This window comes from Sceloporus occidentalis, unplaced genomic scaffold, assembly GCF_023333645.1.
Source record: "Sceloporus occidentalis isolate IW3139 unplaced genomic scaffold, rSceOcc1.0.p SCAF_3, whole genome shotgun sequence".
NCBI lineage: Eukaryota > Metazoa > Chordata > Lepidosauria > Squamata > Phrynosomatidae > Sceloporus > Sceloporus occidentalis.
Genome location: NW_028316983.1, coordinates 19992017 through 20280374, shown reverse-complemented (window position 1 = coordinate 20280374; position 288358 = coordinate 19992017). Strand labels below are relative to the sequence as shown.

Below are 288358 nucleotides of genomic sequence, written 5' to 3'. Positions count from 1 at the left end.
TCTTGCCCCCATGCAGGCCATTTTAGCTACAGAAGACACTTTTTGTTAACAACAGGAAAAATTACCCCATGCCCCCTGAGGGCATTTAGGGGTAAAAACTGTTTGTTTGTTTTTTTCCAAAGAAATTGAACTCCTCCTAGAGTGAGCACAAAAATGTGCTTGGGGCCAAATGCTACCCTCAGTCCACTTTGCCCACTCTGCTTTAATGTTTGTGTAGAAGAGGTATTTTCACATATATTATTTGTCACACAACAAGCAACACTTGCTGAAATTCCCTCTTCCCCACAACAAAGACCTAGGCTAGGAGCCCTATCCAGTTTTCAGTCTTTCAACTCTAACTGATATTTGCACAACACAGTATGAGCTTGCCTATGGTCTCTATTATTGACTTGCTAACCTGCATCAAAAATATTCATCTCACCTTAACTTTGAGTAGAGGCTCAGATCTTGCATTTCTTTTAAGTCATAAAATACAGGTTACAGAGGAAAAAGCAAAGAATTTCCAAGTCCATGTCAAATGTCAAAGCTATGACATTTAACACAAAACATGTCGAATAGACAACTGGTGTAACCTTTTCAAATAACAGTGGGGTCCTTCTATCTCCATGGACTCAACTGTCTGAGCATTGTCAACTGTCCTGATTTTGTCTCCACCAACCTCAAACATCATCTCTTCTCTTGAAGCAAGAGCCATCACTTTTCTGACTGGGAAGTAGATTGATATTTTGAGGGGTAATTTTTTTAAAAAAAAAAAATCAGCATTGCTGGGACTATTTCTGCACTTCCTATCTATGGAGACAGAATCGACTTTACAGAGACAGAAACCACTCTAGTTCTAACTAAAATCTGCCAACAAATATTGGGGGGGGGGGGGAGGGGGGAGATGGCCCACAGACTGGAAATGTTCAACATACATTCCAGTTCCCAAAAAAGAGGACATAAAATTATTGCAGTAACCACAGACCATTGTGTTAATTGCTCAGACAAGCAAACGCTAATTTTTCGTTTATGGTAAAGTCACTCTCCCTGATTGATTCAACGATGCTAGAGGGAGCTCATGATTCCCTAGTGCTGGGGAAGCATTAAAGGGTTACACACACACACACACGCTTACCAAACCTTTCCCCAGCAGTTCCTGATGGTAAGTCCTCGTCTGATAATCTTCTGTACCTTAGTTAATGTCTGGCTTATTTCTTTTTCTTCTCTTTCTTTCTTTCTTTCTTTCTTTTTTTTTTTTTTTTTTTTTTTGGTACAAAAAAAGCATTCAAAAATGAATTCCTTTTTGCATAATTCAAAGTGATATAGTTCAATCTATCATCTCCACCAGAGCTTGGAAGCAATGTGTTAAAAATTAATTAATTATACCACACTTCTTAAAAATTGGAACACCAATTTTTAGCTTCATTATTGTAATCACTGAATGCTGACAATCACTATTTTTCAATAATGATTACCTTTTGTTTTCATTTTAATTCTTTTCAGTTTAATTTGTTACTTCCAGGATACTCCATTCTATTTTCCCTCCACTTTATTATTTGCCACCACTGATCATGCTCAGTCCTCAACAAGCTTAATGAAAGTGCTTGATAGGAGAGAGAAGAACCATAAATCCTTTCTATTGTGTCCCAAAAAAGTTTCCCCCTAAGATTTCTGATGCCTTCCTCTTGCACCTAAATGGTTCTATTTTCATTGCATCAAAACTAACACTCAGAGAATGAAAAGAAACATACACATGCAGGGTGATCCAAACTTAAGCCCACATCACAATGGAGACAGAAAACTGCACCTGTATTATTTTTTCATATCAAAACATTCTCTGAGACATATTGTCCTAACAGAAACGAGTGTACAGGGCAAAGCAACCTATTACTTAGATGTTGACAAGAGGAACCCTAAATTTCTACAAAAAAGGTTTTCTATGTGTGTTGTGCAAAGTTAGAACAAACTGAAGCATCTGTTTAAGTCCCACTCAGTTAAATAATTACTTAATGCAGTCTAATCCCATCTCTCTGGTCATTTAGAAGAATTCATTCCCTTGCTTCAGAGGAAAAAACAATGTACAAAATATATATGATTGAGGTATACACCTAAAAGCTTAGCAATTAATTCAGTGAGTAGCCAGTTCTAATTAACAAGATAAAAGACACTCAGTGTTCCAGAAATAAGCAATTGACGATGATGACAACAATTACAGCAAGGTTATTTATATCCCTCCCTATATCCAAGGAATTCAGGGTGGCAGACAATAAATTCAATTTTTAGCAGGAAGAATAATTTTAATGTTGTATTTTTGACCCCTTAGTACATTTGTCCAATTCTTGTGACAACGTACTAAGACTGAATGCAGTCTTTGCCTGAGACCCTATACTAGGTTGACTAGCATATGTCTGAGCATATGGAGTTATACATTAATTTTGATACATGATTCTTATGCTGAATTGCACCACTGCATAAATAAATGCACAACTCAATATGCAATCAAATGTGTGAACTAGCATGGTTTGAATGTCGAACTATGACTTTGGGAGACCAGGATTCAAATCCCTGATCAACTATGGAAACCTACTGGGTGATGATGAACAGGATACACTTGGCCTTAGAAGAAATCAATCATAAACCTCCTTCAAAAAAAAACCTCACCAAGAAAAATCTAGGAGAGGGTCACCATAACTTGGGATCACCTTGAGGACACATAATACCAAAAAAAAAAAAAAACCCACAAAACAACCCTATTCTGTAAACAAATATACAATCGAATGTAAAGCCGAATGCACAAGTAAATGCCCAACCAAATGTGAATCAATATGCACAATGGCACTACATGGACAACTTTGCTTCTGTGACTTTGAACTGAAAGGGATCATTCTACATCAAACTGCATAGGCTTGTTGTGCATGGCTGAGACACTGACAAGATACCAGCCCTTTTTTTTTTAAAGTAGCTATACCAGTTAGGCTTATGACTATAAAGTGTAGCAGTGGCTTTCTTGCATTTCACACTGAGATCCCTAAGCATGAAGAAAATAATAAAACAATTTAGAAGGACTTAGAAGTTCATCAAGGATACAACCACTATTCAAGACAGCTGTACCTTCTCCAGGATCAGAGTTAGCACACCTCTGAATCAGCTCCTGGAAAAGTTCATTTTCTGGACTATGGCTTACAGAATGCTACAGGATTTGAGGGTTGCAGTCCAAATGAAGGAAGACAGAATAGGGGAATTTCAGCACAGAATAAGTAAAGAGATAGTAGAGGAATACCTTGTCAATCTAAATGAATTAATGGAGATTATCGCATATCGTTCTCAGAACGTTCTGCATCGTAACGTGATGAGAACGTTCCTGGAACGGATATTACCACATTGAGTAAACTGGAACGTGATCAGAACGTGATTGGAACACATTTTACCGCACAGCGCTTTCTTTTTCTTGAAACCGTTCCCAGAACATATTCCACTGAGGTCCATTCAAGCCGAGAGAAATCCATTCTCTCGTTCCTCCATCTCCTGATTGGCTGAAAGAATGACAGGCAGGGAGGCAGGGAGGCAGGCAGGCGAGCGACTGCAGTGAGGGAAGGTGTGTGTGTGTGTCTGTGTGTGTGAGGGGGGAAAGAAGGAGGGAAGGAAGGGAGGGAAATTGAGACAAGGGAGAGAAGAGGAAAGGAGGGAAAGAGAGAGAAAGAGAGAGGGAAACAGGGGACCAGGGCAGAGAACAAGAGGGAGGGGGTCTGGCTCTTTGCTATGGAATTCTGGGAGTTTGCTTGCTTTTGTGTGGTGCTCCAAACAGAGGAGCTTTTGTGGGTTCCTTCCTGGAGGGAAGGAGGAGAAGGCTCGCTTGCCTGCCTCCCTGCCTCCCTGCCTGTCATTCTTTCAGCCAATCAGGAGACGGAGGAATGAGAGAACGGATTTGAGAACAGATAAGAATACCACACAGACCTCTGTTGGAACGTTCTCAGAACGTTACAGCTCGCTGGGAACACATTTAATCCGTCCCCTCCTGGAACACATGTAGAACACATTTAGAATGTTCTGAGAACCCGATTGGAACACATACGTGCGGTATTCTTAAATGTGTTCTGTTCTCATCGTGTTCTCAGAACGTTCTGAGAACGCAGTGCGGTATTCTCCTAAGTCTCCAGGACCAGATGAACTACATCCAAGGGTTTTAAAGGAGCTGGCAAATGTAATATTGGAGCCATTGTCAATAATCTTTGAGAACTCCTGGAGAACAGGAGAAATCCCAGCAGACAGGATGAGGACAAATATTGTCCCCATCTTCAAAGGGGGGGGGGGGGGGAGAGGATCCCAATAATTATCATCCAGTTAGTCAGACATCTATACCAGGAAAGATTCTGGAGCAGATAATTAAACAGAGAGTCTGTGAATATCTAGAAAGCAATGCCATAATCACAAAAAGTCAACATGGGTTTCAGAGAAAGAAGTCATGCCAGACAAACCTGATCTCTTTTTTTGATAAAATTACCAGCTTGTTAGATGAAGGGAATGCTGTGGATATACAGTATATCTTGATTTCAGTAAGGCCTTTGACAAAGTTCCCCATGACATTCTTGCAAACAAGCTTGTAAAATGTGGGCTAGACAAGGCAACTGTTACATGGATTTGTAATTGGTTGACTGACCAAAGCCAAAGGGTGCTCAACAATGGCTCCTTTTCATCCTGGAGAGAAGTGACCAGTGGGGTCCCACAGGGCTCTGTCCTGGGGCCAGTACTGTTCAATATCTTTATCAATGACTTGGATGACAGAATTGGGGGCATACTTATCAAATTTGCAGATGACACCAAATTAGGAGGAATAGCTAATACTCCAGAGGACAGGATCAAAATTCAAGATGACCTGAATAGACTAGAAAGCTGGGCCAAAGCTAACAAAATGAAATTCAACACGGAGAAATGTAAGGTACTGCACTTAGGGCAGAAAAATGAAATGCACAGATATAGGATGGGGGACACCTGGCTGAATGAAACTACATGTGAAAGGGATCTGGCAGTCCAAGTAGACCACAAGTTGAACATGAGTCAACAGTACGACGCAGCAGCTAAAAAGGCCAATGCAATTTTAGGCTGCATCAATAAAAGTATAGTGTCTAGATCAAGAGAAGTAATAGTGCCACTGTATTCTGCTCTGGTCAGGCCCCACCTGGAATACTGGGTCCAGTTCTGGGCACCACAAAGCAAAAAGGATGTGGAGTAACTGGAGCGTGTCCAAAGGAGAGCGACTAAAATGGTGAAGAGTCTGGAAACCATGCCCTACGAGGAACAATTTAGGGAGCTGGGGATGTTTAGCCTGGAGAAGAGAAGGTTAAGAGGTGATATGATAGCCCTGTTTAAATATTTGAAGGGATGTCATATTGAGGAAGGAGCAAGCTTGTTTTTTGCTGTGCCAGAGACTAGAACATGGAACAATGGATGCAAGCTACAGAAAAAGAGGAAAGAAAAATAACTAGTGGCCTGATACCCTTAATGAACTGGGAATTCCATGAAAGTGAATGTTTGCTTACCTTTCAACAATGTTGACCTCTAAAGAGACTAGCATAATAGCACAGCTTGTGAATGTTAATTTTCAGACCCCAACTCCCAAAACCCTCCAGTTATCATGGGCCATTCCTATACAGGCTCAGATATTCTGGGATCTGCAGTGTCCAAAAACTCTGCACAAATCACCAGAATACCAAAACTTTTATTTTATGATGCCATAAAAAGAAAATACATTTCCCAAACGTCAATAGCTCTGTTATTTCACAACCAGTCTTGCATAAAGTGATACGGGCAGCTTGATTGTTATGGCACTTCAGAATGGATTGTTGCCAATACCATTGGCAGAGAAATCCAGAATCTTCAAAACATGAAACCACCATACGTTCCACTGAAGCCTTCAAAAGAAATTTCATTGGAATAAAGAGATTCAATAACTGCTACTTCGAACACCACCTTTGAAATGGAAAAAACTGCAGGTGAGCATTGCCTTGGAGGTCAATGAGGAAAGTTATATTTACCAAACATTTCCACTTCTACACAGCTAGGAAAGCACCTGGATGCAGATTTCTGTTTGGATCCCATTATCTTAAGAACAATGAGCCCTTGCGCAATTGCTATTGTTATTGTTAACTGCTATTGTATTTTGGACACATCATGAGAAAGCTTGATTCTTTGGAGAAAACAATAATGCTAGATAAGGCGGAGGGAAGTAGAAAGAGAGGAAGGCCACATGCTAGATGGATGGACTCTGTTAAAGACATAATGGGTATGAATTTTCAGGAACTGAGCAAAACAGTAGAGGACTGGGAGTCTTGGAGATGTCTCACTCACAAGGTCACCATGGCTCGACACCTTATAGTTTTCTATGGCCAAGTGGAGATTTGAACCTTAGTCTCCCAGAGTTATGGAGAGCCAGAATGATGTAGTGGTTTGAATGTTGGACTATGATCCTGGAGACAAGAGTTCAATTCCCACTCAGCCATGAAACTCACTGGGTGACCTTGGGCAAGTCACATGTTCTCAGCCTCAGGAGAAGGCAATGGCAAACCTCCTCTGAAGAAAACTACCAAGAAAATCTAATGATAGGTTCACCTTAGGGTCGCCATATGTTGGAAATAACTTGAAAGTAGAGAACAACAACAAATTACAACTCTGGGACAACTGCATGAAAATCTGCAGAAAAACAGCAATAACAATTAATAACATTTATCTCCAAGTTGTGAAAAGCATTCCTAGCTAATTACTGCAAGTTAGGATAATTCTAAGAACGCAGAAATTGGGTTCCGTTCAAAAGCGGCCAGTAAATTACTCACTTAATGAAAGAAATCTTCACTTACGAATCCAATTAGTCTGATCATATCATTTTAGTGAACTAATCAATTAATTAATTGATTAATTACTTTATTACTATAAAAATAATTTTATGATTTTTTCATTTATTTTTTTCTTTATTTTAAAAAGTCTTATATCCCACCTTTGCAGTATTTCCATATCACACAAGGCAATTAATAAGAGTTAAAAACAATACTAAAATATAATAAAACGCAATCATATTTTTAGCAACAGAATAAAACCAGGCACAGAATGTTTCTTTAGGGCATCCAGTTGTGTGAGCTACCATGGATGTCCATTTCAGCTAAATGCACAGATGTCAGAAGTGATGATGCACAAGAGCATATAAACATTGGAGAGGGACCAAAAGAGATGGTTTCTCACAGTACACACATGTACTTTCTCACAGTACACACATGTATCCTGTCTATGAAATTATGCACATCTACATCACACCGTTTGCTCACTAACGTCAGCCTCAGAGGATGGCAATTGCAAGCCCCTCAGAACAACCCTTAGCAAGGAACCCTGGGATAGGTTAACCTTGAGGGGAGTCACATTCTCAGCCATATAACAATATAATAATATAATTCCTCAGCAATATAATATGTGTGTGAGAACTTTAGTTTGCACCAGCTTGGGAGCAGAGTGTGTTGTGGTTTTATTTCTTGGGAAAGAGGAAAAACGACCCCTAACCCACAGCCCTACTATTTTTTTTAAATGTCAAGCAAATTAGGCACACCTTTGTCATACTGATGACACAAGTATTTAAAGGTGCAGTCTACTATGGCCATTCCATAGCAAATATGTGCATAAACTGTCAATTTTTATTTTTTGTAAAAAAAAAAAAAAAAAACCATCTAATGATGTTCCTAGGAAAAACCCCTCCAAGTAGAAAACTCGATCTTGGAAAAATTGGGTTAAGGGGGATTTGCCCTGGCCCCTCTTGAATTTAGTTTGGGAAAAACCAACACAAGTGTGAATTGATAACATATTGTGAATGGCCCCTCAGTCCCATCACCTTCATAGGCATGGTTTGGGTAGTGATTCAAAGGGGAAAGCAGTTGGCAGTTTATTGGTCTTTGCATCTTCTGTCTGTTTGCATTTCAGCCAAATGAAAACATCTCACTAAAGGAGAAGGAAGAAAGATACAAGCAGTCATTAAAGGAGACTGCTGAACCTTATCCACAAAAGAGATTCGACTATTTAAATAGCTCGTTTAGGGCAAATTAATAAGGCCTGAGTCATCACCGACCGAAGAAGAGGAAGTGCATTATCCAAAGGGATTGGTCAAGGTTGTTTTCAAAGGTTAGTGTTGGATTCTGGCAAAACCTGATAGACACAGAGCTTGGAAAGTTCATTTTGGATTACTACTCCTAGAATCCTCCAGTGGATTATGTACATGGAGTCAGACAGGGTGCCATAGTGTTGTTTGCCTCAGACAGAAAAATATTTTGGGGTAGCCCAAGCTATGTACACCAAGGGAAGAGGTAGGGGGTCCCGAATTCTCCTATGCGTAGTTGTGACTGCAACACAGAAACAAATCAGGACTTTGGGACTACAAGGCAAAAAGTTAATAAATAATTAGAATTTATTCACTGCAGATAGGGAACCCTCCATCAGCTTTAAAATCAGTGAAATGCTGCTGATAGATGTTAGCTCATGCATCACCCGCTTTGAGAATTAGTGGTAATTTTTGCTTGCTTGGCTCAAACTTGACATTGCCTCTAATAGAGAAGTTAATATTCTTGTTTCGGTGTAAAGAAAGAAACCAGAGTACAGGACAGTGAGATGTTGTGACACACCAATTTGTTTTAAAAGAGTCCATAGTTTTTCATTATCTACACAATCTAAGGTCTTCCAATAACATCCAAACAATGATACCTTTATTGGGCCAGCCAAAATGCACAATTATATGTTGTAAGCTTTAAAGTCACACTGGCTTCTTCATCAGGCAAACAGGACAAAAAAAAATTGAAGATGTTAGTCATAGGTCTGCATTTTCTGGTTCTGGTCTTAGTTCAGATGATAGGGAGGGCTAACTGCAGGCTGGCACCTCCCCAATTGACCATGAGGTCACTGGTAGCTTTTCAAAATCAAGTAAATTCAATGTCCATTTGCAATTCAAAGTCAGTGTCTCCAAACACAACAGTGTGTGGAGACCATAACAAACCATTCGAAATGGGAGTGTAACTATGACCCGGTCCAGACGGGCCCTTTAGGACGTCCTGGTGATGTACAAGGGTTGCCTCGGAGCATTGCTTATATATGCCCCGCAACCCTAGTACGTCCTCCGTACGTCAAAATGGCGGCCCCCTGTCTACATGGGCGTCGCTATTTTGATGTGACGGCCGCTTCACATCGAAACAGCCATTACGTCCTAGCTTGTGGCGCCCTTTCAGAGGTGCCGGAAGGAGCTCCGAAACAGAGCTCCTTTCGCTGCTTGTATCACTGGTGCAGCCTTTACACAATATGCAATACAAAAGAGAAAGGGGCCAAAAATGAAACCCCAAGGACACCCCTTTCCAGGCCGTGGGGAAGCGGCATTTTGCCACTTCCCCGAAGCCTGGAGAAGCAGCGGATTAGGGCCTCTGGGGCTGCTGCTATGACTGCTGAGGCCCCGAACCATCGGGGAAAGGGGCGGGTGCAGGCCACCCCAAAGGGGCGGTCTGTATCGCGCCCAAGTTAGTATGTGCCAACAAAATAACAAAAAAGTCTTCTAGTAAACTAACTAAAGTTCTGTTTGGCTTCAGCTTTCATGGACTGCAGCCCATTTCATCAGTACAGAGTGTAATCATAGCTGATTAGGTATTTAAATCTCTCCCAAATGAGGCTATGCTCCAGACATCAGATACAGTGGGTTGTGTGCCTTCAAATCGCCAGAAATACTGATGCCAAATAAAACTTGCTAGTCTTTCAGGTGCCCAAAGACTCTGTTGTTCATCAGAATGTAGTTTGTCATTTCTCTGTTTGAGAACAGAGATACTCTGTTTGAGTACCTGATTTATTTATTCATTCATTTAATATCTCACCTTTGTTCCAGAATGGACCCAAAGCAGCTGTACATGAGATTTTTAACTCTTTTAGCAGTAATTTGTGAGATTTTTTAACTCCAATATTATTGAATCATTCATAACTGATTGCTTAAAATTTAGGCTTCTGAAATATACTTTATGATCAAGTCAGGAATAAAAAAATGCACAAGTAGCCTAATCTCAAATTCTACTGTGTTTTTTAAACATTGCATTGTGATAGCCAGAGGCTTGGGTTATTTTGAATAAACTTAGGTGAACTACAAACAGTGAACCATAGGTGAACTTTAAAGAAAACTGGCCTGAAAACTCCAGAGGCCACTTGAAGCTCTAAGATATTCTATTCTTCCATAGAGATATATTAAAAATGAATGAGGTTCTCCTTCAAACTTTCCATGAGAATCCTTGTGAATACAAATAAGTCAACATACAAGATACTGAAAAATAACAATAACCTTCAAATAATTTGCCCAGCTAGAAACACAATTGCTTCTAGCTACTGTTCTGCAGAGTTACAGTGGCTATCACAGTTTCAGTGATTAAAGAGCATTATGGAATAAAAGAGTCTTGTGGGAGTCAAACCAGCCAATCTATTTAGGAAGGGTGGTAGAAAATGTCTGTTTGCCATAGCACATGATTTTCCTTACATACATATCTTCGTTTAGCATGCTTTGTATTCTGACTGAACATTGGATGGTAAATGCAACCTTAATTTGTAAGCCTACTGAGGGATGTACCTCTAAGGAAATCCCTTTGTGAGAGGGAAAACAGTTAATCATAGGGAATATGAATTCTCTTTGGTGTCTTTTTTGACTTCAGGATTCATGATTCTAGTCTGTACAGGTAGAAGAACTATAAAAGATCTAAGATGAATTGATTTTATAGGATCACCTTGTATTACTGATTTTTCTCAATTGAAACTATCATATCCTCCAGATATCCCAATTTGTCAGGGTTAATCCTGATTAATCCTGATTAATAATCTGCCATCCCACTTTTTCAGCTGCTTTCAAAATTATCCAGTTTCTTGTCTCCTCTTCCCACTGTTTTCTCTTCAGTCTACTTCAGTTGGTGCAAACTGTGTTCAAAATGTAAAAGTAGTTTGCAACCATTGAACACAGTTGGAGGAGAAGCGAGGAAGGTGAATCATGTCCTTCCCAAGAGGCACAGGCAAAAGCAAACTGTGCCAGCATCACCTAGCTTGTGTGTGCTTCCTTATAATAACTAATAACTTTTGCCATATTGAATACATTCTGATGTTGCTTAGCCACCTGTACTCCATTTTCATCTGTGAAATGCAGGAGGGTATGAACTACAGTTGACCCTTCCCATCCATGGGCATTTGGTTCTAGGGGCCTCCATGGATGGCAAAAAAAAGCAGACAGTTGTGCCCCATATTATTCAATGGTGGTTACATGGATCTAGACATGCCAGTGCATCTGTGTGCATGCACCACCATTGAATAATATGGAGCATGAATAATATGGGGCACACCAATACAAAAGGTCCACTGTATGCCATATGGGACATAGGTATGTGGTGTAAGGGATATAAATAGAAGGAATGGAGGAGAATGCATAAGCAAGACAGACACGTGGACATATCAGAGACACTAAGAAACCAGCAAGACCCATAAACCTCCAGGAATAGCTCTCTTTAATAAGCTCTCAATTGATATTGATTCTGCAGTGGTATTTATTTGGCTCATTCAAAAGAAATCAAGGCATTTAAATAAATAATAAATAATAAAAAATTTATTTCTATCCTGCTTTTTGCCAGGCAATCAAAGCGGCATACAACAGGTTAAAATACATCCATATATACATAATACCCCCCTTAAAACAAGTTTAACAATGTAAGATTAAAAACTACATATTAAAACCGACTAAGCTAAATAAAAATCATCATGGGCAGAGTTCGCTGGATGGGAAGTCTTATTTGTGGCCGAGCATTTTATTCGAGGAAGACTTGCCGGAAGAGATCCGTCTTAACGGCCTTTTTAAAGCTCACCTCACCTACAAACTGCTTTCATCTTCACAATACCAAATCAGATCTATGCCCTGATGTTGTGCACAGATGGGTCTGTGGTTGTCATGTATACCATACACACCTTAGCTACACCTGGCCTGAAAAACAAGACTCACTATAGATAAAGAAGTTCCCAAAACCTGGAATCTTCCATAGCCAATGAAGACCTCCTCCATCAGCTTATACAGGGAGGCTGTTAAGCACTGAGGTGGATGATCTCTTGGAGTAAAAAAAATGCTTCTCAAAAATCCTGTTGAGAGCCCAACACTACATGCAAACACTCAGAATTAGCCAACTACATAGAGAGACATTAGGAAGGTTATCGCATCAGTGCCTGAAACGTTTCTATTCTGTTCCCAAAACGTTTCAAGATGTAACGTTATGGGAACGGATATTATCGCATTCGAAAATGTAAAGCGTTCCGAGAACGTAACGGGAACACAATTTACCGCATTTGTCCTTATAGGAAGCATGATAAGTATGAGAACGTTTCAATATTTGCACATGCGTATTTGTAACAGTGTATTCTTGTTCATGAGTACCACATACACAGAACAAAAGGCTTTTACAGGGCGATATTTGTGCAAACACAACCTAATCTTTTTATATACAAGATACATATAGACACACACACACACACACACACATGTATACACACATATAGTCCTCAATCTATATATACAACATATATATATATATATATATATATATATAATGCATATATATGTATATATTGTGTGTATATATATATATATATATTGTATATATTACATATTTAAAATATGTATATATATTGTATGTATACTTTTAGACACACACACACACACACACACATATATATATATAAATGTTATACATATACATAAACATAGGGTTGCCATCCCTGGGGACCTCAAAACTGGGAAAATGTAGGACAATGTTTTAAAATGTAGGACTTTTTTTTTAAATTTACTGGCCAGGAAATTTTAAAAAGAAGGTCCTACATTTTTAAACCTTGTCCAGGGCCAGGCTAGAGCTGGGGAGACAGCCTCTCTCAAGCTCCAGCCAGGCTTTGGAGGACTCTGCAGTCGAAGAGCCCCATCCAGGGCCAGGCTAGAGCTGGGGAGACAGCCTCTCTCAAGTCCCAGCCAGGCTTTGGAAGACTCTGCAGTCGAGGAGCCCCATCCAGGGCCAGGCTAGAGCTTGGGAAACAGAATGCAGGGAGGGAAGTCCTTTCAGCCAATCACAACAAGGCAGAACATGGGAACGGAAGTAAGAACGGATTACATTACCGCTCTGACATTTCTTGGGCCGTTTTAAAAACGTTTCCACAAGCTTGGATCACTTTCTCATCCGTTCCCTCCGAGGAACACATATGGAACACTTTGAGGGGTATGTAGAACGCAATGGGAACCCGATGGGGACAAAAACGTGCGGTAAAGTTGAAAGTGTTCTGTTCCAATCGGGTTCCAAAAATGTTCTTGGAACGCGATGCGATAAACTCCTAGGAATAGAAATATACAAAAACCAGTTGCAGAACACTTTAATCTACCAGACCTCAGAACAGTGATCCTTGATCAACAAAAAAAACCCAAAAAAACTACAAAGGATGACTGGAAAGAGAAGCAGAAGAATTGGAATACATCCACAAATTTCAACAGTGGTCTGAACAGAGAAAACAGTTGCCTGGCACACTATACACATTACCATGGATGTTAACATCCCAGCCTCATGAGGGCGCTTTTGGCCAGTTCATCACATCTCCCTTCTGGTTCCCAGCTGGCATCACACTACATTCCAATAATTCCCACCACCGTTCAGAAGTTATCTACTCACCCTGCTTTAGACAACATCCTTCCCAGTGGCATCACTAGGGTTGGTGTCACCCGGTGCAGTAACTCATGGTGTCAATCCCCACCCCCTTGACTCATGGTATCACTCTCCCATTTCACACCATACAAAATCCCTAGTAATTCTTTTTTGCACTAATGTTACTCGTAAATCGTAATCCCCACATACCACTAATGCTAATAGTTGTAATAAAAAACTAGCAAAATTAAAATTATATCTTCAAATTACAAGACCATGTGCACCACATGGATGTATTACAATATAAATAGTGAAGATTTGGTTAAAATGTGATGTTTTTAAAGAAAATTGGAAAATATTTTTTTAAAAAAACATTTTTTAAAAAAATTGAAAATTGAATTTTAAAAAATTCTGGGACCTCTCCTTTCTTCTCCCACTGAGCTTCACCCCACTTCCGCCATTTCTTAAAGCATTTTAAGGGAAGCAGATGAATGCCACAGCCTGTTTCTGCCAAAATACAGATGTTTGAAGGTCAGTGGTGTCGCCTCTCTTAGGTTGTCATCTGGTGTGATCTGAACCTCCCCCCGCACCCCCCAGCTGACACCACTGACCCTTCCTTCTGCCTTTGTCCCCTTATCACCATACCCATAAGTTTTGCATTTCTATTTCTAATCACATACATATAAAGGTCTGTTCCTAGGCACTTCACTCTATACATCTGAGGAAAGAGAGGTAAGTCTGAAAGCTTATGCTCCCAACTTCTTTCTTTCTCTCAGTCTCAAAGGTGCTTCAAAATCCTTTTGTAAAAGAGATGGAATCCTTGTGAATCTGCCCACCTCTTAAGCCGATTCTTCTGCTATACAAGGAAACACAAGAACCTGTCTGGTCCTGGTCCTCCTGCTCATTCACCCAGTCCTCCACATTGGGATTAATTCTTGGATGGCAACTGTTTTCCTTTGTTGTTGTTGTTGTTGTTGTTGTTCTGTCAAGGCATTTCCAACTTATGGTGGACCTAAGGCGAGCCTATCATGGAGTTTTCTTTGCAAGATTTCTTCAGAAGAGGTTTGCCGTTGCCTTCCCCCAAGGTTGAGAACATGCAACTTGCCCAAGGTCACTTAATGGGTTTCAATGGTTGTTTTCCTAACATTGCAATATTAAGTAAGAAATATTAAGTAAATATGAACCACAGGTCATAACATAGCAAGTCAAAACATGGAAGTAAAAGCATTAATACAGTATACATCCAATAAGGGGAAAGCCTATTTAGTAAAATGTAATGATATTATAAAATCTAGAATCACTATTTTTATCTGATAAAAATGAAACGCATATGACTAACATCAGATTGTGGTCAAAACGGCAGAAAATGCAGAAGAGCACACACAATAGAAGTAACCGTAGTTTCTGCCTAAAAAGCTAAAGGTAAAGGCAAGATTCTGCCCCCCCCCCCTTTTCTCCTCTTCATCGTGCTGAATTAACTAATGCAAACTACTTTTGCAGTTTGAACCTAGTGTGCAGCAATTGAAGGAAGCTGAGGACAAAGGCAGAAAGTGAGAGGAAGAGTCAGAAACTAGGATATTTTAAAAGCAGCTGAAAAAGTGGGATGACTTTTCAATGGATAAGAAAAATAAAAATGGCCATATGACATTTAACATGAGGAAATGTATCTGCCACCAAATCATTATTGCATTCCACTTCTGGGCCTGTGAAACTGTCAGTCATCTGACCCAAAGTCATTCCCCTTATTTCATTCTAATGGGAGAATACAATGTTTAATGTACTTGATTTCAGTATGCTAAAAGCTTTCACTTCCCCAGTATGGGTAAAGCAGGAGTCACGAATGAAAAAAGTCACCTGTTGCTATCCGTCCACAGAAGGATGTGAAAAACTTTTCAAAATGTTAGTATGGTTGCAAAGGTGACTCATCCATTCATTCACACATAATTTGAAACTAATGGAGCTGAAGGCTAGGATCCACTTCCCAAATGGCAGGGTGTTATTAATATTTATGAATGAATGACGATGATGATATCTAAATTAATATATACTGGTTCAAGCACAGCAAGGGGTTGTTCTTAGAACAATAATGGTATCATCAGCAGAATGGTTATTTCCAGGGACAAAGATTATTATGGCTTGTCAGACTGAGAGAAATTTTCAGGTGATGGGTAAAAAATCAAAATCTCCCAGGCCTAGGGGCTCTCAAATGATGCATGCCAATTAATAATCTCTCCTCAAATTCATTTTTTTCTTTCAGATCCAGCATCTGAATAAGGCAAGAAGAAGGACAGGACATAGAAGGAGGCACTATGCACACATAATAAAAGGATAAAAGGTGTAGCTGCTGGTGCGGGGGGGGGGGGGGGAGTGAAGGCATTGCCTCAAACAAGAATGTTTATACCCATTAACATTTTCCTTGCCACACTCCAAATAAAATTTGCCCCTCATTCTCCACAATTTCTTGCACTGTAGCAACTTGAATATTTGGAAATTTGAAGCCTGTGGCTTCACAAAGGAAGGAGACATGCCAGATTCCAAGGAGACCTCTTCTTTGAATTGCAAATGGACATTAAATTTACTTGATTTTGAAAAGCTACCAGTGACCGCATGGCCAAAGAGGGAGGTGCCAGCCTGCAGATAGCCCTCCCTACCATCTGAACTAAGACCAGAAACAGAAAATGCAGGCCTGCATTTTCTTCAATTTAAAAAAATCTTCAATTTTTTTCTCCTGATGAAGAAGAAGCCAGTGTGACTTTGAAAGCTTGCAACATGTAACTGTGCATTTTGGTTGGCCCAATACAGGCATCATTATTTGGATGTTATTATATTTGCTGTATGGGCAACACGGCTATCCCTAGATATTATTTGGAAATACAGTTTAGGCATCCAAAAAGGGGGAGAAATTTACCAAGAGAATGCAAACATAGCAAACGCAAGAGTTCTCAGTGTGATGGTTTTCCGTGTCTCTCTCTATACAGCAGTGGCATGTCTGCCTCTGGTGTCACCCAATGCAGGGAGTGGGGCTATCAATGCAGAAGTGCAGAGCTTCCACAAAGGAAGTGTGGGGAGGCTGGTCTCAGCCTTGCCGAGTGTGTGCACCTCCCCCCCTCAACCTCCTTGCTGCAGCTTGGTTTTCCTCAGAAGAAAGCCAGGCCAAGCATGCATGTGCATCCCCTGATCCTCCTTGCTGCAGCTTGGTTTTCCTCAGAAAAAAGCCAGGTCGCGCATGCATTTTGCCCCCCCCCCCCCAGCTACATTACTGGACCCTGCTGAGTAGAGCTGCCAACTTTTAAACCAGCTAGCATAGCTATAACATGTATGGAAAACAAAGCAATCGCCTAAAGCAATGGTTCCCAATCTGTGCTCCGATGAGCCCTTAGGGCTTGATAGCCATTGATCTGCACCTTTTAATATATCTAAATGATAACCTCTGACCTGCACCTTGATATCAAAAGTGCATCTTGACCCGAGTAGCTGTACGGCCCTAGCATGGGATCTAAATAAACGGTTCCCACTGAAACAAGGGGAAACCATGGGTTTTGATATGTAAACGAATTTTCTTTCCCAGCTCTGAAGATGGGTGAGATCATGCAAGGAGCTGCCTTAAAGATGCTATCAGGTAGATGTCTTAAGGAAGTGTTTCTCTTGTGATTGAGGGGGAACCATTTGAATCAATGGACTGGCATTTGCATAGCCATTTTGGTCCCTACTCTGGCAGAAACATTTGGTGAGATCAAAACATGGACCTAAGATGTGAAATACACTTCAAACAGTTTCATTAGAAGACTTATTGCCCTTTGTCTAGAGACCCTGTTAAACCCTTAAAAGGTCTCCTAAATTTAGGGATGAGCTGCTGCCAGCCACTCTCAGCTATTGTCAGCCAATGGCCTGTCTCAGGTCGTTTGCAGCCAACATCTATGTCGGTTTGAAGTCAGAGTCTCTCTGACTTGGTCTGCTAAGCCTTAAATATTAAGCAGACTTACAAACCCTCACACAAATTGGACTTCCCAAGATAGAACCTCTACATCAGGTGCGTATTTCCATGAGAAAAGCCTAATATCTATCCCACATCTACCATGTTATTTCCTGAGTCTTGTATGAATGCATGTGCGTATGTGCCTGTGTGTTTGAATCCCTGTTTCCAATAAAAGAGACATTGATTGTACTTAGATCCTCTGCCTCATTTCTGGATTTCTAGTTTCTGGTATACAGATCGAAGGGGCGATCCCTGAGGTGTAGTAACAGGCCTCCTCTTGTGACCTTGAGCTAATTAAATTCCCCATTGATAATTTGGTCACTGTTCACTGTTACAGGCTCTGCATTTACTTCCACCTAACCCTAACACTCCCCCTTCCGTATAACACTACTCCTAAACATCATTAACTTGTAAGACATAGGGTAGGGCCTCTTAGAGGCTCTGCCATAGAAATTGATTCTAAAGAGAGGCTTGGCAAGTTCAAAACGTTTGGGAACCCCTGGCCTAGAAGACTGTAAGACAATCAATATACATTCCTGTACACAAAAAAGGAGACAACAAAAGGTTGCAGCAACTTACAAGACCATTGCACTAATTTCACATGCAAGCAAAGTCATGATCAAAATTTTGCAGCAAAGACTTCTGCCATACATAGAGTGAGAAATCCCAGAGCTGCAAGCTGGATTCAGGAAGGGAACAGGCACTAGGGATCACGTTGCAAACATATGATGGGTAATGGAGATTACCCCTACCAAATTGTGATAGTTGGGCATTGTAAAGAAAACAGTTGAAAAGGAAGGTGAGTTAGAGATCTCTTGGGGGCACAATACAGGAGCCTAAACAGATTGTGTGTGGCTGTGGGTCACACTTTTTCCCCTCCTGTCCTAAAATCTCAATTTGTGATATTAGTATTTTCACAAGACTCCTATCAAAAATGGCAATCAATTATAACTTTTTAATCAACTTTTGATAATTATTTTTCAAAGCACAAATCCATAGCTATGCATCTCCCCCCCCCCCCATAACTTCAAGGAAGCTTTTCTGTTCCTCAGTTTTCTCATTCACTACATTCAAAATTTCCAATCTGATTGTTCCCATCATTCAGTTCACTCAATATCCTCTGTCTATTTTTATAACTGCCAGCATCCCGTTCTGTTTCCCTTGTGTTTGTTCTTCAAAATAACATGTTTTCATCTTCATTTAGTATATAATTTTGCCCCCTTCACTCACCCTGTTTGCATGAATTTTTTTATTTATCGGGCTGTTACTGTTTGCTCACTTATGAACCTTACTGTGGTCATGAGTAATTAAGTACAATTTTTCCAGTTTACATGTCTGCCAAACAAACATTTAGTTTGACAATTTTTAAAGTGTGCTCTGATGCTAAGAATGTAAGTTCCAGGGCAGAATCTGGCCCATAGCCTCCATTTGTCCCACAGCATCATCCAGCCCACTCTCTGCCGTTCATCATAAGGTACCATCCATCTCCTTCACTGGGATCTCCAGAAGGCTCATGGCAGAAGACAGGAACAACATATACCAATACATTCTGCCTCCATTTCGCAATGATGTGCATATGAGAGAGAAGTGGTTGAAGGCAACATATGTCAGAGAAGTAACAGATACAAGATAAGGCAGAGAATCTGTGTGGAGATATATAACACTGAAAAAGCTTTCTGGCTTGAAGGAAAAGCCTACAAAGGAGGAGCAGGAGAGAGGGGGGGAACGAATTGGAAAACTAGCGGCTGTGAGTAATCTTGCACCAGAGCTTTCTTGATCAGAAGTTTTATCCACCTGGAGAGACTAAGGGTGCAACTGAACTGTAGAAATAATGCAGTTTGACATCACTTTAAGGGTTGTAGCTCCATCCTATGGAATCCTGGGATCTGTGGTATTACACATTCTGTAGCCTTCTCTGCCAAAGAGTGCTGGTCCCTCATGAAACCACACATTTTGTGGGTTTTCATGGCCAAACAGGGAATTGAACCCTGATATCCAGAATCATAGTCAATTGTTCAAACTACAGAGCTTATCACATAAACTTTAAAACTGTCTCAAGTGTCCTGGGCTGCAGCTGAGATGTGGGATGGAAGCGGGGATTATCGCATGCTAAATTGCCGCCTAATCACTGCCCGCCATCAGCCCCGGTCCCAGCCGTGCTCCGCCAACACTTTTTAGAAGCTGGAAAGCTTCCGACTTCAAGAAAGTGCTGGTGGACCATGGCTGGGACCCAGCTTGGACCCAGGCTGATGGCAGGCAGCAGTTAGGTGGCAATTTAGCATGTGATAATCCCCACCTCCAGCCCACATCCTGGCTGCAGCCTGGGACGCTTGAGACAATTTTAAAGTTCATGCGAAAAGCTCCTATATCACACTGGCTCTAAATACTCTTCCTTAAATTGCAAATCCCAGGCTTCCATAGGAATTTGGCCCATGCTATCCTGACCCAGATCCCAACCGAGATTGGTCCCCAGGCTGGTGCAGGAACAGGTGAGTGTTTACATGCCCACCCATCCCCATCCCACAAACTTGCTACCTCCATGTACCCCTTACCTTACTCAGCCATTGCTGCTAATGAGAAGTGAGAAGCCCCTCTGGGCCCAATTCTGCCCTGGGGGTAAGGGATTGCACTATCCAAATAAGACGATGTGAAGCTGAGGGTAACATGGGCCTTTGAGCCTGTCTAGACAACCTTTAATAGTTTAAGTGGAATCATGGCACTATAATTATGCTGTGTGAAAGGAACCCAGGTTGTGGGGTCTGAAAATAGAGGCTGGTAAAATGTGGTTTTAGAAAGTTCTCAGCTTCCAATATGTAGCTCAATTTCTTGATAGTGCCAGCAGCTCCTCCTCTGCGAATCACCTTAATTATGATGCCAGCGTTGCTGTTCTGACAATAGGAGAACATCTGGTATAGTGTGATAGTGACAAACCCATGTCTGGATCCCTTGATTCATGGATGTTCAAAGGTAGACTGCTATGATACCTGTTACCTGCTCAGGCTGATCCATGGATACTTGAAATCTCCTGTGGACTAGGAGAAAGTAGAACCAATCATCAACCACTGCTGTAGAACTTTAGGTACATATCACATCAGTCAATTGTTTCAGGTCATTCTCCTGTACCCAGAAAAATAACCGAATGGCAACACACTATTTTGCACCCTTTTGTATCACATTTGAATTGTGTTAGTTTCCAAGTTAGTTTTCTAACATTTGAAATATAACAATACCATTTACACAAACTTTTTTGCCCTGCCTCCTGCTCCATGATTGGTGTAGAGTTGTTGTTTTGTATTATTTCAAAAAAGAGGGGGCCATAATTGCACAATTGCGCAATTCTGCAATTATGAAATGATGCTATTATGGAACCACCCCCACTCTACCAGAAGACAAATACACACTATGCCACTCACACCATTTTTCCCTGTGTTTTTCCTGAAAACTAACATGTGGCAGGTTCTGCCACATAGTCTTTATTTCCCTTCAATCTTTTCCTGAACTTTGTGGTTCCTCTGGGCATTAAACTTTAATGGGATTACATTGAAGTTGCACTATTGCACTATACCTCTTATTAAAAATAATAATTTAAAATAATTGTGTGGTTTTTGTTTTTGTTCTTTAGAAAAGCATGCTAAAGAATGGGAAATGAATGTATAGTGATTCTCTTGGGAACTCTTCGGAACCCCAGTCCAGCCACCAGACATTGTCTGAGGTTTCCCTGCCACAGAATCCCCAGGAACACAGCAATAAAACCACACCAGCATTGTATCAACTATGCTCCCAATACTGCAATAAGGTGGGAAAAGACATTCACACCCACAGTGGTTACTAAACCATAGCAGGGACGAGGAGTTATTGACAGATTACTTCAAATGGGAAAATAATTTACTACCAAACACTCTAACAGCAGTACAGCACTGGGAAAGCCATGATGTCACGTCATAAGCTCCATTCCAAAATAACTGACATGCCTCAATGCTATAGAATTCTGGGATTTGTAGTTTTAGGACATATTTAGCCTTCTCTGTCAGAGCACTCTAGTGCCACAGCAAACTGCAAATTCCAGAACTCCATAGCATTCAGCCATGGCAGTTGAAGCAGTGTCATTGCATTATTTCTGCGGTGCAGCTGCAGCATTAGACAATGCAATTGCAGTATAACCATGTCAGGTGATAAGCTCCAAAACCAGAACTGTTAGCATATAAACCATTTTCTAGCACTGACTTAGTGGCAATGCTGTTTCTAGAATAACAGGCTTCAGACCAAGGGGGAAGAGGTGCTATTTATCACCCCCTGAATCTACCCAAACAATCCACCTTTTACTATTTATATTATACTTAATGATATTTTAGTAAAAAATATTTGTGATATCTATTTATAAATACAATAGTATACTTTTCTGATTTTAGGTAATTTGTGGTTTTCAGTTATACAACATTTGTAAAACTGTTAACCGCTTTGAACTCTTACAAGGAACAATAGGGAATATCTCAAATAAATAAATATGTCATGGACTGGAATCTTATGGTTATGTTATACATGCAGACGTTTACCTATGGGAAGTGGTTGAACATTTTTGTCTAATGTGAAATGGATACAATTGGTTCAGGATTACAGAAGTGGAATTGCACATAAATAAATAATAAAATAAATAAATAATAAATAATAAAATCTTTATTTCTATACCACTTTTCCAAAAAGATCAAAGCGGTTTACAAATTGGAAGAAAGGTATACATCTCATCATATTACAATACAAATTACAATCACAAGTACACTTCCATAAAACATCATATAAAAACAGTTTCAAATCTCACAATTGCAGGTTAAACATCTTGAGGTACAATTCAATCAGGGGATACCTTTTCCTATGAAGAGTCAGGAGGGTATGCTAGGCGGAAAAGATAGGTTTTCAACACCTTCTTAAAAGCATAGAGAGAAGAACTGAGTCAGATCTCTTCAAGGAGTTTATTCCAGCACACAGGAGCGATTGCTGTGAATGTTCGTTGGTGAGTTACAGCCAATCTCACCCTGGTAAGTACTTTCCTGTTGTTCTGAGAGTGCGGGGTGGATTATGTAAGGAGAGGCGTTCCCTCAAGTAACTCGGGCCCAAGCCAGATAGGGCTTTATAGGTGATAACCAACACTTTGTATTGAGCCCGGAAGTTAATTGGCAGTCAGTGAAGAGATCTTAATACAGGTGTTATATGGTCTGCCCTTAGAGTTCCAGTGACAAATCTGGCTGCAGCATTTTGAATTAGTTGAAGCTTCCAAACTTGGTACAAAGGTAGCCCCATGTAGAGCGCATTACAGAAATCTAACCGAGAGGTTACCAGTGCGTGTTTCAAGGTCCTTTCGGTCCAGACAGGGACGCAGCTGGCGTATCACATACAGTGGCACTGCACATATGTATCTAGAGGTCTGTGTCAGTGTGCTCACAGTTGGGCATTCAGTTGCACTTTTCACAAATGAAAACCAGGAGACATGTAGCTACACAACATGGTCAAGACAGCAAAATATATTAATGAAGACTGCATCTGCACTGCAGAAATTGTAGTTTGTTGTGACTCAAGAGCTCTCTGACAGAGAACTCCAAATGTCTCACAAAACTACAGTTCCCAGAATTTCATAGCACTGAGCCATAGCAGTTAAAGTGGTGTCAAACTGGATTATTTTCTGCACTATGGATGCAGCCAAGGAAGAACACACAAGCTAGAAGAGGCTGTGGCAGTTTGCTCTTGTCGGACTCTAAAGAGAAGGACAAGATTCTGCTCTCTTCTCTCTTTTCTCTTCTCTTCTCCTCTTCCTCATTGAATTCAGTTTGCAACAATTATAGTAAGCAGAGGACAAATGGGGAAAGTGGGAATCCAAAATCCAAAATTTTCCATGTCTATGGAAATAAGTTTGTTTCTTTTGTTTCCCAAAGGTTCCAGATTTTGTCAAACTAAACATAACCAGATGCAGGCATACCTCACTTAACAAACTGTCAAAGAAGCACCTTTTTATAAAGTATTTTTAAAACCCCAGATTCTTTTTTTCCTTTGTTCTAAGACTAGCTGCAGGTTTGTCAGCAGCAGCAGCAGCAGCAGTGGAAGCATAATAAAGGAGAAGTGTAGAAACACAGACTGTTAAAGTGTCAAGCTGAAGCAACATGTCTGCAGTAAATAATGCAACAAAAGCTTGAACTGAGAAAGAGTGGGATTCAACTCTTGCTGATCCCATTGCAGCTACTGTCTACTACAGGCAAGGTAAACTGCCTAATGAAATCCTTACTCCGTATTCATAAACAGCAAAACAGTGAGAAAAAGGGGAAACAGATAATTTGTCTCACCAGCTATCCTCTGTGTGTTAAAGAAGCATAGATCTATAAGACTGATTATCAAAATGGAAATCATAAAAACAACGGATGTTGCTGAAAGAAAAAATAATGGATGCATTTTGGAAGGAGCATTTAAATGGTCTGTAGAATGTTTAATATATTGTTATTTACTTATGCAAGTAAACAACAATATCTGGTTTGATTATTTTGTTTTACTGTGCATGTTGTTTAGTTCTGAATGAAAAGTTGAAACAAGTTGAACATGAGGAAACTATCTCTATTCTTTCCATGTTATTTCTACCTTTTATTCCAAATTTTACTTTAAGGAGGTAATGCCCAGGAACACATCTATGTTGTTAACTGAGCAATACCTGTACTGGTTATTACAAAACTACTACAGTGGACTCTTGTTATCTGCTGGGTTTTGGTTCCAAGACTCCCCAAAATCCATGGATGCTCAGGTCCCATTATATAAAATATAATGTCTATTGTACAATAAGACAAAATCAAGGTTTACCTTTTGGAATATATTTTTTAATATTTTCAAGCTTTGGATGGTTGATTCCATGGATGCAGTATCTGTAAATATGGAGGATTGATTGTATAGGGGGAAACAAGCTGTCTCAGTGTCTTCTGAAGATGCCTGAAGTAAAGAATGCAGAAGACAGAGCCTCAGTTAACTTGTTCAGGTTTACTGAACGTCCACACCATAGCTGGCTGTTTTGTTTTTCCTCTCATTCCTGTTGAACTCTGCAAGATCTAGACAAGCAGCCAATTTTGATTTGGCTAGTCAAGAAATAAACACGAAGCAATCAACATGACTACACTCCCAACTGGAAGAGGTCATTCTCTGACACCAGGAGAGTAGCCAACTCCTGGAACATTCTTCATTAAGGCCTTTTCTCCTTAATATAACAGTTGTTTTAGCTTCATCCAGGACAAGAGGAAAACAAGTTTCCCCTGTGCCCTGCCATCACGGCATTAGCATGAACAACTTGATTAAACAATGCCAAAAGACGCGACTAGACAAAGAAAACTTGACTTGCATCTAAAAGGCAAAAATGTTAGACAGAACTGAAGGTTTTAGATATAAAAACCCTGGGCTAAAGGAAAACTACTTGAGTTCAGTTGCATTGTAAATTATGATTTAAGAGTAACATTAGTACAAAAAACATTACTAAAGATTCTGTATGATATGGTATGAAAGAAAGTCAAGGGGGGGAGTGACACCATGGGTTACTGCACTGGTTGATGCAAACCCTAGTGACGCCATTGATTACAACTATTGATTGATTGATTGATTGACCTGCTCCTCATAAAATGGCAAAACCAAAGAGGTTCCTTATAGTGCAGGTGTTCTTCTCAGTTCAGGATCCTAGCTCCATTAGTGACCAAAATAAAGTACAGTCAATGTGCTATTATTTTTGGAACAAAGTGCAATTGTATTCCAATTATATCAAATGTGATAATTTTAAACCAACTCAAGTTAGATGTAATGTATCTCATGTTCCTAAAGTATCAAAGTGATTTTCAACCTGTAAACTATGGTAATATTGCATTTTTCCATTTTTTGAAAAATGTCCATTTTTGGTCAGGGGGATAAGAAAAAGTTTTCCACCATGCCCTCAAAATTTCTGGAAATTTCACATCTTTGCCTCATTTTGGAAAAACAGACCTTTTGTGTTAAATGTTTGATGGCACAGAGGAGTTCTGGAAATGCAATCCATTTAAAAGATTTTTGCGGGATTTTCAGGCTATGTGGCCATGTTCTAGAAGAGTTTATTCCTGATGTTTCACCAGCATCTGTGACTGGCATCTTCAGAGAATGCTGGCATGGAAGAGAGTGGGGTATATATATGGTGTGTGTGTGTGTGTGTGTGTGTGTGTGTGTGTGTGTGTGTATCCCATGCTCTTCCATCCCAGCTTTCTCTGAAGATGCCAGCCACAGATGCTGGTGAAATATCAGGAATAAACTCTTCTAGAACATGGCCACATAGCCTGAAAACCCCACATAAAACTATGAATGCCAACCATGAAATCATTTGACTTCACATTTAAATGATGCTGCTTTTCCTGGAAGCTTCCAAGATAAGCAATTCATCCTTCCCCCCCCCCCCCCAGAAAATCAAATGGTTATCTACAGAAATCCCTCCCCCCCCAAAAAAAAACCAGCTTCGAGAGGCTATAAATTTCTCATTGCTATGCCCTGCACCAGTTCTACTAGCTTCTAATATGCCCTGCAGTAATCCTACTCACGAGAGAAAATAAATTGTGGTTCTATTTATCAATTCCTGGTAATAAAAGGCAATTTTTCCACAATTGTTTTTGCTCTGTTCCAGCCTGTGACACATGCTCTGCCCCAACATAGCATGGCTTCTCACATACATATGAACTTGGACACTACTTCTAAATGTCAATTGCATCCCTACAATCTTCCCCTCCTTGCTCAGCCATCACTCCACATGCAGCCATTTTGTTGGGTAGATCTGTGACATTCTTCACACTCAGTGGCCTGTTTTGTCATGTTGCTGCATGTCAGCTTGTGTGGGCCAGGGCAAAATAATATAAGAGATAACGTGAGTGGGAGTGCTATCGCCTTGCCTTCATGCCATCGAACTCTCCTGTGTTGCATGGCAACTGGGCCTGCCTGGAAGGAGTCATGGAGACCTTGATCTGAAGGAAAGAAAGGAAGCGCTTCTACTTTCATAACACCCAGCATGTCTCAGAGAGAGAGAAAAGAGTGGATTCATGTGCCCATCAAGTTCATGTTTCTTATCATTTATAATTATACTGACTGATTAGAAAAATGGGAAACTACCCTATCATGCCAAGTCAGACTAGGGACTTTTTCAGATGGGCAAAAGGGATGGGAGCATAGTAGGAAAAGCAGATGGAAAATTCCTCTTGATTAAGTTAAGACCAGGATATTTATTAGATCATATTTCCAAATATAAATCTGTCCTCCTAACACTTCCACAGGCATAACTGGTAGAGACATAAGACAGGGCTTTCTGGATGTTTACCCCTAACCTCTGGAACTCCTTTCCCAGGGAGACTAAAATTGCAGCTTCTTTACAGACTATTTTTAATTCACACAAGCTTTTGAGAACTGAGGGTTTTTAAATTTGTTTATTTAAAAAAGAAAGAAAGAGCTCTTAAGAAGGTGCTTTGATGTTTTTATTGTTTCAATTGTACTTTAAAAAAAACCTCTCCTTTTAAGGTGGTTGTAAACTGGGAGTGTTTTCATTGTAAGCACTGCAAGGAGCCTCTGAAACCTGTTTAAAGGGTAAATGCTGCTTTTGGGGCTTCCAGAAGAGGCAGTTCACAATACTCACCCTTTCTTGACCACAGAAAAAACAATCTGGGGAGTCTGGAAAAGTCAAAGGCTGCAAAAATAGCCTTGAAAACATAGGAGTTTATCACACAAGGATAATTGAAAGTGAATGGGGTTTATCCCATGAGAATCTTGGCCATACAGCAAAGTACAATGACATCCCAAGTCCACAAAACAGTGATTTTTTTTTAATTGAAGCATATAGAAAATTACAAATATTCACATAATCAAAATTCTTACACTAACATGGTACAAATACTATATACAACTATACAAATAGACAGTTCATATACAAAGACATTTAACATCTAACACATAACACTTATTTCTCTTTTACAAATTCTTCAAATCCTCTTAATCACTTCCTGGCTTCCTATACTATACCTATTCATATGAGGCAGAATAAGAATTCCTAAAGATTCTTTGCATAAGGTTGAGATTCTCAATAGAAAGCGAAGCTAATACCATCAATTTCAAAAAAGAAATTAAGTTATTCATGTAATTTATGGTTCGCATTCTTTATCCATATCTCTGTAATGATAGTATTATTAACAATTAGGGAGTAGGGGCAAATAATAAAGATGATGTGCTAAAGCGAGAGGGGGAAGAATGTCTGCTTAAGACAATAAATCTAAGTAATATACAATATTTAAATGAAGCAATTCCTTTCCTATTGGTTATATCTATAATTCTGTACACATTGCCATTCTTCTTCTATCTCTTTAGGCCTTCTTTCTTTCATTAATGCTGTCAAAATGTCCCTTTGCATGGCTTCGTTGAGGTTACTTGAGGTTTGTTGGGAGGATGTCACTCTTCCAATGTTTCACATATAAGATCCTCGCCGTTGTGATCATATACAAAATGATACGTCTGCTGACTTTACTTTTCCCTGTGTCTTTACTTGAATCTTCCGGGATCATGTTTAGGAGACAGAGAAGAGGGTCAAACGGTAAATTACACTGAGTGATTTCCATTATTGTTGTGTGTATTGTTTTCCAGAAAAATGTTGCCTTATTGCAGTTCCACCGCATATGAAGAAATGTGCTGTCAGCTCTATGACATTTCCAACAAAATATTATAACGTACGTAAAGAGAGAGACCTAGAGCAGGAGGACATAAAACATAATATGATTGTACGGGCTCAAGAAATCGGAAAACCAACTGAACTGACCAAACGGGAGAAGACACTAAAAGAATCGAACAACTTCACATTATGCCAGAATTACCGAGAAAACCTTTTCAAAATGTTTCATCGTTGGTACATCACTCCTCATAAGTTAAAACAAATTTACAAAACCATGAATTCAGATTGTTGGAAATGTCAAAACAGTGATACTTTTTATTGGCCAATCAAAATGCACAAAATATAAGAAGCAAGCTTTCAAAATCCCATTGGTTTCTTCATCAGGCAAAGAGGTTAAAAATGAAACCGGTTAGCCGATAAAGGTATCACTATTCTGTGGATTTTGGATGTTATTGCAGTCATCTAGAGTGATCTCTCGAGTGATCATCTAGAGTCATCTCTTTTCCTACTGCCCTCCACCTTATTAACCATTATCATATTTTCTAAGGTTCTGGCTTCTCATGATATGGCCAAGTATGACAGTCTCAGTTTAATCATAGAAAGAGTTCAAGCTTGATATGCTCTAGAACCCATTTATTTGTCTTTTTAGAAGTCAGTGGAATCTACAAAACTCTTCTCCATCTCAACATTCTAATAACTTTATTTTCTTCCTATCAGCATTCTTCATTGACCAGAGATTTCAGAGTTGGCCATTAACATTTTAGTACAACCACCATCAAGCAGACAGACAAGTCACCTAATCACCATCTTCTCTGACAGTAATGCAAAGTGTTGTGTTTCTCTTTGAATTATTATGATTTTTTTAAAAAAAAAATCAAATATCCAAATAAATCAGCATCTGCAGATTTCATGTAAATCAGGCAACTTTTTTGCCACTTTCTTGGTGATGCCCATCCTCTTCCTTGGTGATTTGTGAATAACCAACTTAAGAACACATTATTTGCAGAAAAAAAAATTGAAGGGGAACCCTAACATGCCTTTGCATGTATCAAAAGAAAAGATGCTTGCATCTCTATTTCTTATGTATCCTGCTGCTAGGTAACTTGTTCCAAAAGAACAAGCTGACACTATGAAGGTTACATAACATATTTTGTACTCTATGATGCTAAGAAACAGGGGAATGGGTTCGTAGCAAGAACTGGGGAATGGTTGTTTACCTGCCAGGAAACTGTAATGATGAACTGATGCCTAAAAGAAAAAAACTAAATGAATTCATTAGCATCATGGAATTTTCCCAGCACCTGTGCTTACTAGTAGTGACTTTTCAACCTTGCCAAATTATATTAGAGGATAATAGTTCACAGCTCAGGGCTCCATTCTTTTCAGATCAGGGGAATCACTAGGAGGCTACAGCGATGTAGTACACACCTGGTGGCAATCCAGAATGTGTCTGGGGGAGGGGGGTGTACACCTGGTGGGGTTGAACACCCAGAGAGACTGGCATAGCTGCTGGGTAAGTGAGAAAGGGTGTTGCCTCCCTTTCTCACTTGGCCAGCAGCTGCACCAGACCCTGAATGGACCAAGCAGTGACCACTGCTGGTGAATGTAGTGCTTTTCTTTCTGTGTATGAAATGGCTTCTGGGTGAGCAGCTGCACCAGCCCCTGAACAGGCTATTTGGAGGCCATACCACAGCCCCCCAGCAGCAGTTTGGTCAGGCGGTGAGTGGCCAGTTGAGGGGCAGGCAAGCAAGACAACAGAAGGGGAAAGGGAGGTCACCTACTGCCACCCTGCAGCCCATAATAGGCACCCGCAGCAGGTGACACTGATCATGGTGATGCCACTGTTTTTGTCAGGGTGGGGGACAGAAATACATTTCTTTCTCTAAGTAAAGTTGGCTCCTTGATTCACCAGTGGCCAGGAGAAGCAAATCCACTTCAAGATCTTAGGCTCAATTCCTGACCTCTCCAGTTATAGGATCTCAGCTAACATGTCTACAAAATCATGGACAAATATTTTAAAACACAATAGATAGCACCTGGGCAAGATGGACCAAATGTCTGAGTCCACATAAGGGGGTTTCATCATAGCTTCCAGTTAGTTTAAATGTTGGAACAGATGCAAAGCTGCAAAATTTGGCTGAAATTGGTAAACTGATTGGTATGTTACCTTATTCTTGACTGTTTTAAATTTGAAATCGCTCTAAATTGTGTAAAAGCCATTCTATTTTTATTCCACTCTGAGATTTCACAATATAGGGTGGGATATGAATGTTCTGCTAAATAAATAAAAACTCATTGGGCCACATTTTGTCAATCACCATTTTGCACGCTAATCTACTTCAGTGAGTCACTTATACCACCTTGAATGTATGGTCTTTGAAGGAAGAATGGAATAAACATGTAACCATCTGGGGGGTACCTGAATACTGCAGACCACATTCTGTCTATGGATGGTCCAGGTTCATCCTGCCTGCCCCTCCCATAGCTCTACTGCTTCCTGCCAGTGATTATACTATTGTGATTGGAAATTGCACATATACATTTTCCTGTTTTTGATAAGTATATGCAGAAGCCAATTCCAGTCATGATTCAGCTAATAGGTGTACTCAAGAGTGCTTTCACTGTCTCTTCTTGCATGGCAGAGAGTTGTACTAGACTGCCCTTTTGGTTCTTTCCCATTCTATGATTCTATGGCGCGTTACAGACCACTCAAAACAGGCGGTCTCGTGCCGTTGCCGGTTGCAGCGTGGAGGAGCCCCAGCATCCAAACCACGCGACTCCTCCACGCTGCAAATAAGAAGCGCCAAAATGGCGCTTCTCTTTGCGGTGCAGATATGATGCCGCGAGGCGCCAATAGTGCACTCACAGCATCATATGCACCACACGACATGTGGACGCAGCGTGTCCGCTACGTAAAGATGGCAGCCCCCGTGTGGAACAGGCGCTGCCATTTTGTACAGACTCGGCCCATATTAGGGTTAGGGGCGTCCGGAAGGAACACCCCTTTCTAACCCTAATACGGACCCAGTACTTTATGCCTGTCTGCAACGGGCCTATGATTCCTAAAAGGTGATTGAGAGTGATTCACTCCTTCTCTTCTTTCCTATAATATCTCAATTCCCAACTGAAATGCTAGATGGAAAATCTTCATGTGGCCAATTTAATCTAATCTGTGGGGAGGGACCCCACCACAAGCAAAAAAAAATCTTCCCTCCAACTTTCAATTTTGCCAGGACAGTCCCAATTAATCCTCTGTTGTCCCATTTTTGCAGCAGTTTTTATATTGCCCCAGTTTCTCTCTCCTCCCACTTTCCCCCTTACTACTTACTTCAATTACTGCAAACTGAATTCAAAGTGTAAACATAGTTTGCACTCAGCTAAGGCAGCAACAGGGAGAGGAAAGGTAGGAGTGGAATGTTCCTAGTAGGGTCAGGCAAAACTGCAGCATCTCCTTACTTGTGTGTTCTTCCTCATTAATAATTTTACCATCATAAACACACTCTAATGTTGCTTAGCCACATCTGTGAAATGCTGGAGCGTGTGCCACCCCAATATGAAATCGAATAAGCTGATAATAGAAAAATGATAATAACAGGCATTGCTTCCCCACCCCAGTCCCTATGGATCCAAGTAAGAGACAGGTTGTTGGTGTTGATAGGTTTTTTTAAGGCACCTTCTATTTCTTTCCAATCTATGTAGAAAACATTCTTATGACTGTTGAGTCTATAAAGGGTTTTAGGAGCAAAATTGCTGCGCTCACAAATAGATAAAAGGTTTGCAGCTTCTCTGTATAAGAACAGAATGCTTGAGAGGCCCATATAATGTCCCAGAATGTCTTAAAGTGTCTTATTGTATCAGCATTCCCCAGAGAGCTATTTCATTTACAGCTGCTGTGCATAAAAGCTGCAATCTGACAGCCTCATTCAGTAGAATGATATACCTCCAGATGGCTGCACCTGCTTGTTTTTTGAAGAACACAAGGTTGTTTCATATGCAATGGCTGGGAAGAACACCTAACCTGGCATCATTGTGAACAGCTCCTGAGAAACAGCACACAATTCCAGCAGAGCAGCATCCAAGAGGAAAGGAGAAGCAAATGATACCTCAGCCCAACTCTCATTCCTTACATTCAAATAAAAATAATCTGAAATTGAATGTAAGGAATGGGATGCAAGAAAGCTTGGAAGAGTTACTTTTTTAACATCTGAAACCCTCAGTATCTCCCAGGCAGCATGGCCAAATGGTAATGATTGTGTGAGTTGTTATTCAAAACATCTGGGGAACCAAAGGTTTTTCCCACCAAAATGTCTTCCCAGAAAACAGCTGTTATAGCACACCAAGAGGACAAGTGAATGACCGACTCATAAACTGAAACCTGAAGGACAATCAACTGTGGAAAATTGCAAATTGATTCCCTACTTTCTCACACACAGCTGTTCCTTTGTCCTAAGCCCTTAGGAAAAAAGAGATGGCTAGCCAAACAGAACCTACCCACTCCTATCTGCTGTCCATGTGCCTTCTTCTCCAAATCAAAATAAAACCATTTTTCTCTTCCCTCCATCCTGGAGAAGAAAGTAATCTGTATTTGTGCCAAATAGCCAAAAGCAGTCCAAGGCATAACTGTCATAGACTGCCCTGGGCCTGACTTAGAGGCACAGTCAGAGGACTCAGACTCTGAAGAAATGGAGGAGGCTGAAACAGAGGCAGATCTGGGCCTGCCTGGATCAGCAGGCTCAGGAAGCTGCAGAGGGAGAAACAGACTCAATTGACTCTAGGCTACAGGTGGCTAGGACCTGTGGAGAGAAGGCAGGTCAACGAGTCCTTGAGAAGATCTTCCAGGATAGAAGCCAAGAGGAGAGCTAATAAGTTTCAGCTGAGAAAAGCAAAGGCCTTTATAAAGACCTCCAGCTGCAGGTATTCTTTGCAGCCAATAACCAGTCTTGTTGTTCCTGTATTCAGGTTATCTGACCTCTGGACTTGCCTTGTGACTACACTCTTGCCGTGACTGACTGACTGGTATTGTGTGACCCTTGGACTGGACTCTGGACTACTCCTTTGCATATTCCCCTGCTGTGCTACCCTCAGTAGAAATAAGCAGGACAATAACAGAGAGTAAGGGTGTTTTATTCTAAAAAATCTGGTTTCTAGATATCATATCTTGAGGCATCCAACTCCAGGCAATACCTAGCTGCAAAATTACAAAACAATACAGTTGCCCTTCCAAGTCTGCGGACTTGAAATCTGTGAACTTGGAAATCCACAGAGGGGCGACCCCTATTAACCTTAATGGGGGGGGGTGTGTGCCCTGCACTCTGCATGCACACACCCCATTCAAGCCTATGGAGCTTGAATATGCATGAGATTTCAAACATTAAAAGACACCTTGGAATCAACAACCAACTAAGGAAATAGAACAAAAATCCCTGATGCCCTCTAACTTAAAAGGTTCATTGTAACTTGTGGACAAACAGACCTTCTGTTCTCAAGTTTTTCCATGGCTAAGGAAACGGGAGTCTCATCCTTTTGGGAAGTAGCCTCTACCAGCCTTCATCATGTCAATGGCCAGTATCTAATAGGAGAGCTTGAAAAAACTGACAAGGAGGGTAAAAACAGCCCTGAGAATAAAACAACAAAACTTTTATAACACAGAGATTCAAGATGTTTTCTGACCTCTATAGCGCATAAGAAGCTTGATTAGCAAAGGAATTCTCCTCTGATTTTACATAAACCTCTGCCATTTTAAGTGGCAAACCACCCCTAAATGGATGTACAGTAGTTTGGTTCATAGCTCATAGATAATGCATGAGTGCAATTATCAAACCCCATTGCCAACCCACCATCCACATATCTCAGCTCAATTTACTCTCAACAAGGTGAGAAGAGCACAAGATTTTTATTTTTCTCCCCCACCATCGGGTTACTGGGGGGATATGTATGAGCTGTGAGTATGCACTGAGCTGAGCTTTGCTGCATAACTATATTATAAGTAAATCAAAGGGGGAAAGCCATTTTAGTTTAGGTGATCCCTAAAAATATGACTGCCTTGGGTTTTAACTAGGATTGTCCACAAGGGCTAGACTGTGCAGAGCCCTCCCAATGAGACAAAAAAAAAAAAACCCTCTCAGCAAACTGATGCAGGAGTCATAAAACCAAAAACATCATCATTGTAATAAACAGTAAAGAAAAAATTACAGCAGCTCAGAGAGCATTTCCTGGGATAAAATGGGCAATTGGTCCATTCTCAGGACATTATGTACCATGGAAACGGTTTTATTTCTCAGCTGTCTGCTTTTTTAAAACTGCTTTTAAAGGTCTGGTGCTTTTCTATCCCAGCTTGTGGCTTACATTTGAAGCCCTTCAGCTGCAGTCTCTTACTGCAAGGGAGCCAGTTTGCTAGCAGGAACCCTCAGATATGGGCATGGGGGGGCAGGTGTTTGAGAATGGTAAGGCAAGATGAGATTGAATCCATGATATTTTTGATAGACTTATTAGGGGCCTGCCAGAGGACTCCTCTAATGAGGATGGTTTGAATTCTCAGAACAACGACTACTACTACAACTTCAAAGCAAAAAGACGACAAAGGCAGGAGGTTGGACTGGAAGGCCTTTGTGGTATCTTCCAACTCAATTCAAACTACAAAGACCCAGGATCCTCAGGGTAGCACAGACTACACCTCTAGACAGGCACAACCTGAGTTTAGAGTGAGAAAAGCCCACAAGAATGATACCGGCTAAAGGTGCAGGCTCAGCATGAAGCAACTAGGCTAAGAACGTGGCTATGGCCCTGTCCTGTCTGCATAAGCCAAATAAATCCACCTCTCCTGTCCACTCAGTGTGGAGTCCCTGACCCTGCCATTCAGTGCCAAACCCAAGACATACCCTTCTTAGACTAAAAAAAACAAAACTATTTGGTCTCCATCCTGACTGTGTGGCTGTTTAAAAGACGTCTTGCCCTTGCTGCAGCCACTGCAACAGCACATCACTCACTCTGAAATCTGAACAAGGTGTCTAGCCATGTGACTGATGCTGGGCACCTCATTCTGACCTCAGAGTAGTGATGTGCTGCTGCACTGGGCAGTAGAGTGGGACATACATGTGGACAGCTGCCCAGTTTCAGAACTGGGAGCTCCAGGTAACGGGAAGGTCCAGATTGCCCCAGAATATCTTTCCTTATGAAGACAAGATCCACAAGGATAGGAGTTTCTTCAGAAGCAGGAAACAATAAAATGCCTTCAGTCTGACTTTGGGTGGGTCCCCAGCAGCTCAGCAATATGCAATATAAGCTTCATCTTTAATGCCATAAAAATATTGAAAATCATCTCTGACCTGAGCACTGGGTTTTGTATCCTGTCACGTTTGTCTGATATTAGACAATGTTTGACTTTCTCTCCAAGATCCTCCCTGATTGTTTGCTGTTGAGCTCTAGACTGATTAGACCTTGGACAGTTGTTTGATTTTGGCCATGGAGCCTTCTCACTTGCAGTATTCTCTAGTAGGACAACTTGTTTTTATCTGTTTGTTTTGTATTTGGCTCTGTTCTCTGACTCGGCTTCCAGATTCCCCCTGCCTGGATTGTCTGTCTGTTGTGCATAGGCTGATCTTGGGATTGTAGACTTTCATACTGGACACTGCCCATCCAGGAGCTGGACAATAATCTGGAGGAAAGACTTCTCTGCAGAGCCAACACAATGGGGAGAACACAGTTATTATCAAGGTTTAGTAATTTAGAAGGGGGGCTTGGATGCAACTATGTTATTATTATTATTATTATTATTATTATTATTAACCTTTATTTATGAAGCGCTGTAAATTTACACAGCACTGTACATACAATCTTTTTACTTAGATGGTTCCCTGCCCTCGGGCTTACAATCTAAAAAGACATGACACAGAAGGAGAAGAGAGTGGTGGAGGGAAAGGGTAAGAGGTCCAGCAGTTCCTCTCTACCTCCAAGGCCTGGACCAAGGCAGATGGACTGGAGGGAGGGCTTGGCTTCATAATGGATGGTTAATAATTTTCCATACTCTCAAGTAGGATAATGCATATACAGTACATAGCAATACAGGAAATGGTTTGATAAACAGGCACCAAAAGAACATCAAGTAGTAAGCAACAATTATGCAATGCCTGGGAAGGCTTCTCTGAACAGAATGGTTTTCAACTCAGTTTTGAAGCTGGTTAAAGAAGTGATGGCTCTTGCTCACAGGGGAAGAAGGTTCCAGGAGTGGGGGGCAGCAAGTGAAAAGGGGCGAATCCGGGATGGGGCAGAGGAAATCTTGGGCTGGGACAGCAGACCTTGACTACCAGAACAGAGGGCCCTGGTGGGAAGGTGAGGAGAAAGAAGGTCTGATAAGTAAGGAGGGGCCAATCCATGGAGGGCTTTAAACGTCGACAGCAGGAGCTTGTACTGAATACAGAAAGGGAGGGGGAGCCAGTGAAGGGATGCCAACACAGGAGAGATGGGGTCAGAGCGGTGGGTGGAAGTGATAATGCGTGCAGCTGAATGCTGAACAGAGATTAAAGCACGGAGGTGAGAAAGAGGAAGCCCAGCCAGGAGGACATTACAGTTACATACACTTTTGTATTTCTTTGTTGTATCATCATTTGACAATTGTTTTTTGCATCCATTCTAAAACCAATGAATTTCAAATAAAATTGTTGTTGTTGTTGTGTTTATTTACACCCCGCCTTCCTCTCAGATTGGACTCACAGCGGTTTACAAACTTAAATGGTTACAATATAACTAAGAACATACAAAAAGTCAACATTAAAACAGAATTGTAATTTAATTCTGTTAAGCAGCTGAAAAAATGTGATGACAAAGGATAAACCAGAATAAATGTCTGTTTCCTGCCAATTTGGGACAGGTGGGAACTACACTATGAATTGTTGGTTTGGCCCACTGGGTAGGGAAACTGTAAAAGTTGGGCTGCACTTACTAATTCAATTCAGGAAGAGAGGGAAAGCTGGAAAGGAGCTGAATTTGCCAAGGACAAGGATTAAGCCCCTTTCACCTTTTATAGGGAGGTAGGATTTTCAATTATTATTTAGAAAGGGACAAAAGGGTAAATTCCCTATAGTGGAATTTCTATTATGCATTTGTATGTATTTTGCAGGCCTAAGTACTCTAAAGGCACCAGATCTCATCTAATCTTGAAAGCTAAACAGGGTCAGCCCTGGTTAGTACTTGGATAGGAGACAACCAATGAATACCAGGTTCTATAAGCTACATTTCAGAGGAAGGAACTGGTAAAACCATCTCTGAGTATTCCTAGTCTAAGAAAACCCTGTGAAATTCATGATATTGCCATACGTCAGTAGGTGACTTGAAGGCAATACACACACACATGTTTGTATCTTTTATTTGCATCTTTTCTTTAGGGATTTAAGGTTTGCTTCCAAGGTTATGTATGCTGAGCAGCATACATAAAACAATTCTACAATCAAGTCCTGCATTGACACCTCATTAGATACACAGAACCTTTCAGACAGTTGATACATGCTCAATTTAGTATACAGTCGCCCCTCCATTTTCTCTGGGGATCCGCTCCGGGCACACACCACGAAAATAGAAAATCGCCAATATAAAAGCCTCATTGGCTTGAATGGCAGCACACGCTGCATTTTGTCCCCCTCTGTTTTCAGCCCACAAATGGGCAAGGGATGCGGACTCAAATCTGTGAAAATGGAGGGATGACTCTACATTTTGTTGGGTTGTTAAAAAGAAATTGGGCTTAAATTGTCATTGTATTTGCAATATTCATTATTAACTGTGCCCATAGAACCCAAAAAGATGTACACTATCAAACTTGTGATTTGCCCTACAAGATCCCACAAATATAATACAAAATTTTGGCATAGCTTTTGAGTGAAAGGAACAATGCTGGCCTTTGAAGATATTGTCTACAGAACTTGACTTAATCTGTCAGTTAAACACTTGTGGGTGGTGCTACAAAGCTTGGCGTACAAACCTCAAAAAACCAATACTATGAAATTTTGGAAGAGTGTCATATTTCAGCTAAAATACAGCTAATACAGAGCAAATGTGCCCAACACTGATAACTTTCTCCAGCAGTTTCAACTCCCTAAGGCTGAAAGCAGGAAAGGTGGCTATATTATAGCCTACACTGCCACCTGTTGACTGTGACTCCTTCCTCCCTTTATTAGAAAGTGAAAGATGAAGTCTTCTCCATTTGCCTTCTTACCAACTCTAACAATTCATAGACACCAACTTCAAATAATTTGCACCCTGGTAAGAAATGGAGAGGTATGTAGGAATTAAATTTGTCAACCCTGGCATCAACCCTATTCAGGCTTACAAACTCAGATTTCTAGTGAAAGAGGTATTGGTACCAACTCGCAACCCAGCAATTATAAGATTATAACTGAAAGTATACATCTATTCATTTGTTTTAATTTTCCAGTGATGTGCTAATAACATTTGACTATTTTTTGTTCAGGGATGCATAACTGATGAACTTTTAATATGGGGTGTTTGTTATATGGGGTGGGTATTGTGTTTTTATTGTGGTTTTAAAGTTTGTAATTTTATATTGTTTTTATGTGACATTTTAATTATTTAATTGTAACATGTTTTTAATGTGTGTGTTTTTTGTGAACTGCCTTGGGTCCCTTCTGGGAGAAAGGCAGCATAGAAATTGAATAAAGAAATAAATCACAAAATCCAATACAAGGAATCATCACATCATGGCCCATCAGGGGGTTTATCAATCTGTATTGCAGATTTCTAATTTCTATAGCTCCCTCTTTTCTCCCCTCGCTTTTCCATATCTTCAATCTCTCTGTCTCTACAGGCTCCTTCCCTTCGGACTTCAAACATGCTCTCATTTCCCCAGTTCTGAAAAAACCTTCTCTTGACCCCTCCTCTTTGTCTAGCTATCGTCCAATTTCTCTTCTTCCCTTTCTTTCTAAAGTTTTGGAACGGGTTGTTTATTCTCACTGTCTTGAATTTCTTGAAGCCAACTCCATCCTTGATCCCTTTCAGTCTGGTTTCTGCCCAAGGCATTCTACAGACACAGCTCTCACTAAGATCTCCAATGACCTTTTACAGGCCAAGGCTAATGGCCTTTACTCTGTTCTCATCCTTCTCGATTTGTCTGCAGCCTTTAACACCATTGATGACAGTCTCCTAGTTGACATACTCTCTGACCTTGGGTTCTCAGACTCTGTTCTCGACTGGTTTAGAGCTTATTTGTCTGGCAGATCTTTTGCAGTGGTTGCAGGTGGTCAGACTTCTTCTCCTGTTCCCTTATCTGTTGGAGTTCCCCAGGGCTCTGTTCTGGGCCCCCTTCTGTTTTCTCTCTACACACTGTCCTTAGGTAAACTCATTAACTCTTTTGGTTTCCCCTACCATCTGTATGCCGATGACACCCAGCTGTATCTTTCCACCCCTGACCTTTCTCCAAGGCTTGAACAGCAAGTCTCGTCTTGCCTTACAACTGTCTCGCAGTGGATGCGCCATCGGCGCTTGAAGCTCAACATGTCCAAGACAGAGCTTCTTGTCTTTCCTCCTAAGTCCACCCTTCAACACTCCATTTCTGTCTCTGTGGACAACATTTCTATTCAACCAGTCCAGCAAGCCTGCAGTCTTGGTTTTATCTTTGATTCTTCTCTGTCGTGTATCCCTAAGATCCAGACCACAGCCAAGGCTTGCCAATTCTTATTATACAATATTGCCAAAATCCGACCTTAACTCTCCACCTCTTCTGCCAAGATCCTGGTCCATGCCCTAGTGGTCTCACAACTTGATTACTGTAATGTTCTCTTGGCTGGGCTTCCTCTTTCTCGCCTCCATCCTTTAATCTCTGTCCAGCATTCAGCTGCACACATTATCACATCTGCCCACCGCTCTGACCACATCTCTCCTGTGTTGGCATCCCTTCACTGGCTCCCCCTCCCTTTCCGTATTCAGTACAAGCTCCTGCTGGCGACGTTTAAAAGCCCTCCATGGGCTGGCCCCTCCTTACTTATCAGACCTTCTTTCTCCTCACCTTCCCACCAGGGCCCTCCGTTCTGGTAGTCAAGGTCTGCTGTCCCAGCCCAGGATTTCCTCTGTCCCATCTCGAATTCGCCCCTTTTCACTCGCTGCCCCTCACTCCTGGAACCTTCTTCCCCTGCGAGCAAGAGCCATCACTTCTTTAACCAGCTTCAAAACTGAGTTGAAGACCATCATGTTCAGAGAAGCGTTCCCAGGCATTGCATAATTGTCACTTGCTATTTGATGTTCCTTTGTTGCCTGTTTTATTGAATCATTTCCTGTATTGCTATGTCCTCCCTCCAGTCCATCTCCCCTGATCCAGGCCTCGGAGGTAGAGAAGAACTGTTGGCCCTCATCCCCTTCCCCTTCTCCTTTTGTGTCGTGTCTTTTTAGATTGTAAGCCTTAGGGCAGGGAACCGTCCAATTAAAAAGATTGTATGTACAGCGCTGTGTAAATTTACAGCGCTTTATAAATAAAGGTTAATAATAATAATAATAATAATAATAATAATAATAATTTCCCAAGGATGGGAAGAAAGAGGTTCTCAAACAACAGGAGACTTATATGTATGGGTGGGTGGGGGCTAAATTTACACACACACACACACACACACACACACACACACACATATTCAGCTTTCATTTTGATATCTTTCCACTTAAGGGATGCATTTCCTTAGGGGTCACTTAATGAGGGCCACATGATGGATGCCTAGGCCAGCCCTCCTGTTAGACATGATGAGGCTTTCACATCAAGTGGCAGGTGCTGGAAGTAGTCGAGGCAACCTCTTGACAGTTCATGTTGGACTCTTTGGTTGTCCCCCTCTGTTGGAAGGCAAAGTTGAGTATGCCACACAAACTGCCCTGGTTCCATTAAATTAGCTTGCTGCATCAGATGTAGTTAAGGTCGCCAGGTGTTCAAAATACCAATAAGGGACAGTTGAAATTCATAACATGCAAGGTTGTCAATGTTCCATCTTTATGAAAATCCACACTTGCCTTCTTTTTTGGCATGCATTAACAGTCCTGAATCTACTCTAATCATATCATAATTATCCGTATTGCTTGTGAACTTCAAACATGTTCACTTGCTCAGGCAATTTGGGGAGGCCCACACGCAAAATACTGGATTATTATTTTTATTTTTATTATTATTATTATTATTATTTTGCATCTCCTTCTGTAAGTATGAAATTACATACTTTCTAGCTGTCAAAGAAGGGACATCCCTTTATAATGAACACCTAGCAATCCTAGATGTAGAGGAAGACTCTCACTGATCATAAGGGTTTCAAATTAGTCCAGTTAACTTTCTTGAAGGTCTGAATACAGATGTGCGTAAGCCCGTATATGATCCTAATGTGTCTATAAAATCTATAATTTTATAGATAGCAAAAAAATGAAAAAAATAATCAACAAAAATTAAGGGAACCATTAATAAGTACGGTCAGTCAGATCTAACAATCAGATGCTGTGTGGTAGATATAGTAATTAAGTTCAGTCTTCCAAATCAGGAAAAGTTCCAAATCTATTATTCTGCATATTCAGCTGGATCATTCCCCAAATGCCCATGTCATTTCTTTTTTCTCTTTCTTGTTTTCTTTCTTTCTTTTCACTTTGTTAACAAGTCATTCCAGAATTTTTGGTACTATAGTGGGATGTTCCACAGGACTCCATTTGTGTTTAGATAAACAATAAAGTAGAACTAATTGTCACCAAAAGCATCAATTTTTTTATTCCCCTCTTAAATATCTGATGCTCATAGTTAGCTTTGCATACAGTCCCAAATTAAGAATTCCTTGCATCTAGAGGTGAATATATTTCAATTCTGTACATATTTCCAACAACTAGTACAACTGGTGCGAGAAGGTGAAGATAACTGTTCTACAATGATCAGTGTAAAGAAACAGAACATAACAACAAAAAAGGAAGAACAAGAGACATTTTCCACAGGATAAGGAAATTAAAGGGATGTTCAAATCAAGGACTGGGATGCTCTATGACAATAAAAATAACATAATTCAAGACCAAGAAGGAATAAAAAGACACAGGAGGCAATACACACAGAAATGTTATACAAAAGAGATGAAAAAATGAAGGCTGCATTGAATGAAGAGCCATATGAAGATGAACTTCATATTCTAAAAAGTGCAAAAAGAGAAATGGGGGGAAACAAATTGCCAGGAACAGATTACATTCCAATCAAACTATTACAATCCACACTAACAGAATCAACTCCAATCCTAATCAACATATGTCAACAGATATGGAAAACAACATGGTGGCCAATGGATTGGAAAAGATCAATTTACATCCTCATCCATAAGAAATGGGTCCTAGAACAGATCAACCTTAATTTTCCCTGGAGGCAAAGATGACTAAACTCCATTCCCACTTACAGATAAATCGGTGTGCAATCCAAATCGATGGATCGATTTGACAGAGGAGTGTGGTTCCCACTTCATTTGCTCTGATTGCATTTTTTCCCACTACATAGCCCCAATCACATTTTTCCCTCTCTACTACTGCTCCTAAACTATGGAACAACCTGCCGGAGGAGATCCGTCACATTTCCACTCTGACAGCTTTTAAGAAAGCACTCAAGACGGATCTCTTCCGGCAGGCCTTTCCAACTTAGTTACCCTCCCCAGATATAGAGAGATATTGTCCCCTCATTTGTCTATTCTTCTTCCCCGCCTATGTTTCTGCCTTTTTAAATGCTTTTAATGTTTTTAATGTTTTTTATACTATTATTGTTTAATTCTGTTTTAGTACTGGGTATGGAGGGGGCGGTAGGTCTAGGGTTTGATTTTTAACTTCATTGTAATTGATGTATTTTATTGTTGTAACCCACCCGGATTCTTCGTGATTGGGCGGGCTATAAATAAATCTTTATTATATATTATTAAAATAAGCCACTTGTTTTTCCTATTCACAAATAAATTGATTCAAAATGATTCAGTTCCAGCCGGCCGGGGAAATTTGAATCAATTCCGATCCGCATGTGGTTCACACTTGTGCAGATTCGATTTATCAAAAAAGAAGCAGAAAAAATCAGCGTCAAAAAGACAGGGGTAAAATGGGTCTAGTGCATCCCCCTCCCCTCAGAATTGCTTCAGTGATTCAGATTAAGTGGGAACCAGGGTTGTTTGAACCAGTTCAAACCAATTCACAATCCGATTTAAAAGGTAGTGGGAATGAGGCCTATGAATGAGAGGCTTCCCAAAGATCCTGCTATTAATAGCCCTTCTCTTGTCTTGTAATCTTGGGCTGTGGCATCCTTTATTGAGACAATCCATCTGTAGTGTGGTCTTCTTCTTCTTCCCTTACTGTATCTTAAAAATGTCTCTTACAATTAGTCAACAAGTTTTCTAACAATATGTCTGAAGTATAATAGCCTCAGTTTAGTCATTTTGGCTTCTAGTGCATCTGCCATGTAACTAATGTGGTTGCATTTGCTATAGCTGGATCTCTTACTATGCGTTGCATGATTGACTCTCAAGAAATAAGCTCTCAGGCATATGACATCACTGAGGTGGCTCACAGTTTTCTGTTCTAAACAGTATCTACAGTCAACACTGCAGCTATACAGACATCTCTGTCATTTGCATTCCTTGCAGGCAGCCTTTGAAGGAGACCAGAATCACATATCAATTTTTCATGAGATTTCCCTAGCTGAAACACCAACTGAACATATCCTACATAGCCTATGCCAAACAGGTTTTATATCCTTTCCCCCAGTTACCTCTGCTGAGCTTTGAGACCTTATCTTTCCATATTGCATATTTATTTTTACCAGACTACCCTGTCCTGTTTTGTCTCACTAGCCAACAATTTTGCTTAGAAGATGAAATTCAAAGAACAATGTTTTCCCATGATTTTTCACTTTCAGATCACAAATGCATTACCCTGTTATAAATTTTTTTGGAAATGTTGCACTCACCACACTTTTCTGAGTGATGAGAAGTTCCAAAGATACCAAAGTTTGGTTTCTTTTGAAGAAAGTCACTGAAGATCTATTGGTCTTCTCTAATATTTATATTTATTTACAGATTTACAGGTTGAGCATAGACAGAGGCATAACTTAAACCCTCCAACAGACAATTGAGGTCCACAGCTGTCACATCAGACAGACAGCAATTGTGTCTTTAGTTTCTGATTGCAGCCTTACCCTTACAGAGGTTAAAGTAGCAGATTTTTTATGTTATTAAAAACTAGAAATTTGTTAGTAATAATAGTAATAATAATATATTTCTCCTCTGTCTCTCCCTAAGGTTCAATGTGTAGGGTACAACAGAGATTAAAACACATAAAACCATTTAAACATATAAGTTAAAATACATAAATGTAGGACACAGTAAATTACATATGAAATTAAAAATATTCCAATTTAAAATTCATAGTTTAAAATCGACTGGGTAGGTCTGTTAGAAGAGCTGTTTTAATGCTGTTTTAAATTCAAACAGCATGTTTAACTGTTAAATTTCTTTTGGTAGGTCATTCCACTGTCTAGGGGTGGCTGATGAAAAAGCCCTTTTGGTGACAGTTGCCACCCATTTCATTTTTACTCACCTGGATGGGGAGTTTTGTTTGTAGGCTTTTGTGCCTCAGGTACCATCATAATTTGGTTGAGGATGGATACCACAAAACTTGACTTCAGGAAAGGATGCATTTTCTGTTCAACATCAGGAAGCAGAAGTCTTGGGTCATATGTTTTCCTCCCAGACAGGCACATGGATCATATCATACTTAAATGGGGTGGAGAAAGAGAGAGAACCCCCTTTTCAGATATGTCCTAGGCTGAATCTGCACTGCAGAAATAACACAATTTGACATAGCTTTCACTGTCATGGCTCAATGTTATAGAATCCTGGGATCTGTAGTTTGTTGTGGCACCAGAGTGATCTGATAGAGAAGGCTCTCACAAAACAACAAATCCCAGAATTCCATAGCATTGAGCCATGGCAGTTAGAGTGGTGTGAAACTGCATTATTTCTGTAGTGGAGATTCAACCTCGGTCATTTAGAAGCCAGATATTCAAAGCAATCAGCCAGCTCTTCCTAACTAAAGGAAGACAATTGGCAACTTGGGCAGGACTTTAGCTGCCAAGTCAAGACTATCACCAGCCCTGAGATTTCAGCAGCAAAGCCTGAGACCTAGGAAGAACTACTTGTAATGTCACTGGAGATGTGTCTTGGTAATGTAACAAGAGGCAGCCCCTAGTGATCTCCTTTAAGCATGGTATCTATGGTTTGAACATTGGACTATGACTCTGGATACCACGGGTTGACTCTCAGCCATGGAAAGTCACTGGATGATCTTGGACAAGTCACACTCTCCAAGCCTCAGAGGAAGGCAATGGCAAACACTCTCTGAACAAATCTTGCCAAGAAAAACCCATGATAGGCTTGTCTTAGGGTCGCCATAAGTCTGAAACAAATTGAAGGCACACAACGACAATCATAAGCATCAACCACAGTTGCACTGAGTGTGCCATTCAACTAAAACATTTAAAAAAATCGAGAAAATATGGACACACAATTTTCAAGGCAGCACTCTCGCCCTGAGATTTCTCCCTTTCATCCTTAAGACTGGAGGAGAGAACTGAAGCCCTGAGATCTGGGTACTCTAGTCAGAACTGTTAAGACCTCTTGACATACAGCAGTACTTTAGTGGCACAATTCAGGGGGGAAAAACAAATGGCTTAAAGCTTAAAAGCAGTGTTTTCCCCTGCTCTCTCCACCAAAACCACCAATCATTTTTTATTTCTTGCAGAATTATTTCAAATTATACTTCTCTGATATGTGAACTTCTACAGTACACTTGTAAACTTCAGCAATTACTGTACTCTTAAATCAAAAGCTGTTTCTTAAATATGCTTTCTTTGGTTATCTGAAGTATCAGTTCTGTGCTTTACAATAGGGAAGGCTATGCATACTGTGTAGGAGGCAAACTTAGATTATAAATGAAGGGGAAGAGCAGTTATTCCAGTTTTTTGCTTTTCGTTTTGGACATGATTGTTAATATTTCACATTTCACAAACAGGTACTGACTGATACTTCAGGCTGAGTTATAGCTCACCCAAACTAGTGATTTGTCTGGATTTATCTTGCAGTATTTAATGTTCCTTTTCGGTGTTACTTAATGCTTCCCCATCAAAGGAATTTTCCTGGGTTTTTTTTTAAAGTTCAGTAGAAAGGTGGCACATATCAGTTTCTTTGCTGGAAATTCACTTGAGATGTGGGTTGCGACATAAGTTGTTCAACTCCTCTCAAATTCCCCAGATGTCTTTGAGGGTTGCAGTAATTCTCATACTGCCTCTTTCTCCCTCAAATTTTCTTTTTCTTTTTTAAAAGATTTTTTTTCCGAGAAGTATCAGGCAAAAGAGATAAATTGTAATGGTATCTTTGTTATATTTGCTTCCTCAATGCACAATTGCCTCCACATATGCATTGCCTCTACAATCTCCTCACTTCACACAGGGAATGGCAGGGGAGTTATCTTACTCCCAGAAACAACCATAGGAATAGCACCATTGTTATTATTTTTGACATATAGAAACCCTAAGGTGAACCTATCATAGGGATTTCTATGCAATTTTTTCCAGAGGGGGAGAATTGCCATTGCCACCCCTGAGGCTGAGAGAGTGTGACTTGCCCAAGGGTTTTTATGCTGGGGGGGTCGAACCCTAGTCTCCAGAGTCATAGTCCAATGCTCAAACCACTGCACCAGTTCACAATTATAGTACTATAACTATAAAGAACATATTTTTAAAAAATATCTCTAGCACCTTAATGTAAAAGCAGTAGTTTCCTCTGCTTGGGAAAACCAACCCCTGTACATTCACTAGTCCACCTGAGGAAAACACCCAACCTTGCAGCTTCAGCACAAGTTGAACTTGAGTAGTGTGATGGGTTACATCTTTCTGAGCATGGGAGTGAACTGCTTTATAACTAAACATGTTTTTAGCAGTTAATCACATTAAAAGGAGGCATGGGGAGAAAGCGGAAGAAAATAGGGGAAAGGGCAATAACATCCTGAAAACAGGACAACAGTGAAGAATTGGATGTGCCTACTTCAAGTTGCCATGATTCATATGACAACCAAATGTGTCCACTTCAAAAAAAAACAAAGACAGAAACAACCCAAAACCCTTATTTTGGGGATGGGACCAGAATGCTATTTAAAAAGGGGGAAATAGCCTGAAAACATCATGATTGGCAAAATGTCACCTGGATTTTTCTTAAGTAAGAAATACTGCAACCAACATACTTGCTCCACCTGGAAGAGTCTTGGGAGGCGCTGAGGTTGCAAAGTAGGTGCATGAGTTACTGTTTGCCTGCAGAATTCCTATTGCCCATCTCAGGCTAGTAAGTAACCACCTGCATAGCCTATTTCACGGCCTTGATACAAAGATAAACATGAACAGTGGGTACATTGCTATGTGCACTTTCTCATACATCAGTCCCACTGTGTTTTTAGTGGTCGTATACTATGTATTAATGCCGCCAGTATATCTTTGCCACTTCAGCATCCTGAAGATGGGAGGCAGAATGAAAAAATAATGAAATGATTTAAACTAATTTTTATAATCTTAGAACATGGACAAGTATTCATATTCTCTTACAATTCCTCTAGTGTATGCAAAATTCAGAAAGAAATCAAGGAGGGGGCATGAAACATTTATCACTGTAATGGTTGCTAGGTACTGGGTAAGTACTAAGAAAAGGAAATAAAAGAATGGCTGCATAAAATTAGGAAAACAGCTAAATAATTAAACTAATAAATTAACTAACTATATAAAAGTGTGACAGCTGATGGCTTATCACTCAAAGGAACAGAAATACTTTATCATACAGTGAAATTCTATAGTAAATGTAGATAATAATGCCAAGTACTCTGAATATTGTGTATTCCTAGCCAACTCATACTTAGCTGTGTTAGTCTGGAATATCAGTATGCAAAGAGATCTTGTAGCACCTTTGAGATTAACTGAGCAAATTCCATGAAAATTTATGCTACATCTCTCACTCAGTTAATCTCAAAAGTGCTGCAAAATCTCTTTCCATAACACATACATAATTCATCATACATTCATATGAATTAGAAGTGAACTTAGTGATCATCAAGTCCAACCCTCTGATCAGTACTTTATTTTGAGCATACTAAAGCCTAGTTGGACAATTCAGATCTGAATCAGGCATCTGCACTAACTGTTTATTGTAATAACACTGAGAAGCAAGAAGTGATCGTGGTGCATGCAGATAACGAATAACATATGGATGCAGTTCTCATATCTAGGGACACCATTTTCCTGTGGCAGTTTTGTGATATATATGGCAGTTCTTCTTGGCTTCCTTTGTACTCTCTGTTTCTTGTATTGCTTGTCCTTGGTGTCTAATCCTTCCCAGACAGAGAGCACACAATGGAAGAAGTCTTTCTTTATTGCCCATAACACTGAAACATATTGAGGCAAGCTGCAGGCAAAATGATTTCAACGAAGTGTTCACAATCACAAATCAAAGCTGAGACATGGTTGTCACTGTGCAAATGATCCATGCCATTTCCCTCTGGCATATCTATGAATTATATGCTCTAAAGCAGCTCAGTCTCCCAAGTGAAAAACTCAAGAAAGAAAAATAAATCAAGAAAGGGAGCATGAAAGAGAGTATGGCTTCTACTTTCTACAAATGGGGTTTAATAAATACATGCCCTTCAACATTTCTCAAATGAAAAACAGGATACGTTTTGGCTAAACAACACCAAGGTGTGGGCAAGATTACAAAGGTTCATAATTAGGAAGAACACAAAATCAGAGAGGCTGCAGCAGTTTGCTTCTGTTTGAGCCTACTGGGAAGAACAAGATTATTTCCCCATCTCCCTTCTCTCTCCTTGCTTTATTAAAGTGTGAACCAGTTATGCACTTTGAACTCAGTCTGCAGCATGGAAGTAAGATGAGGAAGAAGGGGGAAAGTGGGAGGAGAAAAATGAGACATTTTAAAAGCAGCTGGAAAAGTGGGACAGCAAAGGATTAATCAGGACTGTCCCTGCCAAACCAGGATAATTGGATGGTATATTAATAGAAAGGCAGGCTGGCTCATTGGAATTACTGATAAAGGTCAACCTCCTACTTGGACTAATCTGGACTCTCTGCAGCGAGAGGTAGTTTATTGTTTCATTATGGTCCCCACTAAGATATTATAGAAATACTCAAGAAGCCTGAAGATAAGAGATTTGTTTGTTTTGCAGAAATGAGTCCCCAAATGTCTCATAGCAGTGACAACCAGTGAAGAATGCAGTTGAAGGCTTTCACAGCTGGCATCCATAATTTTTGTGGTTTTTTTTTGGGCTATGAGGCCATATTCTAAAAGATTTTATTCCTGATGTTTCGCCAGCAGCTGTGGCTGGCATATTCAGAGAAAGATTCTAGATTCTAGAACATGGCCTCATAGCCTGAAAAAACCACAAAAAAACAACCATTGAAGAATTTGCTTCTGCCTTAAGGAACAGCTGCAGAGAAAGACAACAGTAGATGAAGCCAAGGCTTCATTCCCTTTATTCCAAATATCATTAATACAGAACAAACAGGATCAAATAATGACATGGCAAGTATCATTTACAGCAAGTAAACACATCCTGCGTCCACTAAATAGAAAAACAGCTTTCCAGTGTGCACTTATTTGCCAGATGCTTACAAAGCCTTGTCAGGCAAGGAAAAGAGGTCTATTGAGCCCCTAGTTGGCCCAGAGTTTGGGAATTTAGAGTGCAATCCTAACTCCCAAAAATGGCTGAGATTCAGGTGTGGAAACATTGGGGCAGCCAAAGTTGTGTTGAATCCAACCCCCTCTCAGACTGAGAATATTGAAATCACTCTGGTCCGGGAATAACTTTGTACTGGCATAGTGGGTGTTATCCTGGGCTAGGAGAGGTTTCTCTTTCCTCAATCACTTTCCCCCTTTTTTGGCTTTTCTATCTGCTGTTGTCAGCCAGTAGAGAAACTCTACTCTCAGTCAGCTCATTCCTGAGATTGGACAGCAGAAGAGTATTCTGTGGGCAGAAGACCAATTCAGCCAGCAGAAGTTTCAACAAAACTAAGAGGCTTCTACCTGTTCCTAACCCACGGGGGGGGGGGGGGGGGGAGAGGACCAATGATGCAGTTTGACACCATGGCTCCATCCTTTTAACTTTCATGGCTCCATTTTATACAGTCTCAGGACTTGTAGTTTTGTGAGGCACCAGTACTCTGGATTAAATATTGGGCAGAACAGAGACTGCAGTGTAGAAATCAGGAGACTAGGAATGGGAAGGGCAGCTATGAAAGAACTAAATAAGATCCTAACGTGCAAACATATACAATTGAACACTGAAGTTAGAATTGTCCTAGCCATTGCTTGTTTTTGGCTGCTCCAGAGATTAGGACCCGAAGCAATGGATGCAAGCTCCAGGAAAAGAGATTCTACCTCAACATTAGGAGGAACTTCCTGACAGTAAGGGCTGTTCGACATGGAACAAACTCCCTCAGAGTGTAGTGGAGTCTCCCTCCTTGGAGGACTTCAAATCGAGGCTGGATGGCCAGCTGTCGGGGATGCTTTGACTTGGATTTCCTGCATGGCAGGGGGTTGGACTGGATGGCCCTTGCGGTCTCTCCCAACTCTATGATTCTATGATCCCATTACTATGTATGGGTGAAAGAGCTGGACAATGAAGAAAGCTAAGAGCAGGTGTTGGCAACCCCCGGCCCGCAGGCCGGATCCAGCCTGGCGAGGCCTTGGGACTGGCCCCAGCCTGGTCCTGCCGCTGATTGCCGCTGGCGCGGGGCCTTTGGCCAAAGGCCTCGCGCTGGCGGCAATTGGAGGCAGGACCTCTCGCGCCAGCAGCCTTTGGCCCTGCGCCCTCACGCGAGAGGCCAAGGACCCCGCGCCAGCAGCAATCAGCAGCAGGACCTCTCGCACGGGGCCTTTGGCCTCTCATGCAAGCAGCCTTTGGCCCTGCGCCGGCGGCAATCAGCGGCAGGACCTCTCGCGCGGGGCCTTTGGGGGGCAAGCGGCAGGCAAGGGGGAGCAAGCGGGGGCAAGGGGGACAAGGGGCGGAAGGGGGAGCAAAGGGGCAAGAGGAAGTAAGCAGGGGCAAGGGGCGGAAGGGGGAGCAAGCAGCGGGCAAGCAGGGGCAAGGGGGAGCAAGGGGGGCAATTGTCTATAGAAGCCTCAGAAACATCCTTTTATATTAACATTTGTTAAAAAAAATCAGCAATTTTTTTCATGTGTCCTCCATTTTTTTAATAAAAAGTGTCCTCCACTTGAAAATTTTGTCCTACATTTGTCCTGGTTTATTTATTTATTTTAAAAAATTATTATTATTTAATTATTTATTTTTTGGCTTCGGCCCCCCAGTTGTCTGAGGGACAGCAACCCAGCCCCCGGCTCAAAAAGGTTGCCTACCCCTGGCTAAGAGAAATAAAATAAACTCATTTGAAGTATGGTGCCAGACAAAAGTGTTGAGAATACCATGGACAGCCAAAAAGACAAATGAATGGATCAGATTAGACCTGAACTCTGGAAGCCAGGATGATGAAACGGAGGCTATTGTTCTTTGGCCACATTAATAATGCTAGGAATGGTAGAAGGTAATAGAAAGAGAGGAAGACTAGATGCCAGATGGACAGGCTCAGGCAGGGAAGTCACAAGTTTGAGTCTGCAGAACCAGAGCAGTAGAAGATAGGGAAATGGAGAAGTCTCATCCACAGGGTCGCTGTGAGTTAGGGTTGACTCCAAAGTAGTTAACAACAATAATGAGGCATCAGTACCTATGACAGGTACAAGTTCTCCTGTAGCTACCATACATCACAAGGAGTCGACCATGAATTTTACCTTCAATGTGGGGCTTGTGGTGCTGTTAGATTTGGTGAGACAGGTGGCAGGGCACCAGGAGCAGCAGATGCACCACTACCACTCCCAGCATGTCAGGGCTTCTGCTGCTTGCCCTCTCCATCAACCACAGAACTGACAATGATGCCCACTATACTCAGTGTGCCAACAAAGAAGAGGATGCATTGGCAATACCTAGATTAAAAACTAAAGATAGCTCCTCTACATGACTGTTGTATCTTTAAGAGTTGCATAAAAGAGGAAATTTCAGCAGATGTTGCTTGTTACCTGCTTGTGTAAGAAGCAAGACCTCCTGAAATTCCCTCTTCTGCACAGCCCTCTCCAGTTTTCAGTCTGAAAATTCTAGTTACCTCTTCTCTCAAAGGGAGAGGCTGTGAACACAGCATCCCCGTGCCTCCACCATGCCAGAGGCTGTCTCTGCACAGAGGTGGCTACTTTTATAACTTCTGTAAGACAGTTGGCCTCTGGTGCGGTGACGGTGCTATGTGCAGTTATCAGATTGAAAACTTCTGTGTCCTTATGGGTGTGTAGAAAAGGGAAATTGAGGTGCTGCTTGTCACGCAACCAGGTAACAAACCACCCTTTGTGAAATTCCTCTTTTCTATACAACCATTAACGGTGCAGAACTTGTCTTGAGTGTTTACTTTGAAAACCCTAGTGGTTGCATCATCCTCCTACTTGTGGCAGGAAAGATCACTGCATCCTTCACTGTGGAGAAGTGGGAAAGGGCACTTCCATTTCATGTTCCTTCTTCTTTTCTTTCTGCATCATGAAGCAGGTATCAGTCATTGCCCTTCCCTTTCTAGAACTGAGGTGGGGGGGGGGGGGGGGAGAGCACATGGTTTTTGCCAAGTCTTCCTTAACAAGGATGGCAGGGAGGGCTGTCATACAAGTAGAGGGACAACACTTTGCTTCTCTTTTCAGGCAGTGGGAGAGTTTGGGCTGTCCCATTTCAGTTTCCAAAAATGTGTAAAGAGTTGGACTAACACATTTCCACAGCCTACTCTTTCCACAGAACATATCAGTCACACGGGAACCAGGGGATCATGATTGATTTCATGAATATTCAGCAGTCAGCTCCTGCACTTACCATCATATCTGCTCTTGCGTTTCCCTTTGGGATCCATAGCACTAAACCTGGTAATAATTTACAAGTTGAAGAAGAGGCTCAGGTTGCAAGGGAGCATTATAAACGCTGAACAGATTAAATATGAATGGATTTAACGGCTGTGTTTAGTAGTCAGAGGTCACATATTGTGCTTGGTGGATGGTGTGGTTTTCTTTCTGGACTCCTGGAAGAATATTTCTTCATCAAGCCACCTACAGACACTGCGCAGGAACTGGTAGAGCTTGTTGTTCCACTGTTTCAGCCACTCAGTTGGGAAACATGATGCTGATATAAGATTACATTTAGCAGATTTTAGACTACAATAAGAAGAGTTGAAAAGGTTTTATTGTTCCTGCCACTGCAGGATTGTCCCAGGCTCTAAGGTTTCTGGGTCAAAACCTGAGGCCTAGGGATAGCCCCTTGTGATTTTATTAAGTGTTATAACTTAAGTGCCAATTATAGTTGTCCACCGCTTGTCCTTCGAACACACACACACAGAGAGAGATTTTCCTGTTTGAAAATTAAGAAGGAAATTCTGGCTACTTTTGGATTTTATTCCTTCTCACTCTCATTGATTTAAGGAAGTGACATCACTAGGGCTGGTGTCACCCCGGTGTGGTAACTCATAGTGTAACCCTCAGCTACCCCCACTCCACTAGCCAAGCTGCCTCTGCTGTGGTTGATGTGGGGTCTGGATGAATGGCCACAAGGGAGCTGGTACTGCTGCTTGGCAGTCCATTCCAAGTCTGGGCAAGCACTTGCCAACAGCTCCGCCACACCTGGAAGGGGCAGTCTGGCAGGGCTGCCTGCATGATTGGAAAAGGGTTTTCTGCTTGGCCTGCATCTCCCACCTGCAGATGATTCATGAAAACTGAGATCTGGCAACCCTAATTCCTATGTTTGGGGAGGGAGGCAGCCAAATAAAAGGTTAAGGTTTTATAAACACACTTATTTATAAAAAGTCTTTTGTATTTCCTTTATTTCTAATCTAGCCTGCTGTATTCTAAGGCACAGTTTGGAAATACTACTTTTTAAAACTACAATTCCTAGAATTCCCCTAGCCATGATGGCTTTTGAAGACTCTACAAGGGGCCTTGCTTTTGAAATGGTTCCCAGATACCTTCATTTAGGCTTGGTTCTTTAAGATCTGAAATGTGACAGAAATACAGTAGCAATACTGGTGAAATGAAGATGACTCAAGGTGGGGGTGGGGAACAGAAGAGGAAACAGTTAGAGACCTTTCAAGAAATACTGTCTCCTTTTATTAATTTAATGAAAACTAGGTATATAATCTTGGCATCAATCATGATTGTTCCTTCAGCTTGATGTGTGATGTGAATGGTACTAATTACACCAAGTATGAGTAATTGGGGGGGGGGGGGTCCAAAACCTTAGTACTCTTTAAAATTATTAAAGTGTTGTTCCTATTGGTTCAATTATGTTAAGTGTAGATAAGATTATTGTGGCCTAGTCCACTTCTAATCATGGCTATTAGACAACAAACTGGGAAGACAATAGGTCGGGGCAGGGCTCATATTTTACAGGGGTTCAGGCTAATGCCTTTGCATCTCTGGTATAGATTGGGAAATACATCACTCTAAAACTCTGTTGAAGTTAGTATAGACAAGTAATGAGGGACCTGTTTTCAGGAGCGAAGCTAAGAGTGGATGTGTGAATAGCTATCCACAACTTTGCACATACAGTCAGCCCTCTTTATCCACTGATTCTTTATCCATGTATTTAACCATCTACAGCTTGAAATTATTCAAAAAAATATATTAATTCCAAAAAGCTTGATTTTGCCTTTTTATATAAGGGGCACCATTTACTATGCTATTGGATACAGTGGGATTTCACCACCCCAAATTCCCAACCCCCATTACCTGGGCATTTTGTGCATTGTAGTCACATTGGTACAAGGAAATGTTTCCACTGTGCGCACATGTTCCCTGTGTTGGTTTATGTCTGACTGCAGCAGTTGCAGATTTGTTCCTGCCATATATCTACATATACAATCAAATAGCCTTTCTGTTTTCCTGTAATTCTGACTGCTCACTTGCACTCCCATTCGACTGAGTTCATACTTGGGCAGTTACCTCTGCTCTCAGACATGTTGCCTCCATCCTCTCTAATTTGCTGTCTTGTTTTTTTAAATTTAATTCCCAAAAAAGTGGGTGTAGGATTGACAGCATATGGTAAAAATTTTATACAGGTCTACTTAGTTGTATCCAAGGTGGGATACAGACCGCCCAAAAAGGGCAGTCTCCCGCTGCCCTGGTTTGCTGCGTGAGGGAGCCGCAGCGGACAAACCGTGCAGCTCCCTTGCGCAGCAAAAAGAACCCACAAAAAGCGGGTTCTTTCTGTGGTACGGTTGTGACGTCGCAAGGCACCAATGGCGCACTTGCGGCATCACAAGGGCACCGAGACGTGTGGATGCTAGGCGTCCGTCACGTCAAAATTGCAGCGCCCGTATGTACAGGGCGCCGCCATTTTGACGCCCTCATCACGTGCGAGGGGCAAGGGACATCTGAAAGCGCCGCCCCTCACACATCACGACGGCGCCCCATAGGGCCCGTCTAACCAGCGCCCTAGTTAAGTCAATGGTACTTACTCCCAGGAAGAGCTTTACAGTGCATGCCCCATGAGACACCCACTCCACATCACGCTACTCAAAAGGAAATCTAAAGGGAAGCAGATATTCAAAGATCAAAGATTCAGTGTTTCACATATGTCCAGAGTGCAAAGGAATAAGCAAAGAAAAATGGTGCTGATCCTTCCATCTTTTGCAGGCAAACAAGAGCCCAGGTGACACATCTCTGGCAACTCCATGCCATCCATGCACCAGCCAATCACTACCTGCCAACCTGGATCCACCCACCACCCATCTCTGATTCCACTCTAATCCCAATTTGAGGGTCAGTTTTTAAAAAATAAAGATAAAATGGTTCTTCACCAAACTAGAGCAGTTTATTAAATTGTTTTAAAGCCCTCAGGCATCAAAAAATTGTTTTCAGAACAAGATGATCAGCCTCCACAAAGGCCTTCCCTTGCTTCCACCAGATGCTCCTGCAAAGATGGTGGCACAGATTAAAAGGCCATCCTAGAAGATTTCAAAATACAGGCAGACTCATGTGATACAATATGGTCCTTCAGATAACCTGGACCTAAGCTTTGTAGGGCTTTATAGATCATAAGCAGCACTTTGAATTGGGCATGGAAACAGAATACTATTCAGTGTAGTTTTTGCAACAAGAGAATTCTGTGCTCCCTAGAGCCAGCTCTAGTTCACAATCTACTTGCATCTCTATGGACAAACTGAAGTTTCCGAACACTCCTCAAAGGCAGCAACATGTAGAGTTTGTTTTGGCAAACCCAACAGGACGCAACTAAGACATGTGCCACCATGGCAATGTCTGACATCTCTAGTAATGAGCACAAGGTGTGCATAAGCTTTCACTGTGCATATGCTCTCCTGGCCATTGTTGAAACTATAGCTTCCAGGCTCAGGGTTCAACTCAGGAGTATACCCAATCTGCAAAACTGTGATTATCCCCATCCAATCCATTAATGATGACAGGCACTGTCTTAGAACCAAGACATCTTCCTTGGATTGAGATGGAAAGGAATAACAGATTTGGGTGTTCTCCAAACAAAGACAGCACCAGATATGGAACAATACAAATGCCAAAGAAATAAAATGAAGAGTAAAAAGATGTGCAGCTCTGTCATCAATTCTGCTTTTATAACAACAGCAAAAGTTTGTGTATGTACATTTCCACCAAGAACCATAATTTAAAATCAAGAGTAAAATTGTACTCTTTTTTTCTTTCTTTTAAAAAGACTATTTTGTGGAGCTATGCTGTTGAAAATGTAATACTGCATTACAAGATCAATGTGGATTTTTCAGACTCAGTCATAGAATGTGAGATGTGAACACTTGTAGCTTCCATGAAGATTTTGATGTACCATATTTTAAAGAGGAGAAAGCTGCTGTTTTTCAACAGTGTCCTTCGTTTTGTTGTATCAATATCAGTTAACAACTTCAGTGGGATGGGCCTCAATGAGTGCTATCTAAACCCGCCACATTGGAACTGGTCAAACTGTTGCTTCGATAAAAGGCTGCCTAGCTACCTTCATAGTTTATCACAGCAGTACTCAAACTTTTTACCCTTGGAAAACCCCTTGAGCATTCCTACCTGGGGGTCCCACCCCCCCACCCCCATTTGAGAACCACTGCTTTATGAGACTGTACAATTAAAGGCTTTACTAAGCCTATCTGTAAAACAATGAAAAAAGGAAGAAAGAGTCCTTCAACTAAATAGACACAAACATGATTCCCAAACATATGAAGCAGCCGAAAACATGCCTGTTTACTCTGATAAACTACATCTGCAGCCAAGACATATTTGAATGTCCAATATTTTGCTATTTCTTTTTTTGCCTTTTGCAGCCCATCAGTTAAAATTTTGGATTCAGCTTGTTAAGAGAAGATCCCGGTTCAAACTCCAGGGCAGCGGTGGTTTTACTGAAGCTGCAGTCCTCTACCTGTTCACTTGGCAGTAAGCCCTATTGAAACCCAGCTGGGTTGAAAATGCTGCTAGTGAATGGTATGGAATGGAATGATCAGTGAATGGTAAAATGACTCTCATTGAAGATTTAATCCTGGATGATCATGCTGACCTGGCAAGTATCACAGACATGGGTGGATGAAGCAGAAAGCAGGGTTCATAGAAATAGGGCCATCCAGTCCAACCCCCTGCCATGCAGGAACACAGAATCAAAGCACCCCTGACAGATGGCCATCCAGCCTTTGTTTAAAAATATCCAAAGGAGGCTCCACCACCCTCCAAAGGAGTGTGTTCACTGTCAAACAGCTCTTACTGTCAACAAATTCTTCCTAATGTTCAGGTGGAATCTCTTTTCCTGTAACCTCCCTGAGGGGCTGAATAGACAGACCAAGACAGCACAGTGCTTACCCAGGTTGGCAGGTGTTTACAGCCAATGCTGACCTAGGACCTGCTACCAGAGGATGCTCCTTATCTCATTGCACCATTGCTGGTATTGAGAATACCCCCCTACAGTTGCTGCATCTGGTGCAGAAATGGGCCACCTGGCTGCACCCACATAGTGATGCAGAGGGTGAAGACTGTTTACCACAGGATCGGGCTGGATCCACCTGGCAGGATTGGGATGAATCTTGCCCCTGGGGTTTTGGCCTGGATCATCTGAACTGGGTGATGGGAGGCTGAGGGAAACACAGGCCTTTTGGCCTGTGTGGACAGTCCCCGTTTTGTCTACTGTGTGGAGTTGCAATGGTCGATTGGGATCCCATCGTCCTGACCAGCTGCTCTATCTCAGTTTTCTGAGTTTATGTGTATCTGAATGTGGTTGGTTGGAACAGATTAGGGGTTCTTCTGATGTACCTACAACTCAACAATCAACCTACAACTCAACAATCTCTCTTCCTCAGGATGGTCTTGCAAGTTGGTGTTGGAATCCCCTTGACTTGTGATGTTGAGACTTTAATATCCATGTTGAAACTGCCCTGTTGGGAGTGGTGGCCCTTGACTTCAAGTCTGCCATGACCACCAAGTTGGTCTCTGGCTCCACTCAGGCTGCTGGGCACACTCTTGACTATTTTCTGCATTGGGTGAGATGATGTTGATCTGGGAGTGGAGGATCTGTGTTAGTTCCATTGTTATGGATCTATTATTACCTGGTGGTGCAGTGGTTAAATGCCAGTACTGCAGCCACTCACTCACAGTCACAAGGTTGTGAGTTCAATATCAGCCAGGAGCTTCAGGGTTGACTCAGCCTGGCATCCTTCCACGGTCGCTAAAATAAGTACCCAGCTTGTTGGGGGCAATTAGCTTACACGTTGCAAACGGCTTAGGGAGTACTTAAGTGCACAGTACTTGCTATTGCTATTCTCATTGCTATTGGTGGCATTTAGACTTGCTGGTCCTCAAAATGAAGGACTGGTTAAGATGGTCCACCCCAGGAGGCCTATGGATCTGATAGGAGTTTCCTGTTGCTTTGGCAGGCAATTCTGTCCCAGCCCTGTCAAACTCTGAATAGAGAGTTTTGTGAGATACCAGTACTCTTTGGCAGAGTAGGCTAAAGACCTTGTAAAACGACAAATCCCAGGATTCCATAAGACAGAGCTACAGCACAAGTAGTGTCAAATTGCATTATTAATACAGTGTAGCTGCACCCTTAGAATGTTTTAAACATGTGAAATGTGTGGGATCGATACTGTGTAAATGTGTGACGAGCAAACAAAAAACCCTGGGTCTAACTGCAATAGGTTGCTTGGGCATATCGCTGAACTTCCTTCCCTTCTCCCTACAGATTTAGGAGCTGCATGAAATCCTTTTCTAGACATTTTCTGAGATGTATACAGTAGGCTTTTAGGATGCTTGGGGGCAAGGACCAATCTCACCCACTTTTGGGCTGAAACAAATGCAGTGCTTGATACTATTGCATGTGCAGGCATTGAGTGTTGGGTATTAGATAGCCAGTACAGCGGTCCTTTCTCTTACGCAGGGGATCTATTCGGGATCTCCCCCCCATAAGGGAAAATCTGCATATGCTTGCGTCCCATTGCAAACAATGGGGTGCATGCTTGCGGGGCAGGTGGCACATGTGTCACAGGGATGCACACCATTTAATTGTTGTGTGGCTTCAGCATAAGCTTGAAGTCATGTATAGTGCACCTGCACTGTATTTTCTATATGGTGGGGAACATAATTTATTTTAAATTGTAAACTGCTTTGGGTCCCAGTTTTGGGGAAGATGCAGTATATTAATAAAATTGTTGTTGTTGTGGTGGTGGTGTGCCTTCAAGTCATTTCTAACCTATGGTGAACCTAAGGCAAACCTATCATGGGGTTTTCTTGGCAAGACTGGTTCAGAGGAGGTTTGCCATTGCCTTCCCCTGAGGCTGAGAGTATTTAAATAATAACAACAAATAAAACTTTTATTTATATCCCGCTCTTCTACCATAAGGCAATCAGAGCAGCTTACCGTATAAAAACATCCAATACACAATACAATATATCATAACTCCCCCCTTAAAAAAGAATTAAACATATTACTATTAAAATCACTCTATTAAATAAACTATTAAAACCAATAACAGGCAAGAGTAGCATAATATAAAATATGCAGCATATATATAGACTTGCTCAAGCAGGTTTCATGGCCAAGCTGGGAATTAAAGCCCAGCCTCCAGGGTCAAAGTCCAACGTTCAGACCACTATGCCACATTGGCTTTTATTATTAATCGTTGCTGCTGCTGTGAGTATTAAGAACTGGATGTGCGGGCAGGAACACCGTATATTCTTTCCTAGTGAATAACACACACCAGAGCCTGACAAGTTCCCTAAGGGGACAGGCAAGGACATTCCTGGGAAAATTCCACTAGTGATCCCTTTCAAAAAGGAATCTGGGTCTTGGGTGCCAGGCCTACTGCACACAATGCATAAAAGCCCTGATTCATTGCCAGCAGCTTATAAAATCTGCAAGAACAGCCTCTCTGTTAATGAGTGCAAATCTCCCTTGAAGTTTCTTCTTCAAGACCCAACTGTTCTGCAGGGCATTCTCGCTCTGTATGTACCTCCACAGCCACACATCCGGCCTCATGCTGTTTGGACATTGTTATCAGCTTGCGCTGAACTCTGCAGTCCTTTTGTGCTCCAAAGGCAGCAAAGCTTCCCAGGCAGGAAAGTGCTTATTTAGGTTACCCCCCTCTTCCTTTGTAAAGATTGTAGTCTTCGGGAGAAGACTGTTACTCTGTCCTACTTCCCTGACAGGCATGCTTCATGAAGTGGGCCTTCTTGGTGGCTGCTCCCAGGGTCTGGAACTCGCTGCCACATGAGACTAAGCTTCCCCACTTTTTTGCATTCCTACTGCCAGCGTGTATTTTTATTCATGCAAGCTTTTGCCATTAACTGGCTCCAGCAGAAGAGCATTTTCACGGCGTGAGCAAAGGACGCTGATTTAGATTGGAGATCATGTTTCAAATTGGTGTCCAGCACCCCCAAATTAAAAGTCGGGGACTGGAATATGTTTAATGGAAAACAAATAAATGACACATACTTTGGTTTAGCCCTTGCTCAGTAAACACATAGATCAGGATTTCACCTGCTCTCCTCTTTCAGAGTGTCCTCCAATCTTACCTCCTTTATGCCATCTGATGTTTTTAACTTTGTTTTAAAAAGAAGTAAATATGTATTTTGTCACATAAATGTCCCAAACCCTATTCCTCTTCGGATCACAGTTCTTTTCAAACCAAACTTAATTTCTAGCGTTTGAGTCAGCTTAATTTCCACAAAAGGCCAGCAACAGGATTTTGTTGGGTCTCTACAGCATTCATAGGCTGTGGAACTGGTCCAGACTCATAGTCTAGACTGCATCTTTCCCATCGGCATCTATCTAGATTGGGTTGGTTCGTGTTGCTGTTTTAAGGTCTCCTCAACTACAAGCCACTTTGGTGTTTAAGCCTGTTTTAATAGTATTAGTGCGTACTGTAAGTCTGAAAATGTCCACCAGAACGTTTACCTGAGATTTTCCAGGACCCCTGAAAAATGTTTGTGATCCAAAGGGGCTGGCAATGCCCTTCACGCCCCAGAGAGCATGCGCAGCTCTTCTGGAGCAAAAGCCACTTCTGGGCAAATAAGTCATTTACAGGCATACATAAATTGCATAGAGCCATGTTCATACGTGGGCACGTGTGTGTGTGTGGGTGTGGGTGTGTGCGTGTGCAAAAAAAGAATAGAGAGAGCCCTGTGTGTATGTGTCTGCAAAAAGGTTGGTTTTGCTCCAGAATACTGCCAAATGCACTATGTGTGTGTGTGCATTATATATATATACACACACACACACATACACACACACATATATACACAAATATATAGTGCATTTGGTAGTATTCTGGAGCATATATGGTTGCGTGTGTATACACACACAGACACATATACACACACGTATGTGTATATATATATGTGTGTGTGTGTATATATATATATACACATACACACACATACGTATACATACACGTGTGTGTGTATTTACATATATATATATATATATATATGGACGCACACACATAAGCAATGCATTTGGCAGTAATCTGGAGGATATATATGTGTGTGTGTGTATATATACATATATATATACACATATATACGCACACATATACACACGTGGGTTTCTATGTGTGTGTGTGTGTGTATATATATATATATGCATACACACAGACCCCCATAGGAGGCTGGGTGTGTACCCTGGAGCCCCCGGCCGTCCTCCGTCGTTCCCCGCCTCCCTTCGCCCTGAGGAGGAGGAGGGCTGGCCCAGGAGGGAGGCACCGTCGAAGCCGGGGGAGCTCAGCTGAGCCGCTGCCTGGCGCCACGAGGCGGAGGCGTGGGGCCAAGGGGCGCTGGGCTGGGCGCCGGCGGGTGCCTCCTCCTCCTCCTCCTCCTGCTCCTCTCTTGTGGCCCAGAACTAGGGGCCGTCCTTCCCGGGCGCCATGCTCTGGCTGGGCCGCTCCTGCCTGGGCCCCTGCTCAGGAGGCCCGGGGCCGGGACGCCCGCTGCGCCTCCTCCGCCTCTCCTCCGCCTCGGCTCCGGCCCTGGAGCCCCTCCGCCGCCCGCCGCCGCCGCCGCCGCCGCTCCTGGTCTCGGGGTTCCCCAAAGGGGCGCTGGCAGGAGGGCCCCAGGTCAGGAGGCTCCAAGGCAGAGGGAGCCCCGAGGGGCCCCGGAAGGTGGGTGGCACAAGGCACGCCGACGCCCCGCTCGCTAGCAGCTCCGCAATGGCCTCCCACAGCTTGAGAGAGATATATTATGTACCTATGTACGAAGATAGACGCCTGTGACTGGAAAGAGCCCTAGATATATTTAGATTGATTGATTGATTGATTGATTGATTGATTGATTGATTGGCGTAGTCGGCAGGATAACATTTTTATTTCATTTTATACATTTTTATTTACGACTCAGAAGATTTATATTCATGATATATATATATATATATATGTTATACACGACAGATTTATATTGATTTCATATTTATATTTACTTTTATATTATATATATATATATAAGACTAAGAAGGTTTAAATTTATGTTTATTATATATGTATATATTATTTTTACTTTATACATATTTATATATATGACTCAGATGTATATATATATATATATATATTATAACTAACATTTATATTTATTATTTATATTTTTATTTGTGTATATATATATATATATATATATATATATATATGACAGATTTATATTTATTTATCCAATACAGGGAGAGGCATGATATAAATAATAATAATTATTATTATTTATATACAACTAAGGAGATTTATATTTATGTTCTATATATTTTATGCATGACTAAGACTTATATTTATTACTTATATTCATATTATATACACACACACACACACACACACACACATATATATATATACACACGACTAAGACTTTTATTTATTTATTTGTATTTGTTTATATTATTTATATTTATACATGATTGAGATTTATATTTATTATTTATATTTGATCATATATAGATTCATATAAGACTAAGATTTATATTTATACTTATTTATTATATGTATTCATATTTACATACAGCCAGCCCTTCTTATACACGGATTTTTATACATGGATTCAAGCATCCACGGTTTGGAAATGTTCAAAACAAGTATGAGTTTCAAATATCAAACCTTGATTTTGCATTTTTCTGTGGGACACCCTTTTGCTATGGCATTATATTGAATGGGCCTTGAGCATCCATGGATTTTGTTACGCACTGGGGATCTTGGAACCAAACCCAGCAGATAACAAGGGTCCACTGTATAGTATTTGTATATGACTAAGAAGATTTATACCAATATTCATATTTCTATGAGTCTTTTTATAACTTGCATGTGTTGTGCTGGTGATGGTGGTTGTGTGCCTTCAAGTCATTTCAGATTTAGGGAGACCCTGAGGGGACCCTCTCCCGGAGTTTTCTTCGGCAGGCTTCTCCGGAGCAGGTTTGGCCATGGCTACCCTCTGAGGCTGAGAGAGGGTGATTTCACCAATGAGTTTTTTTAATGCTCCAGCCAGGATTCGAACCCTGGTCTCCAGAGTCCTAATCCAGCACTCAAACCACTAAGCCACACTGGCTTTCTTTATATGTTGTAGTGTCCTACATTTTGTGGTGCCTTGTCCTCCTGTGCTGTTAGGACACCTGATCGCCCTCCCAGTTGAGGTGGCCCCAAAGAACATGGGACAGGAGGGAGGACTTGGGGGGGCAGCCAAAGATGTTGTAAGACTGGTTTTGAGAGGGAGAAACCTAGAGATACTGGGTTTGGGGTGGGCTTTGCATGTGCCTATTGATTTGGGAGTTTCTCAGGGTCTTCTGAGGGAAGGAATATTCACAGGCGGTTTGCCACTGCATCTGTGTATGTGCCTTCAAGCCAACTTATGGCGGCCCCATAGATTTCATAAGGTTTTCTTAGGCGAGGAATGGCCAAAGGTGGTTTGCCACTACAGTACATGTGTGTATCTGCTTTCAAGTTACCTGTTGACTTATGGCCTTTGACGTTGTTGTGTGCCTTCAAGTCATTTCCAACTTAGAGCAACCCTATCACAGGGTTTTCTTGGCAGGATTTGTTCAGGAGAGGTTTGCCATTGCTTTCCCCTGAGGCTGAGAGCGTGTGACTTACCCAGGGTCACCCAGTGGGTTTCCATGGCCGAGCAGGGAATCCAACCCTTTCTCCAATGTCATAGTCCAACATGCAAAACACTACACCTTATGATAACGCCATACATTTCATAGAGGTTTTCTTAGGCAAGGAATACTTGGAGAAGGTTTTGCCAGTTCCTTCCTCTAAAATATAGCCTATAGCGCCTGGTGTTCATTGGCAGTCTCCCATCCAATGGTTCCTTCAAGATATTTAGGCCCTTTGTTGTTGTTGTTGTTGTTGTGTACTTCAAGTCATTTCCAACTTATGACAACCCTACGGTGAACCTATCACAGGTAATGGAATATTTGCTTACTTGCCAGACAGGTGGCCATATTAGTCTCTCCGGTGGCACCATAAAGACTAACAAATTTATTACTTCCAGAGTATTCCATTTGCTTAGAGATTTGGCGCATAGAAGTTTGCTGTGTGTTATTATCTCAGTAATCAGACCCACAAGCCTTTGGCCTGTATTAATCACCGTATAATTTAGTTCAGGAGTGGTAAGCCTGAATTTGGCCTGCAGTTCTCTTGATACTTTACTGTTGGCCATGATGAGGCTGGGGTTTCTGGGATCTGAAGTTTGAGCCTTCTAGGGCTGGGAGTGAAGGGCCTGGGTTTTGCAGAAGACCAACTCCTTTAGTTTATGGCTGGTGAGAAACCATCCCAAGCTCACAGAGGAAGTAGATTGAGGGCCAGTCTCCACACTGCAGAAATAATCCAGTTTTAGATGGCTTTAACTTCCCCAGCTTAATGCTAGGGAATATTGGAAACTAGTTTTGTGAGACATTTAGCCTCTTCTGTCAGAGAGCTCTGGTGCCACAATAAACTACAATTCCCAGGATTCCCTAGCACTGTGCCAGGGCATTTAAAGTGGTGTCAAACAGGATTACTCCTGCAATTTGGATTGGACCTAAATCTGTGAAACCAGTGCTGCAACTCCTTTTGCTCAGTTAGTTTCAAAGGTGCTACAAGATCCCTTTGCACACTGATACTGTATTCCAAACTAACACAGCCATGTTTTTGAATTCCATACAGTATACCAACTGCATTGTATTTATCATGCACTTTTGAGCTAACACCAGCAGTTGGCTCACTCTTCATTTATTGTTTGATCAAAGTACTTGGCTCCTGCCTTTCCATTGCATAACAGAGCCCAAGGCAACTTTCAGCAAGCATTATAAAACAATATAATGCTTTAAAAAAAACCTAAGATAATGATGTCAAAACATGAATTTAGAGGATCCAGTCTGAAATCATTATCTGGCTGTAGCCAAAATCTTGTTGGGAAACAACAACCACTCATGGAGCCCTGGTGGTGCAGTGGTTAAATGCCTGTACTGCAGCCATTCACTCGAAACCACAAGGTTGCGAGTTCAAGACCAGCAAAAGGGCCCAAGCTCGACTCAGGCTTGCATCCTTCCGAGGTCGCTAAAATGAGTACCCAGACTGTTGGGGGCAAATTAGCTTACTTGCTAATTAGCTTACTTGCTGTTCACCGCTATGATCTTTGGAATAGCGGTATATAAATAAAACAAATTATTATTATTATTATTATGGTTTTCATGTCATGACAAAACTCTATCAAAGAGAGAAGAGGGATTTCTTGGGGCAAAATCTGGGTGCCACTACTGAAAAGGACTTTTCCCTTCTACATCAGTGGAATTGCTAAAGGCAGTAGGATCTTCAGTGATGAACTTGAGTGAGCACAAGGACTCTCATGGGAGGAAAAATCAGCCCTTCAGGTATCCTTGCTTTTCTAGGATTTCAAAAGTATTCCTCTCTGTTCTTCTAATTCCCCTTTTCCTGTTGTTTTTACCTCCTGCTAACAGTAAGCATTTATAGCACATCTAGAATATTAAACATAACATGCCTCAAAAATTCTGGTTATGGAACAACATAGAAATGTCATTAATAAATTATGGCATGCCGTAGTAGTTTGAGTGTTGGACTAGGACTCTGGAGACCAGGGTTCAATTTCCAGCTCAACCATGAAAGCCACTGGGTGATCTTGGACATGTCACATGCCCTCAGCTTCAGGGGAAGGCAATGACAAATCTCCTCTGAACAAGAAAACCCAGTGATAGGGTTACCTTAATGTTGCCATAAATCAGAAACAACTTGAAGGCACACAACAACAACAGCAAATACTCATGGTCACATACTGCATAAGATTATACACTGTCTTCATTGACCCAGGGTAGTTACCACTATTTGGTACTTTTTGTCACTAGCATACATTGGATTTACTGCAACAAACTGAAAAATAACAGTGAAACCATGTAAGGGATTGGCAGTATTCCAAGTTTTAACATTCCTCCTTGGCTCTTGTTATATCACCACGAAAGCACTGGTTAAAAAAGCAAGATAAAAAGCAATTAACATGTATTGAGGTGTGGACACAGTGAAAGGATATCTATTTTACGTATTACATTTTGGGTTCACACCACTTGTGGCTTCCTTCTGCAAATTTAAGGAAGTTTTTACTTTGCAGATCAATTATAAATAAGCTTAATTTCATCATATCCACATTTAACTCCCAATAAGCAGGTAGGAGAGACGGCATGGTATAGTGGTTGGAGCATTGGACTGTGACTAAGACCAGTGTTTGAATCCCCACTCAGCCATGGAAATACACTGGGTGACCTTTGGCAAATCACACTCTCTCAACCTCAGAAGAAGAATGACAACCTAGTCATTACTGCTGTAATCCCACTTTGATCCGAAGGGGAAAACGGGAAATATAAATAATATTTTTTATTATTATTATTAGTCAACTTGGCTTCCAGGGAGAGTTGGGATGTGATTTTCTCTGGGAACCATTTACTATTCTATAATCTAAATATAATTTTTGACACAATGGTTTTCCTACTGATGTAGTCTCGGAGGGGCTGTAGAAAAGCTTGCTGGAAGTTGTCATATATTTTCCTACTGGGTCAGTTGTAAATAATTTAATTTTACTTTACTTTGCACAAAATAAAGTGCTGTTTCATTGCTTTTTTCACTCTCTGAAGCAGTGGCCAGAGGTTTTGTACACTATGCGAACTTTAGGGATGGTAGGGAGAATGTGGTGCTGACTTGTTTTCACACAGTAGCAGCCTTATGTTTTTCATTTAAGGAATATACAACCTGGAAGGCATCTCCTAGAAAACCCATCCTCACAAGTGATACGGTTCTAATTTGGATAACTAGGGCTCATTACAAACGCGCCAAAGGGGCGTGCTAAGGGCTGAGAAGGGGCGTGTTCGGGTTGAGAAGGGGCGTCACTTCCTGACGCCCCTCAACCCTAGTACAGACCGAGTCCGTACAAAATGGTGGTGCCCGTCCACACAGGGGCTGCCATTTTGACGTCGCAGATGCATAGCGTCCGGACGTTGCGCAGCGGAAGTGACGCCGTGAGTGCGTGACTAGCGCCTTGCAGCGCCACTTCTGGGGCCCAGAAAGAAGCGCCATTTCGGCGCTTCTTTCTGGCTGCGCCCGGGAACTGCACGGTTTGGCCGCTGCGGTTCCCAGACACAGCAACCGGCGGTGGCGGCAGACCGCCCATTTTGGGCGGTCTGTAATGCGCCTAGAGGTCCAGACATCTCTCCTATGATGTATATACTGTTTCTTTTACTGTAGCTTAAGGCCTGGTTTACACAACAAAAGTGAGCTGGTAGAACCATTCTTGGATTGTATGACCAAAGATTTCAGGTTGCTTATGGGAGTGCTCTTCTTAGGGGGGAAAAAGCCTGCAGTCATTCTACCTTTATATTTTTATTCAAATTAATTATAGAATAATAAGCATACAATGTAATTAATTATGTATTTCTTTGCTTGCTTTTCAAATTAACTTTCAAAAACATGACTTTTAGGCAATCAGGTTTGTATTTTATTCAGTATCTGTAGTTCAGGGAATAATATCTAGAGAAGATCCACATGCATCTATAAGATTGTGCCTTAAAGTCTTTTTTTCCCCTCATATAAGTAAAAATAGAGAGATGCAGATAGAATACAGTAGTTATTTTTGGAATTGGAAGTATAGTTTATTGTAACAGTATGACTTGAAATTAGAGGACAGGAAGTACTGTTCATTATTATTGTTAGTTTGGTGTAGGTTTGTTGTTGTTTTGTTACCGTTTTGTTTTTAATTGTGAATGGAATGTTGTATGCTGTTTTTGAGTGTTGTTAAATAAAAGTACTAATAGAATCGTAAAAGGAAAAAGTATCTGTAGTTCAGTATGGTGTTGGTTAGACTGGGATGTTGAGCCTCATAGAGCAATGCAATAAACTAGGTTACCTTAGACCAATTGTTTGCTGAGCTCGCATAGCATTGTTGTGAGAATAAAGTCAGGGATGACTAGAGTCAGGTACACCACCGTGAGCACCTTGGCAGAATGCTGGAAGATAGATGTTATTAGTTAAATAAAAACAAATAAAATAATATATGTTATATGCATAAATGTAATTAGTTAAATAAAAATAACATCTGGTATGTGTTGCGGTTTCCAAGTCCTCCTGTTGCAATCTCTTCTTTTTAAAGAGCTGCTACCATGAACCTTTCAAATTTTCCTGCTTGACTATTTTTCTCAAAGAGCTGGCATTTTTTTAAAAAAAGATAAAGGTTCCTGATGCCCTAGCCCTGAACCCACCTCCTGTTCATGCTTGACAGAAAGCAAAAGAAGTTCTTGGCTCATTGTCCTTCTTACATTGCCGTCCTGTGTTTTTCAGCTGGAAACACTTGATGCTATTTTGAGCAGAAGTGTTGGAGTAGAGCAGCATAATGATGAGCTGCTGAATGGCTGCCAAGTCCCATCACTTAAAGGCTCTTGACATCAGTTCCTTTCTTTCCATGTTTTCTAGACCACCAATAAACTTGGTGGCTTTTATGAATTTGCCCCTGCTTTGGTTGGGTTGAAAAACAGCATCTTAGCCCCTGGGTATGACCTTTGCTTCTGACATTTCCAAATATTCTTGGGAAATGTTTATTTAAAGGATAAAATGAGATCAGCAAACTTGGCAAATATCAAAAACAATACCCGGTAGCCAGCTCTGAAGTGGAATGAATCTCTCTTTGTAAGTCATGGATTATTACCTCTGTTGGTATTTTTTATTTTTCTGTCTGTTGCTGAAAGCTACAGTTTCAACCCTCTCTGGAAACAACACAATCCCCACAGCTATTTTACAAGCATTTTATTTAACTAAATTTCTGCCTTTTAATCAAATGTTAAAGGGATGTATTTATGTGCAAAACATGTACATATATGCATATGTATATGCATGTATCCAAGTCACAGTTACAAATGTTTGAGGCTAATGTGCAGTTAAAACAATTGCTTCCATTTACTGTTAACGAGAGAAAACAATTATTAATACTTCCTTATTAATTTTATGTTATAATATCACACTCACTCAAATAATAACTTAAATACCTAAAGGCAATAGATCCTATCTGATCTTGGTAGCTAAGCAAGATCAGTCCTGGCTAGTACTTGGGATAAGGACTTCCAATGAATCAGGTGCGGTGGACTATATTTCAAAGGGAAAAAATGACAAAACCACCTCTGAGTATTTTTTGCCTAAGAAAACCCTATGAAATTCATGGGGTCACTATAAGGCAACTACACACACATCACCCATAGCTCCCCTGAACATTGAATAAATTTATAATTGTTTGCCATTTCATTCCTTAACTTTTGTTTCTTCCAACTCTATAATTTAGCATGGAGTGGGTTATACAAGCCAGAGCACATTCCACAGTATGTGCTTTCCAGTCCTAATCAACCTGTGGGAACTAGCAGACATTTCAGAGACATTTCAAAGATATTGCTGTGTTAGATTTGTTGCAGCAGGACAACAAAATTTTAGTGCGCCCTCATCACTAACATATTTAGTGTAATATGAGGGTTGGGTGTTTTTTTAATCCACTTTGTCAAGTGCAGGCAGAATAATTTTGGAGACTGAGAAGTATATACAGTGTACATCAGACATGAGCAAGGTACAGCTTTTGGGCCACATGTAGTTTCCTAGTTCTCTATTTTTGCAGCCCTCAACTCTTATAAGATTCCCAGACTGCCCTTTCTCTGGCTAAAAAGAAACTTTGACCCGTTCCGCACGGGCGGAAAGTACATGCACGGCACGTACTAGGGTTAGAAAAGGGCGTCTGGAAAGGATGCCCCTAACCCTAGTACGCGCCGAGCGTGTACAAAATGACGGCGCCCATTCTACATGGGCACTGTCATTTTGACGTAGCGGACGCTTAGCGTTCGCACATCTCGGCACCATTATGACGCCATAAGTGCGCCAATGGCGCCTTGCGACATCATAAGGATGCCGCAAGAAGAAGCTGCATTTTGCAGCTTCTTTTTTGTTGCGCGGAGGAGTCGTGCGGTTTGGCCGCTGGGGCTCCTCTGTGCAGCAAATGACGGTGCCGGCAGACTGCCCTTTTTGGGCGGTCTGTAAAGTGCCATAAAATACCTTTCCACAAGTGTCTGGGTTCAGTAATTCACCTTGTAAAGCATAGCTCTACTGCACAGTTGAACATAAAAAACTCCAATTATATTTCAAAACCGGAAATTGACTTACAGTTACTTCTAGCTTTCTTTTTGGGCATTATTGGAAGTCTCTTTCTTGCTTTTATAATGTTTAGGTGATTTTACGTGTTTTAATCTATTTTGTACTCTGCTTCAAGCCTTGGGGAGAGGTGGGTAAGAAATATCATCATCATCATCATCATCATACCAACACCAAGGGCTGGTTATAATATGCAAAGAATAATGGTAGGTCCCTATACCAAACATACTGAAGAGCAACATATTTCAGGGAAAAAACTATTAAAAACTAAGAATCTTCACATTTTGAAAAAAACAACCAGGTTAGGTAAACCTTGCATCAGGAAACGGATTTTTGTTCCTCTTTTTTAAACATGTTAAGGGTAGCTGGTGAGGCAGACATGCCTGCTTCTACCACCACCACCACCTCAGTCCCATTTTGTTCAGTACAGTATTCAGGGGGCACCTGCTGTTTACCTTGCCTGTTGTAAGCAGACCCACATGGTAAGAGTAGAATCTTGCTATTTCTTGGTCAAACATTTGTTTATTGCACTGTTTACTACAGACACAGTGTTGCAACTTGATATCCCCCCTCCTTCACAATCCTCCCAATTGCAATGATGAAAAACTTGCAGTTAGACAAAGGACAAGCAGCAAGGGTTGATGTAAAAGCCTTTGTAAAAAGGAGCTTCATTGTCAAGAGGCTTTGTTGACTAGGGCATGCTGGTGCTTTGCAAAGATTTGCTTATCAGAGGTGATCAGGCAAGAAACAGGAAGACAAAGAGAGATGATACTGTTAGAAATGCAACAACACTTTGCACTAAGAGTCAAGAATGCCTCAGAGAGGGCAGTAGTAATTGGGTTCAATAGTCTGAGTGACCCAAAGTGTCTTCCCTTCTGGTCTTTCTATCTGACCCCATTGTGGTGTAAACTAATAATACACTAAGCAATGATTTTCCACTCTTATGTTCCTGCCAGTTCTCTGTCAGCTCTTCCCTAGAATGAAGCTAGATTAGATTAGCATCCTGAGTAACTTTCCTATCTTGAATGGGGTTTCTATAATCAAACCTTTAGGCCTGTTACAGGCAGGATACACACCGCCATATAGTACGTATTGTATACGTACTAGGGTTAGGAAGGGGCGGTGCTTCCGCACCCCCCTAACCCTAGTACGTATACAATACGTACAAGATGGCGGCGCCCCTTCCACATGGGCGCCGCCATCTTTACGTACTGGACGCATAGCGTCCAGACGTGTCGCGTCGCCTATGACGTCACGAATGCGCCAGCGGCGCCTCGCGACATCATCAGTGCGCCGCGAAAAGAAGCTCCGAAATGGAGCTTCTTTTTTGCTCCACGTGGGAGCCGCGCGGTTTGGCTGCTGCAGCTCCCGCGCGGAGCAAATGGCGCCGGCGGGGGAACGCCGCAAAGCGGCGGTTTGTATCGCGCCACAGACTGCCAAAATAAAGCTGCTTCGGGTCTCTTTGGAGGTATGCTGTTTAAATGATGTATGCATCCTAAGAATCCAGAAGCTGCACCAAAGCTGCACTCCAGTCCTTAGGAATGAAGTGTGGCTTTGGCGTGAGCTCTGGACTCTTAGGACCCATGCATCATTTAAATAGCATACCTCCAAAGAGACCCGAAGCAGCTTTATTTTGGCAGTCTGTAACAGGCCTTAGTTTCTTTCTTGAAACCATTGGTGTCTTTGCTCCTTAAACAGGATCTTTAATCAGTGCACACTTTCTCTATCAGATGTGAGATAGGAGTACTTTCCTTTCTCCTCATACCTGCCTGTTACCCACCCATGGCTATTAAGCAGAAAAGGAGAGGGAGGGAAAGCCCCACATAAATATGCACACTATTTGGGTGATTTTTGAGATGAACAACGCTGAGGCATGAGAGCCAAATTGTGTCCCAGTCTGTACTGCCAAAGGCATTGTCAAATTGGAAAGATTGCTCTTGGGTCTCTTCCTCATGACTTTTTAACCATCAGTAAAATACCCCACAGTCTCTTATGTGTATGTGTGTACACGCACATGCTTTGTTACAGAACCAAAACAAATCAGCCTTTCTCCAGTTTTCTTGGCTGGGATTTTGTTTGTAATTAAATGTATACAAAGCTTTGATGCGGGGAACTGAAAGGACTCTTGTTGACAGTGTACAATATTCCTTCTTTCACTGCCACATCCCTTCACACTCTGTTACTTTAATATCAGGCCTCTGGAATATGTGAGCTTAAATATAAGGTGGCCTGCCAAGTGTAGAGACTGGAAGAGTTACTTTTTAGACTATAGTAGCTATCAGAATTCACCCAGCTAGTATGACAGGGGTAATGCTATCTGGAGGACACAAGGTTAGAGAAGGCTGCTATCACACCAGTAAGATGTTTCTTCATAAATGCACCAGATTTGCACTATGTTTCATTGTGAAAAAGATCAGCTGTGCTCCTGCATTAATATCTCTTAATGTCACAAAAGAGAGGCACCATCTGTAGTGCTTTGACTATTGAACTAAGACTGGGAGACCAGGGTTTGAATCCCTGCTCAGCTATGGAAGTGTACTGTGTGACCTTGGGGAAATTGCACTCTCTCAGCCTCAGAGGAAGGGAGTGGCAAACCTTTCCTTAATGAATCATGCCAATAAAGCTCTAGGATTGATTGGCCTTAGGGTTCCCATAATTTGGAAAAGACATGCACAACCACAATGAATGTCAGAAAAACACGGACTACTACAATATATCTCCAGATAAATTCCTCCACTGGAGCAGTGGATTTTCTGCTCAAGGAAATTTTCATTTAAAAATACTTCCATATTGTAACCAAATCATATTTTTTCAGTATCTGCATGCATGCAAGTGCTTACAATGCAATATGGAACACAGAGATGGTCTGCAAATTTCCACCATTCAGAGCCGATAGTATTCAGCTAGATCAGTGGGAGGATTTGCTATGCTGGCTGTTGGATTCTGGAAAATGTAGTTCACAAAAGTATTTTTTTCTCCAAGATCTAGCCATATGTTGTGCAAAATTGGTATAGATACGACTGTGTGATATCCCTTTGTACATGAGATGTTTTGTCTGTTTCCACTCAATAGTTTCTTGATGTTCTTCCCCCTTGAGAGAATTTCCAAGTCTCTCATATATAATTATATGATCCCAACTTAACTGCCATGGCTGCATCCTGGGATGTGTTGTTTGGTGAGGCACTAGAGCAGTGATGGCGAACCTTTGAAAGACCGAGTGCCCAAGCTCAGTGGTATTCCCACACCAGGTGTCACCCAGTGCTGGGAGGAGACTTCTGCCTTCTTGGGAAGTGGGGGTGCTTCCTGGCAGGACTTCCACCTTCCAGGGGCAGGACTTCCAGCTTATGATGAAATGTGCCAAGAAAACTCCATGATGGTTTCACCTTAGGGTTGCCAGAAATGACTTGAAGGCACACACACACACCCAAGGTACAATCTCTCAGCCTCAGATTAGCAATAGCACCTCCCCCCCCCCCGATGAAACTTGCCAAGAAAACTCTATGATAGTTTCACCTTAGTTTCTACATGAGTTGGAAACGACTTGAAAGCACCACACACACGTCACACTCTCTCAGCCTCAAGGGAGGCTGTGGGAGCCAGTTAAAAGCATAGGAGGAGGAAAGGGACAGGCGCACACCTGCTCTGCTTCTTCTCCCACCCTCCCCTGCCTTTAACTGGCTTCAGGAAACCAGTTAAAGGCACGGGAGGACTGGGGAAGAGGAGGAACTTTGTTTTTCAATTTTGTATTATATTCTATTTTCTAGAATGTACGCCACTGGCAGGTCCATTTTATTTTATTGTATTCTATTTTATGTACAGCACTGTGTAAATGTACAGAGCTTTATAAATAAAGTTAATAATAATAATAATAATAATAATAATAACAACAACAACAACAAGCATGTGCCGGCTCTTCCTTCGTCCTCCCATCTCTTTAACTGTCTCCCCAGAGATGGTTGAAGGGATAGGAGGGCAGAGAAGGAGGAGCAGGCGTGCATGCAGGCAGAGAGAGCTCCACATTCTAGAGATGGCACACATGTTATAGGTTTGCCCCCACTGCACTAGAGCACCATGACAGGATTATAAGTACCTCTTGAAGCTACAATCCCATGCTTCTGTAAGATGGAGCCATAGCAATTAAGTGTCACTATGGTATGTCTGTGTAGTATAAAAGAGAACCTAGAATAGCAATAGCAGCTTCATTTTTATACCTCTTCATATTGAACTAAGCAGTCTCTAAGCATTTTATAACTAAACTAATTGCCCCCAGCAAGCTGGATACTCATTTTAGCAACCTCAGAAGGATGCAAGCCTGCGTCAAGCTTGAGCCCTGGCTAGTACTGAACTCACAACCTTATGGTTTTGAGTGAGTGGCTGCAGAACAGGCATTTAACCACCGTGCCACTAGCGTTCCTGATGGGTCAGCTGGAACCAATCGAGGAGGCAGCTCTACTGAATTTCCTCTTTCCTTAGCTCCCAACCAATTCTTCCTATATTTTCCAGCATCTTCTTCCCTGTTTTAAAAGAAGGAGGCAAGATTGCATTCCCCAGTCTGTTTTTCCAGCTGAATTGTTTCTGCAGATTGATCAGGGTAGGGTCTTCATGGGTATTTATTACTCACAGCATCTCTTGGAATCCAGAAATGCGAAACTCATTCTTCCAGCAGCAGCAAGGGAAGGGAAAATCAGTATCCTCTCAAAGACTACCAGATCGATCACCGATTAATGAGAAATATTAGACTTTAAGGGGCCACAGTCATTGTGAGTTTTTTGTTTGTTTATTTGTTGGGGGGTGGGTTGGGCCACAGCACTTTTGGACAGCTACCTGCCCAGAATTAGTTCTTTTTAGAACTAATTCCTGTCGTACTGCGGCGGGATCAGGCTTGTTTTCTGCTGCTCCACAGGCTAGGACACAGAACAGTGGATTCAAATTGCAGGAAAAGATATTCCACTTCAACATTAGGAAGAACTTCCTAATGGTAAGAGCTTCTTTGATGGTGGAATATGCTGCCTCAGAGTGTGATGGAGTCCTAATTTGGAGGTTTTTAAATAGAGGCTGGATGGCCATCTGTCAGGGGGTTGGACAGGATGGTCCTTGTGGTCTTTTCCCATTCTATAATTCTGTTATTCTATTCTAGACTGCTTTATTTGATGTGCAGTATTTCAGAGCAGCCTAGCTGCACACATTTTCAGCAAGCAAGCAGTTGTTAGCAATTCTCCAGCGATCCATTTTCTGTGTTTTCAGTGTTTGGTTACAAGCATAGGTATTGCACAACATGAACAGGAGTGGAAAATGCCCATATTTTACAGGGATGCATTATTTTAAGTCAGCATTTCTCTCTCTCTCTCTCTCTCTCAGTGGTATCAGATGGCTGGCTATATTACTAGTCATGTTGTCTGAGGCAATACAATATTTCCTTTCCCCTTTGCACACTGTGGCAGAAACCTGAAAACTTGAGCCAATATTGAAATGGTATAAACTTGGATTCAGTCCTAATTCCTGTTGGTATCAATAATCCTGTTGTTTACCCCATGATAAACCAATAAAAAATTACATCAAAAATAATTATTTTGTTAACAATAAAAAACTAATAAAAAGATGATAAAATATAACTTATGCTTGTAAGCATCTTCATAAAATATTTAAAAGTGCATTTATAGGATACCCGTAAATAATATTTTACTATATTATATTTATAAGATGTTTATGGACATGGTACAATTTTAAAACAAAACGATAATACTGTAACAGAACAAAATCAAATTTATATGATATATATATAAGTAGAAATCCAAAAACAAAAATTCAGTACAAAGCCAGCATATGTAGGCCAAGATCAGGTTTGCCCATATAACTATTCTAGGAGAGGAAACGGTACAATGGCAATGAAAAATGGGCAATGGGCATAGCAGCCCCATGGGGAAATTCCCAGATTCTGGGTAATGTGGGTCATGTAGTTAATGGAACCTTTCCAAGTTCTTTTCTAAGGAGTAACTCCATGCTTTGATCCTTGGCATTATAAATTAACAGCATCTCAAGCAGCAGCTCACCCTGGCAAAGATACTCCCAACCACCATCCCCACCATACACTGGCATGGATATTTATGATGTTACGGACTTTTGTTTTTGTTTTAAGTTGTACAGAAATTAATATAAAATACAGTGGGCCCTTGGTATCCACTAAAGTTTGGTTCCAGGAGCCCCCTATGGATATCAAAATCCATGGATGCTCAAGTCTCATTAAATGTGTGTGTGTGTTGTGTCTTCAAGTTGTCTCTGACTTATGGTGACCATAAGGCAAACCTATCACGGGGTTTCTTGGCAAGTTTCTTCAGAGGGAGTTTACCATTTGCTTCCTCTGAGGCTGAGAGAGTGTGGTTGGTCACCCAATGGGTTTTTGTGGCCGAGCGGGGATCTGAACTCTGGTCTCCAGAGTCCTAATTGAATGCTCAAACCACTACTCTACTCTATCCATTAAATATAATGGCATAATAAAATGGTGTCCCTTATATAAAATGGCAAAATCATTCCGGATGCCCCTAACCCTAGTATGTGCTGAGCACGTACAAAATGGCAGCGCCCTATACACATGGGCGCCACCATTTTGATGTTGCGGATGCTTAGCGTCCGCATGTTGCAGCGCAGAAATGACGCCACAAGTGCGCCATTGGCACCTTGCGGCATCATTTCCACACCACAAAAAGAACCCACTTTTTCCGGATTCTTTTTGCTGTGCTGGGGAACCATGCGGTTTGTCCACTGCGGTTCCCTGGCACAGCAATCACGGGCACCGGCAGAGCGCCCTTTTTAGGCGCTTTGTAAAGCGCCAAAGTTTGCTTTTTGGAATTTTTTAAGAAAAAATATTTTCAAGCTGTGGATGGTTGAATCTGGATAAAGAATCCATGGATACAGAGGGCCAACTGTATAATTATGTGTGTAAATGAAGTGATCTGTTGGAAAGAGTGAGATTAGGAAATGTTGGCATAGCTGGTGATTGGCACAGTGGTTGAAAGGGTTGTTAGAAAGACTATTATCTGTAACAATGAAAAGAAGAGATTGGGCTTAGTTAGACTCAGAAGAGTTAGGGATAAAACAGACAATGGCGCAGTACAGACCACCAAAAAACGGCAGCCTGCCGGCCCCTGCTTTTCTGCCAGAGGGAAGCCGCAGCTGCGGGTCCTTTTTACGGGTTCTTTTTACGCCGCAAGGGCAGTGTAACAAGTGTGCCACTGGCGCACTCGTTACATAAGCACCATGTGGCACTGTGCGGACACCATGTGGCGCTTACGTAACAGTGGCGGCACCCAGGTATAAAGGGTCCCGCCATTATTACGCCCTCGTCATGTGCTAGGGTTGCAGGGCATGTGGGTGCTCCACCCTGAGGCAACCCTAGCACATGGCAAGGGCATCACTGAGGTGTGTACTGGGCCAATCTAAATAAGCCTGTTTCCGGCTGGTATGAGTCCCATTCTTGTTATAAGTGCATAAGTGAACATTGCTGATCAGAAGTAATGATGCTGCCATGGAGTTAGGGAAACACAAACTGCAGTATAATATGTGAACAAAACACTGACCTCAGCTTATGCAAAGAACTAATGTCTTGGATGTCTCAATGAGACAATATATTCCAACAATAGAACAAGGTACCATTGCTCTAGAATGAACATAGAATTAATGACCAGGGCTGCATCCGCACTGCAGAAATAATCCAGTTTGGCTCTACTTTAACTGCCATGTGTCCTTTCTATTGGGATTCCTGGGATTGGTAGTTTGTTGTGGCCTAGAACTCTCTGACAGTGAAGGCTAAATGCCTTACAAAACTGCAATTCCCAGAAATCCATAGCATTGAGCCATGGCATTTAAAGTGCTGTCTAACTGGATTACGTTGCAGTGTGGACGCAGCCTACAAGAGGAAATCTACATTTTAGGTGGATTGACCCAATTGACGAAGCCATGTCCTGATCTTGCAGGACCTAAGTGTACGGCTGTTAGTAACAGGATCTCTTTGAAGTCTTTTGTTCATGGGGGTGCCATAGGTCAAAGCAGATCTACATTTTAATGACAGCATTACTTCCTTGTTCCCACCTTCTATATAGGACACTAGCAGAACCCTGGAAAATGATCATACTGATCCCAGTCAGGAGAATGGGAAGAAACCCAACAAATCTCAGCAGTTGAAGACAGTTTTTAAAGAATATGGAGCTGTAGCAGTGGCATTCCACGTTGGGATTTCATTGATGTCTCTGGGAATGTTCTATTTAGCTGTATCAAGGTATGTTTTCTATGCTGCTTGACACTGATGACAGGGAGAGGAGTGAGGAATTTGATATAATATTTGAAGGCCTGTATGAGTCCACTAGAGTGTTGAGACTGTTTGTAGAGGCCCTCCTCTCTGTCCCACCTCTCAGGCATGTTTAGTGGGAACGAGAAAGGTGGTCTTCTTGGTGGCTGCTCCTAGGCTCTGGAACTCCCTCCCTAGAGATGCCAGGATGGCCCCATCCCTGCTTTCCTTTCAGCAGCAGATAAAAATATTCTTGTGCCGTCAGGCTTTTTCAGACTGACACAGGCTGGGCTTTAAATGCTGTGTAGTTTGTATTGAGGTTTTTAACACATTTTTACATTTTAATACATAACTCTTTTAACTTTTAACATTGTTTAATTGTTTTTTTGAATTAGTAATAGGTATGCTATTACTGGATAGCATACCTAATAGTGAAGAATGCTGGGAGTTGTAGTTGGCATAACTAATGGTCAGGGATTGTGGGAGTTCGTTTTATAAAATATCTGGTGATCCAAAGGTACTCCACTCCTGATCTAAAGCTATGTGGTAAAATGAATTGGGAGAGGCAGGTTACTCTTCTCCTTTCTCCAAGTGGCCTACACAGCACTAAAAAGTACATGCTTCATATTAGCTGGAGCCTGAACAGGAGCACTTACTTTGGGGCAGGTATTTTGTTAAAGGCCTGACTTGTCTTGACTAAAAACTAAGCAACTTCTAAAAACCCACAAGTATTCTGTTTAGTGTTACTAAATTAAGCTGTGGTATGTTTTTCTTCCTTTTTAGTGGAGTGGACATGACTGCCATTCTCTTCAAGCTGGGATTTGATGAGGATCTGGTACAATCCAAGTTAGCTGCTGGGACAAGCACTTTTTTATTGGCCTATGCAGTCCACAAACTGTTCGCTCCAGTCCGCATCAGCATCACTTTAGTCTCAGTGCCATTCCTTGTCCGCTATTTCCGGAAGATAGGTTTCTTCAAACCTCCAGCTCCAAACCCATGATTAAATACGTGGAAAAGGGGAACAAAAAAGAATGCCACATAATTTCTTAATATAGACATTTTGAAATTGCTGCACCCTGGTGGTGCCCTTCTGTGGAATTCGGGTAATGCTTGTACTTGATTGTTTGTGTTGTGAATGGTGGGGAAGTGGTTTCTTCATGACAAAACGAAGCCAAAAAAAGAAAAGAAAAACTTATAAAAAATACTGATACCTGAGCTTTTTTCTCAATTCCATTATCGCACAGAGACAGAGACAGTTCTTTACACATTCCTGCAAATCTGGGAAGCTGCCTTATATCATGTCGAAGGAAACAAAAACTGGGGAGTACGCAGTGAAATCTGAAGACGGAACTAGAGACATGTCTCAAGATGCTCAAAGATGCTTCTCTTTTTGATAAAGAAAAAAGCCCAACATGTTTCAGCCTGTATATGGCTTTTGTTTGTCCAGTAATTGGTTTGAGAGGTCCTTGTTTGTCCTCAAGAAGGCCTTAAAAAGAGTATGCACAGGCAGAAAGATGTTACACCGTTTGGACAACTGATTTGTTATCAGAATTTGGGAATTTTGTTTTGGATTGCCACTCCCATATCCCTCAGTTGTTGTGACCATGCTGGCTAGAAGATTATCAGAACAGTAGTACAAAAAGTAACTTTTCCCAGCTGTGGTTCATTTAACCTAATAGTCTTATTTCAAGTCGCACTGGCTCTCCCATCCCTCTTTCTTTTCCATCACCCGCCACCTGATCTTTTAAACTAGAGATACTTGGATTAAAATCTGGACTCTTCTGCATACTTTGTATGTGCCAGTACCACTGAATATTTTAGCTTCAACCTGAGAGATAGTACTCTTGCAAGAAAGATTACAGATGCTGCAAGAACAATGGCCGTACAGGTATGATTGGATACTAAGATATAATATGCCAGAAGATAAAGCTATTAGCTACCTCTTTTTCAACACACATAACATCCTGACAGATTGCATTTGCTCTATGCTCTATAACATGGGTAATTATCCTCCCCTTCCATAAAAAAAAAGTAACCTAGCTTGCATCATGCCCTTGTGCCATGACAAAGAAAACTACGTGCTTTTAAAATAAGGGATGATAATCACAGAGGTTTTTAAGCAAATTGCCTGTCCTAGGCAGCTTCCTGGAGTGCAGTCAGGTTTAGAAAAAAGGCACATGGTCCCTGCCTACTTTGTTCTACAAATTGCAGTTTGTTTCTGCACCACTGAAAGCAGTGAACAGTGAAAACAACATTTGAGAAAGGTTGAATGGAGCATGATTTTGCCGAAGAAGGCCAGTGAGCAGCTGAGTCAGATACTTGTGAAGTTATTACATGCTTGCTATATCTAACATACACAGAACATCAATCTGTATCATCCCACACTGGGGCAGCCCATGTTCTCTACCTTCCTCTGTTATTGTTCTCCAAGCAAATTGGTTTCTATTACAGCACTATCTCAGTCTTCTACTGTTGTTCCACTATGGAGGTAGAGAGCTATATGCACCAAAATCCCATTGATGTTGTACCTGGGTGAGGAGAGTATGGTGGTAAATTTCTCCTAGAATCTGTTCACTGTCAGTTATTTCTTTTTTATTATCTAAATGAGGTAGCAAGTCCGCTACTTCCAAGTGGAAGAAATCAAGATCTGGAGCTACTGGTGTTTCCTCCCCAATGGGATACCAATGTGCTCTAGTGGGGTATGTTTGCAATTTTCATCCCTTTCAATCCACTTCAGACCAGGAAATGGGTCACATACAAAAAAAGACCTGTCTCAAACGTAAAATAGCCCACAGGGGCAAAATCCTGGCAGAAATGCCCTCCATACTCCTTAAAGGGCATGTAGGGACAAAAATCATTGTGGGGTGTGTGCATCTCTTCAAGGTCTTCTTGAGGAAGTGTGGCCCCTTAACCCTCAATTGTTGCTCTAAGCACAAAAACAAGAAAGAATCTTGCTGATCTCATCCAATACCAACATATTAGGATCCATAATTTTAATACCATCTTCTGTTGATCTTCTCTGGATCGTGGTCTGATTGAGCTGTTGACTGAATACCTTTTTCTGAAATGCCATCTTTTCTATTTTTTCTTTCTGATTAACAAATATAACAAAGGATTAACACAAGATTATCAAAATCCTTAATTTGGAGAGAAACAGAAAACAAAAACAGAGAGCCAGAGGGGGGGAAATAGCTCTTTTCATACTTTCATTGTGGCAGTAAATATAGCTCAATTGTCTAAAGTGGTACTCTCTTTACTATACCTTAGAGTTATAATTGGTACTTACTATATCTTTATGTACGTAACTAGATATCTACTCAAAAATAATATCAGCTAGTTATATGTCAGAGGCCTCTGTTTGGCACCTCACATCTTCATGCAATGTTATCAATATTCTTATTCAATAATCCTGTAGGTGTAAGAGTGTAGAGAATATGCTGATTAGCAGGATGGTTATGTACAAAATAAAGTATTTTAGCAACAAATTGGCTACTCCACACCTTAAAGTCAATTTCTATAAAAAGACCATGGATTACTTGCAATATTGCTCACACATAAAAAGCAAAGAAAAAGAGAAACATTTACAGAGATAAAAGATACAATAAGACTAAAGCTAAGTAGCTGCAAGCGTTTCCTTTTTTCTGGCTTAACTTATATTTTTAAATTCTTTATCTATCAAGGGGTTTTCTTGGCAAGATTTGTTTGGAGGAGGTTTGCCTTTGCCTTCCCCTGAGGCTGAGACGGTGTGATTTGCCCAAGATCACTCATTGGTTTTCATGGCCACACTGGGAATCAAACCCTGCTCTCCAGAGTCCAATGCTCAAACCACTATGCCTCCCCCTACCCTCTTTATATTGTCAGGCTTTAGACTTGGAAGTTTTTCCACCAAAACCTTGAGCTGAACCCAATCCTAGGATTTGTCTTCATGGGACAAATTCCAAATTTGGGAGAACACCTGAAAATTGGATGCTGGAGACTAAGAAGGTAGCCTTCTGTGGGAGGCTCTTTTGAAGTGGTGGAAAGCTGCATGGTTGCTTGCATTCTAATGGTGGTGGGCTCTAATTCTACAGCCCTTACATTTCCCTAGTCACAACAGGATTGCTCAGCCCAGTGTTCCAGAGAAGTGCTCTTCTGAAAAACTATTAGCAGGTTTGAATTGCTTATTCCTGGCAGGAAGTAAATTGGCCTTTTACTTTGATGCAGGGTCTTTTTTTTTTGTATTGAACTGATGAGAGCATGCCACTGCCCTGTAAAATGAACTCCTGTAGAAGAGGTGGGAAACATGTGCTGTTCCAGATGCTAATGGCCTGCAGCTTCCACCAGCGCTAGTGTACAAACAATGGTGTTGGGATGTTGGGAATAGCAATCCAACATTTGGAGGTCTTCTATGCCCACTCCCACTCTGATTTGTTATGTTCTGGAATGATAAGATAAATAAAAAGCATCTTTAACTTGTGACTGTATTTCAAGTCATTTCTGAGGTACGGTAACCTGAAGGCGAAACTATTGTGGGATTTTCTTGGCAAGATTTGCTCAGAAGGGTTTGCCATTGCCTTTCTCTGAGGCTCATTTTATGACTTGTCCTATGTAATCCGTTAGATTTTCACAACCTAGCAGGGGTTGAACCCTGGTCTCCCAGAGTCCTAGTACAACACTTGGACCACTACACAACAGTGGTACGTTACCTGGTACCAGAATGATGTTTCATTTGCTATTGGGCAAGACTCCAAATATGGGCTGTCTAACTTAAGATGCAGGGTAGAGGGATCCCATGAGATTCTAAGATGTTGAGTGTTTGGTACAACCCTTCTAAATATTACAATTTTATTATTTTTTGAACTATGAACTATTAGTTTAACCAGCTTTTTTTCCAATAGGAATCAGGCAGCGCTTTTGAGACTAGTATATTTTGTTATGAGCTTTCATGGATACTAATTAATACAAAAACTTATAAAAATCATTGTTGAAGGTGCTGATTGATTTCTTAATTTCCTTACCCTCTTTCCATTTAATGTCCAATCAGGCTAATACAGCAATCTCTTTGAAAAACGTTCCTATGAAATTCCACATCATTTGCCTACATTTAGGCCTTGACGTTGTGTAAAGGGAGAAGTAAAAACTAAGATGCTTTGCTTTAAGAACTCATTACCAGTACATTTACGACTAGAAGCTAAGATTCCAACTCTATGATTCTGTGATTCTAGTTAGTAGTACAATTACTACAGGACTGTTCAGCTCTTTTCATTCTGCCATGACAGACAATACATTGTGGTGAAGTTTCTAAATACCTCTTAAATTTAGCCCTCTATAGAATGAAGTTTCAGGGATCTATCCTTAAGCTTAAAGATAAATAAGTTGTTGAATCACTCAAGTGAGAAGTTATTTCAGGAAAAGTCAATTAATCTCATATGTAAATTGAATCTTTCCTTCTACTGGTGGCCACAGACAACTCCTATGGAGTTTAATCATCAAGGTGGTTAAGGTATAAGTGTAGTTGGACACACATCAGTGTGATATTCAGAGATAAATTATCAAAGGCACCTCCAACAACATCCAAAAATCACCAGTGATGGGCCAGCCATTAAAGCTTTATCAGGCAAGGTGTTAAAACCCATACAAGAGTAAAAAAATTGAAGATGTTAGTCAGGCCTGCATTTTGCTATTTCTGTTCTCAGTTCAAACTGCATGGAGGGATGTTTTTTGCAGGCCGGCACTTCCTCCTGGCCGTGTGGTTACTGGGAGATTGTCAAAGTCCAGGAAATTTAACATCCATTTGCAAAAGAAAAAGATACTTTTTCAATCCAATATGTCTCCATCATTTGTGAGGGTATAGCCTGCAGTTGGGCTCCAGTTGGATAAATCCACAAATTCTGCTGAAATTTTGCTTCTGATGCCCTACTTAGTGTTTCTATTATCTGCAAACATTTCACCAGTGACATCTGTGTACATAAGACAGGAGGCAGAGGGGGCTAGTCCTTTCCTCATCAAAACCCACACCCAGCAGCTGTCAAGCACAAGCCCTGGCAGGGACTACTATTTTGCAGTGAGAGGGGAGAAAAAAATTCAACAATGTGGCTGGTCTGGGCTGTGAGATGGGAAAGAAGAGTACACTTCCATCTGAGAGCATGCTCGTCCTCCTCCAAGCTGAGACTACCTGTGTTTCCAACATCTGAATTGCTTACCCTCTCCACTGGTAAGCTCAGAAACCTCTCCAGGGGCTTCAGGAGCCACTGGTCCAAGAAGGGACATGGAACCGTACAGGTAGAGCTTTATGTTCCACCTTCTTGATGTAGGAAATATCTTTATCCAATTTTCTAAGAAAGGGGGGCCTATTTGCACTTAATAGCAAGCCATAATAGCAAGACTGCCAATTTATCCAATATATTCTGTATTCCCCAACAGGTATCTGACAGCAAATCACAAACTGTAAATGGGAGAAAAGGAACTTAACACTCTGTAGACATTTATTTGAATGCAGTCAACACTATAATCAAGATACTGCAAGTGTCCACTTAAATATTAGTTTAAGATTATTCCATACAGTTTAATAATCAAGTATAAGGATTTTGTCCATGAATGGGGGTAATTTATTTAAGATTTAATGAAAAAATATAATTCAGCTTGTTTTTAATCTGCATAAGATATAACTTTTTGTATTTACCGTAATTAAAAACAACAAAGAGTTAAGTGTGGCCACTGAACACTTCACCAACCTTAAGAAATTTACAGTAGGTTGTACCACAGTAGGTCAACCAAGTATAAGCATTTACAACAAATCACATCAGTTTACATTTTACATTAACACTGATTAGTCTGTCTGCCACTTGAGTACTGAGATTTCACAGCAGTTTAAAACAATTGTTCCATCCATACCATTTTAGTAAACAAAGGATAGACAGAACTTATTCTGGTTTGACATTAAGACTAATTTCAAGTTGGTCTATTTTATTTCATCTATAAGTTAAAGATAACTTAAAGCCAAGACTATACTATTTAAATAGACAGTCAATTGTACATTATCAGATTTCATCCAAGCAGAAAACATGCCATTTACTTAAATGACCTGTAGTCAGACTTTGGGGCAGCAAATAACAAAGAAGCCATCCCTACACAGTAGAATATTATTCAAAATTTTTATTTAAAAGAATATCATTACCAAAGGCAGACAGTTATTTACAGAGTAAGATTCCATTTCACATATCCACGTGCATTTAACTTCAGTCTGTGAGGGTGCTGAGGGATGCTATTGCACTGTTCCAACAAGCCATGACAAATTTTATGTTGCTATGAAGCAGCAAGGAGGATCAAAACAGGAATAGCAGCCATTTGGATGAGAAAAACCTCAACTATTTGTGCCTCAAAAGGTTTGGATCATGTGCAAGAGGACTTTAAGTATGTTAAAGTTTTTCATAAACTTCTGTGACCTGAAACTCAATGGAAATGCAATGAGACCATGGCTCAAATTCCATAATCTTCACAAAATGGGTTATAATGCAAGATATTTGAACCAGCTTTCAAGTCACAATTCTGTGCTTCCTATATTGGCTGCGATACAGTGGTTGCCATCACATGTATTTCACTGCTGTGAACTGTGATGCACTCCATGCTATGACTGCATTTTGACTGTGCCAGTAGTGCTAGTAGTAGCAGCAGTAGCCCCAGTGCCTTCAGCAATTCTATGCTTGGGAGATTTTGTAGAGTGTGTTGTAACCCATGGATGTTTTAGCACCTCTTCTAGTGGCAACCTCTGGTATGGGTTATGCTTCAGAAGTTTTGAGATCAGATCCCGAGCACCTTCCGTTACAAAAGGAGGAAACTTGTAGTCAACCTTTAAACAAAAGAAACAGTTACTGTTAAATATGCTGTTTTGATGACTTAGAAGTTTTGGTTTAAGATACATTTCAGATCCAGTCTTTAATGGATCTATTTGACATCTGACATTTATTATGCCAGTTGGGCTAAATTTTATGAAAGTAAAGTAATTTCTGTGGGTTTAAATTTTGATTCTCTCCTTTTACTAACCGAAAAGGAGTGTGTTGAATCTATTAGGGTCTGCTTTGCAGAGAGAGAACATCAACTGACATATCCAACTCCTCCTAGTGTGTTCCCCAGCAATGCTTGGTATCCCCCCCCCTTGCAAGGTAGGATTCCGGATTATTTTCAAACCCTTTCACTGCTGATGACGAGGAAGGCCTTTTTGCTTGCAAGATTGAATGTACACCCCTCAAATGTGACCAGGGGCAGGTATTTGCAGACACCATTTTTGAATCGTGTATGTCACTGATCAAGCTCCAGATGTTCTCCATCATATTGTATTGCTTTGTCCATTGTATATAATTCCGAGGGAAAAATTGTTAAGAAGGCTATTGGAAATGAATATCGTTTTGTATGGGCTATCAGTGGAATACTTATTGGAAGATCAGAACCCACATATTACCAGGCTAATGGTCTGTTGTATTCTTTTAAAGTATTTTAAACATCTTTATCTTTTTAACTATATTTTATTTTTTATACAACCTGTATTAATATTGTATTAATTTAATTCTGTTTTAACGTAATATTTTTCTATTTTTTAAAATTGTACTGTTTTTAATATTGTATGACACTCTGGGTCCCAGTTTTGAGAAGAGGGTGGAATATAAATAAATGTAATAATAATAATAATAATAATAATAATAATAATAATGATGATGATGATGATAGGGTAAAGCAACACATTTTAGCAAGGAGAAATTCTAATCTCCTTATAGGGCCAGGAAACTTGAGGCAATGACACTGCCCCTCAAAAAGCCAGATACAGGTGTTCTGTAACACTCCAGCAGAAAATTTCTGGGTAAATAATTCAGGCATCATTATATAAGCACCAAATAATGTAATCTGCCTTACCTTTGAAATAGCTCTATATGTTTCCTGGTATGTTTCAGCCTCAAAAGGTGGCTTTCCTACCAGAAATTCATAACACAGGACACCAAGGCTCCACAGGTCTACCTTTTCATCATGTGTTCTACCCTCAATCATTTCAGGTGGCAAGTAGTCAAGGGTACCACACAGAGTTGATCTCCTAAAATGTGAAAGTATGTATAAGTTAACAAACTGAAATTTGATAACCTAGAGAGGGTTTGTTTGGAACAGATGCAACTACAAAATATTTTCCATGCAACTATCTGCATTTTTTGTCCTGTTCACAACTTTTTTAAGGCACTATGTCCCTAAGTGCAGATTGGTTTAACAACCACTGCTAAGTGCTCAAAATAGCAACTTCTTATGGGATAAGTAAACCAAGTTATCTACTCTGGACCTTTTAATAGAATTTCATTGGTGTTAATCATCTAAACAGCTCCAGCTCAAGCAGTAAGGACAAACACTGTTCTCTATTTCTCACTGTCACTGAGAAATTAAGAGGTAATAGTGGCATACTTGGAGGAATCTAGACGTTTATAGCAGGGGTACAAGAGGAGTCTTTCAACCATTCTAAGACAGAAAATAATCTGTTCCCGATGCATAGCAGGAAAGGATAAAGTCATGAAATACAGGGCATGAATGAAGATGCACTGCTCAGGCTTCCTGCAGTATACAGTATCCTGGTGAAGAATATACTTTGCATTCTGAACAAAGACACTCTTAAGCGCTGAAGCTACAACATTCACTTAGAATCTAAAAAGCTCTCAAAAAGCCATTTTCCTCCCTTCGGATTCTTAGAGGACCAGAAACAATTGCTAAGCTGTTTTCACATAACTGACCACCTCAAAAAAATAAAATAAAATAAAAATAAAAAAAAAAATCCAATTCCTGTTGAAGTCATCCACATTCTAATTTGGTATATTCTCACAATATTAAACACACTCTTGAACCTGAATATTCCATGTACTCTTACCTAGAGGATGGAGCATGCACGGACCATCCAAAATCAGCAATTTTTAGCTCTCCATTTGATCCCAGCAGTAGGTTTTCAGGCTTTATGTCCCTATGAATTACTCTTTTCGAGTGACAGTAAGACAGAGCATCCGCCAGTTCAGTCATATACTGGTGGGGGGAAAAAATTGAAGCCTTATAGATGGAAGTAATCAGATATAATAATGAATGGGTAGTGGCTGAGTATAATGCTAATAGGTTACACTATGCACAAATATCAAAAAAGGCATGGGGAATAAATGGGAAACACTTAGTAAGCAAGAAATATTTACTGCAGGACAAACAACTTTTACAATTACACTCGTCCCTCCCTTGCGGTCTCTCTCCTTTGCGGATGGGAAGCAGGGAGGGACAAAATGGTGCCAGCGGGAGCAAACCACTATTGTAACCAATGGGGACCCAAATATTTGTATTTTTCTGGATTTGCTGGGGGGGGGGGGGTCCGGAACGTATCCCCCGCATATCAGGAGGGACGACTATATAGTCTTTTTCTTCCTCCTATCAAAGGCCGGTTACAGACCGGCACTTGGGACGTCAGCAGGATGTCCCATTTTAAAAAAGGGGTGTCTCTTCTAGACGCCCCTGGCTCTAATACGGACTCTGTCCATACAATATGGCCATCTTTACGTATCGGACGCTGTGCGTCGGAACGTGTCGTGGTGCTAATGACGTTGCGAGTGCGCCAGCGGCACCTCGCAACGTCATTAAGGCGCTGCAGAAAGAAGCTCCATTTTGGAGCTTCTTTTTTGCTCCGCAAGGGAGCCGCGCGGCGTGGCTGTGACGGCTCCCTTACGGAGCAAACGGCAGCAGCGGCAGACCACCTCAAAGCGGCGGTCTATAACCCGCCTCAGAAACAACCCAAAACATTACAGAGTAGACAGTTAAGCCCACCAATACAGTTCTAATGACAAAACTTCATTTTAATCATATAGAGCAGGAGTGCAGTTTGTAGGCTCCATGTGCCCCCTCCCCATCCCAGGCCAGTTTTATACTTTTCTCCAGAATGCCCCCAAATGCAGAATATAGAATGTAGAGAGCACTTCCACCATAGTTGGATCATAAAGAAGACAGTCTCCTGATTTCTAAAGTACGCAGAACATGTACCGAGGCACATTTTGTGTGGTTTCAGTTACAACACCCACACACTCACCCATATGGCTTAATTATACTTAATTATGCTTCTTCCTTCTCATGAGAAAGGCAAGGGCTTTTGTACAGCACACTGATAGATGTGCTCCATTCTCTAATTTTCTCTGCCCATAATTTGTTTTTCCTCTTTGCTTTCATTTTAAAACACGACTACAGGCTTTACACACTTGTCAGGATGATTGCATTGACTGTAGAAAAAGTTAGAGGTCTTAATATTATATTTCCTGAAACACAGGGATCCCTAAAGTTCTAAAGCCTCCTGGGCTTTTAAAAAATGGAAATAAGAACAGAACCATACAACAGGTAGGCAACGCAGTACAGGGCTGCACTTGTCCCCTTTTAATATGCAGAAGAAATATAACACTATTCCCCATCTACTTCACAAACTTAAAACAGAAGAACAGCCTACTACACACACACACAGGCACTCCTCTTTCCAAACACAATTTCCCCACTCCTCAGCTAGCTAGTGCAGCAAACAGATCACCATCATAAACATGCTACTTGGACTGTTTTTATTGTCAAACACAAGGGTGGGAGGAATGGATAACTCCAAGGCCATTTGAAGTCTGAATCCCCAGTCCCCTAGGGGGTTATTTGGAACCATAAAATTAACACAAAAAAAATGCAGACATGGGGATAGTGATGAGCCAATGTAGCCTTCAATTCCTGAGCCAGAGTTGGAGAAGTACAGGTAAATCAGATGTGGGCTGCCTGTGGCCTGTTAATAGGCTATATGCAATTTATTTCCATTTTTGCATTCTGCTGACTAAAATACCAAGCAAAAAGCAGTATTCATCTTAAGAGTTCATTCTGCTCAGAAGGCAGACAGTGTCCTATTAACTAAAAAAAAAGTATGCAAAAACCCTGTTTTGTACAGTTTTGCAGAAAAGCTGTGAACTCTTTTTGCATAAGCAAACAATGCTACCATGGAAAGTAAAGAATGAATTCTCTCTCTCACATATCAACATTTTTTATACTTGATGTAAAGAACAGAAGATTTAAGTATTGCTTAATAGTAGAAGGATAAGCACTCTAGGAAGCCCTTTTCCATCAAAGAAAACTTTTGGATATGGATAGGCAACCTTAGGTTAAATCCAGTCACCTACAGTATGGAAGTGGTATAATGGTTTCAGTGTTTGACTAAATTCTGGAGACCAGGGTTCGAATCCCCACTTGCCTATGAAAATCCACAAATTGACTTTGGGCAAGTCACATTCTCTCAGTCTCAGAAGAAGGCTAAAGCAACACCACTCTGAACAAATCTTGTCAAAAAAGCATAATTTCTGGACAAAACTCTTTGTGTCGCCATAAATAAGAGAAGGCACACACCACCACCAAGGTTATTCACAAAATATTCATTCAAGAACATACAGTCGCTGTTCGCTGCTCGTCAAATTTGGAAAGCTTTTGGAGTTCTTTGTATACTTCTCCTCGAGGTGCATGCTCTAGGATTAAGTAGACTCTTGTTGCATCATGGAAGTAGCCATATAAGCGAAGTATATTGGGATGCCTATAAAAATATGCATGTTTTATGAAAGACATATTTACTAATGGAACACTGTTACAAATTCTTCCCTTGCTTCCATTATACAACTTGATTGCAGAAACCAACTACAGTGCGTCCTTCACTTACACAGGGGATCCATTCAGGGCAACCCCCCCCCCCCCCGCGTAAGGGAAATACTGCATATGATGAAGCCCCATGTAAAAGAATGGGGCTTGTGCCTGCGGCGCACATGCCATTCCCTCTTCTGGTATGCTGCAGTTTTAGCCAAGTTCCCATTGGTGGCTACTATCAACAGTAAAAGTTTCCCCTTTGATGCAATTGTCTAGTCGTGTAACGGGCAGTGCTCATCTCTTACTAAGCCGAGGGAGCCAGCATGACTGCACCACACTGTAGTCATGTGGCCAGCATGACTGCAGAGATCAACAGTAACTATTGTCAACTTCAAGGAATTCCCCATGCCACTACTCTCATAGTGCCTTAGTTCAAATGCTCTCTGAGAACCAGGCACTGAGGATATACCCCATGCCGCACAGAAGGCTCCAGTATTAGAGTAGCAATAAAGATTTTTGCTCTGTCAAACTAGAATAAACCTTGCCCAAATGCTTTTAAGCCTTCTTGGGGGAAACATAGCTTTTCTTGTGCTCTTTTACCTTATCCCTCATGAAATACTGTTTTACACAACTTACTGCAAGAATTTAGACATTCACTTTTTACTGCAGCTTGTTTTGTAGCCAACTCTAATAGCATCACAAAATGTCTAAGTTTCTAGTAATGATTCTGACATTATGTTTAAAATGGAATGCCTTTACAGGTATCAGAAGGTGGACAAGCCAATGTACAGTCATTTGTTAGAGTCAGGCCAACATCTTACAATTAACACTGACTGATCCTTCACCCTCAGGAGAGGAGAAAATGTTGGTAGAAAGACTGGAAATCTACAGTTAAATGCTTTGGGAAGCAGTAATGAAAGAGATATCTATCTAAAAACACTTTGCAAAACACATAGCCAAAAACAGTGAATAAATCTGTCTCAACTCCCTAAAACAGTTCTTTTATAGTGATCAAATGTCCTTCTGTGTGCAACACAGCATGCATCCCTTTGAAACAGTTCTCTGTACTACAAGCCTTTCGGCAAGTACCATATATACTCACATATAAGTCGAGGGCAAGTTTTGGGGCCAAAATTGTTGGATTTGATATGACCCATGGATAAGTTGACAGTAAAACTTAAAGGCATGTAACAAAGTGGGTACAGGATGGAGCAAAGGAAAACAGTGTCAAACCACTTACAAAATTCCAGCAGGCATGATTGTACTCACCCCTAAAGACTGGATGGATGAGAGAACAGAGGGAGCTCAATGCTTTCCTTTCACCAGGGGACGGTTCTCATATATATATATATACACATATATATATGAATGAGTTAAGGTACAGTACTTACATTGACCTGTGGATAAGTCGACGTGAGTTGTAGGGGGTCAGTTTTTTTTACTAAAATTTCTAGACTTATACATAAGTACATACAGTATACTTAAATTCCTAAAGCATCTTCCTGCTATTCAACTATCCTAAAGTTAACAGCACCATGACTACAGCCTATCTGCAGTGTCTTCCATACGAAATCTAGGTTAAAACTGAAAGTGATGTCAGCAACAAACAAAGGAGAATCATTGTAGCAGGGCTCATCTCCAGGGCAGCTGGACACATTCTTCAGAAATTCCTAAAAATCAGATTTAGACACATTAATCCTAAAAAAAAACATGCAAGATAGCCATTTTCAATCAACCTTACCGAAGGTGAGACTGTATTTCCACCTCTCGACGCAGCTGATGTTCAACACCTGCTTTTTCCAATTGTGACTTAAACAAGACTTTCAGTGCCAGAATGAACTTGCTCTCCTTTTCACGAGCCAGGTACACATTCCCAAATTTCCCTTTGCCCAAGGGACGTCCAATTTCAAAGTCATCCAGTGACCACTGTTTTCTTTAATAAAATAAAAAATGAAAGTAATCTTTCATTTGCTAACTTAAAAAGAGCAAGCAGCTGTTTGTGTCTTGCAAAAGCAGGCAGTTAAGTCAACCCACATAACCCTGATGCAAAATTATTCCTCTTACCGGAAAAGACAACTTTAAGGGGTACATTTTTGTTTCAGTGTTTAAAATTATCATTGCATGATGTAAGTACTTAACTTTATCATATACGAAAATAGTAAATCACTTTCTTCATCCTTAATTACAGCATGCATCACAAATGTTTATATCGAAATATTAGAGCCCTGGCAAGTCAGATCAAGGTTATTCAGCATCCTCTATCCATGAGGTGCTACCTAGATGTATAGGAGAAGCCCACGTGAAGGCAAGCAGATTCCCATGCTTATTCCCCATGAAGTGGTACTCTGAAGTTTGACTATAACTTTGTAAACTTATTGTATTGGACAAAGCCTCATAGAATAGGCTAGGTAGAACAGCACTAGCTATGCTTCCTGATGTATTCTGTGACAAATTGGTTATTTTTCTAACTTCTACCTCTGATTGTAGAGATTTCATTTACTATTGTGCCCATGTCCTACTCTGGAGCAGCAGAAAACAAGTCTGTTCAATATGACACTCCTTCAGATATTTAAACAGGTCTTAACCTTCTCTTCTCCATGCTAAACACACTCTGCTCCCTAAGTCACTCCTCATGGGGCTTGTTTTTGAGACCTTTTACCATTTTGGTTGCCCTCCTCTGCACAAGCTCCAGTTTGTCAACATCTTTCTTGAATTATGGTACCACAATTGGATAGTGTACCAGGTGAATTCTGACTAAAGTAGAATAGAATGGCACTATTACTTCCCTCTGTCTAGACACTATACACCTTCTAAAGCCCAGGAATGCTGAGCAAGGATCACTTTTTCAATGCACAACAAATGTTCAATTCTATTTCCTTGAAGATTCCTGTACCCATAAGACTGTGCTTGTACATGTAACCATTAGATATGATAAAGACTCCCTACACCTTCTCAAGTTTCCACCCACAGAAACAAAATATACAGCTCACTTTTTTGTTTCACTTGACTTTGTTTCCCCTTTACTTTCATTCTTTGGATCTGATGCCCATTTGTTTTCAGTCTTCTGATCTGGTGCAGCTTCTGCTACAGGCTTTTTCCCTGCAGGTAGAAAAGTTCATTTTTTATGGCAGTGCTTAAAACATGGAAAGATATTCTTGTGTCCCTTTCAACCAATACCCAGCTGACAGTTTTATTGAAGTGTGCTATATTTTTCACTTTGAGGCTTGTCCCTTTGTTGTTTTTGTCATTTCTAATTTATGACAACCCTAAGTTGAACCTATCACGAGTTTTTCTTGGCTATATTTGTTCAGAGGGGTTAGGCCAGTGCCTTCTTCTGAAGTTGAGAGAGGGTGACTTGCCCAAGGTCACCATGTGGGTTTTCATGAGTGATTGGGGATTTGAACCCTGGCCTCCAAAGTCTTTGTCCAACATCCAAACCACTACGTGGCACTGCCCCTTTAGTATATGGGAAAGCCATCAACAAATTTTGTATGAAGTTATAGACACGTAAATAGTAGTACGTACCAGGCAGCGCAGGCGTCTGAGAGATTTCTTTGGGTTTGTTTGGATTTACACTTTTTGATGTTGGATGAACAAGAGATGTCGGTCGGTGCTGGCTTAACTGGTTAGTGTGTTTTGAATTTGGAACACCAGGTTTCTGTAGCTGAATAGGAACTCGCTGAGGAACATTTGAAGCAGTCAGAACACACTGTGCTTGAACTTTATTTCCATGTGTCTTGTTTTGAGTCACAGGAACACGCTTTGGACCATCTAAAACTGCTGCCTGCTTTAGAAAAACATACCTGTAAATAATATGTGAACTCCAATTTTTTCAGTTGTGAGAAACTACATGTGAAAAAGGATCTAAGAGTCCAAGTAGACCACAAGTTGAACATAAGTCAACAATGCAATGCGGCAGCTAACAAGGCCAATATGATTCTAGGCTGCATCAATAGAAGTATAGTGTCTAGATCAGAAGTAATAGTCCCACTATATTCTGCTCTGGTTAGGCCCCACCTGGAATATTGTGTCCAGTTCTGGGCACCACAATTCAAAAAGGACATTGAGAAACTGGAGCGTGTCCAAAGGAGGGCAACTAAAATGGTGAAGGGTCTGGAAACTATGCCCTATGAGGAACGACTGAGGGAGCTGGGGCTGTTTAGCCTGGAGAAGAGAAGGTTAAGAGGTGATATGATAGCCCTGTTTAAATATTTGAAGGGATGTCATGTTGAGGAGGGAGCGAGCTTGTTTTCTGCTGCTCCAGAGACTAGGACCCAGAGCAATGGATGCAAGCTCCAGGAAAAGAGATTCCACCTTAACATTAGAAAGAACTTCCTGGAAGTAAGGGCTGTTTGACAATGGAACACACTCCCTCGGCATGTGGTGGAGTCTCCTTCTTTAGAGGTCTTCAAACAGAGGCTGGATCGCCATCTGTCAGGGATGCTTTGATTGAGAGTTCCTGCATGGCAGGGGGTTGTACTGGATGGCCCTAGAGGTATCTTCCAACTATGATTCTGTATCTATCCTGCACTCTGCCCATCTTCATAACAAACTTTTTATCTTCCCAAGGAAGTTTGATATTCGAATTTGTATCCTGCTTATATACAAGACTAGGCTACCTGCTGCTGGACAGGGAGGGAATGGATTGAAGATACCATCGAGGTATCTCTTGACTACTGAAAAGGATAGTATCAACTATTTCCATAGAAGGTAAGGTAACCTGTTAGGCTGAGCTTGTTCAACAAGTTTGACAATTTTAGTAGCTTCTTCTTTATACTCATAAACAACAAAGATGGAGGGTCTTCGGAAGATTATTGAGCACAAACTCAGCAGTATGATGCTGTAAGAGACCAAGTAGTCTCAGATTCTGTTTTGTCCGAACAAGCCAATGTTAACAATAGCTTCGTAGCACACATATAGGAAACTGACGAAAACTCACAACATTCCTCATCAGCTCAATACCATCAGCCTGCAATCCACCCACGAAATGGAGCAAAGGTACTCTCAAGATCTATGGGCCTTTGATGGAAGGGAAGAAATCTCAGCAAGACTTCGTAGCCTTCTGAACAGAGTACCATTACCATGCCTTAAGGCATGAATGAACATGTCTCGTGTTACTTGTTGGGCGGGGGGGGGGGGGGGGAGAACTACACTAAAGATGCCACAGTACACAATCAAAACATATGGAACGACCTGCTGGAGGAGATTTGTCATATCGCCACCCTAGCAGCCTTTAAAAAGGCTGTTAAGATGGATCTGTTCTGGCAGGCCTTTCCATATTAGCCACACAATGCTCTCATTCCCTCATACATGAAAAACTGACACCATCCTAAACTCTCTCAATCCTATGATTCAAAGATGTGGGATATTATTCCACAAAATGGCAACTATAGCTAGCTGGTGGCACAGTGGTTCAGCCACTCACTCAAAACCATAAGGTTGCAAGCTCAAGACCAGCAAAAGGGCTCAAGCTCGACTCAGGCTTGCATCCTTCTGAGGAGGTCGCTAAAATGAGAACCCAGATTGTTGGGGGCAAATTAGCTTATAGTTGTAAACCGCTTAAACACTGCTTAGATGGTATGAAGCGGTATATAAATGAAGTTTGTTTTGTTTTGAAAATATCCTACCATCACCACTATAACCAACCATAATCAATACAAGACATATTACAGATGAAAATCCAATTGAAAACACTAGCTCTTACAGTTTGCAAAGGCAATAGTGATACTGTTAAACATCTTGAAGAGATCATTTTACCTTGTTGTGATGACATGGATGTCCATTCAGGTTCTCTTTACCTATTTTTTCCATTATTGCTTGAAGAGAGAAAAAAGGTTTAGTCAGTCAATATGTGCAGGATCCAACTTCCAGATTTTAAATATCCCAACATGCCTTTCAGAAATCTGATATGATTATTTCCATAATGTGAGCCAATGTTCCTCAAAAAAGCATACCTTGAAAGGTTTGGCCATCACACTGATTGCATTTGCCACTCCATTCTTGTTGAAGCAAAAAAGCCAAAAACTCACCCTCCATAGCACTGAAAATATATGGGCAGCAAATACCAGGTGCTCTATGCCATATTTCAGAAGGAACTGGCAAACCCACCTCTGAATATTCCCAGCGTAAGAAAGCCCTATGAAAATATATGGGGTTACCTTAAGTCAGTAGGCAACTTGAGGTTATATACACATGCACACACCACCAGCTCAGAATAATAAGGGAACACCAGGATTTCCAAATGCAGTTGTCAACAGACCTAAGAGATATGAGCAAATACCCAGAAGTTACCATCTAGGAAGAAAATTTAACTGCATGCCCTAAGGGATCATTTTAAATTTAGGCTGCCATCTGCACTGCAGAAATACTCCAGACTGACTCCACTTTAATTGCCATGGCTCAGTGCTATGGAATCCTAGGAATTGTGGTTTTGTGGGACATTGAGCCTTCTCTGTCAGAGAACTCTGGTGCCCCAACAAAATACAGTTCCCAGAATTCCATGGCACTGAAACATGGCAGTTAAAGTGGTGTCAAACTGGGTTGTTTCTATAGCTCAAATGCAGCCATAGTGAGACAGGTCGCTTGTTGCAAAGCAAGCTATCCATCAAGAATACATATACTGTACAGTACTATGTACTACATGAAGAATGACATGAATTGTACCGCTTCAACTTTGCCCCGGGTTCTCTAAACTCTGAAAGTCTCTGGACTAGTCATTTGGATCTGTTCATGAAATGTTCACAAATGCTACCCACACCTTTTAGACTCTGCATCTGAGCCATGTAGCCCTACAGCGCAGTCTTGTTTCTTCCCCTGAAAATACCTCCCCGCTTTTAAAAGAGTTTAGGCATTCAGATGGTCATTATGACCTAGCCCCAAGCTACCCAAACTCCTTCCAGCTGTGGCTACAAATGTAGTATTGGGGAGCTGTTGAGCACACGCACACACACAAACCACATCACTATGGATTCATTTTGAATTGGTACTTTATATTATTATGATGGGAGACAGACCTGCATCCTGATGTCTTCAACTACAAGATATTAAAACTATCTGGAACAGCGAGAAACCTCTGGCTTTAAAAAAAGTGTATGAAATGTACTGGCCTCTAAAGAAGTAGAACCATAGAATTGTAGAGTTGGAAGAGACCACAAGGGCCATCCAGTCCAACCCCATTCTGCCATGCAGGAACTCCCAATCAAAGCACCTCCAACACATGGCCATCCAGCCTCTGTTGGAAAACCTCCAAGGAAGGAGACTCCATTACAATCCAAGGAGTTTGTTCCACTGTCGAACAGCCCTTACTGTTAGGAAGTTCTTCCTAATCTTGTGGAATCTCTTTTCCTGGAGCTTGCATCCATTGCTCTGGGTCTCAGTCTCTGGAGCAGCAGAAAACAAGCTTGCTCCCTCCTCAATATGACATCCCTTCAAATATTTAAACAGGGCTATCAAATCACCCCTTAACCTTCTCTTCTCCAGGGTAAACATCCCCAGCTCCCTCATAGGACATGGTTTCCAGACCCTTCACCATTTTGTTCTCCCTCCTTTGGACACACTCCAGTTTCCCCACGTCCTTTTTAAATCGTGGTGCCCAGAACTGGACACAGTGTTCCAGGTGGGGCCTGACCAAAGCAGAATAGAGTGGCACTATTGCTTCCCTTGATCTAGACACTGTACTTTTATTGATGCAGCCTAAAATCGCATTGGCCTTTTTTGCTGCCACATCACACGGTTGACCCATGTTCAACTTGTGGCCTACTTGGACTCCCAGATTCCTTTCACATGTATCTCATTAATAGAAGTATAGTGTCTAGAAGTAGACTGAGCGGTTCCTGTTACTTCTTGTCACAATCTAAACCTAGAAACATAACCCGGTTTGGCAGCGCTTTAACTCTTTGTCTGGTTCTTTGCTATGGAATTCTGGGAGTTGGCGTTTGTTGTGGGGCCCAAAGCGGAGGAACTCCGCTCTGGGCCCCACAACAAACGCCAACTCCCAGAATTCCATAGCAAAGAACCAGACAAAGAACTAAAGTGCTGCCAAACCGGGTTATTTCTCCAATGTGGATGCAACCGAAGGCTACTTTTCCACCAAAAAGGCCCATAACAAACAAAAGGAGCCCGGGGTGAACCTTAGAAGCTCAAACCCAGCCCTCCGCGAAGCCCCACTCACCTCCTACAGTTCCTGCAGCGGTTTGAATTCAAATCCTCCGCCCGCCTCCTTCAACTCCCTTTAAACCGTTCCCGCTCTTTGATTGGCCGAGTTCACGGCTTCCCTGCTCGCCGATTGGCTGCCTCAGCAACAGGGTCCGCCCCCGTTCTCTGGCTTCCAACTGTCTCAGCTGAAGTGAAAATGGTTGCCTTGGCAAGGGATCGGGCCTACTGCGCATGCGCCAACCAGAGCACGCACACAAAAAAAGCAAGGGGGACTAAGATTTGAATTCGAAGGGGGCGTGGCCTGTGCTACAAGCGGATGGCTGTCTGTCTGGAGGGTACGCGCTCTCTACGCCGTTTGCGTAACGCTGCCCCCCAGTTAGTGTGGCGTTGTTAGTCGCTGGGATTGTTCTCCTTTACGGCAGTTGCGTTTCTCCTGGCCACGCCCCCTCCGCTGTTCCAACGGTGAAGTGAAGGAGACCGTTACTCCCCTTCATTTTCAAATTAGTGCTTGAGGGTGTCAGGCTGTTACTGAGAATGGCGCTTCCATTTTAGACATTTTAGGGGCCAAAGTCCACTCCTCCCCCAAAGTTTGAATTGTGAAGTTGAGTTTCAGTATTCAATTGAGCCTGGCTTTATGTGCATAACTACTTATAACTCAACAGCCAGCCAGAGACAGACTTTATTTGGACTGGCCAGTTTTAACTCCTTTGGGCTCCAGTCCTGTGACGTTGTCAAAATGGTGGTTGTCTAGTATGATGGAAGGCCAGGAGCAGTGGGCAGGAAACTACGACTCCCATTTGTTATTTGTTCCTCAGCCTTGAAGGAACAAATTAGGAATTAGTTCTTCAGCGTGTCAGGTTGATACTGAGAAGGGCTTGTCTGCCTTAAAACACTTTGGGGCCGAAGTGTTTTGGGAGCCCCTCCTCCTCCAAAGTTTGAATTGTGACTTTCGAGTTTCAAAATTCGGAAGCGTTGGTTTTGGCTGGCCCGCACCACAGGGGTCCTTGTGTGTAGCTCAACAACCAGCCAGAGACACACTCAAAAATCTGTGTGGAGTTACCAGTTTAAACTCATATTGGGCTCCAGTCCTGTGACAGAGATCAGTTGTCGATGGTGGTTGTGCTGTGTGTTAGGACAATGATGGAAGGCCAGAAGCAGTGGGTAGGAAACGGCGATTCCTATTCTTGGCTCCTTGGCCTTGGAAGCAATAATTAGGAAGCCAGTCACACTTGTGGTGGGAAGTGGCTTCCCTGAACATGAGTACACCAGTCCAGATTTGAAAGACTGGCACGTTAGATTCGGCAGAAACCTACAAGTAGGGTCACGCTTGAGAGAATTTGTAGGTTCACACAGGGTGGCATATTCATTAGAGCCATTCCTGGCCTTTTAAGTTTTAGCATTTACGAGAATAATAATAATAATAATATAGCACACCTGTATGGCACCAAAGTGGGGTTTTTGAACAAATGCTGGACAGATTTTCCTCCAACTGCCCATCTTAAGGTGTTTTCACAAAAGGAGTGGTGTGAAGGGGTCTTTGGGGACTTATTGTGGCATGATTATAGGGCCAGTCAAGGAATGTGAGGTCAAGAAGGGTACGCTTAAACAGGGTTCTAGACACATTTTGTCAGAGAGTGGTAAACCTTGGGGGGTATTCGGCTACTAAGGGGTCAGCTGCACCTGAGGGACTCTTTGACTGGCATGACAAATGAAGAAAGAACATAGAACCAGGCTAGGCTCTCCACAATAAGAATAAACTATAGGATGCACATAGGAGGGTTACCAGGCTAGAAGATAGTTACTGCATCACACGACAAACAGCCATTGAAAAAACCAGGTGTGAACTTCAGAAAAAGACAAGTCCACTTTGTGGTTAGCGTGACAGAGATAACAGATTAGTTTTAGGAAGCTAGATGGGGTATAAAAATTGATGGGTTGTTTTAAAATGTGAGGTAGAAGATCATTTACATTTGACAGAAATCCTACGATCTCTAACAAGGGGATTTAACAGGAGAATGTGAAAAAGGTATACAGTACTAAGCGGTTTATTAGTTCTATGAGATAAAATGTCTAATCGTCGCGTGACTCCGGCATGTGAGAGGCGACAACTTCCATGGGCCATGAGCTGCATGGGCTCACCCTCCAATGAACAACGGTTAAATCGGCTGCCATTTCTGGAGGCTGATGTGAGTAAAAATATTCCTTTGTATATTTGTATATGTGGGGAGAGAGACAGCTGAAATGTATGTGTCAGTGCCAGAGCTATATTGGATCAGATCAAAAGTGTTCCTAGTTAAGTTCCCACAGAGGCCAGCAAGATGCCCTTTGAGGGGTTATTCAGATGGTGAAAATAATTTTGGTGGATTGAATCTTTGTTGTTCACATGCCTTTCAAATGTATCTTAATTAGGTTTTGGGGGAGCTGCCAAAAAACTCACTTAACTTAGGATAATCAATCTTGGGGCCCATTCAGACTATGGAAATACTGGTGTAAAACTGGGTTATTTCTGTGAGGTTTACATTGGCCCTTAATGCACCTGGTGCAGTTTGTGGTGTACTTAACCCAATGCATTTTGCACAGGCATCTAAGTGCATCTTTGTTTTAGGATTGGAGTGATCTGGATCTTCGGGAGTGAAAATGCGCTACCGAAGCGATCCAGATTGCTGGGGTCCTTTCTGTCCATGAGGCGCCACCATGGTGATGCAAAGTGGCGCCATTGTGAATGCTGGACCAGGTTAAAATGCCTTGGAGAGATTTGTTTGTGGTAATATAGCAGGAACATTGACTCGGTATTGCATCTCCTCAGAACAAAAAAGTAAATGTGAACACCCACTTGGGTTTCCCCCCAAGTTTTCCTAAAAGATTCACATTGTCAGCTGTGTGAATAACCTTTACAAAAAGAGACCTGGGATAAACCAGGGATAAAACTCTGCATGTCTTGAATGTGTTTTGAATACATCCGGATCATTGACTCCATATTTATCTGAGTGCTGACATGTGTGAGCAACATAACTTGCAGAGATGCAGTTCTGGGGGAATAGTGTGAATAACAAAACCAGAACGCATGAGTGAGATTATTTTTATAGCCACGCTAACAAGAACAAAAACAACCCTCAAATGCCCTATAAGCAGGCGATGAGGATCTCCCTTTTTCGTATCGTCTGTAGAAAACACTTAAACAAAATAGTAGCAGGCCGCTCATATTCTCTGTAATTGGTGTTGAACACCATACTGCCCCAATGTTAGATGTAATATATAGCTGCCACAACAAGACGCTATTGGTAATCTCTTCAAGCACAAATTGTATTCTATTCCAAATAGAGCTTATTTATTTTTGTACTAATTCTCTGAGGTTGCAATCCTTTGCATATTTATTTGGGATTCAGGTATGAAAGCCCCATGGAAAAAGGGGGCAGGTCTGCAGATAGGCTCAGAATATAATGTATATTATACTCCACTCTCTTGAGCTCCAGTGCACATTATGGAGAACCAGTGTATACTGGTAAAAATGTTATATCAGGACTTGGGAGATCCAGGTCCACTGGTTCATGAAGCATATTACAACACTTTGGGCCATCTTAGCCTGATCTACTTCACAGTCTTGCTGGGAAGATAAAACGGAGCTGTGTATGCCACCTTGAACTTATTGGAGGACAGGCAGAGTATAAAGGTAACATATAATTATGGGCGTCCATAGAGCTCAAGCTCAGCCACAATCTGCCTGTTGTTTTGAATGCTGAGGCCCATCAGGGTGTGGAAACAAGGCTTTCATGGTTTGGTTGTTTAGTTTTCAAACTAAAAAGCAAAACCCAGGATATCGTATTTCCAGACTTGGGATTCTCCCATTCTCTGCATTCCAGTTCCTAAAGTCTTTTTATTAATACGATAACAACACTTGTCCGTCCATGTTTGCGGCATTGAGTTTTGCAGATTTGATTATTCATAGATTTTATTAATGTGTTCTCTCTAGGAATATCCAGTGCAACTCTGTGGTTAGCTTTAACCAAAAGTCAGACTGAAGGACTGAGATTCCTAGAGAGAACGCTCCACTCGGCATCTGTAGGTCCTCTGGTGCAATTCTATGGCCAATGTCTAGCAAATGTTGACCACAGAGTTGCCCTGGAGGACTTAGAGATTCCCAGAGAGGTGTTCTCTCAGGTAAAAGCAGTGTTTTTGTTATTTGTGGGTTTTCCACATTCACGGGGGTCCTGTGCCCCTAAACCCAGCAAATGGGGTTTACCAGATATTGGCGTTTAAATGACAATACAATTGTTGCTGGAATTAGCACTTCCTTTAATGGTGAATAACTGCTTTATACAAATATTTGAGAGTGATGCTCAGGATGTGCTGGGTTTTGACTATGGCTAAGGTTCCCACTAGCCACATGGAAACTGGGGCAGAAGTGTAAGAGTGCCTCTGCTTGGCCCTGGAAGGGCAGGGATCCTTTCAAAGAAGGCCGGCTGCATCTACACTGGAGAAACAGTGCAGCTGGACACTGCTTCCAATGAGTGGGATTGCGCCTTTTCCCAAACACCCTGAAAACCTCCTGCATACATCTCAGGAACCTTCTGGAAATGGACTTCAGGCAGCTCTTAAGAAGACTGTGGGGGAAAGGGGAAGGACTCCAGTGGCAGCCCTTGCAGCCAGGCCCTGCTGTTTCGTTTGCTTCGTTGTTTGCCTGCCACGGACCCATTCCCACACGTTTCACCTTCTAAAAACGTCGTCCAGGGTGCGGCTTCGCCGTAGAAACAAGGCAGTCCGACACCACTTCCAAGTGCTGCCGCTGCGTCCCATCATGGGATCCTGGGATGCGTAGTTTTGCCAGGCCTGGCAGAACCGCAAATCCCAAAGTACGTTGTTTCTAGGGTTGCTCCCCAGCAGCGTCACTTTAACAGGGCTTGAAGAAAAGGGAGTGTGTTTCGCTTTTCGTACTGCTTTCTCCTTTCTCCTGGCCTGAATCGGCCAACAGCTCTTTCCTTTAGGCGATGGAACTCTGGGAGTTGGAGTTCTCCGCTCCGGGCCCCACAACATACTCCAGCTCCCAGGATTCCATAGCCTTTGGGCCAGACAACGAGTTAAAACGGGGCCAAGCCGGGTTGTTTCTCCAGTGTGGGTGCTTTTTAGAGTTGGCTACTTTTCAACGCAGCAGTAGAAGGCGTAGAGTCTGCGCATGCGCCCGAGAGTGACCCTGCTGGCTGCCTCTTCCTCCCTTGCAGCCGCGGCTCCCATCGATGTGCTCGGGCTCGATGCAGCCGCCTGTTCGACGGAGCGGCACTCGGTCCAGGCTGCTGCCTCCTCCTCCGCCGCCGCCTCCCTTCCCGCCTCCGCCGCCCGCTCCGCTCCCGCTGCCTTCGCCGGCCCAGGCCCCCCTCGACGCCGCCGACGCCGCGCCGCCAGCAGCCATTTCGGGCGCCGACCGACCGAGGCCGAAAGACGGGCCGGTAAGAATCCCCCCAAAGAAGCCACGTGCCTCTGCAGGGCCGCCCTCCTTCCCCTGCAGAATCAATCCAGATTGACACCGCTTTCGCGGCTGGGGAGCCCAGGCAGGTCCTGGAGCCACGGCAGTTAGAGTGGTGCCAGACTGCCTTGTTCTCAGCCTTAGAGAGAGCATCAGAGTGGAGACGGCAGCCAAGAAATCGGGCAGAAGGCTAGGGATGGGGAGGGCGGCTCTGGGAGAACCAGGCAAGAGCCTAAAGAAGAATAGGGACAGCAGCCGAATGTGAAAGCTGGAATGTCGCCGTCTGCAGATGGGAGCCAGAAGGGAGAAAGCGGCTAGGAAGGAAACCAGCCCTGAAGAGCTTGTGCTGGGGGAGACTGAGGGGTTGGGACTATGGCTCTGGAGACCAGGGTTCCATTCCTGCTTGGCCATGAAATGTACAACATGGCTTTGAGCAATGGCAAACCTCCTCTGAACAAATCTTGCCAAGAAAACCCCATGGTAGCTGTGCCTTAGGGTCTTGGAGGCACACTACACACTCTCAGCCTCAGAGGATGGCAATGGCAACCTCCCTCTGAAGAAGCTTGCCTTAGGGTCACCATAAGTCAGAAATGACTTGGGAACAATCAACAACAAAGATGCACCCCAGTCAAGTATTTTTTTTTTCATACAGCTTCTTGAGAGACCAAGGCCTGTTATAGACTGCCAAAATAAAGCTGCTTCCTGTCTCTTTGGAGGTATGCTATTTAAATGATGCATGGGTCCGGAGGTTGCGCCAAAGCCACACTCCATTCCTAAGCACTGGAGTGCTGATTTGGTGCAGCTTCCGGATTCTTAGGATGCATGCATCATTTAAACAGCATACCTCCAAAGAGACCTGAAGCAGCTTTATTTTGGCAGTCTGTAACAGGCCCAACAGTCTTCTTTGCTGTTGGAGTAGCAGGGACAGATATTCAAAGCAGAGGTTAGAAACTCTGAGGTACAGTGCATTTCACAGCCAGCATGGGAGTTGTTCTGGCCAGAAAGGTAACTTTTTTCATGCTGTTTTGCTGCTTCTGAGTGTGGCAGTTCCATTTAGCTATCATGAGCAGCAGTCGCCGATATCCCTGTTCCTCAAGTTGTTCATGGCCCTTTAAAGTCATTGGCCATTACTGTGTCTTGCCCTAGTGAGTTCCATGCATTCCTTGCCCTAATTTCCCCTGTGGTGGAGGTTGTTATTTGTCATCAAGTTAGCTTCAACTTATAGTGACCCTGTGAATGAGAGACCGCCAAGATCTCTCTACTCTTCTTTAGTTTTGCAAGATGTACCATCTGCTACCATTCATTTGGAACAGTCAGTGGAAGGTTTGTTTTTATTCTTTGTATTCTAAGCCTATAAGATCTTAAAATTCCATTTAAAAACAAACCACCAGAAGGACATACTTGATTAATTTCTTCTAGCCAGAATTCATTGCTCCTGTGTATTTGAGGTGCTTTCTAGGAAACCTCCTAGAGCCAGCATGGTGTAGTGGTTTGAGAGTTGGACGGAGTCTGGAGGCCAGGGTTTGAACCCCCACTCAGCCATGAGAACCCACTGGGTAATCTTGGAGCAAGTCATACAGCCTCAGAGGAAGGCAAACCCCCTCTGAAAGAATCTTGTCAAGATAACCCTGTGATAAGGTTGTCATAACCTGGAAATGGCTTGAAGGCATACAGCAACTATTTGAGGTGCCTTTCACTCTCACTCTGTTCAGTTTCATAGGCAGTACATCAGGAGATTAGGACCGTTTAGTTCTGCACATTGATATGGATACAAAAGGCTTCAGCCCACTGTACCTCAAGTACTGGTGGACAACAAGTGGCCCTAGGACTATATGCACACATGCTACCTTTTTCTGGCAAAAAGTAAAGAAAAATTGCCTTTCTTAGAAACCTCTGTAAGAGCCGATTCACCTATTAAATATGTTGCACTGACCCCTTGCACCATTTAACATTTTTTAAAAAGCTGTTTTTACTTATTCCCCCCCCCCCCCAAAAAAAAAAAACAAACTGGGAGTGGATGTCTGGCCACTTTCAGTTTTTGGTTTGCTTGTTTGGTCATTCTTTGAGGCCCTAGACAGTCCCTGGGGCAGAAGGCTAGTCCATGGGTCCGTGGGAGTTGCCCACCCCAACCTAAGGGACAGTCTCCTTTCATGCAAGCCTGTATCTCTCCTCATATTAGGAAAGGAGTCTTTTAGGTGTGCTTGAAAACATGGATATGCTTTTTTGGACCTTAGACCCAGGGCTTTGAACCTCAGAGAGATCAGTCTGACACATACACACCACTTGAAAATATGCTGTCGTTATCTGATCGTTCATATGTTTCAGGCACATTTTTAATATTACCTTTTAGAGATAATTCTGAATTATTTTTCTGCTACTTAATTCTTAATTGATTCCATGCTGCTTTGTTATTGTTTGTATTGTTTTAAGAAATATTTTGGGAGGGGATAAACACTTTAAATAAATAAATATAAAGTAAACAGTAAGTGCCTTCTTACCATACCTGTATGCACTTATTGTCTCTTTGTTTCAGACTGCTGCAAGACAACCTTTGTTCACAATGTATAGGCCTAAAGTAAGCTTGAAAGACAGACAGCAACTTTACAAACTGATAATTAGTCAGTTGCTATATGATGGATATATCAGCATTGCTAATGGTCTGATAAATGAAGTGAAGCCACAGTCTGTATGTGCCCCCTCTGAACAGCTGTTGCATCTTATTAAGCTGGGTAAGTTTTAGTCTCAAACAGAAATTTATCATGTTGTTATCAAACATATGATGCTGTTTTTATGTTGTTCACATTGGTAAGAGCATTGTATAACATGGTATGTCAAACCATTAGCAATCAAATATTTTTGTCTCTTAGATAGCTTAGATATGCCATAAAACCTCTACAGTCACTTTGACAAGTTTCTAAAAATAATACTGATTAAATACCATTTTAATTGACTCAGATTGAATATACAGTGGACCCTTGGTATCCACGGGCTCAATATACACAGATACAGTATGAGCCATCACGGATTGAAATGAAGAAACTTTTTTTTAACCTGCGATGGCCGTTCTGAGAAGCGGTCCAAGGCAATAGTGGAGGTTGCTGCTTATGATGGGAAGGTTGTGAAGTTGGGAGAAAGAATCAGGAAAGGAATTAGATTCTGGCAGAGTCTTATAATCTTTGTGATGAGAAGATGGAAAACAGTGCAGGAAGAATGCCTTTATGGTGCCTGGACTTTGATGCCCAGGCCATGTTTAATGTTAAATACTGGTTTGAATATCCATGGTTTTTGGTATACACGAGGGGTTCTGGAACCAAAACCCCATGGATATCAAGGGCCCACTGTCCATAACTAGACAAAAATCTAGAATGAGAAACCATATCCTATTAACCTGCTTAGATATAGTATAAAGCAGGAAAGAGATATAGATGATTGCTTTCATTGCAGCTACCTTGCTGCAATGACATTGTCAAACTAGTGCAGTATGTCATGTTTAGCTGATGAATGTTGCGGAAATGCTACATCTTAACTCCTTGTTAGGCTGCTGTCTTTTCATTTATTAGTGTTTAATGACATTGAATAGGTTCCTAGTTGCCTGAGTTATGCTAAATTTAGAGACACAGAGTTGTGTATACATTCATTCCTCCACATTCATTGGATTTAGGGGCACAGGACCTCCGTGAATGTGGAAAACCTGCAAATAACAGAAACACTGTGTTTTTACCTGAGAGAACACCTCTCTAGAAATCTCTAGGTCCTCCAGAGATTTCTCTGGTCAACACCTGCCAGACCTTGACCATAGAATTGCACTGGAGGAGCTACAAATGCCTAGTGGAATGTTCTCTCTAGGTTCTTCAGTGCAACTTTTGGTTAACGTTGACCATACAGTTGCACTGGAGGACCTTGATAGTCCTAGAGAGAACATATTAATAAAATCCATGAATAATCATAACCGCCAAATTCAAAGCCACAAAAGTGGAGACATGTGTGTGTGTGTATTACTGTGGCGCATTTAGGGACCCTTATTGTTGTACAAATAAATCAAACCCCTTTTATAGAATAAAAATAGCTGTGTAAATGGTATAGTTCTATTTATGGTGGTAATACACAAGATTTTCCTACTGCCATAGTACCTCCTGTTCCATGGGCTTCTCATTTACAATTAAACTGTGATTGATCAATCCGCATGGCATAACAAATTCTAAAGAGAAAGTTCAGGAGAGAATTGGAATGAAAGAAGAATAAGAAAGAGTGTTCATGCGTAAAGTTTGTTCACATAACCTCAGAACATGGTGTGTTATTACAACTGAACAAAGTTGGAGTGTGGTGTGTATCTGAATGAATATTCTTTGATACAGTGAATAAGCAGACCGGCCTCTGGCCCCTCCAGCACTAATCGACTGGGGATTGTGGCGACCGCACAGTCTGCTTTGAAAGCGGACCACCGCCATGATCCCAATTGAGCTTCCAAGAGGAGTGCTCTTTCTGAGCTCTTTTTGTCAGCAGCTTCTACACACCACACCCCCAAAGAAGGCAGAAGCCACTCTTTTTGGTCCATCTGTTTCAGATGGGTACAGAGCGCCAGGAAGAGACGGCCAGGAGCCACCTCTCTTTGCTGCATAGTCGCACCACAGCAACCAAATTGTGCGATGCGGCTACGCAAAAAAAAGGACCGCTCCTTATTGCGCCGCCACAAACGGCTGGCAGTGGGCAAGCACATTCTGCTCATCACATGCGAGGGGAGTGTGGGTGGGGCACCCCTCGCACGTGACGAGGGCGTCCTTCGGGTTCCATCTGTACCGGGCCTTAGTTTACCAGTTGGATTTTTTTTTAAAAGCCTTGAGTACTTGCATCAACTATTCAGTAAAGCAGGTCAGGTTAAAGGTTAAAAAATAAGAGAGAGTAGTATTCGGGTTCTCTCGCTTAGTCCCCCCCTCCCCCCTTTTAAGCTGACATGCTTGATTGAGTAGCTGATGCAAGTATCTATGTATTGGAGTTGAGAGACAGCATGGTGAAGTGGTTTTAGTGTTGTACTACAACTCCAGAGATCAGGGTTTCATTCCCTGCTCAAGCCTAAAAACCACTGGGTGTGGTTGGGCAAGTAACACTCGCTTAACGTCAAGACAAACTTGCCGAGAAAACCCTATGATAGGTTCACCTTAGGGTCACCATAAGTGAAAAATGACTTGGAGGCACACAACAACAACAAATACTAGGGTTGCAATTTTGCATAGGCTTACTTTGAAGTAGGTACCATTAAATTCAATAGATATGCATATTATCGTGTTGCTAATTATCTAAAGTCTCTTTCCAAAAGGTAGGACATCTGTTATCCTGCATATAGCATGAAATGGATTTCCTTATTAATCAAACTTAAAAGCATGATCTTGAAGTGAAATTTAAAATGTGACATGAACATCATGGATGGCCTAATTTTCATTTTACTTGTCTCTCCTCAAAAATCTTCAAAATAGGCTTGAGAATTATTGAAGCAACATTTGTATTTCTTGCCTTGGAAAACAGAATCTTGTACTCATCTATTTTTCCCCCTGCAGGAATGGAAAATGATGATAGTGCAGTTCAGTATGCAATTGGGCGCTCTGATACAGTAGCTCCTGGCACAGGGATTGACTTGGAGTTTGATGCAGATGTGCAGACTATGTCTCCAGAGGCTTCAGAATATGAGACATGTTATGTCACATCTCACAAAGGACCATGTCGTGTAGCTACATATAGCAGAGATGGACAGTTAATAGCTACAGGATCAGCTGATGCTTCAATAAAAATACTGGATACAGAAAGAATGTTGGCAAAGAGTGCTATGCCTATTGAGGTAAATACTCAAGTAGTAATTAATCTTTAAGTGTTCACCTTTTTCTCCGAGTTGCTCTCTTTTGGAGTCATTACGGATTCTACAAAGAAACAGAAAGTTGCATGGGTTGAACCTGTCCTCCCCAAAATATTTTCCTGTGCTTTGTGTCTTTTCCTTCATGGACACAGTTCACCATATTTGAGTGCAGAATAAAAGATTTTTGTCCGCCAGATCAGAGAATTATCCTGAGGAAATTTTCCACTCATACTTTTATTTGTGTTGGCTTCCAAGTTACCTGTAGCGTTTTTGTTGGCAGTTGTTTTAATATGATACATCTTGTTCATCATTCTCCCATTTTAATTCCAATTATGTGGTGTAGTCTTGGAGACAGATATATGCAAAGTTCTCTCTGTGATAATGGGAAGTACTATATCATATTCCGCATGTTGGTAATACCATTCTTATATGTGTTTGTGATTTGTTGATACGGCTAAAAAGTAATGGTTACCATGCTGCATTTTCTAAATTTTTTATTTAGGTTATGATGAATGAAACAGCCCAACAGAACATGGAGAATCATCCAGTTATTAGGACTCTTTATGATCACGTGGATGAGGTGACATGTTTAGCTTTCCATCCAACAGAACAAATCCTTGCCTCAGGATCAAGAGATTATACACTTAAATTGTTTGACTATTCAAAACCATCTGCTAAAAGAGCCTTCAAATATATCCAGGTTAGACACTTTTAAAGGAATATCAAAAATAATTGGTGTCGATTCAGAAAAGACTTCATTCATAAGTCTTGATATTATGGAATCCTGTGTATAAATATTTTTAGAACTAAGACCACTCTGGGGTTCGGAAACCTAGTTTGTACATTCTAGTTGCAAGGATATAAATTACAGTTATGAATATAGCTGTTCAAACAACTTAAAGTCTAAAGGTCCAACTAGCCATGATAGGGTGGTTCTTTGTCTTACATTTGTCAATATGTATCTAGCCGGAATTCCTTAGAGGTCGCCTTTTTGGTCACGTGGATTTCCACTATTGTAAACAACAGTATAGTCTAGTGCACAGATCAGCATTTCCCTTAAGAAAAGATACATTTTTAAAAAGTCATGCTATTAAAACCAACTTCTTCCTCTTTCTTTTATATGGGGCAACTTAATACACACATACCCCACACCTTAAAACTTGCTCCTCTTTCATTGGTTTTGCAAATAGATTATCAAGTTATGCTATTAGTTTTAACCTTTGATTGTGTCTGGCTTGTTTAGGTAGCAATGATGTTTTGTATGCATGAATTCATTTTGCAAGGTAAACAGTGCCAAGACAAGTTTGGTATTTAGATAGGATCTAACAATAGGAAGGTATCTTTTAATGTTAACTGTCTATTTTCTAATTAAACAGGAAGCAGAAATGCTACGTTCTATCTCATTCCATCCTTCTGGAGACTTCATACTTGTTGGCACCCAGCATCCTACCCTGCGACTGTATGATGTCAACACTTTCCAGTGCTTTGTATCTTGCAATCCTCAAGATCAGCACACTGATGCCATATGCTCAGTTAATTACAATGGGAGTGCTAACATGTATGTGACAGGCAGCAAAGATGGATGTATCAAATTGTGGGATGGAGTTTCCAATCGTTGTATCACTACTTTTGAGAAAGCACATGATGGGGCTGAAGTCTGTTCTGCCATTTTCTCCAAGAATTCAAAGTATATTCTGTCAAGCGGAAAGGACTCAGTAGCCAAACTTTGGGAGATATCTACAGGGAGAACTTTAGTCAAATATACAGGTGAGTAAAAGCAAATCTGAACAATATGTTCTTCTTTTCACTCATGCAGTCTTGGTAGTTATCCTCCAGACCACTGTGCTTCACATTTAAAAAAAAATAAGAATTTTGGATACTTGTCATTTGATACTAAGGCAGGTTACAGACCGCCACTAAAGTACGCGCAGAGCGCGTACTAGGGTTAGGGGGGTGCGATGCTTCTGCACCTCCCTAACCCTAATACGCGCTCTGTGCGTAAAAAATGACGGCGGCCGTTCCAGACGGCCGCCGTCATGACGTCACGGCCGTTCCACCTCTACACGGGGCAGCGCGGATGTGACGTCCTCGCTCCGTGCCAGGGCGCCTAGGGCACCTTTTGCGTGAACCAGGAAGGAGCTCCATTTTGGAGCTCCTTCCTGGTTTGAGGCGCCACTTTGCTTCGCTGGGCGCAGCCTTCAGACGGCTGCGCCCAGCGAAGCAAGGGAGAAAGGGGCCAAGCGGCCCCTTTCTTCTTCTCCCCGCCGCCCAAGGACACCCCTTTTCAGGCTGCGGGGCAGCAGCGTTTTGCCACTTCCTCGCAGCCTGAAAAGCGGCAGATCGGGGCCTCAGCGGCTGCCGTTCTGGCCGCTGAGGCCCCGATACACTGGGGAAAGGGGCGGGTACAGCCCGCCCCAAATAGGCGGTCTGTAACCCGCCTCAGTTTCTGCCACGTGCAAAACTAAGCAATTGCTAATTTAGTTACAGTTTTTCCACCATGCCTATCAAGTAGTTGTGTTGTAGACATCTTTGCATTCATCTTCTTTAATTTGAGTAACACAGAATTTCAGTGGTGGGCAAAGTGTTCAGACTAAGCTGGAGATTCTTAGCGTTATCGTTTGCATCTAATTTAGATGACGCAGACCGAAATAACCGATCCTGTACAGACATGGATTCAGAGGCCCTGGTCCAACCCTAGGGTTAAGAGTCTTTCCCCCCCAGGTTAAAATAGCCCTGGTTTTGCATGGAGTTTCTAAGAAACTGCACAGCAAAACCAAGCTGTTCAAACACCCCACCCCCTCGTGGTTCTTATCTTTCTGGCTGATGATCAGTCTGAGAAGCCCTTCAGTTGCCCTATCCAGCATGAAAAAGGAATGCCTGGCTACATGAGTGCAGCCAGGCATCTCGTTTCTGCATCATTCAGGGCAACTGGAGTACTACTCAGATGGATCTCCTGACACAAAGATAAGGAGTGGCCTTAGGTTAGTGTGAGGACGGGCGTGTGAACACCCACCTGTCCCCGTACTGACCGAGGGACTAACCCAGGTGAGCACTGAGGGCTGGATTATATGGGCTCAGTGTGTACGATCCTGCCCCTTCTGCGTTTCTTGTACACTTTATAAACATAGTCTGAATGTAATTGTATAGATAATATTTTAAATAATTTTGTACATGAAATAAAGTTTGTGTACACTGAACTGTCAAAAAGTAAAGATGTCACTATCTCACCCAGCTATGTGAACAATTTTGGAGTATTTTGGTTTTCAGAATTTTGGATAAGGCAAACTCAACTTGCCTCGCCAGGGGCCAGGGACGGAGTTGCAAGCTTCCTTGCTTCTCTCCTTCAAAAGAGAGGTGGCCCCCTGTCCCTTTTCCTCTCCCTTCCCTTCGGACTCGGCAGCATGAGCAACCAGGATTAGGGAAGAGTTTCTTTCCCTTTGCAAACATGAGGAAAGCTGCCTTTCCCTGAGAGGGGCTGGCTGGCTTGCACGCTCGCCCGAGCATCGGCTCCTTCAGGCATGGAAAGGGCTTTTAAAGGAGCAGAAACCTTAACTCACTGGAAGCCACTCAGGAAAAGAAAAAGGAGCTGGAAAGAAAGTCTCTCTCCAGCCGCTGCTTGAGCAGCTAGCATAGAGCTCTCCTCATCTTTTAAAAGGGGAAGAAACTAATCCCTAATCCTGGCTCCTCATCCTGCAGAGTCCGAGGGGAGAGGAAAAGGGACCAAGGAGCAAGGGAGGGAAGGAAGGAAGAAGTAGGGATGGCTCCGTGGGACGGAGACAGGGAGGGAAGGGACAAAAGGAAGAGAGGGCTGTTAATTTCCTCACTTTTCAAAGGGGGAAAAACCTAAGACTGGCCATAGCTATGGCTGGGAGAAGCCAGCTTGCCTGATTTCTCCAGCATCAAGAAAAGGAAAATGGGGAGAGCTCTATTTCAGTGGTTCCCAAACTCTGGCCTTCCAGGGGTTTCAGACTTCAGCTCCCAGAATCTCAGGCCATTAGCTAAGAGGGCTGAGGCTTCTGGGAGTTGAAGTCCAAAAACCTGGAGGAGCAAAGTTTGGGAACCACTGGTAGCTGCTCTGGTCTTAAAGGGGCAGAAGCTTAAGACTTGCTGGAGAGCCTAAACTGAAAGGGAGGGGGGAAAGGAGCCTCTCTTTAACTCTTTCCTCTCCAAAATATACAAAGGAACAAACAAATCTCAATCTCCCTCCTTGGAGGTCTTTAAACAGAGGCTGGATTGCCATCTGTTGGGGATGCTTTGATTTGGATTTCCTGCATGGCAGAATGGGGTTGGACTGGATGGCCCTTGCGGTCTCTTCCAACTCTATGATTCTATTAACCCTTTGAGTTAGAGAGCCCCAAGGGAGAAGCATGGGAGAGGGAGCACTGGGGATGGCAGCAGAGATGGCTCTTTGGAGCTTGCCCTCACAGAGCACCAAAAGGCAAGTAGAGCAGCAGGGACGTCTCGGGGGCAGCAGCCACTCAAAGGAGCACCAAGAGGCAAGTGGAGCAGAGGGACTGCGACTGTGCCCTCGACTTATCCACGGGTCATATTAAAATCCAAAATGTTGGCCCCCAAACCCCACCTCGACTTATACATGAGGTCGACTTATACACGAGTATATACGGTATCTTGTATTTCAGTTTATAACATGTTAAACCACCAGGGTGCAGCCAAGGCCTAGCATTCTTTATTGAGTGATTGCTTGAAAAAGAAACCAAAGGTCAGAAGTCAGTGGGTCCTCCTTAGTCTTATGTCATGCTTACCCTTTTGGGGAAAGCAATTAATTAATACAATTTTGTATTATTTTCTTACCATATAAGCCAAGTGAATTCATACTCTATGGGCTTGTTATCAAGACAACATGCAAGTAGTAATGAACACATGAGGTTACAACACTTTCAGCTATGTCATTTCAAGTTGGACAGCTCTTTGGAACAATTTTTTCTTCCTGAGTAATTGCTGGTTCCATATAAACCACGAATGGCCCTGTAAAATTGTTTTTGTGTTCCTCGATCCCTCTAGACTTCTAGACCATTCTTTTCTTGGCCAAAAAATGGGGCGGGGGGGGGGGGGGAGTGAATTAACTTTTCTGGAATGTGTCCCAGCTTACACACACACACCTTTTAGAAAAATCCCCAACTAGAAATGGAATTCAGGCCATTTCCTAGGGTTTTTTTCTTTTTCTTTTGGGGAGAGTGTTTTTGGCAGTCTGTATGGACCATGAGGGTCCCAGAGAAAGGAAATCAGTCCCTAGACTCGCCACAATCACCTGCTCCCTATATGAGCTATACATATGTCTGAACAAAGTAGTAAACACAGAAAACATTCTGTTGCATTGTTTGTGATATAATTTAGCATTCTTAATTTTTGGTTTTCAAGAGGTGTAATGGCAGGTAACCCATACCTGGGAAGTTTATATTAGTTAGGGAATATGCTTTCAGACTACCTGTTTTAGAATCAAAGAAAGGATTTTCATACCAGCTAATGGGTAATCTATGTAACTGATACAAATATTTGAGGATTGAAGCCCCATTTTATGGTGCTATAGGAGGAGTTCTTTAAGATTTCACCATGTGAGTCACCAAGGGTATACAGTATTTCTCATGTGCCTAAGGACTTCTCAGAATTTTACCGTTGTGATCCCCTTTACATCTACATTTGAACATTGCATGCACACACCCTTGATATAGTATATGACTAAATTTTGCTTGTTCAGTGTGCATATTTTCATTTGCACATTCATGTATATTCATATTTTAATATTTTATAAAGAAATAATATCACTCAGTTCAGAACAGATTTGTTTAAATAAAATATTGGCTATTTATATCTTGACTTTTTATGGAAGATGATTAAAATGGGGCCATTGCACCCTAACCGTATAATTTCTTGTATAATTATGAAACATATTTCTTTAACACCTTTGTCTTATCTGGCTTCTGAAGAGTGGGGTATAAACACTATATAGAAATAAATAAATAATCTGGTCTTGGAATAGCTCTTCCTTTCTTTGGTGGGACTGCTGTAGTAGCCCTGGAAGCCAATCATATTTTTTTTTAAAGAAAATTGAGGAATACACAGTGTTGATATTGTTTCTCTCTGATCACTGGGGCTGCATCTGCATTGCAGAAATAATCTTGTTTGACACCACCTTGACACCAGAGTGGTACCACAGCAAACCACTAATCCCATAATTTTATAGCACTGAGGTGTCATTGGCATGATGTATGCTGATTGCACCCAGTTTTATTTATCTTTATCTTTCAATTGAAGAGATCAATGTATATTTTAATTGCTTTGTATTTTTTCGTGAACTTGATGATACTGAACATAATCTAAAAACTGCATCCAGCCGAAACAGAAGTAGTCATGGTTGAGGATCCTGAATTCTGAAAGAAGGGAGAATACATATACCTGAATAGAGGTCATACTTTTTGATCAAGCAGTGTGCTATCTTGGAAGAGATAATCAAGTTATAGTTAAGGTTCAGAGAGAGCAGTGATCTAGCAACAATTTTCTATACTTTTGAACAATTCAGATTTGATTACTGTAATATGTTCTATATGGGTAACTCACACAGATGATTGAAAAGCTTCAGAATAGTGGTCTGCTTCCTGTCAGGAAGAATATTTGATATTGAGCAATGATATTAACTGCATTTCAAATATTCACATATATACACAAGAGAATGAATATTTCTGTGTGATTGTGAGAGAATAAATGAGTATATGTGTGAGTGAAAGAAATGATAAAAGAGTATGACTGAGTGTGTACATATCTGCACATTGCTATATATGAGTGTGGCTATGTGTATATGTAAAATTTTACATATGTGTTGAGTTAGGTATTGAATTTATTTAAATAAAAACTTCTAATTTGAATGATATTACCTTCTAAAATATTAAAATATGATTGTACATGAATGTGCGAACCAAAAAAAATACACTAAACTGAATGTTTTTATTCATATACTATGTCGAGTGGGGGCAACATTCACATATAGATTTAAAGGGGACCACAAGGGTAAAATGTTTGAGAACTACTGGGTTAATAATCAATTAAACTCACCCAGTCAGGTAATTTGAGAAAGGCCTGTTCCAAAGTGTTGCTAATTTGGGTTAGAATTCAAATATACAGCCATGTTAGTCTGTAGAATCAGTATGTAGAGAGATCTTATAGCACCTTTGAAGCTAACTAAAAGAAATGCCAACCTCAGCTAGTCTGTGGAGGGGGGGATTAAAGGCTACTTAAGTTTGTAAATGAATATGCTGATGGTTTTCTTGTGGTTTTGGAAACTGATAATTGTCAGTGTGGGGGCAACTGACAAAGGGCAAGGTATAATTCAGATGAACTCTTGTTTTTAAAAATGTATATTGTAGTTTTGTTAACAATATGCATGTGTTGCTGCATCTGCAGGAGCAGGTCTGAGTGGACGCCAGGTTCATAGGACACAGGCTGTCTTCAACCACACAGAAGACTATGTACTGCTTCCAGATGAAAGGACCATTAGCCTTTGTTGCTGGGACTCACGAACAGCTGAAAGAAGGAACCTTCTCTCCTTGGGGCACAACAGCATCGTTCGCTGTATTGTCCATTCTCCTACTAATCCTGGCTTCATGACTTGCAGTGATGACTATAGAGCTCGATTTTGGTACCGAAGGTCAACCACAGACTAATGCCAAAGCTGTGAAGTATTTGTCTGATTTTTATTCCATTATTTTCCTTTTATACTCTGTTCAATTTCTACCTTGATGGGTTTAGGTTTAAGAATAAAAACAAGCCCTACTGGAAGGTTAATTTTAAAGTTGTGTCTGTATGTTGAAAACAAAAGGGAAGCTTAGTGCTTTTCCTCAGTGTTGCCAACTTTCACCAGTCAAACCAGGACTTGGGTCTTTTTAAACTCAACTTTTTTTCCTATGTTTAATTTGATAAACAGGTTTTGTTTTTGTTTTGGGTTTTTTGCCTTGTTTTCCATTTCTGTCTTGAAGTTTTGTACCATACTTTTGTGTTTTTAATTATTGTTTAGATGGTGTAGGTCAATTAAACTAAAGTTCTCTTATTAAAATTCATTCTCAAGTAGTGTGTCCTTTCTTATGATTAGCTACAGCTCCCTTTCTACATGATATTTTCAGTAAAGAATATGTGAATTAGGACTGAAAAATACTGCAATCAGTAGAAGCCAATGACTTCCTATGGGCTTGTCTTAACCAAGTGTCCGTTCTTTCGTTTATTGTTTCCATTCCTGAATTGTGATAGGTTTTTAGGATACAGCAATAAGGAGAAAGTTTGCCCTAGCTGTCATTCAGGATGAACAGCTAGTAATCAGAATTTAACCTGCTCTTTTCTAAGAAGTCTTGAGATGGAAGAGTCTTTATCCAAAAGCCAATTTAGATAATTAGATTTCTTTCAATAGCAATCCAATTAGATTTCTTCCAATATTTTATCTTCAACCCTAGTAACAAGCTCCTCATTTAGAGGTGCTTTTCTGGCATGAGTCGACCAGGATTCATTTATTTTCCTTGACATTTACTTTTACATGTAGGTACTAGATCTTCCATGTCCATTCTGAGAATATAATGCCTTATCAAGGACAGGTTTCTCAGAGACCCTTGTGATATATAGTTGTTTTTTCCATACTCGTACTACCAGAGCTTAAAAGTAGTGTGTTACTAGTCATGTTGAATGTTATTTTTGGAGGGGGAAGGGAATAAGTACATTCTAATGTGGGTTTTAATATAATATGATAAATTACAACATTCAGGTTTTGGGGGAGGAAATTATACTACTACCAACTGGGAAAGGAGATGCCATGAAGCAATACTAATAGTGGCAGTTCTGCAGTTGGAAAAAGGGCCCCTACTTAATGTCCTAGAAGCTGAACAAGAAATACTGATGTCTTTTTGAGTGCAAAGTCAAGGTTATACTTCCAGTTTTAATTAAAACTGCTTGGTGGATCAAAAACTTGGGGACATAGTACACATTTGGTGGTCAGGAAGTAAAAGAAGCCAAGAGGAGAAATAGGAGAGATGGGAGCATTTGATCAACTTTGGAAGCTGTTCTGAGTGACAGCTCTGAGGGTTTTCCTTGCTGGACCTCTTGCATATAAATTAGGGGTGGAGGATTGCAGCTGCTCCCCTTTTCTCCCCTGCTGTTTGCTCTGCTATCAGGCTGGCTTAGGCAGCTGTGCTCAGCAGCAGGGGAATACAGCAAGAAATGAGGGGGGGGAACGGGGGGGGGTGATAGAAGTAGAAGGGGTCATTCCTGAATTAAGATGAAGGGATGGTTTAGGGTTTTTTTAACAAAATGATTACAAATAAGGCAACCCTTTATGTTTTGTTTTCCAAGAGCTAGTGTCTTTCAGCATAACAAAGGGCACAAGAGTCTTGCGCTCAAACAGTGATAACATGTCAAACTAAATACAATCTTTATAACGTTAATAAATCTATTAGGCGTAGAGGTGCCACAAGTTTCCTTTTTTGTTTTTAGCTTCTTGTGCTATTTAACTTCTGTTTTCCAACACTGAGGCATAGATACAATTACAGTGGACTCTTGTTATACACTGGGGTTTGGTTCCAAGACCCCCTGTGGATAACAAAATCTGTAGATGCTCAAGTCCCATTAAATATAATGACATAGCAAAAGGGTGTCCCTTATAAAAAATGGAAAATTAACGTTTGATATTTGAAATTTATACTATTTTTGAACATTTTCAAACCGTGTATGCTTGAGTCTGTGTATAAAAAATCCATGTATAGGAATGGCTGACTGTACTATATATCAGTGCACAACAGAGAAATCTCAGTTGGATAAAATTCCCCAGTATTTGCAGGGATGGAAGGATGGATGACTGGGATGGATGGATGGCATATGCCACCCCAACATCCCAGGGGGGACTATTTGTGCTTGGAATTTAAGAAGAGTGGAAGATGTGCATGCCTTACTAGGACAGTGAACAGGATCATATAATGCTGCAGCATTTGGTTGCAGGTCTTTGAGGAGAAAAGAGTTATTGAGTTGTCTACTCAAGGTATGGCTAATATATGGGGATTCCTCTTTCAATGAGAACTTCCTTTACTGAGATTCAGATGGAGGAGCATCAGCTATTAAATGAGAATGAGCCAGAAGGGGAAAGGACCTTTATTGACCATGTGGGAATTGGCTAGAGGCCCTCCTTGATTAATCGCCTATTTTTGAGACTTATATACATATGAATAACCATGTTTATAGGCTGCTTCGCTGCTGCCTCGGGCCTCATGTGATAAAACTGTACAGTAAAATAATGACAGTTTTCTAGCAGTCTTGTGCATATGTACAGGGAGGCAAATCCAGCTGAATTTAGTTGCAACTATTTCTCAATCGGGCTGAGTAAAAAAATTGTTTCAACTCATTTTTTTTGTGTGCAAGAATTTGAACAATTTAACAAATGTCTTCATGTTGAGAATGGAAACAACTTGAGGGTTTTTTAACAGATTTGTCAATCTAGGCTAAAAGATTTGAATGCTTCACTCTTAAAGTCTGCAGTCAAACCTTAGCCTATTCAACCATTAGTGCAGGATTTCCCCCCAGCTCTTTTCTGATAAATTAACATAAAATTGAAATTTTGTTCATATCGGTGATAGGGGGAGGGAAGAATCACCACCCCTTTCGTTGCCTCTGAATAACATACATAAGATTGGTGACTGTCCTGTTCAGCTTTCAAAACACTTAAAATGTGTTACATCAGTAATTTTTACAACAGTCTTGTAGGATGGATCAGCATGATCATTCCCCATCACACTCCAGTCAGGGAGAAGAGGCAGGAGCATGTGTATGGCCATGAGAAAGCCATGCTTTATACTGTGGATTACTACATTCATCATTTGGTTATTCACTGAACTAATATCCTTCCCCCCCCCCCCCCCTTGAAATTACGATGTGGAAAACAGCATATAGCCCTTGTAATACTGGGTGTAATTTGCAGGTTCCCATAATCAGCTTTTTAAGAAGCGAAAACAACAGCAAAACTATGTACTGCTCACAGCTTTGTTGATGGTGATGCTTAAAATACTTCTATCCCATCGTTTATCATAGGATCTTAGTACTGGGAGAAAGGCAGTTTGTAAATTAATTAAACAAATAATTAAAATAAAATAAATCTGTATGTTGATGATAATGATCTCCAAAGCCTCGGGTGACCTCCCCAACAGTTTTGTGTAAATGCCAAATAGCACTGGGGGCAAAATGAACCTTCTAGAACATCATCAATCAAAAGTTAAGGTGTTGTATTGGTCAGACCATCATCTGAACACAAGAAGGACTGGTACTACCACAGTGCTACCCAGTTCCACTCCAACATGCCATCCAGAATGTCAACTAAAAGCATCTACACTGTAGAAATAATGCAGTTTGACATCACTTTTAAATGCTATAGCTCCATCTTATGGAATCCTGGAATTTGTAGTTCTACAAGCTCTTTAGCCTTCTCTGCCAAAGAGTGCTTGTGCCTCACAAGACTACAACCCAAGATTCTGTAGGGTGGAGTCATGGCAGTTAAAGTGGTGTCAAACTGCATTACAGTCGGCCCTTCTTATACCCGGATTTTTAATACACGTATTCAAGCATACACGGTTTGAAAATGTTCAAAAAAAGTATAAATTTCAAATATCAAATCTTGATTTTTCCAATTTTTATTAGGCACACCATTTTACTATGTCATTATATTTAATGGAACTTGAGCATACATGGATTTTGTTATCCACAGGGGATCTTGGAGCCAAACCCCAGCGGATAACAAGGGTCCACTGTATTTCTAGAGTGTAGATGCACCCAGATGTACACGTCTCTGCCAAGTTCCTACTGTAGATCATCTGCTATGGCAACTAAATCTGTGTTCAACCCATAACCAGGCCTCAAAATGGATTTTAACTGACTTGGTCATCCATGTAATGCAGGAAAAAATAAAAAATTAAAATGGAATACATTGGTCAGAAATTGTCTAAAGTTCTAATCATATAATCTCACACATGAGCTGGAAGAGGAATTTGTTTTGGTTTTTTTTAACCAAAGTTTGACACCACTTTTAAATGCTGTAGCTCCATCTTATGCTTGTTTGGGGAAGGGATTGATCTCTCTTCTTACCTGCTGGGTCGGTCCCCTTACTTCTTGAAAGCAAGACCCATTTAATTCATTAGGACTTCCATCTGATATTTGGGATGCATGAGTAACATTTTATATGCATCCTGCTCCCCTTCCTCATCAACAACAATTCTGAATGTGGCACATGGATGCAAACTGCTTTGCCTACAAATTTTTGATGGCAATCCTATTATCCCTGATGCATTTTCAGTGTGGTTCAAAGCTGGATAAAAGATCACTCAGCTTTACCAATGCCAATGCACATGTGTGTGTGTGTGGGGGGGTGCCTTTAAGGCAGCATTAGTCCCTTTTTGAAAGTAAAGTGCCATACCAACTTGTTACAAGATGTTTATGGCTGTACGCCATCCCTTTCCTCCTGTCAGCTGTCTAAAATAGGAACTACAGGAAGATGAAGCAAAGCAAGAAAGTTTTTTTTTCCTGTGTGTGGTTATTCGCAGAAAAGTGGCAACCAGTTTTGAAAATTCAACCTAATTTTAAAACCTCTTCCATGTTAACTCTTTAGACTGGATTGTTTTAATTTGAACACTGCCTTGGAAATTCCCTTTTATTGCCCCGGTGCTTTTGAAAAATGCATTGGAAAGATACAATTTCAGATTCTAATTCTTGAAGAGCAGTTTTTGGTATATGCTGACTTTGCAAAACAAAGCTGTGCTGCTCAGATGACTGATGATGATGACACAAGAACTGGGGCCAGTAGTTATTAACAACTATGGATAGAACTGTTCGACCCAACATACTTGTAAAGGTAAGTCACTAGTTTAGTTATTTTTTTAGCATGGTGAAGGAACTATATAATGAGAGATCCTGTACACATCTACTCAGGGGCTTGATCTCCGGAAAATGTGTGTATAGGAGTACAGCCAGTAATTGCATAACACTATTAAATACAGTGGGACTGACCATTGACTAAAGGTGCAGGCACTGTCATACTACAATGCTATGCTATGCTCGCCTGATACAGTGAACATAGCCTTATTTTCAGTAAACATCCTTCTGAGTACACATCTATGCACATCTATAGTTCTGCACTGAAAGGTTGGAAGGATGCTTTGAGGGGGGGGAACAGACTATTTATGACAAATACCTTTAGCAAGGAGCCAGGCAAATCTATCTTTGTCCTTTTTGAGTGGCTGGAGGGAAAGCTGATGAAGAAATTCTCTTTGGATGAGTGTTTCTGGACATTTGGCTCTGGAATAAATAGCATCCACATATTTATTTCAGAGAGTGAGAAATACCAATGTATATTAACTATTTGTAGTGCATATTGGGGGTTGCACTGGCTGTCTATGTGCTTCCAAGCTCAATTCAAAGTGTATGGACCTGCATTTAAAGCCGTCAGGACCCAAATATCTGCCTTCATATCAGTCTGCCTGTGATTTCAAAATATCTATAGAAGCTCTTCTCCAAACACCTTCTGTACACTATGGTCCAATCCACACTGCAGAAATAACCCAGTTTGACACTGCCATGGCTCAGTGATAAGGAATTCTGAGAACTGTAGTTTTGTGAGTCATTGCGCCTTCTCTGTCAGAGAGCTCTGGTGCCACAGCAAACTAAAGTTCCCAGAATTCCCTAGCATTGAGTCAGGGCAGTTAAAGTGGTGTCAACCTGGATTATTTCTACAATGCAGATAGGACCTCAGTATCAGCAACTGCTGGTATCCCAAGATGGCATGTTCTCAGCATAGAGATGTGACCATTACTAACATTGCAATTGTTTAGATACCATATCAAAGGACTTTTGTTTGCCAAGGGATTTTTAAGGGTAATTGACTCTCTGAATGTCATTACATGATGTATTTAAAACCATTCCATACAACTTTAATTGTCACAGCTTTGGCTCAAGGAATCCTGGCTTCTAGTTTTGTGTGGTACTTAGAATTCTCTAGTGTCTTCTGCTGAACTGCTAGAGCAGGACTTGGAATAGTGCAGCCTTCCAAATGTTGCCTAGCCACAACTCTTAACATTCTTCACTATTGGCTATGGCAGCCAAGACTCCTGAGAGTTGCAGTTCAACCATATCTATGTTCTTCCATTCCTGCACTAGAGACCTCTAGCAGTGAATTTGAAGTATCTCCCCGCAAAACTATAAACTCTATAGGACAAAGCCCTGACCATTAAAATGGTATCAAACTGCTATGAATGTGTAGTGTAGATACAAAATGGAATCCTGTTGGTGACTTTTGTATGTCACTTTTTTACACTTTGGAAAGAGGTATTCATTACCTCTTTTGTGCAGTGTCCAAACACGCCCCCTTCCACAAAAAAAGAAAGAAAGAAAGAAAGAAAGAAAGGGCTTAGAACTGTTTTCAGGCTGGAGGGAGAGAGGGAGGGATGGGTAGATTTTTTTTAAATGAGTATTGAATGTGTGTTTAATGTTTTGATTGGATTAATGCTCTCTGCAGATTTCAGCAATATATTGTTTTAGCTGTCTTGTTTTAACTTATTTTTGTAAGGTACTATGGGTCCTATATTAGGAGGAAGGAGGGGTATATAAATAAAATGAAATAAAATACCAGACTGCACTCATCAAACCTACCATTCTGCAACTGGGAGAAAAGAACTGAGGTCATTCTTCTGGATCTCTAGTGTGTCAGTTCCCTTCCCCTAGTTGCAGGCTGCCTCTTCCTTCTCCTCCACTAAACAGCTGTGGTACTGACCCCAGGGACTTGAAAACTGCTTTCCAGAGACATTAGCAGCATGGAGCTGCACATGAGGAGTGTTATACTTCACACACTCTGATATAGGATTACAGACATCTAGTCTATTTCATTGTTTTTGGCTGCTCTTCTTTGACTTGATGTCATATTTGGATTTTTTTAAAGTATTATTTCAGTTATTTTTTGTTGACTGTCCTGGTATATCCTTAAACTGTTAAGGAAAGTTTAGAAACTAGCTAACCAGTCGATGCATCAAACTGTGTTTGGAGTCTGTGCTTTGAAGAGTCAAAATTGGAAAGTATCTGAAGTAAATGTTAATGCAACTGAGAAGGTGGTACTGAAGGGAACATAGACATAAAATTGAGATTATACTTGTGGCAATTTGGTTGGCTGGCAGAAGAAAGATAGCATTCTAACTATATTCAACCCATGTCAGTTAAAGGCTGCATCTGCACTGCAGAAATAATCCAGTTTGACACCGCTTTAATTGCCATGGCTCAATGCTATGGAATCCTGGGATTTGTAGTTTGTTGTGGCAGCAGAGCACTCTGACAAAGAAGGCTAAATGTCTCATAAAACTACAATTTCCAGAATCCCATAGCACTGAGCCAAGACAGTTAAAGTGGTGGCAAACTAGATTATTTCTGCAGTGTAGATGCAGCCTATGTGTACATTGTTCCATACCATGCTATGCTACTGAGCTTATGCTGGTGATAAAGCCTGCAAGCTTTACTTAAAGGAGTTGTTGTGGATGAAATACCCACCTTATGAACGAAATGATGGTGTTGTGTATTACATATTCTTAATAAATTCATAAATAATAACATTATCCTCATACACACAAACATGCATCCCTGCATAGGCCCCATGATTTTATATTGCCTTCAAAATGAGAGACAATAATGCTAGTTGGATGAGAACATGAGTCAGTACTTGCAATTGCCCTCATGTCATGTTTGTGGGCTTCTCTTTCTTCCCAAAAGCATTTGATTGACCAGTATGGGAAATGGGAACAGAATGGTGGAACAAGATAGACCTTTGTTCTGATCAGGCAGGGCTCTGCTTGAGTTCTTAGGCTATCCTTACTTGGTAGTAAATATTCAGTAGGACTTTATTCTAAGTAAACATGTACAGTTGTGCCTTAAGATTAAAAGTAAAGGCAAAGTGTTAAGTGAGGACAGCTCTTTGCTCTTCTGATCAAGCCAACTCTCCTTGTGAAAACTTAATATATTGTTGTTATGTGCTTTCAAGCTGTCCTAGCGTCTTCTTGGAAAGATTTTTTCAGAGGTGGTTTGCTGCTGCCATTTCTCTAAGGCTGAGAGAGTGTGACTTGCCCAAGGTCATCCAGTGGGTTTCCATGACTGAATAGATTCAAACCCTGTTCTTCTGGAGTCCTAGTCCAATATTCACACCACTGCATCATGACAGCTCCTAATGCCAGAATATATTAATGAATTTAATGCTAGAATATATTTCATAGGCTGCATCTGCACTGCAGAAATAATGCGATTTGACAACACTTTAGCTGTCATGGCTCAGTGCTCTGAAAACCTAAGATTTGTAGTTTATTATGGCATGAGAGCTCTCTGACAGAGAACGCTAAATGTCTCACAAATTTGCAAATCCCAGAATTCCAGAACATTGGCAATTAAAGCAGGGTCAAACTGGTTTATTTCCGCAGTGCAGAGGCAGCCTAATGACCAAGTTAGAGTGCTGTCTGACTGGCGACTACACAAAGGTGGCTTCTTTCATCTGGTTAAAGTGATGCAAGAGTTTGCACCTTTATCAGGAAGTAGATTCCATTAACTTTACACAAGCATTAGATGGAAGAATTAGCTTATTTCTTTCCTTCTCCCAACAGCCCTGTGCAGTAAGTGTACTGTCTTTGTCTTAAATATAGAAATCTCAGGCTCATGCTGTTCATTTCTTCTGAACTGCTCAACTGAGAGCTGCTGTGGCTCTCAGTCAAATTTTGGAAAAGTTACTTTTTTGGATTATAGCTTCTAGAATTTCCCAGCTATTCTAGAAGTTGGGGATTTGGGGAGATGGAATTAAAAAAAACTTTTCAAACTTCTGCACCAAGCCATGATGCTCTCCAGATGTCTTTGGGTGAGTTCCTTTCACTCAGCCATAAGCTGATTAGCAGGCTTGCTATCAGCATACAAATGTGGTTTCAAATGTGACAGAGAAACACTGTTTAAACCTAGCTAGATCTATGCCTAGATCTAATGCTATTTCCAATTTAATTAGCTCCCTAAAAACACTTTTTGATAAGCATGCTTCTTCCTCAAAGAAAGTGAGAACTGTAACAAAATGTTGCCATGTACAATTTCAACCTCCAGCCAGAAATTTAGTGCCCTCTTCCAGCTTACCCTATTCTATTCCATCCTTCTCCCTCCGAATTGATTGTAGAGTATTCCTTTACAGGGGACAGGGTTTCCCTAAATATTTTTTGTAGTGCAAATCCTGGAATTTCCCTTGTTGTTGTTGTTAACCACCTTCGAGTCGATTCTGATTCATAGCAACCCTGTGGATGAAATATCTCCAAAGCTCCCTACTCTAGTGCTCTGCTTGGTTGCTGCAAATTCATACCTGCAACCTCTTTAATAGAGTCCATCCATCTGGCATTCATTCTTCTCTTTCTGCTTTCCTCTACCTTTCCTAGCATTGCTGTCTTTTCCAATGAGTTGTGCCTTCTCATGACATGGCCAAAGTACGACAACCTCATCTTTATCATCTTGGCTTCCAGGGAGGTTTAAGGCTTCACCTGTTCAAGGACCCATTTGTTTGTCTTTTTGGCTGTCCATGATATCCTCAGCACTCTTCTCCAGCACCACATCTCAAATGAATTGATTTTCTTCTTATCTGCTTTCCTCACTATCCAGCTCTCACATCCATACATGGCAATGAGGAAAACAATGGCTTGTGTGAGTCTAATTTTCGTGCTCATTTGTATCTGTTTTCATTTTAGGATCTTTTCTAGTTCTTTCATAGCCTACCTCCCCATTCCCAGTCTTCTTCTCATCTCTTGACTGCAGTCCTCATTCTGATCAATGTTTGATCCCAGGTACAGGAACTCTTTTACTATTTCCTTTTCCTCATTGTCTGGGTTGAATTTGTGTAGATCCTCTAAATTTCCCTTAGCTTGTCCTTATCTCTTATCTTGTATATAGGTAACTCTCTTTTGACTAAAAGATTCATGTAAAGTGGATGAGTCGGAGACACATGCATTACCAGGAAGATATTTTCTATAAAAACAGAAAGGTCTACTACACATAAAAAGGGAGAGGGGCAGTGGAGACAAAAGGGGAAACGGATGAGTAAAAGATCCCAAGAGCATTGACCAAAAGCAGAGAATGTTAAAAAGTGATTAAGCAGCCATTGCAACCAGGACCAGATGGTCAATTTGAATAGCCAGCCCCCAGTGAAAGTATTTCATTTTCATGGCTCTTTTCTGCTTTGTTCCTTCCGATTCATCCTCTCCCCCACCCTCACCCTTAAAAAGATTGTCATTACCAAGACTTTGTTTTGGGTAATTTGAAAAGGAATCACTGAAGCAAGGCAAGTATTTAAAATTCAAAATGATATCAATATGAAGATTTTGTTTTGAGTAAATTGAAAAGGAACTGTATTTAAAATTCAGTGTATGCCTCATGTATCAAGAATTAAACTGAAGGGGAAAGCATCAGCTAAGTTCTGGAAAGAATGCTAGTCAACAAAGAAACAAACCAAAAAAACCCTCCCATGGCAGAGTTAAGAAAACCCTCTTCCATTGCATTTATGGCTGCATCTGCACTGCAGAAATGATGCAGTTTGACACTGCTTTAACTCCCACGGCTCAGTGCTATGGATTTCTGGGATTTGGAGTTTGTGGAATATTTAAAAGTGTACAGGAGACCAGTCTCTTCTGGCAGGCTTATCCAGATGATTTTTAAATTGTCAATTTTAAATGATGGATTTTAGGTATGGATTGTTTTAATATGTGCACATCTTATTTGTCTTTTTAAACTGATGTGTGTTTTAACTGATGTGTTTTATGTGACGTTGTTTGTTAATTGTTGTTGTCTTCCACTCGATTCATGGGGAGAGGGAGGTAAGAAATGATAATGATGATGATGAGCTTTCTCTCTCAGAGAGTACTGGCACCACAGCAAACTACAGATTCCAGGATTTTGCCACATTGAGTCATGGCAGTTAAAGTGGTGTCAAACTTTGTTTGCATTATTTCTGCATTATTGCATTATTTCTGCAGTGCACATGCAGCCTATGATGGACAGATTTAAAAAGAAAAGTGTGATTTTAAAAAATATATATAGTTTTAGGTTTGTTTGTTTTAAACAAACTTATCTCCCTCTTTTTCCCAGTGGCTTTTATCTCACCAACCCTCCTCTCTCTTTGATACTGGAGATGCCAAATATTCCTAGATAATACCCTTATTTGCATGCAGATCCCTACAGGCCAATTGCAACACTGGAGAGAATGCACTGTGTAATGAGGTTCCTTCCTCTCTAAGGGCTGTTCAATGCACTCTGGAATTACTTCACCCTTTTGGGGAAGAAGTGCAGCACACAGAATACTAGAGGACCAAGGTTTTGAAAACAACTTGACACAACACAGACTGCTATCCGGCTTAGTTCTCAGTCCTGCTTTAGTCAAAGGAGAGAAAAGAGAGCTGGCTTTGTCAGGGGGCATTAATGGACTAAGAAAGGCTTCAAGTGAAAGTGGCAAAATGAAAGTGAATGTGAGTATGAGATCTGGCTTGGTGCAATTTTATGTTCAAGGGTCATTTAACTGGTGTGGTCTGTCAAGCTTATTTCTGATACTTATATAACTGTGCAGAGATATGGGTACATATAAGAGATGCTGTTTTATTAGAAGAGAGTGTGTGCATTTCTCTTGTTTGCTGCCTTTTTAAAAGCATGATATTGCATATATTGAACATTTTATTGAACATTGAATAGAGTGTTGTTTTGCCAGTGTGGCTCAAGGAGCTGTCCAGATAATATTTTTAAGGGTGGCCATATCCATTTTTTAAAATCCAGTGATGATGATGATGATGATGATGATGATGATGATGATGATGATGATGATGATGATGTTCACTTTTGCAGCAATCCTAGCCATTCTCACATTGAGTTAAGTCCCACTGAATGCAGTGGACTTGTTTCTGAGTAGCTATATATAATATTGGACTACTCAAAGGCACAAAAGTTTCCACACATAGATGTTCCAACTGTTTTCAAGTGGGCTTTCTCATTAACGGATTCTGAAATGCATTATTATAAATGTCTTCTTCCCTCTTCTACCTTTCAGTTTAATCTGTGAATAAGACAGCAAGCTATATAGGAAATATTTTATAGAGTTTTATTTCTATATAGAAAGGATTCTAAGAAGGATTTTATTGATGATGGGGGAGAGGGAGATAAAGCACAGTGCCCTCTGAATGTCTTTACTACTAACCATTTCTTGCTTTACTAAAAAATATAAATTAGATGTATTACATGTACAATATTGCATGGCAGTTTTAATCTGATAATCTTTTAGATTAGTTATTTCTCAGCAAAAGCCTGGATAGTTGTGGCAATCACAAATATATATAGTGTCCCTGGTTTTTTGGGATTGGGGAGCAAATTGTTAAATGGTGCTATGGGTACAATAGCTGAGGAAGTTCTTTTGCATAAGTTCCATAAAAAACAATGTGAATGGCTCAAGAAGGTATAAATTTGCCCTTTTGATTCATGCAATTTAAAAAAATACATCAAATGTATCTGCCTTAAATCCTATTCTGTACCTCTTTTCTCAATATCTGGATACTATCTCTTTAACAGAAAATTTGACATCAAAGGCAAACATAACATGGAAAGAACAGAGATAAGTTCCTATATTCCCCCCCCCCCCAAAAAAAAAGAGAATAATTCTACATGTTCCAGCAAACCTTTTATTCAAAACTAAACAGTATGCCCATGTGAAATGAAACAGGTGAGGTAAACTTTGCATTAGTAAACAGGTAAACAGGACCTTCTAGAGACCATTTAAAAGCTTCTTCCAAATGCATCCAGGGATAACCTTTTATTTTTCCAGCTTCCACTTTTCTTATGATTTCTGTACTATGCTTTTCCAACATGCTCAGGACAGGTGATTCGGCAGGCTCAGCTCCTCTCCCTTTTTCTTTCAGTTTTGTAATTCATGCATGCTCAGGATGACCAGATGTCCTCCTTATCCAGGGCATGTCCTACATTTCAACCTTCTGTCCAAGAGGAATTTCAAAATGTCCTCCATTTTGAGCTTGATTAAGAATCATGAATTTATATTTCTATTTATCCTTTTAGCTTTTGTCTGGTAATGTCTTACATTTTTGAATGCCCTACATTTTGCAGTGCCTTGTCCTCCTTTGCAGCTATGACATCTGGTCACCCTGTACATGCTCAGTGAGGCAGCCACTATTTACCTTACCTGTTGTAGACAGGCACACTTGACTACAGTAAAATTAGGTAGAGGAGAATGGCGCTCTACTAACTCGTACTTTATTGCATTATTTACTGTAGACATGCTATTGCTACCCAACACCAAAAACCCATGTTTGTCCAGCCCTCCCTCAAAATCTCCACTGTTATCAATGCAGCTAAAAAACTTCCAGGTAGACAGAGGATGAGAAGCAAAATGAGGGGGAATGGATGGGCATAAAGAGCCTTTGTGAAAAGAAGCTTTACTGTCAGACTCTTAACCGAGGCACGGCTGTATATTGCAATTCAAATTAGGACAGCTGTTTGATAGAAATGATTTGTTTTGGTTCACTCAATTTATCCTAAGCAAACCTGCAAAAGCATTGATTTCTGAGTCTGCCACATACCTGCCATTCTTTCCCTTTTCTTTACATTCCTTTAAAAACAATCTGCCATAAACAGAGTATTGCTGAAATAAATTGATGTAGTTTAAGAAGCTACTTCAAACTAACTTATCTGGGAGTATCAATCCAATCTCAGCAGGGACTCAGTGAATGGTTATTTGTTGAAAGGTAAACAACATCAATAGTCATAGTTTAATCAGCGTTAGAGGGGTAGCCCTGCTACATCAAAAACAACAACAAAGAGTTTTCTGGTACCTTAATGATTTAGAAGATTTATTATAAGGTAAATATTTGTAAACTGTAGATCCCACATTGTCAGATAAAGATGTCATATCTATGATGAGTAGATCCAGATTATTAACCCAGAGATGTACTGACACAAATAATTGTTGGGAAGGGATCTAAATGAACCATTATAATATATACATGTGTGAGGAATCCAGTTAAGCAAATTTTTCTCAAATTGTACTTCATGGAGTGGCTGTGGGCTGATGCAATTTGTGCCCTGGAATCTGTGCCCTGGAATCTGCTGTGAACACATGAGAAAAGTTCATATTTGAAACATATAAATTAACACAAACACATGCTTTAGTTGAATGCATACAGTTATAAAATGTGCATAAACATGATTTGATAAGAATGTACAAAAATACAGATGGAACTCACCCCATAAAAAACAAACAAACAAACACGGCAGAACTGGGGACAATTTGAAGGTTGGGGTGGGAAAAGGAAATGTGGAATTTAGAGCTGTGCACATCTTCACAGAGCCATGCAGTTATCCATGCTAATGACAAAACTGCCATGGAGATAGAAGCTGTCTCCCAAAGATCCAAGTATCATGAAGTAATTGTAAGTGAGGACAAAATGGCAAAGGTTGGTGGCCAGACGTGCTGCAATATCATCAGAGCTATTATATCTGATAGTCTGTAGTCCAGGTTTTGTTGTTGTTTGGTGTATAGAGCCTTTTTGCCTATGTTTGTCAAAGTGATGTTCTGCAGGAGAATCTCATTCGGCTTGAGTTCTATTAAAATCTCAGACAGGGCCATCACAGGGGGAGTGAACCCACCCTGGATTTCACTCCAAACATTAAAAGATGTTTTATGGACTATTGCAAAGTAGTCCAAACTCTCTTGTCAGAAGAACAATGCAGCAAGAAGAAGTACCAGGAGCTTTGTAATGCAAGTGAGTCTTTCAAAAACATTGGTCCAATGTATTGTGCTAGAATAGTTACCTCTAACTGTGTCATGTTAGGCCACAGATTGACTTTCTTTCTTTCCTTCTTTGCACTGTACGTCTCAGAATTCTGCCTGGTTGCCTAGTCAATGTCCATGCTGGCTAGGGGATTCTGGGCAATGCAGTGCAAATATGTAACATTTCCAAGGTCTGACCCTGACCATGTAGTGATGTATGAGTGGGCAGCTGTTACAACAGCCTGTGCCTCATTCTGTTCTTCCCTCTCAGCTGTCAATGTGCTATGAGTCACTGTGGTTAAACTTGATGAAAAAGGAAATGAGAAGGAGGGAAAAGGTGCTTACCATCATTATTAATAGAATGGCAAAGTGGAAGATGCTCTGGGGTAGAGGCAGGTCTGCAAGCCCAGGCCTTCCGTTCCCAGAAGCATTTCCTTTGTATGCAAGCACAGTTGCCATGACCCTCAAACAGAAGCCCAAACATTAATTTACTTATTTAAATTTATGTACCCAATTATGGCTGCATGCCCTTGGCCAGAGCTTGGAGAAATGATATTTCTTGGCTGCAGCTCCCAGCCATCATGGCCACTGGGGGGTTCTGGGAGATGTCTGGGAGAGGCCTTTTGCAAACCCTGTCCATGGGACCATGGACAATAAGAAAAGCTCCAAACAATGCATCTGGTGAGGTAGACTGAGTCTATGCTAAAGCTACTACTACGAACGTCTTTCTTCCATTTAGTCTCAAAGGTGCTACCGTACTTTGCTTGGTAGCTGCCACATGTGCTTTTGTGAGAGATGACACCAGAAAAGAACTTCCAAAGATTAACAGGAACACAGGAATAAATGAAAATAATAATAATAGAGCAATTCAAAACCATTGAGGGCTTTAAAGGTAAACAACAGTACTTTGACTTGGGCCCAGACATTGGGCCCTTTCACACTACATAATTAAAGCATTATGATTCCACTTTAACTGCCATGGCTGCACCTGTGGAATCCTAGGATGTGGATATTGATGAGATCTTAGAATTCATAGAATCATAAGGTTGGAAGATACCACAAAGGCCATCCAGCCTAACCAGTCGTTTCAGGGCTAAAGAACTGTAGCCCTCCAGAGGTTTTTTTGGAATATAACTCTCATGATTTTTCCCATTGGTAATGATAAGTGGGAGTTGTAAGCCAAAAGCATCTGGAAAGTCACACATCCCAGAATTAGATCTGATCAACCTGTAAAACAGTTCAAGGTGACACTGTTGAAGATGAAGTGGTCTATAAAGGAAATACTGTATATACTCTAGAAATTTTAGTCAAAAAATTGACCTAAAAAACCTGAATTGGCTTATCCATGGGTCAATGTAAGCACTGTACCTTAACTCTTATAGAAAAAGAAACCACCCCTGGTGAAAGAAAATGTGTAATCTGTCTTGGAAGCACTGAACCCCCCTCTATTATCTCTTCTATCCAGTGTTTAGTGTGAGCACAGTGTTTTGCTGTTCTCATGTATTTCAAGCTGAAAACCAGATTTGATTTGAGTGTGGAAACAAGCAAGGGAGCATCTGTTTAAATTTAGACAAAGAAAAGGGGAAGGCTCATTTCAGTATTAAAGTCCGCTATAGAAAACTGGCTTTTGCTTAGATCATCTCCTTCTTTCTTTCCTTCCTTCTTTCTCCTCTTCTCAGATCTTAGAGTGATACATTTTCCGCCTACTTATCAGTGTTGGGTACAGACCGACCCTTTGGGGCAGCCTGCACCCGCCCCTATACCCAACGGATCGGGGCCTCAGCTGCCACAGCGGCAGCCCTGAGGCTCCGATCCGCAGCTTTTCCAGGCAGCTTCCCCGCAGCCTGGAAAGGGGTGTCCTTGGGGCTTCATGCCGCAAGGACATCCCGACAGCGGTGAGGAACAGGAGAAAGGGGCCGCTTGGCCCCTTTCTCCTTTGTGTCGCTGACGCAGCTGTGTAAAGGCTGCACCAGCGACACAAACAAAGGAAGGAGCTCCGTTTCAGAGCTCCTTCCAGTGCCACTGAAAGGGTGCCACAGGCGCCCTTCAGCAATGCCAAGACATCATGTCTTGGAGGTGGCGCGGCTGTGACGTCGTAATGGTGGCACCCATCTAGAAAGGCCACCGCCATTACAACGTACTACGGTTGCGGGGCATCTGGAAAGGCTCCCCAAGGCAACCCTAGTATGTGTGCAGGCTGGCGCCGGTCTGTACAGCGCCTCTGAGCGACATTTAGGAGCTGAGCTGATGGCAAGAGCATTTTAATAGTGTGTTTTGTTCACTTTCATCTTTTTAAAAATAAGTTATTTTAAAATGGTTTTAATTCAATGAATAGTTTAAATGCATTTTAGCAATAAGTTTTTGTATGCTTTATTTATGTTGTTGTGTGTTATCTGTATTTGTTTTAATGTTTGTCAGCCACCTTGAGTCCCAGTTTTTTGGGGAAAGACAGGATATAAATGAGTAAAAACACCACCACCACCACCACCACCATCATCATCATCATCATCACCTCCTTCCTTCCTTCCTTCCTTCCTTCCTTCCTTCCTTCCTTCCTTTCCCTTATTCTCCTTCTCCTTCCATTTGCTCAGCTTGTATGTTTGCTAGAAAAAAAGCTCAGCTCAGGATACCAGCACTCTCTTTCCATAGAAGACTGGCTCCATAGGAGCAATCATACTTTAATAAACAAACAAACAAACAAACAAATAAATAAATAAATAAATAAATTGTATTTTAAAAACATTTTGATACAATGTTGAACATACATTAACAAAAAATACTTCTTGGTCTATTTAAGAAGCCAGTGTGGTGTAGTGGTTTGAGACTCTCAAGATCAGGATTTAGGTGCTCCTGGGTGAGTCACACATTCTCAGCCCCAGAAAACCCCATGATAGGTTTGCCTTAGGGTCACCATAAATCTGAAATCACTTGAAGGCACACAACAACAACAACAACAACAACAACACTCAGGATGCCATACAAAGTGTGCCAGAAGTTACCTTGTTTAAAAAGTGAATCCAACAAGAATAACAACAAACCTCTTAGTCATTCAACAGATTTCTAAGTTAAGAATGGAGGTGAAACAACCTCAACAAAAACTGAACAGCAAAATTTAACCCTGTGAGCAAAATCTTTAGCTTATCTCATGTCTAGAATCTAACATCATCCAAAATGTACAGGAAAGAGGTATATACCAGTGTTGTCACTGGGGGGGGGACAGAGGTGGACCACACCAGGTGACACCCTAATAGTGTCCTCAAATACCTACCTTTTGGTAGAAATGGGCTGTGGCATTCATCTGCTTCCCTTTAAAATGCTTTAAAAAATGGTGGGAGTGTGGTGAAGCTCAGTGAGAGGAGAAAGGAGAAGCCCCAGAAATTTTTAAAATTTAATTTTTAAAATTAAAATTTCAAATTTTTAATTTTTAATTTTTTAAAAAAATTGATTTTATAAATTTAAAATTCTGTTTACTTTCTAAAAAAATCACATTTTAACTAAATTTTCACTATTTATATGTAAATACATTTAGGTTCGGCATATAATATTGTAATTTGAAGGTATAATTTTAATTTTGCTAGTTGTTTGTCACAGCTATTAGCATTATATTCAGTGGTATGTGGGAATTATGATTTACAAGTAACATTAGTGCAATTTTTTTTTTTTTACTAAGGGTTCTGTATGGTGTGAAATGGAGGAGGTCGGGGGGGGGGGGGTAGCACCTTGTGTTTATTGCACCGGGTGACACCAATCCTATACACCACTGGTGTATACTTGTGATCTTCAGTCATTAATCCAGTGATCATCTTGGACAAGAGAATACTGAAAGGTGACATGGTAGCTATCTTTAAGTATCTTAAGTGATGTCAAGTAAAAGATGGAGCCAGTTGGTTTTCTGCTGCTCCAGAGACTAGAACATGAACCAATGGATTCATATTACAAGAAAAGAAATTCCACCTAAACATTACAATTTTTTAAACTGTAAGCGCTGTTCAACAGTGCAATAGATTGCCTTGAGGTGTGGTAGACTTTCCACCTTTGGATCCAAGGTTGGATGGATGCACATATTTCAGGGGCATGTTTTCCAGCATGGCTGGGGGTTGAGCTACATGGCCCTTGTGGTCTCTTCCGACTCTAAGGGGGCGTTCCCACTTGGCAGATAAAACGAATTATATTGGCGTGATTCTGATTTGGATTATGTTCCGGGAATAATTTGAATTTTTTCCATCGTTTCCATTACCAAAAGGGGCAAATTACCTCGATTCATTTAGACCCTGTTTTCGTTCCCATTTGTTTTAAATCACTTTATTTTAAAGCGGATTAACTTGCTCCCCGTTCCCATTTGTGTCCACAAATGTGTCCCCGCTCCCATTTGTGTCCACAAGCTGTCAATCAAGCGCGTAGGCTTCAGACATCACAAGTCTAGGTTTTTTTTTTATTTTTAGGGCAGCCAATGAAAATTGGCTGCATCCAAGGCTCTTCTGTTGTGTCTCCCCAGACTAGAAGGAGGCTTGGCAAATTGGATCAAAGAGGAGAAGGCAGCGGGCTTCATTATTGGGGAGAGAATCTTTGGGGAAGAGAGAAGATAAGGCTCGATCCCCCCCTCAGATCCCTGGGTGTCCAGGCTCTCATTTCCCAAAAATCGCTTTGCCTCCCCCATTGCTCCCTGGGCTGTCTGGGGGCCGATCAAGCAGGGGTGTCCTGCAAAGCCAATCCCATAGTTCCTCTGGAAGGAGCCTCCTTTCCCCAAAATCGCTTTGTCTCCCCCATTGCTCCCTGGGCTGTCTGGAGGGCGATCAAGCAGGCATGTCCTGCAAAGCCCATCTGCTGCTCAGGTGCTCAGGCAGAGGTGAAAAAAGAAAAAAGAATAGTTAAAAATTGTGTTCAATGGCTCTCCTCACACATTGGTCTATGAATGAAGAGCAGAGAGGAGGTAAAGGCTATGCGAATGGAAGAACATGGTGCCGGCGATGCAGAAAGAGAACAAAGAGGGTGACACACCCAGGCCAGCCCCTTGAGCGCTGCTCCTCCCATCTCCAGGTTCCCAAATCAGACACCCTTTCGTTCCCATTCGGATACCGCAAATCATACCCCGCTTTCAAAAATAACCCGCTATTTTTTAAACCGGTTTCTAGGTGTCTAATTCGAATTATACGATATAATTTGATTTTGAATCGAATCGCAGTGGAAACGATTCCGGGGCATTGAGGAACTAATTCAGGCATCAGTGGGAACGACACCTCTTAATTCGCTTCATGATCCGCTTTATAGGCAAGTGGGAACGCGACCTTAGATTCTGTGATCGCTACTTGAGCTCTCCCTCTCTTCCCTATGCATTTGTGAAAGCTGAAAAGGATCTTGGGGCCAAACTGTACCTTACTATGGCAGGGAAGTATGTGGAGATTTTATATTCTTACGTATGCACTGTGTCCTTTAAAGTACACTGTAAATTGGTGGGATCTGAACCATTTCCCCACTCTTCATATTCTGCAAGTGAAAGCCCCAGTTAACCTCTTGCTATTCCACTTTCTCATCTGCTTTTTTTTTAAAAAAATGCAGTTTCTTTCTCTTTTTCCCACTTTGTACTCAGCTTATGCCACTTGCTGCAAACTAAGTTCAAAGTGCAGGAGTTTAGACAGATGCATTCAGTAAATTCAACAAGAATGAGAGGAGAGGAGGATGGGCAAGTCCTATCCTTCCTGTTGTTGTTGTTGTTGTTGTTGTTGTTGTTGTTGTGTGTCTTCAAGTCTTTTCAAAATTATGGTGATCCTTAGGCAAACCTATCATGGGGTTTTCTTGACAAGATTTGTTCAGAGGAGATTTGCCATTGCCTTCCTCTGAGGCTTAGAGCATGTGACTTGCCTAAGGTCACCCAGTGGGTTTCATGGCTGAGGAGGAAATCGAACCTTGGTCTCCAAAGTCATAGTCCAACACTCAAATCACTAAATTCCAGGGTTTCCCTGCCTAATATATTGGGTCTGTGTAGACGGGTCTTAAAGGTTGGCTTGGGGGCGGAGTAGCATCTACATGATGCATGCCCTGGCTGTGCCCCCCGTACAGTGCATGGCATCACGGTGCATGACACAGCACCAAAGGAGCACCATAAAGCCACAGCACCACGACTATCGCACCCTTACCAGGGCGCAAAAAGGAGTCGCTTTTTGCACCCTGGAAAGGCCAGATCAGGGCCGTGGCTGCTGCGGCCCTGATCTGGCTGTAAAAGGGGCAGCTGGAGACCGCCCCTTCAGGGCTGTCTGTACAGACCCTTAGTTTTGTATGCTCCATCACATTAATAACTTTAATGGCTGAGATTGAGGCTGCCCCTCCAGTTGGAGAATTCAACATACTGTATGCTCCTTTTTGCTGCCTGAAACATTTTCTTTTAGTTGTTTTTCTCCTTGATAGGCTTTATGACCAGATATAATGTCCAAGAGGAGAAAAATGACTGTTTAAAAAGAGTTTATAGAGGAGAGATATAGAGTTTAGGTCTTCACTACCACCACTAAACTGCACATGTTGTACATTACATGCCATTTTATAGGGATTCGTTCAATCCAGGTAAGGTAGGATTCTGTCCTAGTGGATTTGGTTTTCAGGCTTTTTAGTTCTGCTCTTTTGCGGTGCTGGACAGAGCTGCTAGTTTGTCAACAGGCTGGTGCGGTTGGTTGTAGATACTAAAAATATAGTGAACCCTCAAGCAGTGGTGAGGAAATTGTGTTTCACAAGATAATATGTCTATGTAGGGTATGGAATGCAAATATAAAGCGAAGATTAGTGTACAGAGAAAGAAATAGACTTAAAGATGGGAAGGGGTAGGCCTTGCCACTGGGCAGCTGCCACAAGTGGTAGTTCTGGTGGTTCCAGGAGCAATGAGGAGGAGTTGCTAGTTCCCCCTACACACACCAAGCTATCCTGCTGACTTAGGTATGGTGACTGCCCCACATCACAAGAGTTTGGAAATGTTACTGTTTGAGAGTACCAGTCCCCAGAAAACTCCCAGCTACTGCATGGCTAGAGGATTCTGGGAGTTAAAACTCCAAAGAGTAGCTTTTTCAAGTTCTGTCTGTCACTGTTCTTGAAATAAACTAAACCTGCCAGTCCAGTTGGATATTATATGTGGAATTGCATGGGGGAAGAAGGGATCTTTTTTCTCACCTTAAGCAGCAAAATTATTTGGTGTGGTCTTGGTCAATGATGCTGTTAACACCTGTTGAGAGCATACCAATGACCTTAGGGTGCCCCTCTTAAACCTGCCCAGTTTCTTCTTTCAGCCCTTTTACTGGTCCTTTGGACCTTCTGGCATCTGCTTATGTCTCTGTGACAAAAGCTTCCCAGTTAAATAATACTGTGGTTGGTGGTAACCAGAACTGGCATAGTTCTCCAAATGAAACCATGAGGCTTTACTAAGAGTCTGTTAATGCAGCTTTGAATGCTTTGAGCCATTTGCGCCCCCCCCTCCCCCAGAATTAGGTTTTTGGACATAGCAAATATAACGTTTTCTAAGCAAAAGCAGGGTGCTAAACTGACATCCATTGTTGACATGGGTTTGCTTCATTCCATACACCTCTTCTTAGGTGAACCTTTCTTCTTTCTATAAAGCAGAAATGGAGAACATGTGGCCTTTAAGGTGATGTTAGGCTACAACTCCCATTGTATTCCCAGGAGCCATGAAAGTAAGAAATCTCTATATTGGTATAAAATACCTTGCAAATCTTGGTTCTTGAGGCTGAATGTACAAACAAAGGGCTACATTGCCATCTAAATCCTGCCTTGAGGATTATGCAGCTTTAGGATCATTTTCCAGTGGATTTCACCATATACTGTAGTTCCCCTTTCAGTGGAAAGAACTGGCAAAACCACCTCTTTCTTAGGCAAATATTCCTTCTCTAAGAAAACTCTAGGAAATTGATGGCATTAACACAAGACAGTGGTACCACTTGGGTTGGTGTCACACAAGTGTGATAACACATGTTGTCACTTCCAGGCAGGCCGGCTCAGCACAGCTGGTGACTGGGAGCTGCCAGCAGGAGTAATGGGATCTAGTTTTGGTTACCTCTCTCACCCCAGAGCAAAGACAGAGGACGATATCACACGACTGAAATTGGAAGTATAATCCAGTGTCATCTGAATGCAGTCATGCGTATTCATGTTATTGAGCGAAAGGTTATCAAATACATTCGCTCACATTGCAAACGCACTGCAAACGCAATCACGCAACAATCCACACTTAAGTAAATTCAGTGAACTAGGGAATTCACAAATCCTATTCCTAGGGTACTTCATATTCAATATGGTGTTGTTTGGTGTGATATGCATGTCTGCTGTGGCCCTGGTATTCCCCCCCCCCGCATCAATTCCCATGATCCTCCATTTTGTTTTGGCTTCTGGGGCTCCTAGGTCTTTCCCGGCAGCCAGGAAGAAAAGCAGCTGTTTTTGACAAGAAAAGAGTGTAGGGGAGAGACTCCATTAGGCACCCTGCAAGCTCTCTCTCTGCCCAAAATGGGGGGCTTGCCCTGCTCCTGGCCTCTTATGCCCCTCAGGGACCTTTTTGCCTGCCTTCCTTCCTCCAGGGCCAGGGGGCTTCAAAAAGAGAGAAACCCTTCCCCCTTTTTATTAGCCTTAAAGAGTTCTTCTTCCTTCATTCCTCCTCCTTTGGGGCATGATGGAGTAGGGCAGCCTGGGGAATGGGGGTCTGTTTTCCTCTCCTCAGGGGCATCGCTCTGGGCTCACAACAAACTCCAACTCCCAGAATTCCATAGCCTTGAGCCACAAAGAGTTAAAGTGGTGCCAGACTGAGTTATTTCTCCAGTGTGGATGTAGCCTTAGTCGCCAGCTCTGGTTCCTGCCCAGCTTCTCCTCCCCTTTCCCCCTCCTCCGACTCATGGTGAGGAGGCAGCACCATTGCCTTCAATGGGACTCTCAATAGGCCAGGTTAGAACCAGAGAGGACCCAGGCCCCCTCAACCTCACTGCAGCAAAGCTCCCCCAAATGCAAGGAACTCCTTCTCTCCCCCTATTCCCCCCATACTTGGAGCCTTAAAGGCACAGACACCGTCTCTCTCTCTCTCTCTCTCTGTCTCACACACACACACACACACACACACACAAAACCATCTGGCGACCCCCAACCTGCTTTTGGGTTTTCCTGCCAGGTTTATTCAGATGGGGTTTGCCATTGCCATTTTCTGAGGAGGCTGAGAGAGTGTGACTTGCACCAGGTCACCCAGTGGGATTCCATCCCTGCCTTCTAGAGTCCAATGCTCAAACCAAGTACAAGGTTGCTTTGGACTGGTTTTGAATTGGTGAATTGCCTAAATAATGTGAAATAAAGGATAAAGAATGATTAAATAACATGAATTGCCTAAATAACGTGAAATAAGGGGTAACGAATGAACAAGTAACATGAAACAAGGCAAAACCATGGGAACCGGAGGCAAGCCTCACCAGAAGTGTAAAACGGTCACGATCCGATTCTGCCCTCACTGTGCATGTGCAGGGATGCTAATTCGAACTCTAGACTAGGAAGGGTACGTACTCATATGATAACTTCTTTTGCATTCGCACTACTTTGGCTCGGGGGTGTGTGTTCTTCTGTGCGTTGACAACCATTTGCATAAAAGCATCCATTTTTGAATTGGCCCTACCTTCTTTTTCCCCAAAATTGGAGTCATTCCTCCCGTATGATATCATCCAGAGGCAGGGGCAAGACAATCCATTGCATTTTTCCCCTGTGACATTTGGATAATTAGTGCTAGGAATCATGAATCAGGGTTTGCATGAAGTGTGGAAACCTAGGGCTGACTGAAGACATTTTGGTGTCAGAGATGAAGTACAAGATGGTTCCTAGGCCTCATTTCACAGACAGAAGCTGACTGAATGACCAGTTGAATAATGGCCACAGAGCATCATTCCACTGAAGAGCAAAGGCCAGTTTAAAGGAATAAGAAAGTTGCAGTGTTACAGACATCTGTGCCCTCCAGAAGATGGCAGGAACCTAAGAAGGATTTCTGATGTATATAAGAATGTACTACCAGAGACAGTTGCCTCACTTTGCCCAATCATGGGGTCAGCCCTGATTGTAATGAAAATGATAGAAACACAATAATTGTCTCAGTGCTTTAGACTGTACTTATTATCTCCATCTAGTGTTCCATTTTTCAACAGTGGCCTGTCCCATAAGTGACCCTCTCCATAAAATCAACACAGACATGTTCTGCTTTCCTTCAAAGTTTTTCAAGACTTTGTTTCTCCTTCTCACTTTGTCTCTCCTCCAGCTTCACCACCCCCTATTGGGCAAAGGTCTTCTGTTTCCTCAGCTGATGCTGCCTTAACTTGTTTTTAATTATGAGTCTTGTGTCTTTGGTGCTTCTCTTCAAAATCCACCTTCTTTGTAAAGCCTTTATTACCTTTCATCCCAATACCCTACAGCAAGCCTTAGTAGTACCCAAAGCTGAAATAAAAGCATGTTCTTTTCCTTCCTCTCTCATTCCTGTTTCTCCTCTATGTCTTTTGGTTTGGTTTTGAAGTGTTAGATCCTCAGAGCAAGGACCAGTCTTCTTTGTAACATACCATCCACACTGATGATGCTATATACTATGCATACTCGTGTATAAGTCTAGACATTTTAGTCAAAAAATTGACTCCAGAAACCTAAGTTGACTTATCCATGGGTCAATGTAAGTAGCGTACTGTACTTTAATTCCAAAGGAACCATCCCCTGGTGAAAGGCAAGAATGTCATCTGTTCTGGAAGCACTCACACCCCCTTTATATTCTCTTATCCATGAAGCCTTTAGTATGAGCATAAACAGTTATGCCTGCTGGAGTTTTGTAAGTTTTCTGACACTGTTTTCCTTTGCTTCATTGTTTACACCCACTGTTACATACCCCTAGGTTTTACTCTCGACTTATCCATGAGTCATATCACAATCCATAATTTTGGCCCCAAAACCTGCCCTCGATTTATACATGAGGTTGACTTATAGTTGAGTATATATGGTAATAAATAACAGCGGCAGCAAAAACTCTCCAAGAAACCCATAGGAAGGAAGGTAATGGCTTTCTCATTTTATTTGAACCAAAGCATGGAAAAGATACATTCTGTTCTACAACTCCTAGAGCTGCCAGCCAGAATTGTTTTGAGCCATGGAAAATTCTGGGTTGTCGTCCACAATAGTATTTTTTCCAAGCTCATGCATATGAAGAAATAGGCTCCAATCTATGAAAGCTCATGCTACCACTTTCTTTCTTTCAGTTAGTCTCAAAATCCCTTTGTATACTGATTTTCCAGACTAACATAGCTATGTCTTTGAACTCATGTAAACCATGCACTTGAAATGTTGAGAATCTCCATTTAGTTATTATAAGACAGACTTCAGTGGTGCCATAAAGGCTAATTAATTTTATTATGGCAGAGGATTTTGTGGACTATAGCTCATTTCATCAAGTGCTGGAAACATACACCTATGATAGCTAATAGCCATTGCTATCCCTGTTTCTTCATGAATTTGTCTAATAATCTTTCCATAAAAATATCTAAAGTTAGCAGCCATTGTCATACAATTTACAATGGGAAAACCATATTTGAGCACTGAGTTAAAGTTAGGTTAAATTTCCATGGGAGAGTACTTATGTGTGTATGTATTGTCCCATTGTGCGTAAAGTTTCAGAATACAGCCTCCAAATGTTAGCCAATTTCTTTTGGGCTAATCTGAAATGTCAGAATACAAAACTGGGTTCAAATACTTCTTAGAAGAAATATTCTAAGTATTTTAGAAGAAATGAAGTTGTCTGGAGGAATGACTATGCAAGGTAAACAGGACTGTAACTCTGTATTTTAAACAGCTGTTAGGACAGTCATGGAGGGCGAGTGTGCCCAGCTATACGTTAGAAAAGGGCCATTGTTCCTAGGCTATCATAGCAAAAGAAATGTATGTTACCAACAACAGGCTGCTTTCATCATCAGAGCTGGCAAACACATTTAGTTTTTTGATACTCCACAGCAGCTGTTTCATTTCAGCAAATGTTGTGGATAGAAAAAAAGGAAGCTATTCCTAATGTAATTTGCCTCTGTGGATGGAACTTGCACTTTGGGTAACAGATCTGTTGATTGGAATAAAAAGTTGGCACAGTCAGGAGAACCTGAGGTTTACCTCCTATTTTTTCTTAGGAAGTTCTGGAATGCAGACACATAACTCTGTCCTGGCTCTGAGAGCAAGGCTGGCACAGAAGAAGAACCATAATTACAGTCAGCCTTCCATATCCATGGATCTTACATCCACAGATTCAAGCACCCATAGCTTGAAAATATATTTTTTAAATTCCAAAAATCAAACCTTTGTTTTGCTATTTTATATAAAGGACACTATTTTGCTACTCCATTGTATGTAATGGGACTTGGGCATCTGCGGATGTTAGTATCCATGGAAGATCCTGGCACCAAACCCCAGAGGCTACCAAGGGCCTACTAGATCCTTTCCTTTTGTTGTGCTTCTGGTTTTAAGTCAGCAGTGGGTACACACTGGAGGTTGGGAAGCCATTTTCAATACCTGCCAGCTTCATAGGGATTGCACTGTGCCATCACAGCTGCCATCACCACTCCACTCAAAACCATTTGAGAGTCCATTTTCTTGGGGTTTTATTTATTTATTTTTATTTATTTTGTCTATTGGGGTGTGAGACATCCCATAGAACAACATTCGAAAGCAAAAATTGGCCACAGAGACTGTGTTGGGAGAAACAAAATTTCAGCCAAAAATTTAGGGAGGTTTTATGAGAATCCAGGTGACCCAAGGGCCAATGGGATCCCCAAATGCCAGATACGGTTCTTGACCCCTACTCTCCAACTCTCCATTCCACAGATGGAAACCAAGACATGTGTGGCAGAGCAGCACCAGAATGTAGCCAAAAAGGTATGGCCAGGCAAGAGGAGGACATAAGTTATTAATGAAGAATACACTAAACTATTATTTTAAGCAGAAAAGCCTTGGAATTTATATTCTGAATCATAGAATCATAGAGTTGGAAGAGACTACAAGGGCTGAGTTTAGGAAAGGCTGAAAAAAAGGCAAAAACTTTAGATCAATAAATACAATACTCTGTGTGTGCAGGTGTTCATGCAGAAAGCTTAACAAAAAAGATACAATTTATGTAAAATAAAAATCCTTTTATTAGATATATTCAGAATTTCACCTTTCTCCCTGAAATCCCAACTCCCCTATAGCCTTCTTGTAGTCACCTTGAGTCAGCTTTAGTTTCTCAGCCTAACCCTCTTGACAGGGTTGTTGCTGTGATAAAAAGTATCAGTAGGTTGTTGGAAAAAAAGAATCTACCATACTTCTAGCTTCAGGAGATAAAAGAAATGAAATGAGTTAAGAAATAGTTGGAAAAAACATGATTCCCATAAAGAAATGCATGCATTCAGATAGCCTTTTAGATTGTCCTTGGATAAAACATTGTTCAGAACGGAAACTGCAGTCAAGAGATAAGAAAACTAGAAATGGGAAGGGCATCCGTGAAAGAGCTAGAAAAATTTCTAAAGAGTAAAAATATACAACTGAGCACTAAAGTCAGAATCATCCAATCCATTATATTCTCCATGACTATGTATAAATCTGAGAGCTGGAAAGTGAAAAAGTGGATAAAAAGAAAATCAACTCTTTTGAGATGTGGTGCTGGAGAAGAGTGTTGAGGATATCATGGACAGCCAAAAAGACAAACAAATGGATCCTTGAACAGATCAAGCCTGAACACTCCCTAGAAGCCAAGATGATCAAACTGAGGATGTGGTACATTGGCCACATCATGAGAAGGCATGAATCATTACAAAAGATGATAATGCTGGGAAGGGTAACAGAAAGAAAGGAAGACCATATACTAGATGGCTAGACTCAATTAGGGATGTCAAGGGCATGAATCTGCACAACTAAAGCAGAGCAATGGAAGATAATAGAGAGTCTCAGAGATGTCTCATCCACAGGGTTGCCATGAGTCAAGGTCGACTCAAGTCCATCCGGTTAACAACAAAAACAACAAACAATACTGCACATATTTGCCTAGGAGTTAAGTCCCACTGCACTTATTGGGCAGATATGTAGACAATTGCATAGTTAATATAAATAGAATATTGCTCTGCAGAAGAGGAAAAAACTATCTCAAAGTATGTAAACAATAAAATCTCTTCCAGTGTTGAACCACAAATTACAGTTTCCTGTCCTATGGCACTGTGCAACTTTGGCACACATGTATACACACAAACACAGAGAAAGGATTAGTAAATGAAATGGAAGGGAGTGGAAAGAAGAAAGCAATAAAACTAGGCTTTAACATATGAGATTCATGGAAATCTCAAAACCAAACAAAAATGAACTTAAGAAGGAAAAAAGATATTTTCAAATCAGGAATGCTTCTCTGCAATAGTCTTCCTATTTTAGAGGTGTTAAGATGTAGCGAATTTGTGTATCTATGAAAAAGAGAAATTGAGATAGTATTTCATGCACAGTTCAGGATGTGCTGTAATTCAAAGGGGATCTCCTCAGGGAAAGTTCTTCCTAACTGGCAGGAATCTCCCCTTCCACTGCTCTTGTTGTATGCCTTCCATTCATTTCCAATTTATGGCAACCCTAAGCAGAACTTATCAAAGGTTTTTTCCCGCCTGGGGCTGAGGGTGTTTGACTTGCCTAAGTTCACCCAGGGGTTTCCATGACCAAGTGGAACATTTTTATATGTTCCACTTGGTCATGGTGCTGCTGTGACGAGTTTAACAACTTCTTCGCGGATAAAATCTCTCGGCTAAGGGCTGATCTCGACGCTGTTATTGGTTCAGAATCAAGAGAAGAGGCGTCCAGAGCTTCCGTGGACTCAGTTGTACTGGATCAGTTTGAGTCTGTAAGTACTGAGAATGTGGACAAGATCCTCAGTAGCGTTAGGAAGATGACGTGCTCTCTTGATCCCTGCCCTTCATGGCTGGCAGTTCAAGGGGGGACGGCGATAACTGAGATGTTGCGCCGTATTGTCAATTCTTCTCTCAGGGAGGGCCGACTGCCATCTAGTTTAAAAACGGCCATTGTGAAACCTTTGTTAAAGAAGCCCTCCCTTGACCCCCAAATTCGAAATAATTATCGGCCTGTTTCACTGCTGCCATTTTTAGGGAAGGTGATCGAGAGAGCGGTTGCCTCCCAGCTACAGAGGGTCTTGGAGGATACGGATTATCTGGACCCATTTCAAACCGGCTTCCAGGCGGGCTATGGGGTTGAGACTGCCATGGTCGCCTTAGTTGATGATCTCCGTCTGGGCATGGACAGGGGTAGCGTGTCCCTGTTAGTGCTCTTGGACATCTCTGCGGCCTTCGATACCATCGACCATGGTATCCTTCTGGATCACCGGGGGATTTGGGTATCGGGGGACTGCTTTGCAGTGGTTCCGTTCCTACCTCTCAGGCAGATTCCAGATGGTGGAGTTGGGGGACTGTCGCTCCGATAAGAGGGTCCTTACATCTGGGGTCCCTCAGGGAGCGATCTTGTCCCCTATGCTATTCAACATTTACATGAAGCCGCTGGGAGAGATCATCCGGAGACACGGGGCGCGGTGTTATCAGTATGCTGATGACACCCAAATAGTTTTCTCTGTGTCCTCGACTGATGCAATGACTAGGGATGGCATCTCTCCGCTCAACGCCTGTCTGGAGTCGGTAATGGGCTGGATGAGGGAAAATAGACTCAGCCTGAATCCAGAGAAAACGGAAGTACTTGTGATAGGCTCCCCCGGTCCTGGGAAGAAAATTTGTCCACCTGTCCTGAATGGGGTCACGCTCCCCGTGAAGGACACAGTTCGCAGCCTGGGGGTGCTTATGGACTCGTCGCTTCACCTGGCTCCTCAGGTGGATGCGACAGTCAGAGGTGCCTGTTATCAGCTTCGGCTGATACGCCAGCTGCGACCCTACCTGGGCTGGGGGGATCTTGAAACAGTGGTACATACACTGGTAACCTCTCGACTTGTTTTCTGTAATGCGCTCTACATGGGGCAACCCTTGTACCAAACTCGGAAGCTACAGTTGGTTCAGAATATGGCAGCTAGGCTGGTCACTGGTAGCTCCAGGGCCAGCCATATAACACCTATATTGAAAGACCTGCATTGGCTGCCAATTCGCTTCCGGGCGCAATACAAGGTGTTGGTTGTTGCCTATAAAGCCCTAAATGGCTTGGGCTCAGAGTACTTGGAGGACCGCCTCTCCCCATATAATCCGCCCCGCACTCTCAGGTCAGGTGGGAGACAACTTTTGAGAGTTCCTAAGGTGAGATATACAGTGTCGGCGCATAGGGCTTTTTCTGTCTTGGCCCCGCGGACTTGGAACTCTCTCCCTGACGAGCTCCACTCGGCCCCCTCCCTCGAGTCTTTTAAGAAAAACCTTAAGACTTACCTCTTCCGCCAAGCCTTCCCCCACATGTCCTAATTGATATTCTCTCCTGTGTATTGTGTGAATTGTTTGATCGGAATCGTTTTATTGATTTTTTTACTGGTTTTAATTATATGATTGAATGATGGATTTTAATGATGTATTGTATTCTTTTAATATCGAGGACTGTTGTTGGTACATTTTGTATTTTTACTGTGTTGTAAACCGCCGTGATCAAAGGAACGGCGGTATATAAATAAAGTTTCATTCATTCATTTCATTCATATCAGCTCAGAAAGCAGGAAAATGCATTATTAGTCATGGTCATCCTGGTCTAACCTGAGCAGCTAGAGGCTATGTAAACAACATGATTACCACTTCTGGTTTAAGTAATTTCCTCACAGCCTCACATACTTCCAGTACTGGGAGCCAGACTGGTGGGTAAATAAAGTGATGGTTCAGTGTGTGCTCCTATTTATGTAAAACCCACCTCTGTGAATTCCATTTATGTTCATTCTATTTATGTGTGGGACAGCACTGGTTTCTGGTCTCCCATTTGTGGATCCAACAATGAGACCACTACACCATGTGGGCTGCACCTGTAATGGAATCCTTCCAAACTGGCCAAGGCCTGATATTAATTTTCTAGGCATGACTAACTTATTATGGGACAGCCATCCACCTTTCAGCCCCATTAACATTTAAAGTATCTGTGTAGGTAATTGTATTAGTTTTCTTCTCCTGTGTGATTTAAGAGGATTGTTGTACCTAGGTACAAATTAGGAATGAACAGAGCTTCAGAGATTCCCATAAACATCTGAACATGAGTGTATATAGGGGAAAGCATTTATAATGTAAAATGTGAATACCCCTTCACTCTCAGACTTTAAATTTCCAAAGATAGAGTTCATCTTCTAAACTGTAGAACTTATGCATAAATTCCCAACGTGTTCTCCATTTGTAGAGTAAAATTGGGAATAGGAGTGTTCAGATTTGGTGAAGCTTTTAATTAAGTAACAAAATTTGAATTTAGGGGCTATAAGGCTGCCCCTTTCCTGACCAGATCAGTCGGGACTGAAGGAAAGGATGCTCCTCAATCCTGACTGGGAATGGCTTGGTGTAGGGCGATGGAATGGGGCAATTTGAGGACACTTTAAGGTGTGGTAAAATGTGTTTTTTTCTCAGACTCGTGCACCCCTGAGCGTCCCCTTCCCATGCCCATAACGGGGGGAAATGAGTCTGATAAGGTTCCAAGGATGCATCAGTACTGAAGAAATAATTCAGGTTGACACCACTTTAACTGCCATGGCTCCATCCTGTGGAATCCTGGGATGTTTAGTTTGTTGTGGCACCAGAGCTCTCTGACAGAAACGGCTAAGTAGATCACAAAACTACGCAGGATGGAGCCATGGCAGTTAAAGTCATGTCAAATTGCATTATTTCTGCAGTACAGATGCAGCCAGTGTGAGATGAAAAAATAGTTTTAGAAATTGGGGTAATTTTAGATTCTTCAATAGAATTCCAGTCTTCCATTCTTTCTGAGTCAGAAAAGCTATACCTAATGAATTTTTAAATCTGCTGCAGCTGTTAAAGGTGCAGGATCTGTCAGGAGAAAAAAAGATAATGGGGGCTCACAAAACACTTTGAGCCACAGGCTGTGCACCCTGCATTATATTCAGAGTTTATATGAAAATTCAGCTTTGTTTTCTGTCTATAAAATAACTTTGAAAGGAGAGATTATGAGTCGGAAATTATTCAGAGGGGAAGTTACTGTTTCCATTATTTTGTGATCTACCACATGGTTTGCATAATGCACAAATAATCTGCAAATGTGGCATCCTGTTGTCTGAACTAAACTATGGCAACCCTAAGAGGGAAACATTCCTGATGGCTGTTTGTTAAGGAGGGGGAAAGAGTAAGGAGAGGGGAAGGGTGCATGAATAGTGAGGTATAGGGAGAGAAATGTATGTGTGCACATGCCTTCAAATTTCCTGTCGATGTATGGAGGTGATATGAATTTCCTAGGAATATACAGAGGTGATTTTGCCAGTTCCTTCTTCTGAAATATGGCCTACAGCACCTGTGCATTGGTGTTCTTGGATGGCAGATTGTCAATGAATAACAGGTGCTGTAGGCTATATTTTAGACTAGAGGAAGGAATTGGCAAAACTACTAACCAGGGCTGACCCTGCTTAGCTTCCATGGTTAGGATCTGGTGCTTTTAGGGTATTTAGACCCTGGAGAGAGAAATACCTATAAGAAATAAAATGAGTTCAGGCAGAAAGAGAGAGAGGAGGATTAAGGGGGTTCATGCACAAGCAAAACAGGTCCAAGATGAACTAGTTCTGGGGTGATTGAGGAGACAAACCAGAAAGAAAAACAGTGAAAGGAAACAAGGGAAAAACACATAGGGCTGTGATGGGTTAATTGGTCCTGAATGCAGAGGAAGCTAGATACTTTCATTTATTATTTCAATTTTTTAAAAAAATGTTTTGATGTGCAGGGTGTGCGTGTAGGATTATTCCATGGTGGCGCAGTGGTTAAATGCCTGTACTCCAGTCACTCATTCACAACCACAAGGTTGTGAGTTCAATACCAGCCAAGGGCTCAGGGGTGACCCATCCTGTCATTCTTCCAAGACTGCTAAAATGAGTGCACAGCTTGTTGGGGCCAATTAACTTACATGTTGTAGACTGCTTAGGGAGTGCTTAAGTGCACTGATAAGCAGTATAGACATGTAAGCAGTAGGTTCTAACCATTTATTTGTACTTTATTGTAATAATTAGCAATTCAGAAATGCCATGTGAGTGTGATGATTTCCCCCACCCACCCCTTTTAAGGTAGGTGCTGGAATCTAAGCAGGTTCTGAAACTGAGATCACAGATTTGAATCTGAACTCTGGTGGACATTAAATGCTACATGGAATTTAAATATGAATTTAGTAAGTGCAAAACAAGCTTTTGGACATCACCTGACATTTAGTTTCTCTTGCTCCAGAATACCTTGGCCAAAGCATTATATGACAACAAAGCTGAGTGTCCAGATGAGCTCGCCTTCCGCAGAGGAGATATCTTGATGGTTCTTGAACAGAATCTTCTTGGGAGTGAGGGGTGGTGGAAATGTTCCCTCCATGGAAAGCAAGGCATGGCTCCAGCAAATCGCCTCCAGCTTCTCACTCCTTTGCTGGCTTCATCCACCCAACATGATGTTGAAGGACTACCAGCCAGCCCACAGACTATCTACCAGGTTCCTTCAGCACACAGGTCCTCTGCATCATTACCTGTCTATGAAAAAATGGATGGTTGGATTACCCCTCCTTCACCTTCTTCCTCTGCTTCTCGCCCACTGACACAAGAATTATACCAAGTGCCGGCTTTGGCAGCCAAAGTGCTCAGTGAAAAGACTCAGAGTTCATCAAATCAGGTAAAAATGCAAGAAAATACTCAAAGGGAAAGGACTAATGAGCAACAGATAGGCAATAATGAAGATCCCAAAATGAGTGATATTTTTATCTCATTTTCTGTTCCTCTGCCCCAGCCTTCACTCTTCTATTTGTCTCATTCTGTATGAGGCATGCACAGACACATGCCTCTTTCTTACCTCTTTCTTACATGCATCGAATTCTCTAAACACACATGGGGACCTGGGAATGTCAGTTTACTGGTAGAGTACTTGTCAGTTCTCAGTGGACCATCTACTAATTGCATAGAATGGCGATTCATTCTAATTTATATGCTTTATATAAAGAATATTTTACAGTCCTCTTCTTCAAACTGCCTTCTATCTGAAGGTCTTTCCAGTTTAAAGATAACAAAAAGTCATAAGAAGGGAGATCAGCAGGGGTCTTGAAGCTCCCCATCATCAACCTCTTGGACATACATAAGCTGTATTTCCCCTGTGGTGAGATATATTTATTATACAGCTATTTAAATCCAAGTTTAGGTTTTAATTGTGGTTTTATTGTGTAATTTTGGTGTTTATGATGTTTTGTATTTGATGGTTTTGAATTGTATGTATAGATGTTGTTAACCGCTTTGATTTGAAGAAAAGTGGTATATAAATAAAAATTTTATTTTTATTTTATTATTATTATTTTATAGGAAGCAAACTTATTAACTCATTGAATTATTAATTCACCACATTTTTCTTGAAATTTTGCCCACTTCACTAGATTTCCCAACTAACACTGAAGTTAAAAATACGCTTTAATGAATTGGATCATTTAAATTCATTAGGATGGTGGCTACTCCCTTTATCTGTCTCAATAAGAAAGAAAGATCTGCTCCCTCAGAAGAAGTTTTTGGACTAAAGTGGGAGAATCATATGGCTGTGTTATTAGGCAGGCTAGAAAGAGAAAGAGAACTTTTTGGAGCCCAGGTCAGAGTAGAACAACGACAACTGAAGAATGAAAAGGTGGGAGTGTGAGTCTTGAAATGCAGTAGGGGAGTGATGCGTTTGGAGACTTTAGCAGAGCAAAAGCTTTTAATTAAAACATCCATCCCACCTTTCCACAATAGCCAGCACCCTTTCAGAATGATGGGCTTTTTAGATCTGAAAGTCAAGTGTCCCCTCTCCCTTCCATGGTTTTGCATGGAAGGGAAGTATTTGGAGTCTGGGGGGGGGGGGGGTTGTCAGTGAATCCTGGCTCCTGTGTGCAAACCCTGTGCTCTGCCATGGAGTTTTGCAGGCCATGCTTCTTTTTTGGAAGTGGGAAAATACAAAGAATGTAGTGATTTAGTTGTGCAGAAAAAATGTTCTGCGTCTGCTCAAAGGCTTTTAAAACACTTCTGATTAAGAATTATGGTTAAGAAACACATGCCCTTGATCCATAGACACACTTCTATAATAACTATGAAAGGTACAGCTCTATTTTGCTGTTCTTCACTGCCCTCGAGTTGACTCCACTTCATGGCTTCCCTGTGAATGAGACATCTCCAAGATCCCCTATCCTCCACTGATCTGTTTAGGTCTTGCAAATTAATTCTCATTGCCCCCAGTTGAGACTATCCATCTGGCATGCATTCTTCCTTCCTTCCCAGTCCCCTCCCCCTTTCCTAGCATTATTGTCTTTTCTAATGAGCTGTGCTTTCTCATGATGTGGGCAAAGTATGACAGCCTCAATTTGATCATCTTGGCTTCCGAGGAGATTCCAGGCTTGATCTATTCAAGGACCCACTTGTTTGTCTTTTTAGCTCTCCACGGTATCCTCAGCACTCTTCTCCAGCTCTGCATCTCAAAAGAGTTGGTTTTCTTACTTCTAGTTTTCATTCTGGCAACTCTATCAGAAGCCAGCTGGTCTAGCAACTGAATCTTAGGGTCCTCCAACTCACCTGAAGGTAGCAAGCCAGTTTAGGAGCTGCAGGCCCATTCTGTCCACCAAGAGTAAGAAATGGCAAGGTGTTCAAGAATAGCTGCTCCAGCCTCCCAGCATTTGTTTCCTGAGGCAGTTGCTTCTCCCAGTCTAAGAGTTGGGCCAGCACAGCTCAAAATGCTGACAAAATCTGAAGGAAAAAAACAGACATGTTTGCTGCTATCTCATCTCCTCCTCTTCGAAGTGCAGGCCATGTGGCTCCATGTCTGTTGTGTTGCCTGTAGCAACCATGATGAAGCTGAGAAATAAGGCATTGCCAGCTTTATATATTTCAGCAAGGAGGTGTTGAAATGTTCTTTTCATTACTTTAAAACAACAACAACAATAAGACAGCTATTCCTCTCCCCAGGCTCACTAAAATGCTAAAGTAACATTTTCCCTCTGGGGAAAAACTAAAATGTTTGAAGTGTCTTATCTTTAAAAAGGATGAAGTAGGGTTGGAACAATGAGGGAAGTCAATAAAACCTTCATGGTTTGGAGAGTGAAAGACAATGCTAGCATTTGAAGTTAATTCTCTCTTATAATGCTGATCTTTCATCTATCTTTCAGTGAAAAATGAATGGTGGTAGATTTAGGATACTTGAAACAAAGTACTTTACACAAGCCCTGTTTCATTCATAGAATTTAGTAGCACAACATGTGGAAATAGTTTGGCTCAGTAGGTTTAAAGAACATTTTTTACTGACACAGACAAACTCATGTATGCATTTCTCACTGCCTATGCTATGACCCATGTTGAAACTAAATGCTCACTTTCAGAAGGAATTTTAATTTAAAGTGCTGGAGATAAAAAGTAGAGAATTGGTGTCACTCTCCCCTAAATTTTCTAGAGGTCTTTGATTGGCCATTGTTAAATAGAAATAGAATGGTAAGATAAATGGAACTTCTTAGTCTAATCTAATATGACATTTTTTCACATTCTTAGATTATTGATTATGCTGATACAGTAATTGTAACTATTTTACCAGAGCAAGAGTTTGGAAAAGTTCCTGTTTTGAACTACAACTAATAGAAAGCCCTAGTCAGCATGGTCAGTGATATATTCAACAATGGCTCAAGGATGTTGAGATTATAGTCCAAAAAAGGAATGACCTCATCACTTATGGGTTCTTTGAAACTGCTAGTTTCAGATGTTAAGCCTGGAGAAATTAAAGTTTTCTGGGTTACGTGTTACACAGCATCACAGTTGTTGCTACAGAGAACAACTGTGTTATAACATCACAACATATGCATGCACACACACATACAAAACACTCACATACCTAAAGAATGTGAAGGATGAACAGCCCAGCTGAGCACAGGAATAGAAACAGGGTAAACCCAAATCACATTGAGACAGCTGGCTTATGATGATCAGCTGTTCCCTAAGCAGCTGGCCAAAGCTGCTGTCTGTCTGAGAATTTAATACAGAACACAGCTATATTAATGTTATATCTCTCAATCTAGCCTTGTTTTCTCAAACATTTTAAATGTAGCCAAAGATAGGTAAATGGGAATGCCAAGCTGCTCTAAATGAATTTAGGAACTTCCTTTGTTCCTATCGGGAGGCAATTCGTGCAGCAAAGAGAGCATTCTCCTCTGCACTTATTGCGTCTGCAGAGTCCCGTCCAGCAGAGCTGTTTAAGGTGGTGAGGGAAATGACGCAGGTACCTCCTGCGCCAAATCCTTTGCTTAACCCGACGACGGCCTGCTGTGACGCGTTTAACAACTTCTTCGCAGATAAAATCTCTCACATAAGAGCCGACTTAGACACCACTGTTGCAACAGAATCTATAGGCGAGGTGTCCAGCAAGTCCGTCGATGAAGTTTTTCTGGATCAGCTCCAATCGGTGAGTACCGAGGACGTGGACAAGCTGCTTGGTAAGGTGAGGAAAACAACCTGTCCTCTCGACCCTTGCCCATCATGGCTGGCCATCCGGGGGGGGATGCATTGAGGAGATTCCTCATGGATATCATCAATGCATCCTTCAGGGAAGGGCATGTTCCATCTTGTCTGAAGGAAGCGGCTGTTAAGCCGCTTCTGAAAAAACCTTCCCTGGATCCCCTGGATATGAACAACTACAAGCCTGTTTCCTTGCTGTCATTTTTGGGCAAGGTAATCGAGAGGGCGGTTGCTCTTCAGCTCCAAGCTGTCTTGGATGAAACCGATTATCTAGACCCATTTCAAACCGGCTTCAGGACAGGCTTTGGGGTCGCGACTGCCATGGTTGCCTTGACTGACGATCTGCGTCTCAGCATTGACAGGGGTAGTGTGACCCAGTTGGTGCTCTTAGACCTCTCAGCGGCTTTCGATATGATAGATCACGGCATCCTCCTGGACCGCTTGGGGGGATTAGGTATCGGAGGCACTGCATTGCAGTGGTTCCGGTCCTTCCTCTCGGGCAGGTCCCAGAGGGTGCTCCTTTGTGGGGTCCCTCAGGGAGCTATTTTGTCCCCAATGTTGTTTAACATCTATATGAAGCCGCTGGGTGAGATCATACGGAGTTATGGTGCTGGGTGCGATCAGTACGCTGATGACACCCAAATCTATTTCTCCATGTCTCGTTCGTCGGCCTCGAATTCTAATGGCATCTCTTCTCTCAATGAATGTCTTTGGGCGGTAATGCGCTGGATGAGGAAAAACAGATTGAAGCTGAATCCGAACAAGACGGAGGTGCTCACGGTAGCGGCCTCGAAACCAAGAATTGGGTTGCAACCACCAGTCCTGGATGGGATCACACTCTCCTCCAGTGACTGTGTTCGCAGTCTGGGGGTGCTCCTTGACTCGTCGCTCCTGATGACAAATCAGGTGAATGTGATGGTCAGGAGCGCCTGTTATCAGATTCGGCTGATACGCCAGCTGTGCCCTTTTCTGGAAGTAAGGGATCTCGAGACTGTTGTGCACGCGCTGGTAACCTCACGCCTTGACTTCTGTAATGTGCTCTACATGGGGCTACCCTTGTGCCTGATTCGGAAACTACAGCTGGTTCAAAACATGGCAGCCAGGCTTGTGTCAGGAACATCTAGAAGGGACCACATCACTCCAGTTCTGAGATCCCTCCACTGGCTGCCTATTGGTTTCCAGGCCCAGTACAAGGTGTTGGTTATTACCTTTAAAGCCCTAAATGGCTTGGGTCCAAGCTATCTCAGAGACCGCCTCTTCCCATACAATCCTCCCCGCGCTCTCCAGTCCTCTGGGAGGAACTTGATGCAGCCTCAAAAATCGAGACTTGCGGCGACCTCCCAGAGGGCTTTTTCTGCTGTTGCCCCCAGGCTCTGGAATGACCTGCTGGATGAGATCCGTCAACATCTTTGGACAGCTTCAAAAAGGCTGTTAAGACGGATCTCTTCAGGCAGGCCTTCCCAGACTAAAATATCCTGGCCTCAGGATCTCAGGATCTCCCCCCACCTCAGTAATGTCTCCAAAGCTCCCTTTTCTTTTCTTTAGAACTGAAGTTGCAGTGGTTTATCGGTTGGTATTATTTTGTTTAATGTATTGTTGTTCTAACTAGTTATTGTGGTTTTAATTTAGATATGCAGTTTAATAACTTTTTAAGAGGGGAGGGAAATATATTGTTTTTATGCTGTATGTTATTTTAATGTTGTAAACCACCCGGATTGGTTCGCCACAGGGCGGTATATATTATTATTATTATTATTATTATTTATGTATCCAAGTCATCCAAGGTACAAAATGAACTTGGAGATATAAGATCAGAGACTTTGCCTATAATCGCTTAGAATTTGGGGGAAATAGGTGAGGTCCCTGCAGTCTGGACTCAAGTAAACATTGTCATGGCTTTGAAAGGAGGAAAAAGAAGGTCCTAAGCAGACCCACCAGTTCAATGTCTGGGCCAGGAAAGGTTCTATAACAGAGGTAACTGAACAGGTGATTAGAAAAGGATGTTGCGTTTAGTAAGAACTAGCAAGGGTTTCTCAAAATCAAGCCATGCCAAGCTAATTTTATCTCTTTCTTTGACATATCAAAGGAATACTGTGGATGTAGTATAGCTTGATATCAATAAGGCTTACAACAAGTTCCCCCATGACAATCCCCCATGATTTTGACAAGCTGGTACAGTGTAGTTTAGGTGATTTTATTCTTGGGGCTGCCCACAGGGGCCAAAAGGCCTGTGTTCCCCCAGCCCCACATAGTTCTGTTTGGATGATGCAGAACAAAATCCTAGGGCTACGATTGGGCCTGATCCTGGAAGACCTGACACAAATCTGGTGGATCTGTTCCAATCCCAGGGTAAACAATCCTTATGCCACGTCAATTTGATCCTTGGTTTGTAGTGAAGTTTTCTGGAAACTGAAGGGCAAACCCTGGATGTTTCAATAGTCCCCGTATGCTCCTTACCTTTCTGTGATGTAGCTCCTGCTGAGAACCCCCCCTTTCACCACATGTGATGTGGAAATGGAGGGACTGGCCATGTGGGTGCAGCCAGGCATCCTTTTTCTGCATCAGATGTGGCAGTGTGAGACTTCCCAGTAGGAATAACAGCATTGAAAGGTATGAAGCATGCACAGGTCCCCATGCCAGTGTGAGGACAAGCATGTAAACATACACACCTGTCCCTGTGCCAGCCCAGGGACTGATCTGGGTGAGCACCCAGGCCAGAATAGCATGGGTTCAGCCCATGCTTTGCTGGCCCGTCTGCTCAGGGCCTGATTTGTAGACGAATTTGTAGTTGGTTGACCCTGTCCATGGAACTTGATGAGTGTAACTAATTTTGAGTTCTCTTCCCTTTCTCAGCCCTTCTGGTCTTTTTACTGTTGTGTAACATCCTCTCTGAACTCCTGACCCCAATCTGAAACTTCCTCCAGAAAGAGTAAAGGGGGCAGGGAGAGATGAGCCTGCATTTGCAAATGGCTGGTTTAAAGACTGGGAGAAAAATGCTCTCAGATGAAAACCGAAGCATGCTTGTAAACCTTACATTGTAAGGGATACTGTTATTCTCGTCAGGGTCAGCTCCAGCTTTGAGAGTCTTTTGCAGAGTGGTCTCTATTGGTGGTTCTCCTTCTCCATCAACAGGTGAACTTCTGAAATATGATATGAACTTGCACAATTTACTTGCAAGACTTAGCACTATCTTGCAGCTATGGGTTAGGAAAGTTTAATTCTCCCAAAAGAGATGAAGCCTTGCAAACAAAAGTCAGATTTGATGTTCCAGAAGAACCAAAGTGTTAGCAAAATGTTTTCTGGGAATACAGTAATTCCATCATCTCTAAATAACCCAGTTTCACAGAGCTCCTACCGTGCTGTGTTTGCCAAAAGTACTGCCTAATCAAGAGAAAATAGTTTACAGTTTATCGGTCTTTTCTGTGGCAGTAATTTGCATAATATAAATGTTGTATTAGGTGGAATAGGTTCTTCTGTCTTCATCTCTGCTTCATCTAAAAGTTAACATTCAGCATATTATCTTGTCTCTCTTGTAGTCTACCTGGAAAAACATCTGAATAAAATATGTAGACTGCATGACTCTTAAGACTGCCAACCCCTTTCCCTGACTGCCACTTAAATATCTTTCTTTGCCTAAACATAAAAGGTGACACAGAATTTTTCTTACACAGGAGTTCTCGAATTTCACTTAAGATCAACTAGCATTTTGTAGAAACTTTGTTAGCTACTTTTCATTTGATCTTATTCTTTGATGCCCTAGGTACCCATCTATTAAAGAGGCACAAAGGTTTCATATACGCTTTTATGAGAGAGACTTTGTATATGATAAACCAACATCAATGCAATTGAACTGCAAGAATGGCCACAAGAGGCAATTAGTGTGTGGCACCTGTCACGAGTTTCTGTTAATACAAATTAATGGGATCATGCCACTTTGGGGATGGCAGAAGGATGTAATAAGCACATTGTCGTTTGAAAATCTTATCACAATCGCTGATGGGAGAAGAATGGGGTAAGGATGGGAGCAATCCCTCCTGCCCTGTGTGATAATCTTGTCAGTGTTCAGTCTTCACCTAAAAAACAAGTGTGTTATTCACACACTAATTGCCTCTTGTGGCAATATGAACAGGGTAAGAACGGGATAAAGATGGCATCTTCTGAAAATCTCCACATGATCATACAGGAAGGATGGGACAAGGACGTCCTGTCCCCTGTGTGATAGTCTCCATAGTTTGTTCCTACGGGTGACGCCCATGTGGCAAAAGATTAACTAAAATCCATGAAGAACTGTTTCTGCTAATATTGACTGAGCTCATAAAATGTTCACAGAATCCTTATCTTTATTATGAATTCATCATCCCCCCCCCTCTTCTCCTTAGCACCTCTTTACTCTTCCTAGAGCAACCTGGGCTTCAGCACTGGAGCGAAAAAGTGATATATATGATGTTCCATCACCACAGCACCGTGTGTCTCTGTTTGCTCAGGTGAGTCCCACTTGTTGTGTGCCTTCAAGTTGTTTTCAATTTATGGTGGCCCTAAGGCTATCACAGGGTATTGTTGGCAAGATTGGTCCAGAGGGGGGTATCCATTGCCTTCCTCTGAGGCTGAGAGTGTGTGATTTGCCCACGGTTACCCAGTGTTTTTTCATGGCTGAGCAGAGATTCAAGCCCTTGTCTCCAGAGTCTCAGTCCATTCTCAAATCACTACACCACACTGCTCTAATGTCCATGTTCATAGGTACTGGTATGTGTGTCTGCAAAAGGAATTACAGCATTGAAAGGGCACAGTTAGACTGGTAGGCCATGTTTGTATTTCAGCTCAATATACTCAGACCTTTCTCCATATATTTAGGCGGGATACATACCGCCATTTAGTACGTATAGAATACGTACTAGGGTTAGGAAGGGGCGGTGCTTCCGCACCCCCCTAACCCTAGTACGTATCCTATACGTACAAGATGGCGGTGCCCCTTCCACATGGGCGCCGCCATCTTTGCGTATCGGACGCTGAGCGTCCGTACGCGTCGCGCCGCTTGTGACGTAGCGAGCGCGCCCCTGGCGCCTCGCTACGTCGCAAACGCGATGGTAAAAGAAGCTCCATTTTGGAGCTTCTTTTTCGGTCCGCGCGGGAGTTGGGCCGTCTGAAGGCTCCGGCTCCCCCGCGGACCTACTGGCGGCGGCGGCAGACCGCCGCAAAGCGGCGGTCTGTACCCCGCCAAAGTCTTTGCATTACTCCTTCCACACTCCCTTCTTAGTATGTTATAATAAAAACCATAAATCTTCAGTGAACTATATCCTGAAGTTTCATCCAATTTGGGAAACTATGGTTACCATGTTTGGAACAACCCAGGATCATAAACCATGATGTGAGGTATTCTTGTTTAGTCTTGCCAGTTGACTTTCACTTGCCCTTACAAAACTGCTGCTTCTTGCTCAGTATAACCTAAGCAATTATATTACCTAGTCTCTAATCCTGCCTTGCTGCAGGTTTGATTCCCAGCTTCTTTGCAGTCTGTCAGTCCTCACGTAAGGCTGTTTGTCACTAGAATCTGGCCTTTCTTGTATTTTTTTTTTAACAGTAAACAAATTGCTAAATTGTTCTCTATAGCAAACACATCTGTTACAGAAAAAAACAGTATCCAAACAATGTCCTGTTTTTTCCCCAGCAGGAGAAAAATGGTCCCCATACCTAATAAGTCTGTTGGAGTGGCACTTACACACAGATTGTTGCAAATGTCACAAGCACCTTTTAAGTAGAAACTGGGACAACATGACACTGAGTAACACACTTGTCTTCCCCTGAACCATTTTCAGACAACTTTCTTAAAGTTTAATTTTGTTTTTAGAGCTTGAGGATGCTTTGCAGAAACATGGCACTGACTAAGGTCCAAAAGACACTGCAGAAATAATCCATCTTGAGGCCACATTAACTTCCCTGGTTCAGTGCCAGGGAATTCTGGGAACTGTAGTTTTGTGAGACATTTAGCTGCCTTGCTCTGATGCCACAATAAACTACAGTTCCCAGGATTCCTTAGCACTGAGCCAGGGCAGTTAAAATGGTATCCAAGTGGATTATTTCTGCAGTGTGTTTTGGACCTAACATGGCCAGCTCAAGATCATCCCAGGCCCTGCAGTTTCTGAGCCAAAACCTCAGACCTAGAGATGCTCTCCTCATCAGAGATGCCATTAAGTGTTATACCTTAAGTATAGATTACAGGTGCTCACATCTTGTCTTTCAAACACACACACAGACAGACAGACAGACAGACAGACAGAATGTATCGTCCTGTTTGAAAGACAAACATCTTCACTAAAAGGACTATACCCAGATCAAGGTGAAATGAGAGAAATTGTTCTTTCTCACCTACATTGGGAAATGAGTTAAAGAACATTTAATCTAACTGAATTGCTTCTATTCAGCAGGTGGATGGAGAACATAACCCAGGTAAACCCTGGTGCCATATGGAATGGGAAGGAAGGAGGCATTTAATTAAGTAAATACACAGATCTCCTGGAGAGTCTTTGAAATTGCAGCAACAAATTAATTAAACTTTGTAACTTGTAGCAAGCAACTGCTCTATTAGCTGAGTGGGAGATTTGCACGCAGCTGTTTCTTCTTACCTAGTGCTGAGTCCACTAAAACTGGAGAATTTTCACTCTCATTTCCCAACCAAATTCTTCAGTTTTTTCCCCCAACTGGAGATGAGCCATGAAAACCGAAGACCAAGGGCCAAGCTCTAAGATCTGGCAAACCTGGTGGACAAAAGTCATGTTTGAATTCAGAACTCTAGAACTGCATTTATTAAGCTACTCTGCCACCTAGTGTCTGTCTCCTTTCAGCATGTTATTATAGTCTGTCCTCTATAGTATGGGATATGGAAGTAATAGAATCGTGTCTTTTGGGGAATTGTTAAATGAAGACCCCTGTTAGTCCCTCATATGGCCAAATGGTTTTAAGAGTCTCTTCCTATAGGTATACATAAAGGATAGTGATTCAAATAAAGAAATGAACATTACCATTATTGTGAATCAGTCCAGATCTATGGAGAGACAGTTCTAGAGTGATTGTTGTCTAATTCATATAAGATTATCAGACGTTATTTCCAGCTCGATCTGGGCATGGGCTCAGATCAGGATGGAACGGGTGTTATGAATTTTGCCACCAATGCTGCTGGGAGTCCCCAAGCCATTCCCCAGCCATGCTTTGGCCACTGAGTTTCAAGAACAAAAAGTTTCCATTCTTCAAAATCGGTAGACATAGCACAGCTGGGGAAGGGCTTGGAAATGGCTTGGGGACTCCCAGCAGCATTGGTGGCAATATCCATGTGATAACACCCATTCCCCCCATTCCATCCCATTCCATTTCGATCCCAGCCCGTTCCCCAGATCAGGCTGGAAATGACATCTGATAAGCTTAATAGTTAACTTTTTGGCTATTGACGTTTCTTTTGGAAGAATTCTGGCAATGGTCCCATTCTGAGTGGACTGAGAGAAAGAACATGTTTTCTTTTACAGATATCTTATGTCCCTTCACACAAACACATCTCCATGAATCCTTTCATAAACACTCAGATATGTATTTCTTTCCCCCATAGCTTAAGGAGAGAAACATATACCCTTCCAGATGTTGCTGGATTGTACTTTTTAGCATTCTTCATCAAGACTTGACTGGCCAGGCCTGATGGAATCCATCATCTTGGGGGCCACATTATTCCCACCACTGCTGTGCCTCCATCTATGTTCCCCCCCCCTCCGTCTCACACATACATATACAGATATGCACTTTCACTCCCTTCTTCTCCCTCTCTCGCTGGTTGTATCTGCACTGCAAAAATAATGCAGTTTGACACCACTTTAACTGCCATGGCTTGATGCTATGGTATTCTCGGATTTGTAGTTTGTTGTGGCACCACAGCTGTCTGACAGAGAAGGCTAAATGTCTCACAAAACTACAAACCCAATAATTGCATAGCATTGCACCATGATAATTAAAGTAGTATCAAACGGCATTGTTTCTGCAATGCAGAAATCTCTCTCTCTCTCTTACACACACAGACTCTCCCCCTCCCCTACACCTCCATAGCTGGGGTGCTCTTTGAAAGTACCAATCAGGTCACCTGAAAAGCAGGGGCCAGTAGTAGATGGTGTGTAAAGTACTGCAATCAAAAGAACTAGTTATTGGTTTGGCAATCAAGGGCTTTCATACTGCCTGCCAATCACAAAGGCTGATCTTTCCAATCCTTGCTGCATTCTGGCTGTTAGGTCTAAGAATGCCAGGCTAAATTTGTGCTTGACATCATATCCTCTGGTGGTCACCATCCTGTGCCTGTGCTGCACTGGTAGTCTTACTCTATGGTGGTTTTTCTTTCCTGTCAGACACTATTTTAATTTTCTGCAATGGAGATATGTATTTGAAACTGAGGAAGTCATATTAGACTAGGGCCGTATGTATGGTGAACCCTGCTCCTACATCTGCCCATGGGATGCTATGTAGCCATAACCTTGGTCTCTGCTACTGAGAAGGCTATGTATTGTTTCAATTTCCACTCTTGCATAGAGCAATTACAGGTATGGAGAATATTAGTCATTCCAGATGTTGGACTGCAACTCCAGCCTTTAACCATTCTGGGTTGGGATAACAGGAATTGTAAGTCCAGAACCTCTTGGAAAGGCAAAAGCTCCTTACTCCTGATATGGGACATTGCAAATCTGTGTTCTCTCTGCTTTTTTAAGGGACATCCACAGTGACTAAACCATAGAATGTTTGCTTTTGCTATGCACCAATTAAAGGAAATGTATAACCCATTCCTGACAATATGATTGGCAAAATATGGACATTAATTTGTTTTTAAACATTTAATTAGGGTCTTGCCACTCCACCTTCTTCCAGAAAGGGCTCCAAACCATTTCCCTCCACAGAATGTTGCCTGGGAAAGGCACAGCAGCTTTATGATATCCCACTGAGTCTTGAAAGGACACAAACGCGCATGTGGCAAGAATCTTCACTGGACAATGTAAGTGAGATAAGTAAATATGTTACTCTGATATACCAAAATATTCCAGGTTCTGTCAATGGAGTAGCACTTGACAGGGGACCAGACTGGGGCTATGAGTCATTGAACTCAAATTCAGACCTGGACAGTGACTTCTGGAAACCAAGGATTCCTATGGTGAACTGCCAGACCCAAAGCAAAATGTTGGGAGGCTCATGGAATTTCTGTAAGGATTGACGAATTCAGGGCTTCATACTGTCTGCAACTCCTTGCAGCACAGCACAGGCCACAATCTCCAGAAGATAAAAACCTTTCCCTCCAACAACAACAACAACAACAAAAGACAGCCCATGAAGCTTCTTAGCATCTTGTTGTGTGACTTCAGGGGCATCTACACTGTAGAAATAATGCAGTTTGATACCACTTTAACTGTTATGGTTCCATATTACAGAATCCTGATATTTGTAGTTTTGTGAGACATCAGCACTCTGGCAAAGAAGGCAAAAGACCTTGTAAAACTACAAATCCCTGGTTTCTTTAGGATGGAGCTACAGCACTTAAAGTGGTATCAAACTGCATTATTTCTACAGTGTAGATGCACTCTTTAAGTAATTTCTTATTTATGGCAACACTACCAGTGGGTTTTCTCAGCAAGGTATATATGTGTTTGTGTGTGTGTGTGTGTGAGAGAGAGAGAGAGAGAGAGAGCGCATTCCTCTGAGGCTGAGAAACCATGACTTGCCCAAGGTCACCCAATGGGTTTCCATGGCTGAAGGAGATTTGACCCAACACTCAGACCACTATACCAGTGATGGTGAAACCTTTAGACACTGAGTGCCCAAACCCACTTATTTATCACGAAGTGCCATGTCCCTCTGGCTTTCCAGTAACAAACTCTGGCAAACTCTCTGTTGGGATGATGACACACATGCTCACAGAGAGAGCTCTGAGTGCCACCTCTGGCACGCATCCCATAGGTTCACCACCACTGCACTATGCTATTCAGGCTCTTAATGCCAGGAGATATTAATGAAATTAATTCCAGAAAATATTTATTATTGAACAAGTTATGGCTGGCTGTTACATGAAGGTGACTTCTTTCAGCTGGTTAAAGTAATGGCTGAGGTTGCATGCTTATCTGGAAGTAAATTTCATTGATTCCATGGAATAGCTTTAAGTACACTGGCAATAGATTCCACAGCAAGTGACTCATCTGATGGCTTTCTCCTCCTTTCTGGTCCTCTCTTTTTTTTTTCTAATTTGCATTTGAACAGCAAGTGTAGAAAACCTTCATCATGTTCATGTAGTTAGTAATTTGAATTTGCACAATAGCTTATTTCTTTTCTTCTTTCAACAGACCTTTGCAGGAAGTGTACTGTTTTTATCTCAAATACAGACATCTCAGCCTCATGCTGTGCATTATTCTGTAGTTGCTCAGCCAGGATGTCGAGTAATAGGGCTTTATGGGAATTAAAGGCCCAAGCAACTAGAAAGCAAAACATTCGCCACACCTGCACTAGTTAAAAAGATGGCTGTATTTTCAATTACTTATAAATCCTGAAAGGTCATTTCTGCAGTGGCCCAAAACTTTTGAAGGCCCTCCCTGGAAGACTCACTAAACTCCTTCTTTTTCTGCCTTTTTGCAGGCTTTGAAAACCCATGCTGCAAAACAGATTTTAAGTATTTAACATTTGGCTCTTTTTAGTTGCTTTATCTGCTTTGTACTGTTTATAATTTTCATGTAAGATTTTAAAAATTGTGCTTTTACATTTATGTTGTATCAACTGGTTTATTAACTTTTATTAATTTCTATTTCCTATATATGATATACCACTTTTAGCATTATAGAAAGGCAATACAGAAATGAAATTACAGTAATAACAATATGCTTTTTTCCCCTGCTGCTTTCTAGGTATATGTCATTCCCATAGCAGCTTCTACAGAAGTTGTCACTGGTTCTCAAGGAAATCATTTGGGACATTATAATACTTTGCCAAACCTTCGGAAATCAGAGTGGGTCTATGATATACCTGTGTCACCAGAGAAAGCAAAATCAAAACATAATTCTCAGAATCATTCCCCAAGCAGACATGTGCTTTATGATATACCACCAGCTAGATCTGAATCAGGTATGCAGAAAATCCCACCAGCAATCAATGAAGGCAAATCGGTGAATCCAGAAGCATATGATGTTCCACCTATACAAAAGAGATTAACTTTTCCTGCAATTCCTCTTTATGATATACCATCCACACATGATGCCTTAGTGCAGCATCAAAATGGTAACTATGACATCCTTTCAGCTGCTCTTTCCTCCAGGATCGATAAGGAGAACCACCAACAGACTGTCTATGATATTCCAAAGGGAATGCCTATTGCTTTGCCACAGAAAAAAGAAAATGCACATGGTGATAGATCTGAAGACAACACATACACTTTCCCTCTGCTGTTGTCCACAGATAGCAGATTAGATCAAGACAGATTATCTGTTTCAAGTGTAGACAGTAGAGCCAGCACCATATCAACACTGTCAAGTTCTTCTACTGAGTCCTTTTCATCATCTTCAACTCCCTCATCATCTTCAGAAGAGTCCACTAAAGAAAGAACCATGGAACTTGAACTGGCCATAGAAACTTTGACTAAACTTCAGCATAGTGTATCAAGCTCAGTGGCAAGTCTCATGATCTTTGTGAGCAGCAGGTGGAGATACCAAGAGCATCTAGAGGGAAACATTGAGGAAATCCACCGAGCAATTGATCACATAAAGGTCTCTTTGGGAGAATTCTTGGACTTTGCTTGCACTATTGAAGGAAATACCATTTCAGGCTGCGACAGTAAACTTCAGGCAAGAATTAAAAAGCAGCTGAATATCCTCACAGACTCATTTCAGATACTGGTAAAAACTAGGGATGCATTGAATGATTGCAAATGGTCACTCGATGTTCTAGTAATTAAGAAACCTCAGAATAACCCAGACAATCTAGATCGGTTTGTTATGGTGGCCCGCACCCTTCCAGATGACATCAAAAGATTTGTCGCCATCATCATAGCTAATGGGAAGCTACTTTTCAGAAAGAATTGTAAAAATAAAGATGACAAAGACCAAAGAGCTGGTGGAAAGCATAAAATGTCAAAGTACACTCTGGAATGGCGAGTAGAAGATGATGCTCTTGAAAAACGTATTTTGGATAAGCCAAAGGAAAATAAACCATGTTCAGAGAAGTCAAGAGTTGATATCACTGAAGACTGTGATTACAGTCAGATACAGGTCAGTGAGGCTGGCATTGCAGCAGGGGTGGGTAAATGCAAGATAGTCATGACAGTTAAAGGGATCAGATAGAGCAAAGACATGCAAAGACATGTGTTACTTCTGGCTACTGGTTACTATTCCCTGGTTAATGTCGATAGTAGAACTTCTCCTCCAGAGCTTGGAAGAGTTCTTTTTTGGACTACAGCTCTCAGAATCATTTAGCCAGCATGGCCACAAGCTCTGTTCTCCAGCTCAATCATGCATGAGTGCACAGTAAGTGTATATGAGATGAAGGTGAGTTGAGCCAAGGGGTACTATAGAAGGTACCTTGTCCACTATCTTTCTGTGGTGGTGGAATTGTTTATTCCTGTGAGGCGAGAGGCTATGTTGCTGGTAGCACTGCTGCTGGTTGGGCCTCTCAAGTCAAACAGGCTTTTACTGAAAAGCCAGACTAAATGTCCCAAACTGCTACTGGGCAGCAGCAGCAGTTCTGGCAGAGGATCTCTCAGAGACAAAGAGTTAGTACGACATGGAAGAAGGCATTGGTGAATTACAGTGGAGCCTCGGGTTACGAAATTAATTCGTTCCGCGGCCGCTTTCGTAACCCGAACGGCTTTCGCAAGCCGAATCCCCATAGCCGCTAATGGGGAAAAGCCGCGATTTGGTGTAAAATCGCGCCGAAAAGCACCAAAAGTTTTTTCGGGACCCGAAAAAACTTTCGTAACCCGGATCAATAATTTCCTATGGGTTTTTTTCGGGTCCCGAAAAATTCGTAACCCGGGTATTTCGTATCCCGAGGTTCCACTGTACTGGATCCTTTTACCTTGTAAACCCTAGGTTGAGATAAAGCTCGTCCAAGATATCCCAGAGCTGGCTCTGGGATGAGTTTGCATGTCTGTACATGAGCAATAGGAGCCCCATAAGAAGTTCTTCTGTAGATTTCTACACATTTCAAGATACAGTGAACCCATGGTATCCGCTGGGGTTTGGTTCCAGGACCCCCTGTGGATACCAAAATCTGTGTGTGCTCAAGTCCTATTAAATACAATGTCATAGAAAATGGTTTATATAAAATGGCAAAATCAAGGTTTGTTTTTTGGAATTTATATTTTTTGAATATTTTCAATTGTACGATTGGATCCATAGATCCATTTTTTTCAGGCTTTTTAACTGAAACTTCCAAACACAAGGTTTAGTGTATTTGGGGATGTTTTAAAAAATGTATATAATTTACATTTGTGTCTTTAAATTTTGAGTTTTACTAAAAGGAAGGGTATGAATCCTTTTGATAAGTTAAGATTTTGTCAAACAACATGTCTCTGAAGATTGAGCATTTCAAGCAAGGCCTCAGAAAAGGCACTCAGTGGTCAGAAAGGCTCATCTAGGAGCAAACTGGATCAAGGGAAGGCAAATCTACCATACTCTTTGGCAATGCTGCAAGTACAAATGAGTTGTCAAGGTATATTGGGAAATCATCAGTGTCTGATTTTCAGTCTGTGTTATTTGGGTAATTTGTTGCAGTTTGTCACACAGGAATTTAGGAACAGGACTTAGGAACAGGACTAAGTCAGACCATCAGTGCATTCAGCACAGTGTTTCCAACACTGACTTGCAATGACTTTCAGGCTTTCAAACAGGATTCTTGCTCAGTTCTTCCTTGTGGTCTCTGTGAATCATACCAGTGGGTTATGTGCACCTGCTCAGTGCATCATTTGGAAGCCTCTATAACGATTACATAAACATCTGGGCTTTAGCCCTGCCCACTCTCTGAATGACCTACTAGCTTGCTTCCCACCTAAGACCCCAGTTCTATTTTGTCTGCTGCAGCAACAGCATCTCAGGAACAGGTTGGAGCTTACTAATCTTGTCAGGCTGATTTCTATGTTTGACTTGGTCTGTCTAGCATTTTGGTGGTTATTTCTTCATTCATCCATTATCATGGTTCCTCGAGTACTTTTAAAAGTGTTCCTAGTATTCCAGTGAAATACTGTGCGTTTAGTGCTTGGCATTGGCTGGTTGTAATACAAAAGGCAAGGTCAACACCTCTACTATATAAGCAAAGCCTATACGAGGCTTTTCGGATGGTGAGAAAAATGTCAGCTTCTCATTTCCCAGCCCAGCTTGATCCTCTTTGGTTCCATCTCATCATCTCATTAGACCAATTGGCCCTCGGGTGATGGAAGAAGTGGCAGGAAGAAACCAGGCCAGCATCACCAATGACCCCACCAGAAAGTGAGCTTGTGGGTCACCTGGAGAAATGCTTATCTCACAGCTCTAGAGGGTTCCAAATGATGCACTGCCCAGGTGTAGATAATCCATTTGTGTGATTTCGCTAAAAAAAACCCTACAGTTAAAGGTAAGCAACCTGTCCTTATACTCACAGATGCTTGGGACTGAATCTGGGGCCACCTCCAAGCAAAGCATATGCAGTATAACTGGACTATAGTGGGATATTGTACTCTATTATCATCATGACTCTAAATAATTTCACAACAATTCCAGTTCTGGAATGTTCTGATCATATAGCTCTTTCTGTATTTATGGATTATGGTCCTCATTTGTGTTCAGTATTAAACTAACTGCTTGTTATCCCTTTGCAGAAACCAGTAGGATTGGAACAAGCACAATTGTCTCTTTCACCTTGCAAGGCAGAGGAGAAGAATGGCAAGTTAAAAATAAAGGTAAAGTTATTCGGTATATCAGGACCCTACAATGATTAGATAAATGCTTACAGGAATGCTCTTGGATTAGAATTTGCTTATGGTCCATGCAGCTTTGTAATCTACCTGAACACTGGGTATACAGTGGACCCTTGTTATATGCTGGGGTTTGGTTCCAAGATCCCCCGTGGATAACAAAATCCATGTATGCTCAAATCCCATTAAATATAATGACATAGCAAAATGGTGTCCCTTATAAAAAAAAAATGGAAAATCAAGGTTTGATATTTGAAATTTATACTTTTTTTTAACATTTTCAAACCGTGTATGCTTGAATCTCTGTATAAAAAATCCGTGTATAAGAAGGGCCCACTGTAGTGTTTTATCATGCCAGGAGAAGGTCTTGAGAGAAATCTTGTGCCTTTCCAGAACTACATAGGAGGTCCCCCAAAATGTGAAATTATGCTTACCTGGTTCCTTCCTGTTTTTACTGAAGTGCTTTTCTGTGTAAAAATTTCCCAAGGAGGGTTACATTTAAGGGCCTTCCTCTTTAGAATGTGTTTCCCTGGAGGTGGAAGTAAGGCCTAAGGAAGCTACGAGGGAAATAGGGCTTCTCAGAAATTGTCTAGTTGCCTACCCTGGCTTACATTCTGAAAATTTGATTACGTCAAGGCTTATAAGAGTTGGCTAAAAGTGCGTGTCAGTACAGTCGGCCCTTCTTATACACGGATTTTTGTATACATAAATTCAAGCATCCAAGGTTTGAAAATGTTAAAAAAAGTATAAATTTCAAATATCAAACCTTGATTTTTCAATTTTTATAAGAGACACCATTTTGCTATGTCATTATATTTAATGGGGCTTGAGCATCCACGGATTTTGTTATCCACAAGGGATCTTGGAATCAAACCCCAGCGTATAACAAGGGTCCACAGTACTTAGTCTAATACTTTTTCACTGTTGGAAAGAGGCTCATTTGTAGACAGTATGGTTTGCATGCAGAAGTGTTTACGTTCAGTCCTTGGTCTTGTGAGATAAGGTAGAAAGTATCTTCTGACAGACACCTTGAAGGGTTGCTACAGATAATACCAGATAACAGTGGACTAAGTGGACAAATGGCACGATAAGGTTTAAGGCATCTATCAGTATTCCTAACTAGTATTTCAGATCTGTAATTCTGATTTGTATTTTTTAATGAGAAGAAAATGCTTTAGAAAGAGTTACACTTTCAACACTGAGAGTTCTCATTATAGTTTCTGTTTTTGTTTCTCCATTTCTAGGGTTCACCACCTTCAATGCAAGATAGCAAACAGGATCCAACCACAAAGATGGTGCTGTCCAATATCTGCAGACTGTATTTTGGTGCTGTTCAGAAGGCAATTGCTGTTTTCCATCAAAGCCTTAGCAGAGATCAGACCCCTGAAGTCTTCATAGCCAAGAGCAAACTGATCATTATGGTGGGCCAAAAGTTGGTGGATGCCTTATGTCAAGAAGCCCTTGAAAAGACCAATCGCAATGAGATCCTATGTGGTAGCAGCCAGTTTTGTGGCTTGCTGAAGAACTTGGCAGTTGCTACAAAAAATGCCGCAATGCAATACCCTAGCCCTGAAGCTATGAGAGAACTTCAGGATCAAGCTGTTGGGCTGTCAAAGTATGCACAGCAATTCCGAGCAATGATGGACTGAAGTATTTACTTTGTCAGTTTCCCTGAGGATAGGATGCACATATCTTGGCAGATTATGAAGCCCTTCCTCAACATACAAATAGGACACAGTACCTTGCAATCTAATCCCATCTCCTAAATCTTGGGGTCTTGTACTGTAGAAATAATGTAGTGTGACACCAGAGATTATCGCATTCCCTTTTCTCTGATCTGGGCGCGTGCTATCACACAGCTCCATGCCCAATTACCATCCTGTCCCTGATCAGAATGTCTCCTGTTGATGAAAAAGAAGCGTTCTTAGCCAGGGAAGGGAGAAGGGTGGGATGGTAATGATCTGGGCACAGAACTGTGCGATAAGACACAGTCCAAGACCAGTCTCAGCCCATGCCTAGGATGGGGAAAAGCTGGTAGTGCGATAATCTTCTACTTTAAGTGCTGTAGCTCCATCCTTTTGAATCCTGGGGTTTGTAGTTTTACATCTTTAGTTTTCTCTGTCAAAGTGTGCTGGTGCTTCACAGAACTTTAAATCCCAGGATTCTGTAGCCATGGCAGTTGAAGTGCTGTCAAACTGCATTATTTCTACAGTGTAGATGGACCATAAGGGTCCTTTCACAATGCAGTGATTCCCTTAGTCTGAAAGGTCCCCCAGTATGCACTGGCCCCACTAACTTGCTGTGTTGAGCAGCAGATCTGAAAGGAGGCTCTAACTGTGATCACTTAGATGTGAGTAGAAGTCGCATGTGAGTAGATTGGAAGTGGTGCTTTAGTAAGGTCCACAATGGTGTGATGAGTTCTGTTCACAATCAGGCGGAAGTGACAAGTGTCCTTTGGACCTTGCCACTCAAAATGGCAAGGTCTAAACTGAGGGAGGGGGGGCAGAGGTAGTAGGGAATTGTGCGAGAGCGTGTGACTCAATGTATTTTATATATGTTAATTGATTCTGTTTGTTCAGTTACAGTGCCTGAACAGTGCTAAAATGATCACAGGATCTGAGTTTAATTTGTAGAAGTGATGGACTCTCTTTATTAGTGCTTTCACCTACACAACGAGGATAATTCTACAGTGGTTCCATACCTTACAGGGATGTTGTAAGAATAAATATACGCACATTTGGTAAAATGTTTTGAGGTTTTTGGGGTTAATCAAAATAAAGTGAGCAGGTTCAGTACCAGACCTGACCAAACTCCTAAGCCTATCTTGGTGTAGCCTGACCATTGGTGGACACTCTGGAATGGGGCAAAGGTAATCTTTAACCAGGGTTGACAGTAGTCCAGTGTATCTCTCTACATTGCTTTTGGATTCAATGACAATTTATGGTGGAGAAGCAAAGCAGAAGCACACAGTTCTACAATTTCTTCTCTATCCCTAAACCTGGATTAATTGCTATGTCTACATTAAGGATGCAGTGGCTTAGTGGTTAAGACGCCAGTTCTGACAATCGGAAGGTAGGAAGGTTCTACCAACCTAGCAGTGTGAAAGCATGCAAATGCAATAGATAAATAGGTACCAATTTCATGGGAATGTAACAGTGTTCCATGCAGTCATGCTGGCCACATGACCTTGGAGTTATGTTCAGACAACACTGGCTCTTTGGGTTAGTAACGAAGATGAGCACCACCCCTTAGAGTTAGTTACTACTAGACATTAATGTCAAGGGGAAACCTTTACCTTTTTTTACTTACATTAGTCACGTCAGAGAGGAAACTTTGCAGCAGCCATCAATTTTGCAGCCTTCTGAATTCTTCAGCTGATGCCACACCAAAATCCAGTGCAACCATCATGTTGCATATAGGGCATATCTGCATGGGTTATGTGTGCTGCCTTCTTTGGGGTAGCGAGGGCTGCTTCCATTGCAATAAATTTCTACAGTATAGCTTGTTTCTCAGCAAGTAAGTCAAATCAGCAGGTGTAAATGAATGTATTATTTTAGTCTTACTTAATTTAAGCTGTGTTTATGCTTGTCATAGAAATTAAAATATCTTCCCCTCAAAATATCCATAGTTTGGACTATCTACAACTGCACTTCTTGTGATAGCTCTTGTCCACTGCCAGTCCAAGCTAGGATCCTGAAACCTTCAAAAATCCAGAACAAATTATTTAGCTGCCTGAGGAAAACAACAAAATGGTTCCAGTATGCAAAAGCAACTGGACAGGCAGTTGAAATTCTCTTCAACACAGGTGACAGAACAGCATCCTCTACTATGCCTCAATACAGCAGCCTAACAAGGTATGTAGGGTAGTCTATGTGAAACATACCTTTTTACTTCAATACCTTGGTGCCACCTTTCACCATCTATCACTTGAGGCAGTTACTTCTGTCTACTGATAGGTCAAACTGATTTTTTGTTGTCCTCTTTTGACCTGTTACTTGCAAGCACACAGTTAACTACAGCCTCTGTACTCATATTCCATGTAACCCTTAGGTCCTGAAACTCGATTCCTATACTTATGAATTACAACCACTATTGTCCTCCTATTGTTCCTACTCATCTTGAAATCATATATTCTTTGCACATCATTATAAAGGATTCAGAATCAGTTTATACACATAGCATAATCAAGTGGAGGATTGCATCTTGAATGTTTCTACCATGGACAGATTCCTTGTATATGGGAAAACAACATGCAAGGGGAAAGGGTAAAACAAAATGCATATTTTCAATCTGCTTTCTTTCTTTACTCTAAACTATGGCAGTCAATATCTTGCTCGCCTGCACTTACACTCCTGAAGATGAAAATAGTTAACATAGCTTCAAGTAATTTGTGACACATTTGCAACCTGATCTGAATTCAATTAGATGTTAGTAAATTTTAATACAAAAAAAATCAAGATATTTTTAAGTCCTAGGAGAAAATTACGGGTGGGAAGGATAAATGAAATTTAGGAGAAACAGAAGAAGAAGAAGAAGAAGAGGAGGAGGAGGAGGAGGAGGAGGAGGAGGGATATATCCGTTTTCAGCACCTTTACATACCTAAAGCAATAAATTTAGGATCAATATATGTATTATATGTAACTTGAATTGCTCACAAAAGTATCATGGTGTATTACATTTAAAAGTGTACTTTGTTCAGACCATCATTATAAATTTTCTAATTGAAAGTATTTTAATTTTCTTTTAACAAATGGAGCGACCAGATGCTATCTCTAAGAAACTATCAATTGGTTCTTACCAGTTTATGAGAAGCAGATGACAAAGGGTTGTTTATTTATTTTATTTATATAAAGTTGAAAACATAAGATATAATCAATATTGAACTGAAACGAAGGAAGTTATCATGTATTCTAAATTAAGTCTATTCCGGTGTCATACAGAAACAGAAAGCACTAGTTTTCAGAAAAAGGGATGCAGGGGAGGAAGAATCCCAAGATTCACTGAATATCAGTTTGGTTATAGGAAGTTTGTTTAATCAGTCTCATTATCTGAGCTATTACTATCAGCACTTGTAGTTTCTGCTTCTTCATTCTTATAATCTTTATGACGTTCTAAAAATTCATGGCTTGCCTGTGAGAAAAGCTCCTCTACTTTTTTCAGAGGCCATGTTGTGCAAAAGCCATGCCGCCATGTTGCATGGGAGATAGTTTATCACACACAAGGGCTCCCGTCATGCTCCTGTCGCCCAAACGTCACCAAACTGCGACGGGAGCCTCTTGGTGGGATTGCTCCTGGTGCTGTTAAAGGGGAACACTTCTGTTTTCGTCGTGGAACCGTTCTCGTAATTGTTAGAAAAAGGACCCTTTTTTAATAACGGATCAAATTGTTATTAAAAAGGGCCCTTTTCCTAACAATTACGAGAATGCTTCCACAACGAAAACGGAAGTGTTCCCCTTTAACAGCACCAGGAGCAATCCCACTAGGAGGCTCCCATCGCAGTTTGGTGACGTTTGGGCGACAGGAGCATGACGGGAGCCCTTGTGTGTGATGTTTTCAGACTGAGATGTGATGTAGAGCATTGCAGCCACTGTCTTTATACAGATGTAAACTACCAAACACTATTATGCATTAAGGATCTTAAAACACCTATAATTTCCTCACAAAACTACAGTTCCCAAAATTCAATAGCATTGAGCTGTAGCAGCTAAAGTGGTGTCAATTTGGATTATTTCTTCTGTGCAGATGCAGCCTTTAATTGCTTTGGATCAATACTATGGAATCCTGGGAACTGTAGTTTGTTGTGGGATCAAAATTCCAATGAAAGCAGAGGCACCACCAGCATGTATCGCATCCCAGTCTGTCATATACTTCCATAGGCTGCATCTGCACTACAGATATAATCCAGGCTGACACCACTTTAACTGCCTTGACTCAGTGCTATGGAATTCTGGGAGTTGCAGTTTTGCGAGCCATCCAGCCTTTTCGGTCAGAGAGTTCTGGTGCCACCACAAACCATCACAAACTATGGTTCCCAGGATTCCATAGCACTGAGCCATGGCAGTTAAAGGCTGCATCCACACTGCACAAACAATCCAGGTTGGCACCACTTTAACTGCCACAATTCAATGTTATGGAATTCTGGGAGGTGCAGTTTTGTGAGCCATCTAGCTTTTTCTGTCAGACAGTTATTATGATACCATCACAAACTACAGTTCCCAGGATTCCATAGCAACGAGCCATGGCAGTTAAAGGCGATATCTGCTCTGCAGGTATAATCCAGGTTGGCACCATTTTATGCTACAATATTCTGGGTGGTGTAGTTTTGTGAGCTCTCAAAACTACAGTTCCCAGAATTCCATAGCACTGACCCAAGGCAGTTAAAGTCTGTCAATGTGGATTATTTCTGCAGTGCGGATGCAGCCTACATAAGTACGTACACTTGTTCTTCCATATTCGCTAGGGTTAGAGGCGCAAGACCCCCGTGAATATGGAAAAACCTGCAAATAACAAAAACACCATGTTTTTACCTGAGAGGACACCTCTCTAGGAATCTCTAGGTCTTCCAGGACAACTCTGTGGTCAACATTCAACAGACATTGAGCATAGAATTGTGCTGGAGCTGCTACAAATGCCTAGTATTCTAAGAATCTCTAGGTCCTTCTGTGCAACGTTTAGTCAAAGTTGATCATAGAGTTGCATTGGAGGACCTAGATATTCCTAGAGAGAACATATTAATCAAACCCGTGAATAATCCAATCTGTCAAGATTGAATCAAAGCTGCAAATATGGAGGGATGAGTGTAATACACCAGGCTGTGGGAGTGGGATACATGCTGGCGGCACCACAGTTGGGCCTCCGCTTTTAGCCAGAGCCATGTTGTGTTTTTGTGAGGATTTGGATGTGTTCCACGCCACACAGTTATAGCGCTCTGGGACCATTTTATTGACTACAGCCTCATCCTATGGAATCTTGGGATTTGCAATCTTCTGAGTTACTATGGCTGCATCCACACTGGAGAAATAACCTGGTTTGGGACCGCTCTGACTCTTTCTGGCACAAGGCTATGGAATTCTGGGAGTTGGAGTTTGTTGTGGGCCCAGAGCCGAATTCCATAGCCTTGTGCCAGGGTACTTAAAGCCGTCCCAAACCAGGTTATTTCTTCAATGTGGATGCAGCCTTATAGTGTTGCTATTCCACTTTTAACTGCTCTGGCTGCCTCCTGTTGCATTCTGGGGCCTGTAGTTCAGTGAGGCCCTAAAGAGCTCTCTGGCTAAGAATTGTAAACGCCTAAATCCCTGGGATTTGTAGTCCTGTGAGGCACCGGAGGTCTCTTTCCCAGAGCAGGCTAAAGACCTTGTGAAACTACAAATCCCAGAATGCAGCAGGAGGCAGCCAGAGCCGTAGTTAAAAGTGGAATAGCCGCCCCATCTGAGTGTAGCGTGTGGTGGTACTCTCCCTTGTTGCTAGGGCCCCTTAGCAACGCGGTCAGGCGCGTCATCAGTTCTACGCCGGAAAACGCGTCATCTTCTGGGACCGGAAGTTCCTTTGTTGTTTAGTGCGGAAACCCGGAAGTGAGGAAAACAGGCGTCTCAAGAGAAGGGAGCGAGATGGGATGCGATGGCGGGACGATCCCGAAGAGGCACGAATTGGTGAAGGGTCCGCGGAAGGTGGAAAAGGTGAAGGGAGAGGCCTCTAGGAAGAGAGGCTGCCTGGGATTGTGGCCTTTTTGGTTCCGGTGTTACCGTAGTTGAAAGGAAGGATTCGGGTGTATCTAAGTAATGCAGAAGCCACTTTGAAGTGCCCTGGCTCCATCCTGTGGGCTGCTGGGATTTGTAGTTTCACAAGGTCTTTAGCCTCCTGTGGCAAAGAGACCTCCAGTGCCTCAGAGGACTACAAATCCCAGGGATTCTGTGCACTGCAGATGCACCTTCTGGCTCTCAGTGCCATGGCTGTGGGATCCTGGGATGTGTAGTTTTGTGAGATACTGAGTCTTCTCTGTCAAGATTGCTCTAGTGCCTTGCAGAACTACAAGTCCCAAGATTCTGTGGGATGGACACCACGCGGTAGTTAAAGTGGTGCCAAACGGCATCAATTCTTCATTGTAGATGCAGCTTCGGGAGCTCTACGTTCTGAGGAAGCAGAACCCACATTTTCTAGCTATCGTTGGTTCTTTTGCTTTGTGGAATTGCATGTAAGCAGATTGCCTTGCATGTATATAGCACAAAAGGAAAAGAAATCCAAACTTGCCTGGCAGCGGTTGCACTGCCATCTTATTTCAGACTAGCGTTTATTACCTGCTTGCAGAAACAGACCAAAGATGATGTGAGCGCAAGCGTGTCATGTGAAAGAGATTCACGCTGGAGAGTTGAAAATGCAGATACCTCTTGAACAAGTCAAAGTTTCAGTTTGTAGAAGTAGCCTTGCTACTTCAAAAAAATCAAATAAGGGCCATACCTCGATCGTCTTACGTTAAGTTGTATGCACATGTTTTCTGCATGTACTGTATATATAATACTCCAATATTACTCCAAAACCCAAAACTTTTTAATGGATGGCTGAGATATTCACACCTTTGCTTTCTGATGGTTAACTGTGTACAACCTTTGTTTCACAGACAAAAGTATTAACAATATTGTATGCAATTACTTTCAAGCTTTGTGTGTAAGGTATATATGAAACATAAATCAGTTTTGCATTTAGACTTCAGCACCATCTCCAAGGTAACTCATTATGTATGTACGCTCGTCCCTCCACATTTGCAGCTTTGACTTTTGTGGATTTGATTATTCACGGGTTTTATTAATATGTTCTCTATAGAAATATATCGGTCGTCCAGTACAACTCTATGGTCAACTTTAACCAAAAGTCGCACTGAAGAGATTCCTAGAGAGAACACTCCACTAGGCATTTGTAGCTCCTCCAGTGCAATTCTATGGTCAGTGTTTGGCAGATATTGACCCAGAGTTGCACTGGAAGACCTAGAGATTCCCAGAGAGGTGTTCTCTCAGGTGAACACATAGGGTTTTTGCTATTTGGGTTTTTTCCCACATTCACGGGGATCCTGTGCCCCTAAACCCAGCGAATGTGGAGGGGCGTGTGTATATACAAATACAGGCATTCCAAAATCTAAACAAAATCCAAAAGACGTCTGGTCCGAAGCATTTCAGATAATGGATACTCAACATGTATGACGATTCTTCCTATATGAAGCACTAATCCAATACTTAGCCACTGTCCATTGTTGTTCTATGTGTTAATCTTATTTTATATACTATATTATCTGAGTGACAGGTGTTAAATAAAGGTCAAATTGTAATGTAATATGATCTTTTAGCTTTTCATATTAAGATTAAAAATTTATTAAAAGATTATAATATTATATATTCCGCAGGTTGACAAAAATGCAGAGTTAGTGGCACAGTGGTATTACTGTACTCTGAGTCAAGAAAAATTAAGCAGACCTATAGTAGCTTGTGAACTTGGCAGGTAAGGTTACAATTCTTATTTCCTTTTTCAATGAAATAGTCCTCATTTCTGAATACATTCCTGTCATAAATTAACCCATTTTTGAAAATATGCTTTCTGTTGTAGGCTATATAATAAAGACGCAATCATTGAATTCCTGCTGGATAAATCTTCTGATAAAGTACTAATGGAGGCTGCATCCCATATCAAGAGTATTAAGGTAGACTGAATGTTTATGATGTATCTTCACCTTTTAGATACCCAAATCCTCTCTCTTTTGGTTAAAAATTTAGTAGAAGTTCATCATGTTCCTTAACATAAATCCTACTGATTTTCAGTGAATATCTGGAGTACCCAATTTGTGTAAAATGCTCTGCATCCACACTGAATTTATAATCCAGGTTGATACCAGGTTAACTGGCATGGCTTGATGCTATGGAAATCTGGGGACTGCAGTTTTGTGAGACCTTTTTTTCAGAGAGATCTGGTGCCACAACAAGCTACAATTCCCAGGATTCCATAGCATTGAGCCATGACAGTTGAAGTGGTGTCAGCCTGGATTGTTTCTGCACTGCAGATGTAGCTCTCTTTACCTTTAGCTTGTCATCATTTCAACACATCTTGTTTTCCACTTTCATCTTTATCAGCTTTGTCATGGGCTGAAATGTATATGGATATAGAGTACCATTTTTGTCACCATGATGCTTATCACGGCAACACCAAATTTTTAAATAGTAATAACAGGATTATGACAGTTAAAGGTTGGAATATTATACACATGTAGTTATTATTTATGGTATTTATATTTTATTTATTTATGGCATTTATACCCTGCCCTTCAGCCCTAAAGGCTATCAGAGCGGCTTACAATTATTATTTTAATTAGACGGTTCCCTGCCCTCAGGCTAACAATCTAAAAGACACGACACAAAAGGAGAAGGGAATGGTGGTGGGAAAGGGGATGAAGTCCAGTGGTTCTTCTCTCCCTCTGATACCTGGACCAAGGCAGATGGACTAGAGGGAGGGCTCTTCTTCTTCAGGCTAGCCCTGGTATAGCTGGGCCTGCCTGTTCACTCCTTCGCAGGCCAAAGGATGACAGTTATCATGGAGGGAGGGCTCTCTATCTTCAGGCTAGTTATGTCTTGTCTCTACCAAATGAACCGGTGCTTGAGACATCAGTTATGTCTGTTACAGTTGAACATACTTCTGATGCCTTTATTTCCATAGAATAGCAAAAGGAAGAACTGGATTATTACAGTACATTGCTTCATCTTGCCTGAGTTTCAACTAATTTTTGTTCTGTTTCCTTTCAGAATGTCATAGAACTGAACCTCACTGAAAATCCAGCTTGGACTGGTGACAAAGGCAATACGAAAGGGGATAAATATGATGACATCCAGAGTGCACGTTTTATTTGTCCTGTAGTTGGATTAGAAATGAATGGAAGGCATCGGTTAGTATTTACTGCATTTGGCCCTCCATATCCACACATTCTGTATCCATGGATTCAAGTATCTAAGGCCTGATTTTGCCATTTTTTATAAGGGGCACAATTTTACTAGGCCATTGTATATAATATGATATGAGTGTCCATGGATTTTGGTATTAGGAGGCGGGGGACAGTCCTGGAACCAAACCCCAGTGACTATCAAGGGCCCACTCTATTTATTGAAAAGTGAGACTGGTTTGTCATTTTAACTGTCGTGTGCCTTCTGACTTATGATGACCCTAAGGTGACTCTATTGTGGGTTTTTTTTTGGGGGGGGGGCAAGATTAGTTAGGGGTTTTTGCCTTTGCCTTTTTTTTTTTTTTTTTGAGAATGAGAAAGTGTGACTTCTCTAAGGTCATCTAGTGGGTTTCCATGGCTGAGCAGGGATTTGAACCCTGGGCTCCAACCATAGTCAAACTACTACATCACACTGGCTCTCATCATCATAACTAGTTCTTGCAAATATAGTTCATCAACTATTCTTTTCTGCCATAGATCATCTGTATTTATGACTTAGAATCTGGAACTGTGATCAAGGGTAGAGGGAAGAAAGTAGTGTGATATAAATTTTGTACCTCAGTGTTGTATTTTACAATAAATTATTGGGCTTTCATTATTGTTCTCTTATAAAATTTTAAGTGTACTTATAAATATAAATATTTAAATATACTTATATTTAAAATACTGAATTTACACCCTCTCATTCCTATCTTAAAGAATTTAGGGCCAGTAACAGAAAATTGAGAAGCAGAGTGGTTGTTTGGACATCTGAGAACTGGGTTGAAATTTGCATGCTCTCAGGTTTTTCAGACCAATGTTGACTTCATAAATAGCAGTCTTTTATTATGTCAGAATATATTGTAGGCAGCCTCAAGATACTGTATATACTCGACTATAAGTTGACCTCACATATAAATTGAGGGCAGGTTTTGGGGCCAAAATTATGGATTTTGATATGACCCATGGATAACTCAAGTGTAAAACTTAGAGCAACGTAACAAAGGATCTAAAGGATGAAGCAAAAGAAAACAATACCAAAGAACTTAACAAAATTCCAGCAGGCATAACTGTTTGTGCTTATCCTAAAAGCTGGATGGATGAGAGAATAGAGCAGGGTCAGTGTTTCCAGGGCAGATTATGCTCTTTCCCTTCACCAGGGGATGGTACCTTTTTTAAAAATTAGAGTTAAAATACAGTACTAACACAGACCTGTTGACTCTGGTTTTGGGGGTTATTTTTTTTTTACTAAAATTTCTAGACTTATACATGAGTATATACAGTGAATAAGCAGAATATAATTTTTTGTGATTTTTTTTGTCAAGTCAGCTTTGACTTATGAATGAGAGACCTCCAAGAGCCCTGGCCTTCCACAAACTTGCTCAGGGCCTTAAATTCAGCACCATGACTTCCTCCTACTGTCTTTCACATAACTTAGTATTAGTTTCCTTTCCAATTAATAATGTTAGTCTCTTTTCCAATGAGTAATCTCATTCCAAGATGCACCAAAAACAACAAAAAGTCTTCTGGCAACTTAAAGACTAATTTTATTGTGGCATTAGATTCCATGGTCTACAGCACACTTCATTGGATATGCTGCTAATGGACTGATTACCTGACTAAAGAAAGTTCTAATTTTATGCTCTATAAAATCGGTTAATCTTAAAGTTAGTACTGCCTTTGTTCTTTTTAGAAACTACATTAACAACTATATAGATAAAAGAAAACAGAAAAATGTCAACAGGATCCACACTTAGCAAATGGAAGAATCTACAATTATATTCTGGTTTGAACCTATTCAATTTCCAACCCTCATCTCAAAGCTAGGCCATATTTATTTATTGAGAGCTAGTGTAGTGTAGTGGAGACCAGGTTTCGAATTCTTACTCCACCATGGAAACCCACTGGGTGACCTTAGGCAAGTCACATTCTTTCAGCTTCAGAGGAAGGCAAAAGGAAACCCCCTCTAAACAAATCTTTCCAAGAAAACCCCATGATAGGTAGTTTTTGACTATGTGTTGAAAATGACTTGAAGACACACAAAAACAGTTTATATCCCACCTTTCACTCAAAAATGGGACTCAAGGTGACTTGCTGGAAGACTAAAGAACAAATCAATTAATACCCAAAATAAGTTTACATATTTTTTAAAAACTAAAAATACAATTTAAAATACATTAGTTAAAAAAAACAAAAACAAACCCTAAGTATAGCATCAACATGATGGTAAAAGTTGAAGGCTTTCATGGCAGGCATTCATGGTTTTTTGTGGGTTTTTCAGGCTATGTGGCCATGTTCTAGAAGAGTTTATTCCTGGAAATAAACTCTTATAGAACATGGCCACATAGCCCAAAAAACCCACAAAAAACTATGATGGTAAAACATTTTGATCAGCAGCCTCTCTGTTGCCAAAAGAATGCCTGGTTTTTGCTTCCTGATAGGGGGCCAAATAGTGTGATTGTCAAATCCTACTCTGGAAGCTAATGCTATTCAGTGTTTGATGTGCAGAAATAATGATTTTGAGGAAGCAAAAATCACTCAGTTATAATATTCATTATAGTTCAGGAACATTTGGAAGCTGATAATATGTTTAAGTCATTACAGTTACAGTCAGTGTGGAATACAGGGAACCTATGAAACCTACATGTCTCCGAAATAAATATGTGTTATGACTACAGGTTGAGTCCCTTGTCCAGAATTTCAAAATCCTCCAAAATTGTCCACATGGGTGGCTGAGACAGTGAAACCTTTGCTTTCTGATGGTTCAGTATATGCAAACTTTGTTTCATGCACAAAATTATTACAAATATTGTGTATACAATTACCTTCGGGCTATGTGTACAAGGTATATACAAAACATTAATGGATTTCATGTTTAGATTTGGGTCTCGTCTGTATGATTATGTATATGTAAATATTCCAATATTTTAAAAAATCTAGAATCCCAAACACTTCTGGTCCCAAGCACTTCTGATAAGGGAAACACAACCTGTATTTGATTTTTATGGTTTCCCCACTGGCATAGGCCTTGTCATGTTTATCCTGTATTAACCACATGGGGGCGCTTTGAAATATAGGTACACAGAGATTGTACCATGTTAGGAACTGAGTTTTGTTAGCAAATAAAGTATCCTTTTTAAAGAATCCATTGGTTCGGATTTGCTAGAAACTCTGGCCTTGATCCAGCTAAACGTAGCTGCGATGTATGTACAGGTAGTCTTGTCTTTGTTGGAAATCTTTCCCATGGAACATGATGAGATTTAGTCCCAGGAAAGAATACCCTTGAGTTCAGCCTGAGTCCCACTGAAAGTAATAATGGTATTGTTTGTGCTTTTAATTTATTTTTATTTTTCAATGTTACTTATTTGAAATTTTATTATTGCTGGATGTTGTTTTCAGTAGAGAAGTAGGGTCAAAGTATCATAAGCAAATGATTTAATGGAAAGGCTTGTCAGAACATGTAGTGTGAAGCCCACTCATTAAATAGTCTCATTAAATATGCTATTCTACTTATTTTACTCAGAAATATGCCCCTTGGCCTTAACCTATTAACTATCTTTATTTTCTTCTGCAAGGTTTTGCTTCCTGCACAGCTGTGGTTGTGTCTTCTCTGAACGTGCTCTCAAAGAAATTAAAACAGAAGCCTGTCATAAGGTAAATTTTTATTCCTTTCCCCTCTTCTACAGTAAGTTTGTTCTACATTCCATTGTTACAAATGTTTAAGTTGTATTGATTTTAACCAAGTATTAAGATTTTCATAGCTAAGAGCTAGAATGCATGGCTTATCAGAAAAATCATCCTTGTTGCCATTGATTTCATTTTGCATGGGTGGATCTGTGTTTTAAAACAAAGGGCATATGTTGTTCATTCCATGGAGACTTGTCTTTTGTCGTAATAGTTTCATGAAGGTAATTTGTATAGTCTTTCACTTTGTGCTAAATGAACATTTCATTGTCTGTTTCTCCAGAACCATGAGTCTGTCTGTCCCCTTGATCTTTGAATTTCAATATATAGTTGCTTATTTTAGGAACACTGTTTGTGAACTTGCTTCCTTCTTCTTCATTCTAAAGATCCCAGATTTCCCCTGAAGAAAGAGTTTTTAAAATGTCTTTCCTAGAGTTTTAGTTGTTTCATGTCCCAGCTATGCCATTGTTGCTGTTTGGATCCCACAACTTTTTGCAGCTCATTGCTCATCTCCTGCATACATTCACATATGTCTCATTTCATATGCCTGCATTTTTTTCCTCTAGTCTCAGGTACTGTATATACTCATGTATAAGTGTAGAAATTTTAGTCAAAAATTGACCCCAAAAAATCTAGGTCGACTTATCCATGGGTCAATGTAAATGCTATACTTTAACTCTTATTAAAAAGAGAACCATCCCTGGTGAAAGGCAAGAGTGCAATCTGTCCTGGAAGCACTGACCACTCTCTGCTTTCTCTTCCTTCCATCTTTTAGTGTGAGCCAAAACCATTATGCCTGCCAGAATTTTGTAGGTTCTTTGGCATTGTTTTCCTTTACACCATCATTTAGATCCTGTTTCCTTCCCTTACGTTTTACCCTCGACTTATGCAAGGGTCATATCAAAATCCATAATTTTGGCCCCCAAACCTGCCCTTGACTTATACATGAGGTCGACTTACAGTTGAGTGTATCGGTAAATTCATTTTCCCAGAGGAAGGATTTATGACTTCCCTCTTTCCTCTCAGTGATTCCAGTGAACACATTAACTGTAGATTGGCTGTAACCTTCACCCTTGACTATTCCTAGATAAATTACCAGCTATTGTGCCACCAAGGAATATACCAAGCACTGAGGGGCTGTGCTCGGTGTATTGCATAGTTGTTGTTGTGTGCCTTTAGGACATCTATCATGGAGATTTCTTGGCAAATTTCTTCAGAGGGGATTTTCCATTGTTGTTATCTGGAGACTGAGAGAGTGTGACTTGGCCCTGTTCTCCAGGACTCAAACCACTCCCCCACACTTTATCCAAACAAACTGTTGTCCCAAAACCACCAAATGAATCTGACCATCTGTACCCACAACTTGAGAAACCTGCCTTTCTATAGACAGTTCATATGTTTGTTAAGTGTCTGTTCTTGCAGTGATACCATACTGCAGTTTAACTTAAATACTATGGTTTTATGCATAAACACTGCTATAGTAATGCTGGTGCTCACACAAGTTTAGCTGTTTCTTGTGGATTTGAGTGGATTAAAAATAGGCTGAAGGTCAAGAGATAAAATTCTGGAGTAGTATGCTGTCAGTGGTTGAATAAAAAGAAATGCACAATTATTGCTTCATAAATGTGTCTGCTACTTTGAGTCTAGCTCTTCAGTTGTGGGTTTTTGAGTAAAGAATTCCTTGTCGACCTGAGGTGCTATTTTTATGTATGTGACAGCGCTTCTTCTGAAACCTGGGGAACAGCTGTAAATTTTGGAGAAGATTCACTGCTTAGTGAAGTACATGCTTTGAATGCACCTTTTCTCCAGCCATACTGAGCCTTTTCAATTGACAGAGCTGCAAAGAGGTTTCTCAAGTTGTGGGTGCAGATGGTGAGATTTATTAGGTGGTTTTCTGTTGACTTTACGGGAATTGCTGCCAATTGGAGAGAACAGTATCTGACCAGATGCACAATGAAGTTAGAGAGCAGCTTTGTGTGGTGCTTTGAGCACTGGGCAACAAATCTTGGAAACCAAGGCTCGAATCCCTGCTCAGCCATGGAAACCCACTGAGTGACCTTGGGCAAGTCACATTCTCTCAGCCTCAGAGGAAGGCAAATGCGTGAACCCTCTCTGAACAAATCTTGCCAAGAAAACCCCATGATAGTTTCACCTTAGGGTCATCGTATGTTGGAAACAACCTCAAGATGCATAACAACAACCAATGAGGTTAATTGATGCAAAACAGCTTTATATGATCTGTTCGTTGTCAGAGTGTAGTGTATCAGCATGTTTTGAATATGAAAATAATTTGTCATGGAGTAGAAAATTGACTAGCCATCTGCCCAAAATTTTGCTCACAGGTTTCTTATGTGGTGTGGTTTATTTTTCTGAGTCTTGTGGAACTCTGAGGACACCTTTTTGTGATATATGTTGCTGGTTCCTTCTGCAGTGACTTCCCAAATGATTGTTAGGTGCAGAATCTGTACAGTGGCCACAGCTTTGGATAGAGAACAAAAGTAATACAGTACTTCCTAACAAAATAATGTGCTTTCCTAAAGTAAATGTTTGTATAAAGAGTAGATGCACAACTTTTCTCTCTTGCATAACCCCTGGTTGCTGTAAAAAGATTTCCTGATTTGAGAATTTGAGAATTGCTCTGTTAATTGCTTCTGTGTTCATTTGGATTGATCAGAAGATACAGCTGAGCTGAGTTGCACAGTGTGTACATTATGAAAGGCACGTGTTGTCTTTAATGGCCTTTTGTTCCTATATAAAGTAAGTGGAAATCTTCTGCACTTAAGCACATCAAAATGAAGTCCATCAATGAACAATACTGTCCTTATTTTTGGAGGGGGGTGTTTGTTTTTTCTAATGCAGTATATACAGAGCTCTGGTCTAGTGAGGTTCCTTAGTGTGCAATACTGAAATGTCAATAGAGGTTGATCGGTTAAAGTTTAGGCTTTGGTTACTGTATTGATTGTCTTTAGAGCTGGTTTATCCAGTTATGCTGGTTCACTTCCTTATTATTTAGCAGCCAGAAGTAACATTAAAACAAGCTCAGACATGTTTGCAATGACACTTTCTGTTTCAGCCACTTGATTTCTAGGTGAAATTTGAGCAGCAAAGGCTGTTGAAAAGTCAACAGATCTGCTCTATAATTTTAAAATGTTCCATACATAATATATAATAATGGGTGTGTATATGAAGGTAACCCATAGCATTGTGGTGATCATCTTACATACTGTGGAAGTCTAACTTTCCTTTGCAAATTCTGATGAGAGTTCTTTGTTTTAAACAAAAATGAGGTTTGCAGGAGTTGGGTTTAATCCAAATCTACGTCTGACTCCTTTGTTTCAATCTTTCTTAACTGCCTAGTTTTCACTAATAGTAGATTGAACTTTTCTTTGAAGGAAAGGAAGTCCTTAGAAAACTTCTTCCTTCTGAGGCTAGACAGTTAACTAATGGAGAGAATGACTTTGTGCTCCAAATATTCAGCTCCCTCCTAAGAAATGTTTGTCCAGTGCCATCATTACCTTTCTCGCACCAGCATAGTCCATCTTTTATCTACAACTGTTAATAGCATTTAACTATGTAGCCCAATTTTTAAAACTGGATTGCTGTTTTGTTTTATCTGCTGTGTTTTAAATTGTTTTATGGTAATGGCTGTATCATGTATTTTATTCCTGGTAGGCTGTGACAATTAATAAGACAATCAATTTTCTTTTCCTGTCTCTTCTTGTCTGTTTTCTATATACAAAGATTCCATGCCAAAAAATCCCACCTGGCTCAGAAGCGTTTTGGAATTAAGGACACACACACACACACACACACACACACACACACACAATTAATTAGACTTATTTGTATCTTATATGGAGAAACAGGACCTCTAAATGTAGTTGATCTGCAATTCCCATCAGGTCTTTCCATCATACTCTGTGATAGAGATGATGAGTTGTAATCCAGCAATATCTGGAAACCCATATTATGGCTGTATACTATTCTTTTTCTCTCTGTGTATTCTTATATGGTCTCAGTGACAACATCAAAACACAAGAAGGTGGTGTCATCAATTTCAAGTAAACCCATAGTTTCCTGAAGTATGCCAAAGAAATCTGAATGAAAAAAGACCTATGTGGGAAGAAAACAGTCCAGGCTTCTTTTGGCTGCATAACTACACTGATGTGACAGTTTCTGTCATCTTTCGGCCTATCAGGGGGAGAGTAGGCTGGCCCAGCTCCATCGGGGCTAGCCTGAAGAAAGAGGCTCCTCCTTCCTTAACTGTCATCTTTCGGCCTATGAGGGAGAGAATAGGCTGGCCCAGCTCCATCAGGGCTAGCCTGAAGAAGAGCCCTCCCTCAGGTCCATCTGCCTTGGTCCAGGCCTCAGAGGGAGTGAAGAATGCTGGACCTCATCCCCTCCCCCCTCACCATTCTCCCTTCTCCTTTTGTGTTGTGTCTTTTTAGATTGTAAGCCTGAGGGCAGGGAACTGTCTATTATCCCCTCTGTTGTAAGCCGCCCGGATTCCCAGTGATTGGGCGACATATAAATAAATAAATCCTATTATGCTGTGCAGGCATGGAGGTGCGGGGGAGGCAGAGGAAACTGTATTTTTGCCACCCAAGAAGGGAGCTGCAAGCTCCCAACCAGCCTGTCCTCTGATGCCCAGCTTGTGACTGGGTCCTCAAAAGTAAAGAGACTCAGAGAAAGCTGCCTTGAAAAGTCACTTTTCCTACACAAGCAACTGTCTAAGGCAAGCCAGCCAGCCTTCCCAGAACAGCCCTTCCTTTAGTTTTAAAGACTCATGCAGAAGCTAGGCACTGTGAATCTAGGCTACATGGGAGCTAGTAAGTTTCTCTCTGGGTGTCTAAAGATGTTTTTCTCTGCCTCCCCCATCACTTCTGAATGCTGAGAAAAGTTTGCTATGCTACCGTGGTGTACCAACAGGATCCGATCTACCACATTTTGTGGGTGTAGGATGCTGAATGGCTTTTGGGAGAACAGAATGGAGTATTTTGAGTGAATATAGGGCTTCCTAGTGGGCTAGCTTTCTGAACAGAAGCATTCCATGCTGGGATGTTTTCATGTAGATCACATTTGTATTTCATAATGATAATGTTAGCAGATTATGATCTAGGTGCTGGATATACATCGAAAACTGCCTACCCAAGGATTGAGATTTGTTGGAAGGGCCCTCCTCTCCTCTAAACTTTTGAAGCAATACACTTTGGATTTTGAAGAGGTGCTGTCTCCTGAGGCACCTTTCCTTGGCATCAGTGTTCATTTCATTCCAATGTCAAGTCGGGGGGGGGGGGGAGAGGAAGGATTTTTATTAAAGCCTTTTAGGGCCTAATGACTTCATCATATTTTTTATGTATACAGGGTTTAAGACTGTCTTAACTTTTCAAATTATTCAGTTTTCAGATTATTGAATTGTTTAATAGGTCTTTAGATTGCTTCATTATTTTATTCTTTTATATTTAATGGTTTTTATTGTGATCTGCCCAGAGATCTGATCTTATGTATACAGTGGAGCCTCGGGTTACGAAAATAATCCGTTCCGCGGCCGCTTTCGTAACCCGAACGGCTTTCGCAAGCCGAATCCCCATAGCCGCTAATGGGGAAAAGCCGCGATTTGGTGTAAAATCGCGGCGAAAAGCACCAAAAGTTTTTTCGGGACCCGAAAAAACGTTCGTAACCCGGATCAATAATTTCCAATTGGATTTTTTCGGGTCCCGAAAAATTCGTAACCCGGGTATTTCGTATCCCGAGGTTCCACTGTATTTTTAATACTAAAGAAATTCTTTTCTTCTCCCAATCCCTACAACCCCACGTAAAGAGCCCTGATCAGCAACTATTTTTAACGGGAGCCAATTTTTTTAACTGAGGAAGACCTGGAGGGTGCACAGAATTAGCCTTTCCCACTGACGCATGCCCATGTGAGCCATAATCAAAACATTTTTAATTGCCTATCCTCCAGTGTAACCAGCAGCCATGGCTTTGGAAGAGCCTGCCCTTTTCTATCTCATAAATTTATACACGAGAGAGAAACAGCTGAAATCTATAGAGAGGAGAAAGCTTTGTGAAAGCTTCTATTGTTGTTCCAACTGCAGAAGGAGGCTAACTAGTAGGAATGATACCTACCTAGCCTGCCTAACAGGCCATTAAGATAAAATGGTGGGGAGAAGAAACCATGTATGCTACCTTGAGTTCCCTGCAGGAAGGCCAAGATACAAAATGTTGAGAATTAACATTGTCCTTGAGTTGAACTAAAATAGGTTGAGGCATCTTTGAGCCCACTAAATGTTTTGCAGTGTATCTTTATTAAGAATTTTAAGTATGCATTAAAAATTACATATATTTACAAAAAGAAATACAACAAAAAAAGGAAAAGAGAAAAAGAAAAGTGTGACTTCTGATTTTCCTTTCAGTGGTTTTATTTATACACACACGCGTGCGCGCGCACACACACACACACACTTATAATTATTTATACCCCCCCTCTCTCTCTAAAAATTACAGCATATTCCCTTCTTTCATTGACCTATTTTTTCTAATCATCAAAACCAAAAATTACCAAGTAATTTTCTTTTTTTCTACAAAATGTCTGAGGTGTCTCCAGTTTTTATGAAATATCACTAATGACTTTTCTCTAATTAAACCATACAATTTGTACATTACTACTGAATTTATCAGCTTTAGCAAGCTTCTCTGTTCATCTACTGGAATAATCTTCCACAGATCTTTTCCAATAGTACCTCCATCATCATCCCCTCCCCCCCAAAAAACTCTGAACTTAATTGTCGGTTAATCATCAAAATTAATCAATTTTCCTCTTCTTATAAAATAATCCACATTCCCTCAAAGGTCTACTCTCTTTGTCCAACAAGCTTCACGATTCTCAACTCACATTCAGGGAGGGAAAAAAACATCTATCTTCTTTTAAAATTGCTGTCCGCTTTATTTGTTTAAAACTTTGTTGAGCCAAACTTTGTTGAGCTTTTAAACTAAGATCTTGTAAATAGTCTTTAATTTCTCACCTCCTGTATAGAAAGAAGGCAACTCACTGAGGCTATAATCTCACTGCCAGTCAGAAGATCTCTTCACACACAAATGTCCATCCATCTTAATAATAATAATAATAATACGTTTTATTTATAGACCGCTATTCCGCAATGATCATAGCGGTGTACAGTGAAAATTGTAATACAATACAAAAGTTAAACAGTTAAAGGAGGGAGAAGTCTCGTCCTTCAGGCTGTCCCTGATTTGCTGGGTCTGCCTGATGGCTCCCTCTGAGGCCGAGATGACAGTTGAGGAGGGAGGGGGCTCTTCCTTCAGGCAGTCCCTGATGTTGCTGGGTCTGCCTGATGGCTCCCTCTGAGGCCGAGATGACAGTTAAAGAGGGAGGAGCCTCTTCCTTCAGGCAGTCCCTGATGTTGCTGGGTCTGCCTGATCTCTCCCTCTGAGGCCGAGATGACAGTTGAGGAGGGAGGGGCCTCTTCCTTCAGGCAGTCCCTGATGTTGCTGGGTCTGCCTGATGGCTCCCTCTGAGGCCGAGATGACAGTTAAAGAGGGAGGAGCCTCTTCCTTCAGGCAGTCCCTGATGTTGCTGGGTCTGCCTGATCTCTCCCTCTGAGGCCAAGATGACAGTTGAGGAGGGAGGGGCCTCTTCCTTCAGGCAGTCCCTGATGTTGCTGGGTCTGCCTGATCGCTCCCTCTGAGGCCAAGATGACAGTTGAGGAGGGAGGGGCCCCTTCCTTCAGGCTGTCCCTGATGTTGCTGGGTCTGCCTGATCTCTCCCTCTGAGGCCAAGATGACAGTTGAGGAGGGAGGGGCCTCTTCCTTCAGGCAGTCCCTGATGTTGCTGGGTCTGCCTGATCGCTCCCTCTGAGGCCAAGATGTAAGTTTAGGAGGGAGGGGCCTCTTCCTTCAGGCAGTCCCTGATGACTCCCTCTGAGGCCGAGATGATAGTTGAGGAGGGAGGGGCCTCTTCCTTCAGGCAGTCCAAGATGTTGCTGGGTCTGCCTGATGGCTCCCTCTGAGGCCGAGATGACAGTTGAGGAGGGAGGGGCCTCTTCCTTCAGGCTGTCCCTGATGTTGCTGGGTCTGCCTGATGGCTCCCTCTGAGGCCGAGATGACAGTTGAGGAGGGAGGGGCCTCTTCCTTCAGGCTGTCCCTGATGTTGCTGGGTCTGCCTGATGGCTCCCTCTGAGGCCGAGATGACAGTTGAGGAGGGAGGGGCCTCTTCCTTCAGGCTGTCCCTGATGTTGCTGGGTCTGCCTGATCTCTCCCTCTGAGGCCAAGATGACAGTTTAGGAGGGAGGGGCCTCTTCCTTCAGGCAGTCCCTGATGTTGCTGGGTCTGCCTGATCGCTCCCTCTGAGGCCAAGATGTAAGTTTAGGAGGGAGGGGCCTCTTCCTTCAGGCAGTCCCTGATGACTCCCTCTGAGGCCGAGATGACAGTTGAGGAGGGAGGGGCCTCTTCCTTCAGGCAGTCCCTGATGTTGCTGGGTCTGCCTGATGGCTCCCTCTGAGGCCGAGATGACAGTTGAGGAGGGAGGGGCCTCTTCCTTCAGGCTGTCCCTGATGTTGCTGGGTCTGCCTGATGGCTCCCTCTGAGGCCGAGATGACAGTTGAGGAGGGATGGGCCTCTTCCTTCAGGCTGTCCCTGATGTTGCTGGGTCTGCCTGATGGCTCCCTCTGAGGCCGAGATGACAGTTGAGGAGGGAGGGGCCTCTTCCTTCAGGCTGTCCCTGATGTTGCTGGGTCTGCCTGATGGCTCCCTCTGAGGCCGAGGTGACAGTTGAGGAGGGAGGGGCTTACCTTGAGCCCTTACCTGGATGTTGGGCACACTAAATGTTTTGTATTTCAACTCCCAGAAGCCTCTGCCAGATGCCCAATATCAAGGGACAATGGGAGTTGTTAGAAATGCCTGAGGGGTGTGTGTGGTGAGGATAACATAAGAGTAAAACTGAGAAAATAGAGACTTGAGTATTTCCCAGTTTATTCTGAGTCTTCCTGTATTTTCTAAAGAAGTAGCCAGTTTAGTCTCTTGCAGCATAAAAAGCTAGAAGGGAGGGAAAGGAAGAAAAGAAGAGAAAGAGAAATATGACAGCACCTTTAAGAAGTGGCTCTGTATCTGTGAAAGCCCATGTGAAAATATAAACCAGCTAGTCTTAAAGGTTCTGCCACATTTCTGTTTCTTTTCTTTTTCCTATCTCTGTACCTTTCAGAAGCAGATGAGGCAAAACAACAAATGCTGATGTGGTAAGAATGATAAAGCCCTTTGTGTGTGAAAAAATATCCAGGTCATGATCAGCTCATCTTTTCTGAAAGTCTCTAGGTCATTCGCCTTGTTTAGATACATGTCCTCCTGGGATGTCAAGTTCTTCAAGACTTTTGTGCCCCAAAGCTTCCAAGTGAACACATGGCCCCTCCTGACAGTGCTGGCTAAGCCATATGGCTTGAATGGAAGCCATCTAGCCTCACATAAGTCAGCAACACTTAACTGGCTTCAGAGTTGTGTGTGTTTGTGTATAAGGTAAGGGTTTTGTGTTTGTGTGTGTGTGTGTTTTACATCCAGCTTTCTTTCATACTTAAAGCAGCTTATAAGAAATAATGAATCATAATGCAAAACATGGATTTCTGTTTTGGTTATACTTCATGTCTTCCTGATTTTGCTCAGTGCCTCTTCAACCTTTTAAAAACAAGGCAGGAATGCAGGTTTAGGTAACTATCTCAGACACTCGTACCATTTTCTAGTGCTGAAAGTGAATTATGTGCCCGGATATCCTGCAGTGACTGTTCCTCCCTTTGTCTTTCAAATCCCCAGAAAAGCCTTGACAAACTTGGGGGACTGTGTGGGAAGGTTCCTCCAGATATCCCTTACATCAAAGAAGTGTACATGAAACACTTCACTTGTGAGCTTCCTGCTGTTGTTTCAAAATTTATTTATTGTATGATATCTTCTGTTTATAACACTTCTAGGTTCTGAAAGACTACATAAACATGTTTTAAATAAATGATGTTTTCACAAATTGTGGCTCACTAAATTTGCAATAAAATAAAAATGCCAGTATGTCTGCATGTATACAGCAACAGAGTCTGGCTGTTATAGAGAAAGACCACAATTGTTACAACTACTTTAGAAATTAGATCATTGCAGCAGCTTCAGCAAAGGAATAGCTGCCACAGCCTTGCGAATCTTTAGGGAGTGGTTGTGCCAACCTTCAGTTGGATATTAGCAGCTAAACTGGATGGCCATCCCAGTCCCAGTTCTTCTGGGACTGGTATGTCAGGGTTATGGCACACTGCCTCTTGATGCAGGTGGTTACAACAGAGTTGTGCTGCTTTTTTGGGTCACAGGCAGTGTTGCCAACAAGCCTCGGAGATAATTCCCGAAAATGTTTGTCCAAAACCCGCTGAATCCCCCCAGATCACACGGAATATTCAATCACAATTCCTGGAAAATTCCCATAATGTTAAAATGGCAGATGTTCTGCAAATAAACGTAAACATAATTGAATAAAAATAATTGTAACTTATTTCAAGTCTCAAAATCACCATTGAACCAAACAAAGAATCTTTCAGTCCTTTTAAGATATTTATTTTGACATGAAGGGGGTTCAGGAAGCTTTGTGCCAAATAGAAATGTGTTAGGCTGCAACCGCACTGCAGAAATAAATCCAGTTTGACACCCTTTTAATTGCCATGGCTCAGTGCTAGGGAACCCTGGGAATTCTAGTTTTCGGAGACATTTAACCTTCTCTCTCAGCAAACTCTGGTGTGACAACAAACTACAATTCCCAGGATTTCATAGCACTGGGCCATGGCAGAAAAATGGTATGAAACTGGGTTGTCTCTGGAGTCTGGAGTGAAGATGCGGCCTGAGTTGGGTCCAAGACACACTGCAGAAATAATCCAGTTTGAGACTGCTTTAACTGCCCTGGCTCAGTGCTAGGGAACCCTGGGAATTGTAGTTTTGTGAGAAAGAGCTCTGGTGCCACAATGAACTACAATTCCCATGAATCTGAGGAAGTAGGCTTAAGTCTAGGAAAGCTCATGCTGCCAACTTTTCTTTCAGTGAGACTCAAAGGTGCTACAAGATCTCTCTATCATCATCACCATTATTATCATTATTAAATCCAAATGAAGCTGAAGAACTGGACTTAAATTGGCAACACTGATATCCTGTAGACTCATTCTCTGGGGCTGTGATATGGAAGTGTGCAGGCAATTCCTTTGTTCAATCAGGGAATCCTGGGAATTGTAGTTTGTTGTGACATGTTGAGACACTGCTTTTACCGGCAGCCAGGGCTCCATGCATGAAATTCTGGGCTTGGTGGTTTGTTGTGCCCAGAATCCCATCATCGCAGGGAGCCTTGCAGTTAGAAGCAGTGCCAAACTGGATTATTTCTGCAGTATGGATGGCAATGGAAAAGAGAACGAAAAAGAGAGCCACAAAACAAAATTCTGGGAAGACAGGGCAGGGATGCCAACTTACCAGGTGCTCTGCCCATGCTCAGAGGCATATTTAATCACTAACACACACACACACACAGGGACATCACATTCACATCACACAACCCAAATGGTCCTCACAGTACAACAACAACCCTGAGAGGTAGGCTTGGGGCACTCTGCCCAAGCTCAGGAATTCAGAAATTCAAATGTCACTCTCAGGCACACACAGAAGTCCACAACATCAAGCCATGATACCATGATCAAGTATTGCCTTTGTGTGCCTTAAAACTTATGTCTTACTTGGAAATCCAAGGCAATTGGGAAGCCAGCCAAGATTCCTCACTCCCTGCCTCTCTCCAGCACTGCAGCCACTGTGCTTTCCCCTGGAGCCTGAGAATGCCTGGGGGGGGGCAATCACTGTCCTCTCTCTGATTGGCTGAACTGTTAGTGTGAATGTGATTTCTCCAAACAGTTGGGGTTGGTTGGGCTTGCTCCGTCCTGGCTCTCAGAGGGAGTCATTAGAGAGAGAGAGAGAGAGTTTTTTCTCCAGCCCTCTTGGCTGAAAACTCTTACACTCCAGCAGGCTGGAGCTGAAATGGGCCAAAGTCGCCGAAAAGGCACTGAATTAGAGCCAGGCGCGAAAATCACACGAAAAGCTCTGAAAAGTCCCCGTTTTCGCGTGAAAGTCGCGAAATTGGCAACACTGGTCACAGGTCTTCACAGCACATTTGTTCTATGTTTGTTCTTAGTTGTTGCGTATTGGACTTATTGACAATCAGTCCTACCAGGCACAGGGAAGCTCTGTACATAGTAACATCATATATAGTGTTTCAGGCCTTTGCTGTTGTGAGCTTTCGTCATATGTATATAATCAAGGAAGCATTACATTTGTTTGCAGTTCACAAATAGACTTAATTAAAGTCACTACTTTCTAAACACAAAGGCTGAGGTCTTGAAAGCAACAAATGTAACCATGCAACACTTGGGTAAATGAATCTCTCAGTCTACTCTTTTTCTTCTCTTGCTATATGTGGCAGAGAAATAAAATACCATTTCAGAAGTTCTGCAGCATTCTGAAAGTTTGCCTCAAATTGCTTAACCTGAAGTAGAATACATGTAAAATATTAATTATTTGAAGACTGTCTCTTTTAAGAATTAGAATATTAATCACTGTATGAAGTCCAAATAATATGGCATTAAAGTTGCATGCAGCATTATTTGTTTAAAACTGTTAAAAATAGCTTTGGACACTTAAATGTTTATAACATACATAGTGTGTTCTTCCTTATTGACTTGCAGAGAGGTGTGTCTGTAGTGTGAACATAGACAGCACTATCAAATGTAGACATGAGTACACCAAAGTACAGGTATACCGCACTTCAGTTGACTAAGCCTCTGACAGAGAAGCTCTTTTACAGAATCTTTTTGTACCCATCCATCTTCTCTTTTCCTTCTACTCCTCTGTCTAGTTGCATGTTTGTAGCAGCATCACCATTGGGAAGATGAAGGAGGACTAGAAAAACACAGAGTTTTGGTGTTGCATTGCAGTAGTATGTCTGCAGTAAACACTACACTAAAGCTTAAGGTGGAAAAGAACTGGGTTCTGTTCTAGCTGCTCCTACTGTAGCTTTGTGTGCCTGCCTGCAATGGGCAAAGTGAACAACAGCTGCCTCCAGAGCAGTTATGAACAGTAAAACAGAAAAGAGGAAAGCTGATCAGCCTCCCTCATAAAGAAACAGAGATGTACAGGTCTGGCCAAAATAGAAACTGTAAGAAACATACAGGATGGCAATGGAGAAGTCATCCCTGGATGCATTTTGGGGAAAAAGCTATGAAAGTGGTCTCTAGAAGGTTCAAAATGTTTTTGTTTACCTATGTAAGGCTTACCAGACCTGATTGTTTCCTTTTACATATCCATGTTAGTGTTGGATAAAAAGAAACCATAAAGGTAATCTAACCCAATCCCCTGCTATGCATGAATACACAAAATACTCCCGACAGATGGCCACAAAGAAGGCAACCCCATCATGCTCCAAGGCAGTGTGTTCCATTGTCAAACAGTTCTTACTGTCAGGAAGTTCTTCCCAATGTTTAGTTGGAATCTTTTTTCCCATAGCTTGAATCTGTTCTTGTCTCTGGAGGAGCAGAGAACAGACTTGTCCATCCTTAATATGGTATCCCTTCTGATACTTAAACAGAGCTATCATGTCACCTCTTAACCATCTCTTTTCCAAGCTAAACACATCCAGTTTCCGAAGATGTTCCTTATAAGGAGGCATGGTATACAGATTCTTTCACCATTCGCCTTCCTCTACACAAGCTCCAGCTTGTCCACATCCTTCTTGAATTGTGGTGCCCAGAACTGAATGCAATAGTCCAGATGAAGTCTGACCAAATTAGAATAGAGTGGCACTGTTACTTCCCCTGATCTAGAAATCATATCCTAGAATTGCATTGGTTTTCTTAGCTGCCGCATCGCATTGATGGCTTATATTCAGCCTGTGCTCCACTAAGATTTCAACATCTCTTTCACATGTAGTCTTATCAAGCTAGGAGTCACCAATCCTATATGTGTGTATCTCATTTTTACTGCTTAAGTGTAGTATGTTATATTTCTCCCTGTTGAAATTAATTTTGTTAGTTTTGGCCCAGCTTTCTAATCCGTTAATGCCATTTTAAATTCTGATCCTGTCCTCTGATGTATTAACAACCCCTCCTAATTTAGTGTTATTTGCAAATTTGATAAGCAGGCCCCCTGTTCCATCACTGATAATGATGTCGAATAGCACTAGACCCAGGGTAGACCCCTGTGGGACCTTGCTAGTCACTTCTCTCCAGGATGTGGAACAGCCATTTGTGAGTACCCTTTGGGTTTGGTTGGTTAACCAATTACAAATCCACTTAATTATTATTAGTTGCATTGTCTGGCCCACATTTTAATAGCTTTTTTAAAGGATATCATGGGGGACATTGTCAAAAGCCATACTGAAATCAAGGATATGCTATATCCACATATTTTCCTTCATCTACCAAGTTTGTGACTCCTTCAGAAAAAGAGACAGTCAACCCTTCTCATACACGGATTTTTTATACGTGGATTCAAGCATACATGGTTTGAAAATTTTCCAAAAAAAAGTACAAATTTCAAATATCAAACCTTGATTTTCTATTTTTTTTATAAGGGACACCATTTTGCTATGTCATTATATTTAATGGGACTTGAGTATCCACAGATTTTGTTATCTACGGGGGATCTTGGAGTGCCTAACAAGGGTCCACTGTATAAAATTATTTTCTGTGATGCAGAAACGATTCCCTCATCTTTCCATGTTATTTCTTCCTCTGTTACAAAATTTTCTGTTAAAGAAGTAATGCCCAGGAACACATCTACTTTGTTAAATGAGGCATATCTGTACTTTTTTCTTTTCTGTTTCTTCTGCTCTGTTGCTATAATATCCTCCAAAGTATGATTGGCGACCTGTTCTTAAGAAGTACACCAAACGGGTGAAGAGGGAATTTGTTGCTATGTTTCTGGTAGTTGATGTTATTTAAAGCAGCAATCAACTCTATTCCCTAAGTGCACTCCCTTCTTTATGTGTATAATAAAAAGTAAACTTACACAATGTGAAGTTGCTGAAAACCTTTTCCCCAGAATAGAAATAAGAGATCTTGTATTTCTTCACATTTACATGCAGCACCAACAACCCCTTTTAATTCCCTCCACTGCTCATTTAAAAAAAGAACATGTAAAATTACTGCATCTTTCAGGATCATTCTAGCTAGAGACAGGATTTTATATCCAGACTGCTACGCATGGCTATTGTCACTGTGTTCATAAACTCAACTGTAAGATACCATTACTTGGTACAATAGAGAGTAGTTAGGCACTCTTGTTTTATTCATCTCCTCTTTTGCACACCTATCAGGCTTTAGACTAAAGGTTATTGTTGTGATCACTCAGCACCCCACCTTCCTCCCTTGACAACTGTATTAGGTCACTTGACCCAGTTTGTGTCTTTGCATACTTCATAGCTCACTGCATTCCCACTAGAAGCTCCAGATCTGCAATGCTGGCTCAGGGATAGTAGCCATACTGTTCTCCAATTTCAAAGATAGAATATTTTTGCAATTCTTTACATTGTTAGTCTGTATTCTAAGACGTACTGGCAATGTCCAGCCTAGCCCTTAGAAGCAGTCTTTGACTTATAGTCCAGAAAGATTCAGAGTGTTTTCCAAAGGGCCCTGCTCATTTTGAAAAGCATAACAAATGCTTCTCAATTAGAAGGGTCTGGGTCATCGGAGATGGCTTGCTCAGCATTATCATCTTTTTAAGTTGACAGCCTTATAATCCTTTCTGTTCCTGCAAGCAATAGTGAGGCAGGGTTGCCTTAATTGTCCACTATTACCAGGGACAAAATGTAGGACAAATTCGAGACCAAACTGTAGGACAACTGCAGGACAAAACTCAGCCCAAAATGTAGGACATTTAAGAAGACTTTAAATGTCCTATATTTTGGGCTGAGTTTTGTCCTGCAGTTGTCCTACAGTTTGATCTCGAATTTGTCCTAAATTTTGTCCCTGGTAATAGTGGACAATTATGGCAACCCTGCCCAACATATCTTTATAATGCCCTGATAGAATGAATTTGGTATCCTTGAACATTTCTGAGAAGACTCTGCAACATATGCAGACCAACACAGGCAAGTTGGTGGAGAAAAGTTTCACTGAAGATACTTGTTAAAAGTGGTGCAGCTGGCTGCCATTGCTCTAAAGCAAAGGCAAAGTGTGACCTGTAGACCGCACGTTTCAGGACTTCAAAGTATGGCCCCCGAATCCAACCAAATTCCTCAGGCCCTCTTCATTAGAAAAAAATCACATTGATTTTGGATGGTTTTTCACTCACAAGCTGGTGAAAAAATAAATCAAACTGGCCACAAATGTAGTAGTTTACCTCTCCATCCCATGACCCCTCCCCTCAACCCCAAAACCTCTGGAAAAACAAAAAAGGCTGGAAACAGGCCAAAATGGCAGCCAGAAGTGAGGTTATTCCACTTGCGGCGTGGTGAAACATAATGGTGCAACCTGTTGGAGGGGCACAATTGTATGCTACCATTATTACATCATGGAACCCAAGGCAGTATACCTTGGATTTCCAGTGATCTCTTATTTAGCACTGACCCAGACTTTAGTTTTTGGCAAAGTGACTATCATGCCTTCAGATCGTGTCAGGAGCCTTTTAAAGGAAAAATTTCCTCTTCCTTGAGGCCCTTTCCATCTCTGATTCTTCTCTCATGCATAGAGGGGAATATCTCTTAGAAGATGCAGTGTGTTTGAATGACAACAAAGGTGTGGTTTTTTCCTTCAGAACTAATGTTTCTATTCATATACAGATTGAATGTACCAATGGAGCTTTAATTGGATTCATTCATTCATTAAAATTGATAGGAAGTATTGATTAAGAAATCTTAAATTGGCTTCCTATGTCGAACCTATGTTTAATAACAGCCATGGAAGATCAGACCAGAATCCATTTGAAGCCAACTAGATAGTGAATGCACTTAGCCATAAGCTTTTACCCTGGTTCTTTTAGCAGCCTTGGCTGAGTGTCCACAAAGCAGTTAGTGTGTATTATTAACAGCTCCTAGTGAATATGAACCTGTTCCTCACTTTTCTCCCCACATAAGTTCTTTTTTCATTCCAAGTTATTTATGAAATGTTCTAGTTATTTATGAAATAGGGCAGAGGGTGTGTAAAATGCCATAGCACTGATCACAAAACCTCTGTTGCAATAAAGCTAGGAAGTGTTGATCTGTGACAAATGTCAGGCACAGTGATGGTGACATGGAGACATACCACCTTTAAATGTTCCCATTTTTTTAAAAAAATATATATTACTGGGTGAGAACTTGAGAAGAGATATGGCGCTCAATAAACTCAAGAATGTGTAATATTTTGAGAGGGGGTAGGGAAACCACATTGGTTATCCTTTATTTATTAGATAAAGGTTACCTGCCCATCCTCCTCTTGCTGAGAATGTAAACATGATTGTATTATTTTCAGGACAGGGTAAAGTTTCTTAGACAAAATTTGTAGGTGCATTTACTCTTTCTGCGATTAGACACATCATTCCTGCATAGAGAATACTAAAATGCAGCTCCACATCTGAGAACATAAAAAAGATACCTAAAGTACATTACACCTTTTGACACCAGTGTGATTGCCAACAAGATCTTGCTGGACCAACTCTTTGCAATTTGATCATATACATGTTTCAATCTGGGTTTTTTTAGCAGTTACTCTCCAAATAGACCTCTAAGATGCAGGAAATAATCTTACTCTAGAAAAGTCAGTATAGGGGAGATGATAATATGTGTATATGTGCTTTCAAGTCACCATATCAACAAAAGCTTCATGGAGATGTCTGCAGTGCCCCAGGTACACAATCACATACATTGCTAAAGAGAATATAGATCTCTTCATTTTTTTTCTTTCTTTTTCTTTTTTGTCCTTTCCAACTCCATTGCCCTTCTTTTTGTACTCTGTGACTGTACAAACGTACAATTCTGCTCTAAGGTGATTTTGACAGAGGAAGGTTGAAGCTGACAGTGTTGAAGGAGAGTGGGGAAATTGTGGGTATTAAGGCAGAGATAAATAGGGTATGGGATAAACCACTTTAGACAAACAAATATGTTGCTGTAGTTTTCCACTAAATTTTCAAAAGGTTTTCCTTCTCACCTCTGTATCTCCTGCTCCATATGTCGTACACATCTCTGAAAAAGTTTGCAGAAAGAAACATAAAGAGCTTACAGATAGACTTGTAGCTGTTTTCAGTAGTGAAATGTTAATATCCACACCACACCTTGTCAGAATTCTCTGGTATTGTTTTGTAGCTTCAGAATTCTCTGTGTTACCCTTGAAGCCTCAAGAGTATTCTGACCCTTCAAAATGAACGTAGTTGTTACTATGTTTGCGGAATATTTTACTTCTTGGTACCTGAAAATTGGAGGTTCCCTATGAAATAGAAAGCAGGGTGTTAAGGCTATAAGAGGCACTCTCTAGTCCGTAGCTTCTTTACTTTACCTTCTTTACTTACTTTACTTTACAAGCCCTCCCTTTATCCTCCATCTTGAGGGAGAGAGAGGCAGGCTAGCTCCAACTGTTTGCCTGGAAGAAGACAAGCCCTCCCTCCGGTCCATCTGCCTTGGTCCAGGCCTCAGAGGGAGAGAAGAATGCTGGACCTGATCCTTTCCCCCCCTCACCATTCCCTTCTTCTTTTGTTTCATGTCTTTTTAGATTGTAAGCCTGAGGGCAGGGAACCGTCTATTATCCCCTCTGTTGTAAACCACTCGGATTCCCAGTGATTGGGCGGTATATAAATAAATCCTATTATTATTATTATTATTATTATTATTATTATTATTATTAGAAATATCTGTTGCAATTTTTGTTTCCTCTATTACCTTTAGGCAATATGTGAGAGTACATAGATGACATACTTGTTGTGGACATTTTTACAGAAGTGAGTTGTTCGGAAACATCTTGCCTCAGCAGTTATAACTGTAGTGTCACATCTTTAATTTCTACACACTTACTTACTTTTGAAGATTTACATCCTGACTTTTGTTTGAAAGGCTTCAGGGGTGGCTTATAATAGATTCCACTAGCATAAAACCAAACATAAATATAGTTTGTGGTCTGCCAATAAGTGGTGTGGAGGAAGAAAGCATTTGGGAATAATCTCTTAAATGATTATAACTGAAATATGCATGAGACAGATTTCAGTCAATAGGAGAAAGGAAGGCTTCAGAGTAGATATCATGTGCCATATCTAATATTATTACTGTACTTTGCTCTGCAATGGTACAGGTTGCTAGGCATTCTAAAGGGAAGTCGCAATTGATATGCAGGACAATATTTGCTATGTCTCCCTCTCTCTTTCTTGCACATGCTCATATTCCTAGTTTGCTCATCTCATTTTTGTTCATTGATGAAAAGTCTTTCTCTTATTCCAAATAGGCTATGCCCAAAAAATCTGTATGTTTGTCCTTTGAGAGAATGAACCCAAAGTCTTCAAGGTGTAAACACTTTCCTTTCTCAAGGTAATTTGTAGGTGCATAAGTTATTTCTTATCACTGACTGTAAACCTCAGTGATTTGCCAGTTCATTGCAAAAATGCTACACACTTAAGAGTATTAAGACACACCAAAAACAAAAAGCCAGCAAAATCTCTGAAGGGGAATATATGAATATATGTACTGGGCAGGGGGTGGGGAGGGCAGAAAAGTACCACTTTCTGAAAGTATTTATGTTTGACATAAGAGTCATGCTTCCAAAAGAAGAAACTAGGTCAATCGCAGATTTCAGTTCCACAAAATGTGCTCAGTATTGATCAGCTCCTAAAATAGCATATATTTTTACCCATATTTTGGAGGTTGACTAGGTTTCAACATTGTCACTGCAGCTGAAAAGACCTATTACTGTGGTTTAAACCTCAGAAGCCAACATAGCAGGCTTTATTTTTCTCTTTGTTCCATGTAGAAATAAAGGGCATATCTTTCTGCATCTGCACTCGGCCACAAAAACCCATTTCATGCACACTCAACCACAGAAGAAGGCAGTGTCAAACCTCTTCTGAACCTATCTTTCCAGGAAAACCCTAGCATAGGGTTGTAAGAAATCAGAACCTACTTGGAGGCACGTAAGACTTTAAATGTGGCAGGTCTTACTAGATCATCTATGATAAAACAAATGTTTATATTTAATGCATAACTAATTTTTTGTTGTTTTAACATTTAGACATTTTCTTATGTACTGTGTTTTTAAAAAACTCAATTGTGTCTTTTAATCTGGGGATATTATGGCTTATTGACTGCAAATAAAGATTTTTTAAAAAAGGCATTTAAACAAGTTTACAGTATCATCCAATGCATATTTACTATGCAGGCCGATCCACCCAATCTGTTATAAGAGAGTTAGAAATACTCCACCTCTATTTGTAATGATATGTATTTTAAAAGATGATTTAGTCAATACATTGTAGGTAATGGTATATTGTTTTATTGAGTGTATTTTTTATGACATTGTAGTTTTAATCTTGTAATTGTTGTAATCCCACCTCAGTCCGCAGGGAGAGGCAGGAAATATGAATAAAAATTATTATCATTATTATTATTATTACTCAGGCATAAGCCCAGCTGCATTAAATAAATCTTAATAGTAAGTATGTATAGGATTGTAGCTGAAGCAAAACAAGGGCAGGATACAGACCGCCCCTTTCCCTGACAGATTGTGGCCTCAACTGCCACAGCGGCAGCCCCAAGGCCCTGATCTGCCGCTTTTCCAGGCAGTGGGGAAGCGGCAAAAGGCTGCTTCCCCATGGCCTGGGAGGAGGTGTCCTTGGGGCTTCAAGCCCCAAGGACACCCCTACAGCGTCGGGGAAAGGGAGAAAGGGGCCGTTCGGACCCTTTCTCTTTGTATTGCTGGTGCGGCCATTTAAAGGCTGCACCAGCGATACGCACGGCCAAAGGAGCTCCGAAACGGAGCTCCTTCTGGTGCTGCTGAAAGGGCACCACAAGCACCCTTCAGGGGTGCCAAAACATCACATTCGCACCGCCCCATTTGGAGGTGACACAGCTGTGACGTCGTAATGGCGGCACCCATGTAGAAAGGGCGCTGCCATTACAACGCCGCGACAATGTACTAGGGTTGCAGGACGTTTGGAAAGGACACCCCGAGGCAACCCTAGTACGTGTGCAGGCCGGCGCTTTGCGCCGGTCTGTACAGCACCAATGTTATGGCTGTAGACGTTGGAGAATCTGGCCAAAGGACTGCTACTCCAGATTTCTCCTCGCATGAAAACGTGGAAAGAGATTTGAAGAGAGCATAAGTAAACCAGCTCTAAGGTGGAGGTATTTACATTCTTTTGGGGCAATGGAAGGGCTTTGGGTCCTGTGGATCTAAAGTATCTATCTACTCTGACACACCCTTTCTTCACTTCACAGCAGAGTTTTTCACTACTTCAACAAAGAGGCCTTCAGGGTCAGTCCCTGATAATCTGTGGTCCCTGCATTGTTCTTCCAGGAAACATAGCACTGTTCCCTATGTCACCTTGTCAGTAAAAAAAAAAAAAATGGTTGATCTGCAGATATTAAGAGAAATTGCGACCAAGAGTGGGCTCTTTCTCGTTGGTCTCTTTCTTTTTCAACCTGCTGTACACTTTTCTTGTGCCTCCTTGACTGTCCATTTTAATGATGGTTCTCTGCTCAAGACATGCAGACACTGCCAGAAATAAGATATATATAAGATTATATCATGCAAACTGTGGTGGGGAGGGTCATAGTTTCTTTTTCTATATATGTAAAGCCTCTCTTATTTTCAGCCCAGAATTTGATAACATTGCTAAATTTGTATACATCAGAAATGGATAATGGCGTGATTGTGGATTCTGCAGGATCATTAGCAGATTATTAATCAGAATTGTATATATCATTAGTTGGGATATGTTCTCCTTAGTCTAGCACTCTATAGATGTTTTGGACTACAATTGCCATCATCTCCAGCTACATGAGGTGGTAGAACAACACAGCTTAATGATACTAGATTTTGGAAGCCTTCTCTGAATAAAGATATATGAGAAGTCGCAAATATTTTCTTTCGATCAATTGCAGCTAACTGTTGTTCACACTTTTGCACTGGTATATGATGAATGTTTATTTTTTTGTGATCATGCCATATAGAACCTCTCTGTACAGATACAGTGAACTCAGTGGTATAATAACCATTATGTGTGTGCCACAATTTTCAACAGAAATTGTGTGAACAGCTGTGTTATACTTAGACTTAGGTCAGTGATGGCCATTACACAGTTTCCATTCATAGTCATAACAACATAATAAACACTGGAGATAATTAAGTCAACACAAGTCTGCTGAAGCCTATTAAACAGAGACAGATATGATACGTTGTTTTCAATGCCAGCAGCAGTCTATTTTGACTATCAGTAAGGTGCATACAGTGAAGTAGATCATCATATTTTTATATCAGAAGTTGTTTTTAAAGCCAAGGGTGGGGGAATCTGGCCCTCCCAATACTTCTGGCCTATGGGTTTCATCAACCATTGTCAGCATATTCAGTGGTGAGGGACAGTGGGAGTTGCAGTTCAACAGCATCTAAAGGCCTCTGGGTCCCTCATCCATGTGTTAAACGTATTGCATTTCATAAAATATTTCTCTACAACACTAAACCTGCAGTCTGCACAAGGTGGGATAAAGCCTCATTAAACACAATAGGACTTAACTTCTGTTCTGAATAGGTGTGTACAGAATTGCATTGTAACTTTTTTTTAAAATGAAGAATTACTGTTCAGAAAGGTGTTCAAAGATATTCCTGTTAACCCAGTGTTTGTGTGTGTGCATGCATGTGTGCTGATTGAATTTTAAAGTACATTTTGTAGTAGCTGAAATGTAACATGGTTCGTTCAAAAACATTTAGCTTGATTTTTTAAAAAAGATGTTGAATTAGATTTCTTTGGTATGGGATTTCTTGATTAAAGTACTTGTAGCACATTAGGAATCAACATTTATATTTCTGATTTATCTGGTTAATGACTTGCATTTCTTTAAGGAGACTAGGATAAGTCTGGATTTATATGTGGTCCTTGGAAAATATTTGTGCAGCCTGCTTATTCTTGCTTATGTGCTATGTTTTTGGCTGCCTTGATTGACTTCATTAAGCCTTCTCTATTTGGCAGATGAAGTTTGGAGTTTGGTTATATTAAATGGCACACATCTCCTTCCTGCCAATGGTGTTGAATTCAGAAACCAGTTTAGTGATATGCCTGCTACATTTGGTTTATGGTGGTGGATTTTCTTGGAAGGATACGTCCAAATTGCCATCGAACTATGATTGAACTCCAGATGTAGAGGTGTCTTCCCTTTTCCATAGACATTAATGGCTCCTGTTAATGCATTTGTATGAATTTTATGAAATTGCAGTTGAGAAAAATGTTGATTAAGGCAAAACCTGCTCTCCAACCTCTGACATTCAATTCTCTTATGTATCCTATCATTAGAAGGAGAAAGGCAGCTTCTTCATGCAGCAGATGATAGTGGTAATCATTTGACCTTTTCTCCAGAGTTCTTGACAGGGCAGGGCTGGGCTCTCTTGCAGCGCAGATCTTTCTGTGCCATACGACCTGTCTTGCACTCTCTAAACTATTCTGTTATTTTCAGATACAGTGGATGATACTGTTTCTTCACCAGTGTTAAGTCAAGTTCAGTTCCCAGACCAGTACATGTCTGCATGTGCAATGTGTGTGTGTGTGTGTGTGGGGCTATCTTGTCCTTTGTCCCAAGCAGTTTTTTTTTAACTAGCACAAATGGGAAGGCTTTTCTCACTCTCTGTACTCAGCTGTGTCCAGAAGTGAAGCCTTGAAGACCACTGCCATATTGCAGAAATAATGCACTTTAAATGTCATGGCTTCATCCTCTGGAATCCTGGGATTTGTAGTTTGTTGTGGCATTATCTGACAGAGAAGGCTAAATATCTCACAAAACTAAAAATCCCAGGATTCCTTAGCATTGAGCCATGGCAGTTAAAAGTTGTATCAAATTTCATGCTGTAGTGTAGGTATAGCCTTAGCCTGTAGAAATCAAATTAGTTAACCGGTGTGTGTGTGTGTGTTTCGGTCTGCTTTTGTTTTTCTTAAATATTCTCTAGTGCATCAGGGTGTGACACTGGGCTGCAAGTAGAAATTTTGGATATATAGTGAGGAGGGAGGCAAATGACATTTATATCCATTTACATCCATCCAAAGGAGGCAGCTTTGCAGTAACCACCACCAGAATCCCTGTTGAAGACATCATTGCCCAGGTGGAATCTGCCCTCCATCATCTCCCAGAGGAGGAAGCAGAAAAGATAAGAGGGGAAACAGCAAGGATTCTGCACAAGGCAACATAACCAAAAAGGAAAGAAAAGCCATCAAGGACCTCAATTCGGATCCAGAAATTATCATTCAGTGGACAAAGGCAGTGCCACAGTAATCATGAATACTGAACAATACAAACAAAAAATCAAGGAACTCCTGGATCTTACAACATACAAAAAGCTGAAACAAGACCCAACCAGCAAAATCACCAGAAAAAGTAACACCCTGATCAAAAACTCCTCAATTCAGCCAACCGCAAGACAAAGTTTGTACAAAACTGAGGCTCTCCCACCAAGACTCTATGGACTTCCCAAGATCCACAAGGATTCCATTCCACTGCGACACATAGTGAGTGCTATTGGATCCCCCACATATGACTTGGCCAAGTTTCTGGCCACACAATTACAAACCCATATAGGGCAGACTTCCCACTACACCAAGGACTCAACTCACTTCATAGGAAAAATCAAGAACCTAGAACTAAAACCTGGCGACATTTTAATCAGCTTTGATGTGGTCTCCCTGTTCACCAAAGTCCCCATAATGGACACCATGACACTCATCCAACAGATTTTTCCAGAAGACATCACAGCCCTGTTCGAAGATTGCCTCACCACAAGCTGTTTCCAGTGGGACAATGGATTCTACGAACAGAGAGATGGAGTAGCAATGGGAAGCCCTCTAAGCCCGGTGATAGCAAATTTTTACATGGAACACTTTGAAAAGCAAGCCCTGGAAACAGCATCGAAAAAGCCCACAACTTGGTTCCAATACATGGATGACACCTTCACCATCTGGAGCTACGGAGAAGAAGACCTGGCTATATTCCTGAACCATCTGAACAACATCCACCCCAACATCCAATTCACTATGGAAAAAGAAAAGGAAGGAACACTGCCATTTTTGGATATCCTAGTCATCCGCAAAGCGAATCTACGTTTGGGTCACACAGTATACCGAAAATCCACACATACAGACCGATACCTGCACAAGAACTCCAACCATCACCCAGGACAAGAAAGCAGCACAATCAAAACACCGGTAGACCGAGCAAAACGCATCTGCGAACCCCACTTCTTGGAAGATGAACTGAAGCGCCTGGACTGGGCTCTACAGCCCAATGGTTATTCCAGCTCAGACATCAGAAGGGCTGCCAGGCCCAGGAAAATCCAAAGAAATGAAGACAAGCAGCCACCCAAAGGGAAGGTATTTTTACTATACATCAGAGTAGTCACAGAATAGGCAAAGTGGTGAGGAAGCACAACCTGCAAATGGTTTACAAACTGACGAAGAAAATCCAGCAAATGCTTCGCTCAGCCAAGGACCAGAGAGACCCTCTCACAGTTGCAGGAAGAGTTTAGCGCATACCATGCAGCTGTGGACAAGTCTCCATAGGGACCACCAAATGCAGTGTGCAAACAAGAATCAAGGAACACGAGAGACACTGCAGACTGGGCCAGCCAGAAAAATCAGCATTGGCAGAACATGCCACAAACCATCCTGGGCATAAAATACTATTTGAGAACACCGAAGTTCTGGACCATGCCAACAACTATCAGGTCAGGATGCAGAGGGAAGCCATTGAAATCCACAAACACCTGGACAATTTCAACCGGAAAGAAGAAACCCTTAAAGTGAACAAAATTTGGCTACCAGTCCTGTGGAATAGCAAAATAAGGACTCAGCAAATGCAAATGGGAAACCATTCAGAGTCAGGGGCTTTCCCAGCAGATAATGATCACCAATTAGCAGACATTAATCCTCGTTTGCATTAGCCTCCCAGCCTGAGGCCAGCTGTCAACACAGAACAATGCACATGCAAATCACTCCTGCATTCCCAGGCTCACACAGTATATATACACCCAACTTTTTCCAGGCAAAGCATTCTCTGAAGATGCCAGCCACAGATGCTGGCGAAACGTCAGGAAGAAACTTTTCTGGAACATGGCCACATAGCCTGAAAACCCCACAAAAAACTAAAGACATTTATATCATTTATTTTCATACACACACACACACAGATGGGAATTCTGGTCCAGCAGTTGCCAATGTCAGTATGGCCACTTACTTTTGCAAGAAAATGAAAATCTAGACCATCATGTTGATGGATGCTTTGCAAGTCTAGTAGTGATTGTTTTAATAGTTTCACTTCGGTATTTTCCATTGTTCTAAATTCTTGACCCTGAAACTAACTACTGTATTGTGAGTCCTACAGTGGCTAGTGTAGGAAAGTTAGCATTATAGCCACTTATGTGAAGAAACATGTTGGTGAGATAAACGTAATTGATACTTTAAGGAAATTATGGTAAAAGTTAATTCCACATTACTGTCACAGATCAGAAAAATCCCCACCTGCAATAATAGCTTCCATCCAGTTTCCATAGTTTGAATCCAGTCAAATTGCTTCTGACATCAGTTGTCTGTCCTGAAGAAAATACTTTCCTAATTAAGTACTTTCCTGATTCAGTATTGTATGAAGTACAGAATTTTCCCGTATTAATATTCTAGGCTGGGGAGGAACAAAACCTCTTTTTGAGACACTAGAGAGGGATAAGTATAGAGATTAGTTTCTTAAATAAATAGTGGAGTAGATTACCAGGCCAGAGGTTAGAGGCTATTTAAAATTAAGTCTGTTGCCAAGAAAATTCTCAGTGCTGTGGGAAAAAAATGTAATGACATATTCTGATGACCTTCTTGTTAAGCCATAGGTCAGCACAACAGCATACTTGCTTACTCTGGTGGGAAACCTCAGTCCATCTACTTTTTGATACATCTGGTGTAGTCAAATCAGGCTCTTTGGTTAACACTGAGACTTCTCAAAGCTCTGAAAAGAGACTAGATGAATGGAGTATAGGGTGTGTATATATGTGTGTGTGTGTGTATGTGTAATTAACAATTTGTAAGCCGCTCTGATAGCCTTTTGGCTGAAGAGCGGGGTATAAATAAATAAATATTTTTTAATATTATTATACATTATTCATGTCAGTTGATACTGTGGCTCAGATTTTCTGCCTATAGAAGTGAAACAAGCTTCACTACTGTGTACAGCTTTGAAGGCATTAATAATTAGTAAATATTTTTCTGTGTTTGTCAAGAATGAAAATTTATCCAATTGAGAAATGATGTTTGTAGAAGACGTAGGAATTCATTATAATAGCATTCCTCTGTAACTACTGTACATTGATGTCGATGTAAAAATGGACAAAGTATTTTCCCTTCATAATCTCATAGAATCATAGAGTTGGCAGAGACCACAAGGGCCACCCAGTCCAACCCCTGCCATGCAGGAAATCTCAATCAAAACATCCCTGAGAGATGGCCATCCAGCTCTGCTTAAAGACCTCCAAAGAAGGAGACTCCACCACATTCCGAGGGAGTGTGTTCCACTGTCGAACAGCCCTTACTGTCAGGAAGTTCTTCCTAATGTTGAGGTGGAATCTCTTTTCCTGTAGCTTGCATCCATTGCCCTGAGTCCTAGTCTCTGGAGCAGCAGAAAAGAAGCTAGCTCCCTCCTCAATATGACATCCCTTCAAGTATTTAAACAGGGCTATCATATCACCTCTTAACCTTCTCTTCTCCAGGCTAAACATCCCCAGCTCCCTAAGTCGTTCTTCATAGGACATGGTTTCCAGAACCTTCACCATTTTAGTCGCCCTCCTTTGGACACGCTCTTGTTTCTCAAGGTCCTTTTTGAATTGTGGTGCCCAGAACTGGACACAGTATTCCAGGTGGGGCCTGACCAAAGAAGAATAGAGTGGCACTATTACTTCCCTTGATCTAATTCTAGACACTATACTTCTATTGATGCAGCCTAAAATCGCATTGGCCTTGTTAGCTGCCGCATCGCACTGTTGACTCATGTTCAACTTGTGGTCTACTTGGACTCCTAGATCGCTTTCACTTGTTGTCTCCTTAAGCCAGGTGTCCCCCATCCTATATCTGTGCATATCATTTTTCCGCTCTAAGTGCAGTACAGTGGATCCTTGTTATACGCTGGGGTTTGGTTCCAAGATCCCCCGTGTATAACAAAATCTGTGTATGCTCAAGTCCCATTAAGTTTAATGACATAGCAAAATGGTGTCCCTAATAAAAAATGGAACATCAAGGTAAATTTATACCTTTTTGGAACATTTTCAAACCGTGTATGCTTAAATCCGTGTATAAAAAATCAGTGTATAAGAAGGGCCAACTGTACCTTACATTTCTCCGTGTTGAAATTCATTTTGTTAGCTGTGGCCCAGCTTTCTAGTCTATTCAGGTCATTTTGAATTTTGATCCTATCCTCTGGGGCAGGGGTCGACAACCTCTGGCCCACGGGCCAGATGTGGCCCGCGGAGGCCTTTGGTCTGGTCCCTGGCTGCTGCCGCCGCTACTGCCAATTGCGGCTTTTCGCCGCACTGGGCGCCGCCATTTTTTGCCCAAAATGGCAGCAAAGTCTCGCGTGACCATCCCCACCAGCGCCCAGAGGCGAAGTCTCACGCGAGACTTTGGCCTCCAGGAGGCCCGCTACGGCCACCGGAGCCCTCGAAGAGGGCTCCGGCGGTGGCAGCGGGCCTCTGGGAGGCCCGATGCTGTCGCTGGGGTCCTCCAAGAGGCCCGTTGCCGCTGCTGGAGCCCTCTTCGAGGGCCCCAGCAACGGCAGAAGGGCCGGCAAACAGGAGGAGGCCTGCAGCACTGGCGGCCCCTGCCGGCTCCTTTGCTGGCCTCTGACGGGGCCTGGGGCCCAGACAGGGGTCGGCAAGGAGGGGGAGGCCTCCAGCGCTGGTGGCCCCCACCGGCTTTTTTGCTGGCCTCTGATGGGGCCTGGGGCCCCGTCAGGGGCCGGCAAAGAGGGGGAGGCCTCCAGCGCTGGTGGCCCCCGCCGGCTCTTTCCCGGCCTCTGACAGGGCCTGGGGCCCCGTCAGGGGCCAGCAAAGAGGAGGAGGCCTGGCCCCCAGAGGGTGGAAGCTCCGCCCCTGGCATGCGGCTCCACCCCGGAGGGTGGAAGCTCCACCCCCGGCATGCAGCTCCGCCCCCCGGCTTCGGCCCCCCAGTTGTCGGAGGGACAGCAACCTGGCCCCTGGCTCAAAAAGGTTGCCTACCCCTGCTCTGGGGTATTAGCTATTCCTCCTAATTTGGTGTCATCTGAAAATTTGATAAGTATGCCCCCAATTCTGTCATCCAAGTCATTGATAAAGATGTTGAATAACACTGGCCCCAGGACAGACCCCTGTGGGACCCCACTGGTCACTTCTGTCCAGGATGAAAAGGAGCCATTGTTGAGCACCCTTTGGGTTCGGTCAGTCAACCAATTACAAATCCATGTAACAGTTGCCTTGTGTAGCCCACATTTTACAAGCTTGTTTGCAAGAAATGTCATGGGGAACTTTGTCAAAGGCCTTACTGAAATCAAGATATACTATATCCACAGCATTCCCTTCATCTACCAAGTTGGTAATTTTATCAAAGAACAAGATAAGATTTGTCTGGCATGACTTCTTTCTCTGAAACCCGTGTTGACTTTTTGTGATTATGGCATTGCCTTCTAGATGTTCACAGACTCTCTGGCGGGTTACAGACCGCCGAAAAGCAGCGGCCTGCACCCGCCCCTTTCCCTGCCGGAAAGCGGCAGCCGCTGAGGCCCCGATCCGCCGCTTTCCAGGCTGCGGGGAAGCGGCAAAAGGCCCCTTCCCCGCAGCCTGGAAAGGGGTGTCCTTGGGGCTTCAAGCCCCAAGGACATCCTGCGGCGGCGGGGAGGAGGAGAAAGGGGCCGCTTGGCTCCTTTCTCCTCTGCATCGTTGGGCGCAGCCATCTGAAGCCTGCACCCAGCGACGCAAACGGCAAAAGGAGCTCCATTTCGGAGCTCCTTTTGCGGCCGGGAAAGGGGCGCACTATTCGCCCTGGCGCGGCGTGACGTTGTAATGGCGGCGGCCGTGTGGAATGTCCGCCGCCATTTTGTGCCCGCCCCGCGCGTGCTAGGGTTGGGGGCGTCCGGAAAGGACACCCATTGTTTATCTGCTCCAGAATATTTCCTGGTACTGATGTCAGACTGACTGGACGATAATGTTGGGACCCTCTTTTTTCCCCTTTTTGAAGATGGGAACAACGTTTGCCCTCCTCCAGTTTGCTGGGACTTCTCCTGTTCTCCAGGAGTTTTCAAAGATCATTGCCAATGGCTCCGATATTACATCTGACAGTTCTTTTAATACCCTTGGATGTAGGTCATCTGGTCCTGGAGACTTAAATTCATTTAAGTTAACCAGGTATTCCTGTACTATCTCTTTGCTTATTCTGTGCAGAAATTCCCCTATTTTGTCCTCTGCTCCTTTATCCTCAGGTTGAGCACCCTTTGCCTTTTCTGAGAAGACTGAGGCAAAGAAGGTGTTGAGTAATTCTGCCTTTTCTCTGTCCTCTGTTAGCATTTTGCCATCTTCACACAGTGGCCCTACCGTTTCCTCCTCCTTCCTTTTGCTAAAATATTGAGAGATGTAGTATTGTTATTAATAGCTGGTCTATACCATTGAGATGGATCCCCATGGAGAATTTGTGGCTAGTTTTATTATACAGTTTTTACAAAGCAATGGATCTAATTGCAAACTCAAGGCTAGCAGTGGAGTTTGAGGAATCATTTTTCAGAAAAAACAGACGAATTATTATTATTTGAAGGCTGCATTCAGTTTCCTGTTCAAGGGTTGAAAACAAGATGCTTATCTGCTACATATTCTCTTCTGGGCTTCAGTGCTGCAATGATTATGTACAGCATTGTTGGAAAAGATTTGGTTGTCCAATTTTCTGATTTTTGTCCATTGTTCTAGCCAGAATAAAATGACAGTCTGAGCTTCCTCTATCAGGATTCTGTGATGTTGAAAGATGCAGTGAATGTATAGGGCTATGCTTGAGTAACTCCAGTTGATTTCACTAAGCCCACTTGTCCACATTTTACAGATTGTGTTTGTCCAGTTTTGATTTTCTTAAATAAACATTCTGTAGGGCTTCAGATTGTAAAACTGCCCTGGATTACAGGTAGAAACCAGATTTTCAGACAAAACGTTTATATTTGTATAATTGGCATATAATGTTCATATTTGGGTTGTGAGTTTGCATAGGACTGAGGTGCATAGGGAGGGAATTATTAAGTGGAAAGTATTTGCTTCTGTTGATTTGTTCATAAAATAAAGGCTCTGTCTATGAAGGCAAACCTTTTGAGAGTTTTTTTTACATCTAACTTTGTTGAGAGATTGTTATAGCTCTCCTAGAGTAAAAATGGTAGTTGGGCTTTCTTTTTCTGAGCATTCTCTGTTACAGACCATATAGTTCAATCTTGGCTGAGACACTTTATCTCCTGCTTAAAAGAATATGTACATCAGGTAAATGGGATGCAGCAGATGATAGACTTGCATCTTTTGAGACTGCTGACTGGGGGTGAATGGAGCTAGCCATTTCTGAAATAGCATAGAAAACAGCATATATAACCGTTTCCTCTACACTACTAGTTTTCTATTTTCAGGGAGAGATTTATCAAGTAAGCATACCCAAAAATAGTTTTATACACCTCCAGTCTGGAGTGATACTGCCTATTCTAGAACTTAAGTCCTCAGTCTCTATCGGTGTGGCTTTAGCTGCATGACACTCACAAAAATAGAACTAGCTATTGTAAAAACATTGACTTAAACTGCAAAAACTAACTTAAAACAGGGATGGCAGTGTTCGGCAGCTTTGGAGGATGTGGGAGAGAGTGTCCTTGGCTTGAGGACCAGAACTATATTTTATCACACAGCTTGGATCCTTTATAATTGGTTGGTGGTATTTACCATATTGGAATTTCAGTTTTGGAGTATATAGGCATGAATATCACTGGGGCATTTATTATAACTTTCAGAGAGATATAACAATAATAAATTGAACCCATCTGCTTCTCACCTTCCAAAAGAATTTTCTATTCCTGTCCAAATAAAACTGAAAATTTTTTCCAATGCTGACATTGACATTTGTTACCACATGTCCATGAACCTCCAGTTGGGCGTTCCTTTCCCCATATTTTTAAATTAAATAAAAAAACAACAGCAAACCATCACATACATTCTTTAAAAAGTATGAGTGCATTATATTTTCTGTATTCACAAAAACAAAAAGATTTGTGTGTTCAATATAGGTCTTGCCTTTTGCCGGGAGAAGGGGGTTGCTGACAGTAGGAAATGATTAACTTTCACAATTGTTTAATACAGGGGTCGGCAACCTACGGCCCACGGGCTGCATGTGCCCCGCTGAGCCGTTGGGACTGGCCCCTGCTCAGTCCTGCCACCGATTGCTGCCGCCAAAGGCCCCATAGGGCCTTTGGCCTCTCGCGGAAGTGCGCGGGGCCTTTGGCAGCGGGCAAGGGGGCAAAGGCCCTACGCGCGGGCCTCTCACGCAGCCGTGCGGGGCCTGGGGCCTCTCGTGCAGCCACGTGGGGCCTTGGGCCTCTCGCGCAGCTGCGCTGGGAGGAGGAGGAGGAGGGAGGAAGGAAGGAAGGAAGAGGAGGAGGAGGGAGGAAGGAGCAGGAGGAGGAGGGAGGAAGGCAGAGGAAGAGGAGGAGGAGGAAGAAGAAGAAGAGGAGCAGGAGGAGGATGGTGATGGTGATATTGATATGAGCCAGCTTCAGAGGCACGGCCAATGTAAGTTGCTGTGATTTTTACAAACTCATGCGCAGTAAAGAAAAACCACAGTCCCTTGACCAAGTACACACTTCTGAGAAGTACACTTGGTGCAAGAACTGTGAAACCACCTTGACATGTTCAATATGCATAGCCATGTGAACCCATGTTCAGTGTGAAACCCAAAGAGTTTTGTTATGCAATAAGCCTCTGAAATACGCAAGAGGCCATCTTAAGTAAAGCCATGTTCAGTGCCCAAATGTGCTGTTTGGAATGGGAGGAGGGGGCGTTGGCCAGAAAGGGAAGTCCATTTCTGCCATCTGTCTAGGAATAATGCCCAAATGTCCTCCATTTTGATCATGCCTAAGAAACATGCATTTATATTAACATTTTTAAAAAATAATCAAATTTTTTCGCATGTCCTCCATTTTTAAAAATGTGTCCTACATTTGAAAATGTTGTCCTATATTATTTATTTATTTATTTATTTATTTTTGCTTCCCCCCCCCCCCCCCCGGTTGTCTGGGGGACACCAACCCGGCCCCTGGCTCAAAAAGGTTGCCTACCCCTGGTTTAATACATCTTCAACCTCTCCATTCAACAACATAGACATTAATGTATATACTGGCTTACAATAGGAAGTGGTTTTTTGTTTGTAATTTATTCTCTTAGTAAGCCTTCTTATAAACTTTGAGTCCAAATTCAATGCAATTTTGATGTTCAGCTGAAATGTAAAGTATTATGCTATATCTGTATTTGTTGTTCAATCCCTTTACATCTCTTTTCAGTTTAATATGAGAGCTAGTATAGTGTACTAGTTAGAGGGTTGGACTATGATTCTGGAGCCCTCAGTTGTTGTTAGACTGCACTTTTAAGCATTTTTTTGCAATTACTTGTAGCTATGTTAGGAAGGGCTGATGGGAGTTGTAGTCTAACATCAACTGGGAGTTGACAGCCCATCTGAAGTGTGGCCAGTCTACCATTTGGTTATAATGATGCATATATTTGCAAGAGCAAGATTTGTATTAGGAGACAATTTTTTAAAAATCATATGTGGATTTTTTAATTAAAATCTACCACTTCTGAAATGGTGCATACATGTGAATGCCATATGTACGGTACAGACTCATGTATACCTCTAGAAATTTTTGTCAAAAAATTGACCCCAAAAAGCTGGATTCACTTATCCATGGATCAGTGTAAGTAGTGTATTTTCACTCTTCTTCTCTGAGTAGAGTGGCAGAAGGTAAGAGCTTAGTTCATCATGGGAGCACCCAAAAGAAGCACCAACCTCCTCTACTCTTTCCACCATGATGCTGCTTCTGGCCTTTTTGAATACTTGGGTAGGAAAATGGCAATGGTGGCACCTCTTTGGTGCTTCACCTCAAAAGAGTGCCAAGAGGAATTGGGCTTAGAAGGATCTGAATAAGACATTTCTGATTGAAGATAGTAACCTTTGTCCTTTATATCCTTTGTTGCATGCCCCTAAATTGTATCCTCGACTTATCCACAAGTCATATTAAAATCCATAATTTTGGCCCCAAAACTTGTCCTCGACTTATACATGAGGTCGACTTATAGTCGAGTATATACAGTACTCATATTCTTAAAATACTGTTCAGCCTTTTAGAAGGCTAGGGCTCCATTTAATCAAAGCAACAATACTTGTTTAATTGGGAAACTGGTCAGCCACACATATGCTCCTTTTGGAATGTTTGAGGGTGGGATGGCTCTAGAGAAGTCAGGATTGATAATGATATCAAATTCAGTCCACAGTGATTCTTTATTCTGTGAAGAGGTTCTTTTATTTTCATTGTTGTTGACCAATGTGATTGCCCAGAATCCACAACTCTTGTTCTTTGGAATGTGTACAGTTGTTTTAATTTAAAAATCAAAAAACTTCCATTTGTTTTGTTTTACCTTCCGGATATTGTTCATGGTTCATTTGGATGTTCACTTTCATGTCCTTGCAAATGCCAGTGTGCTTCTAATGGGACTTCAGCCTGTTGGAGTACTTTCATCCTCAAATGCCTCTCTAGGCATTCCATAACAAGTGGATAAGTTCCTGGCTCAAATTTGTTGGCAAACAGAGCAGAAGAGTCAATAATCCACTTTAAGTCTCCGAGGCCATACACACAAATGTCTCTGACATAATGGCCTGCAAAAGAGAAATTGCAAATTAAAAATGCCTTAATTAGGTACATTCCAGGAAGTGCATGCAGTTCCAGGTGGATATTATACTGTATAACAGAGTGAGAAAAAGTAGCTCTTTGTCTTAAATTAGACCTCATAGCCATGACATACCATCTCTTTCAATGCCTGTAGACTTCCTGTTAGTTTCAACCTTCATTTGCTTTTGATTCCATTCTAGTGACATCTCTTTGTGCCAGATTAATCAAAGTAATATCATGGACATGTTAGGGAAATATGCAGTTTTGGTGGTAAAAGCACCATGGAAACAGTTCTCTCACACTTCCCTTTCCATTGTACATATCACATTTTATTTTGGAATTCTTTGCTCAAGACCCAAATAGGGTATTGCAATACAGAAGTAGGAATAATATCTGTGCAAATGAGAGAATGAATGCATGATTGCATATGGCTGTGAGGATGTGTGTATTTTGTGGGAAGGGCAACTAGCAAGTTTTATTTAGCAACGTGGCTCTCAAATAAAAAAAAAAATGTTCCCTGTTGCTGGTGTAGGTAGGAATAAGATTTTGAAAATTGCATCCAAAGGCAAATTGCAGCATATAGGACATCCCAGTCAATCTTGGTTAGACATGTAAAATTCACATGTGAAATGGGGGAAGAGACAGACATTACCCCCCCCCCCCCATTGAAAAAGAAATGCAAGATAATTGCCCTTTACAGATTGAAATTACATTAGGTACATAAAATGTGTTATGTACAGTCGGCCCTTCTTATACACGGATTTAAGTATACACAGTTTGAAAATGTTCCAAAAAAGTATAAATTTACCTTGATGTTCCATTTTTTATTAGGGACACCATTTTGCTATGTCATTATACTTAATGGGACTTGAGCATACACGGATTTTGTTATACACGGGGGATCTTGGAACCAAACCCCAGCGTATAACAAGGATCCACTGTATAACTTGATTTGTCATGTTTGATATAGCAAATATACATGAAATATTAAACTGATTTGTTTGTTTATTTGTTTTGTGCTTACTAATATACAAGGTCCTTAATTAAGCCCCGAAACCAAAAATTGGGTTGCAACCTCCAGTCCTGGATGGGGTCACACTCTCCTCCAGTGACTGTGTTCGCAGTCTGGGGGTGCTCCTTGACTCATCGCTCCTGATGACAAATCAGGTAAATGCGACGGTCAGGAGCGCCTGCTATCAGCTTCAGCTGATACGCCAGCTGCGCCCTTTTCTGGAAGTAAGGGATCTCGAAACTGTTGTGCACACACTGGTAACCTCACGCCTGGACTTCTGTAATGCACTCTACTTGGGGCTACCCTTGTGCTTGATTCGGAAGCTTCAGCTGGTACAAAATATGGCAGCCAGGCTTGTTTCTGGTACATCTAGGAGGGACCACATTACTCCGGTTCTGAGGTCCCTCCACTGGCTGCCTATTAGCTTCCGGGCCCGGTACAAGGTGTTGGTTATTACCTTTATAGCCCTAAATGGCTTGGGTCCCAGCTATCTCAGGGACCGCCTCCTCCCGTATAATCCTCCCCGCTCCTCTGGGAGGAACTTACTGCAGCCTCTAAAATCTAGGCTTGTGGCGACCTCCCAGAGGGCGTTCTCTGCTGTCGCCCCCAAACTCTGGAACGACCTGCCGGATGAGATCCATCAGTTGACATCATTAAGCTGTCAAGACGGATCTCTTCCGGCAGGCCTTTCCAGATTAACCATCCCGGCCCGGGCTCCCTGATCCCCTCTTTCCTCTCGTGGCCCCATCTTTAGTGATGGTTGAGGATCTCCAGAGGGACACCAGGGTTTTTAGTTTGTTTTAATTATGTTTTATGCTTTGATATTGTGTTTTTAATCTGTCATATTTTTTAATACTTTCTTAAGGAAGGGAGGGATTATAATGTTTTTAATTTTATATTTTACTCTTGTTATATTTACTGTTGTCAACCGCCCAGATTGGTTCGCCACAGGGCGGTATACAAATAATAATAATAATAATAATTATTATTATTATTATTATTATTAATTATGTGAGAATCAAGGGGGGAGGGAGCAGAAGAAAACATCAACATAAGTTTAAAAAAATTATTTCTAGTATCAGATGCTGTGAGAATCAGTGTGGTGTAGTGGCTTAAGCATTGGATTATGATTCTAGAGATAATGGTTTGATTCACTGTTTGAACATTTAAAAACCCACTGCATGACTGGGTCACATCACACACACTCAGCCTCAGAGGATGGCAATGGCAAACCCCCTTTGAAGAAACCTGCCAGGAAAACCCTGGGATAGGTTCAACTTCGATTTGCCATAAATCAGAAATGGCTTGAAGGCACACCACCATCAACAACAACCAGATACTGTTGGCTATACAGTACTTCAGAGGAAGGAACTGACAAAACCACATCTGAGTATTCCTTGCCTAACAAAACCAAATTGTCCTCCATTTTGCCCAGTAGACATAAAACACTCGTTCCCATAAAAATAACTGAGAAAATAAAATCAGAGCCAGGAATTGGAGTAATCTGATGCTATATTCAGGCTAATATTGGGGAATTGGTGCACGCACACCTGATAATGTTCCAAGAATGAGTGCTATATTTGTATCCATTGGTTATCCTGGAAATAGTTTGGACTGGCTCAAACCTGCCTACAGACCACTTTGAGTAGCATTGCCATACACAGTCTTCCATCTACCTGTTACATAGTTCTGAGAAATAATGTGAAGAGGGGAGAAAAATGATCTTTTCCAACTATTTTATTCATCGTTATAAAAGAAATATTCTATAATCAATTTTTATCCATTGTGGGGGAGGCTTCAGAAAAAGCAGGGGCCTTTCCCCCTACGTGTTTACATCTCTAGTCTTTACCAATAGGAGGTACCCTAACATATTCAAAAGAATTTGCCCCTGCTATTTACATCAATAGACTGAAAGCTTTGTGGGATATTTTTGGATCTGAATAATATTTCTTCCTCTTAATTAGCTTAATCAGGAGTTTCCATTTCCTGAGGCATTTCTATCATATATTGTATCTAGTGGTGGGTCAAACCCCATAGTTTGGTATGTACATTTGGGACCAGAATGTGCAAACGTGATCAGGTAGAGTCTGTTTAGGAAAATAAGGCTCTGTTCCTTTGGATTTTGCTAGCCATTCAGTTCTCCTTCTTCAGTTGTGTCCATTTCTGGATCCTTAGAGGAGAGAAAATAAGTTTCCAAAGGAAATGGAGAAGTGATTGCTGATAGTGACTCAATATACTAAAAATTAATCAGGCAACATCTAGTAGCAAGTAACAAATACATTTCTTTACCACTTATTAGTACACTTAAGTGCTCCCAAGTGGTTTACAATGTGTAACCTAATTGCCTCCAACAAGCTGGGTACTCATTTTAGGACCTATGGAAGGATGCAATGCTCAGTTGACCCTGGAGCCTTGCAGGATCGAATTCACAACCTTGTGGCTGTGAAAGGCTGCAGTACTGGCATTTAACTATTGCATCACCAAGGTCCTTTCAACATCTTTCATAAATATAGCTACAGATGTGTTCCATTATTAATGGGAGTTTTTAAAAGAAATAAATGAACTTCTCCCCTGTGACCTTGCTAATACGCAGCGTGATGCAATAGTTAGTCACTGTATCATACTAGGATTGGGGAGACCAAGGTTGAAATTTTCACCCATGAAGCTAACTCATGAAGCTCACTGGGTGATTTTGGAAGTGGCCATCCAGTGTTGCTGACCAGAGAGGAATAGATGGGGCAAAAATAACCATGTACATGACTTAAAAATCCTTCGAGGGAAATAAATAATGATGGCTTTGTAATTACTAATGAGACCTTAACCAAAAATATCTGTTAGACATGTAAATGTATGTTTGTTTTTTATTTTATTTTTTTCTGAATGAATAATGGAGTACATCTTGTGTTTAGGTTCTAAGCACAATATTCAGCTATTTTAGAGCTGAGAAATTGGAACTAGGATGAGCTCAGCTAGTACAATGTTCAGCTCTGCTGCTGTCCAGCTTCTGTTTCACTCAGAATAATTTGGGTCATGTTGGATCATGAATGGAGATTGTACCATCAGGACTTGGCAGATGCCTATGTTTGTGTGTCTTGAACAGAGCCCATGCTGTATTCATTTATATTATATTACCTTTGCAGCCATCATGATATTTTCCTTCATGATCTCTCCACTTGATAGCTCGTATGTTTCCTTCCCACTGTAAATCTGGTGTAGAACCTGGAGCATCTAACAATCAAATTGAAATCAGAGTTAACTGTGATTTTGAAAATATATATGTATAAATATTTGTTTGAATTTATATGCCATCTGTGGGTATCACTACTTATACGGTGACTAATCGTTATGGGTTTTTTTCTATATTAGGGACTTAATTTTCTGGTTGTAGTGTTACTATTTCTTCATTTCACAAGGTAATCACAAAAAGCTATGGAATGCTCTCAAAGATATGAGAGTGCCACTACATATGATTGAAATTTATTATTACAGTAGATGACCAGCATAAAACAATATAAAAGACACATGATAGTCTAATGAGAAATCTGTACTCAATACTGTTAGAACAGAATTCAGAGAAACAAAGGGCACAGGCAAGGCTGCATTCTATCACCCTGTTTGCTCAACTTTTATACAAAACAAAATCATAAAAAAGCAGGGGTTTGACTCAGAAGAAGGATGTGTGGAGACAGGAAGAAGGAACATCAACAATTAAGATATGTGGATGACACAATTTTACTAGTGGAAAACATAATAGACTTTGAACAATTACTAAGGATGATGAAAGAAGAAACTGCAAAGGCAGGCTTGCTGCTGAACATTAAGAAAACAAAAATAATGACCACAGAAGAAGTACAGTGCACTCGCGCCATAGGCAGAAGCCGTGCAACGATAAAAACAATGGTGTGTGTGCCTGTGCGCCCACGCCACAACTGCATGCACGCGCCCCATTGTTTTCCCTTACACAGGGGGGTCCGGAACAGATCCCCTTTGTAAGGAAAGGGCCCACTGTACATTATTCTGCCTAGACAATGAGGAAATCAAAATAAGAGTCCCCATACCTAGGATCAAACATTGATCAGAATGGTGACTGCAGTCAAGAAATAAGAAGATTATGAATGGGAAGGGAAACTATGAAAGAACTAGAAAAGATCCTAAAGAGTGAAGATATATCTCTAAGCACTAAAGTTGAATTGTCCAAGCCATTGTTTTCCCCACCACAACGTATGGATGTGAGAGCTGGACAATAAAGAAAGCAGAAAGAAAGAAAATCAGTTCATTTGAGATGTGCTAGAGAATGGTGCTTAGGATACTGTGGACAGCCAAAACAAACAAACGGGTCCTTGAACAACACAAAGCTGAAATCTTTTTGGTAGTTGAGATGATTAAATTGAAACTGTTGTAATTTGGCTGAATGATGTGAAGGCATAATGAGAAGGTTACTAGAAAAGACAATAATGCTAGGAAAGGTAGGTAGTAGAAATAAAGGAAGACCACACATGCCAGATGGATGAATAATCAGGGAGGTCACAGACATGAATTTGCAGTTACTAATCAGAGCAGTGGAGGATAAGGGATCTTGGAAATGTCTCATCCTTAGGGTCATATGAGTCAGGGTTGACTTGAAGGCAGTTAATGGCAAATATATTGATACTAAATATTCAACAATCCTAGTTCTCTTTATAGAATATTATTCTATAATTGTTGGTAGTGGTGTTTAGTTTAAACTCTACAAAGGAAATAAGACGAGCTGTGATGACTTCATTCTGTTTCTCCTTAATTCTACCCAGTATCTCATTAAGGGTGGGGTTTTGTGAAAATCCTGATTCCTGATATCAAAAAGACATCTGAAAACTTTGCCAAGTATGAGCTTGCATTTTTAAAATCAAGGATGTGGGTTTAAATGGTTCATTGTGAAAGAACCATCAAGGGTGTGATTTAGAAGAGTATAATCATGTCTAGCATGGAAAAACCTCTTCAGTGCATAGCTGTAGCCTAACAAACATCATGACCCCCTGTGATTGCAAGGAGAAGGGCGAAAGGAGTTGTCTAAAAGCAGGAAGCTGCAGTCCCTCAGGGTAATCTGCTTGGGTCTCCATGCCAGGAATAGTTTGGGACCAAAATCAAAAGTTATTTTCTTTCATGTTTGTCATTCTCGTTCTGACACCTCTTTCCTTCACCCTCTCCTCAGTCTTCCTACCTGTCCAATGGGCTGCTTGATCAGATTAGTCTTACAAGAGGTCAGAAATGATAACTAGTAAAGGGATTTTGAAATTATTCTGACAGCTTCATGTGATTCCAAGGTTGAAAATTATCCACTTTTGCATTGACCACTATGGGGATGAATTATGCTGGTTCCACCACAGCTGACACTGTGCTAGTGAGCTGACACATTAGACATGCTCTGGAAGTGACCTTGGATGGGAACCAAACCACTAATCTCAAACCCCTCAGTCTACAGTCAGTGTTTCATATCCATTGATCCTGCACCCACAGATTCAACCTTCCACATCTTGGAAATATATATATATATATATATATATATATATATATATATATATATATATAATCCAAAAAGCAAACTTTGATTTTGCCATTTTATATAAGGGACACAATTTTACTGTTCTATTGTACATAATGGGATTTGAGCATCCATGGAGTTTGGTATCCACTGCGGATCTTGGAACCAAACCCCAGTGGATATTAAGGGCCTAATACTGTATTCTAGAGCTTCAGATCCTTGTTTGGGATAGCCATATCGCCCCCCAAAAAGGAGTTGTCCGAACATATTTGAAATGACACATGCTTCATAGATGTGGTCATAGCCCAGAACCAACTCCCACACTCAGTATTATCTTTTAGGACAAGCTAATATTTAAGTTTTTATTTTAATCAGAAATGAAGAAATCATTGGGAACATTTGTTTGCTATGAACCATTATGTGGGGCACACATAACATGGCTTGTGAAACTTAATAGTGTATACCATGGATGAGAGTGGTTTTAAATTATTATTTTTCTCTTTAAGGGCAAAATGAAATTATCTTGTAAACCTGATACACATTTAAACAGCCCCTTGTTTATCTGTTTGTTTATCTATTTTAACTAAACAGGTTGTGTGAAGTCAGGAAAAACTTTGGAATTAATAATTTGATTTCAATATCAAGCACTATTAATTCAGTATCTCTTGTAAACTGAAAGGCTAAAATGACTGATGAGAGAACTATAGGTAATTCTGCTTACCTGGTAAGCGGTTCAGGGTGACCCAGTAATGCTCATCTGGACTATAGGTGTCCCTTGACCATTCAAGCAAATCTTTTGCACGTGGATCAGTCAGTGTAAACTCTACAAATTTTCTAGTGAGTATGTAGTAGGCACCCCCAAAATATATAGTCAAATTATGTGGTGGCTCCCCTTTCTTATTCTTCGTTGGGTAAACTTTAGACTTTCCTGAATGTACATATTCTTTATAACTCACATGTGTTCGATATTTTATGTGCGGTGGTTGAACAACTCCCGGAGTCATATTTTTACCATTCCATTTGCTTTTAATATATTGAATTAGTTCTTTGTTGGTTTTGATAGGATAATCCTGTCCACACAAATTAATAACATAATTCCATTGATTTTTTGAATGAATCAAATCCTTCATACAGTTGATATCTGCCTGTAATCTGGAAAATCCTCCATAAACAACAGTTTCTCTCTTTGATGCAATAAAAATGTTTCCAAAGCAGTTAACCAGGGTTTCCACAGCCATCTTGTAATCCTCTGGTGACTTTTCATCAATGTGTATACAGTAAATATTCTGAGGCAGATAAATGGCTCTGAGTAATTTAATGAACATATCCAGTTCCTTGTGAATGGTGATGATATATGCCAAAGAGAAGTTCCCTTCTTCTTCTGACAGTGGACTTGTAATGAAGTGGAGTTGCTTCTGGAGTGTTGAGCAATTGCAAGGGGTTTGTGTGCAGGTGAGCATTTCTTTTGTGTGATGATGTTCCTCACATAAATGGCCAATTTGAGGAGCAGCTTTTTTCCCTTGAAAGAGGGCTGAGCAGAGCTCATCTGGATAAGAGCTACATTCTGGTAATTCAAAGAAGGCATCTTGCTCCTCCTTGGGTCTGGTATTCCTTATATAAATAAAGGCAAAGATGAAGATGCACCCCATGATGCATACGTAAAACCCAGATTTTGCTGACTCAAGTAGGTTCATCTTTTGCAATCCAGATGCTTTCTTTTGACCATAGTTCTGTGAAATTACTCTTGTTCTGTCTGAGAGGATGAAAGAGAAAAAGAACAGCAATCAGACTCATTCTGAGGAAGCTTTAATGAGCTATCTTGTTAAAGGGTGGGAGAAAATTTCTCTTTAAGCATACTATTAGATTTCATTCTGTGAACACAGGTGTTCTGAAAGACAGGTTCAGTTGTGTCTTAAGGACTGTCTTGATTTTATAGGTCTGTCATTTAGCATATAGGGTCTGAGTTTTCCCCTTCTCCCAGTTAAAAGCAATTTTAGTTTTTTTTCTGGGCATAATAGATATGATGCTGGAATATGAAGAGTTGAGAGTGAGAGAGTGCAGTTAAAAGCAGGAAATCCTCCCACCCTCTCTCTGAGGACTTTATCTCCTTCTAGTCTGTTGTTCCTGGAACTTTCTTCCCCTACTTGCAGATAGGGACAAGTAGTAGCTGCAAACAGAATGAAAGGGAAGAATAAAAGAAAGCGGGCTAATTTATTTCATTATGATCCTGTCACTTCTAAGTAGCCCTTCAGGGCATAGCTGCAGTTCAGCATTTTTATATACAGTATATTTGATCTAAAAAGCTACTACTAATTTAGATTGCCCCATACACCCCTAACAGAAATTTACAGAAGGCTACTTCTGATCCTAAGTCAGGATGCATAACACTGTTTTGTTACACCTCAAAATGTTGACTTGGTTTTGCTTCCACATCCCCCTTCCCTTGCTGTATCACAAACTATTTATTGTTTTTGGAGGTCAAGGCAGGGTTACTGCTTGAGAAATAGGAATCAAAGCACTACTGGCTATATGGAGCTGCATGCACACTTCTTTAGATTCTGATACTGTTGCACTCTCCTTCTGCATTGTATGCAACATACATTTGGTTTACTGCAATTTTAAGAAGATCTGCCTCCAAGCAGGGAGAAAGTCTGGTAACAAACTGATCATCATAAGTTGGAACCAGAGTCATGCTTAGCGTAAATCTGCTGATCTCAATGGAACTAACTTTGTCGTGATTAATTTGTTCCATTGATTTCAATTGATCTGTTTGATAACGAAATCTCTCAGAGATTGTTCTGCTTGACATACTAGAAGGGGAGCAGGGACTGGTAAGCTGGCTCCATCCATTCCCAGATTCTCACTGGCTTTCTACACATTGAAGGTGAACATCTGCAATATGAGCATCCTCTGTCTGTTAAGGCTTTCCTGGAGATATTAGACTCCTGGAAAAATAGGATTCTGAAGTTTTAAGGAAGGCTGCTTTATAGGCAGTAGCCACTCTTTCTTGCCTTTCATGTATAGAGGGTGAACAGAACAGCAGTGGGTTTGGGGTTAGCTGCTGATCCCCACTCCCCTTTTCATGTTCAGAGCCCATGGACAAAGAGAGCTCACACACAACCACTATAAATTTTGCAGTAGCATGGGTTTTTTTGTTTGTTTGTGCTGATGCTTATAATGAAATCTAAACTGAAGGATTGCTTCATTTTCCCCTTGTTATTTACATTGCTTTAATTAGCCCCAAGAGAGTACTTTTGAATGCATGGTATAAAAATGAAACAAGTTTCAAGTTTGTCCTTCCATATATATATATATTTTTAAACTGACCTGCTGGTCAACATTGCTGGGTCTTTGAGTGCTATTTACATTTACTGTTTCTCGACCTATTTTAGCAAATTTGTTTACTGTTAGGCATTTCTGAATATGTTCTTATACAAACTTGACTTTGTTGAAATGTCCTAAGCTTCTCAATGTACGAGTATGTTTCCTTAGACCTCAGAAGTGAGGTATCCATTCTTGAACGTTTAGATGCTGGATGTATGCAACACTAGAAAACAGATTTAGAAAGGGGAATACTTGGTTAAAATACTTCTGACTACTGTATAAACAAACAATTGCTTGGCATGCATTTAGTTATTATAGCACATGCTTGAAAATTTTATTCAGCTGAAACAATGTTATTATGTAAAATCAAGAATACTATGAATCTGTCATTTTTTAAAATCAATCATTAGTGAATTTCTCATATCATATGATAACAAACACAGTGCAGCATAGTATCAGCACAGTAATATGTACATTTACTTAAATTTTTTCCCATAGACTTTTGTTTTTGGTAGTCTCAAAATCTAAACTTTAATCTAAATCAGTTATATTTTTCAAGCTGCATATTAATTTGATTATCAAGCTTATTAAGCAAAGTATACAAAAAAGGAGAAGAAGAAAGGAACACATTTAGAAATAATGGTTATTTGAAAGAATGAAGCTTATTGTCCTTACTGGCATGTCCAGGATTTCAGGTCGAAAGACTGTCCCTTTCCCAGACTTCATTCTGTTGAAGTCCTTTCTGTGAAGTGCTTGAGGGAAGATGCATCCATTTTGCTGCTCAGCCCTATCTCTCCCTTAGTCATACTGTTCTTCTGTGGGGGCTGCCTGTGCGGGCCTAAGAAAAACATCAGAAAACCATTCCCCATAGAATAGTGTTTGCCTAGAGGCTCATAAGGGATAGGTTTACTATGTAAACATGTACATAGAAGCAAGTATCTTAATATGTGCCTTAAGCATCCGCTCAATCTGCAAATGTTCAGCACTCACATCAGTCGTTGGATGATATGGAGTAGGGGAGGAGGGAGGAAGGGGAGGAGAAAGTCCCTGAAAGGTGGACGCAAGGTTTTCTGAGCAAAACAGAATCACGCGTGCTTTCTGACTGCAGCCTGCTGCCAAGTAACTAACAGAGCCAAGAATAGATTGCATAATGGACATTATGTACACCGTAGTGAGGGTTGTAAATCGCTCTGTGTGGTAGTTATATAGAATAGAAGGGTGGCACTGGTTGCATTGTAGAATCCAAAAGGTTGTGTTAACAGTGATAAGTAATGGGAGAAACCACAACATCATTCTGGATTAGGCAGACCTGTAAGCAGTTTTGTCACAGCACTGTCACTGGGAAACAAATAAGCACAGCAACAAGAGGCAGCAATTTCTGCACATCAATGAAGACTTTTAAAGCTGTTTTCTCATAAATGTCACACAAAAAGTAGTTTGTGTCTCAACATCACTCTTTGCCCACAGAATGAATACAGACGCTCTGAAGTGTTTGAAATTTGTGACCAGCAAAATTTCCAGATCAAAAAATGATGCCTAGATCAAACTGTGTGAATCACAGCCCATCTATTTTTAGTCCTCCTTGAATTCAGCATGAACAGCCAGCCTCTTTATCAGTTTGACCATTTAAAGGAATGGTTGTGGCAGCCTTTACAGAGCAGTTCCTTTGCAAGTGGCATAAGCTAGTCAAAGAGGAACGTATAAAAAGCTGGGGCTTGTGGAAAAACTAAGTGACATCTACATCCAAGGTCACCCCATGGCAGAACAAGAAGTGCAGCCCTTTGGCCCACTGCTTGTCACCAGCATATCACAGGCAGAGTGTAGGGAAATCACATTTTTGGACTCTAACTCCCAGAAGTCCCCAGCCAGCATGGCTCAACAGATAGGAGTATCCTTCTCTGCTGATGACAAAAGAGACTTCCAAAGCTCCTGCTAATGATTTCTGTCATGGTCTGTTCTGCATTGATTTAAAAGCAAAGTGGGATCTGTTCTTAAGCACATTGGCTAGAAAAATTAATTTAATTGTTGTATAATATTTTATCAAAACCCCAACCCAAACGCATTGTTAGGAACACTGATTTTCTAGCAATAAATGGATAGATGATCCCTGATAAATAGGACAGTTGGAGTCTACAGCAGAGTAATGCGAGTTAGGCTGTTATAGATTCATGTTGCTCTTTCGGGGTTTTACATGCATCTTTGAAACCTGTGTTATTTTTTCCTGTACCCAGTTTCTCTCTTTCTCTGAAAGTGCTAGTGTGAAAAAGAAAGGGAGTGGTGGGGGGATTAGATAGTGTATTTCCATTGTTGTAACATGTCAAGACAGACTTGCCAACTCTTTTTTTTAAAAACAACAACACTTTAACTTCCTTATTAGTAATTTAAAGGTATTCGTGGACAGGATTTCACATACATACAGTTGTAATCCACTAGTTCTTCTAAATGGTGTTGAAATAGAAAGTTGTCTGGAGTCATTTTAACTTGAAGGCAGAACACAATACAGCAGCTGTCACAGTGGGAGTGGATGGAGCCTTTCAAGGAAGTAAACTTTTATAATGCCTGTGCAAACTATAGGTGTTTGTAGTTCAATCTTGAGGGAAGATAGTCCTTTGTAATGGTGGTGATTGCATTAATGGTTAATGAGACATGGGGCAAAGCTCACTGATAGAGCGTGTTCTTTGCCTGATGGCTATCCCAGGTTCAGCTTCAATATCTCCCTTTCAGAGGGTGTCAGGTATCAGAGTTGGGAAACATTTGTGCAAGAAATTTTAGAGTGCTGTTGCCAGTTAAGAGTGAACAGTACTGGGCTGGGTGGAAACCATGGTCTTGGCAGTATAACACATCTTCCTATGTTCATGATTCCAGCAAATGGTAACTTTTTTCCATATTGAATTCCCTTTAACTTCTTTATAATGTGTGTAATATGTCTCAGGATCATTTCATGATGCTTGTCGTATGTGGAGCTCCTCTCTCTATTTGATTTCATAAAATTTTATATATAGATTGTGATTTGTTATTAGTTGTACATATTTCACAGTATGCATATATGGTGCATTGACGCACAACCTTATTCTGTGGATTTCTTCTACTAGTTTTGCAAATAGGATTTGCCACTGATGTCCAAGACCGACAATCATTGGTTAGCAGCTTGTCTCTAAATCACAATTTCAAAACTATATTTTGCAGTAGGTTTGCAGATTGTAGTTTGGAGATGTAGCTGTAATTATAGTTTGTCATGACAGCCAAATTGGCAGTTTCATAATGGTTCATGAAAACCAGGAAACAGTGGACAGAGGAGATGGGGATTTATAAGTACACAGATTTGTTCTCATTTGTCAAACCATTGTCTGATATTACATCTGTCAAGTGCATTGGGAATCCCTCACTAAGTACAGTTTTCTAACATATGTGTAAACAGTAAAAAAAAAGAAAAAAGCTTAATGTGTTTGTTACATCAAAGGGTACTATATGTAAAGGGACTCTAACACTGACCCAGAGATTCTGAGATATCTTGGGATGGGCAACTTATTCACCAATTCTAATTCCACAGTATTTTTAATTCCCAGAATTCAAATTATCTGGTTTTGCGTGTTCTGGTAAACAGAAGGATGTGGAAAAACAATAACAATGGGAGACCTGTAGCCTCATGATTGAAATAAGGTATTTTGGCTACAAACCAATGTACTTTAAAATTGTGAAAGACAAAATGGGACATCAGGTGAAGCTATCTGGCCACAGTCAAAATCTTCCATGTGTCACTTTTCTCTACAGATTAAACCACCCAAACTGTGGTTTAATCAACTGTTTTTCATCAAACTGTGATGAAAAAATGCCCATAGCTCTGGGCCATGTGCACCAAGCCCCACACCAGTAGGGAGACATAAAAATCCAAATAATACCAGAGCAGCACAATGTTACAAGCATTGCAATACTTTTTAAAATTGGCCTGTAATTTAGCTGTTTTTCTCAATCATGAGGAAGATTTCCCTTCTCATTATGGAGGGTTTTTGTTTGTTTGTTTGTTTGTTTTTTAAATTCAAGCAATCTTTTATGTGAATTTTTTTAAAAATATCTCTCCACATTTGTCTTATAAGAAATTTTAAAATTAGAGAGCAAATGTGCCCTTACACTGCAACAGAACCTGAAAAATTATAAACTCACCAGAAGACTTGTATTCTGTATGATTGTTTTTCAGCTTTCTCTTTCTCTTTTTAAAATAATGAGTTGATAGGAAGGAGCAGTGCCAACAAGAGATTGAATATGTTATTTTGCCTTTTTTCTTGTTGGTCAAACAAGAGTAAATTATTGTACGTTGTGTTCCAAAAGCTCTAAGCTCTGGATTTAGAGGTGCTTGCAGATTTAGCCTGTTCTGTAGCTCTGCTGAATCATGAGGTTTTGAATTTAAAATGAATCAGAAGTTCTTGCTTTGGTTTAACCTTTTAAAAGGAAAAGATGATATCTAAAGGAACAGTTTAAAGCATTTGCTCAATGAAACATTTTATGCTGAAAATGAATGGAAGTTAGACTGAAATCATTTGGGTTTTTTCCCCCAGTAAAACTGTACATATTTACATATAAGTTCCCATTGTGTTCAGTTGGACTCACTCCCAGGTTAGTAGGTACAAGATTGTGTTGTAGAGTATTCTAGAACAGATGTACCTCTTTAAAAAAAATCTAAAAGTTCAGAATTCATAAACTTACCTGCTGCTGGAAAAGACAGGTGATTTGAAGCCAAATTTAGGAAACCGGGGGGAAGTTTAGGATCCATTGCCCTTCAGGGACGTTCAGACCTAAAGTCCTTCCATTTGTTGTGCCGGCCTCTGTCACATGCACTGAGTTAATATTTAACATGAAATGCTTGTATTCTGCAATGATCTTTCCTTAACCACTTAAGTTCCTTGTTGGGGGATTCAGTAACAATAGTATTTCAGATAACATAAGTAAAATGTAGCTTGAGTTTTTCTGGATTTCCCCCCAGTTTCGTTCTGACAGCCTTTTAAGGCAGTGAAGCCAGTCTTTTTAAGTGAGATTTGTAGATACTACATTGCTGTTGATTATAAATAGTCTTGCTATGGTTTTAACCTCTAGGCTGCTAGCAGAGTACAGTGGACAATGTAAAAAAAAAATCTTTTGCATGTTTTTCCTTTAACTCTCCAGTTGCCGAAAATTTCCACAGGATGTGAGAATACTGTAAAGACTAAATTCAGACTGCCAGAGGAGTATAAAGAAATTATGACTCAGTATGAGAAATCTGGCTTTAGTCTCTTCCCCTAATCTAAATAATTTTACTTCTCCTCCTGTTATTTTAACAGGAAGGCTTCAATATTTATTTGAAATAGTTTGTTTTGAAGTTTATGAGATTGAATTGAGCAACTTCCAAGTATGAGAGCTTAGAAGAGAGAAGTGGAAGGAAGTTGGATATTATATAGGTCCATTACTGCAAAATGTGCTGTTAATTTTTTTGTTCGTTCTAACAAAGAAGATCATCAAGGGTATTAGGTGTACCAGTAAATGCCTTGATACAGCTAAGAGCTATATACACAGAGAACTTTTGTGTTTTTTTCCCCCCGTGCACATCCGTAACAGAATGAAAAACTATATTTTCAAACAATTCCTATAAGTAGCATGCAGCCCTCCACATTTCAGCTGCTGGGGCCATGCATTGAGTCCTCCCTCAAAAGCAGCATTTGCTCCTGGTATCCTGCATGGTGTAGTGATTTTACCGTTCAACTACAAATTCTGGAGAGCACGGTTCAATTCCCCGTTTGGCTTTGAAAACCCACTGGGTGATCTTGAGTGAATCACACACTCTCAGCCACAGAAAATGTTCAACTTAGATAAAGCACACACAACAACAGCAACATCTTGCTGGAAGGCAGCAGTACTTCCCTCTGCTTCCTTTTCCCTGAGCAAAAAGCCAAATCAGTGTGATAACTACTTTGTTAAAGAGTTGTAGTTCTTTTTGCATAGGAGCCAACGTTTACTGATATTATGAATTCAAAGGCAGTTATTTCTCACCTTTGTCTTAAATTCCATTTTTTTTTCTAGAATGGTATATTACCATGTCTTCTTTTGCCACATGTCCCAAGTTCTTTTGATTTGTAAATAATCATTTTATTGCACTGTTAATGGACATTACCAAAAGAAAAGAAAAGAAAAACTGATTGGTCCCTTTGTATTTTATTGATACACATCATTTGATGTCTGATCATTTGATGACTATCAGCCAAATGAATGAATGTATTTCATTGAACAATACTCTGAGTTGACATTGGCAGATATGAAAGTTCTGTTGAGAGTGGATTGGTAAATAGCTGATTTATTTGATGCTACATTTAGCTAGTTCAAAGGCTGTCTGTCTGTATCAGCTGATACACACACGTCTCTCTCTCTCTCTTTCACACACACACACACACACACACACACACTAAGATTAACAGGGAAAAACTTGTTTCTTTGTTTTTCCACTCATCCATGTGCTAATAATTGGGACAGTGCAGTCACCAAGAAAAAGATCAATGCAGGGGTTACTCTTAAGTAACTGTCCTTCAGACTGCTAACTCCTCTATGATAAAAAAAGGGCTCTATCCCACCAATCCATGCAGCACAACATTGCCCTTCTTATCACATGGATTGTCTAGACAAGGGATGGGTTATGGCTGTTACTTTAAAGTGAGCCTACTACTTGATTAAGAGGTGATGCCTGCAGTTTAGTATTTAAGGCTGGCAGCTTTCCCAACTGTATATCAACATTTCACAACAGAGAGCAATCTGTTACTCATATAGGAAGCTGTCTTATTCAGAATCTGATCATTGGTTCATCTACTTCAGTATTGTCTTCATTGCTAGGCAGTATTCTCCAGAGATTAAGATATTGTTGCACCTAAAGACGTGAGGTATTGAACCTGGGGTTTGGAGAAGTGCAGTACCATTGATGTACGCTCCTTCTCTGCTTGCATATTAGTATTCCTTATCATAGTGGTTCAGACACTGGTGTATTGATGAAATGCAGAGGGGGGGGATTGGTTGGTTGGCTTTTGTTTGTTGTTTGTTTTTGTAAGAGAAGCAAACTGAAATGGTGTGGGCTGAATAAATTCTGGGGAAATGAACTATTGCAGGCAGTAATAACCCTCCCCGGTTTGTTCCATTTTTTCCTGGGAAAAAAACCCAGGGGGGAATGGGGGGTGGAATTGAGAAAAGAAAGAAAGAAAATCAATTATGGAATATTTTATTTTAGCATGATTCAGGAAGAACACAGACAAAAAAAAAATCCCTAATTTTTCCATGGGTCTTGCTTAGTTTCTCTAGAGCCATGTTGGATTATGCTTGGTGCTTTGGGAGAAGTGAGCAGGTGCAGGAAGATGTTTGTGGGATTCAAGGCCATTTAGCTGCTTGGAACTGCTTGGTACTTGGTGTGAGAAAGTATGCAGACCTTTGTGGGGAGCTCTTAAAAGTGAAATCTGTTATAGCCTCAGATGTGGCACTCAGATGTGGCAATGAACTTGCTGCTATGCTGAATCTAATCTTCAATAAAAAACTTTTCTGTATTCATCCATGAAGACTGTTCTTTAAATTAGGCAGAGAAAAGAACATTGCAAATTGTCCCATCTCTGCTACAGGCTAGACTAGATAAACACAGTGTTTGCCAGCCAAAGTGGACCCTGGACTGACAAAAACTGTTCACTTGGTAAAGAGGGACATAAGAGGAGTTTCTACTTTGATCAAGAATCTCTGATCCTAGTGTCTTAGGAGCAAAGCAGACTGACAGCTAGGAGCGGCCTCTGGCTGCTCCAGCTGCAGTGGGACTGTGGCAACTGCACAGCCCACTCTCAAAGCAATCCCAAATGAGCCACTACCAGGAGTACTTTTTGTACTGCTTTTTTTGTTGGTGGCTTCAGGCTGAGGCTTCCAGCCTTTCTGGAGTAGTGCATCATCTGCACGCCATGCCCCTGAAGCGGCTGGAAGCCACTCCTTTTACCCCATCTGTTTTAGGCTCTAGTCACCACAGGACCAGAGAAGACGAAAATAACAACCTTGCTCCTGTGCTCAAAGAAAGGGCACACAAGAAACTAACTTTCTTAAATTGAGTATATATGCTAGAATGCGTTTGAAGGAAACTTTCTGATTCTGATGCGGAGATTTAACTCCCTTCATTTTTGCTTCTCTGTACATCTAAGAGACTGCGAGTAATCTGATTCAAGGAACTGTTTTTTTCTCTTAAATATAATATGTAACCAAAAAATTAAAATTTGAAAGATTAGAAAAATACAGTAACCCCTTGACATTCACAGGGGTTAGGGATGCAGGACCCCTGTGAAAGTGGGGAAACCACAAATATCTCTAGATCCCCAAACAAGTGTGCTACAAACTCCTGTCAACAACACCAGCCTGTCACTCCATTTCCCACCTGGCCAGCAGCATGCCTCAGCCAGATTTTAAAACCCTTTCCAGCCCATTGATTTCTTCAGGCCATTCCTGTTCTTCCCAATCCATCTCCTCTCAACTTCCCATCCTTCCAAACATGTCAGCCAGGTTTTAATTCCTTTTCCAGCCCAGCAGTCTCCTCACTCCACACATATTCTTTCCAGTTTACCTCCTCTCAATCTCCCATCCTTCCAAGAGAGCCAGCCAGGTTTTAATTCCCTTTCACCCTATTGATACTCCTGTTCTTCTCAATCTACTTTCTCTCAACCTCACATTCTTCCAAAAGAGCCAGCCAGGTTTAAACCCCTTTCCAGCCCATCAAGATAAGAAGCTAAGAGACAGAAGAGGGGAAGGAAGAGGAGGAGAGGGAGAGGTCAAGCTAGTTAAGCAGCTTCATACCTGCAAACAGTCAAAACCAAAAATGTCAAGCTACAAATGTGAAGGGCCAACTGTAAAGTGACTTTTAAGAATTAAGGATATTAAGAATTAAAGAATTAAGAACTGTGAAAACTAGGAAAAGGAATACTTATATGTGAGAGTGGGACAGTCATGGTCAGTCTATTGTTACCAAAGTGGAGGCTATCGTAGGCTGCTGTTTTTGAAACTATCGTTGTAGGTGGCTGAATACTCAAAGTTATAAAGAATATTGCTGTTCATGTTCTCTGTGTGTAGGGTTGCCATAGCTGAGGACCTCCAAACCGGGACAAATGTAGGACAAGGTTTAAAAATGTAGGACCTTTTTTTTAAAAAAAAAAAAATTCCTAGCCAGGAATTTTTTTTAAAAAAGGTCCTACATTTTAAAACCTTGTCCTCCTTCTCCTTCCCGGCTTGGGAGGAAGCCTCGGCCTGCTCCCAGGCCGGGAAGGAGTGTGGTGGCCACCTGTCATCGCGGCGATTGCCGCGATGGCAAGCAGCCTCCTCCTCCTCCCCAGCTTAGGAAGCCTCAGCCTGCTCCCAGGCTGGGAAGGAGTGTGGGGGCTGCCTGTCATCGCGGCAATCGCCGCAATGGCAAACGGCCTCCTCCTCCTCCCCGGCCTCACGGAGGCCTTGGAGGACCCCGCGGCCGGAGCTCCAACCATGCAGCCTTCCAAGGCCCCTCTGGGGCTTGGGAGACACTGTCTCCCAGGCCCCAGAGAGGCCTCAGAAGCCTTCCAAGACTTCTCTGGGGCTTGGGAGACACTGTCTCCCAGGCCCCAGAGAGGCCTCAGAAGTGGCTCCGCGATTGTGGAGCCGCCTCCAGGGCCTGGCTGGGGGGGGGGAATCCTGGGGGCGGGGCCAAACCGGGGCGGGACCGTGCAGACCCACCCCAAACCGGGAAAGTCCCGCCCCCAGGCGGGATATGGCAAGCCTGTCTGTGTGTGTTGTGTGTGCCTTCAAGTCATTTCCAACTTAGGGCAACCCTAAGACAAACCAATCATGGGGTTTTCTTGGCAAGATTTTTTTCAGAGTACATTTGCCATTGCCTTCCCCTGAGGCTGAGAGCATGTGATTTGCCCATGGTTGCCCAATGGGTTTTCTGGCTGAGCAGGAATTAAACCCTGATGCCCAGAGTAGCAGTCCTACATTTAAACCACTATGCACAGTGGCTCCTTACTTTGAGAGAAATGGAGGATAAATCTATAGAAGAATCACCAGAAAAATTGGGGGGAAAGGAACTTTGTAGAAATACCCAATTAAGAGAACAGATGGCCTTTTGTTGGGAAAGAAACATATACAGATGGTGTGTATAAGCAAGAGGAAGAGGAAGAAATTGTGGATGATCAACCTGATAATGCAGTTTTTGAAATGGAGAATGATGGTACCGGTATTTGTGAGAAGGATCCTACAAGGTCTGTTGAGATAAGAAGAGTGATTACTGGATGGAAGAGTGGTGAGCTAGAGAAATTTATGGAGGAGGTAAGTATGACATTGAAGGAAGTGAAAACTCTGAAAACAAGGCAGTTTTACGACATGGAGCGTTATACCCAGGGAGGAGGTGGAAAGAGAGACTTAGTGTTTAAGATTAAAGAGACAGCATATGTGTTACATGGTTGTAGGTTTTGGGGAAATAATGCCCATCTCATACAAAAGCTAGAATTTTGGAGGAAGTGAGATTTAAATAGTTATAAACGAAAGAGTATCGGATTGGCTTTATCTGGTTCTGGAATAATAGGTATGGCATTTGAAACTTGGTTTTTTGATATAATTAAATTGGAACTCAAGGAAGATTTACAGTGATATTAAATGTAAAGAGATTACTCTAAAAACATATTCGGAGAGACATGTTCTTAAGAAGTCTAAGAGTTTAAGTGTTTAAAGACAGCATCTGTGTTGTAGCTTTAGATGTTAATGGAAGAACAAATCAATTTTGCCATTAGAGGACTGGAGGGTTTTTTTTAGATTTAGTTGAAATGAAAGGATTATTAACTATAATGGGGGGGGGAGGTGGTTGTGCTTTCTTTTTCCTATCATGAAGAAAGTTTTTAATGAAAGATTGGAAATTTTAAACTTTTTACTGTCAGTTTTGTAGAAATGGAAAGTTTAAATATTCATTAGGGGTTTTTTTTTAAGTAGCACATCATATTAGTTTTGGGTTTTGAAGTCAGTAGGAATAGTTAAGAGGTAGAAGTGTAAGATATTGATATATAAGGAGAGTAAGGTTTTATATCACTTATAACCATTGGTAAGAAAGTTGGAAACAAATGTTTTTTCTCTCTCTCCCCCTCTCTCTTTCTTTTGCACTATTTCTTCATTCCTTTTCACTTTTATTTCAATGTATACTATTTGAATGTATTTAAAATCTTTTCCCCGCTGTGGCATTGCAGTCTAGCTAAATCAGCCTTTTTGTACTATCTGCAAAGACTGTGTGGGGAAAAGAAACCCTGAACTTCCAAATAGCAAATAGTTTTTAACTAACACTGAAAGTTACTGATTTCTAGGGGTTTTCTCTCATCTCACTGAAAGGACACTGGACAGTCCTTCCTTCTAAATGCATCCAGTGTTTAGAGAGTGGTTAGCCTATGTGAATAGTATTCTGTGTTCATGCTCCTGCTATAGAGGACATTAAACTTTAGGGCAGTGTAATTAGAGAGCAGAACTGTGGCCTATAGTGGCTGCTGAAACATCCCTTCCACACTCTGAAAAACCAAGGCATCCCCTGCTTAGAACTCCCAGCTCAAACAAGGCTGTACAAACAGGATCTGTGAGCTTCAGGATGGGATACCCTGTTTTGCAGTTATTTGCACAAATACAGAAAGAACATTCTTCTTCATGGTCTCTTTGAGTCACACAATTGGGTTTTACTGCAACTGCCAGAGGACATTTGGAACCATCTAGACTAGCTAGGCAAGATTTTTCACAATAGCTCCACCCACCATATATATCCATCCAAGTTTCCCAGTCATCTTGGAACTTTCTGTTGTATCATACTGCTTTCAGTTTTGATTTCGGCTCATTCTTCGACTATTCTTTATTCCTTGGACACTGTTATTCAGAATATGTTTTGACTTCTTTTTCCATGATCTCTCTTCGCATGCCCCTCTACAGTTTGGTTTATTTTGGTTTGAATTTGCAACTAACGGAAAAGATTGTGGGGTGAAGCTTCCTGCCATGATGGAGATGCCTGATGTTTGTTTCTCAGTGAGGGTCACAATGTGAGCACCTGCATTAGGTGCAAGGTGTTCACTCCTCAAGTGAGGAAAACTATAGAATTGTACCTCAAGGCCTTGCTGTATGAGCAAGTATTAAAGCCCTCTTGCCCTCCGACAGCAACTGTGTCAGTACCAACTAAACTGATGTCTGAACCCACTTCCACCAGAAAAGTGGAGAAAAGACATGCTGATTCTGAGGGTGGATCTACTCAGCAAAGACCCTCAGTATTAGGCCACAGTACCGGAAGGGCTGAATCCATATGAGGTGGAAAATCTACAGTCTCTGCATTGAGAGGCATTGACACTGAATGCTCAGTTTTGAGACACCAGGCTCCACCTCCATCTGAGCATCAGAGAGATGTACCCTTGACACCAGGATCCTCAGTGTGCTTGTCTAGCAGCAAAAAAGAAGAGCAAGCACTCCCGTCAGTCTCTGACCAAAGAATCTCATACTAGGGCCCCAACAAGACACCAAGTGTCAGCATCTGCTGACCTATCAGTACCAACAACCTTTCCTGACCCAGTGCCTGTTTCCCGCAGTCATACTTCTCCTTCAGTGTCTGTGGGTTCTTCAAGTGGATGAGGACCCTTCACCCAAGAAGATGAAGTTCTTGAATCTCCACATAGAAGGGTTCCTACCCCTCAGAGGTCTTCTGGCATGGGAGAACCTGACACTGGTGCACTACTGTCTTCACCAGGTTCAGTTCAAGTGATTTCACTGGCTTGAATTCTAGCTCTTGCTTGCTTGCTTTCTGACTGTTATGTGGCTTCCGTCTCCAGATCCCCTTCACCTACTTATCGGGGCCAGTCCCATTCCAGTCTTGAGCCCTGGTGGCACAGTGGTTAAATGCTGGTATTGCGGCCATTCACAGCCATAAGGTTGGGAGTCCAATCCCAGGCAGGGCTCCAGGGTCTACTCAGCCTTGCAGCCTTATTCTGGTTGTTCAATAAATTTCTGATTATATCCACACATGTGTGTTTTTCTTTCTCAGCATGACACCCCCTCCTCCAGGTGTGGAAGCTTGATAATCACCCAATGGCATTATTCACAGAGACCATGAAGAAGGATAGGTTACTTACCTGTGACTGGGGTCATTTGTGAAATCATACACACATCCATCATGCCTCTTGATGTTCAGAGGATGATACTATATGATGTCCATGGGAAATGAAGTAACTGAGAGGGAATCTTGGATATATGTATAGGGTAGGTGGTGTTATAATCATGCCTATCTATTCTAGAAGGTTTAGAACATTCTCTGCGCAGGTGCAGTAAAACCCAATTGTGTGACTTCATAAATGACCACTCTAAGAGCTACAGTTACATGTTAGCAACCTGTCCTTCCCTCCTGCACCCAGTTAACAAAGAAATGAGATTAAAATTCTCATATGGTGAAGTGGCAAAGTAATTATTTGTAGTCATGGTATTTTTATCTACCAAGAAATCTTATTTAACTTTAATTTGTATATTTTTTGAAAGCCAATGTGGCATAGTGGTTTGAGTGTTGGACTACAACTCTCGAGACTGGGGTTTGATTCCCAGCTCGGCCATGAGGCCACTGAGTGACCTTGGGCAAGTCGCATACCCTCAGCCTCAGGGATCCATCTGGGAGAGGCAGGAAAATATAAATAAACTATTACTATTATTATTATTATTATTATTAGGCAATGGCAAACCTGCTTGGAACAAATCCTGCCAAGAAAACCCTATGATAGGTTCATTTTAGGATTGCCATAAGTCAGAAACTACTTGTAGGCACACAACAACAAGCAACAATGATAATGTATAATTTTTAGTTCAGCACAGACAAGTAGTGCAGATCTCTGGAAGAGTCCATGAGAAGAAACAAATTCAGAATCCAGGGAATACTTTTAGCAAGATTCTTCTGTGCATCTGTTGCTGCTGAGCATGAGGCGGAGGGTGAAGTTGCACTCAAGTCTTGCTAATGGGCTGCTGCTTATACTGAACTGATTGGCTACTGTATGAACAGAGTGTTGGATTAGATAGGGCTTTGATCATATCCAATATGACTTTTCTTATGTTCTTAGGAACATAAGGATTTACAAAGAATTGAGTAAGCTTTCAAGTTCAGCTGGGGTGGGTGGGAACCCCTGCTTACTTTTCATAACATTTGAATTGGAATACCTTTCCTATCAAATGTAAATGACTAAAATAATGGGTCTAAGCCATTATAAGGTTAAATAGTAGAGAACAATTGTATAAATATATTAAACATTTTAGGAATAATTCATACTTTAGTCCCTGCATGCTCCCCCATTTTATTAGCTTCCTGTTTTACAACCAGGTAGAATGCAGTTTTGAATGCATAAGACAATTCCTTAGTGGTGTAAGAATGAAACCTTGATCTGGGGAATTTATCATCAGCTCAACCAGAGGAGCAGTCTCTAGTCCTATGTTTACAAAGGTAGCCAAGGTTATATTAGGTCAACAGAGACAAGTTTCATGAAAATTGACTACTGTTTATTATTCATACACATCTAAGATAATCACATACTCACACAGTGCTGTCGTCTGTGTCTGTTTTTAACAACATTTTACTGCCTTTAACTCTAAACTCCATTTTAGCAGTGGATCCGTTACAGACTCCCCCCACAAAAATGGAAAATTGCCAATATTCAAGCCCCATTAGCTTGAATGGTGGCGCACACCCCATTTTGTCCCCCTCTGTTTGCTGTCCACGAATGGCCGAGGATTCGAAGTCCGCAAAAATGGAGGGGCGCCTGTAGTTTATCAAAAGGTACTGTTTAAGGAGTCTCATTGAGACCTGGAAATGATACAATTATAGGTTGAGTCTCCCACATCTGAAATGCTTAGGACCAAAAGTGTTTTGGATTTTGGATTTCCCCCCCCAGATTTTGGAATTTTTGCATACACATAATGAAATATCAAGGAGATAGGACCCAAGTCTAAATATGCAATTCATTTATGTTTCATATACATCTTATACACATAGCCTGAAGATGATTTTATGCATATTTTTAATAATTTTGTGCATGAAACAAAGTTTGCGTACATTGTGAACCATCAGAAAGCAAAGATGTCACTTTCTTAGCCACCCATGCAGACAATTCGGGATTTTAGAATATAACAGCTTTCAGAATTCCAGATAAGGGATATTCAACCTGGATGGATTATGCTAAATCACTGCTTATTAAGATTTTTGTAAGTCATATAATCCTTGTATTATAAATTAGTAAAATGATAATTGTTTTCCATGTGTAACTGTGACAGTGCTCTTCCCATTGTCAAAAATGGGATGTTGCTTTTCATTTTCTACATTGGAATGGCCTTGTCCTCAACAGTCACTTGGGCAGATCTTTGTCTAAAGACAGTCTGAGATCAACCCTGAGACATATCTGTTTGTAAAGATGTGTGTGGCCTGAGGGAACAAGAAGGTTTGTTCTGAGGGTTTTTTAAAACAACAATTTCCTATTTTGCTACAAGCTAATTTAAAGTGAAAGACAAGTTTGGTTTGATGTGCTTCTGTCTATCTGCCAGCTTCTGCACCTTCCTGGTTCTTATTGCAGCATGTTCACTTCTAAATGAAAAAATAATTATGAAAATACATCCATCTCTTGCACGCTTACTATTTTAGATAAATTATACCATAACATCCTGCCCCATTGGGAAGGAGAAACATGAAACAGGCTAATTGAATTAAGCTTTCAAAGGGGTGCAGTTGTTGATAGTCTTTCTCTTATTTCCTGGACATTAGTTTGTAACAACCTAGTCACAGGCTATTGTAAGAATTCAGTGGTGCAGTTAATATCCTATCAAGCTTGTTACTGTATGTGTTTTTAGGGCATGCATAGGTTGTGATTTGATCTACCACATCTGATCCATGCATGTGACACAGCTCCTGTCTACAGTCTTTCTGCTTCCCCTCCATCCTGTGTATGGGTGGGTGAGATATTCAGCAAGAAGGGGTAGCTTAAACAAACAAGATTCTTCTGCCATCTTCAAAGATTTACAAATGTTTACAAATATTTTGTGGACTGCAGTGTAATTCATCATCTTGCAAACCATGGAGAGCTGTGGCTTAGATGCCATCCAGCGCATTATATTTCCTAGATAAGAAGAATTTAACTGAATATTATACCTGTTCTTGTTTTGCCATTTCCTTGTACTTGATATTTGATCATAAATCATAGAAAGGGAAACATGAGGATTTGAAGTGTAGGAGAAGACATACAGACAGGGTCTTACTTACATGCTTAGTATGAAGTCTTGATGATGTGTTATTTACAAGTCGCATCAAAAATACCCAGGTATCTTACCATTTTTTTGTCTGAAATCCAGTTTTTTCCTTCAATAAATTTACCTCTTCCTTATCCATATTCATTGTTAATACTGCCGTTTTTTCCTTATTAATTTTATATTCCACCACCTTGCCAAATTCCTCAAATGTTTGCATCATAATTTCATGACACTCCCCTGGATTGGTTATTGTTAGAATTAAATCATCAGCATAGGCTCTCAATTTGTATTCTTCCATTTTCAATTTAAATCCCTCGATTAAATGATTTTCTCTAATATTATTTAACAAAATTTCCATCACCAATATAAACAATAACGGGGATAATGGGCAACCCTGTCTCACACTTCTATAAATTTCACATATATCTGTTATCTCTCCATTTATCCAGATTCTCGCTTCTTGCTTTGTGTATATTGCTTCTACCCAAGTTTGAAATCTATTTCCAACTTCTATTTTTTTTAATAATTCACACTTAAATTGCCAGTATACATTATCAAACGCCTTCCCTGCATCTATGAAAATCAAAGCCAATTTTTTATGTATATTTTTCTTGTGGATTTCAATCAGGTTAATCACATTTCTTATATTATTTTTAATCATCCTATTTGGGAGAAAGCCTGATTGATCTTCATTAATCTAATGAGCAGGTACTTTTTAAAATATTTTTAATCTTTCGGCCAATATGGAAACAAATAATTTATAGTCAGTGTTTAGGAGAGCTATAGGTCTATAATTATTACTTTGCGTTAAGTCTTTCCCTTCCTTTGGAATTAAGGTTATCTCAGATTGTGTCCATGTTTGTGGGATCTTTTCGGTCATCACTTCATTCATAATTTGTAGTAGTGGTTTTTAAATAAATTCCTGGCACTTTTTATAATTTTATTCCCCATTTCTTCCACTAGTAATATCGAAACTTGTTTTTGTAGATATTTTACCTCTTGAATAATTTGTTGATTTTTTTTGGGGGGGGGGGGTTTGAGGACGTCTTCCCTTTCCTTTAATTCATTATTTATTTTTTCTAATTTTTCTTGTCTCTTTTTTTAAATTTCCAAAGCCTTCTTTATCATCCACCCTCTTATTACCACTTTATGTGCATCCCAAGCCACTTGTAGTCGCCTTAGTCGATGATCTCCATCTAGGCATAGGCAGGGGAAATGTGACCCTGTTAGTGCTTTTGGACATCTCAGCGGCCTTCGATACCATCGACCATGGTATCCTTCTGGAACGCCTGAGAGAATTGGGTATCGGGGGCACTGTGCTTCAGTGGTTCCGGTCTTACCTCTCGGGAAGGTTCCAGCCGGTGAGGCTGGGGATAGCTCCTCCCGTAAAAGGGAGTTGACATCTGGCATTCCTCAAGGCGCCATTCTATCCCCCACGCTATTTAACATTTACATCAAGCCGCTGGGAGAGATCATCCGGAAGCATGAAGCATGGTGTTATCAGTACACTGATGACACCCAGATCTATCTTTCCATGTCTCCGACTAAGTGACTAAGGATGGCACCTCCCCTCTGGATGCCTGCCTGAGGTCAGTAATGAGCTGGATGAGGAAAAACAAACTCAAGCTGAATCCAGAGAAAACAGAGGTACTTGTGATAGGTACCCCAAGTCCAGATAGGGAAATTTGCCATCCTATCCTTGATGGGGTTATGCTTCCCCTTAAGGATAAAGTTCGCAGTTTGGGAGTACTCCTGGATTCATCTCTACAGTTATCATCTCAAGTAGATGTGATGGCCAGGAGTGCCTGGTATCAGCTTCAGCTGATACGGCAACTGCGTCCCTGTCTGGATCAAAAGGACCTTGAAACTATAGTACATGCACTTGTAACCTCTTGCTTGGATTTCTGTAATGCACTCTACATGGGGCTACCTTTGTACCAGGTTCGGAAGCTTCAGTTAGTTCAGAATGCTGCAGCCAGATTGGTCAAGGGTTCCCCAAGATCGGACCATATAACACCTATATTAAAATCTCTCCATTGGCTGCCTATTCGCTTCTGGGCGCAATACAAAGTGTTGGTTGTTACCTATAAAGCCCTACATGGCTTGGGCCTGAGTTACTTGAGGGAGCGCCTCTCTCTACATAATCCGCCTCGCACCCTCAGAACATCGGGAACATATCTACTTGAATACCCTAGGGTAAGATTAGTAGCGACCCAGCAGAGAGCCTATACGGCGACAGCCCCCGCTCATTGGAATGCTCTTCCTGAAAAGATTAGACTTTGTCCCACACTCGAAGCCTTCAAGAAGGCATTGAAAACTTATCTTTTTCAGATAGCATACCCCCCTGATTCTCTCTAAAGATAGAATACCCTAAGGAAGATCAGGATGTCTAATTCAGTCAATTGTTTTTAAATTGTTGTATAATGTATTAGATTTTATCTAATTGTTGATGTAATCGTAGATGTAATGTATTTTTGTAATCTATTGTTTTGTATTGTGACATATGTTCACACAACTGCCATATTGTGAAACGCTTTGATCAAGAAGGAAAAGCGGTATACAAATAAAGCTTTTATTTATTATTTATTATATAAAGATAAGAGATGGTAGATGAAAAGGGAAAGCGGGGGAGGCAGGGCAGCAAGGGTGTTCTAGTCTGGAAAGGCCTGCCGGAAGAGATCTGTCTTAATACCCTTCTTGAAGGTATCCAAGGTGGTAATCTGACGGATCTTGTCCAGCAAGTCATTCCAGAGTCTAGTAGCAGCTGATGAAAAGGATCTCTGGGCCACTGCAGTAAGTCTAGTCCTCTTAGGTCGGAGCAGATTCTTCCCAGTGGAACGAAGAGTGTGGGGTGGATTATATGGGAGAAGGCACTCCCGCAAGAAGTCAGGACACAAGCCATGTAGGGCTTTGAAGGTTAAAACCAACACCATGTATCTTGCCTGGAAGCTAATAGGCAACCAGTGAAGGGATTTTAAAACTGGTGTAATGTGGGCAGATCTAGGTGTGCCAGTAACCAACCTGCATTGACATTGTCCTGCAATGACCAAAGAAGCCGTATGTATGCACTTATATATCAACAGTTTTGCCTGTATAGGACAAGAAACAACCTGACCAGTCCAGTGATCGTTTTATAACTTTCAAAATATTTCCACCCATTTAGAAACTTTGGGACACTAGTAATATGAACTTTATTGACAGAACAAGTTGGGTGAAGGTGGTAGACAACGCATAGCCATTTTGGGGAGAGTAAATATCTTCCCAACAAAGGTTCCCAACAAAGGTTCACAAACACATCTTTTTGCATTCGCAAAAAGAGGATTTTTTAAAAAGAAATAATGAAAGGTATGCACTGCTGTAGCATCCCACCACCGTCACCACACAATAGCCACTATGCACAATTACTGAGCATGGAATATGAGACAGTACTGTAAAGAAAACAGTGAATAAATGAGAGTTGATTGAATGTGATTTACATTGACATTACCTGGCAGTACCTTGATGTTTGAGTTGTTTCAATTGCTGCATTTCTTGAACCTTGCAGCATGAGTAGTGTAGGAAACATTGTATCTTTCTTCTAATACCCAGTAATGCTTTCCTGTGTTTCCTGCAAAAAATACTATGGGTTGTTAAGTTATACAGACACAGGTTGTGTAAAAGATTTTATTTAATTTGCAACGAAAGAACTAATATGACAGAATTACATATTAGCTGTTAAACAGTACTTTTCATAAGCATTACATATGCATTTTTTTAAAAGTACAGATTAGCAATAGTCATCAAGGAATTACAGTGCAGCTTTTACTAAACAGTACATACTGTATGCATCATAATAAAAGGTGGAAGAAAAAGAATAATATCATATTACAATTTCTCCTTGCTTGCTGCCAAAAGAAATCAAGAAGGACATCCCTCACCATTTCACCTTCCTTTTTTAAAAAAGTCCTCATTGTTGATCAGTGGGGCATCGAAAGTGTCAAGAATGTATGACTGAGCATACTGGTTGCAGTCCTGCAACACTTCACCCTTAGTTTCAAAAATGTTGTGAAGAATCACACATGATGTAATTATAGAGGGAACATTTTCCTCAGCAACCTCCAAGGAGGCTATAAGACACCACCAAGGAGGCTTTTGCCTTCCAAATGCTCTCGCCATCATGTTTCTAGCCCAATTGAGAAATTTTTGAACAGAGCCTGCCTTGGAGTAACCGTTCCTTGGTAGGGCTTCATGAACCACTTTCGGATAGGATAGACACTATCAGCAATCATAGGTGGACCAATCTAGTATTATATATTATATGTATTATACAATTATGTATTGTCCTTTTAATTTTCAACTTACATTTGTATTTAGGTTTTTATGTTGCCCCTGAAGACCAGGCTACTGAAATATATGTAGGCCAAAATGCATTGGGCTTTTCCAGAATAAAAACAGCCATCCATTGAGGGCTTGGAAAAGTGACTCCCTTTTTTCCTGTGGATTCTGTTGGGTGATCTCAAGTTTTTTTCTCTTCTACAGTAATATAAATGTATAATTGCAAATGATGATGAGGGAGCTAGAAAAGACTGAAATCTGCCATTCTTTTAATATTTTTTGTAAATAAAAGCTTCTCATTTTGGTCAGAGAGCTGATTACCAAGCAAATAATGAAAAACTAGTTGAAGTGATGTGTTCTCAGTTTAAGGACCAAAAACTGCTTTTTGGAACAAATGTATTTTTATTTATTAATTTTATGCCACTTTTCCTCTGGAGTGGAACCCAAGGCAGCAGCTCACGGAAAAATTAAGTGTGTGTGTATGTGTGTGTTGCAGTAAGGAATGATGCTGCTGCTGCAAGCACAGCGGCTTTCTGAAAGTACAGTTGCTTGTTGCTTAGGTGGTAGATTTGCACACAAAATCAAGATAAATGAAATGGATTCAGAATTCTTTATACTTCTCTCAAATAGATACCAGATAAGTTGGGAGAGCTGTTAGCAAACAATGATATTAGCTAGTCCTGTAGATATGAAATGCCATGAAATAGTCATTATTGAAAAACGCTATCAACACTGGGATCCACAGTTCACTTCTGTGCAATTTTATTCGGTTATAAGCACCACAACAGGCTGTCAGCATCTATGTTGTTTTATCAGTTCTAATTTGTATAGTTTTTGTTTATAGTTCTGAATGGTTGATAGCTAAGCAAATTTTATTCTGATTTTTACAGGTCAAGTGTGTTGTCCTTTAAAATAGAAACATATTGCATGTACATTGTATAGTTTGCCTCTTCATAGGTTTAGAACAAAATTAAACAAGAAAATTACTGTGGGGTTGTTTTTTTGCCTTTAGGAGTGGTGGAGATCTAAATATAGATAACATGAAATAAACTGAAAGAACAGAGGAATTTGCCATCTTGTGGTTCAAAGTACATTATTCTAATTAAGAAATTATATGGCATAGCAAACAGGACCTTGGCTTATTAAGTTGACCAATAAAGAAGCCACGATTTTCTCAATCTAACTTAATTTATAGGAGTATTGTGGGTATAGTGGGATATTGTATCATGTGAACACCTTGTGCTCCCTGATGGAGCCATAGACTACAAAAACTTAGATTCTTTGGGGTATATAAGAACATTAGGCTAAAAAAATAAAATCATTATTGGATTAATAGAACATATGAACCCAATCCACAAAAAGTCAGTCACATCTGAATCTCATTGAAATCAACAGCAGAAGTTAGCAGTAACTAATTTATTTCCAGTCAACTTAAATATAACTTAAGTGCTACTGATTTTTTCTGGAGTCTTGTGGGTTAGATCCTGTGAGTTGCACTTAGGGTTGCATTGAAATCGGTGGGACTTTCACATTTATTTTATTAGCATCTAAGTGAAAGTAGCTTGAACCTCAGCCCTGCATATGTCTTTGCAAATACCTTGGTTGTTTGTGAATAAAGGAAAATAGTAGTTTCTGCAACAAATTAATGGCCCAGCAAGTTGTTTCAGAATTGACAAAGAGATCCAAAATGCACATTTGAATCTGATGTATTTTTATTCTGTGGTCAAACAAACACTCCTAACATGAGTAATGTAAGTTGCACTCTCCATGTCTAATGAATGATCAGTGCATTATAATATTTCATGTACATGGTGAAGACAGCTCATCTGTACCTGTTCCAGGGCTAAAAAAAAAGGAAGGTTTAAATAAAACAATAATGGAGGAGGAGGAGGAGGAGGAGGAGATGATGATGATGATGATGATGATGATGATGATGATGATGATGATGATGATGATGTCTTGTTTGCTTTTCCTTTTTTCTCATTAAAGTGTGGAATCCCTTTTAAAGAGAATGATGTGATTGTACTTAATGGCACTAAAGAGGATGTGGAAGTGCTGAAGAAACGAATGGAAGAGAGAAGGCAAAAAAGTAAATTGGAGAAGGTAAGATATTTGTGTGAGCACATTGTCTTGAGTTATTTGCACCTATGAAGATAGAATATAGGCCAAGCAGAAAGTTGTAGGTGGCTGTTGACTTTATGTGCCTTGAAGTTTATTTATGGTGACCTTCTTGCAGTGTTTTCTTGACAATACATTGTAACAGAAATTTCAGGAAACTTAAAGTTCTAGGCCTGGCATAGCAAAGAATTGACAAGAGGACCTAGTAAATTTAAAATCCATAAGTTTATTTCCAGTTGTTGACAAAGGAAAACATTGAACTCAGTGGAATTCAAGTTCCAAAAAGCTGAGATCCCGAACAAGACAAAATAGCTTTTTATATTATTGAAGACAAAGAAGCTTCTTCAATACACCTGATTGGCTAATTACAATTCAAACATACAGAATTCTTACAATCAGAACAGAAATACATGCATACATTAAAACTGCATCATCACTCCTTACCCCCTCCTTTAGGAATTTAGTAGCTTTCCTTCTAACCTTGCTTCTGAACATCAACAATGTATCCTTATCTTAAATTGTGTATACAGTGGAGCCTCGGGTTACGAAAGTAATCCGTTCCGCGGCCGCTTTCGTAACCCGAACGGCTTTCGCAAGCCGAATCCCCATAGCCGCTAATGGGGAAAAGCCGCGATTTGGTGTAAAATCGCGGCAAAAAGCACCAAAAGTTTTTTCGGGACCCGAAAAAACGTTCGTAACCCGGATCAATAATTTCCAATTGGATTTTTTCGGGTCCCGAAAAATTCGTAACCCGGGTATTTCGTATCCCGAGGTTCCACTGTATTATGTCTAATTTTGTTGGTGCTAGCTTCTTACAGGTCATGATGCTCTTTTTACTCCTTTGCTCTAATTTTTTTCTAAACTCCTAGCCTCTATTTTAAAAACCTATTTTTCTTTAACCAAAGTGACTCCATGTTTCTATGGCTTTTTATTTCAACAAGGAATTTCCACCACAACATATTCAGAGATGGTTTGTTATTGCCTTCCTCAAAGAGTTGGAGAGTGAGATTTGTCCAAGATCACCCATCTCCACTTCTCCATGATTTCCATGACTGAGTGAGGATTCAGTCCCTAGTCTCATAGACTCCTAGTCCAAAATTCAAACTATTGCACCACACTAATCCAGTGTAAATTATGGCACCAAAATTCAGAAACAGTCACTGTCATTTTTTCAACTTTCAGAGTGGTGACCAAGATCCCATGAGTTCCTGTGTGCCTGCCTAAAAGGCTTTATGTGTCTGTAGAATTCTTGACCTTCATATGACAAGATTCTTGAAAGCCTTTTCACTTTATGCAACTTTATGTTCATATGCTAGTGGTGCCCAGGGGTCTCCTGTTTAAGAAATGCAAAGACAAAATACAGTTTATTGGCTGCATCCTGATATATATTTGCAGATCATTGGATTCCAGCCAATAAATTTCCCCAATATATTTTGTCATTATGAGTTCACAGTTAAGCTATTTGTTTGGAACTGAGGGACAACAAGAAAGCGGGAAAAGTTTTTCTCCAAACCACAGTATTCATTAACAGAATTGGTGCTTACTTCCACTAATTTAGAAAAAAAATATTTTACATGGAAAGGTTTGTTTCCTCTGCCAATTGGAAATATGAACCTCTAACAAATTTATTTACTGATACTCATTCATTCATTCATTCATTTGTATGCTGCCTTTCTCCCAAAAGAGACCCATTAACAAATGTTGTCAATGAAAGAATGAACACATTCGTCTAGCCTTTCAAATCTGCTGCTACTTCAGTTAGTTGCTATTAAGCAGAGCTGTAAACATTTCTCTCGGTGTGAAGGTCAGCGGTATAATCTAAAACAATCCAAGGTGTTTCAAACTACAGTCAGCCCTTCTTATACACGGATTTTTATACACGGATTCAAGCATCCACGGTTTGAAAATATTAAGAAAAAAGTATAAATTTCAAATATCAAACCTTGATTTTCCATTTTTTATAAGGGACACCATTTTGCTATGTTATTATATTTTATGGGACTTGAGCATACATGGATTTTGTTATACATGGGGGATCTTGGAACCAAACCCCAGTGTATAACAAGGGTCTACTCTACATGCTGACTACACAAACATGGAACAGATTCATCTGTGGTGCAGATCCCCTGTTCACTAGTCTTAAGCATATATACGCATGTAAGTACATCCATATGCATACACAATCCAACTGAACAATCACATTTGCATGATATCAGAGCCCATCAGTCTTTTTTACAAATGCAGAAATAGACTAGCTGCAGCATTCCAAGGTTATTACTATACTTCCACAAACAACCATATCTTGATTGACTTTGGAAGTTAAGTGGGGTCAGATCTGGATAATACTTGAATGAAAAACCTCTAGGGCAGTGGTTCCCAACCTGTCGGTCGCGATCCCTTTGGGGGTCAAACGACCCTTTCTTGGGGGTCGTCAGGTTGGGGCTCGCCCCTCCTCCTTCTCCCCCAGGGTGGCCAGGCCTCCTCTGGCCTGCCGCCACCACAATTGCGTTGGGGCTTCCAGCAGCCTTTGCGGCAAGAAGCCTCACCCTTCTTCCAGCTGGCGGCCTCCCTGATTGGTTGGGAGACTGGGAAGGGCCGGGACTTCTGGCCGCTGGGGCTTGTAGGTGGCTGGTAGTCCCACCCCTTCCTGGCTTCTCAACCAATCATGGAGGCCGCCGGCTGAAAAAAGGGCGGGACTTACGGATGCAAGGGGGTCACGGCCCAACAAAGGTTGAGAAGCACTTCTCTAGGGAATACTGTCAATCTCCAGATAGAGCTAAGAAGGAATCCTGCCTGAATGTGAAAAACTGCTGCCAGTCAGAATTGACAATACTAGACTGCATTGACCAGTGGTCTGACTCAGTGTAAGGTACTTTCCTGTATTCCATTGACCCTCTAGTCCACCACACTTGTCTTCAGGAGATGCCTCTCAAGCCAAGTCTCTGGCTTAAAGCTTTGTTTTTGGCCGAGGAGCATTAAGGCAGGTTGAATGAAACATTTTTTTAAATGCATCTGAGGAAGTAGACTCAAGTCTACGAAAGCTCATGCTGCCAATTTATTTCTTTCAGTTAGCCTCAAATTGCTGCAGGATCTCTCTACATACTGATCCTACAGACTAACATTGCTATGTCTTTGAATTTTTTTCAGTTAAACAATTTTTAATTGAGCCAGATACTTTATATAATGGTATTTACTGTTATATACTTCTCAATATACATTTTTAAAAATATATAATGGATGACTTTTCTGTTTTGTTGAACAGAGTGTCCACAACTACTTATTTTTGTATTGAATGCCCTGGAAGAATACCAGATCCTAAGTGTTGTATTTGGTAAAAGACTGCCAAGACTGATTGAGTGTTTTGCCATTACTTGGAGTGAAGACGGTGTGCATAGATAATACTGAGTAGTTCTTAGTCCAAAAGCATCTGGCATGTGACTTCTGTTATCTTGCAATGGTATAAATGGTGACATATATGAAGTTCTACTAGTTGGTATTCATAATGGTGATGACCTTATTGACCCTGATGAACTCTTGACATGAACTCTTTCCAGGCAACTGAGAACTCATGCATGAAACACAGCCTTAGAGCAGAGTGACCAGATGTCCTATCCACAAAGGAGGACAAGTCACTGTAAAATATAGGACATTCCAGAAAAATGTAAAAAGATGAGTCTGTGATTCGTAGAGTGAAACAATATTTTGTGCAGACATGTTCTATGCTAGATGTTCTAGACTGCCACTTTCATCCAATCCATTCTATATGCCCACTTGTGAAGGATCATGGGTCTAGAATAGCACTAGGTTGGTGAAGACTGCTGTAAAACCACTCCATCTAAAGCGAAATCTAGCTACCTACCAAACAATTCTGGTCCAAATAGAAGGATCTGAAACATTTTCAGGCATTCCAAAGCACATAATGCAAAGGAAGGAATTATATATCGTAGACATTCCACCACCTACTCAACTCTCCACTCCATTTTTTTCATGGTTTTTGGGGCCTCAGTGTGCTGAATGAGGATGACAGTTTCACTTTTTAAATTAGCATCTCATACTTTTGCTGGTATGGTGAAATGACTTGCAATAACAGATTCCCTAGCAACTGCATCATCAAGGCCTCTTTCCAGTTTTGCATCTGGCTTCCTCTTGGAAATGAAACTTAATAATTTGTGAGCTTCTGCAGTTCACATTCATGTTGAAAACTGCTATAAAGATAGCTTTCATGCTGGAAGCTGGATGGCACCCAAGCATACAGTATAGCACTACTGAGCTCTTCGGTATTGCTAATTTATTAGTTTTGCTTCTGAAGTGTTATGTTCCCATTCACCAAATGAATTGCACTGGAAGACATTTTTTTACTGAAATGACACACAGGCAGGGCAGGATGCTATATTACTCTGTCCAAGCAAAGGAGAGGAAAGGCAAATGGTACTGGTGTATATTTTGTTGGTAAGAATGTATACAGTAGCCTTACAAAATCTATGAACACCAAAATCAACTTCATTTCATCTCATCTGTATCTGTAACTGTCCTAGTTTTACTGCCTGCCTCAGACTACACAAAGAAGGGATTATAACTGAAGATTAAGATGCACTATATCATGGTCTGTGTCCATTTGACAAGTTAGAACTTGAACAGGCTTCCTGAATCCTAGTATTATTTAATATAGGAGGTGTCATGGTTTCTTCCTACAATAATATTTCCTAAACCTCTGGTGCTATGACACACACACACACACACCACTCTCTTTCTCACATGCATTCTTTTTTTCTTTGCAGTGCACTATATTTTTCCACTCACTTTTGAGAATGTCTCTAGGGATGAGGCCAACAAATGACTGGAAATCTGGGTTGCAGTGTCAGGAAAATAACATGAAAATTTAGTGTTTTAAAATAGAGGTCAGGATACACAATCAAAGAAGCAGCCTTCTGCTTGAAACTGACATGGTTCCAAGTGACTGCCCATCCTATCTCTTCCAAATTAATTATGTCCTTCTAAATCTCAATAATCTGTTGGATGAAAAGAAGCAGCAGAAGGGAAGGATGTGAAAGAAGATCCTGTTCTTTGCTCTGTTCAGTCCTACATTCTGTGGGTATTAGAGAAGCCCTTTATTGCCACCTGGTGGGTGTGATAGGGAGAACATCAGCTATGTGATCCCTCTCTCACACGTAGCTTTATGTAGTATATTTTTGTGTATATTTTTATTTTTGCAACAAGGTATTTGACTTTATATATTTATTTACTGGTAGTTCATCTCAAAACATAAACTCTCAGTCTAGGGCCAAAATATATTTGTGGTAGTTGTGTTGCCGTACGACAAAATCCACAAGTAGTGATACCTTTATTGGGGCCAACGTCAAAACATAAAATACATTATGAAGCTTTAGAAGCTTCATTGGCTTCTTCATCAGGAAAAGATGTTAAAAATCATACATCAGCAGAATAGGCCTACGTTCTGCCTGAGATATCAGTGAAGATGGTATTAAGGTATTTCACAGAGACCACTCCACTTATTGGCCATGTGCGGACTAGGGGGAAAGAACAATAATAGACAGGTAATACAATCTCAACTCTTATTAGCAACAGAAAAGTAACTTGGCTTGAGATCCAGCTGTCTCTGTCCTGTACTGTCCTGTTTAGGAGCAGGATGATGATTGTGATGGTGGTGGTGATATTATTATTGATATTATTACTGACATTAATATTATTACTGACATTATTTCATATGGGGCTCAAGCATAGGTGGATTTTTCCTTATGTGGCGAGGTGTAAGGAGAGGGCCCACTGTAACTGGTTCCTTTATGCCTGTATCCTCTACCTAGAGCTTCTAGACATTTTCCATCCAAATTTCTTGTTTAAATCCATGCCTGCGGAGTTTCAGTTATGCTGAAACTTCAGATACTGACAGTCAGTTTCTTAGATCTCAGATAAGATTTTAATCAGCATTTCAAAGGTCCTTGAGAGACCTAGTCAGCAAAGGTTCTCCAAAAAGATAATTCCAAGCAGCCACCATACAGAATGCCCTCATCCTTGTCCTCACATATGATCTCAAGACACCAGAGGAACTTGAAGGAGAATCTCCTTTGCTTTACTGTATCTCTTTGTCTCAGGAGGTGTACATAGGATGAGATGCACCTTAAGATATATATTGGTTATGGCAGCAAGATGATCTTGATTTTATTATGTGAATGTAAGTCCTTTTATTCTCACTGTCAAGGACCTTTTCCACATGTCACATTTAAAACATCTTGTTTTCTTATGCAGAATTCCTGAAATAATCACCATTTTGTCTCACTTGTTTCAGAAATCCAAGAAATCTAAGGCAGCAGAGACTGTTGTGAAGTCTGAAGCTATTGCAGGTAAGGTCATGGTCATGTGCAGATACAACAAAAGGTCTTCATAAAGAGTATGAAGAGTTTTTTAAGGCTGTGTGTGCGCGCGCACGCATCTGAAATAATTGGAGAAACTCTGTACTCCACTGTCATACACACAAAAATAAGAGCATTTATCACCCACTTTGAGCAAAAACAAAACGTACAAGGCCAAAGCACTTTGCATTACTTCTCCTGTCACTTCTAGGTGGCTCTTCCATTCCACTTAAACCCCTAAATTCTACCTAAACATTAGGAGGAACTTCCTGACAGTAAGAGCTGTTTGACAGTGGAACGCACTTCCTCAGAGAGTGGTGGAGTCTCCTTCCTCGGAGGTCTTTAAACGGGCTGGATGGCCATCTGTCAGGAGTCCTTTGATTGTGAGTTCCTGCATGGCAGGGGGTTGGACTGGATGGCCCTTGTGGCCTCTTCCCACTCTATGATTCTGTGATTCTATCATTCTAAATTTAGTATGCTGTTCTTCTCCCAGCCCAGCAGCACAAGCTTCTCTGGATGCTTTTACCAACACAAAGGTTTTAAAACCATTGGTCGTTTAAAAATGCTGTGTTTAGGTACATAAGTGGGTGCTCAGAAGGCAGCTATAATCCCTTGTATTAGAACTGTCCACTCGGAGTTACATGTTCCCATTCACTTGTCTTTCCAATATAATCTACCACAAGAACCAAAAAATGAAAAAGATGAGGCTTTATATCTAGTGTCCAAGGGAGGGAAACATATTTGGGATAATAATAATTAATAATTTGTTTTATTTGTATACCGCTATTCCAAAGATCATAGCGGTGAACAGCAAGTAAGCTAATTAGCAAGTAAGCTAATTTGCCCCCAACAGTCTGGGTACTCATTTTAGCGACCTCGGAAGGATGCAAGCCTGAGTCGAGCTTGGGCCCTTTTGCTGGTCTTGAACTCACAACCTTGTGGTTTTGAGTGAATGGCTGCAGTACAGGCATTTAACCACTGCGCCACCAGGGCTCTGCAGGACCCTATAAATTTTCAGTTGCGTTTAGAACAAAACATACAACTTCTGATTCAATATTATTTCATCTCCTTTCTCCCCATCACTGTAACACTTAGTAGAGAGTTAAAAGAAGCTGTGTATTGGTGCCATAGATTTTCCTACCCCTGTTCCATATCTATGGCTATTCTGAAGGTGGAGAGGGGGAGAACTTGGCATGTCATGAAGTCACAGTACATCTCAGGAAATATGAAGAACACACTGAGACAACTAAATGCAGTTTCCTTTTTGCTTACAATGGCTTATGTGTCAGTCAATTTTTCACTTTAGCAGTAAACTGAATCTGGGTATTTTATTCATTTGTTTTGATTTGCAGTACTATTCTGTTGAAGAAATGTTTAGCTGATGATATTAACAGGGTCCATATTTTAGATTCCTAGTATTCTGTACTAAACATTGCTCTTTCTTCCTCTCTCTCTCTTCCTCTCTCTCTCTTTTAAAAGAGTCACCCATATCTCAAGTGAGTACTGAAAAAGAAGCCACAGTCATTAAATCTGGGGAAAAGAGAAGCATTGCTTTCTGCAAGAGTACAGGTTAGTGTAAAACTTTCCAATGCAGTTCAATAAGCATTGCATTAATATTGTGAATAATCCTTTTTGGTGACCACTTTCATCAAAATGTTCATCCAGAATTCTGCTTTGAGCAGGTAGAACCATAATTTGGCTCATCTCTTATTTGAATTATGAGAGTTCTGAATGGTATTGCAGATGCTTAATCTGCTCCCTGCTGAATGTGAATGCACTCTGAGTTTCCCTGCTGCCTTTAACCACAATTAAATACTGTGTTAGGTATTTACCATGGTTAACATTAATCTGATTTCAGTAAGATTTCAAACCAGAATTTGAAACTGTTTTATCTGGATTGAGGAGCTCCTCTGGACTTGGTTCATGTGGACTAGAATCCTTCCATCTCTCTTCAGCCTTGTGTCCCATTCGTTTGCTACTTGTGTTGCTTATGAGATGTGAAGCTGGAGAGAGACTGAGGATCTGAGAGATGAATGAGCAGCAGTACTTCTGCTATCACGTTGAAGGCAGAAGCGGGAGGCTGATGGCAAAAAGATTTGGCTTTTGGGGTTTTTTTTTATTTATTTACAGATTGGGGTGATTATCCCATATTACTTCTCTCAATCTGGACACTGTATTCCTGTTGATGCCACTCAGAATTGCATCAGTTTTTTTGACTGTCATATCACATGAGCTGACTCATCTTCATCTTGTGGCCTACTAAATCCTCAAGATCTTTTGGACATGTACTATTGTCAAGCCAGTTATCACCTATCCTATATTTGTCCATTTTATTTTTCCTGCCTAAATGTTTCCTTGGTTGCTGCATAACTTCCTAATTTCCAGGGTTCAATACCTTCTTGGAGGTATCCTCTGTCAAGAATTGCACAGCTACATAGAGCCTTTTAAAAAACTTTGGGGACTTCTTACAAAACTCTCTCAAAGCAATACTTTGTCTCCACATATAGGATTACAGTAATAAGAAATAAAAAGAGAACACATTTCAAATTTTTACATGATTTTCGAAGAGCTCAAAATTATCCTGTGCTTAACATATAAATGTTGGGACAAAAAAGACCAATTTAAAATGCCTAAAATGTAATGTGGGTGTGATTTAGCTGGTGTTATTTTTGTGTATCTGTGTTTTTACATCCAGTTTTGTCAAAGGAGTTGAAATGTGATGTCTGTTTCCTTTGTCATACAGCAGCCAATGAAAGTGTGTCGTCTTCATCTGGAAAAGAAAGCAAAAATGCATCCGGGGCCCCGAAGCGGTCCATTGCAAACATTGAGAAGTCAGAAGCATACAAGTCTATTTTTACTTCCCACAGTTCAGCCAAACGTTCCAAGGAAGAGTCTTCCAATTGGATTACACATACAGCATATTATTTCTAAAATGGCAATGGATATGATTTCTAGCTCTTTCCACCCATCTGCTTTTCCTCCTACAAAGGAAGTCTTTGTTAGCTGGCTGTGTGCAATTTTGCGAATGATTTAAAGCACTAGTCAATGTAGTTTTGTATAATAGATAATAAAAGCAGAGCTGAAGCTATCTTTGGTTTTTTAAAAGGAAGTCCTTTGCACAAGTTCTGATCATTAGGATCACTGCCTGTTGTCCTTTGCTCAGTTTGAATTAATTGGGAAGGGTATTACTCTGATCATATGAGTGGATGATTTCATCAGAGTATCCAAATTATGTGAGCACCATCTGTTGTTTTGCAGGGATCCTGTTTACCAGCTCTGATTTAGTGGAAATTTCAAGCTGGGAACCTCTAATAATACAACATTTTCTGCTCTTCTAGATATGTTATAGCTTTGTATAAATGGAGCTAGATGCTACCTGAAAAGGTTTCACTTGAATGAAACCAGCATTCCACCATACCCTTCCTCTGTGTCTTTTCTTTAGTGGGTCATTAGTTATACAGCAAACAAATTTAATGTCCATGGCAGCTGTGGGATGATGGATTACACACAAAAACTTTATAGTCTCAATCCTCATTTGTCCTCCTGTATAACTCTTTTCAAGTTGGCAGATTCAATCTGGCTGACTATTTAATTTGAGTGTCCATCCTTGATGTTTTTAAGAGAAGCAAATTTTCTGACTCCTGTACTTAATAAAGACACAATAATTTAATATTGGATCTTGCAGACTATTTATGTGATTATTTGCTCTGAAGGTTGTCATGATTTCATCTTTTTAAAAACTGAAGATCACTTTGGCTTACATCAAAAACACTGTGAATGGTAAAAGATGTGGTGGTGTTCTTCTTGAACACTTGTGCAAGCACTGGGGAAGACTTTTCACAATAAACGCCCAAAATGTAGCAGATAGTGTGTCACAGTACAAAAAACATAAATTAAGAAGATACATGTAGTAGAATATAAATGAGTAGAGAAGTTCTTATGAAGATTTCTTTATGGCCCAAAGTCCTCCACAGAAGCGTCCACAAATGTAGGATCACAAACCAAAGTATTAGAGCATCTTCAGAAATTGGTTTACTTTCCCTACTCTTAAAATTAAAACATTAGTTTGTTTAACAGCCAGATTAGAATTGACACAGCATTGGAAAAACATGATTACTTTATACCTGATTGAAAAGAGTTTGGTATTTGACTTTTATGAATAAATTGATTGACAAAGGTAGGAACACAAGAATATTCAAGCACCTTGAATATTAGCTGATGCATCCAGCATTTCAAAACACAGATTATTCTAAAGCAGGTTTACATAGAATCATAGGATTGGAAGAGACCACAAGGGTCCAACCTCCTGCTATGAAGGTTAATTGAGTCAATTGACTTGGATTTAAGTTGGACTCAGTTCCTTTCAATCACTTGTCTTGACTTCACATAAATGATGCAGTGACTTGACTCAGTTTATTCACCAAAGACAGTGCAGTTGTGTTTTGACATCCCTTTGGATTTTCTCTAGAAACTGTTTGCTTTAGGGATATAGACCAGAATTCACTAAGGCAGTTATGAATGCATAATCTAGATTTACATGTTTAGGACTGGTTCGTATTCACAATCCCAAAGTCCCCCAATCCCCGCTTACCAGGCAGCAGTGAACAACAGGGATCTCTTTTCTTGTTGACCAGGAAGCAGCAGACTGATGTTTTCAAACTCCCTCCCACTACTAGAGATCTCTAGCATGACAGGGAATTGTGACAAGATCCTGGTTCTGACTGTCATACCAGACATCACTCATAGAAGGGAGTGGGAATATCAGTCGGCATCCTCCTGATCAACTGGGGACCAGACCCCTGTAGCTCACAGCAGCTGCTCCTGGTAAGTGGCAATGCAAAGGGAGTGTCAGGCCATGTGTGAAGACTGCTAGATAAGCCAAACCAAAAACATGAGAACTCCAAATTAATGGGAATACCAAAGACTGTGATAGCAATTCTCATCATTTCCTATATCCACACTATACAATTACAGCAGCTTGATAGTACTTTAAGAGTCGTGGGACTTAATCACACAAAAGTTGAAAAGTGGAATTAGAGCAGGATACTAGCATCTGTGGCCATACCTTATCACATGATGCTGTTTCTGTCCAGTATCTGGTCTGTAGGCCACCTGTTGCTGGAATGGTCTTTCTCATTGATGGGCAAAACCTGAAACCTGCCATTGCCTCCCAATCATGTTGCATTTCCACTTTGATTCAGGTGTGATAAGGTCCTCCTGTTGCAGTTGCTATATGCAGGCAGCCACATACGAGTGGACATGATTATGCTCCTTTCCCCCCATTCTCCCTCCCTCTCACTAGTTTCAAGTGGCCTATTTTTCTTTTCCTTTTAAAAACAATATTTATTTGTTTATTTATTACTTGATGGATTGGCATGAGCATGCAAATATGCTAAAAATAAAATAAATAAAAATTAATGCAGACCAAAAGGAATGCTGCAATGTCAGCATCCTAATAGACTTAGGTTCCGGTTTCAGTGCTCAGCAGGCTTCCCTGAACAACCCACGTCCATGCCTTGTGTTTGCAGCCCAATTTACATTGCTGATATGTGCTAACTTTATGATATTCAGTTATTTCTTATGGTAACAGTGATATCACAATCACTTGCATGTGTATCTTTTCTCAATTATTTACTGATGATGTAACTTTTATCCCACATAAGAGCAGCAACAATGAAAAAAAGTTCACATAGGCGCGTTACAGACGGGCGCAAGAGGCGTCGTCATCGCGCTGCGATTATGCGCGAGGGGCGGCGCTTCCAGACGCGCCTTGCCCCTCGCGTGTAATCGATACGTCAAAATGGCGGCGCCCTATACAGATGGGCGCTGCCATCTTGACGTAACGGACGCTCTGCATCCGCACATCCCAACCCGGAAGAGACTTCGCGAGTGCGCGCTTTTGCACTTGCGACGTCTCTTCCAGATGGCCGGAAGGAGCGCGATTTCCGCGCTCCTTTTTTGCAGCGCGGAGGAGTCGCGCGGTTTGGCTGCTGCAGCTCCTCCGCGCTGCAACCGGCAGCGGCCCAAGACTGCCCCTTTTGGGCGGTCTGTAATGGGCCATAGTGATGAACACACATGTCAGCTTTGCTGGCCGCCCTTTTTGAGTGGTCTCTCCCAGGCCTTAGTTACACATATGTAACTAGCTAACTGATTTTGAATATCAAAAATTACTATTTTCAATATGCCCTGTTGAGCTCTAGGCACTAAACAGTTCTCTAAATAAAAAAGATATTCATTGCTGCAGAGAGATGATTGAGTTGCATCAGACCTCAAGGAAAATGTATCCTCCTATGCTGTTTTGGTCACTCTTCACCAAGAGCATTTGTCAGGTATCACCTGGAGTACTGTATCCAGTTCTGGGCACCACAGTAAGAAAGATAAAAGACAAGCTGGAGCACATTCAGAGGATGATGACCAAAACAGTAAAAGATTTAGAAACCTACAAGTAATGCTGATATGACAGCCATCTTCAAATATCCAAAGGGCTATCATATAGAAGATAGAGCAAACCTTTCTTTCAAGGGACAGGAACTGAATTAATACATTCAAATGATAGGAGAAGAGATTCTGGCTGAACATTAGGAGGAATTTGCTGAACACAAATGTTCAGCAATGAAGTCCTTCACTGGAAGTTTCCAAACAGAAGTTAGATGGCCACCTGTCAGGGATGTTTTAGCTGTTGGTCCCTGCAGTGGTAGGATGTTGGTTAGATGTCCTTTAGAATCCCTTCCAATGCTCTGTTCATTTTTCCAAAAAGGAGGGATCAGCCACCAAGGACGCAACCTGTTTATGTGTTTATTGGGCTTATGTCCCATGCTTCCAAGCAAACGTTGCATTCTCAGCCATTTGCCAACAAAGAAAGCTGTCTTGAGTTTCTTGAAACCAATTCCATTCTGGATCCCTTCCAGTCTGGTTTTCGCCCACGGCACTCCACAGAGACGGCCCTCACTAAGATCTCGGATGATCTTTTGCGGGCCAAGGCGAATGGCCTTTACTCTATCCTCGTCCTTCTCGATCTGTCTGCGACCTTCGACACCGTGGACCACTGTCTCCTAATAGACGTACTCTCTGACCTTGGTTTCTCAGGCTTTGTTCTCGACTGGTTCACATCTCACCTGTCAGATAGATCTTTTACAGTGGTCTCGGGTGATCAGACCTCGTCTTCTGTCCCCTTATCTGTTGGAGTTCCTCAGGGCTCTGTTTTGGGTCCCCTTTTGTTCTCTTTATACACACTCTCCCTTGGCAAACTTACTAGTTCTTTTGGTTTCTTCTACCATTTATACGCCGATGATACCCAGCTGTACCTTTCCACCCCTAATCTTTCACCTGAGCTAGAACAGCAAGTGTCATCCTGTTTAACAGCTGTCTCCCACTGGATGCACCATCGGCATCTGAAGCTCAATATGTCCAAGACCGAGCTTCTTGTTTTCCCTCCTAAGCCCACCCTTCACTATTCCTTTTCTATTTCTGTCAATAACATCTCTATCCAGCCGGTCCAGGAAGCCCGTAGTCTTGGTTTCATCTTTGACTCCTCTTTGTCATTTATCCCCCAGATCCAGACTACAGCCAAGGTCTGTAGATTTTTTCTCTATAATATTGCCAAAATCTGTCCATATCTCTCAGCTTCTACCGCAAAAACACTGGTCCATGCCCTAGTGGTCTCACGACTAGACTACTGTAACCTCCTCCTGGCAGGGCTTCCTCTCTCTCACCTCCACCCATTAATTTCTGTTCATCATTCAGCTGCACGCATTATTTCACTTGCTCACCGTTATGATCATATCTCCCCTCTGTTGTCTTCCCTTCTCTGGCTCCCTCTTCCTTTCCGCATCAGGTACAAACTTTTGTTACTCACCTTTAAAGCCCTGCATGGGCTGGCCCCTCTTTATTTAACTGATCTTCTCTCCCCCTACATCCCTACTCGCACTCTCTGCTCTGGTAGCCAAAGTCTCCTCTCTCAACCCAGGATTTTCTCTGTCCCATCCCGGATCCGTCCCTTCTCTCTTGCTGCCCCTCATTCCTGGAACCTTCTTCCTCTGCATGCACAGCTCATCACTTCCCTAACCAGCTTTAAGGCTGAGCTGAAAACCATATTGTTTAGGGAAGCGTTCTCAGGTAATTTGTGATTGTCATCTGGCTGTCTGATAATGTTTGATGTGATGTGATCTGCTTTTATATTTGATGTTTTTAATTTGTCTTTTCTTTTCTACATGGTAATGTTATCTATTCCTCTATTTAATTGTTATTATCTTAGAGTGTACGCCTTGGGCAGGCTTTTATATACTTCTTAATTTTACCGACTTTGTACAGCGCTGTGTATAACTACAGCGCTCTAGAAATAAAGTTTAATAATAATAATAATAATAATAATAATAAAGACACCATTTCCTCCACCTGGAACACCTATAACAGCATCATGAGGAGCAAATGTTCAAAGGTTTGTCATTCTGTGGCCTGAACATTGAAAATTCCCCCCTTTCAATGTCTTCCTATGTACAATTGGAAGAAATGACTAGGTTTCTAGACCTAGATGTCTCACACTGAACATTGGAAACTCTTTCAAGATTCTATCCCATAATGCCTTCTGAGCAGGACTTTGGGGGAGAAGTTGAGGACTTGAAATATAAGAATGAGCAAGTGGGCCCACAACTACATACTGCAAATTAAAGTTGCCCTGGGAAAGCTGTGCATGACCTCCCTCAAATATTTTTAACCATGCAACCTAGCAAGTGGTTAAGAATGATGGGAGTAGTAGTTCATCAACATCTGAGGTTGAAATATGTGCTCTATCCCTCAGTGATACCATTAAGGCCTGCATATCAAATGATCACACTAGAGCACTGATTTCAGCAGTCCCAGATTCTAGAAGACAACACCTTTTATTTTTTTAAAAATGCTCGTTCTCAAACTGTGACCAAGATCCTACACTAGGTTTCTGGATGTGGAGTTACACGCTGATTGTGTTTCATAATCCTTCTGCTGAATGGCAAAGTTGCAGAACTGAACACTCACCCAAATGTGCTACCAGGTGCACAACTAAATGCACATATACATATAATAAATAATAATAATAAAATATTTATTTATATCCTGCCTCTCCTTATTAAGGATCGAGGAGGGTAACAAAGGTCAGTATAACCAATTCAGAAACAATCTGCAAGTGTGTATACTTGTGCATACATGTCAGCATACACAGTGGCACTACAACTGCAGTTCTGCTTCTCAGCCTTGGAGTTGTATTTAGCTCTTTTTGTTCAGTGTGGAGGTTGGTATTCCCTTCCTTCATCTGCAGTGACCAAAACCCTCCCTGAGTCTACCATATTCACTGAAGTCCCCTAGTGGAGAGCTGGGGGGGGGGGTTGGAGAAGCATCTGGCTATGCCCCCGTAACCAGATGTGAAAATTTTAATCATTCACTGAGACCTTAAAGGACCCCAGAAGAAATTGGCAGAGGATGTAAACATTTCAAGGTCTGGCTTTGGGGATATGGTCAGATGTGTCTCTGATCTCCATCGCTCTGAACAGGCATGGAATGGTTGATGGGGGAGCCTGCAGTAACTTTATGGTAAGTCCAGGGGTTGGTGTACAGTTAGGTATAGTGTAAGTTCTATGTGCAGAACTATTATGATGTGCTGAACATATAGCATCGTGGTCAAGATGTGTTAAATATATGACTCCTTTTAGTTGATGTTGTGTTTAAAATAAACACCAGGAAGCAATGAACCATAGATCACAACGGAAACAAAACTGCTTGCCATGTAATCATAGCTATGCCATGAATGTGCATTTTCCAATTAGCAATTACCTGGGATGGAAACTCTGTGCCAGAGAGATGGTTTTTGCCTTGAGCAAAAGCTGTGTCTGGACTGTCTCAGGCCATTCCTGCGCTTTCAAACAACACTTGAAACAGAGCAGGCACCTGCTGCAGCTTAACTTCCATCACAAATGTCACATTTTCATAGCAGAAGGCTTGACAGAGCTCAGCTTAATTGGAAGAAAGGGGATAATTATCTTTTAATATCCCTTCACAGGTTTAAATCTGATAAGTGCTTCTCACACTGAAGAGCTCTCAGAACACTACATAAAGTGATGTGGGAGTAAGCAATCTTTCAGCTCACTTACAGACCAGGGTGTTCACAGGGAGGGGGAAGTGGCAAAGGAACTTGAAAGCTCCAGATGCTGAACTGCAAATTCTTCTTAAGCTGACTGCCTTTCCATACTTACATGCATATGGCAGAGCAGGAAATAAAGCCCCAAATCCACTAGTATTTTCTAATTTTCTTGACCTAAAGAGCACAAGAAAAACCATGTTAGATCAGTCCAAAGGTTCATATAATTTTGCTTCTTCTTCGTGGTCTCTGCGAATCATACAAATGGGTTTCACTGCGCCTGCGCAGTGCTGTTCGGAACTTCTAGAATCACTGGGCAAAGTACACTTTGCAACAAAAAGAAACTTTTTGGCGGTAACCCCGCCCACCCACTATAAAGCCCCTGCTTCCCGCTCTTTTCCCCAGTTCCTTTTTTCCGCCGCGCTTGCTGCTGTAGAGGAACTTCGCTCGCTATCGCTAGCTTTTTCAACTTGAATCACTGGCTTCTTTTCGACCTCGGACTGTTTTTTCGACTTTTCTGGCTCTGGTTCCCCCCCCCATGTTTGGTGATTTTGGACTGTTTTTTCGACCTTTCTGACTCTAATCTCCCCGTGTTTTGGCGACCTCAGATCGGCTTGGGTCTGGCTTCGTTTTCAACCTCCACCATGCCTCCGGCTCCGTTCAAGAAATGTGATGTCTGCGGCGGTAAGGTGCCGATTCAGGATCCACATTCCTCCTGTCTTCTCTGCCTGGGTAGGGACCATGATGTCAAGGCTTGCGCCCTCTGCAAGTCCTTGACCTCGCTGGCAAGAAAAAACCGAGAGTCGCGGCTTACCTCGGCCATTGCCCAGGGGGTGTTGAAGAAGCCCAGGGAGGGAGACCCTCGTCCTTCTTCAGCTCCTACGGCCTACTCTGCCACCGCCAGTGTGGCCTCGGCACCCCCCGCCGATGTGACCCGTGGTTCGGCTGAACCCAGTGCCGCCAACACCGTGGCCCGTGGTCTTGCGTTACCCAGCGCCACCACCAAGCCTCCCAAACGCCCTCATAAAACTTCGGGCAAGGGGGAGCCGTCCGGGTCTTCCTCCTTGACTCGGAAGGAAAAGACCAGCGATTCAACACCCGGTACCAGCTCTTCGGCACGGCAGGAGAAGGCTGGGGATCCGACGCTCGGTACGGGCTCCAAGACCTCCAAGGTCCCTTCCGACCCATCGGCTCGCAAAAAAGACTCCAAGGTAAAGTCTGGCGAGGTCGGGACCAAGTCTTCGGGCTCGAAAGTCCCTCCGACCTCCACCGGCTCGGCGAAGGACGCGAGGCCACCAGCTGGACTCATTTCGGAGGCTCCTGGACCTTCTACCGACACGCCGCTTGCCACCCCTTCAGCCAAGGACGATGTTCCCCGACGTCACGGCGACCGGGACTCGGCTAAGTCCTCCAAGAAGAGGAAGCACGACCGGGATAAGACCCCTCAGCCTCCTCGGGATGACCTCTTCGACCCCGATCCCGTCTCGAAGAAGACCAAGACATCCGTCAAGGACTCCGGAAGGTTCACAGCGGTGAGAGACATCCCCCCGTCAGCCCGCTCGGTGTCGCCTCGCCAGGTGCCCCCCGAGCCCGTCATCCGCCGTCCTGTTGAGGAAGCGATGCCTTCTTCGCCGCAACTTGACCTGCCCACGATACCATTCATCCACTCCGAGGATGAGGAATCACTCCCTTCGAGCCGGCGTTCCCCCGCACCTGTCCCAAAGTCTTCGCGAAGGGCTCCTCGTGAGGACCCTGATCTGTTTTACGATTCGGATTCGGGCAAGTACTATATGGCTGTATCCAGGGAACAAGCTTTCGAGTGTTTTTCGTCGAGGCACTCGACTGGCAGACCACCTGCCCAGAAGCCGTCTACCCTTAAGCAGTCGGCTCCCGTTCCATCTCACCTTCCTCAGAGATCCACCGAGGAGGCTCACGCGTCGGGCCGTCCCCGCTCTAAACCCTTGCCGGTCGCGCAGGAACCCGAGCCTGTGGACTCCGAACCCAAAGTGGTGTCGTCAGACGATGTCTCCGAGGTGGACCTTTCACCCCCTGAGTCACCACAAGAGATGCACTGACCAGAACCGTCCTCTCCAACCGATGATGTCCGCTCTTTTAATGAGCACATCATCAAAATGGCTAATGCACTCGATATCGAGCTGTCCTATGCCAACGACGGTGCTCAAGATCCGGTCGACCGTCGGGTTCAAGGTAGAGTGCCAACTCCTCCGTCAATTCACCTTCTGCCGTCCCTGGAAACAATCTTAAAGCGCTCCTGGGACTCTCCAACCTCCTTGGCGGGATCAACTCGTAAGGTGGAATCCCTCTACAGGATTTCCCCCGCGTGTTGCCCTTGGCTGGCGTCGCACCCGAAACAAAACTCAGCCATAGTTGAGGGCTCTCAATAGACTTTCACCCAAAAACAAGCGACATCCCCCGCCAACCGGGAGGCCAAGAAGGTGGACGCTCTAGCCAAAAAGGCTTATTCTGCTGCTGCCCTTGCCACCAAGGCTGCGAATTACAATGCATGTATGGGGGCATATGTTCAGGCACTAATGGAGAGCATCTCCCCTTTGGTACCGGATGTCCCGGACGACGTTCAGCGGAGGCTGGTCGAGATTAGGGACGAGGCCCACTCGATAGGCAGTTGGCTTATCACCACAGCTAGGAACGTCACTGACTGTGTGGGCAGGGCGATGTCGGCGGCTATTGCACTTCATCGCCATGCATGGCTCCGGGGCTCGGATCTTAATCTCAATGCCAGAGCTGCAATCGAGGAGATGCCAATTGATGGATCGGGTCTTTTCCACACTGACACCGATGAGGCCCTCAACAAGAAGTACCGGATGAAGGCAGCAGCCAGAAAACATGGCATGTCTTCGACCTCGACTCCACCGTTCCGGAAGAGACAGCGCCAATGGCAGAGTCAAGGTCAGTCCCAGAGGCCCTACCATCAAGATCGCCCTTTCCAGCAACAGGGGCCCCAGAGATCGAGGTATCCCTCACAATCCTCCTCTTCCTCGGGCCGGCACAACAACTCGGGTCGGTACTGAAAGAACCGACGCCAGGAACCAGACCAGGCCAAGAAGCGGGCCTGAAGGTCTCCAGCGCACTTCGTCCCTGCCTATTTTCCCTCTTCATTTCTTGATATTTTGAGGCCTTTCGAAGACACCTGGGCCAACATTACTTCGGACTCGTGGGTTCTCGGTATTGTCCGTAAGGGCTATGCCCTCGAGTTCCTGCATCTCCCTCCAACTGGACTTTTTGTTTCTACCCCACCCTCTGACACCCTTCTCGACGAAGTGCGCACTCTCCTCGCTAAAGGGGCGATTTCGCCCATCACCCCAGACTTGTACTGAAGGAGCTAATGGATGTAGGATTATGTGTCACATCCATCAAGTGCTACCTCTCTGCCATTTGCTCTCATTTCCAGTTTGGGAGCAAACCTTCCTTTTTCAAAGACCCTTTGGTAAAGTCCTTCCTTAAGGGCTGCGCTAACTTACATCCTTCAGCTACGGTACCGACCCCGGCTTGGAGCCTGGACTCTGTGCTGGCTGCCTTGCAAGACAAACCCTTTGAACCTATGGCCACCACTGACTGGAGACTTTTGACTTGGAAGACAGTATTCTTGGTGGCTATCACTTCGGCCCGACGTGCGGGCGAACTTTGTGCACTACGGAGGGACCAACCCTTTCTTAGGTTCCATAGGGACAAGGTGGTCCTCCGTACTGATATCACCTTCCTTCCGAAGGTAGTCTCGACTTTTCACATGTGCCAGGACATTGTTCTACCCACCCTGGCCCCAGACCCGACCACCGAGACCGAGCGGACTCTCCATTTCCTCGATGTTAGGAGAGCGCTTGCCTTCTACCTGGACAGAACTGCAGCATGCAGTCGGTCTGATAGGTTGTTCCAATGCTATTCGGAACCCAAAGAGGGTTGCCTGTTTCCCCTCAAAGGTTGTCCAAATGGGTAGCAGCTACTATCCACCTCTGTTATGAACTTTTGGGAAGGCCGCTCCTGACTAGGGTTCGCTCCCATTCCACCAGGGCGGTAGCAGCATCCTCTGCCTTTTTAAATGGAATTCCCTTGGAGGATGTCTGCAAAGCTGCTGTTTGGTCCCAACCAATGACTTTTATTAAACATTACAGATTGGATGTTAGGGCCAAACGAGATGCAGCATTTGGGAGAGCTGTATTGATCTCAGGGCTGCACTAATAGTTCCTTGCCCTCTATTGATAGAGGCTTGAGACTCTCCAGATTTACATTGGGTTCCCGCATGTCTAGCCTCCCTCAATCTCCCTGGACAGGGCCATTGTCTGGGCTTGTTTCAGCAAATAGGTCTTGTAGGTACTGATTACGACTCCACGAGTTGCAGGTACCTTGTGCCTTACCTCCCTGGGAATTACATACCAGTCCTCAGTTATTGGTCAAGGCTCTTGTGAATTAATGACTGACACAAATGTTGGGTTTTAATGGTTTTATTTGTTAATAAACCGGTTTGTTTGAACAGTTTGTCTCAGGACACTCCCTCCGCCGCTTACCTAAGCTTGTCAGTCTAAACCCATTTGTATGATTCGCAGAGACCACGAAGAAGAAGGACAGGTTGCTTACCTGTAACAGTATTTCTTCGAGTGGTCATCTGCGAATACATACAAATCCCGCCCATCCTCCCCTTTGTGTCCTGCTCTTGATTGGCTTATTCTCTTAGCGCCTACGCAGCGTAAAAATGCGGAACTGGGGAAAAGAGCGGGAAGCAGGGGCTTTATAGTGGGTGGGCGGGGTTACCGCCAAAAAGTTTCTTTTTGTTGCAAAGTGTACTTTGCCCAGTGATTCTAGAAGTTCCGAACAGCACTGCGCAGGCGCAGTGAAACCCATTTGTATGTATTCGCAGATGACCACTCGAAGAAATACTGTTACAGGTAAGCAACCTGTCCATTCTGTTCACACAGTTGTGTTGCTGAAAGCAAGAAATTCTTTTGGATTTGGAAACAATAAGCATGCCAGTGGATGGAAGCCTTAGCAGATTTATTAACTAACAGGCAGAATTTTATGTTTGATAGACAAATCATCTATCTAAAGCAAGTCCTACATCTGGGACCTTGTCTGCATGGGCCAAATAAAACTACCTCCTCCCATTCCCACAGTAATGGCTCTGGATGGTGCACAACCCGGTTCTCGTGCAAACAGTTTGGACAACATCTGGCCAGTTCGGCACCAAACCCACCAAATACCCCTTAAAACATTTTAATGGTTCACAATTTGCTCTGGCTCTTCCTCAAGGATCTCTCATTTGGATTTCTGTAATGCGCTCTACATGGGACTATCCTTGAATCAAGTTTTGAAATTTCAGTTGGTTCAAAATGTGGCAGCCAGACTGGTCACTGGAACACCGAGGTTGGACCATATAACACCTGTGTTGAAATCACTTCACTGGCTGCCAATTAGCTTCTGGGCACAATACAGTGTTGGTTATTACCTTTAAAGCCCTACATGGCTTGGGCCCGAATTACTTGAAGGAACGCCTCTTCCTACACAATCCGCCCCACGCTCTCTAAATATCAGGGAAGAATTTATTAGAACACCATATGTCCAGGCTAACAACAACTTCTCATAGCTCATTTACGGCCGCAACCCCCAAATTATGGAACAGCTTACCAGAAGAGATCAATGTGATCAATGCTAGGCACCTCGTTCTGCCCTGAGAGTGAGCAACAGGGGCACTGGGCAGCATAGCAGGTGTCACAACAGGGGCTCCTAGGTAATAGGGGAACGTTGCAGCCATTCCAAGGTCAGAAGACTCTGGGCTGCTCTCTAAGTATTCTAGACCATATGGACCTAGCCTAATAAGGCACATCTCACAGAGCAACTCTCACTTCTGTTTTGTTATTGGGAGCTGCAGGAAACAATAGCAAGGACACCCCAGGCCAGCAATGTGCAGCATCATGCCACTGTTCTGGCATGCCCTGTGCTTTTATAGAGTTTTATAGGGTCAAGATCTGAGGCGGTCTATGTACCATCTTCAGTCCTCAAGCAGTGAGATCTTTTCCTTGCTGAATGTCTGTCTTTGCTATTTAGACCTATGTCACACACAATTTTGCCCCCAATCTGGGCACAGGCGGGGGGGGGGGGCATGTAGCTGAGTGAAAATGCATTTTATCGCATGCCCTACTGTCCTCAAGGTGTCCCCATGCCATTGCCCGGCCCTAAGCCATCCCCGATCAGAGCTCAGCTGAGTGATTTTGCTCAGCCAGAAAGCTTCCATCTTTCAAAATTCACACACCTGAGCCCTGATTGGGGACGGCTTAGCACCGGGTGATGGCATGGGGATGCCTTGAGGACAGTATGGCCTGCAATAAAATGCATTTTAACTTGGTTACATGCATCCCCTGCCTGTGCCCAGATCGGGGGCAAAAATGTGGCAATAAGCTCCTAGATGTAGGTGATGGTTTGACTTCCAATCCTTATTAGCTGTTTGTAGTATCTTGTCCTTTGTTATTAGGGTCTTATTAGAGGCAGCTGTCTTGTCCAGCAACACTCCCAGCTTCCAAGGTGCCAGCATGATAAACAAACTTCATTTATATACCGCTTCATACCGCCTAAGCAGTGTCTAAGCTGTTCAGGGTAGTGAGGAACCTAACTCAACTACCTCCTACCCAGAACCCTTTATTAGATTCTTCTGAAGCCTGCTGTGACACTTTTAATGATCATTTTGCAGATAAAATCTCTCAGATAAGAGCTGATTTGGATGTCAATTTGAGGACAGAGACAACTAGAGAGGCATCCAGTGCCTCCGCCATTACTGTTAGACTAGATCAATTTGAGTTGGTAAGTACTGAGGATGTGGACAAGCTTTTTAGTAGTTTGAAAAAGACGACTTGCCCTCTCAACCCTTGCCCAACCTGGCTGGCTATCCAGGGGGTAGAAAAAATCATAGTGATGCTGAAAAACATAATCAATGCATCCCTCAGGGAAGGCTCCCTGCCTCCCTGTCTCAAGGAGGCAGTAGTTAGACCACTCTTTAAAAAGCCCTCCCTGGACCCCCTGGATAGAAATAACTACAGACCAGTCTCACTACTACCATTTTTGAGCAAGGTGATCGAGAGAGCAGTCGCCAATCAACTACAAGCAGTCTTGGAGGAAAAGGATTTTCTGGATCTATTTCAAACTGGATTCAGGACAGGATACGGAGTTGAGACTGCCATGGTCGCCTTAGTCGATGATCTCCGTCTGGGCATCGACAGGGGAAGTGTGACCCTGCTGGTGCTCTTGGTCCTCTCAGCAGCCTTTGATACCATTGACCACGGTATCTTTCTGGAACGCCTGAGAGAGTTGGGTATTGGAGGCACTGCATTGCAGTGGTTCCGGTCCTACCTCTCAGGCAGGTTCCAGATGGTGTCGCTTGGGGATAGTTGTTCGGCCATGAGGGAGCTCAAATTGGGAGTCCCTCAAGGTGCGATTCTGTCCCCAATGCTGTTTAACATTTACATGAAGCCGCTGGGTGAGATCATCCGGAGACATGGGGCGGGGTGTTATCAGTACGCTGATGACACCCAAATATATTTCTCTATGTCTCAGACTGAAGCAGTGACTAAGGATGGCATCTCTCCTCTGAATGCCTGTCTTGGGGCGGTAATGGACTGGATGAGGGAAAACCGACTCAAGCTGAATCCAGGTAAGATGGAGGTACTCGCTATAGGAACCCCGAATCCAGGAATGGAGTTGTGTCAGCCAGTTCTGGATGGGGTCACACTTCCCATGAAGGATTCTGTTCGCAGCTTGGGGTTGCTCCTTGATTTGTCACTCCAACTGACAGCTCAGGTGGATGCGACAGTCAAGAGCACCTTCTATCAGCTTCGTCTGATACTCCAACTGTGCCCCTTCCTGGAGCCGAGGGACCTGGAAACAGTAGTACATGGACTGGTAACTTCTCGATTGGACTTCTGTAATGCTCTCTACTTGGGGCTACCCTTGTGCTAAGTTTGGAAACTTCAGTTGGTACAAAATATGGCAGCCAGATTGATCACGGGAACTTCTAGGAATGACCATATAACACCGGTCTTGAAGTCCCTGCACTGGCTGCCTATTAGTTTCCAGGCAAAGTACAAGGTGTTGGTGATTACCTTTAAAGCCCTACATGGCTTGGGCCCAGAGTACTTGAGGGAACGCCGTCTTCCCTATTGTCCGCCCCGCACACTAAGGTCCTCTGGAAGAAATCTACTACAGCCAAAAAAATCTAGGTTAACATCAGTTTCCCAGAGGGCCTTCTCTACTACTGCTCCTAAACTATGGAACGACCTGCTGGAGGAGATCTGTCACATTCCCACTCTGACAGCTTTTAAGAAAGCACTCAAGACGGATCTCTTCCAGCAGGCCTTTCCAACTTAGTTACCCTCTCCAGATACAGAGATATTGTCCCCTCATTTGTCTATTCTTCCCCGCCTATGTTTTTGCCTTTTTAAAAATGCTTTTAATGCTTTTAATGTTTTTTATACTATTATTGTTTGATTCTGTTTTAGTATTGGGTATGGGGGGGCAGTAGGTCTAGGGTTTGATTTTTAACTCTATTGTAATTGATGTATTTTATTGTTGTAACCCGCCCGGATTCTTCGTGATTGGGCGGGCTATAAATAAATTATTATTATTATTATTATTATTATTATTATATAAGCGGTTTACAACTGTAAGCTAATTTGCCCCCAACAATCTGGGTACTCATTTTAGCGACCTTGGAAGGATGCAAGCCTGAGTCGGGCTTGAGCCCTTTTGCTGGTCTTGAACTCGCAACCTTGTGGTTTTGAGTGAGTGGCTGCAAAACAGGCATTTAACCACTGCGCCACCAGGGCTAGACATTGATACATTGCTAGACACAGGCAGAGGCCCCATTTTCATACCCACCCACCAAAAATGTTTGTGACTCCTTTTAATGTCAAAATTGACGAACAGCAGCTCAAGCTTTGGGAGGACATTTGGCCATTTTGCTGTATTTTTAGGCATTTTAACATCCTCAGCCACCTGTTTCAGGCCCATACAGGCCATTTTCCAAATAGGAAGTGACCAGACAGATGTTTCCTGTTTAAAAGGGAAAAAAACCCACATGGACCTTAGAAAAGGCAAAGGGACCCAAAACTGCAGCAAAACACACTCCCTGGAGGCTTTTCAGAGGAATAAACCTTTGCTGTTTAAATAAACACTCATCTAGGAAGAAAATCAAAATGCCAATATCCTTAGGGGAAGGTGGCATAAAGTAGATTGGATGAGGTGGAATAGCAAAGGCCCCTTCTTGAAAGTCAAGGTGTAGAATACCTATGATTAGACAAATTATTTAAGCACCTAGCAGAAAACAAATCCTATTAAGTATCTTTTACTGTGTTTTTTTTAAACCTACATAAATAACGATATACTCCTTTTTGCTGAAAAACAAATAATCTGTCTTTAAAAAACAGTCAAAATTTTACATAAAGTTCCCATCTCCATGGATTGGTTGTAAGATTGAGGTTATGAGTTCTATTGGAATAGTTATTTGGAGAATACATATGGTAGTACCACAAAGAAGAAGAAGAAGAAAAGAAAGAGAATATGATTAAGAGTTTTATTTTTCCTTGTTGTACAGATATTTTGAAACAAGATACGAAGAAAATATAAAAATAATCCAATAAAACCTTTAGAGCTAAGGAAGTAAAGAAATATGGAGAAATATGGAGAAGAATTAAAAATAGATGTATATGTTAAATATGGATATGTATTTGTATGGAATAATGGAATGTATATATGATTTATGTAAAACTAATAAAGAACATTTGAAACGAAAATTTTACATAAAGTAAAAACATGCTATCAGGTTCTATGTTACATATAGTGATGTTCTATTATTATAGTAACAAGGAATAATGTGATTAAAAGAAGAAAAATCATTATTCATAAAAACATTATTCATAAATTTCAAAAAAGCAAATATCTGAATATAAGTCTGTTTGTAACTTTTGTCATTATATCATATTTTCAATTGCTGCAAGTGTTGTTAAATCTTCTGTCCATTGCATCATAGGTGGGGAAATGTTATCTTTCCAGTGCTGGAATACCCATCTTTCAGCAGTCAAGAGGGCATGAAAGATTCATTTCTGCTGATCACATGTTAAATTCCAAGACATGGGTAATTAGTTTAATAGAATCATCTATTTGAGCCACCTGCCTCTCTGCCTTATGGAAGAACCAGGCCTGGAAGTTGCAGAGACCTGGGTTGTATCTACACAGACCAAATGACATGTCTTCCCTCCCTTCCTCATGGTTATCAGTCCAGATGGCACAGGTCCAATCCCCCATTCTGGTGTGTCCTGATAACATATGGCCAGTTCAGCATCAAACCTGTGTTATACCACCCATAAAATGGAATTTTAAAAGTCACCTTTTGTTCCAGATCGTCTCAGAAAACCCAGAGCTCTGTGGAGCAACACCAGGCAGCTGTTCATATATGGGTCCCACTCTACCGCCACTGGCATGAGTCACTCCCTCTGAGTTCAGAATGAGGTGCCTGCCCATAGATTGATGCTGGGCACCTTGTTTTCAGCCTCAGAGGGACTGACTCACACCAGTGGGTGCCACAGTGGGATGCCCAGTGTCACTCTGGTAATGGGGGAATTTGGGATGGTTTCAGGGCCAGAGTATCCCGGGCTGCTCCCAGTGTGTTCTGACCTATATGGACATAGCCCCGAACACAGCCTGGAAAAGTACTTTTTGGATCACAATTCCCCAAATCCACCAGCTAGTATGTCAGTGGTTATGATGGCTATGGGATTCTGAGGACTGTAGTCTGAAAAAACCCACCTTTCCAAAATCTGGGCCATATAAACATTGTATGGGGAGGCAAGTGCTGCGGTCAGAATCACTAATGATATGATCAAGGCTACAGTTGTATTTGATGCAACTAGATATTCAAAAGCATACATGCACAGTGCTAGCCTACCAGCTTCCTCTGGCTCTGACAGCATGTTGCAATGTCCTTTCCTGCATTTCTGAATTAGCTGATGTACTGCCACTGTCCACTTGAGAGTTCCTTTCTGTAGCAGAACAGTAAAATCTTTAGTTCCGCTATCTCAGATCTACGCTTTTGCATTACAACCCATATTAGATACAGGGAGGGCTCAGATCACACATGCTGAAGGCAAATATATTTATGCTTAGAATAATAGAATTTTAGAATTGGAAGGGATCATAGGGACCATCTAGTCCAATCTTCTGCCAGGCAGGAATACACAAAAAAAGCACCCTGAAAGATGCCCACCCAACTTCTGTTTAAAGATGTTCAAAGAAAAAGAGCTCACCCAAGGCAGACTATTTTACTGTCAGACAGTTTTTAAAAACCTTTATTCCTAATATGTAGGTGGAATCTCTTTTCTTGTAATTTGAGTCTACTGGTTCATATTTCAGCCTCTGGAGCAGCAGAAAATTTCACTGTATCTTCTAGATGACATCCCTTCAGATAGTAAGATAGCAATCATGTCACCTCTCAGTCTTCTCTTCTCCAAGCTAGCCTTACCTAGCTCCCTAAGTCATTCCTCATAAGGTTTAGAAATAATGCAATTTGATACTGCACAAAATAATTTAGATTATAATTAAGTGCTGTATCTCCAGCCTATGGAATCATGCAGTTTGTAATTTTACAAGGCCTTTAGCCTTCTCTATCAAAGAGTGTGGGTTTCTCACAAAACTACAAATCCCAGGATTCTGTAGGATGGAGCCATGGCAGTTAAAGTGCTGTCAGACTTCATTACTTCTACAGTGCAGATGCACTCTTGGTTTCCTGACCTTTGATCATCTTGGTTGCCCTTCCCTAGAGATGTTCCCACTCATCAATATCCTTCCTGCCTAGGACTGGACACAGTATTCCAGGTGAGGTCTGACCAAAGCAGAATAGACTGGCTCTACTACATCCCTTGAGGTGGGCACTATAGTATATTCCTGCTGATGCAGCTCATAATTGCATCAGCTTTTTTGGCTGCTGCATCACACTGTTGACTCTTCTTTAGCTTGAAGTCTGTTATTCCTCAAAGAGGTCTTGATGCAAGGACCTCCAGATTCTGTGTGTTGTTGAATTTTCAAATATCAGTTTATTAAGGGAGGGAAGGGAGGACCCCAAAGAACCATTTAATCATTTGTGAAGAGCTGTGTGAGAGAAAAGCACATTGGTTTCCTGCCTGCCTGCATAATTTTATGAAGTGGCAAATGTTACAACCTGAATTTATTCAGGTCTCTCTCTAAAATACAGGAAGATAAGTTCTGACCTCTTAGATATTTGTTGTTTACAAACAGATTTGTATTCTTTATTCAGATTAGATGACAGGTTAGTTAACAGTGATACCAAATTACAGGGGTTGCGGATGGAGTATCCAGACTTTTAATTTTTAAATCAGTTACTTGAAACAGGAGAACAATAGTCATTTCTAATGGCTCTACCCTATTGTCTGTCTGTCTGTCTGTCTGTCTGTCTGTCTCTCTCTCTCTCTCTCTCTCTCTCTCTCTCATCTCCCTCTCTATATATTTAAAGGTTGCCAGTTGAATGGAGTAAATGCTGAGCTGTGCTTCCTAACCACTAGGTTCCACCCCCAGAATTTTTAATTTCAGCAGCTGATAACCTTATGAGTTACTCATAAAGGTAGTCACTGGGAATTTATTACATCTTGCACTTGTAGGCTATTTATTTAATTAATGTTGCCTTGCTTCTAATTATGTAAATTATGTTGTCAGGCTTTCTGTATTTGGGGAAATTACAGGGGTCAGCACACTGGGAGTGCAATGGAAGAGCTTCATCCTGGGAAAATCTCCTTCAGAACTAAGAAGCTCAGTGATTTTTATGTTATTGGCCAGATGTGTAGGATCAAAATGTGTACAGAATCCTATGAACACTATACTGCAATACACGCTTGTGAGGATGATGGAAGGAAACCCTTCCATTGTTGTTTTGTCCTGTGAGGCAGGGGAGCTGCTGAAAAACCCACAATTGGCTTCTATATACATAGTGATAATATTGGCTGAGGAATTTTTGAAAAATTATTCACTTCAACAAAAACAACAATACAAAATGATAAACATCAGTATACAACACAATGACAAAATATTGTACCACCATCTGCAAAGCAATACAAAACTTTGCAACCCAAGATATTGTCAACTTTCCAGCACCGTCTACAGATATTTTTCTTTTTTCTCTTGTAAGTTAATTATTCTGAATGTTCACTATCCCCACAGGTAAAATATCAAAGATCCTGTAACAAATGTTTCCAATATTTATGTTACAAACTTGGTCAGTTTGGGATATCAGTTGGGCTCCCAGAATTCCTGAATGCTAGTCAAGCTAGCTAGGGCTTCTGGAATCTGATGTTCAAAATACCTGGAGGATCAAAATTTGGGAATCACTGCTGTAAAATATCATACAGCAATTTACAAGCGAGCATTGCATAGTGGTTTGAGTGTAGGACTACGACTCTGGAGACCAGGGTTCGATTCCCAGCTCAGCCATGAAATCCACTGGGTGACCTTGGGCAAGTCACATGCTCTCAGCCTCAGGAGAAGGCAATGGCAAACCTCCTCTGAACAAATCTTGCCAAGAAAAACACATCATAGTTTCGCCTAAGGGTTGTCATAAGTTGAAAAAGTCTTGAAGGCACACAACAAAAACAAATGGTAAGGATATGCTGAAATTGGTAGCTATGCCCATAAGGTGGCACTATTGGCACAGTCTATAGGTGATGAAGCTCCAAATGGTGGAATTTTGCCACAATGAAGACTTAAGAAACAGACATAACTCAAGTAAAAATTAAAGCGGAGGGAAATAACTTGCAAACTCAGTGGTAGGGAAAGGTAGGGATGGAGGACTACTACAGTTTTAACTACCAGCTGTAAATTCAACAGGGATGGGCCCAGCCTGACTTCTCTTAAGGATGAGCTCTGCAAGGTGCTGCTACAGTGAAAGCACTGTCTGCATCCACCCATCAATCTAGCCTAATGTTGGCAGGCTGACATTTCTGAGTGAACCACTGCTTCCAGTCCTGGAAATGAATTTTTGACTCTCTGCGAGAAGCTGGTGCTCCTGTACAGACAGAGGCTAGCATCCTTAATTCCACTTTTACACTATGTTTGTCTTGTTTTGGTTGTTGCAGGACTTGGTATTTCCTTCCTCCATCTTCAGTGACCAAAGCCCCCAACTCACCATGTTGCTGCTTTAGCTGCACCCAATGACCATTCCATGGAGGACACAGAAGATCAGAGAAACACCTGGCTATGACCCAGGGCCAGATGCAGATCAATTGCATCACCAGTTGAGACCCTGGCAGATCTTGGAAGAAGATGACATTGTTTAGTGTCTGGCATAGCCAAACACTTCCTCTGCTTTCCACCAGCCATAGAATGGTTATTCAAGACCACCTCTGAGTACACATTGCCTAAGAAAACCCTATAAAATTCATGAGGTCACCATAAGTCAAACAAATTCAAAAGATATAGCTGTGCTAGTCTGCAGAATCAATATATATAGAGATCTTGTAGCACGTTTGAGAATAACTGAAAGAAAGTAGTTGGCAGCATGAGCTTTCGCAGACTAAAGTTTATTTCCTGAAATGCATTCAGTGAAGTAGATGTCCAAATGCACCTGAGGAAGTAGACTTAAGTCTAGGAAAGCTCATGCTGCCAACTTCTTTCTTTCAGTTAGTCTCAAAGGTGCTGCAAGAGTTCTCTATATACAAAAGTCAAAAGGTGACTTGAAGACACATCCACACAAGGCTGCAAAACCATGACTCCAAGTGGGGAGCTGTAGTTGAGTTTTGCCTGCAGAACACTTACCTTGTGCTCAACCCTGTAGGAACTTGTGCTTGAGTCAGGACTGAATGTTGGTGCTTATAGAATCAGGCAAATTGATCCCATTCCAAGCCTATGGAACCACAATAAAACACACAGTCATTTTATGTTTCAGGATCCCAGTCCCTGATGGAAAGCCATTAACCTACCTCTGTCTTGAGATCCATAGCTGAGGCCTTCCTTCAAGCACCTCTTCCAAAAGAGGCTTTGATGGTGGTGAGAAGAGAGAAAGACTTTTCATGTATGCCCTTCACCATCTATAATGCTCTCCCTCATGAGTTCCTCCCATCAGCTCCAACTTTGTAACCTTGTTGGTACCAAATTAAAATGCATCTCTTCTCCCAGGCGCTTGATGCCTTGGAGACCTGATTGGCATCAATGAACCTTGGCTGCATGTTGGTGCCATGTTAAAACATGGTGGTTTTTTTAAAAAAAATAAAGCCTTTGATTTTACTACATGCTTTTATCAATTTTGTACATATTTGCTCTTGTTTTAATTTCTTAGATACTTGTAAGGCTGTACATTTTTAAAACAATTGAATTGTTTAAAATGTTACTGTATGCCATAGGTTGGAGCAGACCCTTTTAAATAAAATAAATGGTGGTCAACCTGTTGGATTGGGTTAGGATTAGTCTCACTGATAATGGCCAGAATCCTGTAGCAGCTTCTACTTAAGCATTTGACTAAGTAATTTCTCCCAGGAGAGCCAGAGTGGCACAATAGTTTGAGCTTTGGACTATGGGCTCTGGAGACCAAAGTTCAGATCCCAGCTTGGCCATTTAAACCCACTGGGTGACCTTGGACAAGTCACACTCTCTCAGCCTCAGAGGATAGCAATGGCAAACTTCCTCTGATGAAAAATGCCAAGAAAACCCTGTGGTAGGGCCTCCATAAGTCAGAAACAGCTTTTTTCTTTGAGGCTTTGTTAACTGCCTGTATTGCATCTCAGCATGTGTTGAAGTGTTATCATTTATAGGCCGAGTCTCCCTCATCTGAAATGCTTGGTACCAGGCATATTTTGGATTTTGGAATTTTTCTTTTTTTACTTTGAAATATCCGAATTTCAATATACATACCTACTGAGATATCTTGGAGATGAGTGTGCGTCTCTGTGTTGTGTGCCTTCAAGGCGACCCTAAGGCAAACCTATCACAGGGTTTTCTTGGCAAGTTTTTTCAGAGGGAGGTTGCCATTGCCATCCTATGAGGCTGAGACTTGCCCAAGGTCACCCAGTGGGTGTATAGGCCATGCTGGGATTCAAACTCTGGTCTCCAAAATCCAGAATCCAAAGCTCAAACTGCTTTAGCG

General features: G+C 41.5%; 6 protein-coding genes across 16 annotated transcripts; 4 read left to right on the top strand and 2 right to left on the bottom strand.

Annotated features, from left to right (window-relative positions):
* Nucleotides 1–62744: 62744 nt before the first annotated feature.
* Nucleotides 62745–84345, top strand: MIMS2 (mitochondrial inner membrane structural 2). Its single transcript, XM_089513795.1, has 3 exons — nucleotides 62745–63077; nucleotides 79703–79878; nucleotides 80671–84345. Exons 1-3 carry the CDS (start codon nucleotides 62844–62846, stop codon nucleotides 80885–80887), a joined length of 627 nt encoding a protein of 208 aa, XP_089369921.1. The 5' UTR covers nucleotides 62745–62843; the 3' UTR covers nucleotides 80888–84345.
* Nucleotides 84346–87006: 2661 nt separating this feature from the next.
* Nucleotides 87007–100806, bottom strand: LOC149315630 (aurora kinase C-like). Of its 7 annotated transcripts, none has more exons than XM_089513790.1 (10): nucleotides 100679–100806; nucleotides 98667–98767; nucleotides 98266–98324; nucleotides 96034–96295; nucleotides 95499–95607; nucleotides 94250–94441; nucleotides 92323–92461; nucleotides 89762–89910; nucleotides 88774–88948; nucleotides 87007–87715 (listed from the first exon to the last, which is right to left on the bottom strand). In XM_089513790.1, the coding sequence occupies exons 3-10, from the start codon at nucleotides 98317–98319 to the stop codon at nucleotides 87494–87496; spliced, it is 1302 nt and encodes a 433-aa protein (XP_089369916.1). In that variant the 5' UTR covers nucleotides 98320–98324; nucleotides 98667–98767; nucleotides 100679–100806; the 3' UTR covers nucleotides 87007–87493. The 7 variants fall into 7 exon arrangements, with proteins under 7 accessions (XP_089369916.1, XP_089369919.1, XP_089369914.1 ...); XM_089513793.1 differs by having other exon boundaries at nucleotides 96034–96292; XM_089513788.1 differs by lacking the exon at nucleotides 98667–98767 and having other exon boundaries at nucleotides 96034–96292; nucleotides 100679–100700.
* A 316-nt stretch (nucleotides 100807–101122) lies between these two features.
* On the top strand, nucleotides 101123–120034 carry CSTF1 (cleavage stimulation factor subunit 1). 2 transcript variants are annotated; one of them, XM_089513786.1, is made up of 8 exons: nucleotides 102789–102848; nucleotides 103268–103477; nucleotides 105879–106103; nucleotides 108654–108849; nucleotides 111673–111950; nucleotides 112468–112665; nucleotides 113342–113732; nucleotides 119382–120034. In XM_089513786.1, the coding sequence occupies exons 3-8, from the start codon at nucleotides 105894–105896 to the stop codon at nucleotides 119639–119641; spliced, it is 1533 nt and encodes a 510-aa protein (XP_089369912.1). In that variant the 5' UTR covers nucleotides 102789–102848; nucleotides 103268–103477; nucleotides 105879–105893; the 3' UTR covers nucleotides 119642–120034. The 2 variants fall into 2 exon arrangements, with proteins under 2 accessions (XP_089369911.1, XP_089369912.1); XM_089513785.1 differs by lacking the exon at nucleotides 103268–103477 and having other exon boundaries at nucleotides 101123–102848.
* An 11283-nt stretch (nucleotides 120035–131317) lies between these two features.
* CASS4 (Cas scaffold protein family member 4) lies at nucleotides 131318–176905 on the top strand. The gene is made up of 7 exons (XM_089513784.1): nucleotides 131318–131500; nucleotides 154185–154610; nucleotides 162820–162924; nucleotides 167304–167453; nucleotides 169345–170700; nucleotides 173283–173363; nucleotides 174623–176905. The coding sequence occupies exons 1-7, from the start codon at nucleotides 131489–131491 to the stop codon at nucleotides 175025–175027; spliced, it is 2535 nt and encodes an 844-aa protein (XP_089369910.1). The 5' UTR covers nucleotides 131318–131488; the 3' UTR covers nucleotides 175028–176905.
* Nucleotides 176906–180917: 4012 nt separating this feature from the next.
* Nucleotides 180918–265771, top strand: RTF2 (replication termination factor 2). The gene is made up of 9 exons (XM_089513783.1): nucleotides 180918–181054; nucleotides 182770–182864; nucleotides 182970–183063; nucleotides 184157–184296; nucleotides 187905–187983; nucleotides 255598–255711; nucleotides 262031–262085; nucleotides 263574–263663; nucleotides 264838–265771. The coding sequence occupies exons 1-9, from the start codon at nucleotides 180986–180988 to the stop codon at nucleotides 265023–265025; spliced, it is 924 nt and encodes a 307-aa protein (XP_089369909.1). The 5' UTR covers nucleotides 180918–180985; the 3' UTR covers nucleotides 265026–265771.
* On the bottom strand, nucleotides 221684–234125 carry LOC149315627 (putative beta-1,3-galactosyl-O-glycosyl-glycoprotein beta-1,6-N-acetylglucosaminyltransferase 7). Of its 4 annotated transcripts, XM_089513777.1 has the most exons (6): nucleotides 233698–234125; nucleotides 233138–233245; nucleotides 231783–231865; nucleotides 230420–231451; nucleotides 227313–227408; nucleotides 221684–223155 (listed from the first exon to the last, which is right to left on the bottom strand). In XM_089513777.1, exons 4-6 carry the CDS (start codon nucleotides 231390–231392, stop codon nucleotides 222932–222934), a joined length of 1293 nt encoding a protein of 430 aa, XP_089369903.1. In that variant the 5' UTR covers nucleotides 231393–231451; nucleotides 231783–231865; nucleotides 233138–233245; nucleotides 233698–234125; the 3' UTR covers nucleotides 221684–222931. The 4 variants fall into 4 exon arrangements, with proteins under 4 accessions (XP_089369903.1, XP_089369902.1, XP_089369905.1 ...); XM_089513776.1 differs by lacking the exon at nucleotides 231783–231865; XM_089513779.1 differs by lacking the exons at nucleotides 231783–231865; nucleotides 233138–233245.
* Nucleotides 265772–288358: the final 22587 nt, after the last annotated feature.

Excerpts from the sequence above, each read along its gene's own strand:
- LOC149315630 (XM_089513789.1), bottom strand. The coding sequence starts at position 98,544 with ATGGAGGGTGAGTTTTTGGCTTTTTTGCTTCAACAAGAATGGAGTGGC. Across the intron at positions 96,296-98,265 it reads ATCCATGTCATCACAACAAG|CAGGCAGCAGTTTTAGATGG; the intron begins GTAAAATGATCT and ends GTTTTTCTAAAG. Across the intron at positions 87,716-88,773 it reads CATATAGAGCTATTTCAAAG|GTTGACTACAAGTTTCCTCC; the intron begins GTAAGGCAGATT and ends TTTTGTTTAAAG.
- LOC149315627 (XM_089513777.1), bottom strand. The coding sequence starts at position 231,392 with ATGAACCTACTTGAGTCAGCAAAATCTGGGTTTTACGTATGCATCATG. Across the intron at positions 227,409-230,419 it reads CACCCTGAACCGCTTACCAG|ATGCTCCAGGTTCTACACCA; the intron begins GTAAGCAGAATT and ends TTTGATTGTTAG. Across the intron at positions 223,156-227,312 it reads ATATCATGATGGCTGCAAAG|GCCATTATGTCAGAGACATT; the intron begins GTAATATAATAT and ends TCTCTTTTGCAG.
- RTF2 (XM_089513783.1), top strand. The coding sequence starts at position 180,986 with ATGGGATGCGATGGCGGGACGATCCCGAAGAGGCACGAATTGGTGAAG. Across the intron at positions 187,984-255,597 it reads AAACAGAAGCCTGTCATAAG|TGTGGAATCCCTTTTAAAGA; the intron begins GTAAATTTTTAT and ends TTCTCATTAAAG. Across the intron at positions 263,664-264,837 it reads TGCTTTCTGCAAGAGTACAG|CAGCCAATGAAAGTGTGTCG; the intron begins GTTAGTGTAAAA and ends TTTGTCATACAG.
- MIMS2 (XM_089513795.1), top strand. The coding sequence starts at position 62,844 with ATGCTCTGGCTGGGCCGCTCCTGCCTGGGCCCCTGCTCAGGAGGCCCG. Across the intron at positions 63,078-79,702 it reads GCCCCGAGGGGCCCCGGAAG|GACACTAGCAGAACCCTGGA; the intron begins GTGGGTGGCACA and ends CCTTCTATATAG. Across the intron at positions 79,879-80,670 it reads TTCTATTTAGCTGTATCAAG|TGGAGTGGACATGACTGCCA; the intron begins GTATGTTTTCTA and ends CTTCCTTTTTAG.
- CSTF1 (XM_089513785.1), top strand. The coding sequence starts at position 102,729 with ATGTCTAATCGTCGCGTGACTCCGGCATGTGAGAGGCGACAACTTCCA. Across the intron at positions 112,666-113,341 it reads GAGCCTTCAAATATATCCAG|GAAGCAGAAATGCTACGTTC; the intron begins GTTAGACACTTT and ends CTAATTAAACAG. Across the intron at positions 113,733-119,381 it reads AACTTTAGTCAAATATACAG|GAGCAGGTCTGAGTGGACGC; the intron begins GTGAGTAAAAGC and ends CTGCATCTGCAG.
- CASS4 (XM_089513784.1), top strand. Across the intron at positions 162,925-167,303 it reads GTGTGTCTCTGTTTGCTCAG|GGTCTTGCCACTCCACCTTC; the intron begins GTGAGTCCCACT and ends ACATTTAATTAG. Across the intron at positions 170,701-173,282 it reads GTGATTACAGTCAGATACAG|AAACCAGTAGGATTGGAACA; the intron begins GTCAGTGAGGCT and ends ATCCCTTTGCAG.